The sequence below is a fragment of the Cyprinodon tularosa genome, unplaced genomic scaffold (assembly GCF_016077235.1).
Source record: "Cyprinodon tularosa strain WSP-4 unplaced genomic scaffold, ASM1607723v1 ctg46, whole genome shotgun sequence".
Taxonomy (NCBI): Eukaryota; Metazoa; Chordata; class Actinopteri; order Cyprinodontiformes; family Cyprinodontidae; genus Cyprinodon; species Cyprinodon tularosa.
The window spans coordinates 106,498-309,326 of record NW_024039185.1 but is presented as its reverse complement, the minus strand read 5'-3'; the positions used below and the strand labels follow the sequence as shown (position 1 = coordinate 309,326).

The window sequence follows — 202,829 nt, the reverse complement described above, 5'->3', positions numbered from 1 at the left end:
GACGTGTTGTGAATTGCCGCTATAGAAATAAACTGAATTGAATTGGAAAGCATCAGTTGTAATATGCAACAGGGAGCTACTATTAATGTTTATAAACTCACACTAATGATAACTAACCTAATATCATAATTACCTGCTCGAATTAGTGTCAAATAGATTTAATTTTTCTTTAGATCACATTTTTGTAGTGTAATACTATACAATAAAATTTCTCCAAAGATATTATGTAGGTGCCTGCTGCTTATTGCATAATTCTTAGAGATTGGTTCAGCTCAAATCAGTAGCCTGCACCACGAAGCAGGATTACTGGGTTAGTGTGACAGCTTCAGCTTTAACCCTGACTTTCTGGTAACATGAAGCTGGATTTAATCTCAGTGAGGCCGGTCACCATGGTAACATCCTCTGAACGGCACATCTGCTCCAGGCTTTTATCATTGATCTGATTCCTAGAAAGCGCTCCATCCAGCAGCCAGTCAGCTGTTCGGGAAACAATGACGTTTCCTTTAATTGAAGACCTGATTTAATTCCGAGGGAAAAATTACTTTTACAAAACAAAATCAAAATAAAATAACTTTTAAGTCAAATAACTGTAAAAGCAACAAATATTCTTGAAAAATTGAGCAGTTTTTTAAATGTATTTTTCCTTTGCCTCCTTTTTCACATACCGACCCTATTCTATATTTGCTTTCTCCTAATTGGTCCTCATGCACCGCTGGCTTTCACTTGTTTCTTACATAATTGTTATATGAAGCTAAATTTAAAAAAGGCTCATATATATATATATATATATATATATATATATATATATATATATATAGTTTTGGTCTAGTGATTAGAGCAGTAAGCTTGTGCTATGAAAAGGTTGCAAGTAGCTGGTCCGATCCCCACAGCCTCCACCCTGGGTTGCTGAGCACACACATTGCACAGTGGCAGCCCACTGCTCCCCAAGGGGATGGATCAAAATGCAGAGAACAAAACTCTCCGTTGTGAGACAATAAATGGATTTACATATATATATATATATATATGAAAATAAAAAACAGAGCGCAAATTGTGAGAATTTGGATAATATGAACTATACAGGTATTCAGGGGGCAGACTGACGCATACATGCCAGGCCCTAAAACAGTGCGTTGGCTGTGCAACCATCAGGATGAACACCTCTTGGCTGTATACCGTATAAAAGAAAGATTTATGCCATCGCAGGTGAGTCGTTACCAGGATTTCTGTGAACTTTCATATTCGCCACATTATGAAAATCAGGTTGTTAAATATACAAGTTAGCAAAAAAATATCTTTTTTTGCTGTAACAGTATAAACAAGAAGGGGAAATGTTGCACTTAAGCTGCACCAATAGAGAATTAATCGTAAACCATTGTAAAAATAAACAACAAAACACAAGGAAGGCTGTAATGTTTCTGTGAAACGGACCATTGATCATGTACAGGTGCTGGTCATAAAATTAGAATATCATGAAAAAGTAGATTGATTTCAGTAATTCCATTTAAAAAGTGAAACTTGTATATTATATTCATACATTACATACAAACTCATATATTTCAGATGTTTATTTTGTTTAATTTTGATGATTACAAATGACAACAAATGAAAATCTCAAATTCATCATATCAGAAAATTAGAATATTACTGAAGACCAATAAAAACAAAGGATTTATAGAAATGTTGGCCAACTGAAAAGTATGAACATGAAAAGTATGAGCATGTACAGCACTCAGTATTTAGTTGGGCCTCCTTTGGCCTGTATTACTGCAGCAATGCGGCGTGGCATGGAGTCGATCAGTCTGTGGCACTGCTCAGGTGTTATGATAGCCCAGGTTGCTCTAATAGTGGCTTTTAGCTCTTCTGAATTGTTGGGTCTGGTGTATTGCATCTTCTTCTTCACAATACCCCATAGATTTTCTATGGGGTTAAGGTCAGGAGAGTTTGCTGGCCAATTAAGAACAGGGATACCATGGTCCTTCAACCAGGTACTGGTAGCTTTGGCACTGTGTGCAGGTGCCAAGTCCTGTTGGAAAATGAAATCTGCATCTCCAAAAAGTTGGTCAGCTGCAGGAAGCATGAAGTGCTCTAAAACTTCCTGGTATGTGGCTGCGTTGACCCTGGACCTCAGAAAACACAATGGACCAACACCAGCAGATGACATGGCACCCCAAACCATCACTGACTGTGGAAACTTTACACTGGACTTCAAGCAACGTGGATGAAGTGCCTCTCTTCTTTTCCTCCAGACTCTGGGACCTTGATTTCCAAAGGAAATGCAAAATTTACTTTCATCAGAGAACATGACTTTGGACCACTCACCAGCAGTCCAGTCCTGTTGTGGTTCAAGAGTGGCTTGACACAAGGAATGCGACAGCAGAAACCCATGTCTTTCATACGTCTGTGTGTGGTGGTTCTTGAAGCACTCACTCCAGCTGCAGTCCACTCTTTGTGAATCTCCCCCACATTTTTGAATGGGTTTTGTTTCACAATCCTCTCCAGGGTGCGGTTATCTCTCTTGCTTGTACACTTTTTTCGACCACATCTTTTCCTTCCCTTCGCCTCTCTATTAATGTGCTTGGACACTGAGCTCTGTGAACAGCCAGCCTCTTTAGCGATGACCTTTTGTGTCTTGCCCTCCTTGTGCAAGGTGTCGATGGTCGTCTTTTGGACAACTGTCAAGTCAGCAGTCTTCCCCATGATTGTGTAGCCTATAGAACTAGACTGAAAGACCATTTAAAGGCTTTTGCAGGTGGTTTGAGTTAATTAGCTGATTAGAGTGTGGCACCAGGGGCCATCAATTTTGAACCTTTTCACAATATTCTAATTTTCTGATATGATGAATTTGAGATTTTCATTTGTTGTCATTTGTAATCATCAAAATTAAACAAAATAAACATCTGAAATATATGAGTTTGTATGTAATGTATGAATATAATATACAAGTTTCACTTTTTAAATGGAATTACTGAAATCAATCTACTTTTTCATGATATTCTAATTTTATGACCAGCACCTGTAGATCAGAGTCTGAATGAGACTGAAACAGAAATGCTACGAAGTTACATTCAAGACTTTCAGGTATTCTGTACATTTAGGGCTGGATTTCAAGACTTACTATTTTACAAACAGAGTAGATTTTCAACATTTAAAGCCGGATGACACTTTGACTGATCCATTCTTGTATTATGATGCAACTGTGACATCAGCTTCCCATTGTTAATTTTATCTAGAATCGCCACTGTGTACGGATAATGCTTGATGGGGGAGGATGAAATGGTGGTATTCAGTTGATATAAGAAGATAGATGAAAGTCTGGAAAGCCGACTCACAAATAGATGGATGGGTCATTAAACTGACAGATGGTAAAAAGGATGAAAATGAGGTAATGAGGAATTAAACTGATAGTTGATTAAAGAATATAGAATTATGAATTAATGATTAAAACAGTTGAATGGATAGATGAAGGGGTGTTTAAGGTGGCTGAATTAATGGATAATTGATAATTAAAATGTATGGATCAAAGGTTAGAAATTTGTTAATTTTTATGTGGAAAAACGAACTAAATGTTTAGACCATGGGACAAAAACAAAATAACGACTTTCCACACCTTCAAATACTAAACAAAATGCACGTCAAACCAAAGATCTTCAATAAAACCAGTTTTTAAGCTCAACAAGAAAAATCCAACACTGTTTTTATTTATTATAAATCAGTACACTTCTTATAAAAAAAAAGTGGGCTTAAGATAAAACCATATTAGATTTAAACCCAACAAATTCAAGAAATGGTCTCCCTCTCTTCATAATAAACCATTTTCATCCCAGAGTCTTGATCAACCAGCAGGTTTACTTTAACACTGGTTCCAAAACACCTTTTTCTAAATCCGACCAAAAGAAAAAAAAAAAAATCTTTCCAACAGTAATTATATGGTTAACATTGATCTCTCTGCAAAGTATTTCAAGTACAGCAAATTAGCAGGCCATGGGGGTTCATCATTACAACCACTACCAGCAGCATTATTATTTGCATCATTAATGACGTGTAAACTCTGCTCTTTTTAATCACAGTTCAAGGGTGTGAAGAGTGAAACTCTTGCATTAAACTATGAGCTTGTGAGGTGCTTAGAGACAGATCATGCAACCTCTGCACAAATTACTCACAGATTTAGCTATAAGCTTACTTTGATGAGCTATTTTAAAATCGGTGAGATGAGTGATGCAGTGGATGAAAGCCTTTGCCTTTGAAAGAAGGTTGACATCAACATTTCTGGATGAAGTGGGTAAAAAAAGCTGCTTGAAGCGATGGGCAGAGCTCCAAACACTCAACATTAAGAGGGGGTTGGGCTGATAAAACTGTGCAAAAATAAGCAATGAGTGATGCTTTAAAACTGAAATGTCCTCGTGACATGATTAAAATCTATTCATTTATACTTAAAACACTGCAAAATGAAAACCTTTCCATCTCTATAACAGTCGTCACGTTTTGTTTTTTCTATTCTGACTTTGACTTTTAAATGTGTGACCAGGTAAAAACTTTGGGATGCTAGATATGGTTGTAATGCAATTATTACCCCAACTCTTTACTGAGCCAATTCTGTTTAGCCACCCTGAATACATAAAAAAAGGAGCATATGTTCAATTACTAAAAGATGGGAGAAAGTAAAACAATAACTTAAATAGAAGTGCTTAAAACAACAGTTCTCAGAGCCCTTTTGAAAAGAGGAAATAAATGGAGTAGCAGGAATCCCATCCCAACATAAAGAGGAGCTAAATGAAAAGCTGAAATGGTAATACTAATCTCCATCCAATAATTCCCAAGTGTCCAGTTCATTTATAGATCATACTCTTCCCTCTGATAGAAATATCTTCTGTTTTCGGATCAGTGCCCTCCCCAGGTCTGTGAGCCACGGCCCCCCTCTGTTTCCAGTCTGTCTGTGGAGGGACAGTTCGTTTCTGTACACCTCCCTTCTTCGTCCTTCGTCAACAGTCCCTGTTCCTCCTCTTTTTTCCTGCGCTCCAACTCCCATTCTACGAAGGTGTCAAAGAGGCTGGGCCAGGCCTCGTCCTCGCTGTAGTTACTGAGATCTGGCCCGATGGCCTGAGTGAAATTTAGGAACATGTTCCACGTGTCTCTTGAGATGCCCCGCACACCCGACGGGTTCTCTGCCAGGAAGTCAAGCCAGTGCTCCAGGATCTCAGGTGTGTCCTGAGTGAAAACCAGTCGCCATAGAGCGATGGCGATGTCGCGCTGCAGCGACCGCTGGCCCTCGTCCGCGTCCAAGCCGAACTGGAAGGTGAAGCGGTAAAGGTCCTTAAAGTTCTCCTCTCCCTGAGCTTCCACCAGCAGGAAGGGAAAGCGGGAACAAATACCCTGGATGCTGTCCGCTCTGATGGCCTTGCAGCCTTCAACAAACTCCTTCCTAATGACAAAAATACATGAATAAAAAAAATAAGTTAATCAGACCAGAGTTTATGCAAGTCTCATTCAATTAAAATAACAGTGTTTCCATCAAACTGAAATGCACAATTAAAAAAACTTTAAAAAACAGGAGATGTGAATTTGTGGTGTTTCCATTTGGTGTGAATCAAATCAGTCGAGTGAAACTAAGCGTACTGTTGTCATATGTCGTGTTCAACATTACATCATCACAAATGGCTGTAACAAACAGGAAGTAGACGCTGCAATCCAGCGCCGACCACATATAATGGAGGAAAGTCTCAATGAATGTGTTGCTATCAGGCAGTTATTCTAATGTTAAGATATCATATAAGCTAGTAATGTTGATGCTGCTTCAAGCCATGTTTACGCACATAAAGGTAAGTCATGTGAGGTAAAGTCAGAACTAATTTGAAAAAAGTGCTTCCCATCTCCTGTTTTGTGCTTTAACCATTTTTTTGCAAAAAGCAAAAAAAAAAAAAAAAAAAAAAAAAAAACACACCTCAAGCAAGCATTAACCCTCTTTTGGGGATAGTGATTACGTTTTTTCGAATTTACCATTTCAATCAAACTTTTCCGATGCAATTCTTCTAAATGTGCATGAGAAAAAACTGATGATTTACTACAAAACCTACAAGAATTGCTTAAAAAAAATTATAATGTAAGAAACAAAATATCCGATTCTAAATCTAAAGGTAAATAACAATCTACATTAAAAGTGTGTCGTAGCGCTGCAAAATAATGGGAAAACACACAACCTGCAAAAATATTTGTGAATGTAGTTTGGTCATACAAACTCCGCTTTGTTTTAAAAAAATATAAATATAAAAAATATAACCGTGGATGTCTGGGGAACAGTGATTCGCCTACATGTTATGAATGATGGCGTACCATAAAGACTAATAAAATAAAATTATGAACAGTTTAGTTTAAGCCTTCAAGTCGCTGCCCATAGGAAGACGTTACTTGGATATAACAAAACCGAATATCTTCGGAACAGCTCCAAGGACACAAAACTCCTATGGGTGTGAAGAACATGATGTAATAACGTAAAATCAAGGGTCAAATGTAAAAAAAAAAAAAACCTGTGTTCCCCTTTAATGTTCTCTCTGCAGCTTTATTTGTGCTCCGTTTAGCGGTGACACCATCCTGGAGGTAGGCATTAGCTTGCCTGCTTCCATTAATAACTTACATTATAGATGATGGTGTTCAGCCTGTCTTTCAGTACTAAACATAGCTAAAGGCTCAACCTTTACCGTCACCAACTATGTGACTTTCAACCCTTTTAGGATGAAAACCATTGTATTGCTCATATGCCTACCTGTTTCTTTCCTTGACAGAATCCCCTCAGCTAATTTATTATTACCTTTAAATAGAAAGAATCAGTGCCTCATTTTTTTATGTCTTTTTGAACCACAGGTCCAGCTTGGCTGATGGCCGCTCACACTGAGACTTGTTCTGCTGGAGGTTTCTTCCTGTTAAAAAGGCTGGCTTTCCTTTCCAAAAAATACAAGGATGCAAATACAGACTTTGGAAGATGTACTTATCCAAAATCAACAATTCAGCCTTTTTATGTTGTACTCCAGTTAGCAAAGCTCAACAATGGGTTGGGTGTAGTGTTGTTGTGAAGCCTCTGAACACAGCAGAAACAATAGGCAGCCCTATTCATCTTGTTACAGCAACTGTGGTCATGGTGGAGAGAATATAACAGAAGGACAGGCTCCCATTCATCACAGTGGCAAAACATAAAGCTTCTATTTGGACCAGTTCAGTATTAAGGACTTACATCTGTCTGCACCCCAATTATTTATGTGGGGAAAGGCATCCCACGTTAATAATTGTTTTAAACAATTATTGATGTGGTCAGAGTCACAGCTCCTTTAACAAATTCTCTCCTATTAATATTTAACTTTCCCATTTCTGTATTCAGTTTCAGTCTAACAACTTCATTCGTATAAACAATTATTAAAATGCATCTTAAAAATAGTGAAAGGAGAAAAAAAACACCTAAAGAACAAATCACGAGGACATGAGAGGTTTCCAGACTTTGATGACAACTATGTGATTTTGAATTGATCCCATGAGATGACAGTGGATGGATCAAGGATGTATTTTAACTGTTTGTGTAAATTGATGATTGTTTGCATTAAAAATCCCTTAGCACTTCACCATACCTCGTAAACTTGCACATGGTGGCTGCTTGAAACTTCCAGGCGAGGACAAGAACACGAAACTCCGCCGGGTCCACGCAGAGATCATTACAGAACCTCTCCATTCCCTCCTCCAAGATGGCATCTTCCAGTTCGTCCTTATAGTGATTGAAAAGCTCCTCTATGCGCGCCATTGACAGCCCATCACCATCCAGGCTTTCATCTTTGCAGGGTTCCCTCATCGCTGAGGAGATGATGGGCGTTTCCACGGTGACCTCTAGGGCCTTGGTGCCATTCAGCAGCTCGCTGGTGGATTTGCTTGAAAGCGCACTAGAATCCTCTTTGTGGACCCCACCACTAGCGCTGTCGATTCTCTTGTGGGACTTGGAACTGCTCTCTTTGTCTCCACTCTTACTGCCGAGTGAGGACGTTGGATTCTTACACTTTGTGACACACTGGCCCATGTCTTCCTCCCTGGTCCCTTGTCAGTCTGTCCTCCTCGCCTTCAGTCCCCGTCCGAACCGCCTAGACACCTCTTCTCTGGCGTGCTGAGATGTCTCAACATACCCTCGGGCCTAAAGAGACAAACAGCTGCACACTGAATACTTCACTGTCAGTCAAATTTTGCTCAATGCTTTTATTTAAACAATTAAAAAAACGCTTATATTACCTTGACCAGATCTGCCACAAACCAGAGCTTTACCTGTCAAACCTAAAAACCCCGAAAAACAAGGAGAAAATGCATAAACTTATTATTTTTTTTTTTTATGAGACTTTAGGTGAGAGACTAACATATAGTAGTCTCTCACCTAAACTATAAAACCACAGTAAGATACGATCCTTGTTTACCCTTTTAACCCCAGCAAACAAACCCTACACCGCAGTACAGTAAAAATAACTGCAAAGGGCTTCAGCTGAGACAATCGTCAGCCCCGATTCAATAAAACCCAAATGTTTTGCAATTGCAGTGACAATTTACTAGATCACAGATGGTTTGTCCCTGAAATGTGACACGCTGCGCTTCTCAGAGACATGCGATTCAGTGATCAGTAGGACAGGAACTGAGACACCTGTGAGCGGAGATGAGAGGAGCTTTAGATATTAATCTTAACTTGTTGAATGTCTTTTTTTTTGTAGGTTCAAGCAATGTTTTTAAATCTGTTTTCTTCATCTTTGGTTGTATATTTAGTAGTATAAATCATCAGGATATTTTTAGAGAGATATTGTTAATGAAAACCCCCTAGGAAAGAACCTGTGCCTTAACTGGAAATACAAACATTATAGAACTTTCAAATTTTTTGCTTTTAGTTATAAACTATTATCAGTACTTTTGAATATGATTCCTTTAAATTTTAAACCTTTTCATTGTTTTCCTAGGGGACAAAAGAATACTGCCAATATTTACAGCAATGTTTAATGGTATGTAACCTGTGTTATGTTACTTTCACTTTAACTCCAAATATTTTGAAGTATACTTTTATAATTTCTCATAAAATCGAAAACTGTAAAGCCCTTATTGAAAGTTCATTTAAACCTCTGGAGCTTAGCGGTCACTGTAGTGGACAGCTACCAAAAAGTAAATATCTCTTTAATTTTATGGTTTCTATAGTGAAACTGCATCTTAGTGTCTAGAATGCTCTCTGCTGCCCCACTCCATATAGGTCAATTAAGTGGTCTGTCATTGTAACTGCCAGTGAATTTCTTCTGAATCCAAGATGTCCAACAATCAGCAACATCTGTCGACCACTTCTGGCATATCCTCTCAATACTTCTATTGTAGAAAAAAATCTGATGATTTACAGTAACATCTAAGATATTATCAGTTTCAAATATTAAATTTTTATCCATTATGTAGAAAATTACCATTAACCATGTGTTCAATGAAGTGGATCAGCCATTACATTTTTCTCAACAGAAGTCATATAATTGCTCATATCATAATTCAGTGTTTTAACCTTGGACATATAAGCTATTCATTTAAAATTTACATTTTAGTATACTTTGTGTATATTTTGTGCAGATTAGCTGTAGTTTGTGTGACTATTTTAAATTGAAAAAGCTTCCTGGATTTGAAGCGAAACGTCCTCAAACTTGGAAAACAAATTCCAGTGGTTCGTTTTGAAAACTTTTTTGCAAGGACTATAGCACTTATTTATATTATAGACTTCAAACACAACGAAGAATAAGGCAGCCTAGAGGAAAGTGAGGATGATGAGGGCCTGGATACAGAGGAAGGTCAGCAATGATCAGGAGGCTATAGATGACGGGTACAGGGTACCTGACCATACCGAAGCCCATAAATATATCTGGATAATCCAAGACAATTAATTTGGCGGAGACTTTACCAAGGCTTTCATAACTCATGCATCAGAGGGTTAAGCGCCGTGTTTAAGGTTTTTTTTTTAAGTAATGTACTTTTTGAATACACTTATTAATTAATAATTCACTTTTAATACAGAGTTTTTATTATTTACCGTAAACTAAAGCTCAGTGTTGTCATTTCAGAACCAGGTTTCTGCAGAATCTGGCTTGAAATAATATTTTCATATTGAACAGATTGTCAGCTTATTATTATTACATAGTAATAATATTATATAATATGTGAAAACTGCAGTTCTAAACTAACTTTTGTGCTGGTCTCTAGATAAGAAAAAAAGTTACGGGTATAGGTCCTAAACAAGCAAAATGTTAATTGAGAGCCCCAACTACTTAAATGCAAGAAAAAATAATGTATAATTTTAAATATTATTGCAAAAACATTTTTCCACCACTTCAACATCTTCAAGTCATAAAAAATCTCAATGACTCTGAGGTTCAACTGATCCTTGGGTTTCAGCACTTTCAAAAGGATCGTTTGCATCTCAATTAATAAAGATGCACAACCCAGGGCCAGAGACGAGCCTAGAAACCACAGCAGGGGTGTATTAGATATATATGCAACTGCAGGTTGCTGGATCTGTTGAAAGCAGTTATTGGAAAATGATCAGACAATTCAGACACTGTGGAGGTCACAGCTGTGGCATACATCAACAAATTGTCAGTTATTTCAGGAAGTGAATGTGGAAAAACCCTGGAGTCTATGCTATTTCACAGTCTGACATTAACTCCCAGTAAAGACTGGCCTTCTACTTCGACAACAGCCGTAAACTGCTCTAGTCCCTGCTGATCTATAAGAAGGTAATGTAACCCACATTTAAGGCTCTTATAGTTTTGTCTAAGAGTTGTTTACTATAAGCTGTCTTATTCAAATACTAGTACAATAGTGATTGCATCAGCAATAATAACATTCAGGGGGCAGCAGATGAGAAATTTAAATTTGCTTGTCACTTTTCCCTTTCAGAAGGTCTCTACAGCGAGTCATCTGTCTACATTTAACCCTATCTTCTGTCTCTTTTTTTCACACCAACTACTTTCATGTCCTTGTTAATTAGATCCATACATCTCTTACAAGAATCCAAATATGCACAATTGCATAACGCATGAAGAAAAAATTATTCTAAAAGCATGCTTTTTTTATTTTTTAAATACATTTGAAGTAACATAAAAAACTAAGGATTTTTTTGTCTATAGATGAATCATTAGAGAAGATGTAGAATAATTCATAAAACTATCATAGGGGAAGGGAGCAAACAAGAAGAAATCTGCCAGGAAGATTTGATGCTGGAGTGAACTAAGAATTGGCTTTTACTCCCTGAGACCTCAGAGAGAAACACATGCTGACTGCGCTGATGGGAATATCCGACCTTCTTTCTTTTCTGTGTAGAGACGCCGCTTGGTTTGAGGAAGTCTGAGCGATTTCAGTGTGTGTGATATTAGATCCTGAAGGAGCTGGAAACTGAAGACGGCAAGGAGAATCTAAAGAGACGCAGCGATCTGATACCTGGATTGGATATCAGCTCCGATATCGACTAATTCTCCAGATCAGATATCGGTAATTAATATCGAAGAGCCAATCCAAAGCACTTTATATAGAACTGATATTTCTTTATTTTTGCTGCTTATTTGTTAATAATTACAATTATACCGGTGTTAATTTGTTACCTTTTATTTTTAAACAATTTATATGTCAAGGCTAAAGCCTTCAGTCACATGATAAGATATACAGTTCATCCATTCAACATTTTAATCTGATCATATGGGGCTGATAAACTCAGCCCAGGAAGTGTGCTAAATGTATATCAGCTGATACGATCAGGCTGAGTGCATCAGCCCGATACACTCACTGATACACTCAGGGTTTTTCCAATCCGCTCTGCATTGGATTGGAAAACTGGATCGGTGCTTCTCTAGAAATCTTCCATATTTGCTTCCCATAAAAACAAAGGAAGGACATTGCTTTTAAATTTCTGCTACACCTCCTCTGCCATCCTGGTCATGCTTTCCTAACAACCTTCCATTCTAGTTTGATTTAACCAGAAAAAATAAAATAAAGCGGTAACTGACATTAAAAATATGAAGTATTTTGAAATATTTCTTTGTTGTTGGGCACTAAGGGTCAGAATATGACATGAGTAGTTTAGGTAATATGATGACATGGATGTGAAACTTGCAAATAAACATGTAAATGACACCTTCAATGGGATTATGATGGGATTTAGTCACAAAATCTATATTTTTTTTTTTATGTCAAGAATTTATTTTTGTTAACCTTCAACCCCTGAAGGAAGGCCTGGTGTGAAACCATCTAATTTGACAGTTAAGTCGATCAGAAGCTGTTATTGTTTAAGCAAGTTACACAAGTCGATTATTTGGGTCATGCTTCCTGTACTGCCTGTCAGCATTTTTTAACTCTTTTACCAAAGTGATGAGGCAACTATGTTTTGGCTACACTCCAGTCAAGCCAAGATAAAGCTGGCTCTTGAAAAATATATTTTAATCATTAATGTTGCGACATAAGATGGGGAGTTTCTCCTGTTTAAATGGGCTTTTGCATCAAGGAGGCATTCATTGTGTGGCTATGCTGGTTTGACTGTTTCCGTGGGGAGATTTATGATTCGCATTCCAGTACTGGTAAACATTTTGCAATAGCATTGCTGGAACACTTTTCATAAAGGTTGCTCTAATTTGGTGTGAAAGTGCTTTGGGAACGTATTCACACTCAAACTTTCCCACAATTGTCATGCCAAAACCACACATTTTTCATAAACTCTCGGGATTGGAACTGTGTATAGTTTAACTGGATTCATACCATCAGAAGGGATACTATGCAAGACTGCCTTTTGTTAAAACAGCTGCGTTTTCAGGACAAATGTACACAAATGTTACTCCGCTAATTGAGAATACTTTTGTTCACAATTACTCTTGAAAAAAAACATGGCAGCAGCAGATGTAAACACATAAGATATATCCAAATTTTAGCCACGGTTCTAGTGCTCATCACGCTTTATGTCGCTAACTAAATATACAAATTACTCAGTCTCTTCATGACTCCAAATATGCTGTGCCATTATCCTCCAACTACTTCCAGTCTTCTTCCAAATTTTTACAAGGCAGTGAGACCATAACCTGACTCCGCCAGATGGATTTGCTCCGCATATCCATCTGGAAACCTTCGGTTGAAGTAATTTTGGGAAGGGGCGAAAATACTGGTTAGCTGATTGGCCTATGTTGGTGATAGACGGGCCAAATAAACCAATCAGATCAACGAAGCATATGACGTACTAACAGCCAGGCTACTCTTGCCGAAACCAGTCGGGAGAAGAGCAAAAACATATTTTCCTCTGAGAAAAGCCTCCAGAGCAGTGTTTTGCTCTTCTTTCAGTGAAGAAATACTCTGTAATTCCGATAAAACTTGCTCGATAGCCACGCTAACGCTAGTTTCATCGGCTGAAGCCGCCATGTTCTTTAGACTGAACTGCCGCGCTTCTTGTTGCGTCACACCTCAACCCGCCTCAAAGCCAACGCTGATTGGACATTTTTTCGGTAAACTGCTCCAAATTTTCTTCAACCGAGAGTCTCCAGACTGATTAGCGAGTGAAATCTTGAAAGCTCACGAGATCAGGATGGTCTCATGAGGCTAGTGAGCTCAAGCTGCAATCACTAAACTCATCAGATGTGAAAAAAAGTGTTTCCATTACCTCTTTGCAATGAATAATACATTTTGATACGGATGGTAAAAAACAAAAAACATTGAGCAGTAAAAACTTTTAATAAAAAATATGACTTTTTATTTTTAATTGCAGTGTTTTAACTATTTCAATTCAGTAAATTTATTTCAATAATTTAAATTTGGGCAATTTGTTTTAATATTATTGTTATTGCAGTTTATATATTTTTAAGGCTACCATCAGCTCCTATCATGTGAGATTAATATCAGATTAGTGAATTTCTATTTTAACAAAACCAAAACTGTCAGAAGAAAATAAACATTTGATGATTCAAAAACCTTCTTTGTAAATTTCCTTACTAGAACTCCTCCGTTTACATAGTTTTAGCTTCATCTAGTTTGAAATCTACAAAAAATAAAAATATAAAGCAAGTTCTGCTATTATTAATCATCTTATCAAAAAGAAACAAAAAGAATAACAGTCAACAGATTTATCTTTGTGGTGCCCTCTGATCATTCCCACGGTCACTGTGGTAAATTAATAGACGAAAAACAAATTTGATCAACAATGTGACATACTGCTGTGATGTTAGACTTTAAAGCTCCATGTTTATATGCAAGGATGTGCTGCTCTCACTCTCACCTACACACCAATTAGATGATTCTGTGTTTTAGCTAAGAGAGGCCGACGAGGTCGGTGACTTACATAAACTTAAGAGGACATCGTCTTTCAAATCTGCTCCATCATTCAGACCTTGAAATCAGCAACGCTGTAAAGACACATTATCTGGTCATCATCATAAGCAGAAAGTGATCTTATTTTCAAGTGTGCAAGGACTATTTCACCATGCTTTCAGTGTGTCATTCAGAGGTGTCAAATGTATTCATGTTTATTACTCAAGTAGAAATCCTACTGTTTAAAAACACCTTTGTAGAAGTAAAAGTACCATTTTTAAAACTACTTGAAGTATAAAAGTAAATGTAATGCAGGAAAAAATGCTGAGGACAGATGCTTTAATGCACTACACTATTGAAGTAACATTTTTCTACAATTCTGGATGATAACTTCCTTAGACTTACTTTTCTTAGTTTTATAACTAATGGTAACGGTATCAAATTTAACTTTGCATCATCTTGAAAAACGATTTTGGTATGTGGTGAACAACAAGTTGCTGCAGCACTAACCACATACGATGAAACAAGTTATTTTGATGGTTTTTATTTTTTTAAATAGCAACAGGCTATTACATTATTACATTATTAACAGGCAGAAAAATGAGCTAAAATGAAAAAACTAACGAGGCAATTTTTACAATTTAAGGAGTAGAAAATAGAGATAATTGCAAACAATCGTAAAGGAGTAGAAATAAAAAGATAATTACTCCAAAATTTGTAGTTTAGTAAGGTGACACCTCTGATGTCATTTAAGGACAATTTAATTCTTACACTCTCCCCAACCCCTGGCGTGAAAATCATTACTCTATTGCACTATTAAATATAACAACAAAACACAGATAACAGACTTGTATTGTGGTTTTAAGCAATTTCCTGTGTCTCAAGTCTGAGGTTTTCCGGTCTAACCGTATGCATATAGTTTACAAAGGCCAAACATACAATAATAACAATCCTATTCAAAATGCATATCAAGTTACCTTTAAACCTTATCTCTATTTTGGGTTTAGGATTAGTGATTGTTTGGACTCTCCTAGTAGTAATGATAGCAGGCCATCCGGGATCAGACCTGGATTTATAGTGATTAATGCAGCGGGCATGTACAGGCAAGTCTCCCACACTCCTTCACTGGCCAAGCCTTACCTCACTGACATCAAAAGGATGTCTAGAGGCTTCCTTATTCACTATTAGGCCTGCCTGACAGTCAAATATGCAACATGTAAGCCATCCGGACATTGGTTTAATCAGTGTTTGTTATTTTTATGTATTTATTTTGACAGGGGCAGGGTGTGTTACTTATTAAGTATTGGGTATTTTGCCCTACTTAATGCTGGTAACAATTAACTAATTTTCCCTAAAATACAGTAGTTACATAGAATTCATTTCTAATAATTCAGGAATTTGCCTTTTCAGGTAGAGGCAGGTTGGTTCATGCTTTTATTCTGTCAGTAAAAAAACATTATCATCAACATAATAAGTCACTCTATTGTTCCAATTGGGAAACTTTGCTATGTGACCATACAAACGACATTGGTCATTTACATTAACTTTTCAGAAAACAAGACAATCTCTATTAAAAAACAGCATGAACAAGAGCAGTAAGTTATGAAACTGTGCATATTTTTTTTGGCTTAGCAATAAACATTGTCAAAGTTTATAAGTGTAAATAAAAATAAAAAGAGGATAAACGTACGGTGGCCCTGAAGTGCAAACTGCAACTACAAATCTAAAAGCGCAACTACCGCACATTAAGAAAAACAAAACTACATAAAGCAAAGCGCAACTACATTAAGAAAAACAAAACTACATAAAGCAAAGCGCAAATGCATTAAGGAAATCGCAACTACATAAAGCAAAGCACAACTACATTATGGAAAAGACAATTACATTAACCTACCGGAAAAGGTAGGTACCAGTGGGAAACATGAGACATCGCTGATTGGACGACGGCGCTGTTTGACCCTTGAACCAGAAGTTGCGTCGTCTGAACAGTCCAGCTTCTTTTAAGTGTGTCTTCAGTGTACGCAAACTAACTGAAACTTCGCGATTAGTCTTGAGCATATCCAGTATCACCTCGTACGTATGTCCTGATTCAAAATATTTCTGGATAATGGCAGCTATGTTTGGGGACGCCGACAATATCCATGTTTTCAAAAGCCGCAGCAGGCAAAATGACTTCGGGTTCAAGGGTCAAACGGCGCCGTCGTCCAATCAGCGATGTCTCATGTTTCCCACTGGTACCTACCTTTTCCGGTAGGTTAATGTAATTGTGTTTTCCTTAATGTAGTTACGCTTTGCTTTATGTAGTTTTGTTTTTCTTACTGTAGTTGCGCTTGCTTTATGTAGTTTTGTTTTCCTTAATGTAGTTGCGCTTTGCTTTATGTAGTTTTGTTTTTCTTACTGTAGTTGCGCTTTGCTTTATGTAGTTTTGTTTTTCTTAATGTAGTTGCGCTTTGCTTTATGTAATTGCGATTTCCTTAATGTAGTTGTGCTTTTAGATTTGTAGTTGCAGTTTGCACTTCAGGGCCACCGTATTAACGTGACATTAGAGCTAATTGTTTAAAGCAACACCATTTAAATCTTTGTTTCGGTTGTTTCTATAACATATATATCAAAGCTGAAACTTAAGGAAAACTAAAATGTGCATATCATACCTGAAATTATTAAATGCTACTAATAAAAGTAGAATTGATGATTTCCGTCTTATCCTATGCACTACGGCAATGCAGGGCATTACTCATTTACACCAATATAAAACCTAAGCCTATTGTAAGACTGAAGAGCTATATTTGTTGTGAAATTGAAATTAACACTCTTTGACTTTGTAATAGGTGATGTAAAAAAGGATTTAGGTTGCCTGTTTTTATTTAAGGTAAAATAAAAGGGATTCAACTAAAGGCATGCCAGGATTTAGTAAAACTGTGGATATGGTATGCAATTTTATGAATTCCTGCAAAAGGTGAGACTAATTTTATAAACTCTAGGGCTAAAACAATTACTCAGATTTAATGATAATTGAAATAGTCATTAACTAATCTTGTAATCATTAAATTTAATTTAAATACTACAACAACAGATTCATCGATTGACATCTATTCTCCGATCTGATTCCATTATTTGAATTTGTGTATCGGGTGATATCAATACTTCTCCAAGACGAGAGCTCTGTTTGTTTTAATGTTATTATTCTTATTATTCCAATTGATGTATATTTTAAGGCTACCATCAGCTCCTTTCCACAAGTAGTTATGATGCATATGAATGTACATATACTTATCATGTGGGATTAATATCAGATTAGTGCATTTCTATTCAAACAAACCAAAACTGTCGGTAAAAAATAAATAAATATTTGAATAAAAAAACTTCTTTGTGTGTAAATATCCTCGCCAGAACTTTTTATTTACATAGTTTTATCTTCATCTAGTTTGAAATCCAAGGAAAACTAAAATGTGCATATCATACCTGAAATTTATTAAATGCTACCAATAAAAGTAGCATTAAATTATTATTAGTATGATTATTACTGCAATTAACAGGGGTAAATAGATCCAAACATAGAAGCTTTAAAGGCCAAATGGATGTCTAAAGGCCTACTTATCCACAATAAACTAGCCTGACAGTTAAACAGGCACCATGTAACCCATCCAGACATCAGTTTAACCGGATTAGCTGGTCTTAAATCTGTCCGAGGTAAAGCAGAGTTTGGATATTACCACGTAACATCTGCAACACTGCTGTCAGAGGACAACAGCTCAACGAAACGCTGCAATTAACATCATTTTCGAAACTTGTGTTTTTCAAAAACAGAAAACCTCCAAAGAGACGGAGTGATCATCACAGCACTGGTTCCAAACAGCCCAAATGAAATGGAAAGAGCGTGTTTATTTCCACTTAAAAGCGACACTTTACACCGTGAGGACTTGAACTAGATATTAAGAGGCGAGGAGCGACTGATCAATAATAAATTGTGGTGATCAGGCCATTTAAAGGGGTCTATCCGAGCAGCCTGGCCCAGGCGGCGTCGCTACAGCTAGCTCAATTCACTAAAAGTTAGCTGACTGCTATGCTAGCTCTTAAACGAGAAGTACCGTACATTAGAGGAAATAAAACTCACCTGTCCGGGAAACCAAGTCCTTTTTTATAATAATATACATCACTCCAAGAATAAAAGTAAAACAAAAAACGAAGAAGTTGAGTAAGTTCGTCAAAAACACGAAGTGAAGCGAACTCGAAGCGTTGACTCAAGAGGGCTAGCTAACTAGCAGGGGCAGCAGGCAGATGAAAACTTCTAACACAATAGTCTGATTTGTTTCACTTTTACACAATAAAAACGAGATTAAAAACGAGCTGCCCGAGTTTGTCTTCGAGTCGATTTGTAGGTGTGTTCGGCCTGTGGAAATAATCTTAGAAAAAGAGGCTATTTCTTTGTGCTTCCCCCTTTTTAGTCATTGAACGCAGCTACATTACTTATGACATGTCCCTGCATCACTTCCTGCCTCCCTGAAAGCAGCCAACAGCTGATCTCCATCCCAGCAGGGCCGCACATCCACAAACTGGGACCCATCACACACTGGGACCCCATTAGCTCCAATACAGACACGGAAAAAAATAATAAAATCCTTTCAGGTTAGTTTTCTTTCTGTTTATCATGAACATGTTTGAACATAAAATTCAACTCTGATAACATATATAATAGATATTTTACTCTCATCATAGCGGCTAAATATTCTTAATGATGTATTTTCCAGCACCTGATTTATTTAAAAAACAAAATTTATGTTATTGTTGATAAACTATGTGGTCAAAACAGGTCAATTTAAATGTAACACCATAAACATTGCAAACTGGAAAAAAGATATTTGATCATCTTAAGTTTTTCATAACTTTATCATTATTGCTTTATCTGGATTTATAGTTATACATATGCATATATATATATATATATATATATATATATATATATATATATATATATATATATATATATATATATATATATATATATATATATTAGTGCTGTCAAAATTATCGCGTTATTATCGCGTTAACGCGAGGCCATTTTAACGGCGATAATTTTTTTAACGTGAGATTAACGCTATGTGGTTTTATGGTACAATTTTCCAAGTACATCCCGCTGCAGCCTGCGGAAAGGCGGGGCTATTTTCCCCCAGTGTATGCATTTTCCATAGGCTTCAAGAGCGGAGCTCCTCAAGGAAAAAAGACGCTCATACACTGGGTGACGCTAGTGCCTTTTCTTTAAGCCCCACCACCAACAAACAAGTTGAGTGTCTGGTAACTAGTAGCAACCTGAAATACGCTGAGAAAACAGATTACTGAGGTGAAATGGAATCTGCTACGGCACTCTTGCTGTCTTTGTACGCAACAGGTCGGTATCGTGTGTGTGTGTGTGTGTGGGTGGGTGTGTGTGTGTTCTCATTTTTGTTAAGAGGCTGAAAAGTAACTTTCTAGAGCATAGACTACCTCCATCTAGTGATGTCGGTCTATTGATTTTGATGTATTGATTGAAAATTGTTCATTATTATCTTGGTTAATTAACATCTAATGTTAACTGTACTACATTTTATAGCAGTAGGGTAAAATGCTTGTCTTTGTTCAAAAGACTGTATTAACTGTAAAGACTGTCTTTTACATCAGCCTGTTTTCAGGGCCTTTTTTTTGGCTACATATTTGTTGCTACATGCCTCCCCATCTTCTTGCCATATGTTTCTATGGCATAAATCAGTGTCTGTGACCTGTTCTCATTTAAAAAAAAGAACATTGGCACAAACCTAGCCTGTATGTATTTTTTGTATGTCATCGAGAGTATTTAAATGATTTTCAATCAGAAAAAAAATTTGCGATTAAAATGCGATTAATCGCGAGTTAACTCAGGCATTGATGCGATTAATCGCAATTAAAAAAATTTAATCGATTGACAGCACTAATATATATATATATATATATATATATATATATATATATATATATATACACCACACAAGACAATATAAATATAAATATATACACATATAACTCTTCTATATATATACATATATATATATATATATATATATATATATATATATATATATATATATATATATATATATATATATATACACATTTCCCATCTTTTTAAATTCAAAATGTTAAACTCAACACAATTTCTGACATTTTGAATTGAAAAAGCTTCCTGGATGGGAAGCGAAACGTCTTCAAACTTGGAAACAAAGTCCAGTGATTTGTTTCTTTTTACTTTTTTGGAATTTTCACCAGATCACGATTAGATCAAGTTATTCATAGTGGTTGGGTAAAAAAATACCTGACTGATGTACAGAAATTGGCTTACTTTGTTACATTAATTTGATCTTTAAAAAAAAAAAAAAATAAAATAAAAACTAAGGAGTAGCTGTACATTACTCAAGTAAAACTTACCATAATGTACAGCTACTCCTTAAATTTGTTTTGTTGTTTTATTTAAAAAGTTAAAGTTAATGTAACTTAGTAATTTCTGTACATCAGTCAGATTGTTTGATTTTTCTGTATTTGTCTACAAAAGATATCACTATATTCAGATCCAGTCAAATAATTTTTAGAAAATTAGAACTATATATTACATAATCTGTAGAAATGAGAAAAATATAAATAAAAAAAAGATGTGCTATAGATGTCCCACACTGCATTTACTTCCCGTATACATATAAAGCATAAGAGTCTTAGGGAAGTGGCGGCCTAGTGGTAAGGGCATAGAGCTTGGTATCCTGAGGTTGTGAGTTTAAAACCCACTCCCACAGTCTGCCACTCTGGGTCTCCTAGCAAGACCCTTAACCCCCATTTGCTCCCTGGGCACCGCACGATGGCAGCCCACTGCTCCCAAGGGGATGGGTTAAATGCAGAGATAAATTTCTCCAGTGTGAGATCAGTAAAGTTCAATTATTATTGTCTGTTTCTTGAGTAGAACGTGAATAAAGATCTCACAAGTGTGGCAAAAAAGAAAATATTGACAAATAGAGGATTAAAGAAAAACACTGGGTCAAGTCTACAAAGGTCTATGTGAACCAATATTCCCATTTTGTCTTCTTGTCTCACCTTTTATCAAAATAATTCTCTATTTGACAAAGAAAAAATAAAAAAACAGAACAAATACCAAGCATTTAAATTAAACACCATCTGTCACCCCTTTGTTAAATTATCACACAAGTGGGATTACTAGTTTACACGCCTGTTCTAATATACATGAATTAATCAGCAAATAAAAAAATTATCACTAGCTTTCATCAGTTTGTAAAAGTCCAATCCTTTGTTAGACCAATGAAGTCAAGCAAACAGCAGTTCTAACACGCCTTAGTTAAAGTCAGAAGTCATAATTCTTTAAAAGGAAAGAGAAACTGGGTAATAAGGCAAGAACCACTGCTGACCCAAAAAACAAAAAGGTTTGTCTGACAATTACATCAAAAAAGATCAAATATTAAAAATGTCTTGAACTTTTGAAAGAAATTGACATTGAAATAAACAAATGTGGATGTTTTTAAAGGGTTTAAACCCCATTACACCTGGTGTAACTTTAATACAACATTTCAGAAACAGAGCATCACATCCACAGTCAAACACAGTGGTGGTGTGATGGTCTGGAGCTACTTTAGTGGGTCAAGACCTGGATGACTTACTGTTATTGATAAAACCATGAAATTTACTCCTTAAAGAGAATATCATATTAATCATTTTTTACCTAAGGCTCAACCATATTTTGTGAAAGATATTGAACCCAGTAGATCAGTAGCTATAAGACTGTATAGTATCCCAGTATAAGTTTTATACCTCATAGCACTGTAATCTTATTTTTACGTTTTTGCACCATAATGTTTTATATTTCAATTATATGATTTACTTAAATCTAAAAAAAAGAAATAAAAGGAAATCATTATTTGTATAATATAAATGTGAGTGATTGAATTAAAGAGCAAGTAAAAATAACAGCAATATGTTATTATCCAGTTGAAACATTTACCTCAAATAACAGAACTTTCTTTGAAAGTGTAACACAAAATTTTCCAATGGAACATAGACATAACAAATTTGCCATGTCATATAAATCTGTACTTTAATGATAATTAAACATTTAAAGTTTAAATTTTACAGTATTTTTTAAAAAATTATTCCTGCACATAAATCACTTAGTTATATTATGCTTTGTTTTTGATTATTATGATTATTTAAATAAAACTTTATTTGTATGAACAAAGATTCTGCCAATTTACAAACTGATGTAAAAAAATGATATCTAAAAACTGCCTTACCATCAATTATTTAAACATGTTTGTATTAATCAGTACGGTATATAATCTACTTAACTGCATAACTATGAATTTGCCTTCTGTTGAGTTCTGTTGTATTGTTAAAATAGTCTTTTTAAAATAATTAACCTTTGAGCAGGTACTTAATAAAGGACTACTTTTATTAAGCTTACATTTCTGTATTATGGATTAGTATGAATTTTTGAGCGATTCCTATAGCTCTAATCCATCTCATCCAAAACACCTTAAGATATTCAAATGTTACTCCATATTTACCCAAATTGAAAATTGGAGAATATTTTGTGACTGATAAAAAATATAATAATGCTATGCTTGTGACTGCCTGCAAATCTAAATTATTTAATGATTCCTATAATAGTTTTTTGACAACAACTAATCTGCCCTTATTTGAGAAGGCTTTCTCTAAGTTTGTTAAATGGCCGGTTTTATCAAAGGTTAAAGAGACTCACTTTAAAATCTCTCACAATATTTACCCAGTGGCAGAATTTTTGCACAAAAGATTTAAATTTGATTTAACATGTGGTGCATTTTATGAATCCCTTAATCATTTCTTTTTTTTTTCCTTCTGTCCCCTTTCTTTTAAACTATGGAGAGACATCAAAAATTGGTTGTCCCTTAAAATTGAGGACATCCAAGAAATAACAATCACCCACGTGTTGTATTATGTTGATGATGACCTTATTTAGTAAAAAAAATTCAGATATAGAAATAGTTTTCTTGCTTAGCAAATATCATATACATTGCTGTAAATGAAGAGGTTCTACTCCTTGTTTTGATTTTGTTCTTAACCAATTTAAATTGTTTTACACCTCATTGTAACATTTAAAATCTGCCAGTATTTCTATTTTTCTTTTGTTTTAAATCTTGTTCTATATTTATTCATTGGCCTTACTGCTCATGTATCGGTTCTTGATTTTAGTCCCATGTTCTGTCAGTTTTTTTCTCTATCCATCTTATGTTGTGATGTTTAGTTTGTACACTATTGTTTATTTATATGAATAAAGTAAAAAAAAAATGAATTTTCGAGCGGTGTCGCTTTAAGTATACGTCATCAGTCAGCGACAATATGGTTGTTTTATGTCACCTCTTAAAAAACAGCAGGTAAGCTAAACGTTTCGTTTCGTTTTACGTTTTTAACTCGAATAAAAATAGCCTCATTCGGAAATAAACATGTTTAAATGAGTCGCTGTGATTCTGCTTGCATCTCAGCTCGGCTCGTTTTCTTTTAGGTGCTGCTAGCTTCCCAGCATCGCCCTCTGTGAGAGTAAAGTTACTTTCCTCCTGAATAAACCAAACAGGTTTGAGCTAAACGCCACAAACTGTTGTTCGGTTTTTCTCCTTCAGAATTTTTTGACAAAGAGTAGAATTCATGTTTCTGAGATTTACACTAAATAACTCAGGTCCTGAAGCTGCAAAGGTTGACCCAGACACAGTCAGCCATAATGGTTCTCACTGTGGATCATATTAAGTTTTAAGTTATTACAAAAGGCTTTTTTTTTCTAGTCTGATGATCTGAGTTTATTTCTCATCTTGTAGAACAAGGCATGGTCCCATACTTGTTCAAATCTATTATCCTTCTTCATGTTGTTTGGACAGGTTCTTTATTCTCTAATCCAATAAAAATTAGGCCTAGTTGTGTGAAACTGAACATATTCTTCCTATTAAAATATTATTGATTACATATAATCTATGATTTATTAAGAAGGCAAACAGTATTTTTAAGTGACTCTGCACAACTCAGTTTCATGTTAAGTGTCTTATTTAAAAAAGGGACAAGAAATCCAAAATTTGTGATCAATGCATGATGTATGTGACTAATAAACAACTAATAAAAGTAGAATTTACCCCACCTTTTCCTTATTTTACTGTAATTTGTAGTTATTGAAATATATTTTATCAATGGGCTTATTAGATGTAGAAATTATAGTAGAAACTGATATATTGCTATGAATGGAAGCAGTAGTGACATCTGTAATTATACTAGAAGATAAAACAAATCTTAGGGTTGCTGTAATCAGGGTTAAGTAAATCTTTCAGCCAAGTTAATCTTTTAAACACTTGGTAGTCAGACTGTAGTCCAGAACTGCCCCCTATTGGAGCAAAAACACATTACAAGCAGCTCTCCTTCACATGATTGGCTCATCATTAGATATGTAGGTCTTTAAATCTGTTGTTTTTAAAATGGAAAAAATTAGCAATGAAAGAATTTTAATAGGCATGTATATACAATTTATAATATAAGGGTGAAAAAACATGTAACTGATTTAGTGTTGAGTTAGAAATGAATTAAACAAGCAGTTACCTGGGAGAGCAGAGAACTGACAGATCCTCCAGTGTTAAAGTGACTCGAATATTCGGTGTTGCTTTAGCTCATCAGACGGCTGCTTTGTGTTTTCTCAGAACCTAAAGGCCCAGAGGATGCTGTCCACTCGCTCCACTGTCTTGTCTCTCTACATGCGTGTGTTCCGCATCGCCCGGGCCTGGCAGGCTCAGACCTGCATCGCAGCAGACACAGAGAGCGAAAGAAAGTACATCCTGCAGGAGGCCGGTACTTTGTTCAGGCAGAACCAGCAGGTGTGAACAGCATTGGATTTAGAGCAGCAGTTGTTTCTAAGAAGCTGTACCACTAATTATTTTCTATTTGTTTTCAGCTCACAGATCAAGAATCAATAAAGAGGTGTATGGAAGAATGTGAAGCAAGGATAGAAATAGGTATGAATGGTTTAAGATATCCACTTTAACTTGGGCGGCGGCTTCAGGTGTTGGTCATCAAAACAGCCTAAATCACAGATGTAGAGAATAAAAGTGATGTTTTTTTCAGTAAGGTAGTCCAAATTAATATTATAGTTTAATTTATGTCAATATTTTATATTTGCTTCTTTTTTCTTTCTACACAGTGATTGGTAAAGGCAGAGGCGCATTATCTAACAAAGGGCTGTAGATAAACACAAGATAATGGTTAAAGTGTATAACCTCAGGGATTTCATCAAAGCATACTCATATTTCAACATAGGTGACCTTGATATAAGCAATTTAGACTCTTTTTTTTTTTTTTTTTTTTTTTTTTTCTTTAAAAATTTTTAGTTATTATTAATACCTGGTTTTACTGCTGAGCCCTAACAGAGTTTTCGTGTCCAAAATTAAACACTATAAAATGAAAATATTTGAGCTTCTGAATTGCATCTTAAGTCCTTCTGAACTACATAAAATTTCTAATGGTTCCAACAAATCAGAGCCTTAATGCACGTCCTACATTGAGATAGATCAGAAAGAAACCCTGGGTTCTGCCAAAACTTTGCTGCCTAAACTTTCCAGTTTCTTGGCCTCAACAAGAGAGGGAACTTTTTTTTTTTTAACCAATAAACAGCAATAAAGCAGAATTTTAGTAGCTGGAGATGTAATCTGACTAAATATAACCATCTTTTTTTATTATTATGATCTTTCAACCAATTTTTAACCATTCAGTGGTAGATTTGCTAGTTTGCTTTGCATCACTGTCCTTCATACTTCAAGTACGGATGTTATGATGCTCTCTTTGTGGATTTTTGCTTTAGCAGAGCAGAACTCATGGTTCCATCTTTCACAGTAGGATGCTTGAGACCTAATTTGTCTCACACCATTATACTACTGCTACCTTGTTTGAAATTAAATGCAGTGTTTGTTTGTTTTTTTAAATGATAGTCTATTTCTATTCAGAATAACTTTATTTTTCCCAAATGACTTTAAACCTGGACAAAAAAGGCCTTCAGAGCTTCTGATGTTGTCATGTTACTGGACGAGTCATTGATGAGCTCCTGGAATAATTTTGGTTGACTGTAAAGCTTCTCCGGTGCTCCATAAAATCTCTTCTCACCGACTTCGGCTTCTTATGCTTTGAAACTGTACATCTGTTCATTAAAAACAGTGAAGCACGCTATGAGCTATCCTGAACATTAATTTGATCACCGTTCCGGTCTGAACCTCAGGCTACAGATAACAGATGGTAATACAAAAACAATACCATATTACAGATATTCTTCAGTTCTCTTCAGCTTCTTCAGCCTGTTAATTCAATCCTTGATCTGATGAAATCCAGCTGCTTTCCATTTGCTGGATGAACACATCTATTTCATGAGTAGTTTGTATTAATTTCCCTGTTTTTCTGGTCCGCTGGTGACTCATCAGTTCTGTCTGAAGAACCAGCTATTCAGCGGCACGAGACGTAAACTTGAGTTGCTGCTCTGGAACCTTTTATTTGGTCATAATAGGCGCAACCTGTTCATAAACATATTCAGGAACCAGAACAGGCACCGAGTTCGATTGGTGAAAAATGCCCTATCTGTGTGGATATTGGTTCTCACTGTGGTTCCCTGAAGTCCCAGAGCCTTAGACATAGCACTGTAACCCTACCCAGATTTGCAGATGTCAGACTCTGTTTCAAATCTGTTTTTGAATATCTTTAGACCTGGGCTGGATGTGTTACTTTTGGAAATCTTCAAGCTTAATTCATGTTGTAAGACAGTTTCTCTTTAATTGATTTCTTCATGCAGTGGAGTGGTTGATGAAATTGCGCAGAGATTTTCGAGAGTATTTAGAGTATTTGTGTTACAGCTTGGCTCCCTTAGCCATAACTAAAGATCAAAGAGACATAGATCTCAACGTAAAGCTCTTTATTGAGGTCAGCAGAATAATAAAAGTAAGTCGTGACTTAACAAGGATAGCAACTTCCGTTTTCAAACAGTCAGGCTGCTTTTGATGTTTTTTTTTCCAACATTTAAACATTGAAGCAGGAAAAATGGAAATTAAATTCATCTGTAAAGAGATAAACATCACTCTGTATAGACTTAATTTTGTTAATTAGTTTGAAATTGTCGCTTTGTGAAAGAACCAGATTTTTATAAAGATTTTTCTAATTGTTTTGCAGATATTATATGATAAAATGTTAACTTAAACTTATTTCTGTTCAGGTCTACATTACAAGAATCCATACCCAAGAGCTGTAAGCAAACACCACACATCTATTTATTGTCAGTCTGCATTCAAATTAAAACATGCTTCAGAAATGGGATCTAATCACCGTATTTTGGCTTGATGATGTTCCTGTAGACGCATCTTCCACCTATGGGGCTGGCCACACAGAAGGGCAGGAAGCTGCGCGTTCAGCAGCGCCTCAGGAAGCAGGCCAAACCAGTTTACCTCCAGTCGCACGACGAGACCTGAGGGCTGAATCCCTGGACCCTGTCCATGGCTCAGGTTGCAGATAGGACACCGGAGTACAGACTACAGGCGATGTCAGTTTCTCCAAGCAATTACTGACCCGAGAGCAGTTGTCATTAAGGAGAAAGAAACCACTGTTTTTATTATTCTTTTTCTGTCAAAGTGTCAGTAAAAAGTGAACAGTTGTGTTCAGCTCAGGGAGGCTGTTGCTGCAGCGAGTCCAGTTACTGTACATTTTATTTATCATGATGTTTAAAAATAAGAACTAATTTAACCAATAAAGTGTCTCAATGTTCTGTACTGTGTTTCTTTATAAAACCAATTACCCTTTAATAAAAAAAAAAAAGCTAAGCATCTTAAAGCACCTTGCAAATGATTCACCACAAAATAATTGAAAAAGGAAAATTGGTGTGTGACGAAAGGTTACGCCGAGGCAGTTGGAGAGTTTCACAGCCCACCTTAATCTGCCATGTAGAATTTTGCATTTAGCACTAGTTCTGCACATGTGCACCTCGATAAAAATGCTAATATTACCTATGAAAGAAAACCCCACAATCGTCACAGATAGGGGTGTGCAAAATAATCGTCATGATTATGCATCGTGATTCTAATTTTCGTGATCTACTGCATCCATTCTTGATGCCAAGTATCGATTATTAATAAAAAAAATGAATAAATAAAATAACATGAATGGTTGGCGAACATCAGCCAAAAACAAGTGTAATACAACTTCCAGTCCAGTAGATGTCGCTGCGGATGTGTTAACGCACGCTGCCTTGTGTCACAAGCATTTCCGGCTGCGGGATACTGCGCCGAGTCATTCAAAAACAAAACATGGAGGAGAAAATATTGCAATGCATCGCAATAATTCAAGTATCGTGATGCATCGTGATAGAATCGCATTGTGGCCTGTGAATCGTGATTCGAATCGAATCGTGACTTCTTTGGCAATACCCACCCCTAGTCACAGATATAACCGAATTCTGACAAAATTAATAATTGATAAGACAATTATATGAAATCAAAAAATTTGAAATCAGAGGATGCTTTCCAACCACGCTTCCACTAAATGATTTAAAAAATAAGCTAATGAAACAGGCCTGGAAATGATGGTCCTCCCAGAAATGAGTAAAAATAATGTGACCAAAGGGATGTTAAATCCCATTCATGTGTCACAGGTGTCTACAATCTTGTAATCAATCAGTGATTCTATATATAGCGCCACAGGTAGTCACTGTACTGTTAAGTGACATGGTGTGTACCACACCCAACATGGACCAGAGGAAGTGAAGGAAAGAATTGTCTCAGGATATAGGAGAGAAACCCATAGACAGGCATGTGAATGCTAAAGGCTGTCAGACCATATCCAAGCATAATTGCTTGAAGATGCTTGATCTTCCTCTGACAACAGTTGCACTTGCATATATTTAGAAAATGAAGACCTGAACCTCCCTGTATGTGGCAGCAGGAGGAAAATTGATGACAAATAAATGAGATGGATAATATGAGTGGAAACAAAAGAGCCCAGACATTTTTCTACATGGACTAAAGCTGAACTTCAAGGTCAAGGAACATGGTGTCAGGTCACACCATATGTGGTTTGAGCCAAAGTGGACTCAAAGGGGAGGCGACCAAGGAGGACGACATTGATGAAAACAAACCATAAAAAAGCCAGAATGGAATTTGGCAAACTGCATGTTGATAAGCCACAAAGTTTCTGGAAGAATGTTTAAGGCACAACAGTTCAATCTTCACAGAGGGAAAAATTAAGCATTTCAAGAAAAGAGGATTATTTTACTGTGAAACTTGGAGGAGGCTGTTTTGAGGCTGCTTTGCTTTATCTGGCACAGGGTGTCTTGATCAGTGTTGTATAAAGTACTGAAATCTCGGAGTCAAGTAAAAGTATAAGAACCTCCCCAAAATATGACTTAGGTAAAAGTCCAAGTCACTGACTGAAATGTTACTTGAGTAAAAGTCTTAAAGTATCTGAAATGGCTGTACTTAAGTATAAGAATTACTGTAAAAATAGATGTACTCAAGTAATGTAGTGGAAAGTATAAGTTAAAAGTAAGAGCAGTTTGAATGACATTTTTTTACATTTTGGTAAACTTTGAAGGTTAAATTCACTTAAAATAATATACACAACCAAGTGTAGGATAAATTTAGACTGGCTTTGCGAAAAAAACGTATCCTATTGGTGTTGATGAACAAGCCCAGGCAAGACCCAACTTTGTAGTCAGTAGGTGTGGTCAAAACGCTTGCGTTTCTCTCGCTCGTTTTTTTTTTTTTTTTTTTTACTTAGTAACTAAACCAAACACTGAAAGTGTTTCGGAGTAAAAGTATGCAATTAAGTTTGTAAATCTAGTGAAGTAAAAGTGAAAGTTCTCAAAAAAATGTATACTCTTGGAAAGTATAAAGTACTCCAAAATATACTTAAGTACAGTAGTGAAGTATTTTTACTTCGTTACTATACAACACTGCTCTTGATTCTCTGCAGGGTACTATGAAATATCTAGAATATCTAGGGATTCTACAGAGAAATGTGCTGCCAAGTGTCAGAAAGCTTGGTCTCCATTTCAGGTCATGGCTCTTCAACATAATGACACAAAACACAGAGCTGAAATTACACAAGAATGACTTAAGAGAAAAACATTGGAATATTCTGCAGTGGGGCTCCAGATCTCTGATCTAAATCCTATTGAGCATCTTTGGAGGGAACAGAAACACTGTCTGGTAAAGGTAACGCTCAGATAACTAGAGCAGTAAGCTCACGAGGAGAGAACCAGCATAGCTGCTGAGAGGAGCAGAAGTCTCATGGACAGTTACAGGATTCGTTTAACTGCAGTCAGTGATTGCCTCAAAAGGTTGTGCGACAATATATTTCAGGGTCTGCCTTTCAAAAATTATGTGAACGTAACTGTTAATGGAGTCGTTAGCACTAGTTATTTCAGGTTTAACAAGCCTTTTAATGAATGATAAAAAAAAATATTCCTAACAGCAAGTTGGTCTCAATCTTTAGATGATTGGTTATGAGTAGATTAGAGTAAACTGTTAAAATGAAGGTTTGCATTTTCATTCACTCTATGGAGGCACGTAGAAACAGTAGCACTTTGTATACCCCCGCCAAGGCTGCTGGAGTCAGTTTCCATGGTAATTTCTCAGTAACAGGGAAGCCACATAACAAAATCTAATGCAGTAACGTTTTAAACCTGAGGAGGGCGGAAAACACAAAAGCAAACTTGCAGCAAATGCAGCCTTATTTTGTCAAATAAGGCTTGGGACAGGTACTCTATAGAACCCCCATATATACTTTTTGTTAGCTACAAAAAGTATCGGGGAGAGTCGTCCTTTAAATTATATATCTACAACTTGTTGACACAATCAATATACATATAACCAAGTAGGATAACTTTATTAACATTTTGTACACGTACAACAGATAGATCAAAGCCACAACTTTTGATTGATTTTTCATAACCAAACAATACTTTAAACAGGTAAGAAATTATCATCATTTATCAAACTCTGTCCTGAATAAATTAAAGAGAAATAAAGCATCCAATGTTGTCTTTATGGCCACTTTATGTGTAAAATTAACCAAATATATTATAATTCTCGATAAAATTATAGAAAACATTCCTTTTTATGCATATATATGCAATTGTTTAGAGGAAGCAAGTTTCTCTGTTGGGGCCCTTGGAATAATATAACATTACCAATACTGTTAGACCTCACTAGATGTATTATAGCTCAGCTTGAAACCTCATCTTTCATTTCAAATCAGAAACCCAGTTTCTGTAGTTCATATTAACATTATGCCTATTATAAAGCCAACCAAATCAAATGTTTCAATTTGTTTAAGTATATTAACTTCTGGTGAAGTGTTTGTTGTGTTTGTTGGAGCTCCTGTAGTTCATTTAGTAATCTTATATCGGATAAAAATGGCAGATATATCTACCTGGGATTGGTATATTATTCCATGTTCTTGTCATACTAGTGAATATCTATGCTCGCAATTTTGATGATCTAAACTTTATGAATAGTCTCTTTGAAACTCTTCCACCACTTATTCAATCAATTCAAAAATACTTTATTAATCCATAGTCTAATTAAATATAAGATTCTTATATCTGAAGGCAGCATGGATTCTGTAACCAAACCAGATTCAGACTAATCTAATTCCACAAATGTTGACATCAATAATGTTGCATTCAGCTGTGTTGATCTTTTTGGAGATTCTACTAACCTCATAATAAAGAATTTCCTTATTCTCCCAAATGCATAAATAATTTTCTCAGATTGATAAATTTTTATGGTCAATAAACACATTTCAGCTGTGCAGATGTTTAACTATCATCCTGTTGTTTTTTCTGACCTTGCCCTCCTTTTGCAAGATATTAGGGTTTCCTCTCAGCCTCAACATTTATCATCTCAGAAGTTTAATCCTCTATTTCTGTCAGATGACAAAATGATACATTTAGGCTCAACTATATATAAATCTCTATTAAAAAAATCGGAGTCTACATCTGATAATACTGCAATTATCTTGTTAATGGATGACCATAATTTCCCTCTGATTAATTTGAAATAAATGTTGCTAACGAATTGGACCAATTTTAACTGTGGAAGAAATTATTTTTCCCATGAAAAGCATGCAAGGCAATATCTGTTAATTTCCTGATGATTTTCTAAAAAACTTAATGCGATCTGCCTGTTTTTCAGTGAAGTCCTGTTTCTCGGACTGTGACTGGCTGGATGTGCTCTCTTCATCCTCTGACATAGGAGCTGGCTTGGAGCCCGTCAGCCTGGCTGTGTGTTTACTGGATGGGGCCGCCTTTTACAGTTACCTTTTGTAGCTCTGCTTTTGTCTCCTTGAACCCCAGTCAGCCTCAGCAGATGGCCGCTCACACTGAGCCTGATTCTGCTGGAGGTTTCTTCCTGTTAAAACTGAGTTTTTCCTCTCCACTGTCGCTAGAAGTATGCTTAGTGTGAGGTATTACCTTTGAGTCAATGAGTCGATGCAATCAACTGGTTTTCCTTAGATAGAAAACTTTGGAAACGTGTTAAATTGATTCATACATCAACAACCATAAGGAGGAGCTGCAACACTGCCAGTACTATCTTCCCAAAGCTTACTTTAAATAACAGATGATCCAACCGTGTAGTAGTGAGTTCATTTATTCAGAATTTGCTGGTTTACAAAACTTAATAGGTGTGTCCATTATTTACATTTAGACAGGAATAAAGATCAATCATGGTGGAAGTCAGGAGTACAAACTTTAAAGGTGTGTGTGTTACGACGAGCTAAAAATCTTGAAAACTTTACTCTGCTTTTAAAAGTTTGGCCTTTATTTAGAAGTTACCTGTTTGCTTGGTTTAGAGTTAAACTTAGGATCTGTAAAATATTGCCGTTCTCTTTTCTGGACGTATGCAGACAATGAGAAATAAATCCCATGAAGACCAGGCATAAAATTCAACAGCAAAAGAAATTATGCTTCACTAAACTGCGTGGAAGAACCATTAAACACAGATGGAGGTCTTGGTACAAAATAGCATGAATTTAATTGGTTATATTAAACAAAGTTTAAATGATAATGCTTTTATTTTTACCTCTAATCAAACTCATTTCATTTCTCTCTCACATGCAGTAGTCTGGTTATGTTTACAGCAGAAGAACACGTATTCCTTAAGCCAGAGTTTTGTAGAAAGGCCTTTTGTTGTGAAGTGGCTCTAGTGGCACATCAACTGTTTGTTTTCTATCAGCACCCTTCCAGTAATATCAAATGTGAGCGCCCTCCAGTTCAACACATTCCCTGGAGTGAAATTCAGATCATCCATGTAATTCTGGATCGCACAGGGAGAAAGGACGTAATCCCACATGTGGACATCAGACATCATTCCAGTAAAGGACTTTTTGATGTCAAAACTAAGGAAAGTTATGGAAAGGAAAGCAGGAACAGGAACAGGAAAGTTATGTCCATAACTTTCCTGTTCCTAAAACATAAATGCAATGCTTAGTCAAAATCATAAAGAAAAACGTATACATAAACTTGATCCTTCAAATAATACATTTTCTAAATAAATATCTGAATACTGTAGGCATACCTGTCCTAGGATAACAATCGGGCGTCTAATCGGCGATCCACTATGAAACTTCCGGGGTGAAGCCTTCCCATCGAGCCACATCTGGCCCAGCCCAGATTCAGAGTCCTATGTGGAACAAACAGAGTGCCACATGTTCGCCTCATATCCCGGTCCTGTATAATATTCTAAGTTGTTGTCCACAAAGAGCGAAAGAGTGTCAGCTGTGTCTTTGGCTATCCAAAATCCATTATTAGTCGACGGTGTGGCCAGAGAAAAAAGGCTGTGAAGTCTGCAGAGGTCTGTAAAGGACCTATAAAAGAGTGTCACAAAAAATAAATTAAACACAAGGGCTTAATTACAGTTATTTACAGCCTGTGGTTATTTTATCAAAGATTTCCTCATTTAGTTTATCTTATCAGAAGACCTCAAACAGACTGTCACTGCATCCAGATTCTCTGTGGATGTATTCAGCATCACTCTAGCTGTGTTGGTTTCCTCTGGAAACGTAAACATCTTTCCTGACAAATCTACAGAGACACAAGATTTTAAATATTCCGCATTAGCAATTTGATGGGAAAACATGCTCTGTTAAAGAAAACCCTCAAATTTTAGTAACATTTTATTCCAAGGAAATGCCTTAAAACGCGCTGTTAGAAGAAGGTGTGTGCCTTACCCTGTGGTCTTGCAGCACAAGCTGTCAGCATCACAAAGAGAAGTAAAGCTGGCATCTGGCGTAAAGTATGATGCAAGGGAAAAAAAACAACCATTGGACTTTAATAGTTTATTTTAATTAGGAAAGAACAGAGATAATTGTTTAAACTGTTTGAAAAAGGTTAAAAAAATACCATGCTTTAATAATTTTTTAATTTAGAAATATATTGTGATCCTACCTTTAAGTCAAGGTTGGTTCCTTGTGGTTATAATAAAATGGAGCTGTGAGTTTTAAAAACGAGCTTCTTAATCATTCTTCTCTTTGTCTGTCAGAGAAATTCTCAACTGGGAACCTCCCACTGTAGGGTTAATGGGACCAGAACAGCAGGGGCGGATCTAGGATTCTAGGAGATCAGGGGCTTAGCCCTGAGGGTGCAGATGTTGACTCCTTTTTTCCATCTTTTTTTTTTTTGCCGCCTCGCACACAAAACCATAATTTGTGTGTACTTTAATTTACGCAAGCAGAGAGGCGCTGAGAACCGTCTCATCCAACCCAATCAACTTTATTTATATAGTACATTTAAAACAGAAACATGTTGACCAAGTGTTGCACATATAAAATACATAATAAAATAAAAAAATCATAAAATAATATAAGAGAACAATTAAAAAATATAATAAATACAATGAAATGAAATGGGGAAAATCAGCTAAAACATTAAACAGCACACAGTTCCTTAACTGTGCTTATTCCTCTCTTCACCAACAACAAATCATGTGGATTTGTTGACATGTGTGCATTATTTGCCAAAATTAAAGGAGGGGAACCATATATTTTAGCTGACTGAAATAATCTGTTCCCCCTTTTATGATCTTTATCAAATGTATTTTCTGTTATTTATTTATCTAACAATTTACAAAAAAAAGTTGAAACTAAAACCACTGGACTATGTTTTCCTCCAGACATTTTAAATTAAGAATTAAAAATACATTTCATAAAGATCATCAAACCAACAGTGAGATTTATTTGAACTATTTTGGATTTCAAAATATTAAATAATAAATGTTTCAAACATAATATATGAAAAATAATGGAGGATTTGTTTCTTTTTTTCCCATGGGGGAATGGATTATATCAGGTGGCTAAAATATTTAATTTCCCTCTCATAACTCTGGCAAAAAATGATCAAATGTATTCCAAATCCACAGAGTTTGTTGTTGATGAAGAGAGGAATAAACACAGTTAAAGTGTTGCAGGTGAATTAACACCCCCCCCCCCCCCAATAAATAAAGAGCAACTGTTTCCAAATTCCCAAAAATTGTTATGTGTGATATCATGTCATATACTAAAAATTCCCTTAATCCAGTAATCTCTCATATTTCACATTGCCCTTTAAAAACAAAACGGCGTAAGAAGACCTCGTCTACTTATTTATTTTACAATTTTTTAAACAACAGCTGTCGTTTAAACTTGATGCTACAACCTTTACATGATTGTGAGTTATTTTTTACCAAGAAATGGATCAGAAGCGCAGATCCGCAAGATGCGCCTATCTGGCTTCAATGCGCGCTCCCAATAAGGCTCGTGCACAGCGCGTTGCATTCTGGGTACGCCGCCATATTGGTAGCTAGTTGCTACGGTAAACAAAGACCTAAAACAGCATAGAGACAGAGCAGAAAGACGAGTAAACAGCGATGTTAAAAGCGAAGAAAGGATGCGGAATATACCGAGACACACTGCAGAGGGAAGCCTGGGACCGTTATCTGCAAAAGATGGGCTTCATAAACGGACTTGATCCCTACGAAGTAGAAAGCAAGGAGTGGTGCGTTGGAGAAGAATTTCTACCGCCGTTTGCGAGGGAGGACGTATTTTCGTATCTAGTGTGTGGCGTCAGTGCCTACACACATGAAGAATTTCGCTGCTACAAGTCGCTAGAGGCTTACAAACAGCTGACAGATGGAAAAGTTCATGACATGGAAGTTATCAAGCCGAATGAGAACACAGTCATCAGAGCCAAGGTAAGCTACCGTCTCAACATGGTGTGGTGTTTGTTGTGGTGATAAGACTAGGTGCTGGCACTAACGTAAAACATCAAAAATGTATCTACTGGCTTTCCTGGTGAAACAACCAAAACTATTAACCCTATTATAAACTATTAATGACAAAATAAACAGAGTAGGACAACTGTTTTGTGTTTCAGTGGACCTGGCTAACCCTCTGGAACACAACCCTACTTCAGCTCATGCTACATGCTACAGATCAGCCAACAACGGTTAACTTGAAATGATACATGAATAAAAACAGTATGTTCTGTAACTTACCAGAATGAAAATGCCGGGAACACACTCTCATGGACGCAGGGATTGAGTTGAAAGTTATATTTGGCCGTCTTACAGCAGCGACCCATGCTAGCCGACGACTCTTTGTTATGGAGGACATTTGTTTTCCATTGAGACGCCTCCAGGTTGGAAAACGGTAAAAAGACAATCCATTTGGGATTTTTTTCCCCGTCCAGTCACAGCTTGCGCTACTACACCCTACGACACAGCAACGGGCGACCATAACGACAGCAGAGGTAAAATGAAACGGCAAAAAACTAAGCAAACTACTAGCAGAAGAAAGCTAGTCCTTACCTGACCAGCTATCAATATGGCTGCCGCGCAACGTGTGACGTCATGTGCCCGAGCCTTATACAGGGAGGACAGATTTAGGGGAACATAGGGGAACAGAATTTCACAGCAGACCGGGAGAAAAAAACGCTCTGATTCAGTCAAAGCTTCACATACCTGGGACATCAGTCTGTTTAGCAACAACTGGTGGTGGTGCTGGTAGTCCAGCTGTTTGCTTTTTAAAAAGGCTTCTGATATCCATTGATATCCGCCACTGGCCTATCCCTGTTTAAATTTGCTGCGCGGAGGTGCACGACTCCTGAAGCTGGCAAAGACGAGAGGGAAACACTTCTTCTTCTGCGTGGCAATGCTACAGGCTGCTTTCCTGCACATGCTGCCACCATCTGGTGAATTCCAGTACTTCACATTTTACTCAGATCAGCTCAAAAGCGAGGATCCGGGGCTTTTTGGGGAAACATCAGGGGCTGAAGCCCAAGTAGCCACCCCCTAGATCCGCCTCTGCAGAACAGTAACAAAGCTGATTTTTAACTGTTAGGACAGATAGAAACAGGTTAGTTTAGCTAACATTCACAGCACATTACTCATTTCTGCGGTGCCTTTCCTCTGGGTAGCTATTCACAGCAACACAACCAGAAAAACATGGTAATGTACTTTCTGAAATAATTAGCCTTTTAGTCATTCATAAAGTACAAAGGCGTGTAAAAAACAGACATACCTGGGCTTTTTAAACAATAGCTCTAAAGTGCTTCTAAACAACAATCCTATCAACTTCAAAGGCAGAAAGGGAAGATTTGTGCCATATTCACTGAATCAATATTTTAGATCTTCCTTTTGGGATATAATTTACGATATACTTCAAGGGGAGTGGCAACCCGGTGCTTAGGGCATAGAGCATAGAATCCTGAGGTTCTAAATTCGAGCCCCACTCCCACAGAATGCCACTCTGCGTGAACCCCACACTGCTCCCCGGGCGCCGCACAAGGGCAGCCCACTGTTCCCCAAGGGGATGGGTTAAATGCAGAGCTAAAATCTTCCAATGTGAGATCAATATAGTTCAATTAAATAAATGTGTTAAGTGGATTCACTCTTCATATTATAAAACAAAAGACTTTACCATAGGTTTTTTTTTTTTATATTTTCAGAATTTTTGAAAAAATGACATTTCTTAATACGAGGATGGACTCTGCTCTGAAACCAAAGCATAATCTCATGCACAATAACTATCCCCCTTATCTCACATTGATGATGGCACAGAATTAAAGATTTTATAGATCAATGAACATCAATAATGGTAAAGATAACATTAAACCCTTGAGCCATAATACGGAACCAAACCAGTAAGCAAATACTTTCTAAAGTTATTGCAAAAATTACACCCTGATCAAAAAAATGCTTTCAATTGAATTAGCAGAAATATTAACAGTAACATTAACAGTAAAATTAACCAAAGAGTCACATTTTTAGACTGTTGAAGGAAGCAGGAGTATCTGATGAGAAGCAACGAGTCAGAAAGAGTCTAAGAATGAGCGAATACAGGTGAGGTCAGAATAACATGTTTCAGGTTTTCCACTTGTAAAATTTCACTCAGTCTCAGCTAACATCGGGTCGTTTTAGGAAAGGTTATTTTTTTTATTTTTGCAATTGTACCTAAGTGATTAAGGTTTCAAAGAAATTGTAGAACAACCTGTTAAGCTTAGACTTTCAAATACTAAAAAAGGCTTTTTAAAACATAGAGACTTGTCCATCAAAGAAGAAAAATTACAAACACAAATATAAACACAATCTTTATAGGAAAAAGTTCAACAGCTCAAAATTTGAATGTTAGGACGGTTCTTTTCTAACAACAAAAAAACCCACCCACAAACTTCTAATGCTTTGATTCTTGTCGTATTAGTTAAATTTGTAAACATATTTAGCAGGGTAAGGTAGGGTAATGGTAATTTCATTATTGTTTCATTACACTCATTATATGCTTACATGTTTTTCCCCATTCTTGCTTTTTAGTGTGAAAAAAGAACAAAACAAAAACATGTCTAAACATGTAATACGAACATGAAGATATTATAGGCACTGTTTTAAAAGAGGTTGAAAATTAAAAACTTATGTAACAAATATATATTTTTTTTGCTAAGAAAGAGCTGCTATTCATTATAGTATATATATAAATAAAGTCCTCTTCGTTTATCAAACAGTCAGTTTTGAAGATTATAAATTATCTTTTATAAAATTGGATACATGTAGGTTTTATATTCAGTTCAGTTTATTTATATAGCGCCAATTCACAACACATGTATTCTCAAGGCACTTTACAGTTCACCAGATCATCCTGTCAAATTGTTTCAAAGTTTTTTATCTAATGAAAACCAGTTGATTGTATCGACTCATTGACTCAAAGGCAATGTTTTACATTAAATATGCTTGTAACGACAGTAGAGAGGAAAAACTCCCTTTTAACAGGAAGAAACCTCCAGCAGAACCAGGCTCAGTGTGAGCGGCCATCTGCTGAGGCCGACTGGGGTTCAAGAAGACAGAAGCAGAGATACAAAAAGCAACTGTAAAAGGCGGCCCCGTCCAGGCAACACACAGCACAGATGAGCTGCAAGCCATCTCCCATGTCAGATAATGAAAGAGAGCACATCCAGCCAGTCACAGCCAGAGAAACAGGACTACACTGAAAAACAGACCAAGTTCAAAGATCTATAAACAAAGGTGTTGGTGGCAGCAGGACAACTGATATTTCTCTCCAGGATGGCGTCACAGCCAAGCAGGAACAGACGAGATGAAGCTACAATGAGAAAAAGCACAGAGAGCAAAGTCTTAGTGATTGACCTAACAAATTCTGCAGAAAGATAGAATGAAGCAGAATGATATCAGATTTCTAGGGGGGTCAGAGGCCTCCACACCACACACAGCAGCGTTATCTCATACGCTGGATGGCAAAATGCAGCATAAGTCAGAGAGCCACAAAAGAAATAAATAAAAGCTCAAACAAGAAAAAGATGCAAAGGGATGACAGCATGTCACCAAATACTCTCTCAGGCGAAACAGTTGATAGAAAGTTCTGGAACTGTTCTCTTTTCCTAACTTTGTCCATCGATTATAAGCTAGCTCACTTTTCTCAATGTGAGCTTTGTGAGCATAAACTGGATTTCTACATTTAACTGTTTCATGGAGTTTAACAAAAATATATTATTTATTCACATGTACTGTCTTGAGTTTAGAGCTTCAGGCGTTCTTTCGATTTGCGTTCTTTATTGTTTCTAGTTTTCTAAAAAGCTTTAGTCCCAACTCGACCAGCGTTACCCTATAGCCTAAGCAGCATTTGTTAGGCTAAAAGCTATTCAGAATCAACGTAGGGGTCCAGAGCTCATTTCCTTCATCGGAAAGTGTTCTTACATTTAACCCCGCAAAAGATGAAGGAACAGGAGCTAGGAACTATAATCTGAGGTATTTGGACTGAGCCATTATTTACACCTTCTTCCTTTCCTTTTTCTTTACCTGTGTGACATGGCTTGTGAGCGCCCCAATTGTATGGGAGAAGTATTAAAACATGTACTAAAGATTTATCAAATTTAGGCTGGTTTTTATATTTACGCTTAAGCCTTTTCTGTCTGGATCCTTTATTTGACTTTGTGTGCCCTACACCAAACAGGACCAAACAGGCTGGCAGCAAGTTCATTAAACGACTGCACCTTCCAGGCAAATATGCAAATCTGTAATTATTCCTGACGGCTCATTTCTCTCATTCTTCAGTTGTTGAGGCCAAGGAGTGGCGATCGTAAAATGTTCTATTATTTGGGTCATACTTTTGCAGTATTAAAACCGTTGCAGCCCTACACAATCTTTTACACTCAGGAAATTGGAGCAGACTTGGAGGAGGGCCCAAAATGTTTAAGTCCTACGCTGTTTGAGAGTAAATCTCCAGCTCTTGCCTTGCTGGGTGAGTAGGTAATTAGCTTTAACTTACAATTAGGTCATCCTGAGTTAGTGTTGCTGTTATTTTAAACCTTCAGACTGGGCTAATCCATTTCCCCCTTTTATGTGTGTAAACATACACCAAGCTCCAATCCTGTGGATGGCTCTGGGGTGCTCTGAAATGGGCCATGTCCTCCTGTTGAAGCCCTCAGTGCATTTTCTTTTACATTATGATCAAGGTGGCTCAACTGGAATTATCAGCTGCCCTGACCACTGGTGCTGATATGCACAAATTAACCCCCCCCCCCCCTCTTTTTTTGTAATTTTTAAGGTCATTTGGGGAGGTAAAGCATTTTTTTTATCAGACATCCAATGTCTTCTTTTGTGAGATCTCCGTCAGATTTTACATTTTATCCTTTACCTTACACACACTGCATTTCATGATATTTTATGTCATGATATGGATTAGAAAACTGCATGTATCCATTTTTTTTTTCAGTCCTACGTACTTTACTTAAAATATCAAAATATATCATGTCACCCATCCTTTAAATACTATTAGGGATGGGGGGATGGGGAACCAGTTAATAATATCCATTCCCTCAGTCTAAGTGAGTCAAAGTGCAACTTCTCCTTTTCTCTGAAGCCCTTCTTAGGTTGTTTCTGGTCAATAAGCCACCACATTATAGAGATATTAAATACCAGATTAGCAGAAGCTGTAGAGTGATGTACTGTAACAAGTGACATAAGGAAAACATAAATAAAACTCATAATTTGATCTATTTTACACAGTCATATCAATTTCAATAAATCTCTCAAGATGATTTATTCAAACAGAGCTCGATTAAGTAAAATGTAACAAAATGCATTAACTAAATCCCACACAGGTGTATCACAGGTGCATGCAAGAAAATCATTACTCAGCATTTCGAAGATCTTCTCTGTTCAAACCTTGAGATATTTAGTGTGGTGCAACAAGTCTGGTTAGGGATTTAAAGAAGTCTCCACTGCATTGAAAATAGCCCACAACTGGTGAAAAAAAGCCATTAAAAACCCTAAAATGTCCTAATGGAAGCTGCAGGGTTAAATACAGCAGCAGATATTTGAGTTTATATGGCTGACCGTGTCTAACTTTTATGGAAAACTTGTAAAATAGGCGGTGAAGGTCAGAGAAAACAAAGAAAGAATTTCTTAAATATTATTATTTAAGGCTCTGAAATTAAGTTAAATTATATTAGCTCAATAATGGGGACATAAACACAAGTTTCCTGGGAAAAAACCTCAGCAGCTGATAAGCATGGAGGTGGATGTGGCATGGTCTGGGGAAACTGTTGCAGCAGGATTGATCTGTCTACCCTTATAGGGTCCAGCATGAATTCTCCCATGAAGCAGAAAGTGTTTAAGGAAAATATGAGACTTCTCCCATGTTTTTACAGGTTTGATGAGCTCTGGCTGTGGACAATGTTGGACAAGCTGGTGGGTTTGGTGAGTTTGATGGAGGAACGGGAGCTCAGCATGCCATGAGGTGATCTCCAGGGCAGGTAGAGGCAGGCTAAGTACAGGGAATACCTTCCAGTACAAGATTGTTTCATCAAGTTGAACAATGTTGGAGTGGTGAGAAGTTCTGCTTCACTCTTCATGCTGTGTAAGAGTGTCACTTATCTAAAGACAGGATGTCTCGGCTTAATTTGAGTTGTAAAACAATAAAGAGAACCTGTGATTTAAATGGTATTATTATTCCTCATTATTTGAGGCTAAATTTGAAAACCTTAAACAGCAAATGGTTAACAATCATTGTGAGCTCTGCCACCTGGATTTTATTACCAAATGAAGCAGTTTGGCTCTTCCCTTTTTGTTAAAATTTTACAGCATGCCAACCCAACTTTACTTCTCTCAGTCATTATGCATTTAACACTTTTGTAAAAATTGATCTATAAAATATCCTCTCCTCTTAAGTAGCCCAAAGTGTAAATCCGTTTTGCCAATAGTCCATTAAAAAAGAATCTGCTATCTGTAGGTCCAACCATAGGGTCTACCGCGCCCCTTATTTAGATCCTTTAACATCTGTTCTTTGTTTTTTATTGAGAAATCAATAATTCAGGAAGACCTTTGCGCAACAACATAAGGAGGTTTCAAGCCCTGCCTCTGGGACTCTAAAGGTTGTATATTAACACGGCCCTGAGGAAAGGGCAGCTCAGAGGGACCAAGGAAGTGTGAATGACCTGGAGAGGAGAACCTGGATTTTTCTCAACAGGAACCTGCCTTTTTGTTTTGTTTTTGGCGGATTAGACCTGATTTTCTTCTTGCAGCGTATCATGGACTCTTTTTAGCTGCTCAGATTAATCTATCCTGACTTTAAAGGTGAAAATGAGCCCATGCTGCTGGTGGCTGATAGTGTTCACCTTTTGGGCATTTGCTGCTCTGTGTCGAGGCAACGGACAATGTGGGACCGGGATCACTATCAACGTGATTCTTCTGGAGGACGAGGAGTCTCCTTGGAGCCTGAAGTATGTGGAGAGCGAAATCGAGGAAGCAGTATTGAAAGATAACAATATTAATGTTGCACAAGGTAAATGAGAACAGAAACATGTTGATGTGACTGTCAGTATCATAAAATGATCATGGGTAAATAACTACTGTACCTTTGGAGTCTAGCTTTAGGTTTACTGCTGTGTTTATTTGTTTAATAGGGGAGAAAAACTGATAAAACTGTTAAGATGTTTTTCCCACAAAAAAATGTCTCTGTTTGTCAACTGTGAATTTGCTTAAATTTTTTAAAACCTGTTTTTACAGAGAAATTTACCACATAAGCTGTATAAATCAGCTCCGCCATTTCCTTCAGCAAAACAGATAAGATATTATATGGTTGGTGCAATAAATTATCTGGCTGTTAGCAAGAGTCATTTGCACTGTGTAATTTAAGATTTTTTTTCATTGCATTTTTTTTTTTTTACTGTCAGTCTACACGAAAGCTTGACTGAGGCACAAGCAAACTGTATTGCAGAAGAGATGCAGGGAAAAGCAGCAGGAAAGTAGCTTTGGGGAGATGGGGTTTCGGCCTCATGCTTTTTAAGGGACTTCAGTTTTTCTGCTAAAGAATTAGCAGCCTCAAAAAGTTCAATAAAAAGAAAAGTGAAATATAAAAGTATAAGTTCTGCAAACCATTACAACAGAAATTCGATTTTAGCTTTTCTAATGCGTTCCCTGTCCGCTAGCTGGAAGTCCAAGTCTGTGAATGTTTTCAGTTGGTCATCCTCTCTCCGTTTATAGATGATGGACTGAACAGAGCTTAAATGTTCAAATCTTAGAATATTGTTTTAGAACCAAACCAAGCTTTTAACTTCTCTAGAACTTTCTCCTGATCTGCCTTCTGTGTTCCTTGGTCTTTATGGTGTTGGTAGCTACTTCATGATATTTAATAATCCCAAAGGGAAATTTCATGTTGTAATTCTTATCAGGGTTTCTTAAACAATAAGCTTTAGCTGTTGATGCTTGTAGGGGCACGATGGTTCTCTTGTAGTAGATCTGGTGAGGGGCCAAACGTATTTTGCCGATGTACAACATTCCGATGAAAATGTTTTGTTTATACTGTGATGTGTTTCAGCAGACCAGTCAGGGTAGAGTGAGGAATAAATACAGCGATATACAAACATATTGGATAAAACCTGCTCCAGAGTGCTCTTAACCTCATGCTACGTTCTCACCAGATGCGTTTGGGGCAGCAAAAATGCGCCCGTTGCTTCATTTTTGCAACTTCGTAGCTATTTTAATAACCCCAAAGAGAGGTAGGAAATTGGTTTAGTTCCAGAAATGGAATATGATTTACTAGGTACCACATTAAGCACAGCCGGTGATAGAAAACTAGCTACTTACCACCAGAGTTGCCTTCCATGCTGGTCGTAACTTTAGCTTCTGTCCGGAAGCATCAAAAACACGGCATTCGTTAAAATGTGTGCCATGTTGTGTGCGCAGGTGTTTCTGCCTGTTGGATGTATTTCCTCCCACGGATGTAATTGCCACTTTGCAATGATTGCAAAGCACCTTGTCTCCATCTTTCTGTTTTGCTTTTCTAGACTTATGCCCAGTGACGTCGTACTTGCATTTTGAATGCCGTGTGCATGACTTGCGTAAAATACGTGATGTAAGTCATGCTGCCCAGCGCTAGGCTCTGGTGCTGCCTGGAATGGTAACAAGAATCGTTAAGTGAGCTGCCAATGTAATTGGAACACACGGAACTGGTTCTGAACAGGAACCGGTTTTCAATTCACATCCCCAGTGATAAGTGGGTAAAACATATTTCTAATATGTTTTTTAAGAAAGAAAGTCCACCTCAAAACATTGTCTGTGAAGTCACATTTCTTTCTGTGAAGAAAATAGTATTTCGCTGTCGGAGCCGCTCAGACCCCCACATACTGTACAGGCGGTGTGCTGTCACTGGGAGTCAGAGATGGCAAAAGTACTCACTTTCCGTACTTGAGTAAAAGTACAGATACTTGTGTTAAAAAATACTCTGGTAAAAGTGGAAGTACTGATTAAACTTCTTTACTCAAGTAAAAGTAACAAAGTACAGGCTTGTAAATTTACTTAAAGTATAAAAGTAAAAGTAGAAACCACTTTTTTCATGCCGTTGCCTACATTTTAAATGGATGTCTGCCAATAGGACTACATCTCCGTTGTGTTTATTTTCAATCATCTCGTCGTCCATACTACTATGCTAACGCCACCGCCACCAAGCTGCAATGATTTGCCGCGAATGAATACCGCCGAATCTGTCGATTCATCTTGTAGTGGTGTGTCAAATGCACCGTAGATTCCCATCCAATTAGATTGAATTTGGTATTGATGATGTGAAAAATAATAACGGTAACTCCATTGAAATGATTCAAAACTAAAGTAACGAGCCAATTTTTTTAAAATGTAAGGAGTAGAAAGTACAGATATTTGTGTAAAAATGTAAGGAGTAGAAGTAAAAAGTCGCCATAAAAATAAGTAGTAAAGTAAAGTAAAGTAAAAATATCAGAAAAATCTACTTGAGTACAGTAACGAAGTATTTGTACTTCATTACTTCCCATCTCTGCTGGGAGTCCCCAGCAGCAGCTGCCTCAGATTCAGTCACCACTTAGGGGTTTTCCTGGCTGTTGTGGACAGAGATGGGAAGTAACGAAGTACAAATACTTCTATACTGTACTCAATTAGATTTTTCTGATATTTTTACTTTACTTTACTACTTATTTTTATGGCAACTTTTTACTTCTACTCCTTACATTTTTACACAAATATCTGTACTTTCTACTCCTTACATTTTAAAAAATTGGCTCGTTACTTTAGTTTTTAATAATTTCAATGGAGTTACCGTTATTATTGTATTAGTATGGACGACGAGATGATTGAAAATGAACACAACGGAGATCTAGTCCTATTGGCAGACATCCATTTAAAATGTAGGCAACGGCATGAAAAAAGTGGTTTCTACTTTTACTTTTATACTTTAAGTAAATTTTCAAGCCAGTACTTTTGCCATCTCTGGTTGTGGATCAGAAGTAGATGTTAGCGTTATTCAGATAAGTGATCCCAACTGCAGGCACCAGAATAATAAAAGAGGACCTGTTTAGCCGGCAGTTTTCGACATTTTAAGTTAATTTAGCTAATAATCTGTTTCAGGGGAGTGATCATAACTCTCTACATCAGTAGTACTGTGTCTGCCTTCCTGCCAGCTCCAAGATAAGCCGCTCTGATTGGTTGATGTGGCGCATTGAGCAGAAAAAGTTAAATTTTTCCACCTCCAGCATCTGTGGTTTGTGAAGGGCGTCATGCACCTCAGATGCTCAGGAGGCGCTGCTTCAGCTGCTCAGATGAATCAAGATGCGTCGCTCCTGCTGCTCGAGACGCGCTGCAGGAACTTTTGATATGCCTTGATGCATGTCCACTCCAAACTTTGCATCAAAGCCAGATGCTTCTGCTGCTCAAAGTGCTTGAAGTGTGAACATAGCATCAGGCCAGGGAAACAGTTCATTCTTAAGCAGAAGAATAAAATAACTCATACAGCCAAAAAGTGGTTACAGGACCATTTTTTGAATTGTATGGACTGGCCAAACCAGGTAGACGTTAATCCGACTGAACATCTTTAGAGAGATCTGAAAACAGCTGAGCACAGATATATCTGATCCAATCTGATCAGAGTTTCAGATGTTCTGTTAAAAAGAATGTGCCAAACTGCCTAAAGATAGCACTGTAGCCTAACCTTCAGTGCCCCCAAAAGATTTTTAAAGGGAACAGAACTCATTCCTGTCATGAAAAGGTGGTTTGTCCTCTTCAGGTTGGAGGAGAGTTTTTGCCTCATGGAAAGGAGTTTAAGTATCTTGGGATTCTGCTCATTATTGAGGGGAGAACAGAGCTGCAGCTGCTTTATTACGGACACTGCACCAGTTTGTTGTGGTGAAGTAAGTGCTAAGCGAAAACACAAAGCTGCGTTCCTATCTTTCCCTATGATCATGAAATCTGGATCATGACTGAAAGAACGAGATCCTTGTTACAAGCGGCTGAAAATAGGTTCCTCCTCAGGGTGGCCGGCCCTCCTTAAGAGTTGGGGTGAGTAGGTCAGTCATTTTGGGGGAGGCTCAGAGTAGAGCTGCTTCTGCTCCACATGGAGAAGGGTCAGCTAAGGTGGCTCAGACAGCTCGGTCGATTGCCCACCTGGGCAGGTATGTCCCACCGACGGAGGCCAAAGGAATGACCTAGGACACACTGGAGAACTATGTCTTTCAGCTGTGCATTCGTTGTCTCAGGCCTCCCCCAGCAGAGCTGGAGGTGGTGTCTGCAGTGAGGGAAGTCTGGGAGTCTCTGCTGAGACCTGCGGTTGAGTTCAAGATGAAAAGTAAGAGTAGGAGAACTCAATTCTTATCAAATGGTTGTTTAGACTATTCTTAAATACATAGTGTGAACTACTGGAAAAAATATCTTTGATAATTTGAAATTTTAATTTGAGTCCTAACAACGTAATTGGCTGACTGACAATAGGTCTGGCCAATCCTGCAACACCATAAGTGCGTTTGATGTTACAATGATGTTGTTTGACCTGCAGGTTGCATGGTGCTTTATGAATCAAATTAATTCTCAGTATAAGACCACAACATTCTTAACTATGTATGTTTTTAAAGTGTAATACTTCATTCATTGCTAAGTTTTACAGTATAGGTAGGTATAACTTGATGTAAGTACCTATTTTTGTGAGGTCTTTGGAGGTAAATGGAAGGATCTTCAGGTTAGCTGGGCTAACCAAGCTCGCACTGGACTTACTCATTGAACCACATTTATTTTGCGGAAGTAACTTTTTTTTAAAAAACCTTATTTTTCATTGTTTTTCTTTTGCAATGAACAAAAAAAAAACAACTGAACATTACAGCCCATAACAAACAAAACAGTCAGAGCATCTAGTATAAACCAAAGGACACTATATCAATAAGAAAACTACAAAAAATACAGACCAGTACAAAACAACTGAGTAAGTGAGAGCGGCAAACATATGGTAGGTGTTAAATTACAATATCTTCTGTTTTAGATAAAGAACCAATTTAGCCCAATATTTCTCGCACTTATCAACAGCCAATCTTAATGAGAAAGTCAGTCTTTCCATAATGCAGATTTTCTTGATAATATCCTTCCAGTCCAGTATTGAAGGAGGATCTGCACATAACCATTTACGGATAATGGCTTTTTTCGCACCTGCCAATAATACTAATAGGAGGTATCTGTCTGTTAGCAGAAGTAACTTTAAAGTTGGTTTTAAGAATTGTTTAAAGTTACTGGATTTAAAAAGAACACATACACATTGGACATAATCAAGAAGAAATGTATACAGGTGCTGGTCATAAAATTAGAATATCATGAAAAAGTAGATTGATTTCAGTAATTCCATTTAAAAAGTGAAACTTGTATATTATATTCATACATTACATACAAACTCATATATTTCAGATGTTTATTTGATTTAATTTTGATGATTACAAATGACAACAAATGAAAATCTCAAATTCATCATATCAGAAAATTAGAATATTACTGAAGACCAATAAAAACAAAGGATTTATAGAAATGTTGGCCAACTGAAAAGTATGAACATGAAAAGTATGAGCATGTACAGCACTCAGTATTTAGTTGGGCCTCCTTTGGCCTGTATTACTGCAGCAATGCGGCGTGGCATGGAGTCGATCAGTCTGTGGCACTGCTCAGGTGTTATGATAGCCCAGGTTGCTCTAATAGTGGCTTTTAGCTCTTCTGAATTGTTGGGTCTGGTGTATTGCATCTTCTTCTTCACAATACCCCATAGATTTTCTATGGGGTTAAGGTCAGGAGAGTTTGCTGGCCAATTAAGAACAGGGATACCATGGTCCTTCAACCAGGTACTGGTAGCTTTGGCACTGTGTGCAGGTGCCAAGTCCTGTTGGAAAATGAAATCTGCATCTCCAAAAAGTTGGTCAGCTGCAGGAAGCATGAAGTGCTCTAAAACTTCCTGGTATGTGGCTGCGTTGACCCTGGACCTCAGAAAACACAATGGACCAACACCAGCAGATGACATGGCACCCCAAACCATCACTGACTGTGGAAACTTTACACTGGACTTCAAGCAACGTGGATGAAGTGCCTCTCTTCTTTTCCTCCAGACTCTGGGACCTTGATTTCCAAAGGAAATGCAAAATTTACTTTCATCAGAGAACATGACTTTGGACCACTCACCAGCAGTCCAGTCCTGTTTCTCTTTAGCCCAAGCAAGACGCTTCTGACGCTGTCTGTGGTTGAAGAGTGGCTTGACACAAGGAATGCGACAGCAGAAACCCATGTCTTTCATACGTCTGTGTGTGGTGGTTCTTGAAGCACTCACTCCAGCTGCAGTCCACTCTTTGTGAATCTCCCCCACATTTTTGAATGGGTTTTGTTTCACAATCCTCTCCAGGGTGCGGTTATCTCTCTTGCTTGTACACTTTTTTCGACCACATCTTTTCCTTCCCTTCGCCTCTCTATTAATGTGCTTGGACACTGAGCTCTGTGAACAGCCAGCCTCTTTAGCGATGACCTTTTGTGTCTTGCCCTCCTTGTGCAAGGTGTCGATGGTCGTCTTTTGGACAACTGTCAAGTCAGCAGTCTTCCCCATGATTGTGTAGCCTATAGAACTAGACTGAAAGACCATTTAAAGGCTTTTGCAGGTGGTTTGAGTTAATTAGCTGATTAGAGTGTGGCACCAGGGGCCATCAATTTTGAACCTTTTCACAATATTCTAATTTTCTGATATGATGAATTTGAGATTTTCATTTGTTGTCATTTGTAATCATCAAAATTAAACCAAATAAACATCTGAAATATATGAGTTTGTATGTAATGTATGAATATAATATACAAGTTTCACTTTTTAAATGGAATTACTGAAATCAATCTACTTTTTCATGATATTCTAATTTTATGACCAGCACCTGTAATCCTTAAGTTGACTTATTGGAAATGGAAAATGAATTACTAAGTTATCTTTTTTTTTTGTCCTTCCTTATATAAAAAAGATGGTTTAGTAAACTCAAATTTTTGGAGGTAATCGGTTTCAACATAAGCTTTTATTTTGGTTAACTTACTCAGGTTTGCAGTGTGCGTCAACCTTGTTGTATCATATTCAAAATGACTCGAGGCTGTAATTGCTCTCAAAGGTCGATCAGGTCATTTCTCTCTGGGATTATTAAAGTATGTCTGATTCTGATTAAGTAAAGGCTGTCAATATTTACATGAATTTTATTTTCTTCCATTTTTTTAATAAATGTGGATCAAATGCAGTGCTGTGACTACTTTATACATACATATAATTTACACTTTTTAATTTTATTTTTTCTTAAAAAAATACACAATTTCCCCCCCATTTCAGTTATCTTTGTCCCATAAAACCCGATAAAATGCCTTAAAGTGACAACAGTGTTGAAAACTTTGAGAAGCATGAAAACATGATGATGTGCACCAGTCTTCGGTGCTCAGAGAAAATCTAACAAATTTATCTTTTTTGTTAAAGGAGTTGGATTCAATATCACAGCCGACTACGAAGGATTCAACACCACTTTTTACACCAAAAGAGGCTGCAGTAGCAGTATATGTGAGGCAGTGGAGAAACTTACCAAGCTTATGGTGAGTCTCTACGAGCATTTCTTTCCCTATCCATTCCTTTTATCAATTTGTATATTTATACATTAGTTATTCTGATTTAGAGCAATGTGGAGGGCTCATAAAGGTCCCATATAATGCAAAATTCATATTGTAGAAATTTTGTAACAGTCATATCTGTCCTAAGATCTAAGAAAAAAACTTAGACCTCTATCATTGCTTTTCACCACTTCTTAGCTAATGTGTCCTGAGAAAAACATCCCCCCTTATGATGTCATTAAGGGAAATAAGCTGTCCAGAGCGGTCTGTAGCATCCCATCGCTCAAGCTACAGCCTTCATCTATTGAATAATTTCATGCCCCTAGCTTATCTTTAAGAACTCCTAACGGTTGTCATGGTTTGCGGGTTGTGGGGATGTGGCCTTCGAGAGGACAGGGTTGTGGAAGGCCAAAACAGGTCATCCAGAGAAAGGCTCCATTAGGAGATATTTGGCCATCTGCCTAATCTGAGAGGAATTTTCTGCAAAAACAGAGAAAACATGTTCATTGTTAAATGCAGCCAAACATGGGACCTTTAAGACCATAATATTATACCTCTGGCTAAATTTCAAATATGATAGTAAACTATTTTTAAATAAGGATAAAGTGAGACTAATTATATGCAAAGCCTTTCAGCATTGATATATCCTGGATATAGTCACAGTGAAAAGTTGTTTGCATTGTCATAGACCTTCCAGCAATTCTTCATACTAATCAGACTAGTAGACTAGGTTTAGAAAGACATGCAGACATAGCTGCCAGGAACAAAAAAAAAAAAAAAAAAAAAAAAAAAAAAAAACACACAAATCAGGACATTTCAGCAATGTTTTGTTTTATGTATTGTCCAGTTGATACAAAAAGGTGCTGCCTTTTTTTTTCATATTAGACACTAGAGATCCAAACCTCGCTGACTATAAATATTTAATTTGATTTTTCCGTTAACGACTTGATTCAGGAATGATTTTTAAATTCAAAATAATCATTTTCTGCATGGGCCATTGTAAATCAAAAGTATGCCCAAACACTAGCTTATAGCGACAACGCTGCAGGTGTGCACTACTTCTTCTTGGGGTAGTGGTGGCCTAGTGGTTAGGACATAGAGCTTGGAACCCTGAGGTTGTGAGTTTGAGCCCCACTCACACAGACTGCCACTCTGGGTCTCTGAGCAAGACCCTTAACCCCCTGATTGCTCCATGGTCGTCCTACGACTGCTACCCTAGGCGATGGGTCAAATGCAGAGGTATATTTCTCGAATGTGAGATCAATAGAGTTCAATTATTATTTTGCCGAAGAGGCTGGCTAATAGGCTAACTACCTTGCGGTAGACTGCGTTCTACGGTGGCAGTGTCCTGCAATACATAGTTTCTTCTCTTGTAGGAGTAGGAAAAACACAGAGCCTAAATGTATTTTTAAATCGATTTTTGAGCATTTTGAATTGATTGACAATTTCCAGGACTAGGAAATGCAATTCTATTAAGAATGGATGTATTTTATTAGCCCTACTGGAGATGTCCACAAATATATTTTTCCAGGTAATGTCCCAAGTCGGCCACTGGGGTGTCAAACTCCAGTCCTTAGGACCCACAACTTTTTGGTCTGTCTGAAGTCCAAAATAGCTCAATTAAGGGATTGAATTACCTCCTGTTCACTCAAGTTCTGCAGTCTTGCTGCTGACTTAGTTATGTTCAGGTCTTTTAATATAGAGAAACATGAAAGTTACAGGATTCTGATGCTTGATGTCAGTATATTAAAACCAGTGCGGCAGAGACTTAAGAGCTGACTTGAAGTTAAAGGTGCTGTACGAGATCTTGGAAAAAGGGTTCCAGCAAGCTATTTTTTGAACATTCACAACCATGCTTCTCCCTTCAGACCACCCCTCGAAACCACGCCTTCAAAACACATGAACACGTATGCGCTGCAGAGCAGCTGAAGCAGCGGGTCGCTGATCTCAGAGCTGGCAGGCGGACAGACAAATGCAGAGCGCTATGATCACTCCTCTGAAACAGTTTAGTAACACCTAAATTAACTTAAAATGAGCCTGTTGCTGTTGAATGGGATTCCAAGTGACAGAGCACCGCAGGTGTACGGGAGTCTGAGCGGCTCCGACAGAAATAACATTTGAAGGCAGGATGGTAATCTAGTTGTACTGACTGCACTGATGATGTTTTCAGGTGGACTTTCTCACTTCAAAATAGATTCAAACTACTTTTTACCCACTTATCACAGCAAATATAGCTGCCATTGTTCCAGGCAAAGAAAGGATAGGGTAGCTCCGGCAAATGCTCATCAGACCCACTTTTCCACTGCGCAGCAAAGATGCTTCAGCCGCGCGCCAGAACTAAACCTGCACAAGCATAAAAAATGAAGCAGCATGCACGTTTTTGCTGCTCTTGGTTCTTTAAGGGGTGAAGGTAACATAACAGTGGCCAGCTTCCAGCCACTGAAACTTGTATATTATATTCATACATTACATACAAACTCATATATTTCAGATGTTTATTTTGTTTAATTTTGATGATTACAAATGACATCAAATGAAAATCTCAAATTCATCATATCAGAAAATTAGAATATTACTGAAGACCAATAAAAACAAAGGATTTATAGAAATGTTGGCCAACTGAAAAGTATGAACATGAAAAGTATGAGCATGTACAGCACTCAGTATTTAGTTGGGCCTCCTTTGGCCTGTATTACTGCAGCAATGCGGCGTGGCATGGAGTCGATCAGTCTGTGGCACTGCTCAGGTGTTATGATAGCCCAGGTTGCTCTAATAGTGGCTTTTAGCTCTTCTGAATTGTTGGGTCTGGTGTATTGCATCTTCTTCTTCACAATACCCCATAGATTTTCTATGGGGTTAAGGTCAGGAGAGTTTGCTGGCCAATTAAGAACAGGGATACCATGGTCCCGGTTGTACTGACTGCACTGATGATGTTTTCAGGTGGACTTTCTCACTTCAAAATAGATTCAAACTACTTTTTACCCACTTATCACAGCAAATATAGCTGCCATTGTTCCAGGCAAAGAAAGGATAGGGTAGCTCCGGCAAATGCTCATCAGACCCACTTTTCCACTGCGCAGCAAAGATGCTTCAGCCGCGCGCCAGAACTAAACCTGCACAAGCATAAAAAATGAAGCAGCATGCACGTTTTTGCTGCTCTTGGTTCTTTAAGGGGTGAAGGTAACATAACAGTGGCCAGCTTCCAGCCACTGAAACTTGTATATTATATTCATACATTACATACAAACTCATATATTTCAGATGTTTATTTTGTTTAATTTTGATGATTACAAATGACATCAAATGAAAATCTCAAATTCATCATATCAGAAAATTAGAATATTACTGAAGACCAATAAAAACAAAGGATTTATAGAAATGTTGGCCAACTGAAAAGTATGAACATGAAAAGTATGAGCATGTACAGCACTCAGTATTTAGTTGGGCCTCCTTTGGCCTGTATTACTGCAGCAATGCGGCGTGGCATGGAGTCGATCAGTCTGTGGCACTGCTCAGGTGTTATGATAGCCCAGGTTGCTCTAATAGTGGCTTTTAGCTCTTCTGAATTGTTGGGTCTGGTGTATTGCATCTTCTTCTTCACAATACCCCATAGATTTTCTATGGGGTTAAGGTCAGGAGAGTTTGCTGGCCAATTAAGAACAGGGATACCATGGTCCCGGTTGTACTGACTGCACTGATGATGTTTTCAGGTGGACTTTCTCACTTCAAAATAGATTCAAACTACTTTTTACCCACTTATCACAGCAAATATAGCTGCCATTGTTCCAGGCAAAGAAAGGATAGGGTAGCTCCGGCAAATGCTCATCAGACCCACTTTTCCACTGCGCAGCAAAGATGCTTCAGCCGCGCGCCAGAACTAAACCTGCACAAGCATAAAAAATGAAGCAGCATGCACGTTTTTGCTGCTCTTGGTTCTTTAAGGGGTGAAGGTAACATAACAGTGGCCAGCTTCCAGCCATGGCGTCCTGCATGAGCATTAGGGGGTCGATTCGTTCATGTGTCAGGGTACGTGCACATGAGTGAGGGACAAGCAGACGACCATGATTGCGTGTCAGGAACCAATCGTGTACAACGGACCGTCTGGTTGGGGTTATTCATTGATTTCTCACTGTAGCACGGAGCATTTATTTTAGTTTCACTTCCAGACCTTCTATTTCACTGCTTGCTAAGCGGCTTTAAGTCACATGATAAAAAATGCACCTTTAAGGAAACAGACTTGAGACTTGAATTGGAGATAGAGACGTTTGTAGGCATCACATCTTTATCTCTAGCATACAGGTGCTGGTCATAAAATTAGAATATCATGAAAAAGTAGATTGATTTCAGTAATTCCATTTAAAAAGTGAAACTTGTATATTATATTCATACATTACATACAAACTCATATATTTCAGATGTTTATTTTGTTTAATTTTGATGATTACAAATGACATCAAATGAAAATCTCAAATTCATCATATCAGAAAATTAGAATATTACTGAAGACCAATAAAAACAAAGGATTTATAGAAATGTTGGCCAACTGAAAAGTATGAACATGAAAAGTATGAGCATGTACAGCACTCAGTATTTAGTTGGGCCTCCTTTGGCCTGTATTACTGCAGCAATGCGGCGTGGCATGGAGTCGATCAGTCTGTGGCACTGCTCAGGTGTTATGATAGCCCAGGTTGCTCTAATAGTGGCTTTTAGCTCTTCTGAATTGTTGGGTCTGGTGTATTGCATCTTCTTCTTCACAATACCCCATAGATTTTCTATGGGGTTAAGGTCAGGAGAGTTTGCTGGCCAATTAAGAACAGGGATACCATGGTCCTTCAACCAGGTACTGGTAGCTTTGGCACTGTGTGCAGGTGCCAAGTCCTGTTGGAAAATGAAATCTGCATCTCCAAAAAGTTGGTCAGCTGCAGGAAGCATGAAGTGCTCTAAAACTTCCTGGTATGTGGCTGCGTTGACCCTGGACCTCAGAAAACACAATGGACCAACACCAGCAGATGACATGGCACCCCAAACCATCACTGACTGTGGAAACTTTACACTGGACTTCAAGCAACGTGGATGAAGTGCCTCTCTTCTTTTCCTCCAGACTCTGGGACCTTGATTTCCAAAGGAAATGCAAAATTTACTTTCATCAGAGAACATGACTTTGGACCACTCACCAGCAGTCCAGTCCTGTTTCTCTTTAGCCCAGGCAAGACGCTTCTGACGCTGTCTGTGGTTCAAGAGTGGCTTGACACAAGGAATGCGACAGCAGAAACCCATGTCTTTCATACGTCTGTGTGTGGTGGTTATTGAAGCACTCACTCCAGCTGCAGTCCACTCTTTGTGAATCTCCCCCACATTTTTGAAGGGGTTTTGTTTCACAATCCTCTCCAGGGTGCGGTTATCTCTCTTGCTTGTACACTTTTTTCGACCACATCTTTTCCTTCCCTTCGCCTCTCTATTAATGTGCTTGGACACTGAGCTATGTGAACAGCCAGCCTCTTTAGCGATGACCTTTTGTGTCTTGCCCTCCTTGTGCAAGGTGTTGATGGTCGTCTTTTGGACAACTGTCAAGTCAGCAGTCTTCCCCATGATTGTGTAGCCTATAGAACTAGACTGAAAGACCATTTAAAGGCTTTTGCAGGTGGTTTGAGTTAATTAGCTGATTAGAGTGTGGCACCAGGGGCCATCAATTTTGAACCTTTTCACAATATTCTAATTTTCTGATATGATGAATTTGAGATTTTCATTTGTTGTCATTTGTAATCATCAAAATTAAACCAAATAAACATCTGAAATATATGAGTTTGTATGTAATGTATGAATATAATATACAAGTTTCACTTTTTAAATGGAATTACTGAAATCAATCTACTTTTTCATGATATTCTAATTTTATGACCAGCACCTGTACAGCATTCTGTGCAGACGAAGATAAAACCTTTCTCCGAATCTGAAGCACATCTAACCCTGCATAGCTGTAGGTCAAGAGGCCAAACCTTTACTTCTTCTCAGGCCTAAATTATGACATCAATATTTGATCATTATCTAAAAATCTATTGACTTTCATTAACATTAATGTCAGTCTTTTAACATTTAATTTAAGATCCAAAAATTTAAGTTAAGCATGCTTTACATTTTTAGAATAAATGTAATATTTACAACATAACAAATATGAATAGGCTAAAACTAATCATTCACTGTGCATGGTTCTAAATCTGGTTTTATTCTCCCTACCCTGACTTTTAAGTTTTAATAATTGTGGGAAACAATTAGGGCAAGTGGAAAGGAAATAGTTTTAATTCCAACATTTGCAACATAAATATTCATTGTGATGTTGCAGCTAATTTAGCAGAGATGTTAAAGGCCAGTAAGTCCATTTTGTTTGGAAAGATCCAAACTCATTAAATACAGTGCCCAGTTGGAGAGAATTTGTTGTAGTCATTATTATGAAACTGCAAATAACATGATGAGGTTATGTCGAGTCATTAAATCCGATCAACAGGTTAATAATCCAACTCATTGTTTTGCAGTAAAACATTCATAGCAGCTGCAGTTTCTTTCGAAAATACCAGCTTCCTTTTAATCTTCTTAACATGAGAGAAAAACTGGTCCTGAAACTCAAGTCACCAATTATAGTCAACTTTCCCAAAGGAATCAGAACCTGATATGTTACTTAAAAAATACTTCTGAAATTGTCTTTAAGTTCATGTTTGATTATTTTTTTAAATTAAATAAAGCTTGTGAATCCATTATACTCCTAATAAAAGAGCGTATTATGAGAAGTAGTAGGCTATTGGTGTTAATACAGAAGGGATAAAATCATACCCTAAGAGCCACTATTGCTGGCGTTTCCTTTTTGAAAAATTTTACATAAATAAAAAAAAAAAAACGACTAGCTACTTTCAATTCAATTCAGTTCAGTTTATTTCTATAGCGCCAATTCACAACACATGTCATCTGAAGGCACTTTACAGTTCACTAGATCATACAGTCAAATTGATTCAAGGTTTTCTATCTAAGGAAAACCAGTTGATTGCATCGACTCATTGACTCAAATGCAATCCCTTACACGAAGCATGCTTGTAGCGACAGTGGAGAGTAAAAACTCCCTTTTAAAAGGAAGAAACCTCCAGCAGAACAAGGCTCAGTTTTCACACTCTGAATTTTACTTTTGTTACTGTGACCAGACAGTCCACATTTTGGACCACCTGTCCCCAGAAATGTCCCCGATTTGACTGTTTTTATGAATGAGGGGGGAAATGTTGCGTATAGACTGTTATTACGGTAAAAAGAGTGCATGAGCATGCTGCACACAGAAACAGCTCTTAGCTAGCTGATTGGCAGCTGTTAACGTATAGATGAGGAGCAGAGTGAACCAGTTTTAAAACAGACGAGGAAGTTTGTTATTAGAACGGGTCGGAGCTGCCCTGTGTTATGGTGAGTGTGTTAATCTTTTCAGTTGATTTGAATTGGGCTGATCATTGTGATGTTTGGTTCACGTCCAAGTTAATAAAAAAAAGGGCTTGGATGTGTTTTGTTTTACTAAAGTTGAGGACCGGAAATGAAACATAAAGCGAGCTAATCAATAAAAAGTAAGACAGACCATTGGCTGCTTCTGGCATTAGTTAATAGACTCAGATGAAACTAAACAGTATGATTGAAAACTCCTTGTAAGGCGATAATCTGGTTTGGTGGTTCTCCAAGGATCAACAAGGGTTAAACTAAAGATGTTTTTACAACTGATAGGTGACGTTTAGTTTATATCATCAGATAGTTAGTTATTTTATGTAGAGTTATGAGATGTTTTGCTGCTTTTTTACACTTGATTTTTGTTGTTTAAATATTAATAAATATGTAAAAATGGATGAAAGCATCACTGTCCCAGTTTCCTATTTTAATTTTCATGACAAGTATGTATTTTCATCTATGAGCTGGAAATGTCTCTATATTAGATTGCAGAAATCTGGTCACCTTAACTTTTGTTCTTTTCTCCAGATTACAGGTAAACTTGGCTGCGCTGTACTCGGACCTACCTGCACCTTTGCAACATTCCCCTTAGTTGAGTAAGTGACATTCTTCACAAGGGCCAATTCACGTTTGGTTTCTTGAGATGTTAAAATTTCACACCAGGAAGTTTAATGCCCATTTTTCTACCCTCTGTCTTGTCAGTGCAGAAAAAGGCTTTAACCTGAGCACACCCATCATCTCGGCGGGAAGCTTTGGTCGCTCCTGTGACTCTACCCTCAACCTGCAGCGGGTTCTGCCTCCAGCGCGGAAGATCTCAGACTTTTTCATCAACTTCTGGCTGGAAAACAATAGCATAAAACCCGAGTGGAAGACAGCCTATGTCTACAAAAAGGCCAACAACACTGAGGACTGCTTTTGGTCAGTGACACATTAAGAATGAACTCAGAGGTATAACTTACAATTTAGTAGAATTGATGAATCAAATTGTTGAGTTAATTCACCATGAGCCACTTATTTGGTTCTGCAGAAGCATGATAATGAAGTAATAAGGTGTGTTGGAGAAGAGATACATCTAAAGGTTGTAAGATAGTAGCTTTCAGGTCTAAAATTTTTACCTCGTAAAGCACTTTATTACCTAACCCTTCAACAAGGACTCTATTTTCTGTCCATGAACCATTCTTGTCAATAAGGTAATTCACACCAACAGTGCTGCATGACAGGAACAGAGTCCCTACTCTATCATGCTACCTGTTTATTCGCAGTTTCCATGGTTCCTGCTATGATTTCTGAATATATATGTTATGTTCTGGCTGCTGGTTTGTTCACATGCTTCTCCTCTGTAAATCAGAGAAAATACTGGAATAAGATTGGCTTGCATTTATCTTCTCTATTGGATCCTGATGTGGCACATCTTCAGCAGCAGCTGCTTTCCTGTTGGCTGATCAGTAGACATGGGTTGTTGGAGCTCTCACGCTCACACCGTCATTCTACATATCAGACACTGTCTGATAATCATTGCAGGTTATCTATGGTTGCAAAAACTTCCATCCTAAAACCCGCCTAACAGTGCAAAGTAAGTCTGATATACTAGAGCTCATTAAGGGGGCCTTAGAGACCAAAAAAATCAAAACCTGCATCCTAATTTTTCCATAATTTTATCATGTGGTAGCGGTTAATGCCACCTTTTAGTGACTCTTGGCCTGCAGGAGGACTCACCGTTTTTGATAATTATGGTCTCAGACCAAGGAGCCTCTTCTCTCTTTGCTCTAGGCGGCACCAGTGCATTGCAAAGGTCATGATTTGAATATATCATATCAAAAATATCATTAGCTTTAAGTCATTTATTTATTTTTAAATACTCTTTTACACAAAAAAAAACAAAACAATAATTGGACCACAAGTAGTAAGGCTATTGGAAAACCAATTCCAAATTCTGATTAGTCCCATTGCATCCACTGGTTTACCAAAGACAGTTCTGCAATACTTTAACTAGCATGGACCATGTCACGTCAATTAGAAGCTTGACTGAATGCGCAGGTCTGAAGATGTTTAAGACAGGACGTATCATGTATATTGTATTACGATACATACAAGAAGAGGAGCCCCTGAGTGGTGGTATGGTTTCATAGATCCCACTTTTCCAGAGCCAGCTAAGAACCTCATGGATACAGCATAAAACAAAAATGAGAAGGGAAGGATTAATGCTTGCAGCAAGGAAGTCGAACAAGAAGAGGGCTATGAGATAAAAGAGGAACAGAGGATGGATGAAATGAAGGGAGGAAGGTGTCAAAAGAAGAACACAAAGTAAGGTTGTTAAAAAGTTAAAAAGCTGGGTGGTGAGAGGTGTGACCGAGGGGTGGTCCTGCTCAGATTCAACAAGAAACCACTGTTACACCTTTTTTATTGTCATCTGCTTCTTTAGGTATATCAACGCACTGGAAGCCGATGGCAAGTTCTCAGCAGAGGTTTCAATAACGATGCTACGCAAACCTGACGAAGTGAAAGAAATACTCAAGCCACAGGAGAACAGGACGAGCAATTGTAAGTCGATTTCTGGGTCATGAAGGTGAAACTCTTACCCTCAGATGGAGAGCTGATGGTCAACCAAGGCATAATTGGACAACATTTATCAATATGAAAAAGAAAGTACTAAGCAAAAAAAAAGATACACTTAAAGTATTTACTATTTCTGCACTTAGTTCCAGACTCAATGTATCACTCTAGCAATTATCTGTTAGCCCTTATTTAGCTATTAAGAAATCACATTAGCCTGCTAGAGGTCTTGGTGCTGCCAATAAACTGTCAATGCACAATCAACAGGTTTATGGATTGTACTGAATTATTTCTCATGATAGAGTGTACCAAAATTGTAGTATTGTAGGTAAATTTTAAACCAGAATTGCATCATTCCTACATGCATATTTTAATATACACCAGTAAAAGAATCAAATCTCTGTGTATGTGCAATTTATGTGAATATTTTCAATCTCTGTAAATTTAATGGGTTAAGTCAAGGTGATTTTAACCTTCTAAATAAGTTTTTGGAAGGTTAAAATCATACATAAGTTTTATTAACACAAGAAATAGAGTTTTTGTTGTTTGTTTCTTTTCTTTTTTTTTTACACCGGGCACAAATAACATAAGATTCTCTGTTTTAAGAGGTTTGGTTTAAGGTTAATTTTCAATTTTGAAAGAAAATCAGGGTCAGGCTCACCACCCTCCGTTTTTACTTTACAGTTACATTTTAACAGAAACATTTTCTTTGTTTGCAGTGATCATCATGTGTGGCTCAGTGCAGGACTTACTGGAGTTGAAAAACGGCTCCAAAGCAGCAGACAGCAGTGATTTCCTCTTTATGCTCATTGATCTCTACAAGTCAGTACTCTTTTTAGATCTTCAATTTTTATTTCATTTTTTTGTCTTATCCATTCATTTCTTCTGTATTTATAACACTGCTTACCAGTAAAATAAGCTAGAGCATTTTAGATCACCTAGTAAAGTGCAAACATAATAAAACATAAAAAATAAACAGAAAAGCTGATACTAGGAAGTCCTAATCTAGATTTCTTAACACCAATCAGAATCACTTTAGAAAAGGCCTTTACCAATAAAGAGTCCTAAATCAATTCTGTGTGCAATAAAATATCACGCTATCTCCCATCAGTGCTTTATGGTCCAAAGTGTTACTGTGTTTGTAAAAACTTTTCCCTCTCTAATGGTGCCTTCAGGACAGCATTGACATGCAGATCTAATGCAAGGTAAAAGTTAAAGGAAAAGGGAAAAAAAAGTTAAAGGAAGACTAGACCCCAATGTTATTAAAATATAGAGCTTTGTAATAAAAGAAAGATGGCCGATCATCTTAGCATGGCCTTAATTAAGACCCAAACATCCCTACAGGGAGTTGCCACAGAGCACAGCACTGCAGACTAGTAAGTTCAAAAAGAGAACCTTACCCTCAGTTATGTTCTGCATCACTGCAAGCACAATGCGCCATCAGGCCCCGTGTCTTTAGTAATGGGTAACCTTTCATGTATTCTGATTACTGTTATTTAAAGAGTCTTTATTGGACCGCTAGGTTGATGCCTACAACCTTCACTAGCTGAGAAGATCACTGATATCTAATAAATAGTAATTTTTTGTGTTTTTTATTGCCTTCAGTGGCTCATGACTCTCTGCTCAATGCTCTTTTTGTTCCTCTTTTGGCTTTTATTTGTATTTTCATCCTTTGAAGCATTAATCCAGTACAGAAATGCTTAACTGCTGGATCTGGAAAAGTAGCATGGACTTTAGGAACTCCCAGAAATAGATTTTATCCTACCCAAACTACAGCTGTTCACAGAGGCTCTTAGCTAGCATTCCAGCAGCATACAAGGCGGCAGCATCTAGAATGTCAGATTGCTCCTCTGTGAACCAGAGTCCTGCCTACAAACCTCTGATCTGCAAAACAAAACCCTTCATAAGAACCATCCAAGTCTGAATTTAGCACACAGACAGATTGGTGTTGTAAGAGGATCTTAATCTGGAAGATTAGACATCATCTTTAATATTCTATATTCACCTCTGCACTGATGCTGTCATACCAATCAAGATCAATCTGGCTTTTTCCTAACCAGAAGCAAAGAGCTTGCTAAAAGCCCTGGACTAAGCACGTAGATAAGAAGACATACAGTCAGTATACCAGAGCCCAGAGAGAATAGAAAAAAGCAGGGTTGTCAACTCTCACCTATTGGGAGTGAGACTCACCCATCTCACTGTCTTCACATGCTCTCACTCCATATTCCATATTTCTCGCACTAAAAAATGACAGACATTAAAACTCAACTCTGTTCCACTTATTTATGTATAAAAATACCATGCTCATCAAAATCCAGTCTGCGTTTTTAATACAACCTTAGTGCTAACACATAAGGACCATGTTTTGTTTCAAGTTAAATAATTATTGCTCAGTCTAGTTAAATAACCTCCCATTGGCATTTAGGAGTAATTAAACCAACTCAAATATTTTAATTCTTAAAGCTTTCAGGTTTGCCTCTCAAACCCATAGGAGCTCCACAAAAAGAAAAAGAACCATTGCATTTTTTTTTTTTTTTATTTCAGCCCCCCAAGAAAAGATTAACCACATCCAGAGAGGATGTGCATAATAGTTGAGTTATCTTGGATTCATAGAGGAGAAACCACAGGAATGTTTTTCTTTTATTATTACTGATCTTATTCATTTATCTTTATTTTGGTCCATTGAATTTGTTTAAAAACTTAATTTCCATCACACTTTTCAAATTGAACATCCAGAGAAGTGCCGTCTCCTGTCACGGTGAGTTTTTATAAAATCTACAGGCTCCTAGAAGGTCTGAATTGTTTAGCCGTTTTGTCAATTGTAAGATTGATTGTAAATAATAACCTTTGCCTATTACCAAATTCGATTGCACTGGCTCCTGTATCAGTGCCAGTAATGCAGTAATAGCTTATTAGTTCCCCCTTGTTTAATTTACTTGAACTTAAAAAGAAAGAATAATTAATGAGCAAAGTTGTGAAATTCTTAGTTTAAAGTATATTTAAGATGCAAGTATTTTAGTAGGGCCCATTCTGCTTTACTTCAATTCTCTAAAACTCACCAGAATGTAGAAAAAATAATGTATATTGTGAGAAAAATGTTAGACATAACTACAGACCACTTATTGTTCTTCAGTAACCTTTACTGTGCTATAAAAATTCCACACTTTTTTCAGTTGAATCCTCTGAAAACCTACAACCTATATTTGCATCTATCCTCATCTAACCCTGACAGGATTTCCTGTCCAAACTATTTCAAAATCTCACTCCAAGTGTTTGGTGAAAAGTTGGCAGCCCTGAAAAAGGCATCAGGCAGGCAAAACACAGGTACAAGCAGAGCACAGAGGATCACCACAACAACCCACTTAAAATTTGGATCATCGTGAATTATAGGCGCCGTGTTTAGCAGCATGTTTTGACTCTCCAAGCAGTAAAAAGTTAGTTATCAGCCTCCCTGCAGCTGCAGCAAGATCAACATCAACTCTGCTGCAGGTCCAGCCATGCATTCAGGTCGGACTCTAAAGTCATGTGCTGACTGCAGTGACCCAGTGAATGCATTGTTTGTCTCACGTCCATTAAGAATCTGTATTAAATCTTTAGCAAGCTGTGAAGGAAATTGCCCTCTTGGTGAACATTCCCATCCCCTTGCCTCACACACACACCCTTCCTCTGACACAAACAAACAAGAACTCCCAAACAAACACACCCACCGTCAATCACACAGACCATCAGACGGTTTATTAATGTCGGATTAAACGATATAAATAAATATAAATCTATATAGTAATCGATTAATTGTTAACTGGATTAAAGAGACTCTAAAACAGTCTCCAGCTTAAGGAGTGGTCCACTTAGAGCATCAATTATACCAAAATTGTAATTAAAAAAGATACACAAATATTTTGCATTTAATTAAAAAATAAAGTTTTTCATCTGTCAATATACTCTTTCCAGAAGTTTTAGTTTCTTGTTTAATTCAGTAAAATAGATAAACCACTATTAAAATAGCTAGTTTTTATGCATTTACTTCATCATATGCTTCATAGAATCTGAAACGTTGATGAATTTGAAGGACTTTCCTGTTATACTAATTTTAAATTAAAAAGTTAATTTATTTATCTATTATAAAATGCTTTTTAGACTTAGATAAACTTTATTGTAATTTTGTATACACAGCGTGTATACAAAACTAAATTAGGTTATTTCCAGCTCACAACAGTAAAATGAACATTACCATTTATATGAAGTGCAGCAGTGATCATCATGTAAAAAGTATAGGAGAAAAAGGAAAACCTGTTTAAAAAGTAACGGTGCAAAATGGCATTAAGGTTCAGTGCTGTGCAAAATAAGTATGGTGCAGGTTTTTTATTTTTTCCTCAGTTTTTGATACTAATTGATTGATACATTTGTGAATTGATCAATGAATTAATATGATTGAATAGTGTTCTGTAAAAGCTTTACTTCGGATTACAGACCCTCAATAATAATGAGAACACTAAAAACAGTTCAGATATCACCCTGTGGCAACATATGTTAGGTAAATTTAAAAGTTTGTATTTGTTGCTGTTAATGAATAGAACAATGGTTAACACGTATCTAGACCAGTACATCATCTTTATTGGTTGAGTATACCATCTGTTTGTCTTCCTTTGTGCAGTGATGTATACTACACCAACCCGTCATCGCTACCTGAGATGAAGAACGTGTTGGTGTTGACCATGCCCAACACCCGGGAGTACGTCATCAACTCAGACTTTAGAGGCAACAAAACAGTAAGGAAACACACAACTTTAGTCAGTTCATAAGAGTCAGATAAAAAAAAATAATAATAATTTTAATGGTGCATAAAGAGCGGAAGTAGTTGAACTAGTTTTTCTTTCACAGTTTGTAAAATAACTCCAGAAGCTACTATGTTTCAATTGATTTTAATTTGTTGTGTTTGACTCTGATCTTTCAATAAAAAAAAAATAAACATCACAGAAACATTTACCGACCTTTCTGAGCAATACTTCTAACAGTTTGTGCCTCCAGTGATGTGACGCTCTCTCTCTACAGATGAATGACTACATGGCAGCGTACCATGACTCAGTGCTGTATATAGGGCAAGTAATGAGAGAGATCTTCGCCAAAAATCAGTCTGATCTACACGGAATGGACTATGTGAATGTGAATTACTTCAGAAACACCTCGTTTAAGGGTAAAGATGAAGCCTAAATGTCTTTTTTTTGTCAAAATTATTATTTTTTTTTTTTTTACTGAAATTGCATGTTTGTAGATGTTTTATGTGGTAGTTTTAGGTTCATTAAGTGAAAGACTGATTCAATTCAATTAATTTTATTTATATAGCACCATTTCACAACACAGGTCATCCCAAGGCACTTTACAGTTCAACCAGATCATGTAGTCAAATTGATTCAAAGTTTTCTATCTAAGGAAAACCAGTTGATTGCATCGACTCATTGACTCAAATACAATCCCTCACAAAAAAAACATGCTTGAGGTGACAGTGGAGAGGAAGAACTCCATTTTAACAGGAAGAAACCTCCAGCAGAACCAGGCTCACTGTGAGCGGCCATCTGCCGAGGCCGACTGGGGTTCTGATGCACTCTGGGTGAACAAGTGGATCCCTCCTTCAAGCTGCTGTTAGATTTTATAATCTTAGATGCATCTAACATGCCAAATGAGTGTTTTCAACCATCTGTCATTTGCAGTTATTTTATCTGACCAAGAGCATTTTTCTCCGTATACATTCCATTATCTGAGCAGTTTCTAGTACGGTCCATGTTTTTCTTCTACATCAATACCGTGCACAGATGTTAATGAATATTTTGAACATTATGTTTCTGCATTTGCTCTGAATGTCATTTTCTACATTTCTTCCATTTTTTTTACTTAAAAATGTCATTTCATTTTGTTCTCTCTCATATTATTAATATTTTATTGTACCTGTATTCTGTCATTTGTCACAGACACCCCATGATTTCCAAGCTGTGAGACAATGAAGGGGATTTCTATGCTAGTTTATTCTATTCTATTCTAATCTATTCTGTTCTATTCTAATCTATCAATCTTCTATTGCACTATTTATTAGACTTATTGTTTTAAATATTTAATTCCCCTTTGGGATTAATAAAGATTTTTTTTATTGAACTGAACTAAATTAATTTCTGCTAAATTAATTTCTGCTATGGTGAGATGAGTTGTTGGAGGATGTGAGTGGCACCAGCAACTGTGATTGTCAGCTGTGAAGGAGAAACTGTGCGTTCCTCACCTCAACCTCGTGTGTTTTCTTTTCCTGCTTAGGACTTGCAGGAAATTACAAGCTGGACATACAAGGAGACAGAGATACAAACTTTTCAATCCTTTATACAACAACCAGCAATGAGGTGATGTTATTTTTTTTTTATAGTTATTTGTTCCACAGCTAATCTAGCCTAAAAACAATGAAAATTAATTCAAGCTGCACTAAAAGCTCAAACTAATATTAAATTTCTGCAGATCTGTAAACTCTATGTGTTGATTGTTTATCTGATCATATCTCATCCGCAGTACAAGCTCTTATTCACCTTCGACACTGAGTTCAACAAAACAAAAGTGGTGGACAAGAATCCGGCCTTCGTCTGGGGGAAGAAGCTTCCACAGTACAAACCAAACTGTAATCATTAACTACTCATCAGCACACACACACCTGTTTTGTGTCACTATCAATTGAAGTAACAACCGGAGATGCTATTATGTGGCATTAAAAAGATAAGATGAGGAATTTTGCAAACATTCACAATCTCTAAAGGAAGCGGGAAAGCTTCCAGAAAAGGAGATTTAATCGTCACAATATTTTGAATTCAGTAAATAAATTTTCCAGCTGATAACATTTTATCGAAAGCTCAAAATAATCTCATTTGTTAGTCAACTGTATTTTATGAAATCTTACTTTCTCATTTTAGCAGCTTTAAAAAAACTGCAAGGATAGAGATTTACCACCAAAATCAGCCCAGGTAGCGAGGTATTACTCCTGAACCCTGAACCTTAGGAGAGCAGCCTTTGTGATGAGGAGAGGCAACAAGCAGTTGAGAGGAAATTTGCCCCCTTTATACATTTGTCCAGATTCCTAGAAAGGAAGAGATGCATGGATGCCGTCTCTCAGAATCAGACCATGGCTTCCCCAAATAGAATGCCAGTTATCAATGCAGCCCATATCCTTTTCTGGGCAACCAGCGGTTGAATGAAGATATGCGAGTAAATATGTCATCAATGGTCATATCCTATAGTGGGCCAGAGAACAACACAGTCCAACATTATTTTGGAAAACTTACACACTGAAGCAATATTAGTTTTAGTGACCTCCGATCAGTGTGAATAATAATCGACTTAATCATATTTAGTTACTTTAACATAACTTTTACATGTTAGCTGGGTAGGACACAAAACAATCGTCTTAAAGTAGCTAAATATGATTAAGTAATTGCCAAAAGTGGTTGCATAGTTTTTTCAGTGTAGGATTTGACGTTGTCCGTTCTGGCCCCCATTAAAGATTTGAATATCATCCCTGATGTCTCTAATGGCACTTTTCTGACTATGGGGCTACTAATTACCAGAATGGGCTTCTCCGTAAGCGGGGAAAATGGGTTAGAAATGTAGATGTGTTGGTGGTGACCAGTTGGCAGAGATCCAGGCTGCGCTTTATGGCTACCGTCACCCAGTCGCTTGGCTGCTGAGGAACTGTCGGAGGACCAGTATGTGGCTGTGTCCCTGGTCTTCGATGGCTCTGGTTTATTAACTAGTGGGCCTGGTCTAATTCCTGGATGTTTAACATCCAGGAATCCAAAGCCGGGACTCTAACTCCAGGGCCGTTTCTCAATATGCGTTCTTGAGCCTCCTTGTGTACTTGTGATACGTCATCAGCCTCAGCTCCGAGGGTAACAGGAGCCAGGGCTAACCACAGCCCGTCTGCAGCAGCCCTCTCTCAGCATAGCCGTGTGTGAAGGACCACTGGTTCTGATGGAGATTTTTTTGTTTTATTTGGCAAAATTTTCATTTTATTTGTGTTCATCTCACTGTGTCCATCATTATTCCCCCACTAAATAAAAAAAGTAATAATTTATTATTATCTAGAGGAGCTCTAGGAGAGCCGAGCGTGTGGTGACGTCATGAGTACGCTTCTGTTCCTATTGACCCATATCTATGCTGCGGGCTCGCGTTCTCACCAAGTCCATACTTTCCTGTGTTCTTGCCAAGACTGGACTTGATGAGAACACGAGTATGGACTCGCGTTCTAGTGAACTGAGAAACGGCCTAGGTCTTTGACACCTCCAAAGTTACAGAAATACACATATTACGAATACCATTGTATCTAAATGAGACAGAGGAATAACTGAACATCTGACAAAGAGAGTAGGAGAGAGGAGAGGGTAGTATAGAAAGAGTTGGAAAAGAGTCAGGGGACACAGAGAGAAGCCATAGCATTGCTAAGCTAGCATTAGCCTAGGCTAGCTACCAGAGAAAAAAAAAGTGTGAATGTGACAGGTGCCCAGTAGAAAAGTGCAGCAGTGAAGCTGTTCTTAAAAGTGCTTCTGGCCACTCCTAATTGCATGTGAATCTGTTTCTGTGCACTCATGTCATCTTTTGTCACTTTTTTGCAATTTGTTTGTAAATCTTGCCCTCACTGTGTACTTCCAAGTTGCGGCTTGTAACATTGGCAAAGCATCTTCAGGCTAATCGCTGTTTTCTTGAAGAGTAGAATGATGACTTCAACAGCCGTCTCTGTCATGAACTTAAATAAAAAGCTACACATAAAAAATATTTAAAAGTAGCTGCAAACTTATTTCTAATAAGCACGTTTTTAACTATAAATAACTCCTCAGTATAAACAGCAGAGCTAACGTTAGCTTAGCTCATACAGGGTTCGAAATTTAACATTAAACATGTCTGTGCATCAATACTGGCAGAATTTAAGGCCGAGATCAGTTAGAGAGACCTATGTAAAGTTACTGATCTGATAGAGCCTTTCTAATTACGGTTTAGTTTACACCAGGGTTTCCAAGGATTTTCTGCACTATTTTAGAAATAGTTTAATGACAGATAGGAAATATTCAGGTGACCCCTCACATTCTTCATTTCCCCAGAGGTTTGTCTCTGCTATCTCTGCCACAGGTAGAAACTCTGAACTGATTGCTTGTTTCCTCTCTTGGCAGTGACAGGTGTTGCTATTTCTGACATCCTTGTGGGCGTGCTGACTGTCACAGTGGTGGTTGTGGCCACCATAGCATTGATTTTTTACAGGTGAGTGATTGCGCAGTTTGGGGCAGATCTTCAGAGGTTTTGCGTGTCTAAACACACATTCGCCCTGGTCGAATTCATGCGCTGCGTCCTCAGGAGGCCAGATTCGAAGGACGATTACGTCATAGTGCAGTGCCAAGGTCTGGTCGGATTCCAAGACTCCTCGTTATGCGGCCTTAAAATGCGTCCTTCTTTTAGCCCGATTTGAAGGACGGGTCCAATGTATCCTCGGTTTACCCAGGATTCATTACAAGACCAAGCCCACAATGGGCAAATTTACAGCAGCAGAAAGATTATTGAAAATGGTCACACAAATGTGGACCTTAGAAAAATGTATAAGAATAACATAAAAGGGAAGTTAAAATATAAACAATAAAATACTGTAAAGTGTTTTAACAATATAAAACTGTACACCTGGAGAATAAATAACCGTCCTATGTGCTCGTCCAGAGTTAGCTATCTTTTTCTGCACATTCGCAGTTTCAGGCATATATGTGTGGTGAGCTACGGTTTCAGACGGTCATTGAAGCTCGCCTTACTCATCGCGGTTCTTTGAAAATGGCTGATTGTCGTAAGATAAAAGGTGTCTGCGTAGTGCATGAGAAGAAAAGAAAGGCCTGAGAAGAGGCGGATATATCCCGGAATGCTCTGTGCAGAGAATTCTCCTTTTAACATTAAAAAGACCGGCCCATTAAAAGACTTTTAACATTTAAAAAATTTTGAAAAGTCCTCCACTACACCTTTAATATTTGCCCAGCTACATTTGTAGATCACCCACATTGCGTGTACTTATTGCACATACTAAAAAAGTTTCAAGGGCCATTAGCTCCTCTTATTCTGAATCTCTGAAGATCAAGCCCTAATTTATTATGGTTAAGACAGCTGACTGTCACAAACGCATTTTTAGACTCACCTCGTGAAGTTAAGTATCTCAGTCTGATCATTGTTGATTCATTTATTGATAATATTACATTTATGTAATGATTTATAACATGATCAAAATAAAGTACTAGCTAATTATTTTGTAAACAAAAGGATAGGATTCCTATAGGGCAGATTTTCACCTTCTTGGTTCTGTTTGTTTTTTTTTAGACAGAATAGGAAAGATCGGCTCCTCAGGAAGCGTTGGTGCCACATTAACTCTGACCTCATCTCTCTGCTAGAGGACAGCCAACACAACATCATTTCATTAAAGGTGAACAAAAGGAGCTGCAAAAGATTAGAATACAAAAACTAGTTCAGTTCTGAATCAGTATTTCTTTTCTATTAATTTGAGTTTTGTATATAAAAAGACAAAACATAATGTATATTTTTATATTTACTATACAATGGTCTTTGCATTTATTGGCCTCACGGTTAATAATGTGTTGGAGCATAATTGTGACGGGGTCGTTTGTTCACCGAGGCTCAGTCATGTTACAGATGTCGTTGCTTTATTTGCTACATTTTCCCATCTTGTGCTCCCGGCAGCGCAAAATGGATTCCAAGGCCAAACTATATACATATTTATACATAGAAGTAAAACAAACCAAACATTTTGAGTGTCTGTAACTAAATCCTCTGAGCCAGAGCCTCCCTCCAGTTGCCAGCATGCAACAAATGGCCGCCTACATTCTAACAGGCCTCCATAAATAGACTAAGCCCCTCCCCTCAGGCTCAGTTAACCCTCATTTTCACATATAAATTAATTTAAACAGAATAGCATTACTCCACATAAGCAAAATAAGATAGAAAAACGCATTATATATTTTAATTATTTTCCACAAATTTATCAGCAAATCTGAAAGAGATTATTGATGACAGGAGAAAAAAACATGTAATTCCTAAACAACTGACTGGCGATGGATAAAGCTGAATGGTTTCTTGATTATCCAGACATGCCACTCTTTCTGCAGACCTGTAGTAAATTTCTGCAGATCTCAAATACATCTTTTTACCTTTTTGCAAGGTAGATAAATCAGCTTTGTTCATTTAAATGTTATAATCCTCCCCCTGGCTGGAGGGAGGATTATAACAGGCAATTATAATTTAAAGCTCCAAGATGCTCAAATTGATTTTCAAAAATAAAATAGAAAAAAATGCTTTGCTTTGCATTTATTTTAAGAGTAAAGCAATGAGTATACCTTGGAATATAATGTGATGTTCTGAATATTTTCCTGTGTGGATGAAAGTTCTCAGTGTGTTACTTTGCTATTTTAAATATGAACTTATATTTTACCACCAAGGGGAGCAGTTTGGGGGACTCTTATGGAAATAATTGTTTTAATTGTTTTTTAGATAGAGGATGAAAGGAAGAAGGTAAAATTCCAGATCCGCCGTGCCCTCTATGACAAAAAGGTAGTTGAAAGGAAAAAGTTCCTGTGTCAGTTTTTTAAGAGCCAACCTATTTTCCTTAAACACATGCAGATAAGTGAGAGTAAAAGTTCTGCTCTGATTCTTCTCAGATTGTGATCCTAAAGGAGCTGAAAAACTCAGATGGAAACTTCAACAAAACCCAGACAATGGAGCTCAATGCGGTGAGACGACGGCCCAGCAGGACCTGGTTCTTTGCTCTTTTATTGGTTTTGCATCTCAATGTGCTCCGTGGCCTTTCCAGATTTTTATGGCCGCTTTGTTAATATTTGTTGAAGCTCACCAGCATGTTGTTACCTTTTCCTGGCAGCTTCTGAACATCGACTATTACAACCTGACCAAGTTTTATGGCACGGTCAGGTTTGATGAGGGTGTGTTCGGCGTGTTTGAGTACGGAGAGAGGGGGTCGCTCAGGGTATGTAAGGCACAACCACATCCAGTCACTGCCTTCAAGGCTGAGTGCTCATAGTTTTGTAATTTAAAAACATGTCTGTTTTACTGTTTTGTTCTAGTATGTGCTGAATGACAAGATTTCATACCCAGAAGACACCTTCATGGACTGGGAGTTCAAAATCTCTGTCATGTATGACATTGCAAAGGTGGGACTTGGCTCTACAGATTATAACACCTAACACAACAAATACTGGAAATTATTTATGCTCAGCTGGGGGACTGAGACCATGCATCTTGCTGCCCTGCAGATGAAAGACAAGGCTTGCGTCATAAAGGGGCGATATAAGAGGTTTAATCAATAACAGAAACTAGAAACAGCATCAGGAATGTGACGTTCTGAACTAGACTCTCACTTTGTTTTATTGGGATGTTTCGTGACAAAGCAACTCTTAACTATAAAGTGGAAAGAAAAAGAACATTGCATCTTAAATTTTATTTCTGGCAACAAAAATCTCAAATCTGTGACCATTTTATCTACCTCTGATTGGAGAAGAGGCTGAGAGGTTATTGTCAACTCTTAAAGAAGCTACAGAGTTCTTAGTGAAGGAGAGGAAAAAAGTGTAGAAGCAAAAGTTTTCCACAAACTACATGGGACAACACAGCAGTCATCTGGAAGAGGGTCTGCAAAATGAGATCATGAATAACTCTTAAGGCCTACATGCAAAGCATCATGGGTAAACCCTGCACGCATTATCCCCAATTAGAAACATGGTGGTTGTAGCATCATGCTGTGGGGATGTCTTTTATCAATTAACATGATAAACCAAAAAAGATCTGTAGCTCGAACACCCGGTTCTATAAAGTATTTGTAGAACCAGTTCATTTGTAAAAAAAAAAAAATAATAATAATTAAAATAGAATTATTATAATTAAAAAGGGAACTGTATGTCATTTCCTTACCAAGTCAAAACTACTATACAGTTGCAAACCTCTGTATGGCAAATAACCATAAAGTTATTTGGATTTTTGCCAGCAGCTGTTCCTCTATAACATTCCTAACCATTTCATCCAGAAAACATAAATCTAATGACCCAGATCTCTTCAAAATAAAAGTCCACATCATTTAAACATAGCTTTAAATACTTATTATTATAAATAATTTCCTCCTAAATATTAATCAGGGCCTACATTTGAAGCATTAAATCACATGAGCTGCAAAATTATAAATTAAATGATTCAAGATCGAGTTAAAGGAGCTGCTGCAATTTCCTCTGTCTACCACTAGATGTCATCAAATATTACAAATATCTCTGTCTTTTTAATTCAGTGAAAATCTCATTACCTGTTCCTCTGGAGAAGGTATCAAGTGCCTGACTTCTGTTTGCAGGGCATGTCCTATCTTCACGCCAGCACCATCCAGGTGCATGGGCGCCTCAAGTCCACCAACTGTGTGGTGGACAATCGCATGGTGGTCAAGATCACAGACTTCGGCTGTAATGCCTTCCTCAGCAGCAGCAAAGGTAAAGCGTCCCCCTACTTATGACCATCCTGGTTGCTTCTTTCTGTCATTCCTCTGCACTTGTGCTGTTCCAGATCTGTGGACGGCTCCAGAGCACCTGAGGGACCAGGGCACTTCACAGAAAGGAGACGTCTACAGCTTTGCCATCATCTCCCAGGAGATTGTTCTGAGGAAGTCCACCTTCTACACCAAGTCCTGCTCCAACCGTTCAGGTTCACACCTGGCCAAAATGTTTTCCTTCTGTAGTCAGCGGTTATGATACTGACGTGAACTGTCTCAGAGTGATGCTTGTCCTGAATGAAGGTGTCTCCTTGCAGAGAAGTTGTCCAGGGTGATGACGTCTTACTTCAGACCTGACCTGGACGTTGAGACGGCTTCAGAGAAAGAACTGGAGGTTAGTTTTTATTAACCATTTTTGCACTACCTTCATTATACAGTGCTTTCACTCACTGATGGATAGTTGTTTTTTTTTTTAAAGCTCATGTCATCTCCATCCCTCAGGTGTACATGATGATAAAAAACTGCTGGGATGAGGATCCGGAAAAAAGACCAGACTTTAAGAAAGTGGAGAACTGCTTAGGAAAACACATCAGGTAACCCCCGGTATTCCCTGTGTCTTCTGTCTGAGAAATATGTCGGATTTTCTAATAGGCTTGATTAAAACAAGATCCCTATCTTAGTAAAATTCACAACCAGGACAACGAGAGCTACATGGACAACATGATCCGAAGGCTGCAGAACTACTCCAGAAACCTGGAGCACCTGGTGGAGAAGAGAACAGCCCTGTACAAAGCAGAGAGGGATCGGGCCGACTTCCTCAACTTCATGCTGCTTCCTGGGTCGGTTTGTTCAGATGGGAACAAATTTTTTTACAGAACATAAAAAGTAGTAAACAGAATTTCAACCTGAGCAAAGGTTAAAGTTACTGATTATAAACACTATTAAACTCTGATGAATGAGTTTAGGGGAAAGGATAAACAAGTGGAACTGGAAACGGGTAATTAAGCATTATTAACAAGTAGAAAATATGTTAATGTTTTTTACCTGTCTGTGAATGAAGGCCAGTGGTGAAGAGCCTGAAGGAGACCGGTGTGGTGGAGCCAGAGCTGTACGATGAGGTGACCATTTATTTCAGCGACATTGTGGGCTTCACCACCCTGTGCCAGTACAGCACACCCATGGAGGTCGTGGACATGCTCAACGACATCTACAAGGGCTTTGACAGCATCGTCGACAACCACGACGTCTACAAGGTAAGATAATTCTTAAAATTAAAATTATATTCTGCTTACAGTATATTCACGTCTGTTTTTTGGGAGGGACTCCAGGAATGTTTAACTAGGCCTGTGAGATTTGCTCTGATGGGACTGAAATGAACTTTTCTTCTACAAGCCCCTTGTGTGCACTGTTACGCACGGTGGAGGATCTGTCATAATGTGGTGATTTTTTCATTCTAAAAACCTTAGAATTATTGCATAAACAACTTTTTTGAAAATCAGGAGATTTTGAACCCAAATGTGGTGACTTTGTTTCATTCAGCAGAATAAAAATTAAAAACATGTTGATATCAATAAACTAATGGGTAACTAAGTATAAAATCAGCTGTGTTCCAAGGTCAATGCTAAATCATTCACCACATTGAAGAGAAACAGCATAAGTGGCTCAGATTTAATTAGAAATTAAAAGCTAGATTTTTTTTTATATGTTTAATGCTTTTTTTTTTTTTACACACCTTCACAAGTGGAGCTAATAAATATAAGGGTTCCTGCACAGAACCTACTGACAGATGGGACTTTCTGCAGATATAAATCTTTAAACTTCCTGTCAGGTGGAAACAATAGGTGATGCCTACATGGTGGCGTCCGGTCTGCCAAGGAGGAACGGGAACATGCATGCGGTGGACATCTGCCGCATGGCGTTGGACATCCTATCCTTCATGGGCACCTTCCAACTCAGACACCTGCCCGGCATCCCTGTGTGGATACGGATTGGCGTGCACTCAGGTAAACAAGACATCCCTGCTCACATGTCTGCAGCTTAACTTTCACAAAGATGAGGTCCTGCTCACAGTTTTAAGGGTTTCCTGAATATAGTTTAGTTTCAACTGTTGGATCCTTGTGTCCAGGTCCCTGTGCAGCAGGTGTTGTGGGGATAAAGATGCCCAGATATTGTTTATTTGGTGACACAGTGAACACAGCGTCTCGGATGGAGTCTTCAGGACATCGTGAGCATAGCACACACATTCACTCTGACAGGCAGTTAATGAGACGTTGAGTCAAACGGACATTTCCTGCTGCTACTCCCTCTGGTTATGTTACTCCACATTAGTCTCACTACAACATGCTCTATTGAAGGTACTAAGGCATTCAGAGAAGCAGGTTAGGCTCATTTCCGCCAATGTCTGTTTGGTTCTCATCCTCCAGCCCTGCGGATCCACGTCAGTGAGCCCACAATATACATCCTGCAGAGGACAGAGTGCAAGTTTGAGTACGAGCTCAGAGGAGAAACATACCTAAAGGTAAGAATTAGCCTCTTCATCCCATGTGGTGAAGCAGTCGGTTTGGCTTCTGATGAGCTATTGTTTAATTTCCTCAGGGTAAAGGTACAGAGATGACCTACTGGTTGACAGGAGAAACTGGGAAAGACTACGACCTACCTACTCCGCCTACAACGTAAGAGAAATGATCTCACAGATTACAAAAGGTTGACAAGCCTTTGTGAAAATGCTGGTTTTAGAAGCATGATTTGGCAGGTTTTTGGAAACCAACAAGAATTTGACTTGTTTGATTTATTAAATACTGTGTGGAAGGTAAGAAGTCTGAAGCGTTTATGTCCAGGATGTGTGGGGTCTGCAGAGACGTCATATCCCCTTTTCCTGACGTCAGAAGTCCTGGATGTGTGGAAATCAGCCCTGACTGTTGTGGTTTCAAAATTTTTTGTAGATAAGCCGACCCAAACAGTAATGGACAGACTGAAAGACGGCAGCTTAGAAAGTGACCACCAGCTAATGGATGAGGTTGTTCTTTCCGAGATGCTGCAGGAAGTAATCTCTGCAGGGCTTTCCTCCAAAAGAAAACACAATATTCTGCTAAAAACCTTTCTACAAACAACAACAAGCAATCTTTTGTATTTACTCATGTAATATATATTAAAAGCTAATCTATTTTAATACACATAAAAACACATTGTTTTTGCCTATGACAAAAATCGATGAAATTCAGCTTGGGCAAAAATATGTTTAGAAACTCACTCACCAACCATCAGCATATTACTACCATTTTGCTCAGTACATCACAGGCAGATGATGTACTATGGCGAAGTCCAATTAGATAAGAGCGTGGCGTAAGGAGGAGCAAAAGGCCATGGGGAATTGAGTCAGATTACACACTGGAGACAATAATCTGAGTTTGTAACAATAATATTTAGATATTGTTAGATTGAGATATACAGCATGATATTGAAATACTGCGATGGACTGGTGACCTGTCCAGGGTGAACCCCGCCTCTGGCCTGTAGACAGCTGGAGATAGGCACCAGGACCCCTCATGACCCCGCTTGGGATAAGCATGACAAAAATGGATGGATGGATCTATTGAAATAGATGTTTCACATAAAAATTTTCTGAGATTGATTCAGGCCATTTGTAGCATTTGCCACTGATTGCGAGAATAAATTTACTAAATGGTCTAAATAGGGTGCAATAAATAGGAGTGAAATGACTTAATTTTTTTTAAATCAAAATTTCTACCCCCCCCCCCCCCCCCCCCCCACACACACACACACACACACACACACACACACACACACAGAGCTAAACTGATATTTTAATAGATTAGAAAAACCAGTTGAGACATCTCAGAATATCAGCATTAAAGAGAGGGATGGGAGGAAGGATCTGTGAGAACGCTGTATTGTGCACCTCGGATGAACATTCTGTTAACATAGAGCTGGCTTGCTTGTAGTGGGAGAGGTTAGACCAGGGGTCAGTAGCTTTACAACCTTAATAATCAATTTAAGAGTTGGTCCATCTAAACTAAATCTGTTTAGGGATTCATAAGCAACGGGAACATTTCAATCAAAATGGTTTAATATTTAGCCTTTTTTTGCTGAACAAAACTGGTATTTGCTTTGGCTTTATGCATTTTCTGCATGAGAAATCCAAATGTGATGCAAAAAATTGTGTCAAGCATGTAGATTGTAACCTATTGATAAAGAAAATTGCTGAGAAGTTAATCCTTCACTTGATCTGGATTGTCTAAGAAATCAGATATTGTTTGTCTTAGTTTAGAGCTGATCTCTCTCACACACACATCACCTCTGTGCCAGATAGAAATACTTCATAGCATTTAGGGCAGGAAAGATGATTAGAAAAAAAAAAAAAAAAAGCTTTTTACCTGTCAAGTTTTTGGCCTCTACAAACCACCTTGCCTTCTGCCCAAACTTGAAAAGGGCTTGCTCCCATTAAAGAGACCCAGGACCAACTCATCTCAGTGACATCTTTTTATTTCTCTTTTCTTTTTTTTCTTTAAATCACTTCACTTTCAAAGACAAGACAACCAAGCAGGTTGAAAACCTACAAATAAACAAAACACAATGAATTAATAAGTTTCCAGTCAATGTTTTTTACTTTTAAGTTATCAATAAAGAAGCAAAATAAAGTTAATTCCAAATGCATAAATCCATCTTTGTAAAGCCTGCTAGGTCCTCTGAATGCAGGTTTAATGTTTTAAAGTTAATTTCCTACCGAAGATGAGGTCTTTGTCTGTAGAGATTGCTCAGAACACAGGTGTGTTGAGTTACTTTATAGGCTCCTGAAGGCCTGAGTGAGTGAGATGGGTGCGCTTGATTTCTGTGAGGCGCGTACCAGTTGGGTGGAGATGGTATTGCACTCACACCAATACACCATTTGCTGTTTTAACTTGACATTACCAAATTGGTACTGCCATGATTGCAGCATCTCTGAATAACTTTTCAATCCTTCCCCTTCCTCCACCTTACAGAGAGAACGTCCAGCGTCTGCAGCAGGATCTGGCCCAAATGATCCTGTCCTGCCTGGAGCGCCGAAAACAAGGATCCATACGGAGGAAGGGCCGTTCAGTCGAGGAGGATGAAGGCTGGGAATCAGAGGGGGATTCTGAAGGTGGCCATCCTGAATATCTTCAGCTGGCCACTGTGGATAACACCCTCAGCACCTTCCTGTAGCGCTGATGGCCTGGCAGCTTTGTAATATTGCACTAAACCAAAGCAAGAAATAAGCCTGAAGGAGAAACAACGATGGAGGACAAACATTATTCAGATACTCTGCTCTCTTTTTTCCTTTTAGTAAAATGTTTAATATTCCCTCCTAAAGAGGCTAAACTGCAGCTGAGCTTTTGCACATGGACCTCTGCTTGTATCTTCATGCAGCTCTAATAATCATGAAAACAGCCCTTGTTCATCAGGCTGTTTGATCAAATGATTTAAGAAAACAATGAACTTAAGTCAAAGAAGTGTTTATTTTTTATAGACAACAGTGACAATCAGTACATAATAAAAAAAAATATATATAAAAAAAAGAAGAAACCGATCCACCACATTATAACACAGCATTACCTTAGATTCATCAAAGCGTGGTACATTTCATGTGTCACATTGTTTCATAGATAGAAAATAATTACTGCTCTGTGGACAGCAGAAGGAAAACAGGAGTCCAGCATTAGACAGAGATGCCTTCCAGCCATTTTAGCCCCATATGTCTGGGTTTTTGCTTTAGTTTTTGCACAGATATTGAAAGAGCAGCTGAAAGTGAACCCCTGCAAACGGTGAAATACAGCAGAAACCACCAAATGGAAATGATCGACCATCTGTTCATGAAAAGTAACAGAACATGCAAAATGTTTGTACAACTTAAAGGCGCATCTCAATGAATTATATCAGCAAAAAGATTCTTCACCTCAACACAAAGTGATACATTTAAAACAGTCATTGCTGTTAATTTAATTGATCATAGCCAATAGCCAGAAAAAATACAGAAAGATTAAGATTTATAAATTAAATATTTTCAATAAAGAAATGTAGGCATACAAACAGCTTAAAGCTTAGAACCTGGTCTGGTCTCTTCTTGGACAACTTTCTGCACCAAAGCAACGAGGTGTTAAAAGATCTGCTGTGGTTCTGTTCAAGCTTTGAAAAGAGAAGCAGGCTTTAGCTTGTCTGGATTCCTGCCATACTTTTTCCTTCCACTCAACTTTCCATGGGTGAGCCTGGATAAGCACTAAAACAGCAACAATAGACCTTTTGTCACCCTCCCTATAAACGGTGTTTATATTCCACCTCATTGTCTGGGTTATCAACAGAACATTTCTATATTGTGACCCCTTTTCTGAGGAAATTACTAATGGTAAGCTTTAACTATCAATAGTTACCAAAACAAATTATTGTAATAGATCACCGTGTGCAACAATTTAGAGTTTCGCTTTTTGAAAAGAATGTAATTGTTTATGTTTTAAGCTGTTGATGTAATTCATTGAGATTAGCCATACTCTATAAAAGAGGAAAACATTCATGTAAACTTAAACTAATCAGAAAACCTGATGGTTATATTTCATACAGTAGAAAACAAGCAGAAAGGCCACACCAATCCACACAACAATAAATAAAACCAAACATACAAACTCAAACTGAACGGTTTCATGTACATATCTCATCAGAATCATGTAGAGAAGAACCCAATCCCAGCTTTCAGACTGTAAAAAGATTCAACTCTGAACATGTCGGGTCAGTCTTCAAGTCAAGGCACTGAATGATCCGACTGGACAAAATAAAGATGGCTGCATCTCTGTCAGTCATTACCTGTGATGCTAACTTTTAGGGCTGGAAAATTTAGGCCGTCATCGATATCTATTATTAACAGATACATTTTTCACCTTTTTCCACCAAAACCAGGCCTGATTGATACCAATGTGTTATACAATGACTAAAATCCATAGTGACGTTAATGTAGATATATCGTAGATCTGTTATCAGCTACATGTTCTAAAAGTTTAAATCCTCTATTCTATTACTTAATACTGCAGCCCTGCTTCTAATTTCACACAGAATTAAATTACAAAACACACAAAGACATGATTTATGCCTAGATTGTCTCTAATTGTACTTTTATTTCCTGCACTGGTCAGTTGGTGCAGCAGAAGCTCACACCTGATCTACTAACAGAAGTTACCGTCTACATCTGCAGCAGGAGTCTGGGGGGCACAGATAGTTACAGAGATCTAATCACAGAAATTGGCGTTTTATTTTAAAACATCCATCATTTCTTTGCTTCCAACAGGCCCTCCTGGAAGTAGAAGGGTGTTTCTAAGGTTTCCTTTGAGATCAAGCTATTTTTTCCTCCATTAATTTTCATATGAAAATGAAAAAAGAAAAGACCAAAATAACCATGGTTATAGATATCCCTGTTAAACAAGTGAGCCTAAAGGTGGGTTTATGCTTCAACGAGGAAATTAGATGCTGACCCAGTATTCTAGCTGACTCTAGGGGGCAGTGGAGCAAGTTTTAAACCTGTAGAAATCACAGCTGTTGGTTTTTAATCCTTCTTTGTGTCATCAAAGGGTGATATTCATTTACTTTCTAAGGGTTATTCATGTTGTACGGAAGAGGATTAGGGCCACTGGGAAAAAGAAAAAAAAGTAAACTGATTTTTTTTTATTTTATTTCAGTATAGTAGAGTTCTGACCTTAATCTCAGAATTCTGACTCTATTCTCAGAATTCTGACTTTTTTTCTCAGAATTCTGACCTTAATCTCAGAATTCTGACCTTGATCTCAGAAGTCTGAATTTAATCTCAGAATTCTGAGAAAAAAGTCAAAATTCTGAGAAAAAAGTCAGAATTCTGACTTTTTTTCCCATGTTAAACTGAAATAAAATTTAAAAATCAGTTAACTTTTTTTTTTTTTCAGTGGCCCTAATCCTCTTCCGTATGTTCTGTTGAACATGCTGATATATATGAGCCAAATCATAAGATGTCTGAAGGTGTCTGTATTTCTAAACCAGCAGGAGGTGGGTTCTTTGCACCAGTGTCTGCGTAGTTATAATTTTCCCTAGATGCATGCAGCACTGTGTGGAACCAGAATTAAACAAGCACGGTGTTAAAAAAAGAAAATCTAAATTATGGGGCTTGGCTAACTGAAGCGGGCGAGGTTTGTGGTAGTCCTGCCTAGACATTCTGAGGATAAGAAAATGAATGCTCTGCTATTACTTCTACTGCAGATGTTGAGGTGTCTTGGTGAGAATCCTGAATTCCTGATTTTAAATCTGCTTTGAAGGGAATGTTTTCTTGTCTTTCCCACTTTTTTAAGAGTGGGCAAAACAAAAAAAAATCTCTTCCGTGATCAGATTTATACCAAAAGGACATAGGATGTCACGGATTACTAAATTAGCATTGGCTGACGAGGGAGTTAAAGATCCATCAGAAACCCCTAACGACCACCATTAACACCCTCCATGTGTCCTTTCTGGCTAATCCAGTGGGAGGAAACAAAGCTTTTGCCCCCCCATCCCCAACTCTTTCTTAGACCTACAGTATATTAATCTCAGTGCTTCCCACCACTAGTTAGACCTGAAGAAGCCTCTTGGAGGAGAGGTGAAACGTCTTCTAAAACAATTAATGTCCAGTTGCCTAGACAGGAAATTTTCAAGCTTGACCATGACCTGGAGGACTGAGAATCTTCTGAAATAATTTGGCTTTACTTAAATAAAAACAAACGTAATAATATCAGCCCTCTAGATATTTAGCATGAGGCTGAATCGTCCCACTTTTACCCCCTGTGGTATGGCATTATAACAGTAGAATCACTTGGTTTAAGGCTCATGTTTTTAAATGTATTTTTGAATTGATACCTCTAGGCTGTGGGTTAAGTCTCCAGCAGAAAATTAAACCTGAGAAATTTCACCATCCTTCAGTTTTTTAAGCTACTCTTAGCTTTCATCTACCTGTCAATGCTCAGTTTCATGTGTTATCTTATTTTCCTCCCTAGATTCAAGAAAACAAGCTGTCTTTAAACAAATTGCTAACATCTCCAATAAAACAAAAATATACTTCTAATAATGATAAAAAAAAAAAAAAAAAAAAACAGGGACAAAAGTCTATGATGATCATATTTTTTCTTGGTTATGATAGCATGATAAATTGGAAGCCAAAGAAATGAGACGATGCACCTTATCTGCACTCATACAGAGGAATCTGCTCCTCCTATCATCCCTTTAAGCTCCATTAAATCCTATTGACTCAGCAGCAGCTGCAGCCTCTGGAGGTGCAGCAGCACCAGGAAGCTCTGGTGCAAATTTAAGACTTAAGACCAAACTGTGCCTCTCCTACAGCAGTAACCTCCTCATCCCTTCTTGTTGAACATATCTCTAAACAAAAACATCTAGAAAAAAAGGCCAAGAATGTCTTTATTTTAACCCATTTTCTGTATTTACAAAAAAATAGATTTTTTTATGATTCAATTGTCAATAACTCACACCTGATGGACACACCTATGCCACCAGTATAACATCAGATCCATACATATATACCATGTTCCCCACTGAGAACAGAGGAAGACCATTGGCCTGATAGCTCCTCACTCTTCTAGCGCCTAAGTGATTATATCGTCATAATTAAAAGGACGGATGTTGGAGGGCGGTGCAGCTTTTCAAACGCAAATACATATTTTTTTGTGAACAAATGAGCAATTGTGGAGGCGATTAAGAACGGAGCCTGTGACTCAGCAGCTGAAAGTCCATTTTATATTCTTGATATCTTCTTGCTATCTTAAGGTTATTATTATCAGATTTTAACAGCAAATAGGAGCCGAATAGAAATGAAAAGCAGGTGTACTCTGTTCTATTGTGATCGTACATGATGCAGCATGAACAGACGCCACTGAAGGAAAAGTCATGGGCCAGATGCTGCACCGCCATTCCCACTGTCAGTCACTCCGCAGTGAACACTCTGATGGTCCGTCACCTCAGGGCTTCTGCCCCTTGCTTCAGCCAGCCGTGATTTGACTCTTTGGATATAATTTACTAAGATCCATTACTGCCCTTCAGCTATCTACATACAATTAAACCGGAAAATGTTTTCGAAGCATTTTGCTACAGCTGACCTTATTTCTCATCGTTTGCTGATGCCTTCAGGCACCCGTTTAAAATAAAATCAGAGTTTTACAGACGGACCGCTGATGGAAACCCACGGCCTCCCGTCGTTTTACATGCGGGACCCGTGGATCTGGAAAAGCTGTGAAGCAGAACAAAAATAAACATCAGGAGCTGTTATGATCAGCAGGGTAAAACTAACAGGACAGAATAATTTCATCCGGTCTGAGCTGCGATGTGGCTGCAGTGACTGAGATGATGATGAGGATGAATGTAGTGAATGCATGACAGTAAATAACTGAACTATTAACTCAGAGACCATAACAAACTCAGTTTTTTTCCCCCATTTATGTCGTGTGTGTAGTTCTGTGAAGGTGTGCAGATTTAACTCTGGTCTTGGCACGGTGTGTTTACTGACTGAGATCTAATACAGCGACTGCGGAGAAACGAGGGGGAGGCGTCACGTCACAGCATCACTTTACAACAGACCTTATTCATGTCACACATCAACACAAATCCCTGCATTATCAGGATTCCTACAGCATTAGGAAAGTTAAATTCAAGACTTTTTAATACCACTTGAAATACAACTTTAAGACCAAATTCACAAGAAACATAAGAAAAACCTGCTTGCGACAATTAAACCCAAAGGTTTATTTTAACATAAACCACTGCACCAATGTTTCAAATTTTGAAAAACTTTCCATACAGGAAGAAAGCAAAAAACAGACAAATGACAGATATATTTTAACAATTATTTAACTGAATTCACAAACTTTGCTTTAGCAGGGAACAAAACAAATCAGTTTTAAAGCCACAACATAACCAGTCCTAAGTCTTTTTTGCAGCTATTTTTCTTTTTATCGTTTTCTTAGTATGTTTGATTTGGTGATAAGTGGAGGCGTTGCAGAGACAATGGTGGAACAAAACTGAGAAATACCGGCTGTTTCTCGGTAACTCGATTTTGACGATTTGTGTTTCGCGCTTCGCATGCGACTCCACTGCTTTAATTCCCATCGTTCTGAGCTTGAATCGCTTCTTGTACAAAATGCACTGTGCCTCATGTATGTTCCCTGGTTTTAGCCATGGAGAAAACTCTTGGCTGGAGCCAATTTTCGTTACATTTACACTTGCTCATATTTTCCAGACACAAAGTAAATGGTGCATCTACCAAATGTCCCGCTCACAACAACGCTTTTATTGGTTCCGCTATCGGGACGGAACCAATAATGGCGAGCCGTAAAGAAAAATTGTCAATTTTAACGTTTTATTTAGATTACAAAAATAAATCGTAATAAAAATAATCCTATTTATGATGTTTTAAAAATTAAGACATGTTAATACCAATCAAGGCCTTAGTTTTATTTTGAAGAATTCAATGCTTATTAAGACTTTTTAAGAACCCACGGGAACCCTGATTATGGAAGGAAAATTAAAGTGTTTTTTTATAATTTTGTACCAATGAAAGTCCACAGAGTGGGTTCTGTCCAGTTGGATAAAGCCTGTCAGCAGAGGGAAGCATGGAGATCTAAATGTCCTGGTAGATGGCTGCGGTGGCCATGGAAACCTTACACTAGCAAGCAACATGGATAATGTGCTAACACACTCCTCGATTGGACGCAGGAACTTGATTTCTTAATGGAAGGAAGACATAACTAATTTCACTGACAGACAGTTCAGTTCCAGTTCTACACCAGTTAACGATTCATCGATTACTAAATTAGTTGAGGATTATTTCAGTAATTGATAATTGTGATTAATCCGATTAATTGTTTCCGCCCTAGTAGGATCCATCTGTTCATAGCGGCACTTGATGTGGGACTCTAGTGAAAATACAGTCATTCCTGTTGCTGGTGCAAAGTTTTCTTTCCAATCAATTTTCTATGAATGTGCTTTGATACAGCGCTCTGAACAACCAGCTTCTTCAAAAATGTCCTTTTGTGTTTCCTGTAACTTGTCGAGGGTGTCAGTAAGGGTCTTCTGAAAATCTGTCCAGCCAGAAGTTCCACATAATTTTATTTCCTACTGACCCAGACTTGGAGAACGACTAGACTCAAGAAAACCTTTGCAGGTGTTTGGAATGAATTTTCACAATTAGATCAAATCAAGGTTTGAACTTTCTGAGTGTTAAATCTAAAACGAATTTCACTTTCTGAAAAACCACTAAAAACAATAAACTCTTTGGTTATATCCTTATTTTTGGTGCAGAATTTTTTGTAAGTTAGCAGTAAAACATCCCCATCTCTGTTATAGTGGACTTATTTAAGCTGCTTTTACCCAATTATCAGTTTTTTGGTACCTTGATCGTTTCAATAAACTAAGCTCAAACTAAGCCTAACCCTAAGCGCAGTGGTATGACACCCCCACCGTGTTTCTGCAGACATAGAAACATATAAACACACAATAATCTGTAGCCACTGACATCCTCTTCATGGTTTCTCACCCATTCCTGCCTCTCTTTGGAACAAAGAAACATGACTCCCTCATTCTCTAAGCCACTCATTCGGTGTGGTTTCTCCCCCTCCCTCTTCTTCCTCCTCTTCCTCCTTCGCCGCCTCCTCCTCCGGCTTCTCTGGTGGCTTCATATGGCACGAGGGAAGGAAGAGAAAACACAAAGGAGAGAAAGAAAAGGAAAAAAAAAGCGAGACAAAAATAAAAAATAAAAATGAAAAACGTAAAACGCTGATGAGTGTCAGAAAGGAGTCGAGTGGAATGTCTAAGGATAAGTGCAGAAAGATGTAAATCAATTCCAAAAAAATTAAAAACAATCCACTGGACTTTGCTTTCCAAGTTTGAAGACGTGTCGCTTCCCATCCAGGAAGCTTTTTCAATTCAAAATGTCAGAAATAGTGTTGAGTTCGAGGTTTTATACAGTAGCCCAACAAAGCCCTGTTTTTGTTTTGAAAGCAGGCAAATTGGAACAGATCAACGCTTTTCCTGACATTTTGAATTGAAAAAGCTTCCTGGATGGGAAGCAAAACATCTTAAAACTTGGAAACAAAGTCCAGTGGATTGTTTTTAATTTTTTTGGAATGACTATGACCTGGATGACTGGGAACCTTAACCAGCATGTACATCAATATATCTGAGAGAGAAAGAGCTGATGGAGAGGAAGATGGTGGGTGGGAGCAGGACGGAGAAGCAGAGCAGTTAAAATGTGTGTGAATGACATTTTGAGACGAGTGACATTTGGATCATTTGATGCATGGCACAACTCCAGCTGGAGGAGGGCTCCCCTCTTCTCTCTTACAACATAAACGTGCCTGGATGAGCCAAGGACACGGACCACAGCATAACAGCAAACTTTCAACATTCTGTCACCTTGGTTTTGTGGCTCTGCTCCGTTCCTAGGCCCGACCCAGGCGTGTGAAGCTCCTTTGATACGACACACAGGAACTCGGCCTGGTCCTCCGTCCCGTAGCTGTAGGAGGAGCCGATGTTCACCATCTAGAGGAGGAACGAGGTACACAGAGGACAGACACAGAGAAAGCGTGGTTGTCAGGGGCGGGTCGACAATTGGGTGGCACAGAAAACACGGGCAGATAAAGGATCAGTTTGAAAAAGCAAGACGTGGTGTTGGCTCTCATGCGGGGTTGAGTTTAGGGAGGCAGGGAATCGAAATGAAAGCAGTGGAGGAACTTTAGTCCAGGCAGGGTTCTGGAAGCAGCAGCGCAGCATGCAGTTGAGCAGGGAGGCAAAGCTGCAGAAGAGGGAACGATTAAGACCTACAGCTCTTTATGTAAGGAGCAGAAACCAGAAGATCTTGACCTCTTTGTATATTTCTTCTATGAACTCAGAAAGCCTCAGTACACAGACTAGTTCTGGTCAGAATGTAGAAATTCTCCACAGTAATTTTCAATAATCTGTCTACTTGTCTTGCTCTGGACACCAGAGAGAAGCTCAACTGTATCTAGAAAGATGCTTATGAATCAGAATTTCTTTTATAAAATCTGAAATCTACCTTATTAGCGCTTTCTGGTAGAAACAAATATGTCCAGAACCTTGTTAAAGTATTCATACCCTTAAAGCTCGAAGAGTATTTATTGGTGCTGATGTGAAACACCAAGACAGAGGAGGGGATAATTGTCCCATTGAAGCAAACTGTTGCATGTTTTTCTTATTTGTTTTACAAATTAACATCTGAATCTAACTACAGCTGTTCTGTTTCATGCCTGAGAGGTTCTTTAAAGAACATGAAAAAACTATGAAGGAGTGCAGAGAGCAGGGCTAAGGTCAGGGGATCAGACCGGGGTCAAAACTAAAGGGTCAGCAGCTGCGTGAGTCCAACCCACAGTCCAGAGCAGTCCGGTGCGGGGCTTTCTGCAGGTGCGCACGCTGACCTGCTCAAACTTCCAGCCGTCCGACATGGTGGAGACCATCTGGGTCAGCTCCTCCTCCTGGCACTGCAGCACTCTGTAGACATGCTTGGGTGGTACCTGCTGGGGGATGGAAAGAGAGAGAGAGAGAGAGGTGAGGCCACTGATAAAGAACTAAGAAAATAAGGAAAACCTGACAGACTAGTTATTTTACATCTATCGCTGAATGGAACTCATGCATGACGTCTTTCATAGCTCAGAAGCTCGGAAACAGGCGATCGAGCATCTTTGAACATTTAGAGGCCGCCTTCATGGGCAGCTATCAAACACAGATAGAAAGTGACCAGAAGATGAAATCTTTCATTCTTGACATATTAGCTTGATGTTTATCCAGAGGCAGAGTGTAGCAGTGAGTCACTTGCGTGGCTTAATCACTACAGTGGGCCACATTTTAGAGACGTTATGTAAGACCAAGCAAGAAAAACAATGCCCAAATAAAAGATTTGTGTTTGATGCTGTTGATAATAATCTGCTATATATTTAGGAGCTCTGGATTCTTTATGTAATCTCCAATTTAGGATTTCCCAGGTATCCGAAAATGTGATCTAGGTGGGCTGAGGAAAGATGTGTCCTGTTCATTAAATAAATAAATATTTATCTATATCAGATATTAATGTTGATATTATTACAAATGTTACACATCCTATGAACATAGCTTCCTGTCCTTTCAATACTGTGAAAAAACAACATATTTATACTCAGAAAAAAGTAGGGAAGTTCAAATCTTCCAAAATTGTGGAGTCTTTACCTGTGTGGCTTTTGAGTCCCTCTCTATGATCCTGTCCTTGATAAGTTTGATCAGTGGGGTGATGTTGTAAAACTCTGCCTCCTCAAGGACTCCTTCAAACCAGAAAAAAAAGAAAAACACTCAGTTATAGCTGCAAATGCGAACTAGACACATTTTTCAGCTTTCTGGCATTAATACATCCCTATAATGTACATTTCTTTAAATCTTAGCATGTTTGCATAAAATAACAAAATCTTACACATTTTCCCTGAAACATAATTACATATTTCAAACCTCTAACTGAATATTCTTTGAAATCTTTTTCTATTTGTTATAACTGTCATTTACTCTGCAGCGGGTCGTATATATCCCTTCGTAACTGTTGTTTAATCTCGTTAATATTAGAAATACAGCATTCAGGTCATTGTGTGAAAAACAGGAGCTTCCTCATTTAGTTAATCTCTATTTTCTAACAATTTTATTATGTTCAACTGTTAAATATCTGCTAAAGCATCTAATGCACCTGCAGAGATAAATCATGCAAAAACCTACTGAAATCACTGTGGTACAGTGTTATAATAACATTACTGCTGCACATTATCTGCACATGTGTGATGACTTCCTTTCTGTTTCTCCATCTCCACCAGAGTCTGTGAGCTTAAGCATCTCGGCCACTAAAAATATTCAACCAATCAGGGCATCGTGGGGAGTCGAAGTCTTGGTCCAACAGGACAAAAATACTGTTGACCTGCAGAATTTAGATCATAACGCTCTAAATAGAAGCCCAGCAGATGTTGTATTGAAGCAGTTCTTGTTCTCGCTGATATTGTGACTATTGATGACGTTGCTCCGTTACCAATCGCTGCGTTTTTCCAGTTCCCACTGATCATAGGTTGTCTGATAGACGTACAGATTGTTTGTATACTGGTTTCTTCTGTCGAGGATCCATTATGGGCATCTAAATGTTTTCATTAGACTAACTGCTCAAAGATACATCTACAGGTGCTCGTCATAAAATTAGAATATCATGAAAAAGTAGATTGATTTCAGTAATTCCATTTAAAAAGTGAAACTTGTATATTATATTCATACATTACATACAAACTCATATATTTCAGATGTTTATTTTGTTTAATTTTGATGATTACAAATGACAACAAATGAAAATCTCAAATTCATCATATCAGAAAATTAGAATATTACTGAAGACCAATAAAAACAAAGGATTTATAGAAATGTTGGCCAACTGAAAAGTATGAACATGAAAAGTATGAGCATGTACAGCACTCAGTATTTAGTTGGGCCTCCTTTGGCCTGTATTACTGCAGCAATGCGGCGTGGCATGGAGTCGATCAGTCTGTGGCACTGCTCAGGTGTTATGATAGCCCAGGTTGCTCTAATAGTGGCTTTTAGCTCTTCTGAATTGTTGGGTCTGGTGTATTGCATCTTCTTCTTCACAATACCCCATAGATTTTCTATGGGGTTAAGGTCAGGAGAGTTTGCTGGCCAATTAAGAACAGGGATACCATGGTCCTTCAACCAGGTACTGGTAGCTTTGGCACTGTGTGCAGGTGCCAAGTCCTGTTGGAAAATGAAATCTGCATCTCCAAAAAGTTGGTCAGCTGCAGGAAGCATGAAGTGCTCTAAAACTTCCTGGTATGTGGCTGCGTTGACCCTGGACCTCAGAAAACACAATGGACCAACACCAGCAGATGACATGGCACCCCAAACCATCACTGACTGTGGAAACTTTACACTGGACTTCAAGCAACGTGGATGAAGTGCCTCTCTTCTTTTCCTCCAGACTCTGGGACCTTGATTTCCAAAGGAAATGCAAAATTTACTTTCATCAGAGAACATGACTTTGGACCACTCACCAGCAGTCCAGTCCTGTTTCTCTTTAGCCCAGGCAAGACGCTTCTGACGCTGTCTGTGGTTCAAGAGTGGCTTGACACAAGGAATGCGACAGCAGAAACCCATGTCTTTCATACGTCTGTGTGTGGTGGTTCTTGAAGCACTCACTCCAGCTGCAGTCCACTCTTTGTGAATCTCCCCCACATTTTTGAATGGGTTTTGTTTCACAATCCTCTCCAGGGTGCGGTTATCTCTCTTGCTTGTACACTTTTTTCGACCACATCTTTTCCTTCCCTTCGCCTCTCTATTAATGTGCTTGGACACTGAGCTCTGTGAACAGCCAGCCTCTTTAGCGATGACCTTTTGTGTCTTGCCCTCCTTGTGCAAGGTGTCGATGGTCGTCTTTTGGACAACTGTCAAGTCAGCAGTCTTCCCCATGATTGTGTAGCCTATAGAACTAGACTGAAAGACCATTTAAAGGCTTTTGCAGGTGGTTTGAGTTAATTAGCTGATTAGAGTGTGGCACCAGGGGTCATCAATTTTGAACCTTTTCACAATATTCTAATTTTCTGAAATGATGAATTTGAGATTTTCATTTGTTGTCATTTGTAATCATCAAAATTAAACAAAATAAACATCTGAAATATATGAGTTTGTATGTAATGTATGAATATAATATACAAGTTTCACTTTTTAAATGGAATTACTGAAATCAATCTACTTTTTCATGATATTCTAATTTTATGACCAGCACCTGTATGTGCCGTCTTTTTTAGGTCACTTTTGCACATTTAATCCATCACACATCTCATTTCATTCTCTAGAGCAGAGATTTTCAACCAATGTGTCGCGGCACACTAGTGCGCCGTGAGAGATCGCCAGGTGTACTGTGGGAAATTAGACTGGATTAGGGACTCATAAAGCACATTATCGATTGGTGGACATGACTTTAAAGGAGCTAGAGTTAACTCTGCTGACCTTCCTTTGGATGGTTTTTGGTTATCTGTTGCCAAGGAGTTCCCAATTCTGGCCAACAAAGCTATTTTGACATTGCTCCAGTTTTCAGCCACATATCTGTGTGAGCTGAGCTCCTCAAGCTTCACAGCGATAAAAACAAAAAACAGAGAGAGACTAAGAACTGTTGAGGAAGAGCTTTGTTTGTCTTTCTACCATTCCTGCCTGTATATCCCTTTTGTGTTCATCGAAATAGGCCCAGGTTTCACAATAAGTGAGTATAAATACATTTAGAAACTATATTATTGACTATATCTATAATATGTACTGTGTTAGAGTGTCATTTTGTGTCCTTTTGGTGGATGGTGTGCCCAAGGATTTTGTAAATGTAAAAACTGTGCCACGGCTCAAAAAAGGTTGAAAATCACTGTTCTGCAGGACCGTTAAACGTAGCGCAGATAAAGGGCCAATCAGGTCATTGTAGACATCTTGAAAATGAATATTAATCCTAATGAAATTATGATTTTATCCATTGATTATTAGTGTCCTTTTTAGCTGCTCTCATATTCAGGGGACATCAGAGCAAATCATTATCTGGGAAAGTTTGCACACCAAATGGGACCAGGAATCAGAGCCAGGTTCCTTGTATCACAGGCAAAGACTTAAAACCCCTTTCCTTATAGACTATATTGGATTAAGATTACACTTTTATTAATTTTATAACAATTTCAGCTCATGCAAAAAGGGTTTTATTTAAAGAAGTTGCACCCTAATAAAAATCAGGTGGCAGTATGTACCTGTGAGCTAGTTTACCTCCCAACATAAACTACATGAAGAGGAACCTCAGCAGTATTATTCAGCACAACTCTGATTGGATGAAGCACCATTTGATCATGACCCAACCAATCAGCTACACTCTTGCTGAACAGCATAACTTCATCCAAACACAAACTAGATCAAATTGGCATTAATTGCAGCTAAACTGGCTGCACTTAATGCACAGCTAAAATATTAAGGTGAGTTTTAAGGTTCTGCTTTGTTAACTTTACGTAAAATCATTTTGCCATGCTGTCCTAATGACCTAAATGGCTGTGCTGGAATGAGTGACTGTGGTTGATATTGATGTGCAAATGAAGTTTTTTTGACGTCATGATTTTGCCTTGCTTGCTGAACAACCAAGAGGTAAATGAGGGGTAATTTGCAAACCTTAGTCCACATGTTTTTACAGGGTTAATGATAAGTTTGCAGGCACACAGGTCAAACATTTAACTCTGGCTCAGCATCAGGTTTGCACTGGGAATGCATCACCTATTTAGCGTTCACTACTTTTTATCTGCATCTGGGACGATCAAATAAAGAAGCCATTATCACTTGATTACTGAATTGGAAACATTTTATCCCAGGGTTCAAATCCTTGCTCCGATGCCTAATAGCCATAAACTTCCATCGAGATACCTTCCTCTGCGAGCTCCTTGTTGTAAACCAGTTTGCCGTGCCGCAGGTAGTTCAGGATGGGACCAAAGTAGGTTGGGTCTCTGTCAATTACATAGGCTCCAGTCTCATCCTAAAACAAAGAGGAAGCAAGAAAAACACTATTATTATACTGTTACCACCTGATATAACAACACTGAAAAGACAAGCAAGGAAGGAAGGAAGGGGAGAAGGAAGGAAGGAGGGATGATTCCTGTTACCTTTCATTAGTAAACTAAAACAGGCTCTTTTAGATGCTTTTCTATTGATTGCACTTCTTTTAATGAGTAATTTATCAAAAAGATACATTACTTGTTTTATCTTCTTGATTGAACAACTTCCTCTGCAAAGTACATCAGTCTCTATTTTTAGACTCTAAAGTTCACCAGCTGGAAAATAACATCCTGCTTGGACAATTTATTTTTAAATATGTTGCAGCGACTGCAGTGGAAAAGGGAATCTTTTAGAACTATCTTAATTCTCATCATCCGTGCAGAAAACTTGTGTCAACTTCTTCATTCTGCATGTTTAAAACTTGCCTACAAATATAAAAGCAAGCAAAACATTCTTCTCTGCTCTATTAAAACCAGAGGGAGCTTCACGAGGAGAGCACTCTCTCTTCATCTGACCGAATCCTTCAGCAGCAAAGAAAATAAAAAAAGCTTTGCCCTTAAGCTGCTTCTTCTTTGAAAGCTGCTGCACAAAAACAATCCTAACAGGCCTTTTTTAAGCTTGCTATTATCAGAGCATTGCACAATTTGAATGCAGCCTGACTGCATCTTTTATAAAAGGACCTTGCTGGTCAAACACGGAGACCTCGATATTGACAGCATAATAAAATGGAGTGGTTGCTCTTTAACCCAATCACTGTTCATCTGATGACTGAAAATGGGGGGAAAGTTGATTTGAGAATAAATAACCATAAAAACAAACATACAGGTTTAATTGCAGCATGGATCAACCTATGACCAATAAACCAAAGCAGATTTAAAAAACAGACTGGAGTAAACGATCCAAACATCATTAAGGTTTCAAATGATGGTTTGAAATCATAATGTCACCTGTTGTAAAGAAAAAAAGCTGTGTTTGAAACTAATAAGTTGATTGAATTGTTAAATTACAGCTGAAGATTTCGTTCTGCTTAGAATGACAGAGATACTGTTTCTGTGTGCCCTTTCTCCAGAGAGAATTAAACATTTATAGCAAAGAACTACTTCAATGGAGCAGAAAAAATAACTTTTTTCCTTTAAAGTTGGGTATGCAAGCAGCTGACAAGAAGAGTATTAAAATATGTCATGAGCTGAATGATGAGTATGGAGTGTAAACAAGATGGACGCTTCAACCTAATTCTGAGTTTTGGCTCAGGGTCTCGGTCTGGGGTTCCTAAATAACCGACCTCAGTTTTGATACCTGCTGTTGCAGAGAAGAAGTCAAGAGCGCGTTGTCAGAGTTGAGCGTGCAGAAGAACAGTTTTGAGCGAGGGTGTGCGCGAGTTCACATGCGCATTGTTCTACCTGGACGCTCACTTTGGTGGCACCAAAATTACGCAATAGATGTTAAGCAAAAGAACGCGAAATGCAAAGTTTGGCTAAAAAAAACGTCGGGACTACCCGAAGTAACACATCCAACCTCCCCCACCTACAGCTCAACCATACTGTCGAGTTCAAAGATGTGCAAAAGGCTCCATTACCTTTGCACAAAAGATTTTTGAAAGAGAGGAAACATTTTTCTCCTGTTCAATGAGACATTGTTGAATTTTTAAACCTAAATGGGTACAAGAATTTAATATTTAACTGAAAGTAATATGTTATGCGATTTATTCAAAAAATAAATTATAAATAGATCAGCTGCGTTTCCTGCACATGCCTTTACTTCTGTGGAGGAGCCGGGTTATTTATCATGCTTTTAATGTTATCAAGGTAAAACTGCCCCATTTATCGTGATATTAATTTGAGGTCGTATCGCCCTGCACTAGTCTGTGATTATTTATACAGCAGAGCAGTGACCAGTTGTCTAAAAGAGCAGAAACAACTTTCCTTTGAGTTAACAACTGGAAAAGACTGAGATAAACATTTTACTTGTGGTTAATAATTAATAACTCTGCCTGAATTAAAAACCAAGTTATTGACATTTTGCTGAGACATCTTAGATTTTAACAGCCTGTACAAACAATCCAACCATAAAGGTTAGCCATAAATAACACCTGCTAATTAAACAAACTGTCAGAAATAATCATTTAATTAATGGTCATTACTTGGTTTTTCAAGTAAAAAAACAAAAACAAAAAACTAAGCAAATAAAACAGCGAAAGGAGAGAAACGGGAAAATGGGATGTGACATAAAGCGAGGAGGAAATGTGCAGAAATGCAGCATTGGCTGAAAAATCCCTGTGATCAGAGACTGAAAGGGGTGTGACTGACAAATAGGCTCCAACACACACACACCATGCTGAATGAGAAGAGCTGCAGTGAAGAACAGAGCGACGCCTCGTCAACGTGACTGGACTCGTCAGTGAGGGGGTAAAAAACACCACGAGAAGAATTCAGAGGTTGATCGTTCTGCCTGGTCAGAGTCTGCATCTCTAACATAACCTGAAGGGTTCTACTTTTCTCCCTGATCGCCTCCTGCTTCCGTCTGTGCCGCATAAAAACCAAAACAGCAATAAGACAGAACGCTAATTAAATATGTTTGCATGGATGATGTTGGTCCGTTAGCTCCAATTATTGGGAGTAGAGCCGGAAAATTAGATTGGCAACAGAATCAGCATTTAAAAAAAATTGATGTCTAAATCCTTGAGGTTCTTAGCTTTCCATTCAACAGGAGTAGTTTTCTTACTCCAGCTCTTTAGGTCTAACATGTTTGACCACAGCAGAGGAGTAGCACTGAGATGAAAGTGGGCAGTTTTATGTTTAAGAAGATAAATTCAGAGATCCTTGACCCAGCCAAAGATGAAAAGTCCAGGACCAATGGAAGATGTAACATTTCTGAATTAACTAACTCTGAGATAGAACACAAGCTCTTTGAAATGGCAGCAGGTCATGTTCAGTCATCCAGCCCTAACAGCTTAAAAAAAATTTCATTCCACAATTTTTTTCCACTAATTTAAATGTGTTTAAATTAGTGCTGTCAATCGATTAAATTTTTTTAATCGCGATTAATCGCATCAATGCCCAAGTTAACTCACGATTAATCGCATTTTAATCGCACATTTTTTTTCTGATTGAAAATCATTTAAATACTCTCGATGACATACAAAAAAATACATACAGGCTAGGTTTGTGCCAATGTTCTTTTTTTTTAAATGAAAACAGGTCACAGACACTGATTTATGCCATAGAAACATATGGCAAGAAGATGGGGAGGCATGTAGCAAAAAATAACAAATATCCAAAAAAAAGGCCCTGAAAACAGGCTGATGTAAAAGACAGTCTTTACAGTTAATACAGTCTTTTGAACAAAGACAAGCATTTTACCCTACTGCTATAAAATGTAGTAGAGTTAACATTAGATGTTAATTAACCAAGATAATAATGAACAATTTTCAATCAATACATCAAAATCAATAGACCGACATCACTAGATGGAGGTAGTCTATGCTCTAGAAAGTTACTTTTCAGCCTCTTAACAAAAATGAGAACACACACACACCCACCCACCCACCCACACAGACACACACACACACACACACGATACTGACCTGTGGCGTACACAGACAGCAAGAGTGCCGTAGCAGATTCCATTTCACCTCAATAATCTGTTTTCTCAGCGTATTTCAGGTTGCTACTAGTTACCAGACACTCAACTTGTTTGTCGGTGGTGGGGCTTAAAGAAAAGGCACCAGCGTCACCCAGTGTATGAGCGTCTTTTTCCCTTGAGGAGCTCCGCTCTCGAAGCCTATGAGAAATGCATAGACTGGGGGGAAATAGCCCCGCCTTCTCGCAGGCTGCAGCGGGATGTACTTGGAAAATTGTACCATAAAACCACATAGCGTTAATCTCACGGTAAAAAAATTATCGCCGTTAAAATGGCCTCGCGTTAACGCGTTAATAACGCGATAATTTTGACAGCACTAGTTTAAATACACATTAACATGAAATCAACACACTGTAGTAAACAGATAAATGGAGGCAGAAGATGTCTTTCAGTCATCAATGCACACATTCAGCGACACACAGGAGCTCTTTCAAGCTGGGCACCGTTTTATTCAGAACACCTGTCCTATCAACCAGGAATGAGAATTAGAAATAATTTAATAATCCCAGGGCGAAATTACTTTAGTTACATTACTCCATCTGTAATAGAGTGACTATAGGACTAGGGCTGCAACAACGAATCGATAAAATCGATAAAAATCGACTTTTAAAAGCGTTGGCAACGAATTTCATCATCGATTAATTGTGTCGCGCGATTATTGCGTCATCCGCCGCGCCGTCATCACTGCCTCTTGACTGAAAGAGGAAGAAAAAAAAATATGGCAGAGCGAGTCAGCGCCGCAGGAGCAGTGTTGCCAACTCAGCGACTTTTCAGACCCCTCCAGCGACTATTTTTCAAAAAAGCGACTAGCGACAAATCTGGCGACTTTTTTTGGTTTCACTGGCGGCTTGACGGCGCAAATTGATCACAATAATTAAAATAGCCTGCGCTTTGTAAAGCGAAAAAAGTGATAACATGCAACTTTTTTCAAAAGAAATTAACATGGCACGGAACCACCATGTTTGTTTTGGTTTTAAAGTGGGGAAACGTTACGTTAGTTTCTCAGGTAGCTCATCTGATGCTTTCCTTACCGTGTTAGTAGGTTACAGACAGTGATAAGGTTGGCTACTTATTTTACTTTTAATTTCATTTGAATTAGCTTAAGCAGCGTTTACATTTACTTTATAAATAAATTAACTTGCAAATTATGAGGGCAAGGCTTTTAAAGTTTAAATCTTCTGGCGAAGATAAAGTAAAGAAGATCCTGCAATTTATGGAAGTAAAGCAGAATAAAATCCAGCAAGATCAGTAATATGTCAATTAATTATATGCCACATTCCCATGTAAATATCTGTCTTTGGAGGATGTGTTTTTAGCACCCCTAGTTCTCTCATTTTTATTCCAAATACAATTTATAATTTTAACCACAGGGCTATTTTTATCTCTATGGTTCAGTATTTTCTCAAGTAGCAACTTTAACTGCTATACTTTCCTGTCTTAAAAGGCAGAACTCTTCTAGTCTAAAAAACTCATTTGTTGAAATGGGGGGGCCTATTGTTTGAACCCCTTAGGGGCTTTTAAAAACAAAAATGTCTTTTATTGCGCTTTATGAAACAAAGTACCCTATATTTTGTGGATGTACAGCTACATTTCTCATGTAAGTTTGCGTAGTTTTAACACAAACATTTATTTTTCATATTGCACCAGTACAGTTAATGAGCAACCTGTACTTGTGTGCTTGTTTGTTCTGTCTAAAATGTTTATTTTGGAATAAAGAGGTTAATATAAAAAAAAAAATTTTTGTCCGATTCATCGATTAATCGAAAAAATAATCGTCCGATTCATCAATTTTTAAAATAATCGTTAGTTGCAGCCCTATATAGGACCAGTTTGATGTAACACAATTTTATTATATATATATATATATATATATATATATATATATATATATATATATATATATATATGGTCCCCGCTCCAGTTTGTGTTTCCTTAGCCTGGAAAACGTTGAAGACGACTGCTATAAACTATATGTAGAGCAGTTAAATTTACAGTCAGACATACTGGATGTTCTTGGGTCACAATCAGTCGCCTATTCCATGATCATGCGAACATAAAAATAAAATAAATAAATCTTTTAAACACCTTTTGCAGTTTCTGTTTTGCTTTTTTACAGAAAAAGTGAAATCTCATTAGATGCTCTCTATATTTTGTTTTTGACAAAAATAAAGTGACCGTTCTAACAAATACTATTTCAAATAAAATGTTCAGACTTGTACGGCAAATCAATCAGAAAAATGTTCTTATGGATTATATTGAACAAACTCCAAATTAGTTGCCACACAATGTAAATGGACTGGATTTACAAAGTGCACTTCCAGTCATTCCGATCACTTAAAGCACTTTACACTCATTCATATGGAGCTATGCAGATGCGTTATCCATTTTTATCTCTCTCTTTGAACGCACACTCACTGTATAGATCAATATAACACTTGAAACATTTATAAGAACAATGAAACAAGAAACTTTAGAAGCAATCATTAGAAAAGTCCTGTTAGCATACCCAAATGTCGTTTTTTTTCTCCTATGAAACATAAAAAAAAGTTCTGTTATTAGCCGTTAGTGGATTCTTTGCCACAACTGGATCTCATGTCCGTCGTGTTGTATCAGTAACCATTAGGGGTGTAAGAAAAAGGCATTCGGTCAAATATCGCTACTTTTCAAAACTCGAATTCTCCAATTTAATCCAGTTTGTTATAGTTGATGTAGCCTTTAAGAAGGTGCTGATAATCGCTTGTAGGGATAAACAATATATCGGCATTAGCATCGGTAATATTACTAATGGTTGTTTATGTCTATTATGATGCAGTTTGTTTCTTCACAGGTGCAGTTTGCCCATGTTATCAACTGAGGTGTTTAATCTGATTAAATGTAACAAATAGATTATTAAAATATTCAACAAATTTAGTAATCAAATTAAATTGTAACTTAGAGTAACGGCACATAGACTCTAAAATATACCATTTTCTCAATGGATAAACTATATAGAGCTGTAATTAACACAAATATTTATAAACAGAATTTTTTTCTCACTATTAAATTCTTTATTATACAATCAAGTATGTATGAATGTATATAAATTTTACATGTTTATCCATTTGCAATATATTTTAAAAGGTTTAATAAATGCTTTTTTACCCTTTATTCCAAATATTAGTTTATTTAGAAGTTTTTATTTACTAAAAGTATTTCTATTTAGATTAATCAACAACATTAGTAGATTAACCAATTACGGTAGTCAAATAATCGATAGGTGCAGCCCTTGTCGTATGAAAATGATAGTGATTCAGTGCAGGATGTTTGTGTGTTTAATCGGAGCAGAGCAGATAGATCAGTGGTGTGTATTTTTTCTCACTATTTTGAAAGTGTAGGAAAGTACATATATCAGTAAAAAACAGTTATATGCCATCCATAACAGCAATTATATCAATATTGGTGCAAAGTTTTGTATCCATGCATCTCCATTTTAGAGTCTAAAGTTCAAACACTGTGGTTAAAGCAACATTTGTTTACTGGAAATGCTGTTAGTGCAGCTCTACCTGTAAAGCTATTTAGGTACCATGGTGATGCTGTCAGCCTATATTTGCATAACGATGACATTATGCTTTGATAGCCTAGTTAAACCGCTTCAATGAATGGAAATAAATCAAATTCTCATTTTCTTTTTTAGACTTTTTAAAAGTTTGCTCAAAATTGGCATCATGACTTTTGGAAGAAAATACAATATGTGTAAGAAAATGCAGGATGAAGAAGAGTGAAATTATTGAAGATAGGATGAACAATCAATAGTAAAAAAAAAAAAGCATTTTGGAGTTTAATAAGCTTTATTCCCCGTAGGTTATTTATGGAATATTAAGGGAAAATTATGTCTGCAGATCTCCCTTTATACATTACATTCCATTTGCAGCATATGATGAGAGCTGTGTTGAAGATGAGGAGGATAAACACCACGCAATGAAAACAAGATTTTCAATGGTCCATGTATGAGAGGAGCAGAACTGTTAGAAAACCCAAGATTTCTAATTAGATGGAAGCTTAATATATTATCTATGGAACACGGATGGTCTTCCTGAGTCAGACTCATCTGAGTAGTTTCTGATACATCTGTCTGTTTCTTCTCACAGAAGAAATTTTGAAGCGTGGTCTGCGCTGTTATTCCACGCCAAAACATAAGAGGGACAATCACAAACCATCTTTGGGTCTAGATTAGGGGTGTAAATTACATCCATCATGGCGATTTGATTCAGTATCAATTTCCTGACCCAACGATTCGATTATTTTCGATACCCAAGAATACACCACGATACGATTCGATTAATCCGTAAATTTTTATATATTTTTTTTTACACCTTACAGGCTAAACAAAGTTTCAAATTGAAATAAATCAATGAAAGCTGTAATATAGTTATGCATTTTTTTTTAGAAACAACAGCAAATAACAGAAGTAGCAAAGTTGCATCAAAAAATACTGCAAAAATACTGCAGAAAATCAGTGCAATGAGTGCAATTCAATACCTCGGCTCCAGACGTCCCCGCCCCCTCCACAGACGCCCCGCTGCACCTCTCCCAAATTGTAACAGTGCTGCAGGCAGGAGGCCGGCTTGTTTAGTTTTTATAACCGAAATTGCGGAAAACAACTCGTGAAGTTTGACCCTCCGTCGTCAGACTAAACTCGCCCCCACTTCCTTGCCGCCTCGGCCGTATCTAGACCCACAGTGTGTAGCACAGACCACGCTGCAATATTGAGCATAATTTAAAAATGTCTGTGTCAAGCTCACTGCAACACACTGCTGTAAGAGTATAACCAGGAAGCGAGGTAGGAGGGCAAAAATATATTTAGCGCCACCGCTGGAGCGAGAATTACGTCCAGGAGCAAATGGATAAAAATTGCCGGAGAAAAAAAAAAAAAAAAACATGAATCGATTCTCTTGCAGACGTGTCGATGCATCGGATCGTCGGCTGTTGGATTGATACAAAACAATTATTATTTACACCCCTAGTCTAGATACGGTCGAAGCGGTGAGGAAGTGGAAAATCGTGAGAGGCAAGTTTGTGCAACAACGGAGATGCACTGATCCTATAGATCTGGATTGGATATCAATTATTAGATACCAAAGATCCAATCCAGTGCACTTTACAAGGAATTCTTATTTATTTCTTTTTACTGCTTAATTGTTATTGTTTACCCATATGACGGTTGAATCGGATCAATACTGGCCGATAGGCTTGGCCCAAGTATCGGTATTGAATTGGATCGGGAAAAAAACAGGATGTGTGCATGTCTAAAATTCCGGTTGTCGATGTATTGGATGTATTGTTCTGTTAAAACAAAAGCCAACTGCTGTGGCATTTGTGAGAAAAATTGATATATGATGAATGTTTTTTAGATAATTGCAATCCATTGTTAATCCCTTTCAGGTTTAGTGGTATAAGTTTATAATGTCAAAGCGATTAATGCAGATCATTGTTATCAGTAGATGGTTTCAGCTGTCGATGTAAGAAGCAGGTCTGAGCAGGCACAGGGAACATCTGAGGTCAGCCGTTTCTGACTTCAGGGACCCTTCACCTCACTGGCTGTAGGTGGGAGTTTAATGACACAACTCCCACTTTAATTAGTTGATCATTTCTGGTCGACTTGCCCTGAGCAGCAATAATAGTGGGTCTGCAGAAATGGTTCTCAAAGCCAAACCCTCAGAAAGCTTCAATCCATACAAGTCACAAACATCTGTTCTGGGGTCAAATTACAGGCCTTTTCTGGATCAGATGCTAACAGCTGTCCAATTTTAGCTGAAGACTGCTTCATACTTTTTATAATTCTTTTGAAATCATTTACATTAAATCACACAAGACTAAATGTAAAGCTGCAGAATCCAAACCTGGAGCAAAAGAGGGAACCGTGCAACAGGAGCATGATGAGATGAAGATTTCCAGATAGCCAAGAAAGATGGAGGAAGTCTGTAACATCAGAACATCTCTCCTCTTCTTTTACAATACAGAGCAAAACAAAACTGCTACAGTTTTTTATTTGCAGGTCTAAGACTGAATCAACCAACGGCCTCCAAAGGCTCAGATCAATAGAATAATGTATCCTGTAGATGAGAAGAAAAAAAAAACAACGACAAGTCCATGCAACCATCATTAAAAAAAACAAAAAAGCAAGACCATCATCTATTGAGTATGACTGCTCCCAGTCAGCAACTCAGTACAGGTGTGATGATAAAACCAGTTGAGGCATGAGCTGGAATTCATACTCAAACACTCAGATAAAAAAAAATAAATCCAGATTAGGAAATCAAGGCACCAATCAGGGCCAAGATTTCAGGAATCCATCTTTGTTTAATTTCCGTAAATGTATTTAATTGTTCTCTGAAAGCAGCCAGCAGATATACTGCATCTGTTCAGCTAATGTGGATCAGAATCAACAGCAAATCTCCTAATATGAGTGTGTGTGAGCAAAGAGGGGCCAGAAATAAAACTAGAAAGTTACTGGGACAAAAACATCCTTTGTAGCTTTTCCACATGTCATTGCAAACTCAAAATAGCCTGACAGGAAGTTTTGTAAAACTGCAGCATAACATGATTTTCAACATTGTTTTACTGATTTATTTTATTTTCCCGTACTGGTCAGTGCTGGTCTTCTGGGATTTCTCTTTACTGGCTTTGGACGTCTGAAGTGATTTTGCTATTTGGAGACATCCTAGTAAAGGGTGACAAATACAAACTCGAACATTTTTTTCTGATTAGTTCATTAAAATCTGAAAAACCACTTATTTCTTAGCTTTTCTCTTGTTTTATCACATGAAGTCTTATGCAGTTTGTAAGATGGATGAAGTTAGTAAAGCTCAAAGGGAAAATCCTGAATAGAGATGTGCTTTTGTTAAGGTGGGATCAAAAAGAGAGATATCATAAGACAATGGCTGGCCTCTGATGAATTGTGTGTTTAGATCTGCGTTGCTGTGTTTACTGACCAGACCAAGCAGAGACAGGTTAAAGCATGGAAATCACTTGGTGCACTTCGTACTTTTCCACGCCCCATTCTGGGACAGGAACCTTGAGTGTCACAGCAAAAGAACCCTATAAGAGTTCGATAAGAGACTGTGGACTCCACTGAAATACTGTTTCTTTTCATCTATGCTGGCCTTTTGAGCAGCATTTTCAACTTATCTAGTTACATTTTATCAATGAAAGGACTTCTGTGTAGTCGTTCTCTGCCGAGCTGTGAGGTTCAGAGTCAGATGATGATCTGATATGACCCATTTAGCTAGAAGCTTGTACTGGAAGTAAGTTTTTCTCAGCTGCTAATATTAACTTATGCGGTCTGCAAGCTGCTGCGTGGGATAAGCTGCACAGCTGTTGAGGTGTATGCACATTTTTCCCTCACTGAAAAAAAAAAAACAACAACATGAAATTCATTATCTTCCTAAATAGAAAAAATAGAGTCTGTCAAAGAATAAAAAAAAAAATAAAAATCCTGGAAACCATCTTATGCCGTCCAGTTAGAGAGCAATATGGTGAGCAGATGAGATAAAACAAGCCAGGAACAAAACAGATAGAGAAAAAAACCTGAAAAGTAATAAAGAGCAATGTCCCTCAGTTGGGAAATGTAGGCGTACCAGCAACAAATCAGATGGATGGAAGCAAGCCGAGTCACACAACAGCAGAAAACAATAAAAATTAGAAACAAGAAAAAATAGAAAAATACATGGTAGAGGTATTACAAACAGAAAATCCTGATTAAAAGAGATTTGCCACCAAGCATTGGTGGCAAATTAAAAAAACAAAAAACAATTGGGCTTCAAAATAAATTGTGCACAAAAACGTATTTTTTAAACGAATAATCAACTTATTGGGTTGGATTTGGAGCAGGGATGCTATAAAGTCAATAAGTGGGGGTGCAGCTGTGGTTATTTTAATTCTTCTAGAAAATGATTCCTATGTTTGTGTGAGACGGGCGCTCTAACATGCAGAGGGAGCTGGTTCCAGCTCAGAGAGAGTCACCCGGGGGACTTTTTTTTCCACACTGCCTGTTGATGCTGCAGTGGAAAAGTCACCACAGTCTAAATCTAGCTGCTTGATCCAGATTCATCCCTTAGAGTATCTTGCTCAAATTATGAGTAAATTATTTTACTTTTTTTTTTTGTAGATAAGAATTATTAATATTTGTTTTTGGGTTTTTTTGGAAAGGAATCAATTTTAGGCTCCAATATTGGCTCTAAATCTTATTGTCTGGTCTGGTCTGAATGTGGATTGGTTGGAGAACTTGTGCTGGATCCTTGGACACTAACGTTACTTTTATTTTAATAAATCCAAAAAACACTTTCGGAAAAGCAGAAACGTACAATTGAACATATGCCATCCATAACAGTTTTCTTTCAGAAAAAGAAACAATATAAAAGAATGAGAAAGAAAATTAAAATTCAATTAAAAACACAGGGGTTTAACTAAAGTATATTGCTATCAAGTCTGAAAACTTTAAGGCCTAATTTTTCTCCAGTAACTTATGAAAACTTTTAATATCATTTCGGAATGCTTGAAAATTTGGAGAAACTTTAAAGAATCTGCCACTGACGTTACAGTTGCAAACATCAGGGATTGTGATGCTGCTAGTGCGTCGGATTTCAGATGTGCAAGAAACAGAAAAGACAAAAGGTTCCTACTCAAGATTTAAAATTTGTATAATTATTCAATCAAACCCTAGTTAGCACCTCAGCTACTATCATCTAAATAGGCTGTAGACATAATAGCAGTGAGATTCCATCCAAATGTTGCTGTTTAGGCATGTAAAATAACCAGCAAAACATTACCTCACAGCTAGTTTTTCCTAACAATAATATTGCACATATTGAAGACTGGAATGCATTTCATTAAGCAATCCTCCTGACGTGTTTCACCATGTACCACACCATTTCCCATGAAAGCCAAGAACATCAGTTCTGATCTTTTAGTAAATCGATTTACAGCAACTGTTATAATAATATCTGTTATATATCCTTATAATAATGAAAAAAAAACAACTTGAACAACATCCTGAGATTTAGCCAAAGTGTTTCAATCAACAGCAACTTCAATGCAAACTGTTCTGCAGCTGGTTATGTCCTCAGTGATGTTTCCACCCTACTCTAACAGTTAAGAGAAAGAAAATCTAATAACTGTGGCTCTAAGTTTAACAAGGCAGACTGAAACATTAACCCTGCTTGTATGTAAAACCCTCAAATGCTACATGGGCTTAGGATGCTCATTTGTTTAAAGATGCTCTCTAAATGTCGCCAGTTGTCTCTTTTTGCTGCTGCTGCAGTGCTACCTAAAGTTTCACTGCAATGCACCGGGTATTTAATCAATAATATCCCCAGCAAGCAGTTTATATTCCTTACCATTGTCAAATTATCTAACTCTATAAAAAACAGTTTATTAAAACGTGTGGAGGCTGCACAGAACGCTCTCAGAGCCTTCGTTCTGAGTACCACACATCCACATCAAACGACTGCAGCATAAAGGAAATCTGCATCATTTATGAGACTCTACTGTCCCTACAGCGTATTGAGGTTGCATGTGACTGGCAGACACATAATAGCTTTCCCTCTCTGTGTCCCCGTAAGATACCAGCTGTACAGCTACCAACTGTGCAGCTCCCTCCAAGAAGAGGCAGCACGTGTTCATCCATCTGAGCCAAGCTGCTTTCACACCACAAACCAAAGCACATGCACAAACACAAAGAGAGGGCAGAAAGAGCCCGCATCAGCCTACAGAACACCTACAGTGAAGATACGGCGGTGCATATCTGCGGCAAGGCAGCGCTGCAGCAAAATACCAATGGAGAAAAGAGCACTCTTTTCAAGGCTTCAAAAGAAGCTAAATAAATAATATAGCACTAACAGATCAGATTTCAGTTTTATTACTTGTCAACAGCAAGTTAAAAACAGGAGTCACTCATGTTTTGTAGCATGCATGGCTCTTTAAAAGTGCTGATTTTCTGAATAGTTAACAGTTTAATCTGCATCGTGTTTTATTTATCCAGTTTGTTATATTTGACGGTTAATAGTAAAATGATGTTAAACAAATTAAGCAGAAAGTATGTCAACTGGTCTGTTTCACTTTCCATTTCAGATGTCTTAACATGATAAGAAAACCATCCACCCAGCCTAGGCAATGCTGTTATTAGACCACTTTGCTGATTTCTAGTCCAAGGTCCACCAGTAATGCAACACATGGTGAATAAAAGCTTTGGTGCTCATGCAGCAGGATTCATGACATCTTCAAAGAAAATTACAACAAATCTCTATCACCCCGATTTAGCAGGTAATCCAGTTATCTCTGCTGCAGTTTTAGACACAAAGTAAGACATCATCAGTTGTTTCGGTGACTAATGAGTTCACATTGAATGCTTAGGTACTGTACTGGCAAATCCTATAATAATTCAAGCTTTTACAAGAGGAACAGCATTTAAGAAAAAGAAATTCAAACAGGAAAATAAGCTGTTCAGAATCTGATCCATCATCATAATTTCCAAGCAGAATCCATCATTACTTAGGTTTCATTTGACTTAAACTCTGTATCATTTAGTTTAAATGGCTTTGCATCTTAAATCCAACTCAGAATCTAAGTGGAATCTGTTCAAAGCACTCATGAAATTTACAATATTTAATCATAGCAGCTGGCTGGCACCATTCTTGTGCAGCCTGCAATGTAATCCACTCTAGCAGGCTGGCGGCTTCTATTTATTTATCATATTTTGGAACGCTTTAAAAACTTAATATCCTATAAAATCACAACCCCAGTTACCCAGTTGTGTTTTCAAAGTCATTTTACACCAATAAGAGATATAAAAACAAAAAATCAACACCGATAGTACTTTTAAATTGAGTTTTTCCAACTTTTAACCTAAAATTTTGTGTGCTTGTAAATTAAAACTTGGTGCAACACAGAAATCGGAAAGCTAACTACAAGCAGTGTAAAGTAGGGCTGCAACTAACAATTATTTTGCAAATCTATTAATCTGTCGATTATTTTTTCGATTAATAGACTTAAAGAAGAGTTTCTAAAAAAATTAAACCGGGTGAAACTAAAACTTTTCTACTTGATGAGTTCTGGATAGAGCATACTGACAGATGTAAATGGGTTTTTTTTTGTATCTTAAATGCAAAATGTTTACATATTTTTGTTACAATTTTGATATAATTACTGCTCTAAGTGGGTCGCTCTGTCAGCTAAAGGCAGTTTTAACAGTCTCTATACTCCATTTAACGATTAATCGATTACTAAATTAGTTGATGATTATTTCAAAAATCGATTAATCCGATTAGTTTCTTCAGCCCAAGTGTAAACATTAGTCCAGTTAGGTAATTAAAAGGCCTGTAATGGTACGCGATTTGTGACCAACTGAACCATACATTAATCTCGGTTCGGCACAAACCTGTTGGATGCAGGACTCATTTATTTAGCAGTTAATTGTTTCACTAAGTTTTTGAATGCCACCGGACAAAATTAAATGTGAATCTTTACATGGTACATTAGTTTGCACGGTCCGAGTCGTGCAAGGGGTCAATTTGCACAAACCTGCAGATATCTTCCATTTAAATGAAAATCCGACCCCTTGATGTTTAACCCTCAACCTGATCCATTAACACAACGTAAACTGCATCCTGTCCCTTCTTTTTTCTTTACAATTATATTTTGTCAGTTTTAATCCATGAACATGACAACACAGAAAAATATATGAAGGTTTATTTTAAGGAGGACCTCACTCAACATTTTTTTAATTGCTAAATAAATTACCAATACCCGCCCACACTAAATAAATATCCGCCTGCAACATTCATTTTTATCTACAGTATGTAGTTTTCTCTCTCACAAAAGAGCATTTTTATAGGTTACCTTCAGGTGAATGTTATTTATCTATGCATTTGTTAATCAGGCAATCTGAGCAAAAGAGCTGTGATGCTGAGTTTTTATGACAATTAAATGAACTGACAAGAAGAAGCTGTTTCCATTAAATTCCACTCTTGAAATTCAGATGTCACTTTAGATCTGATTTACATCTAAAATGACATCTGAAAAATATATTTCACATCATGTGAAATATTTTTCATTGAAAAGTGTAAAAAGCAAGCAGCAGGATTAAAAATATAAAAATGTATAGGCCTGATTTTTTTTATCATTCAAATATGCCAATCAAAACAAATGGCTTTGATTTAAATTTGAGTAAATATGTTAATAAAACACACTTTTTTCCCCTTACTTTTAACTATTGTGTGGTACATAACAAACCGTGAATTTAGTGTACCGTTACATCCCTATATAAATCTTCTTCCTATAGTGTAAATGTCCCACAGGATTTTAACACATCACCTCTGCCACCTTTGATGGAGGTCATGGAACTTTCCAGGTATTTTTTCTCTCTTTATTTCTGCATTGTTAAGTCTAACTATTGTTTTCTAGGATCTCCCAGAGGATTAGTACTTCCTGGCTAAACCCACCGTGTCAGAGTGCAGGTCCTGCTGCTGGCAGAGCCGATACAGGAACGAAGTTTGCTCCTTGAGCAGAGTCTGCCGCGTAGTGAGGAACACCGTCCCCCCGACGTTCAGCCGGACCCACTTGCCGTTACTCCCCCCGTTGGGTTGAATGACCGAGCCGTTCCCGACGTTCTGCGACGCCGTCCCGCCTGGTTCGGAGGCTGCGGCGGAGGTGGTGGCGGAGGTCGTGCTCTCCCCCGCCTCTGTGTCTTTGTTATTATTGTTATTGTTGTTGTTATTGTTGTTGAGGTGGGTGGAGGGCGCAGCTACGTCCGCCTGTTCCCGCAGCTCTTCTGCGGTCGTTGCCATTTCTAGGAAACCACGAGACGAAAGACGTTTGGACGAAGGAGCCCGTTTCTTCTGTCCGCCAACCGCAGAGCAGGCCCCGCCTCTAAGCTTCTTCTTCTTCTTCTCTTCTATTATGGCGGATCACAAGCAACTTTAAGGTGCATACCGCCACCTACTGTACATGAGTGTGTAGCAGCGTTACTTCACATCTACAGGTGCTGGTCATAAAATTAGAATATCATGAAAAAGTTGATTGATTTCAGTAATTCCATTTAAAAAGTGAAACTTGTATATTATATTCATACATTACATACAAACTCATATATTTCAGATGTTTATTTTGTTTAATTTTGATGATTACAAATGACAACAAATGAAAATCTCAAATTCATCATATCAGAAAATTAGAATATTACTGAAGACCAATAAAAACAAAGGATTTATAGAAATGTTGGCCAACTGAAAAGTATGAACATGAAAAGTATGAGCATGTACAGCACTCAGTATTTAGTTGGGCCTCCTTTGGCCTGTATTACTGCAGCAATGCGGCGTGGCATGGAGTCGATCAGTCTGTGGCACTGCTCAGGTGTTATGATAGCCCAGGTTGCTCTAATAGTGGCTTTTAGCTCTTCTGAATTGTTGGGTCTGGTGTATTGCATCTTCTTCTTCACAATACCCCATAGATTTTCTATGGGGTTAAGGTCAGGAGAGTTTGCTGGCCAATTAAGAACAGGGATACCATGGTCCTTCAACCAGGTACTGGTAGCTTTGGCACTGTGTGCAGGTGCCAAGTCCTGTTGGAAAATGAAATCTGCATCTCCAAAAAGTTGGTCAGCTGCAGGAAGCATGAAGTGCTCTAAAACTTCCTGGTATGTGGCTGCGTTGACCCTGGACCTCAGAAAACACAATGGACCAACACCAGCAGATGACATGGCACCCCAAACCATCACTGACTGTGGAAACTTTACACTGGACTTCAAGCAACGTGGATGAAGTGCCTCTCTTCTTTTCCTCCAGACTCTGGGACCTTGATTTCCAAAGGAAATGCAAAATTTACTTTCATCAGAGAACATGACTTTGGACCACTCACCAGCAGTCCAGTCCTGTTTCTCTTTAGCCCAGGCAAGACGCTTCTGACGCTGTCTGTGGTTCAAGAGTGGCTTGACACAAGGAATGCGACAGCAGAAACCCATGTCTTTCATACGTCTGTGTGTGGTGGTTCTTGAAGCACTCACTCCAGCTGCAGTCCACTCTTTGTGAATCTCCCCCACATTTTTGAATGGGTTTTGTTTCACAATCCTCTCCAGGGTGCGGTTATCTCTCTTGCTTGTACACTTTTTTCGACCACATCTTTTCCTTCCCTTCGCCTCTCTATTAATGTGCTTGGACACTGAGCTCTGTGAACAGCCAGCCTCTTTAGCGATGACCTTTTGTGTCTTGCCCTCCTTGTGCAAGGTGTCGATGGTCGTCTTTTGGACAACTGTCAAGTCAGCAGTCTTCCCCATGATTGTGTAGCCTATAGAAGTAGACTGAAAGACCATTTAAAGGCTTTTGCAGGTGGTTTGAGTTAATTAGCTGATTAGAGTGTGGCACCAGGGGCCATCAATTTTGAACCTTTTCACAATATTCTAATTTTCTGATATGATGAATTTGAGATTTTCATTTGTTGTCATTTGTAATCATCAAAATTAAACAAAATAAACATCTGAAATATATGAGTTTGTATGTAATGTATGAATATAATATACAAGTTTCACTTTTTAAATGGAATTACTGAAATCAATCTACTTTTTCATGATATTCTAATTTTATGACCAGCACCTGTATTAGATTCTATTTTTTAATTTTGTATTCTTAAGATACAAAAACAATGCTTTCCTTAGTTTATGAATATCTGTTATGTTTCCTTCATTTCCTAATATTCCTTTAAGATTCCATTCATGCCCTATACTTCTAACTATTCTCTTTAATTTTTCCCTTTCGTGTTCATATAACTTACAGTTCATCAGTATGTGTTCTACATTTTCTTTTTCACCACATTTCTCACATTTCTCACTATTTTTCCTCCCTATTAAGTAAAGCATGTCATTTAAGTAGGTATGACCTATTCTTAATCTACTAACTATTATTTCTTCTCTTCTGTTTCTTTCATTAATGTTTCGAATTCGAACTGACTTTTGCACTTCATATAATCTTCTTCCTTTCCTATCTTCGTTCCATATTTTTTGCCATTCCTCCATTTCTTTACTTTTAATAAGTGATTTCCCTTCCCCTTTTCCAAAAGGAATTGAAATCGTTATTTCCCCCTCTAAAGCCCTTTTAGCTAATTTATCTGCCTTTTCATTGCCTTTTACTCCTTCATGTGCCGGCACCCAACAAAACCAAACATCAATGCCACCCCTATATAGTCTAAATAAAATATGATGAATTTCTAATACCAAATCTTTTCTATTATTTCCTTCTCCCTTAATACTTTCCACTACTGCTTTAGAGTCTGTGCACACCACCACCCTGATTGGTCGAATCTCCTCCACCCATTGCAAGCCTAATATAACTGCCACCATTTCTGCTGTAAATACCGACAATTGATCTGATATTCTTTTGTGAATACATTTTTTAAACTCTGGGATATATATTCCTATACCCACATAACCTTTTAGATTTTTAGAACCATCTGTATAAATTTTAAGGTAATTATTATATGTAGTTCTTAAATAAATATCAGTTTTTATCCCTATTTCATTTATATTCCAATCATTTTTCATTGTATTGATTTGCAAATCTACATTAACCTCAGGTATTAGCCATGGAGGAATAACGCTAATTGGGTTAAATTGAGCTATTTCCTTGTCTTCTAGTCTATACTTTTTAATCCATTTCCTAACCATCCATCCAAATCCATTACTTTGGAACTTCACATATTCCCAACAATTTTGCAGAATAGTTGAATTCACATGATTATCTATATTACTTTTAATTTTCATCCAATATGCTAAAGCTAATTTAATTCTCCTCATTTCAAGTGGAGTTTCCCCACTTTCAATTAATAGAGCATTAATAGGTGTTGTTTTTATTGCTCCTGTACATATTCGTAAAGCCCTACACTGTAATCTTTCTATTTTTTGTAATGATGTTTTAGCTGCTGCTCCATATATAATGCTGCCATAATCTATTATTGCTCTCATTAGAGCCCTGTATATGCTTAATAATGACTGTCTATCTGCCCCCCAATTGTTTCCAGCCACAGCCTTTAATATATTAATAACTTTTTTACATTTGGTTTCTAAGTTATCTATATGTGTTTTCCATGAGTAAGAACTGTCCAACCATAAACCTAGATATTTATATTCTGTTACTCTTTCTAAAGTCTGTCCATATAATGTTATTGTTTCTATATTAATATTTCTCTTCTTTGTGACAACCATATAGCAAGATTTGGTTGCTGATAATTTGAAACCCCATTCATAAGACCATTTTTCAACTTTACTAATTGCTTTTTTAATATTTTCTACAACATGTTTAATATTTTTCCCTTTCATCCATATGGCCCCATCATCTGCATATAGTGCAGATTTTATACATTTATCAGTTTCATAGAAAATATCATTGATCATAATATTAAATAAAATTGGACTAATTACACTACCTTGTGGTATTCCATTTTCAACATTATATTCATTTGAATAGTCATTCCCAATTTTTACTCTTATTTTTCTATTTAGTAGAAAATTTGCTATCCAATTATACATTCTCCCACCTATTCCCATCTGTTTCATTTTTATAAGTAATCCTTCTTTCCATAGCGCCTCTAAGCTGCACGAGCTCAAACATCATTAAGAAACATTTGACATCCGAAAGGCGCTTTCAAAATAAGAGCCCTAATATTTTGCTTTCCACTTTTTTTTATTTTCTTTAACTTGTTTATTTAACTTTGGAAGCACATTTATACGGAAGAGGATTAGGGTCACTAAAAAAATGGAGAAAAAAAAGGTTGCTGATTTTTAAATTTTATTTCAGTATAATATGGGAAAAAGTCAGAATTTTGAGATTAAAGTCAGAATTCTGAGAAAAAGTCAGAATTCTAAGAAAACATTTTTTTTTCTCATATTATACTGAGATAAAGTCTAAAAATCTCTTTTTTAAATTAATTTTTTTCAAGTGGCCCTAATCCTCTTCTGTACATTTCAGCCAATCTTATGGAAAAAAAAACGTATGTATCACAATTGTTATTTGGTTTGTCATAATTATGAGATATTTTCTCATAACGATGAGACAGTATCTCAATATCTATAGTTTTAATATTTGTTCCACTTTCCATTAAGCCAATAAACAATATCAAGAAAGTAAATTGTGGAATAGGCAATGGCAACTAAACTGACTGCTTTTTTTTTTTATGTTTTTCGTTATCTCATATAAAATATTTTTTAAAGAAGGATTTTTATACATTTTTTTTTTTTCAAATATTTTATTGTGAATGTTAAGTAACATGCTTCCTTATGTATTTATTTATTGTCTTATAATGGAACTGCTACAGTATAGCAGTGTTTTTATGTGTGAATGCAGTGTGACACATAGTTTGGACTATGTAGCAGCCCAAATCAAATTTCCTTTGGACAATAAAGTTAATCCTAATATTAAAAGATAAATTTTTATAATTATGACTTAGCTATCTCATAATTAAAGATGGTATCACATTATTTTTTTCTCATAATTATGACACTCTTTCTCATAATAATAAGATACTATCTCATATTTTTGCATTTTTATATATATATATATTTCTGTTAATTATAACGTTCCACTTACAGCTCATCAAAATATAACATCTAGATATTAAAATTATCAAAAACCTGTATAGGGCCTAATGCAGAAACGTGGGCTTAATGAGAGGCCACTATTTCAATATTTTTACATTTTCAGGCTGAAGATGTAAAAAGCTGATGATCAGCTGTAATGTGACTGAGTGAAAGCAAGTTAGTCAAAATGTATTTGTATTTTACATTTCAGTGGAAAGGCAATTCAAAGTGCTTTTCTATTGTAAAACCATCCGAACAAATTCATTAAAGGTATGAAAACATCAGGATCATCACACAAAATCATAAAAATTATTACCCAGATACACATGATAGGGAAACGGTCAATGTGTAATACAAATGTATGTCAAGTTTTTTCTTTTCTTTTCTTTTTTGTATTTGTGCAAGAATGTTAAAAAAAAACACAGATAACTTTCCCTCCATGTCACAATCCATCACTGATTTATTGTGTTTTATATGATAAAATCTTGGTAAAATAAATAAAAGTTTGTGATAATAACCTAATGGAACATTGAGTGGTTTTATGCTTAAACTAGCTCAATAATTAAAAGCAAAAAAGCAGATTTAATCTTTCCTCAACATGTAATTTCCTTTATTCAATATATTTTTCACTCTACACCAGAAAAAAGATGAAGATTAAGCAATTTTTATGTAAATATCTGATGAAAAGCAGCTGTGAGTGCTTCTAGCTTAGAATTTCACAGCAACACTAACAAGCACAGTCATGTAGCACCTGAGGGACTAAGATTGTGTTGGGAAATCGTAAAGGAATTTAAAAAAAAATTAGCAAACTTGACTGAAAGGAAAACATTTAGAAAGAGTGTATTCTTTGGCAAAGCATAGTAAAACTAACTTATCTGCCATTTTCAAGTGTCAGCTCAAAAACTTCAACAAATCAGTGTACAGTTTTTGGTTTCTATCTCTGCATATATTTAAAAAAGAAAACAGTTCCTCTATGAAGACCCTTCACACTCTGAGGTGTCTGTTTATTTACCTGACATGAGGGTCTGCGGTTTTCTGATAACATAAACCTCCGTAACAACTGACAGCAGAAGCCTGGGGGAAAAAAACTCAGTGCAACACATATTCATAACACTTATGTAAACAAACAGATTTCATTCAGGTTTGTTAAAAGTAATGCTTTTTTATGTTTGTTTTTTTTAATCAGGACTGCACGGTGGAGCAGTTTGTACCCCAAGGGGGATCAGAGGCACAGAAAGGAATATATATACAGACACAACCGAACACGAGTCAGGACAAAACAATATAACTTTTATAATAAATTATTAATAATAAATTTCACATTAAAAACAGCTTCATGTGAAGCTCCTATCTCTGAAAAGACTCAGAAAATAACAGTTAAATAAAAGAAAAATGTTAGAAAATTTTTTTTTTGTCAACAATCTAATAAAATCATCAACATCCACCCTGGATTATAGTTATAGCTCAGTAATAACAGGTGGAGGGGAGGCCGTGTCTCAGGGCCGGTGCAGTGTGGGCGTCATGGTGATGAAAGGAAACACGTAGGTGTGTGGGAGACCCTGATGAGCCGTGAGGTTGAAGGAGCGCCATGAGAACGGACGCAGGCCCCCCTGCGTTGTGGGACCGTTTATGGCCTCGGCAGACAGCTGTAAGGCCATCTGGTAGTCGGTCACCTGCAGCGCCACACAGAGGGGAGGGCAGGAAACAAAGTACAGCTTTTTAGAGGAAGTTTCTGTTGGGTTTTTAATTTCTGCGCCTGACCGAGTGTTCATATCATACAGTCTGCACATTAGCATTTTCCTTTCATCTGTAACAACGTGCTCATAACAATGCATTATCAGCACAACAGCCCATCAGAGAGGGAACAAAGCTGTCCACGTGCCTGTTTAAAAATCTGTTTGGACCATAGTTCAAAGATGTTTCCTGACCTTGGTGTCATAGCAACCTCCTGGACGTGGCCTCCTTGGTCTCAGGTCGTTACGGCAACAGATGGTTTTACAGGGATGGCCCTTGGCATAGGGGTCTCTCTTATAGTCTGAAATAGAACCATTAATTCTGTTTGCTTTTAAGTAAAATATTCAGTGTTCTGTTAATATTTTCTGTCAGTCTATACATTTACATTAGGGCTGAAACAATGAGATTAATCGCGATGAATCGATTATTGAAATAATCGTCAACAAATTTAGTAATCAATTAAACGTTTAGAGACTCTAAAACATGCTTTTAGCAGACAGAGCGACCCACTTAGAGCAGCAATTATACCAAGATTGTAAAAAAGTTATAAATCATTTTGCATTTAGGATTAAAAAAATGTTCTCATCCATCAATATGCTCTAACAAGAACTCCTTTAGGGGAATAGTTTTAGTTTCACCTGGTCTAAGGAACCTTTAGCTCTCCAATTATTAAAAAAAAAAAATCAACAGATTAATTGATTTGCAAAATAATTAATTGCAGCCATAAATTATAGTACCTACATGGACCTGCATTTTGCCTTGAGAGCTACTCTAAATTTTCATCGCATGGTTTCAGCAAAGATTTAGAAAGATCCTTTGAAACTCTTGCTTATGTTTTATTGATTGATTCATTGGCTTTATTGATCTCACAGTGGATACATTTAGTCATACATCAGCTCAAATAGTCAAAGAGGAAGAAGGTGCAAAGGGAAGAAAAAGGTGCATGGGATCTATACAGTATATACAGTGCGTCCACATATGACAGCTTTTTTATATTTATTTTTTATAGCTGCAGAACCAGGATTAGAACCCCTCGTTTCACCACATCTTTAAGCTCCCCTGCTTCATTGAAATCTAGTGTGGAGAAACCAGAGATAACCTGAAGTTTGTGAGATGAAGCAGCCATTATAATATGGGTCTAATGGTACCATTAAGGGATGGGCATGGCATGGTCAGTCCTGATCATTTGTGTTTAATGCCAACAACCATCCCAGGTTCACTTCTGATGCTCAGTTTTAACTTAAATATTTTTTGCTGACATGCCTTTGGCTAATTCAAAGCAGGGTTACCCAAAAAAAGAGAGCGGTAAGTCAGGAATATGAACTAAGCTGTTGCTGAAACACCTACTGTTGTATCTCATCATGTGCTTGAGGGAGCCGAGGTCGGACACCTTGGCCTGGTCCCTGCGGAGGATCTTAGCTCGAGGACAGAGGTCATAGGAGAAATCTTCTCCATATCGCCTCCACATGATGCTGTACCCACTGAGGTTGTAGATCTCATCGTGAAAAGGTATGTTGTAAGACGGCCAGTAACCTGCCAAATGAAAGACGCAGCATTAATCTATCTGGACGCCGTAGCCGGACACAGATGGATATTTTTCCTACCTCTTCGTAAAGCTTGAGTCTGATCAGAGTGGACCACTTTCCCCGGGATCTGCTCCAGAACTGTCAGAGCTCCACTGCTGATACTGTGACGCAGAGACACCTTGTTCAGGTCCACCACCATATACTGGCTGTTATATGTACCTAAACACCAGATTAATGAAACATAAACCTTTGAAGTGGAAGGAAACAGATGCCAGATTATTTACAGTTTCTACAAAGAAAAATGAGAAATGTTTGGTCTATATTATATTATTCTTGTTCATGAACTTCTCATGCAGAGGACTGATTGTTTATAAATAATGTTACTTCCATCCCAGTTGACCAATGAGAATTATTATTTTTCTTTTTTAAGTCTATTTCCAATTTATTGCACGTTCAAGAAGGCACACATGCAAAAAGAGTATCATGATGAATGGAGCAATTGTCAGGATTTGGTTGTGGTTTGAGGACCCAAATGCAGAGGCAGGGAGGCAGAGGTGACTTTCTTGATGATTTAATGACAACAGAGGCAGGAATCCAAAAAAATCAAACGTGAAAAAAGTGAAAAAAACCAGAAACCATGGAGACATCAGGGGAAAAAACAATCTCGACGAGGAAGACTCAGAGAGACGGAGTTGGAGGAAGTTAGACGAGGAACCAGCACTGAGGAACTGCACAAAGAGTTTATTTATGGGAGACTGAACAAAGAGAGGACTAATGAGCAGATTGGGAGCAGGTGTGAACAGACCAGACAGGAAAGGAGCTAGGGAAAAAAGAGCACACAAGAGGGCAGCAGAGGGCAACAAATAAAAACCTGAAAATGGAAAAATATCCAGAAAACACAACAAAATAAGAATGAAACCACTAAAACTAGAAAACATGGAGCAAAGTAAAACTGATTACTCAAAAGAAAACATAACAGAATCAAGACTGTGACAGTAATTGGAGTTTCTAATAATAGTTGAATACCTTGGTCCCTAAATAATACGCCCAATATGTGTGTGTCTCTGACAAACTTTTACATGACTGAAGCTGTCCTTTCCAAAAGATGTAAATTAGCTCAATAATTCAGGTGAAATCTGTAACTGTAACCATTCCTATAGAAGTAGTAAAACCCTTATAAAGATGAAGATTTGTGTATGTTTAGTTTTCACCAGAAAAACTAAAACGATAAAGAAATCAAAGCAGCTATTTTGATTGCTTCTTCCATAAGACGTTCACAGCAAAGCTGACAGGCACAGTCATGTCTGCGCCTGAGGGATTAGGATGGAGAAGATAAAAAAAGGTGGGAAGTTTTTGGCTCATGAGTTGCAAACTCACAAAAAGAATTAAGAGGAAAAAAAATAGAATTCAAAGATAGAGTCTCAGGTTTAAAACTAATAAATAACTGAATGAGGAGGGAAAGCTGCTGACTGATGAGTCCCATAGCAACATGATGCAGAAGATGAAATCAGCTTCCAAATCAACAAATCCAGCTGTTGTCTGGTTAAATCTCTACTTTTATCTGTTTTCCTGCAGACTGAGGCTCCAAAGATGACATTTATGTGTTTAGATCCTATAGTTTTCTCTAGCTTTGGCTCACATCCCACCTGAGTTATATTTAGAGAAAATCTGCGCCCACTCCTCTCCCGTGTGTGCCAGACCGTTAGCCAGGCGGACTCTCTGCCAAGCCAGCAGGCAGTGAGGGTTGAGTCGAGAGAACAGCGGGGTGTTGAAGATGCCGATAGAGGTCTGAGTCATCAGCAGGCCGCTCCCAAGCAGGTAGAAGTCATCCAGAGACATGAGGAAACCTGGCGGAGGTATGGGAGGACATTATGATCTAAGGTTGCCAGTGAGAGATGAGAAAAACAAAAACAGATCAAGGTTTCTATTTTTTTTTTTTTTTTTTTGGCATGTGAGGTCTGCTGGAATGTTAACATACAAGTCTGGTTTCAAATCTGGTTAAACTGAAGTTTTTTAACATGAAACTTAATTTATAGTTCTTCCATAATGTAAAACATCAAAATCCCTTTGTACTGAGCTTAATCTTAATAAGGCTGTGAGTTTTTTTTTCTTTATTGTTTCATGGGAACATTTAAGATGGTTTAAATGATTTAGCCTGAAGGTGCAATATGACAATGGGGTTAATGTCGGTTACTGTGAGGTTAAACAAGGACCAAAACATGGTGTGGTGTGAAGGATTGATGGTGAAAAACTTAGAGACATGAGAGATCAAGCCAAGGCAGGATAAACACAAGAAACCAACAAGGAACGATGAAAATCAGGCAGCTTAAATACAGAGGAGGTGCAAAAAAAATGAGGGAGAGTACAGAGCAGAAAGACTGAGATAGGGAGACCTTTGGCCATTACGAGTTAATTTCTGTTCGGTGTCATGCTAGATTTTCATCTTGGTTTGACAGGTTTTTTTTTTGCATCTTTTTTTTAGCAGCATCTTGATGTATTAGTCTCCGTTTCTCAGGCTCCTGCTTCATAATCTCCCATTAAATCGTATTTAATGTCATTCTCCATCTGTTCCTGAGTATATGATGTGTTTACTGGTTCTCATTGTTCTTCCTTAGATACTTTTGTTATACTGTCTCGTTTCCCATTGTCATTTAGTTCTTATGCAACTCCTTAAGTTTTATTTTTTTTATTTATTATTAAAGGAAAAGTCCAGTCATATTCAGAATTCAAACTTCTGAAAGTACTTTAAATATAAAATTATTAAATACAGTTCAATAAATGATAAGTGTTTTCATTAAGAGTAATTTTGATTTGAATGTGCTTTACTGGAGGCATCCATGTTTGTCAAAGAACACTGCCACCTACAAGTTTGTGACGTCACGGTGCGGTATCGGCTGTTGATCAAGACCCAGTGCTGTATCTGGTGTTTGTCACAACACGCTATTATCCAAGTCATCTTGAAAACATTCTTCTTCCATATATTTTGGCTACATATTATGTTTCCGTGGAGGATCATGAATCGGAAAGGTGAAATAACTCTTTTTTTTCCACTTTTACCCCATGTATTATAACATCCATCTACCATTGTCAGTTTAACTAAAGCTCCCGCGGATTTCAATGGTGAAGTCCTTTGTAAATCTTCAATAAATGTTGTTTATTGCAGATGTGTCTAGTAGTTCCCATTGATTTTGCTTGTAAAGCGGGGAGAATGGCGCTAGGCTTACCACACCGTGACGTCACTGCTGGAGGATGTCAGGAGTGAGGTGTTACTAAATTTAGGCAAAAAAGGCTGCTCCCAGACTCAGTGATCACAACGAAAATTATTGTTTTTTATTTTCTTACTGATTAATGCTAAATTCATGAAATTACAGTGAACCTATTAGTTTTAGGTATAGATAATGATTCTGAGGGTCCCAAAGACAAAAAGCAAGCTCAGAGGGGACCGTGCTTTTTCTGTGGCAGTTCCTAAGCTATGGAACGATCTGCCTCTGAGCATAAGACAGGCCTCTTCTCTTGCTATTTTTAAGTACCTTCTTAAGACTCGTCTTTTTTCCTTGGCTTTTGGCACAATTTAAGAGGTTTCACTTTGTTTTATTCTGTTTGTATACTAATATGTGTTTTATACTCGATCTTTTCTATTTTATAATTGCATTGTATTTTATGATTGTGTACAGCACTTTGGTACTGCCCGGTGCATAAAGTGCTTCATAAATAAAGTTGGTATGGTATGGTATGGTACGGTATAATGATCCATTGATTATTCCTTGCTGACTGGACTTTACCTTTAAAAAACTCTATTTTCACCCATGTTGAGTGACATTACAGTGTGAATCATGATAAAATCACAGATAACATGGAGGGAAAACACAAAAGATTGATAAACCAAAGTGGCATAAGGAATAACAATCTAAGAAAATACATAAAATACACATAGGAAAGAACATAAGATACAAGATGCAGACTGTAACAACAATTATAAAGACAAAATATTGATTATGGCAAAAGCTTACCAAAAAAACATAGATATATCAGCAAATAAAATAAAAACAGACAACAGCATATCATGACAGCTAAATACCCTTGACGATGCAATATCCAGGGGTAAAAATGAACAAAAATTGACTTCAAACCTTGTCACCATTAATGTTTTTGTAACCACTGAAGAAACCATGTTGAATTATTAAGACTAAGCATCACAGCGGACCGAGTAGTTTGATTGCTTCAGTTTAATAGAGTGAAGTGACTACCTTTGCCTGCTGCTCTCTATAAATAGTACTTTAAACCCACTTTGGTTCTGATAGAGTTGAGTCCATAAGAGGCTTTTTTACAGCCTGAGGCACTTAACAAATCTTTAGCCAAAAAAAACAGACTAAATCTCTGCTGACCAAACAATAAAGGAATGCATTTAATCATGTTTGGTTTTCTTTTGTGCTCTCACTGAGCTAACATTTACTTTACAACTCAGTTAGCAGTGGCTTCACCACAGAGTGTTCATTCAATCTAAAAAAAAATAAAAATAAAAAAGCCCAGGATGCCTTTGTTTGTAATTTCCAGTAAAAGAAAATGTATGGATCGGAAAAGACATTCACCTCTTTAGGAAAGCTGTGATTTAGTACTGTGTCTTTAGTCTTTGCGTGTCTTGTGATGCCTAAACAGGAAATATATGTGATATCTCTTGAGTCTCCATACCAGGGTAGCTGCTGAACGACATCTGTCCGGTTGAGACATGCCCATTGGACACCCTGAAGTCCCAGTGTTTGTAGATCCGCATAGTGGCAGCATAGGTGTACCAGCTAGAGTGGCCCAACAGCAGGTTTTCATAGCCTGGCAGCACCTTAGGGTGAACATAGAGAACTTATATGACAACATAATCTAAAAGTATGGGTACCCAGAACAATCCCTTAAATAGAGATCTGACTGATTTTTTTTATTTATTTAGTGTTGGTACAAATTTTAGGGAACTTCTAGGGGGTTATACATAAAACTAAACTGAGGTGCATTTCCTTAAAGAACTGAGCTCAACTCCAAATTTATCGTCTCTTAAAGGAATAGTACACCCAAAACATGATTAGGCTTCATTTTCTACTCACCCCCATGCTGAACAACACTCTGGAGTACTTTTTTGATATCTCAAATGCATCTGGAGATCTGGGAGGCTTCTTGCTGTCTGCTGACATTCAAATAATGGAGGTCTATGGCGCCCGAGGCAGAAAGGTCCATAAAAGTCCACAAAAAACGTGTCAATATTCCTCCATACTGCTCGTCCAATGTATTCCAAGTGTCCTGAGTGGGTAGCGTCCATAATTTACTCGAAACGAAGTCATTTAGAATGTTTTTAGAGCCTAAACAGTAGTGTATAGGATTTCCTGAAAGCGCGCGCCCGCACGTTCACGACGCTACGGAAGCCGGCAGACCAACCAGATGAAAGTGCGCATTCAGCGTCTGCTCTGCTGATAATGCAAGCGTAGAAGAAGAAATGTGCTGTTTACCTGTGCAAAGAAAGAAACAACGAAAGAAAAATGTCTGAGGACTTCAGTGTTGAGGAAGAGCATGAGTTCTTTGCCGAGCTGAATGCGCACTTTCATCTGGTTGGTCTGCCGGCTTCCGTAGCGTCGTGAACGTGCGGGCGCGCGCTTTCAGGAAATCCTATACACTACTGTTTAGGCTCTAAAAACATTCTAAATGACTTCGTTTCGAGTAAATTCTGGATGCTACCCACTCAGGACACTTGGAATACATTGGACGAGCAGTATGGAGGAATATTGACACGTTTTTTGTGGACTTTTATGGACCTTTCTGCCTCGGGCGCCATAGACCTCCATTATTTGAATGTCAGCAGACAGGAAGAAGCCTCCCAGATCTCCAGATGCATTTGAGATATCAAAAAAGTACTCCAGAGTGTTGTTCAGCATGGGGGTGAGTAGAAAATGAAGGCTAATCATGTTTTGGGTGTACTATTCCTTTAAACAGGCTTTTAATTCCAGAAAGCACGACCATTTGGTCAACCTTTGTTTTCTTTTTTATTTATTTTGCTGATTTTATTGCTTATACTATCAACCTTGTACTTTGCTTATTGCTTTTGTATTTTTAGCATTATTTAGATTTTTCTTATTGTTCTTATTTACCTGTACACTTTGGTTTTTAGAGTACTTTTTAAAGAAATTATGTTGATGAAAACATGTAGGGTTTTTTTAACCTCTACAGGAATTGTAACTGGAACTGTGTATTCTTTTGTCAAATAAGCCTAAAATGAAACTTTTCGCCTACCAATACTCAAGATTAATCATGTTAAATGAAATATAAGCATCTCATATCCAGGGTTACTTCTCCTCCAAATGCCAATGGAACTTTCTCAGGTAAATATATCATGACCTCTCAGCAGAAAGCTATAAAAAGGGTAATCAGTGTAATTAAACAGGTAAGGACAAAATATTTATGGGCCAATCAACATAGCAATAGTTAGTCCCCAGACCTAAATTGTATGAAACCTTGGGGAGGAGTGCATCTGAGACGCCAGGACTGATAAGTTTATTTTTTTAAATGGAGGCAACTCAAGAGAAAAACACAATCACTGCATGACCCACTCTTCTCACTTGCACTGGACTGACCCTTTCCTCATAAAAGCAATTAGTCCTGTTGAAATTTCCCTCACAGCTTGAGCCAAATGAGCTTGGCCTAACCTTTATAAGAGCTGTGCAGAGGCCCATTCCAGGCCTCCTGAAAGTGGCTGCGCCTGCAGAGGAATTGGAGCGAGATGTCAGAGCTGGGACGAGGTCCAGGAGGTCGCCAACACCATTCAGGAACTGGAGAGCAAAGAGCGGCAGAGGCTGGGAGGGAAGGGGAGAGTAAATGGCAGGGATTAATGAACTAATACTGTGACAGTCCTCTAACGTCCTCTCTATCACTCACACACACACCTCCCTGTGATTGCTTTTGGCCCATTCTACAGCTCCAGCATGCAGTCCATCCAGCTGGGCCAGGATCAGTCCAAGATGATTCCACAGGGGGTCGCTGTTTCTCCTCTGAGTCACCTGCTCTCTGGCCCATTTGTCCTGTTTGCTTGGGATCATTCAATGAACAGCAGAGAAGGCTATTTACTTTCAACACCATGCATTACTGCTATGAATTATTGCAATTATTTTATAATTTTATACCAAACATACCTCATAAAGTTTTTCAAGGGGATCAAAACCTGTTCATCTTTTATCAGCTGAGGATACATGTTGGTGTAATGACTGTAGATCTGTCTGCAGCAGGGAGAGCAGAAGTTTATTCATCCCCTTCGTCTGCATATGGATATTTTTCCTTTTTTCAGCTCTTACAAACACAGTTAATGTTCTAATAAAACATGCAGAGCTATTATCTATAACAAGGTATTGTTTAAATGCATTGCAAGTTGCAAAATAACATTACAACCATTCTATCTAATGAATATGAGTTCAATGTTTCTTTTACGCTATGCATAACTCTGGAAATGGTAAAAAAGAAAGAAACTACAAAGAAATTTATGCTTTACTCAGAAATTTTTGTAAACTGCTACACATTAGAGTAAAAATAAAGAGAAATGTTTCTACCTCACTACTTTCTTTAGTCTCAGATATTTGCATATCTTAATGTTAGTTAATGATCAATTAATAAACAATAATAAAAAATGGAAAGTAGCAAAATCTGGTTAAGAAGACCCACCTTTAGCTGTATTTTAAACCCCCTTTAAAAACTGTTTCCTTGTGTGACATGATAAACAACTATAAAGAAATCCGCCTAGATGAGAGGAATTAAACTGTGGATCTCCACCAGTCTAGGTTATCCTTGGGTCCAATTTTCAGTCTCACATTCATCTGTTCAAACTATCATATACAACTACAAACAATTTTGGAATTTTTGGTATACGTGAATGAACCCCAGAAAAACAAAAGAATTTGAGTTAGAATGCTACTGTGAAGATGCTGCTGAAGATTGAAGAAAGTCATCACCTACAGAGAAGACGTAGTCATTTCTAAAAGCAACTAAAAAGAGATTACATTTTGCAAATGCACTCAGTATTGCGACTGTAAATAAGTACGGTGGTGGCAGCATTATGGTCTGTCGATGATTTGCTGCAGGATGGACTGTTGCACTTTAACAGATATAAGTAATAGCTCCAGATAGACAATAACCCTCAATAGTATTCATGCATTTAGTTTGCAGGAATAACTTTGCTAACACAGGAAAGTAAGCATGATTTAAAATCAGAAAGAAAAAAAACTATAATATTATGTATCTTTCCATGCTGTTTATGTTGAAAGCCTTGCACATAGACAACATGTATGTGTGTGATGTGTCTCAGTTTGAGAAAGCTCACCCAGCAGTGAGGTAACCCTCCAGGTAACCAGCCAGAAAAAATGTAATTTCATCACCCTGTGTAGTTCCTCCAAAACCCGCCCTGATCTCCAAAACACCCCATCCAGAGAGCAGCAGAGTGTCATTGAAGTAACCGTAGGCGCCACCATCCTTCACCATCACCCCCTCCTTCAGGATCACGCTTTTCTGGGCAGCATCCCAATACACCGTGGCCTCTTGGAGCTTTACCATTGTAGCACGATGGAAAGGGTTACAGGGTTGAGGTTAGATAACACATTATATAATATAATGTCATGACACCATTGGAATAGATTTTTGAAAAACTGTAGTCTTTTATTAATGGTCTGTTTTATCAAATAACTTATGTAATTATTCCACAACTTTAATATGTCTAACCTGTCGAAAACCTTTTAAAGTCTATTTCAAGGCTTCACATGAATCTGCATATATTAGAATTGGGAAAAAATCTTGTTTATATCATAGAGATATTACAGATTATTCAACAATTTTCTTATTTTATGTAGTAAATGACAGTTGAAAAAATTTAAATCAAACTGATGGGTAGTTTTGTAAATAAACTTATTTCGTTTTCTTTGAAAACAAAATATATATAAATATAAAAAAAAGATTATGAATATAAACCACCAAAAAAGTAAAAAACAAATTCTAATATAAATACAATGTGTCTAATACATTAGCCATTTCGTGATTTGGAAATCAAAGACTTTAAATGAATTTAAAGCATGTTAAACAGGCAAACATTTCATAACTCACGGTATTGCACCTTGTTCAATGGTCTCCCAAATACATTCAACATCACAGCCATAGACCACAGCAGGACGCATAAAAAGACGCTTAGTTTCCCCATCACAGGAAAGCACAGAAGACGATTTTAAAAGCGATTGTTGCAAAGAATTTAAGATGATAAAAATAGGTTAACAATATTACGCTACCAAGTTTAACCTCTCCGTCATTTTCGGGAGAAATCAAAAAATTTACCACCCCAGATGGGACTCGAACCCACAATCCCTGGCTTAGGAGGCCAGTGCCTTATCCATTAGGCCACTGGGGCTGCATAGCACAGCTCAAGAGACACATCAATTTTAAAGACATACTAGTTGGAATCGAGTATTGTGTTGTATTATTTGTCTTTTCAGTTATTGTTGACTTTGCACATTAAAATGAGTGCATCTGTTTTGGAATGCTTGTAAAATAAGCGATTGGATGGATGTTTCGTTTTGTAGTTTTATGGCCCGTACCATTTCTATTTTAAAACGGGGATTTTTGAGAAGTTAAAACGTAATAATGTGCATAACCATCGTGCAAAGTAGAACTATGAATACAATTTTATAACTAAGGTTTAAAAAGTCTATTCATATGTTATAGTTTAGTGCCAGAATCGGGTCACATTGACGAAACTTCCATATCGAAGCTTTTACATTTTTTTCAGTAATGGGAACTTCCGCGCATGCGCAGTTCGGTCCATGTCTGGAGAGGAGACTTTAAACCATCACATTTCAGTAAATACGGTGTATGGAGGTAAATATATACGTTATTAAACTTTTAGGCTACGCGATTAGAGCCAGATCAGTTTACAGTTCAGCGTTGATGTGAGTTAGTATCTCTCGGGACGCCTTCATAATTATCTAAGTGCGCTTTGTGATTCCCTGAAGGGGATTGGTGTCGTTGGCAACGATAAACACAGACGGCAGCATTTAAACATCTATCACCGGTGCACTGTCTCGTAGGATCTGAAAAAATCACTGATGCCGCTGTTTGGAAGTACGTTCAGTCCGAAGAAGACGCCGCCGCGCAAATCTGCATCTCTGTCCAGCCTTCATACGGTGAGTGACCATGGGGGGTAACAAAGTTTGAAATAGTAGGATAAGAAAATATAATTTTTTGTGCAAAAGCATCACCATGATCACACCCTTCCCATTGTTAAACATGGGGGTGGCGTCATTATGCTGTGGGGATGTGTCTCTTCAGCTTGCATAGGAAAGCAGGTTAGAAAGGAGGTTGTCTGATCACAGGAGACCAATGATTATTTGGCCTGCATGCAAGACTGCTCATCCTGAACTCACCATCCACTTGGTAAAACAGGGTGGTGGCAGCATCATGCTACTGGGATGCTTTTCTTTTGCAGAACTGATCAGATTTAAGTTGAAAATGGATGAAGATAAATCTATGACAATCCTAAAAGAAAACTGGCAAAGAACTTTGGGGAAGGTTCTCCTTCCAGTAGAACCATAAAATAAAACTAGAAATTCAATGGGTTGGTAGATTGTTTTAAAATGGCCTAGTCAAAGTATAGCCTAAATAAAAGAGAGATTCTTCACTGATAGACATACCCCAAAAGGCTTGCAACAATAATTAGTCTAAAATTGGGTCTGTAAAAAAAAATAAAATTGGGTCTGTACAAAGTTTTGTCTCTTATTTGTCATGCATATTAACAAAGTGCAACCTTTAGCGCAATTAGGGGCAATAAGTCTGATTGTAAAGGCGAATCTTGTTTTTTTTTATTTGTGTTCAAAACTTCTTTAAAAATGAGTATGTTATAATTTCTAGCATTATAATATGAATGTGTTTTTTTTTGTGTGTTTTAGTTGGATCGATCAACAAGAGAAATAGAGCTTGGTCTTGAATATGGACCACCTGCAATGACCATAGGAGGCCAGAGCTGGAGGTTTGAAGACGGACAGTGGATAACAGGTGAGAATAACTTTTATTGTTCTGAAATCAGACATTTTTAACTGACTGTGTCCTGTTTGGATGTGAAAATACGATTTTCATGTGTTTGTTCAACCAGAATCTGGAGGAAATGCTTCTAGTAGGGAGGTGCACCGGCTTAAGAAAAAAAATTTACAACTGGAGGAAGAAAATAACCTCCTGAAAGCAAAGATTGAAGTTCTGATGGACATGGTGAGACCTTGTTTATCCTTATTACAACACCTAATAATCGCTGCTTCATCTTTGATGCTTGACAACAGATACAGATACAGTGCTGAAGTTCTCACACTGAAAGCCTCCTTGCACCATTTACGGCTCCATTCAATGAAGAGACATGTAAAAAGTCAAAAGATAAATAACTGAAACTTTGTGTTTGGAGAGAAGGATGACAGAGAGAATGGAATTGCATGTTCATGAACTCCGGGGAAGATGTTACGACCATAGATAAAGGTCTCAAAAATAAGTGGCGTTGGGCATGGCTGGAGGAGACGGGGTGGGATGGCAAGCCAATTAGCAGCTGGTGTAGGAAGTTAGGTGAACCAGGCGCTTGCTTCTGCACGCTGTGCTCCAGGAACGCTTAGCAGCAAAACTGGATATCAAAGGAAATGTGGTTCATGCAAGTAGTAGATATAGATGCACTTTTGTCATCTTCTGGACGATTTTGGTATTGGATTTTCAAAAGTGGAATATATTCTTGAATCATTCATGCAATCTTTGACTCATGAAATGAGTTTCTTGCCTGTGTCGAAAAAGTTCAGGCTCAGAAAACAACTGACCCATGTGTAATAAACCAATGAGTTACAAAAGCTTTTAACAGAAGCAGAGTGTTTCTATCAGTGTGAAAATATCGGAGATTTTAGATGTCGACCGACAAAAATCCGTTATTACTTTTTTGTCTTTTATTGGACCGATATCAGTGTTGGATCAGGACATCCCTTCAAGAAAGTGCACCTCAAAACATTTTCTGTGCAGTCAGTTAATTAGGATTAAAATCCTGCCCTAAAGAAAAAGTTATGACTCCAACACTTACCGGAAATGAGTCCGACTTACTGCCGGCAATACAGACCAGGCTCTGACACCGGTCGTACAGAGACCTAACAGCCCTTGAGCAGCAAAGGTTCAGATTTTCTAACTCCAGCATGTGCTGCTTGTGAAGTGGGTCATGTGCCTCAGATGCTTAAATGCTCATGAGGCGCTGCTCCAGACGTTCAGATGCTTCAAGATGCCCTGCTCCTGCTGCTTGAGATGCACTGTAGAACCTTTCGATGCGTCTTGATGCGCTTCAGCCGTAGACTTTGAATGTAAACCGGCTGCTTCTGCTGCTCAAATCACATTAAATGTGATCGTAGCATAATATAAATGCTATATATAAATTTAGACCCCTGCAAATCCCTTGAAAGGCTTTATAATGATTTTTTTTGTGTTACCCAAATGCAAACATGTTTGATTTATACAAGTAATACACCTGACTACATTAATAACAGATTTACTGAATTATTAAAATTAATTATCAAATTTTTTCTTTCTAGTTGACTGAAACCACGGTGGAGTACCACCTGATGGAGAAAGAAATCGAAGATATGAAAACTCAGCATCGAAGAAAAAAATAAGGGTATAGCCTAGTTAGATTAAATTAAATTAAAAAGTTTTGCTGAATTGCCTTTTTTTATTTTATTTAGAAATAGTTTTAATGATGTACATACTTTTTTTTCTTTTAAACTTTTCCTTCATTCCTTTAGGCATTTTTTTTTCTCACATGAGGAATTCAGCTTTTAACAGCCAATGTGGCTGCAGTGTACTGGATTCACTCTTTTCCTGTTTATGTTCTGTATCCCATTTGTTATATCACTTTTTTGTATCTGAGATGTTTATTTTAATATGCAAACTATTTTTATGCACCTTCAATCTCTTTTCAAACTCATTTATTGTTCTCATTTCATTTTTTTCTATGTATAAATTAAAAAAGTTGGACAGACATTTTTCGTATTCGTTCCGTATTTAATTTTTTTTTTTTTTTTCTCGGCCTTGGGAACAAAAAATTGAGAGCTTAAAAGAACTAATGCATTGTAAGAAAAACAAAACTATTTATCAGTAATATTTAGAAAGCTCGGTATTATGCACATTGCTTGAAAAATACACACACACATACATATATATATATATATATATATATATATATATATATATTGCAGAATAGAATTTGGAATTAAACATAAAATGGGTATTTAATTTATTTATATTCTTTTATCCAGGGTATTCTGGGGTAATGAATTACTATGCAGAGAAGAGAAGTTAATCATCTAGAAGTCTGCTTTCTCCTTGTTGTGCACCAGGTTGTGATTCCTGTCCTAAGAGTTTGGAGTTTATCAACTTCTGGAGGTCAACGCCTGCATAAGGAAACAGTAGAGAGAATTGACAGTAATAAGATCCTTGGAGTGCAGATCTGTGTTGATCTCACCTGGTCAAATGCTCATTAAATGGGCCCTAGAGACATCGCATCTCTGGGAAAAATGAAATAAACATCATTACCTACTACCATTCTCTCCATATTCCACTGCGGGGAAAAGAGTTTGGAGGTACAGATTCTCAGTGGGGCTGCAGCTGCAAATTGAAGTTGAGGTGTTCTTTCATAGGACTGAAAGAAGATCTACAGTAAAAGGGTCCCTGATATTTCCTGTGTTCTTTCCAGGATCCATTAATATACGACCACAGACACAGGGTGCTAAATGCTGTCAAAGACTCCACATTCAGTCCGGAAACCTTTTTATTAATAGATGTATGACCGAAGATAGCCTTTATGCAAACATCTGAACATAACATCTGAACATGCGTTCGTTCCCGTTCGTCCTTTACTGCAAACAGGAGGGAAATGTTCTCTAGTCCAGGGGGGGGCCACTGTCTCTGGCCCTAAATATCAAAAGCACAAGTTGGACAAATTGCCAATAAAATAATTTTAGATGTTTAACTGTTAAGTCTTGTATTTTCTATTCCATTCCATTCTGTTCTATTCTATTCTACTAATTCAAATTAAAAATACTTTCTTGATCCAAAAAGGAAAATTAAATGTTAATTTTAACTCATATTTTTAACGAGTTGTTCTAAATGTTAATAATAGCTACAGAGATCTTCAGTTGCGGTCTGTTTTACACCGGTTTTAAAGAAGCCTCTCACTGTTTTTAACAATCCTCTGACGAAGATACTCACTTCTTTTTCAAAAGCGTTTTTCATGTTATGAAGAACTATTGATGAAATCATCTCCAGAGGTTAGTTTTAGGCAACTGTTGAAGCTTGACCATGACCTGGATGACTGAGAATTTTCACAGGTGCGTCTCCAGAGGTTCTAGAGGAGTCCCTAGAACAGAGCTGGCCTTCTTTAGGAGCTTTGCAGAAGAAATCACACTCTCTACAACAGACTCACATAAAATATGCAGCATCTTGAGGGGAATGGCGGCCTAGTGGTTAGGGCATAGAGCTTGGAATCCTGGGGTTCTGAGTTTGAGCCCCTCTCCCGCAAACTGCCCCCCTGGGTTCTCTGAGCAAGACCCTTAACCCCTGATTGTTCCCCGGGCGCCCCACAATGGCAGCCCACTGCTCCCCAAGGAGATGGGTTAAATGTAGAGGTAAATTTCTCCAATGTGAGATCAAGAAAGTTCAATAAAAAAAAAAATCTTGCTACAATCACTTAATGACCTAAGATTCCTTAGTAAATACAGTCTGCTCTGTCCCTCTCAACAGCTTTATAGCTGCATCTCCAGTCCAGTTTGTTGCCCAGGTGAACACCACCAAGATATTTACACTCCTCAACCACCTACATTTCTTCTCCCATGACATTGATAGAACTGAACTTGTTCCTGTTTCTTCCAGGTGCGAAGCTAGATGGGGGGCCAGGGGTGGCCATGGCCACCCTTAGCCAATCATTGGTCACCCCTACCATTTTTTTTTTCTCTCAAGTGGAATATTCAAAACGTTTTAGTTTTATATTTATTAACAATTACTTGACAAAAACACTGTGATTAATTATGCAAATCAATATGCCAACATTAGAGATTAGTTCAGAATTAATGCTCTTTCAGAACTAGATTTTGTGTTGTATGCGGTAAAGAGAAAATTATGTGTCTCTGCAAGTCATCTAAGAGTCTTCGGTGAAATCAGATACTGTCAATAACAATTTTAATTTTAAACCTATTAAATTATCAATTTATGTAGATATTAGTAGTTCAATTTAATGTAGAATGATATTGATAAAAGTAGGTAAGTAATGACGATGGAAAAGATGTTCACTCCAGAACTCAAACCTCATAGAATTTTATCCAATATAGCTTTTATCTAGACAGATGTTTAAATATATGCATCTATTTGTTAGCAAAGGCTATAGGAAACTTTAGTTTGTCTTTATTTAGAAATGTGGACATTGTGCTTGTTCCTGTTGGAGCTGTGTAGAGTGACCCTGAGGTTCTGGTGCCTATCCACTTTTGGCCGCCCCTCAGTATACATTGGTTAGTGCCTGGACACCCTTATAAAAATGTTCTGGCTACGTCTTTGGTTTTTTCTGAAATCTTCAATCATCTTCTGTTTTGTTGACATTCGGGTTCAGATGATGGTTTCCACACCATTCCAAAGCATATCTGACTCCAGCTTGATAAGCAAACTGCAGGGGGTCCTTGTTTTCTTCCTTACAGGTGAACAGAATTCTCTTCAAGACCTTCATGAAGTGGGATGTCAGGTCAACAGGTCTATAGTCATTAAGGCCTGTTGGCTGTGTTTTTCATTATGGATACTCATCAGTAACACTGATTCACTTGCGATTGATTCAGTCACAGGTAAATAAATAATTATCTTACAGCTTATTAAATAATTTAAGAAAAAGCCAAAGATTTCTATAGAATTCAGCTTCGGCCTTTTTTTATGAATGAGCTGCGGGGCTGGTCCCTCCCTATCTGATTGGTGGATTCTCAGCTCTGCTGCTGTGCGGTGATTGGTTTCTTCATCATTTCTGCGCATGCGCCGATAGCAGAGACTTTGCTGACAGCGCGAGAGACAAAATAGTTTCATTAGCCTTTTATTTGGACGCCTATTAAGGCGCAGTGTTTGCCGACAGGCTTCTGTTTCAATCCAGTGGATGTTTTGTTAAGTTTTTTTCTCTACTGTGCCTTTACCTAAAAACAATGCCGCGCGGAGGTGAGTATTATTGAGGAGAATGTATTTGGCGCTGCCACTTAATGCTGTATGAAAGCCGCACATGTTTAGCCGTTAGCGTGCTAAGTGGCTAACAGAGCCTCAGAAAACGGGACCTCGGGATCATTTAGGATGGAAAAGTAAAATTCCAGTAGCGATACAAATGTCTAAACCTTAATACGTGGATAAGGTGAACCCAATACATTCCTTTAGGGGCCAAATTTCTCCCTTTTACCGTTTGTATTTAACTAGTGTTAGCATGTAAAGCTCTGAATGCGTTAGCTCACATGAAGTCTGTAGGTTGGCGACCTCTAGTGTGTATGTAACAGTGGTATTACATGTTGTCCAGACACAGCACCGGTCAGCTTGATCTGAGCAGGTCAGCAGTTTGTACCTCCTAAAGTCCATTATTGTGAAACATTTCTGCTATATGGCTCACAAAATCCAGAGTGAGCTGGATGTATTTAAATCGACCTGAAAATAACATAGTATAATCGTCAGCATAAAGTGTCCATTTATTTTAGTTAAAATTTTTGATTTCTTGTAATTTTTTATCTGGTGGTAGAGATTTGTTAGGCTCATTGATATTCTGAGTAATACCTAAAATAATTCAGATACTTTTTGTGCCCAAAGCTTTTTGAATTATTATATAAATGTCTTTAAAAGACACAATTAATGTGTCTGAAGAAGTATGACTTAAGATCATACTGTTAAAATTTAGTCTAAGGAAGAGGAGGCTCATGGTTTACTTATTACACTAATTTTATGAAACATTGGTCTATAAACGATCAATTTGTGTTGGACTTTTGTTTCTGAAATGGTGTGTGGTTAAAAACTTTACCTTTGTGAATCACCAGCTTGCACTGAGTTGTTGATTTGATGCAATCCTTGGCAAACACTGGTTGTATGTGAACAGGAGAACCCCCTCCCTTTGAGAGCTAGAATCCTCCAACAGATCCAGAGAAAAAAAACACCCAGTTGGGGCATGTGGTTTTAAAGGAAAATAAAAGGAAATTCAAACCCCTCATGGGTCATACTTGTAATAAGTAATGTTTTTTAAGCACTACGACACAAATCCCTCATCAAATACACTCATTGGGAGTGGTGGCCTAGTGGTTAGTGCATAGAGCTTGGAATTCTCATCTTGTGAGTTCCAGACTGCCTCTCTGGCTCCCTGAGCAAGACCCACGATGGCACCTGACTGCTACCCTAGGGGATGGGTTAAATGCAGAGGTAAATTTCTCCAATGTGATTTCAATTCAGTTCAATTATTATGATTCAAATCAGTTTATTTATATAGCGCCAATTAACAACACACGTCATCTCAAGGCACTTTACATTTCACCATATCATACAGTCAAATGGATTAAAAGTTTTCTATCTAATGAAACCCAGTTGATTTTATTGACTCATTGATTCGGATGCAGTCCCTCACACTAAGCATGCTTATAGTGACGGTGGAGAGGAAAAACTCCCTTTTAACAGGAAGAAACATCCAGCAGAATCAGTCTCAGTCTGAGCGGCCATCTGCTGAGGCCGACTGGGGTTGAAGGAGATAGAAGCAGAGATACAAAAAGCAGCTGTAAAAGGCGGCCCCGTCCAGGAAACACACAGCCAGGCAGACAAGCTCCCAGCCAACTCCCATTTCAGAGGAGGAAGAATGCAAATCCAGCCAGTCAGACAAGCAGGACTACACTGGAAAATAGGCCAATCTCCAACATCTATAAACAAAGGTTTTGATGGCAGCAGCACAGCTGATATTTCTCTCCAGGATGGTGTCACAGCCAAACAGGAATAGACGAGGCGAAGCTACTATGAGAAAAAGTAAAGAGAGCATAATGTTAGAGGTTGAACTACCAGATTCTCCAGAGTGGGAGATTAGGGATAGAATGATGAAATGGGGGTCCCTATGTCCTCCAGAAGTCTAAGCCTAAAGCAGCATAACTATAGAGATAGCTCAGGATAACTTGAGCCACTGTAACTATAAGCTTTATCAAAAAGGAATGTTATAAGCCTACCCTTAAAAGTAGACAGGATGTCTGCTTAATGGACTAAAACTGGTAGTTGGTTCCACAGGAGAGGAGCCTGATAACTAAAAAAATCTGCCTCCCATTCTACTTTTAGAAATTCTAGGAACCACTAGTAAACCTGCAGATTGAGAGTGAATTGCTTATTCTTCGCTAAAGATTCAATTAAGCCCGGGGAGAAAAAAAAAATCTTATAGATTCATCAGTGAGTCAGTAAAGGGTATGTAAGAATGTATAAACATGGACTTTGTTGGATCACTTTAAGGCTTTTTAGTACATTTCTGGAGCTAAGATTATAAACCAATACAGGTGCTGGTCATAAAATTAGAATATCATGAAAAAGTTGATTGATTTCAGTAATTCCATTTAAAAAGTGAAACTTGTATATTATATTCATACATTACATACAAACTCATATATTTCAGATGTTTATTTTGTTTAATTTTGATGATTACAAATGACAACAAATGAAAATCTCAAATTCATCATATCAGAAAATTAGAATATTGTGAAAAGGTTCAAAATTGATGGCCCCTGGTGCCACACTCTAATCAGCTAATTAACTCAAACCACCTGCAAAAGCCTTTAAATGGTCTTTCAGTCTAGTTCTATAGGCTACACAATCATGGGGAAGACTGCTGACTTGACAGTTGTCCAAAAGACGACCATCGACACCTTGCACAAGGAGGGCAAGACACAAAAGGTCATCGCTAAAGAGGCTGGCTGTTCACAGAGCTCAGTGTCCAAGCACATTAATAGAGAGGCGAAGGGAAGGAAAAGATGTGGTCGAAAAAAGTGTAGAAGCAAGAGAGATAACCGCACCCTGGAGAGGATTGTGAAACAAAACCCCTTCAAAAATGTGGGGGAGATTCACAAAGAGTGGACTGCAGCTGGAGTGAGTGCTTCAAGAATCACCACACACAGACGTATGAAAGACATGGGTTTCTGCTGTCGCATTCCTTGTGTCAAGCCACTCTTGAACCACAGACAGCGTCAGAAGCGTCTTGCCTGGGCTAAAGAGAAACAGGACTGGACTGCTGGTGAGTGGTCCAAAGTCATGTTCTCTGATGAAAGTAAATTTTGCATTTCCTTTGGAAATCAAGGTCCCAGAGTCTGGAGGAAAAGAAGAGAGGCACTTCATCCACGTTGCTTGAAGTCCAGTGTAAAGTTTCCACAGTCAGTGATGGTTTGGGGTGCCATGTCATCTGCTGGTGTTGGTCCATTGTGTTTTCTGAGGTCCAGGGTCAACGCAGCCACATACCAGGAAGTTTTAGAGCACTTCATGCTTCCTGCAGCTGACCAACTTTTTGGAGATGCAGATTTCATTTTCCAACAGGACTTGGCACCTGCACACAGTGCCAAAGCTACCAGTACCTGGTTGAAGGACCATGGTATCCCTGTTCTTAATTGGCCAGCAAACTCTCCTGACCTTAACCCCATAGAAAATCTATGGGGTATTGTGAAGAAGAAGATGCAATACACCAGACCCAACAATTCAGAAGAGCTAAAAGCCACTATTAGAGCAACCTGGGCTATCATAACACCTGAGCAGTGCCACAGACTGATCGACTCCATGCCACGCCGCATTGCTCCAGTAATACAGGCCAAAGGAGGCCCAACTAAATACTGAGTGCTGTACATGCTCATACTTTTCATGTTCATACTTTTCAGTTGGCCAACATTTCTATAAATCCTTTGTTTTTATTGGTCTTCAGTAATATTCTAATTTTCTGATATGATGAATTTGAGATTTTCATTTGTTGTCATTTGTAATCATCAAAATTAAACAAAATAAACATCTGAAATATATGAGTTTGTATGTAATGTATGAATATAATATACAAGTTTCACTTTTTAAATGGAATTACTGAAATCAATCAACTTTTTCATGATATTCTAATTTTATGACCAGCACCTGTATGTTCATAAAATTTGTAAAGCTCTCCTATGTTAGCTTACAGGGTTATCTCCTGCCTGACTGTTCTGCCCTGATCTTGAGTGATTTCATACACAATGACCCCGTCTCTAAAATTTACAGGAAAAAAGGGCCACAAAGGGAGAGGGAAGCAGTTTAGCAACCCGGAGGAGATTGATCGACAGATGAGACTCCAGAGGGAGTTGGTGAGTGACAGATGTACAGATAGGTTATCCTTTTCACCTCTTCTGCAGTAGTGTGATGTTTATGTGTGGGTTTAACAGGAGGAAAGTGGTGGTGCAGAGAAGGGGAGCTCAGAGTCTGAGGAGGAAAGCAGCAGTGAAGAGGAGTTGGAGGTGAGTGATTGAGGTTTGTTGTTGTCGTTTTGCTAACTGGTAAATCTGTTTTGAAATCCCTGAAATGAAAAGGGGAGTTTCAGTATCATAAACCTTTAAGTTCGAGCTGTAACAATTTGTTTTTACACCCAGTCTAAGAAGAGGAGTGGTGTGGAGGGGCTCATAGAAATTGAGAATCCAAACCGGGTTTCCCAGAAGAGCAAAAAGGTCACAGAAATCGATGTGACTGCCCCCAGAGAGCTGTCCCGTAGAGAGAGGTGGGTGTCCTACTGAGGAGGAATCTTCTTTTTCAACTTTTACTATTGAGTCATCTTCTTTCCTTGTGTTCCTCAGAGAGGAGATAGAGAAGCAAAAAGCAAAGGAACGTTACATGAAGCTCCATCTGGAGGGTAAGACTGAACAGGCACGAGCTGATTTGGCCCGACTGGCCATCATTAAGAAACAGAGGGAAGAAGCTGCCAAGAAGAGGGAGGAACTCAAGAAAGGTAATGCAAATCAAAATCAGTATTTTGTTTTCTGAAGCCCACCTTGTGCCTCACTTTTTAGAAATGTAAATATTCACATATATTTTGTTATGGCTAAAAAGATGTCCTGTTGCTGATTAACTAGAAAATGATTGTTGCCATCATTCTACGGTTTAAAATCAGTAATAAAAACTGTACTAATATTATATCTTGTCAATATATGTACCGTATCGGAAATAAAAAACTTGTATCGGGACACCTGCTATTTGCCACAACAATATTTATTTTTTATGCAGGGTTCTAATCCCTACCTGGGATCATTCGGCACAGAGTTTGCATGTTCTCCCGGTTCATCCATAGATTCTGTCCATATCTCCAACTTCCTCCCACAGTCTAGAAACAATGTAAACTCTAGTTTACAGCAAATAAAAACGTCTTCAGGCATAAATAACACATGAACCATTGAGTGCATTTCATTAAATTAGAGTGAATAAAACAACGGGAAATTAAAGTTATGTGTTTTAAGGAATAAAAAAAAAGAAAAAAAAGAGATGCAACGATGTGGAACAAAACGCCATCCTTCTGGGGCTGAAGCAAAAAGCTGCAACACAAAACTTAACTGTGTCTTTTAGCTGTTCATAACCAAGCCACTGTTCCAGCTCTCAGTCATTCTGCCGCATGCGTCAATGCCGTTTTTTTAATGACACCTATTTTATGCAATTGCGCTTGAAATTATTACATAGATCATCAGTAATAATGTCTTGGTCAACAACAAATACTTGAAAATGTCCATTTTGAATCATCAAAGTTTAATCAGGGTTTCTGCGGGTCATTAAAGACCAATAAAAGTCATTAAGTTATAATTTTTTTTATATTAAGGCCTTGATTGAAATTAAAATTCACTAAATGTGATTATTGTGGCATTTAAAATGCTTTATTAAAAAAAAAAGATAATAAAAACAATTTCACAATGTATTTGTGCGAAACTGCTTCTGGTTGATCGTAAAACCGGAAAAGAAGCTCGAGGCGGAGAAAAAGCAAGAGATTGGGGGAAAATGCAAATTTTGAGCTGGAAAACGAGGAATTCGGGACATGGCTGCAGCCTGTTGACGGTAAAGATGATGAAGGATTTGGCCGCAATAAATATATATATATATATATATATATATATATATATATATATATATATATATGGCATTCAAATTATTTGTAAGAGCATTAAAAGACCATTAAAAATCATTAAATTAGAGTGACTCATTCCTGTATAAACCCATTTATTTGTCATAATAACGACTTGCAGGGAAAAATCTGGTAAATGGTACTTTTATAGCGCTTTTTCGAGTCAGGAGACTTGACCAAAGCCCTGGGGCTCACTGACGGAAGCGAGGCTGCTGTATGTTGCAGGGAAAATAGGCTAAAACATTAAATGTCCACCAAAATATGCAGCCTGGGAGAAGTTATGCAAATATTAACTTCAAATATCACCAAAAAAAAAAAAAGTTACAGGACCTGTGTAGGTTAAATATCTAAACATATTTAAGTCCATCTGATTGTCCTATTTCCTTCATAATTGTAATCTTGTCTATCTTTTCTTGTTCTTTCACTGAAGCTGAAGAGGCCCAAGCGAAGCGTTAGCATCTCACCTGGAAGCCTCAACACACTGCTCTGTCTCAGGGGAACAGAGGGAGCAGGACCAACACTGAGTGGATCCTGATCAGTGTTGCTCCTCATCTCGCGTCCCTCGCTTTCAGATCAGAGGGAGGTGGGACTTCTCTGTATTTAGGGGCATCAGAATTAAGGGGTCTGGGCAATATTTCTTTAAATATATCAAATGTATGGCTGTTTCATGGAGAAATGCTGAAAGGTTTCAGTGGATCAGGACTTTTACACAGTGCTGTTAAAAGAATAATGTAAGTTGGTAAGATCACTCTGTTTTATAAAGAAATGTCATAATTTTTTAACTTAGGAGAATTATTGTTCTAAACTCCACATAAGGCTCAATAATCCAGCCCTGCCTGACGCACATGTGACCACAGCTCTTTCTTTGTCTGTTCCCTCCCTGTTTCTGACACAGTCCTCAATATGTGGTGTCACTGTTTGTCTCCTGACAATTTATTTACATACCAGCTCTGTAATACTTAATAATAAAATGATCTTTCGTTTGCATTTTAAAAGGAAATGTATCCCATGGAAAGTCTGATTTTTCTCAAAACTTAAGCAATTATATAATTGGCATGAACATAAATGGTTTGTATAATTCAGAGAAATTATCTGTCAGTTTATTTTCCTGTCTTTGAAAAGGTAACTGCTAACATTAACCTGCTCTGTCTTTTTGATGCAAACATCAGAATAAGTGGACTTAAATGTTACCCTGAGCGGGAAAACCAGTAGGTGGTCCACAAGAACCACTGACTCCACACAATGTAAGATTGTTAATCGTGTTATTTTTCTCCCACATGATTGAAGGCATTTTTAAAATAAAGTCCTGAATTGGTGAGGCTTGAAGAAGGGGATTTTGATCTGCAATTGCAATGTTCTAATGTATATGGCAAAACATAACAGGTTGATTTAAAGTGACACTAATACACCATAACAGGTTCTATATCTTTTTTTTTTTGTTCTTTCAGCTTATTCATACCAAAGTTTGGTTGCATAAATCTGCCATTCACAAATGAAAATCAGAGCCATTTCATTTGAGAAAACAGCCCAAAGAGCAGCACATATAAAAGCAAGATGACTTTTGTAGAATCTCGGAGTTTAAATCCCCAATCAAGGGTTGATTGATTCGATAAAACAAACTTCAAGGGATTATATCAAATAAAATGTATGTTATTAGCCTTATGCTGTTTGGAAAAAATACAAAAAAGTATTTATTAACTCCTGATGAGTTCTGGTGTCTGAGCAGCAGCCCCTCCCTCACCTGTGAAAACAAGCAGATGGATAATAGTTGAATAAGAAAGCTCCATCCAGGAAGCATCTACGTTAACTATGCTGTTCCTGCACTGTAAACAAACGCCTACTTACTCTGATCACGCAGGTGACGTAAGGCCAATGGTGTCCATTCAAAGTTGAGACAAACTTTTTTTTTATTTTAGCAACTACCGGTATGCTGCACAGACCAGTAACCTTGTAGCTCATGTCTAAATCATGACAATGTTCTTTTTTTTGCCACAAAAGATCTTGGACGTTCATCTGTCAGAAATGGGTTGATATCACAACATCCTGAAAGAGTTTAATGTGAAGTTTTTAATCTGGGTTGAAAAAGGAAAGCCATAATTTAAAACTATGTACTGCTACAGGATTTATTTAATCATATATAAGCCTGTAGGTGACTTTGAAAGGCTTGAACTATAAAGCAAACTGATGTTCTGCCACTGACTGAGCTCAAAACTTTTTTTGTCAAAATACCTCCAGCAGAATTGTGCATCATCTGTAGACATGTCAGGAACCACTGATACCAAAATAAGTTACAATTATCCAGATGTGTCACCAGTGACTGTCTCCAGGAGGGTTATCCTCAGCATGTGCTTCATCTTGAGACTATAGAAAACTCATTCAGTTCTAGTAAACAAGAAGTATAGTTTTACAATTATAAAACTGTAAGAACATAAAACTTTAGCTTAAGGTTGTGATAAAGTCGATAAAGATGTAAATAAGTGGTTGGATGATGTCGCTTTTCTTATAGGTTTAACATGGGCCATGGAGTTTCGCCAATTTTAAGCAGCCTGGACAGTTTTGTGATAATAAAAAGGAAGTTGAACATATGGCAGCTCAAACTGAAACTCCATTCAAGTAGGTTGTGTCGTTACTCTGGGTAACGCAAGATTATTAACTGAAAAAAATTATCTAAACCCACAGATTCGGAATTGGGACAAAAATTACCCAAAATTAACTTGATTAATAGTTTATTAAAGCAAAATTTAAAATAAACATTCATTAGTGCAAATACAAACTCTGTGTTATATATTACAGAGATGCAATATAGATACAAATGGAATTAAAATGACTCTTATAAATGCAGATTATTTCAAAATGGGATTTCTTGAATTAAGATTAAAGTGTGAAGTTGTAAATTTACTGTTAAAACAAGATAAATTGTCCTTTAACTATACATATACATTTTTCTTAGTAGGAATTGAATATTTTTTATGTATAAAAAGATATATCCACTTAAACGCCACCTTATCTGAAAAAGGCTATAAAATAGTCAACCTCTGTAACCGCACACTTTTCCATCCTTTAACCCAGAGTTGATTAGCTCTACTAAAGTTATAAAAATGATTAGTTTTCCTAATTTCAGTTGTTTTGATAAAGACCTGGGCTCAAAATTGAAATTCCTCAAACAGCAGCTACTTATCTTCACTTTTCCATGTGATCCTCTCCCCATCCTGAAGGGAAATCAATCAGAGAAAATAACACCTCCATCCTGGTTCTTCCTTCTAAAAATCTTCATGTTCTTGTCTTTTAGAGGCAGGTAGAAGTGCTTCGTTGTAGGAGATCTTGTTGGACTAAACAATGGTTTGATTGAAATACTGCCTACAGATTTGGTTAGTATTTAAAATGACCTGTGTAGCTAATAATTAGACATCTGATCACTATGTATAAACCTGGACACAAAGCATATTACCACCATAGAAACTGAAACTGTAAAGGTGGTAATCTCTGGTTATCTGAGAAATATTTTTCTGTGCATTTAGTTGCTTCCACCACTAGACTGCAGCATCTGCCAGGCACCGGTGTTGTCATCAGAGCTTTCAGCATCTACTTTAAGATCTATCCACAACTGCTTCAATATACATGAAAAAGTATCTGATCAAAGTATAAAAGAAGGAAATTCGGTGGAAAAAAGAACTTAGTTCAATCTACAATAACAGCAATCAAGTGAAATGATATTTAAAATCAATAGGTGAATCTCATTTTCTGTTCATCTTTATTTTCAGCTGCTAAACATATGCACACAAGTTCCTCAAAAAGGCAACAGGTGACTAGAAATGAAACTGCATGATAAGCTGGACATTCCTGTTGCCTAGATACTGCTATTAAAACGTAATGAAGCTTTAATGGCCTTAAAAATTGAATAACAGCTTTAAAGTTGTTGCTCAAAATGCAAACTGCAAAGAAACTAGTGGCAGTAAAATCAGAACATTTTTGAAAGTCGGGACAAAGATGTCTCAATCTGCTCTGATAGTTTCCTCTTTCACACATTTCACATCCTTGTAGCGCTGCAGTACAGAATATTCAGAACATCAGAGCAAAAGCTTAACAGGAGCACATTCACAGGTCACACTAGTCTGCTGGGTAACAAGGATTTAACCTCTGCTCAGCTCCCATTGATTCTGATTGTCTGTGGGGTGTTTAGGTGTCTAACAAAGCTGTGAGAGTGAGACCTTGTAAAAGGTGGGGAAACAACTGCTGCCTTTCGCTGCTGACGTTTCATCCGTTCAACTTCCTCATTAGCTAAAACAAGAACAAAAACCAGGGCCAGAACACCCGCAGAATCTCACCACCAAGGCAGTGCGAACCGGCTCACCTGTCTCTTCTGCTTCTGATGAACTGACCCAGCTCTGGAACCTGTGTGGACCTTCTTATATCGGATCAGGATCCATCTGAAGGCGGTTGTGGAGGTCTGGTAGAGAACTGGTTTGGACCCCAGTGCCAGCATGCTGCGACAGTCTCTAAGCATCCTGAAGCAGTTTGGCTCGGCAGCAAAGTAAGCCTCGGATAAACTCAGCTCTCTGTCAGCTTTACACATATTCAAAGGCTTCATGGGTCTTTTCAGAATGCCAGGTTTCAGTTGATCCATTTGGATAGGAAATGCATTCATACCCCTTAAACTTTTTCATGTTTTCATCTTTCTACAAACCAAAACTTTAGATTACTCTGTTGGGGTTTTATTTGATAAACAGAAAGCAGTCCAGAATCTGGAAGTTGAAGGTTTTTGGTGGAGTTTGCAAGTGTCACACCATACAGCGTCAGTCTACTGTAGAACCACCTTTAGCTGCCGGGTCCAATTGCAGGTCTTTCAGAGTTAGTCTTCACCAGTTTCTGTTACATACCGTCCTATTGAAGAGCACTTGTAGATAGCAACTTTCTATTTATGTAAAAAATGTATGAATTTTTGTCTGTACTTTGACTAGGCCATTTTAACCTATGGATATTATTTATCTAAACCACATAACATGGCTGGCCTGGAGTTAAAATCCAGTTTATTTCTACCTAGAAGGCTTTTATCTGATTGGACGATGGTTGAAAAATGAATGCTTTGTTTGGAATCTAAAACAAATGTCAACAATTAAATCTACCTGTGTATTTAACAAATGATGGCAATAAAAGTTTACTGACCAAACTGTTCAGGAAGAACACCAAAGCCTACATTTGGACTTCAATCATTGAATCCTAGAGATAAATGTCATCCTATGCCAAGTCCTACCACTGACTGAGTCCTGTACATCAGACTTGTGCCAAGCACTATTTCTTTGACTGTTCATTGTTCCGGTAACTCCATTGTCTCGTCATCTTCTTTCATCACCTTCTCCTCCGTTTCGTGTCCCCCCTCCTTTGTCTCCTCTTCCTCCTGACTCCAATGACTTATATTATCCTCTTCCTGGCCTTCACAGCGTCTAATAACAACAATGAAAAAACAATATACAATCCACAGTGTTAAATTACAAATATGATATAAAAGGGGAAAAAACTAATAAGGAAAGTGCTAGTCAAACAAACACAGAAAGTGAAAAAGCGTAACTTATTAGAGTTTTTCTTGAGCTGATAAACATAGCTTTATATTGATGTAGAAACAGCAGGAGCTGCTCTCAAAATATGTCTTTTTAACTTTGAGCACAGATTCTATCCTGAAATGTTTCCCTTTCTCCGGTCTATCAGGACTAATTTACACTATTTTTGATTGATAAAGCAAAAGCTGCAGCATTGCTGATAATGTTTTAATTAATGTTCTGAAAATACCATGAGTCTGGGATGGAATATGTTCATGTTAGCAGTGTTTGCCCACCTGCTGGAGTCATGTCACTGTGACCCCCTCATAAAAGGTTTATTTTGGCTGCAGACCTCCTCTCCTCCACCCATCTCTGTCTTCCTGTTTGTTTCTTTTTTAAGACAGCGCCGTCTATATATCCACTCAATGTCTGGTTGCTTTGTATTGCACCATCTATCTGCACTTTATGCCGCCACTACCATGCTTCACAGTGGGGATGGTGTGCTCAAAAATGTGGGGTTTTATGGCGTTCTTTCAGCATATTCATCTTTTGGAATGCATGACTAATAGTCCTCCTCAGTCCACTTTAATGTCTGCCATTGGTCCGTCTTCACTCAACGTTTAAAAGAAGAATTGAACAGAGTTCTGGAAGATTAATTTAACCCTTTTTTAGACTTGTGCTACAACTTTCTTCCTTTTCATTTTGGAATATTAGAGTAAAAGGGTTTGAATGCAGCTCAACATTCAGCTGGTCCCCCCTTAAGGTTTTTGGCCAAAACTTTAGTGTTTTGTGTTTTTTTAAGCGGAATTAAACCCTCTAAATTATGGTTTGTGTGTTAAAAAACAAGGTGAATTCAACACTTCAACACAGAAAGTTGTTAAAGCTAACTTCATCCCCTAAAAAAACATTTCTTATCCTAGAACCAGAACAATTTGCAACACCCAAAGCCCAAATACTCTGATAACTACTAACTGACTCACTTTTGCAAAACATGTGGGTGACCAAACCTTACACCTTCCTTATTTCTGGTGTTGATGCACAGACCTGCTGCAGCAGGACTACAGGGGTGTATTTGCAGGCAATGCTGCCTCCCTCCTATGACGCATTCTGGTTTAATAATAAACCTAAGCTGCACGCATCCGCAGCACAGCAAACATTGCCTCCTCTGCTGCAGCAGCACCTCACCCAGTGATCAGTGTGCACTGATGCTGTGACCTTTGATGAGGGAAGTTCTGGCAACACTTGTTAATACATCTGTGTTCAAACCTAAACCTTTTATTTTAACTTTATTTTAACTTTACCTGCATGGCTGACACAGACTGCTTCAGATAGGTTGGCTGTTTCTCTGCTTTGCATTTAAATCCTTATATGTCTTTGCTGGAGGAAACAAAGCACATCTTGGAGGTGCTGAAGCTTATCTGACCCCTTGAGGAACTGGGCAGGGCTTCCTTTAACGTGCAGCTCCAAATCTGGCAACACTTAAAAAGCATCTGCGGTTCTCCACGTGTTTTCAGAGGTGGTTGGAGGCAGGTTATGAGGGTCTATTAGAGGGACGCTTATCTGAGAATAGGCCACATAGGGTTCTTCTGTTTTAGCCTTCAGCTTCACAGCAGCCCATACACTCCTCAGGTTCAGTCTTAAAGATGATAAAAACTGTCCTTTTGTCGACTACATCATGATGCAGAGATAAAATTCAGAGCAGAGAAGCTGCAAAGTTGAATATTATATCAATGAAATTATGCTAATCCCACATTTGTGTCTTTTTATACATACAATGTATAAAAATACACAATAATTTTGCCTCCTTATTTAATATTAAGCCGAATTCTACTCTTTCTGTTATAGGTCAGTTGGGAACATGAGATTTTTTACCTTTTTATCAGTTCTCAAATGTTTATTCCCAGCATTTATGTGGAATCTAAGCAAAAACTTTGCCTCCTTATCTGACATCATGAAACAGACAAAGAAAAAAATCATCCATGGTGTCAGTAGGGCTGTACACCTCCATTAGTTAGGTCCAATCCCCAGATACTAGACGCCAATATGAATGGGTTCTGATGTGGAACTTGTGAATGAACCTTTCTGAAGAGATCCCAACTGTGAAGTACGGGGGTGGCAGCATCATGTTGAGGAGATGTTTTGCTGTAGAGTCGACTTGGAGTTCCAGTCTTAGTAATGAAGAGTGAAAGGAAGCCATTAGCTGCAGACAAGCTGGACTATTAGTCTGTGACATCGGAGGGTTATTATAGGATGTTGATGTCTCGACAACCAATTCATGTTTACTGTAGCTTCATTTCAAAGACCAATGTTTGGCTCCCATTGCTTATGATCTCTATTGCACAGTTAATTTGTTCATAGAAACCTTGTAAATAGCTGAAATGTCAAGTTTCCTCCAACTATCACAAACCATCTACTGTACTTTTATCACAGATTTAGAACAATTTCTTTAAATTAAAGGTGCTACAGAGGGACCATCCTTTCTCCACCCACTACTGCTCCATTCTATCCAGTTTAACCCCTGACCTGTTAAACTCCAAAAAAAGAACAGTCTTTACTAAGTAATCAAGATAGTTTTGTGGCAGATTTGGGTTAAAGTAACACAGCCTTTCACCAGCTTCAACAAAATGGCAAATATTGGATCATCACAGCAGAACTAAGAGGAAAGTGGTGAACAGGATGTGGAAATGGGAGCATGGTTCAAAGAGATGCGATGAGAAGCTCTTGTAAAGTTACTGCAGCAGAAAAAAAAAACAAAGGCGGAAATCTCTGCAGGAGGGAAACACAGGTTACTGACCATGATAACGTGAAACAGGATGATTATAAATTTAAGTCACTAACCTGGTTTACAAGATCAGTCCATGCCCACAGAATGAGGTAGGATCCCGCCGATGGGCTGACAACAAGATTTGACAGGCCCAGAGTGTACCAGACGCTGCAGCCCCAAAGAACAGAGAACAAACAGGAGTCCGAAGACAAGTCCGGCAAACAGATCAGAACAGGAACAGGCAGGCTCAGTGGTTGAGAGGCAGAACAGGATCAGGAAATCTGAAACACCAAAAGAACTCTAAAAACACCCTCATCACTGGCTAGAGAGAACAAGATAATCTGGCCCTGGTAACTGGATGCAAGCATGTTAAATAGAGGCAGGAGCAGGTGGATCACATTAGCAGTGATTAGAAACCGAGCAGAGTTGGACAGGTGAATGAAGTGAATATTTAAGCCAGCTATCAGTGCCAAAATCAGGACAGAACTAGACAAATGCTAAATGTTGAATAACTAAAATGGTTGCTTTCCTGTAAAGGTAACTGACATTTGTTTATAACAGTCTTATTAGGTGTCTCAAAATTAAAAGGACTGAGAATTGAACATGATTTAAAAGTTGTTACAACAATGTAACGGAAATGCATGCGTTTCAGTTTAATGATGATATGTTTCTATTCTACTTTTCATTGATTTAATGGATGCAGCTTTACCTTTTTTAATGCTTCGTCAACTTCTTTGAACAGTTTGAAAATGTCCTCAAAGTGATCAAAGCTCTTCTGATTCTCGAGTATTTTACGAAAAATTATCTTTTCTGTTTTGTGGCTTTGCTTGAACCCAACAATACACAACCGTTGTGCTTCTTTTACGTGGATGAGAGTTTTGACGTGGCTCTATATGCGACCAAAATGGCACCGATGCGTTGCAGCGCACATGACTTGACGTTATTTCATCATTTCAAATTACTGATCTTCTAACTAAAACAAAGCATGTTCTAGGCATCTTTATTGACATATACCTACTTTTTGTTTAATCTGATTGATGGTTGTTCAGCTGGCTGAACAACCATCAATCAGATTTTATTGATCGACTAAGATTTAGTCAATTTCTGTCAAGTAACTGCACATAATAATTTCCGATTCGGTTATATTTCTTCCTGTATTTGTAGAAAATGATACATCTTTGAATATTTGTGTCATAAAATTCTATTCTTTTTATTAACTGCTATTAATCTGTTTTTATTAGTATGTCTTTTTCTGGGGACTTTTCTTGAAACCCTAAAGCTAATAATTGTTAATAAATCCAATATTTCCTTATGTGAAATCCTTGCCAGGTCACAAGATGCCACTGACCTTCTGCATGAGGACCTGGTTCAGGTGAGACATACATATTTGGAATGCCTTTGATTTTTGCTTAAAGTTATGTTATACTTATTTTAATTAATAATTAATAATTGTATTAATTGGTCTAAGAGCATATATGTTTATATGTTTTACTCTTGTTTAGGTTTTTAACTCATAATAGCTGACTGAGAAGAAAAGAGCTCAGGATGCTGACAAAAATATAATACCAATTTTTGCCTGCAAGTGTAAATACACATTTAATCTCACATTTAGTCTAGTTTATCAGGCCCGGATCAATGAATAAATGCTCTAAACAACAGCAGTTATATCAAAGTCTCCAGCTTAAACTGGTGTGAATAGTCATATGGGGATTTATCTAGTCAGGAGAACTATTTTTAGAGCAGGAGCTTGGAGATCTGACAAACCAGCACAGCATCGAGATTTAAGATTTCTCTGTTCCAGAGTTAATTTGTTTGTAATTTACCACAGTAACAAATGGTCAGTGGTGTCAAAAGTACACACATTTGTTAATTAAGTAGAAGTATAGATACTGCAGTTTAAAAACACTCTGGTATCAACTTGACTTCTTTACTCAAGTAAAAGTTAAAAAGCATGTGCTCCAAAAACTACTTAAAAATTCTTTGAGATGGGCCAAGGATGAGGGAGGTATTGTTGGTCTCCATCTCACCTGTGTCCGACCTTTCAGACATTTTAATATCTTTTTCTGAATCCAACATTGTAGCATGGCCTAGACAATTCGTGTTTACAGTTTGAAGAACATCTGCATGCTTCTGAGGATTTCCTTTGGCGTCAGCATAAACTTGATGAATAGCTAACCAATGAGTGTGTTATGACTCATCCACTTACACTAGTTTTCACTAGATGTGGATGGAGCCAATGATCTGCATTGGATGGAGCACATGACGTAAAATAAATATTTATAAACATTAAACCAAAGCCAAGAGTAACGAGTAAGGTTTGTTTAAAAAATGTAAGGAATAGAAAGTACAGATACTTGTGTGAAAATGTTGAGTAGAAGTCAGAAGTAGGAAGAAAAATAAGTGATGGAGTAAAGTATAGATATCTAAAAAGTGTACTTAAGTACAGTAATGAAGTATTTGTACTTTGTTACTTGACACCTCTGCAAATGGGCCTGTGTAAATTATAGGCATCGCTCAGATTTTTAAATTAGTTTTTGGGGTTTTAACATCATTGTTGCTCCAATGTGTCCCATGCCGTTCTCTATCGGTGGGATGTTCCTGCCAGGTTCTATGGCTCTAAAATGTCAAATTTACCCTTTAAGCTTTTTTTTTTTCTTTTTTTATAAACACAGAGTAGTCTTCTGTTTTTGGTCTTACATCATGTGTATCTGGTTGCAGGTGGAGCAGCGGGTGGAGCCAGCCAAGAAGGCAGCTCAGGTCCTCCATAAAAAGCTGCAGGCCTGCATGCTGAGTCCTCTTGGGCTGGAGGCTGAAAGAAGAATGGTAGTCATTATTTTTTACAAAGTGAATGAAAGTGGTTTATGGTTTTCTGTAAGAACGAAACACAAAACCAACAAAACTTGTGTTTTTGTCACTGCAGAAGAAACTTCCATTAATGCTGCTGTCTATAAGCATGGCTGAAAGCCTGAAGGACTTTGATGCACAGTCTTCAATCAGGTGACGGGTTTGAGCATTGGACTTGAGGCATACAGATGCATCTTGTACAGTTTTAGCTTCTGCCTGAATAAGTCATAGTATGTAACTAAAGGTCTCATCGATGGCGTTATTTATGAGTTTAAGATGTAATATGTTTCGATGACTGGTCTGAGTCTTACATGGAGGAAAGGGACTTCTTCATGTCAGCAGATAACTTACATCAGTGTTGACAAGTATCACAGATAATGTTCCACAAGGTTCCTCATTGGGGCAGGGGCGGAGCTAGATGGGGAGCCAGAGGTGGCCATGGCCGCCCTTAGCCAATCTGTGGTCACCCCTACCATTTTTTACGCCCTCTAATGGAGAAGTTGGCAGCAGTATTACTCTCAAGGGGAATGTTCAAACTTATTAAACATTTTAATTTTTAATGTATAAATTCTTTCATACATTAAAAATTACTTGATAACTAAAATGATGTGGTTAATTATTCACATCAATATATTAACATTAAAGTTGTTATAGACAGAATTCATGCTCTTTTAAGAACTAAATTTTGTGTTATATTGGGTAAAGAAAATTATGTGTCTCTGCAAGTCATCTAGGTGTCTTCAGTGAAATCATAGATAAATAACTACTTTAATAATAACTTAAAAATCCATTTAATGTAGATATTAGGACATGTAAATATAAATTTTATGCAGAACAATTTTTGATACAAGTAGGTAAGTAATGACAATAGAAATATGTTCGCCCCAGAAATGTAGTCCTCTATACCTTGTATGTAGACAACATGAATGTTTAAATATATGCGTCTATTTGTTAGCAAAGCTGTTCCTGTTGGAACAGTGTAGATTGACCCTGAGGTTCTGGCGCTCATCCACTTACGCCTCTACATTGGGGATCCTGCTATTTAATGTCTGAATCCCCTATTACAGTGATCCCCAAACTACGGCCCGTGGGCCGGATCCGGCCCACCTCCACACTTGGTCCGGCCCCCTGAACAATACCAGAGAGTATTTTCATATAATGTTTTTTTTGTTTGTTTGTTTTGTATTTGATATTACAGTTGGACATTTGCAATAAAATGTTCCTTAATTATGAAGTTTTTTTTATTATTAACTATTAGTAACTATTTCACACATATAACGCGACAATGTTTCACCCTTTTGGGGTCTGTGCCCCTATCTGGCAACCCCCCGCTTAAAATCTTAAACCTGCCCCTCTCAAAGAGATACGGAAGAGGATTAGGGCCATTCAAACAAATAAAATAATAGTCTATTCAATTCTGACTTTTTTCTCAGAATTCTGAGGAAAAGAAAAGGTAAGAGAAAAATTGATTCAGAAGCAGGGCATTTAACCTGAATTGGACAAAGGATATTTTTTTTTTGTTCAATGTAAAGAAAAGGCTGTCTGTTTCATCTGTCAAGAGGCAGTGGCGGTATTCAAAGAATATAAACTGCGGAGACACTATGACTCCCGTCATAAAGACATAAATGCCGTCATAAATTTAGGCACTCTTGCAATCGTCACAATTTTTCTGTTACAAACTGACCCCGGCCCCCCGTCAGAGAAGGGAAAAGTTATGTGGCCCTCACAGGAAAAAGTTTGGGGACCCCTGCCCTATTAGGTCAGATTATAACACACAAAAGAAGTTACCGTAGCTAAAGACACCAGGTGACATTCATTCGGGCATAAATGCATAAAGTTAGAAAGTGGTGGAATGTAAAAAAGTACAATACTTGATTACTATACTTAAATATCTTTACTTTACTTGAGTAATTTTTAGGGGGGGTACTAATAACTTTCACTCCACTACGTTGAATTTTGTACTTTCTACTCCACTACATTTCCAGGAAGCTGCTAGTTGCTTGTTCCTCTTGGCTCAGCTTAGCTTTGTGATTCACTGCTGCTGTTTTTTTTTTTTTTTTTTTTTTTTTTTGGAAATCCAATTTCAAAATAGCAGATAGCAGCCATTATTTGCAGATATTATTTGTAGTTTATCATTTATTAAGGCATTAGTTGTTTCCATCCGGCCAAGTTATTCAGTAGCAGGAGTTCTCAAATCATTCAGCAGTTGTAGCTCCTTTCTGTTAACAGATTCAACCATAAACCTTTATTCCACATTGAAATTGTGAGGAGAATCAAGACTCACCTGTTTTCTTTTTGGCTTGTTTTTAAATGAGAAAAAATGATCAAAATAGCTGTCCTTATTTTTTGTGGCATGTGGTCTAGTATTGGTAGCAGGTGGTTTTATACATCAATGCATCAGGTAGTTTCTGAAAGTTACAAGGTTCTTTAAAATTACTCTGATGCACTGATATTTAAAAAATTGAATTTCTATTTTTGAATACTTAAATACTTTTAATTGCATGTAGTTTTGAATAGTTAAATATTTTCAAAAATGAGTACTTTAATACTTTAACTTGAGTAGATGTTTGACTGAGTAACTTTTACTTGTAGTTGAGTAAGATTTGAATTATCAATACTTTTACTCAAGTCCTGCTGTTTAGTACTTCATCCACCACTGAAGTAAGCATACAACTTCAGTTATTATGACTAGAAACCACCAATATAGCTACAAATCTGAGTGCAGTGATAGACTCAGACCAGAACCTTCTTTCATGGCCCTCTATCACCAAAAGAACATCTCCAGGATTAAAGGACTAATTTCTCAGAAGGATCCTGAAAAACAGATTAATTTGTTTATCTAATAAATTACACATGTCGGTTTATCAAGCCCAGGAAAACACTGAAATGTCAAACATCCATTGTGTTTCTGTAGTTTTAAAAACCACCTGCTTGTTTCAGGAGAGTCCTGGAGATGTGCTGCTTCATGGAGAAGATGCTGGCCAGCATGCTGGCAGACTTTGAGATGACTGTGGAGAAGGAAGTTCTGGAGCCACTCAATAAGCTTAGCGAGGTGATGAAAACTCAGCTTGGTAAACAGACATGTAACTAATACCTGTTATATAAATTCAGATGTTTGATATCTGTTCTTCTCTTTTTCTGTTGTATATTAACGTCCAGGAGATATTGGCATGAGCTGAGTCACAACTTGTCTGATAGATCAGACAAGTTGGTTAAAAAAGATAGAAGATAATGTCTCTATAATTAGTTATGACAAGTCATTACATTTTTCATTAGGTTACGCAATTTTATCAGTTATTTTCTTTATTTGACCATGGCTTTGTATGTGATTGATTAGAAACACACAGGATGTATTAGCTGAGGATTGTTGACTCCTATTCTTATGAGCACTGTACCTTGCTGCAGTGTAATAATAAAGAAACTTGAATAAAAAGTTAAAAAATCTAACAAAAAAAATAAGAAATGTCTCTTATCACAACCACAAACCTCACTAAAGTAGAATGGCCTGAAATGTATACACTGTTATAATTTAGTATTTAAGATTTTCCAAATTCAATCCCTTTCACTTTGTTATCTCTAATTAAAATCCAGTGTAAAGGCCAGAATATACCAAATCAGATTTTGCGTCCGATCCGACAGAAAATCGCGTCAAATGAGATTGTGGCATTTGGCATTCAGAGAGATGCAGTTACAAACTAAAACACATCTGCTTTGGGAGAAAATGCAAATAAAATCTGTTCATCGCACAGGAAAAGAGTCAGTTTTGGGGTTGCACATCACATACAGCAGGACAGACTCGTGCAAAAACACCAATGAAATATGGAAAAAATAGAATACTTTACCCACGATAGGAGTTCACAGGACAGAAATTGGATAAAATACTGATCCCCTTTAAGCCACTACCTCGTCCGACACGATTTTCTGTCGGATCGGAGGCAAAATCAGATTTGGTGGGTTCTAGCCTTAAGACAGACAAATCTCTGAAATTTAAAACCAGGACACCCCCTGACCTGTAAATGTGGAGGATCTGAGACTGGGTTGAAGGCTAACCTTCCAGCATGAACAGCATCCTAAACATACAGTCAGAGCTATGCTGGATGGTTTAGCTTTAAGCAGACTCACATGTTAGAACGGCCTAGTCAAAGTAAAGTGTTAAGACGAAAACTAAGAATAGTTTCAGATTTAAGTGTCCACATCCTCACACTGAGTCTGGTCTGCTGGAGGGTTTCTTCCTGTTAAAAGGGAGTATTTCCTCTCCACTGTCGCTACAAGCATGCTCGGTATGAGGGATTGCTGAAGAGTCAATGAGTTGACGCAATCAGCTGTTTTTCCTTAAATAGAAAACTTTAAATCAATATGACTGTATGATCTGGTTGAATTGTCTCTCTAAAGTGCCTTGAGATGATATGTGTTCTAAATTGGCACCATATAAACAAACTAAATTAAATTGAATGTACAAAGATTGCAGAGAAAAAACCATAAAGAGCCACAGTGAAGCATTGTAATACAAGGTACTAGAGTCTGAAAGAGCGTCCTCAGCCTTCTGGTCTGGTTTAAACTTCCAATGCATACAGTACTGATAAGTTCAAGAAGTATTGATGTTCTGTCAGTGCACTGTAGACAGCTCGCTGTAGATGGGTTTGGTATTTAATGTGAAGTCTTTGTCTCTCCAGGAAGATTTACCAGAAATCCTAAAGAACAAAAAACAGTTTGCAAAGCTCACTACAGACTGGAACAATGCACGACTCAGGTGAGCCAAACAGCCTCTAAAAATGTGGCGATGGAACGGCATCCATTAGGATCTACAGCTTTGCTGTTTTTTACAGAAGTCAAGCCAGCAACGGGCCCCAGGCTAAGCAGGACGGACTCAGGGAGGAAGTAGAAGAGGCATGGAGGAAGTTGGAGAGTATCAAGGTTGAAGTGTTAACTGAGCTTTTACAGGGTTAATAACCACTTTGAGGAATCTGCATCCTAACCTCTCACCCTGCGTGTCTCCTGCCTCTGTAGGACCAGTACTCTGCAGACCTCTACCATTTTGCAACTAAAGAAGATGACTATGCTAACTACTTCATCCGTGTGAGTTGTGGTTTGGTAATGATGCTCCCACACAGAGTCATTATGCAGTGAAGGACTCAACATATTTTTCCTCTGGTTGACTTCAGCTTCTCGAACTGCAAGCGGAGTATCACAAGAATTCCCACGAGTTCCTGGACAAAAACATCAACGAGCTCAAAGAGAACCACACTCAAAAAGGTGAATTTCCCTTGATCTAATCTCCATCTGTGTACTGCAAAGATGCAACTCTGATTCCATGCTTGGCGTCTGCAGATCAAGCACTGAGCCTTTCTAACCAGAAGGTCTACGGGGAGCCGCTGGAAGCGCATCTGACCCAGAGCAGCAGGGAGATTGCAGCACCCATCCAGGAGTGTATTCATATGTTGCTGAGAACGGGCATGAGAGAGGAGGTGGATGAACCGCACCATATACAGAACCTTAGGAGATTTCATGATATTGGCCAAAACAAGCTGGCACATTGTTTTTTTTTTTAGACATTGCACAGCATCCATTGCATGAAACACCTTTTTACTCTGATAGGCTTGCGTGAAATACATTACGGTTGATTTCCTTTTACCCTTATGCGTAAACAGAGCTAACCTGTGTTTAATTTAGTCTGAGTCTAACTGCGGCTGTTCTTGTTCTGGCCTTAGAGGTTCGTTAGAGAACGTTAGGGACAATCAGCATCAGGAAGACAACAGATAACAGAGCAAACAGGTCAGGGAGAATTTTGGAGACGTTTAAAGTAGAGTTAGTCTTAGAGTTAAATATTAAATATCTACATTTACTTGGTTACAGTCACTTGAGTAACTTTATGCAATTAGGTGCTCTTACTTGAGTAAACTGTTTGTCTACTCCATCCATCGTGAGAAACCTTACGGAGTAAGAAACAAGCTTGTTTTTTTTAAAAAGGTGCTAAAGACAAAATTAATGTTTATGTCAAAAATGAGTGAACTTTTGTTTCATTTAAGTTTACCCTGACATCTGGAGCTTAAGCTACTATACAGGAAGGAGTAAATATTGTGTCTGGAGGTACTGGTTTCATAAGTTTTACTAATTTTTCAATTATTTTATTTAAATTATCAGATCTTATTATGAGTTACTCATTACTTGAGTCGCAGTTCTTATCAAATATGTTCCTACTCGTACATTAGTAATTTCTTGGATGGCTAATTTTCCTTTTACTTTAGTAAAAATATGATGAGGTTTGGTCACTCTCACTTGAGTAAAATTTTTGGTTCCTCTGTCCACCTCTGGGTAATTTCTAAAACTATATTCCAATCACACCATCATCTAAATATTGGAAGAGGTTTGACCACGTTAGAGACTCAATCTCCAGTTTGCAACCAGAGACGTATCCTGAAAGTTGCAGGACCCTGATTCTTAAATCTAGACATTATTATTAGCATTATTTTTGTTAAAATGGCCTAGTTAAAGTCCAACCCTACGTCTCAATAAGAATTTGTTGCAAACTGGTGCTACTTAACCAGAGGTGTCAAAAGTATTAAAGTTTATTACTCAAGTAGCAGTATAAATCCTACAGTTTAAAAACACTTTTAGTTGTAGAAGCTGGCGTATCAACTTAAGCTTTTTATTGAAGTAAAAGTGTCAAAGTACATTTTTTAAAACTAGTTAAAGTATAAAAGTAAAAGTAATGCAGGAAACAATTAAACTATTAAAGGAAATATTTTCTACAATTCTAGATGATAACTTCCTTATATTTAATCTTATTCATTTTATAACTAATTGCAACAGTGTCATATCCAGAGGTGTACAAATACTTTGTTACTGTACTTAAGTACACTTTTTAGGTAGCTATACTTTACTCCATTACTAATTTTTCTTCCTACTTCTGACTTCTACTCATTACATTTTCATACAAGTACAGAGACCAACAAGACCTCCCTCATCCTGGGCCCTATCTTAAAGGATTTTTCGAAAAAGTCGGAAAATTGAGCTTTAAAATTCATATAGAGGCATCTGGCTGTTTTTTTTTTTTTTGTAAGGTTACTTTATACTTTGATACTTTAAGTAGTTTTTGGAGCACATACTTTTTCACTTTTACTTGAGTAAAGAGGTCAAGTTGATACTTCAACTTTTACCAGAGTGTTTTCAAACTGCAGCAACTATACTTCTACTTAAGTAACAAATGTGTGTACTTATGACATCACTGTTGATATCTAACTTTGTATCATCTTGAAAGGCGATTTATTTTGGTTTGTGGCAAACAAGAAGTTTTTGCAGCACCGACGAAACAAATTATTATGAGGAGATTATTATTTTTTTCTAATTATCTTAAATGAAACAAGACTAATGAGTCTACTTTTAAAATTTAAGGAGTAGATGTTAAAAGTTGTCTAATTACTTCAGTAGAGTATAGATAGCTTAAATTTCTACTTAAGGAAGGTAATTAAATATTTGTAAGGCAGCAATGGGCTGCCTGCAGTGACTGGAGGATTAACAAAGTAATAGTTCAGGGTGTTAACATATAAATGAATGCCACACCTTTCAGATTTTGAGCTATAAAACATTTTTTGAGAGCTAAATAATGGCTAAAAGCAAAATAAATAATTGTCTGTCACATTAATATGCTGTGAGATTGAAGTTTTTGTTTTTTCCATGGATAAGATGAAGTTATGCTTCGCCTCCATCTCTGCGTAGGGTCTGTTTCGGCTTGCAGCAGCTGCCTCGGTGGTGAAGAGGCTGAAGACCTGCCTGAACCAAGGGACTGTGGACCACAGCGAGTTCAGCATGGACCCTCACGCCGTCGCAGGTTAGGGTGTTTCTCCCAGAGCCCAGTCTTCCTCATCAGTTTGACCATCCTGTTATTCACTGACCATATCATCTTCCATTTAGTCCAAATGCAGTTCCTTTGTTATTTACATTATGCTTTGACAGACGATATACTGTAGAAAACAAAATCTGTCTATATCAATGCTCTTGAAAAAAATATTCATATATTTGCACTGAATAAAAACAAATGTTTTTTATTGAAGCTGTTCTTTGATTTCATTGACAGGTGCATTGAAGTGTTACCTTCGAGAGCTTCCTGAACCCCTGATGACCTTTGAACTGTACAATGATTGGTTTACAGCTGCAGGGTGTGTATTCAATTATAGCTGCATCTTTTTCTGTTTATTAGTATCAAGAAAACGTGTTAAAAACAAAAAAAGGTACAAGGATTTGTACATTATGTGTAATGAACGTACAAATAAGAGACAAAACACACAAAAATTTATTTTAAAAAAACTAACAAAACAGTAAAAAGAATACCAACACTACAGGAAAAAAGAGCAAAACACTTAATGGGGTTTGTGTTATTTATAGAAGAGGTCAGCCTGTATGCATTTTTAGATTTAACAAAGCACAAAGCTTATGAAACAAAATGAAATCCTTCTTCAAATTAATGAAATGTAGGTTTTTTTTAAAGATTCAACAATTATGTCTATAATATTTGACCGATAGAAAAACATTATTGATACCAATGTCACTAAGTTTCTCACAGATAGAAAAATAAACAACTAAACTTTAAATTTATCATAGTTATATTCTCTAAATGAATAAATACTGGTCGGTATATACTATATCAGATTTTTTTTTAAATCAGATAATCCAGATCCTCAGTTACCTTCTTGCACAAACAAAAGCAAACAGTTATGCTCATCTATTTTAAATTGGTGCCTCAAAAATTATTTAGTCATATGCATTTAATTTATAATTTAAATGGAGATTGTAAAAGTTAAGTAACAAGGTTAGTATTTTGATCTAACTTTTTAACTTGTTCTTTATTGACGTCGTTAATGATTTATTTCCTTTATAAAGCACTAGAAGATGGAAGTTAGATGGGAAATTTCTAAAAACAAACAAACAAAAAATAGTTATTAAATTTGACATCACTAAAATCAAAACCTTCAATACTGAGTTTATGTACTGCCTTCAGTTTCTTTATCTGCTTCCGACCTTCACAGAGAAAAAGACCCGACAGTGAAACTGGAGAAGTTCAGGGAGCTGCTGCAGAAACTACCGCCTGAAAACTACAACAATCTAAGGTGTGTGCTCACCATGCCCATAACTGCAACTCATTTCATGGGTTACATTGGAAACACCTAGCTTAGCTGAGTTTTCACCATCTGATCTCAGGTAATTACATTTTTGTTTTTTATAGTGAAAACAACTCTACCAGTAATAGTGTTGTAACTGTAAATATACCTTAAAAAATCAGCATGTGAACATTTTAGTTAGATCTTTGTTTTTGGTTCAACAGCAGCTGCACCTAGAATCCCAGAATCCAAACTAAGGACGCTAACTGTCCTGAATTCATGTTACTTTGTGGTTCACTCAGGTCATCTCCTGGGTTATTGTTAAAAAAGACAAAAACTGTCTATATCAATTTATTTTGAGCAAAATATCAGTTTAAAGCATATTAAGTTTGCCAAATTAAATGACAGCAAACCCACTATTTAAAAGAATATAATGAAAAACAGTGCAAAACATTGAGTTAATATGATTCAGTTGTACAGCTTAATACAATAAGGATTATAGTTCATCTCATTTTAAAGCTCATTGCCAAGCAGAGCATCTCTTCACCCTACGAAGATTCCTGTGTTTCCTTCTATTCAACCATCCCTTCTTATTGTCCAGGTACCTGGTTCAGTTCCTTTCCCTGTTGTCTGAGCAACAGGCCATAAATAAGATGACGCCCAGTAACATCGCCATCGTCTTGGGGCCAAACCTGCTATGGCCGCGGGCTGAAGGGTGCGTAATGAGCTAAGGTTTCTGTGATGACCTCCTCCGTCAGTTTATTTCATGCTCAAAGGATGCCCACCAGTTAAAACAGAAATGTTTTAGCATTTCAGGGAAATTAGGAAAAAGCCGACATAAACTGAGGCTGCAGGCGCTACCAAACATTATAACTAATTTAGCTCAGACACAGAGAAAGAAATCAGCTGCCTCTGAGGCGGACTTAAATTGTTAAGCATGCAGAAAGATTATTTGGAGAGATTGGTTCATTATTGAATGTCACACCCCAGAAGACATCACCCTAGTTCAACACTGACTCCCTGTATCTCAGAGAATGGACTTTAAAATACTTATGTTATTCTATAAATCTCTGAATAGCTTAGCGCCTAAATACGTCACAAACTTGCTATCAGTGTATCAACCCTTCAGACCACTCAGGTCTTCTGGCTCCAGCCTGCTCTGCATACCTAGAACCAGAACTAAACATGGAGAAGCAGCATTTAGTTCCTATGCTCCACTTATCTGGAACAAACTTCCAGAAAACTGTAAAAGTGCGGAAAGCCTGAGTTCCTTTAAATCAAGACTAAAAACACATTTGTTTAGGATTGCCTTCGACTGTTCCAGTTAAACAGTTCAAATGAAACATCATTAGTTCAACTTTTAAATTTTCTTTAGTCCAACTGTTTTTAATGTTCTTTTTTGTTTCTGCATTTTTTGCTTTGATTCTATTTTATTTTCCTATATTTTAATCATGTAAAGCACTTTGCATTGTCTTTATACTGAATTGTGCTATGCAAATAAATTTGCCTTGCCTTGCCATGTGTCCCCCTGCAGCCTAACACCACCAATACTTAGGATGCTAGGCTACCCTTTGTGCCTGAGCTGATCAAATGTCCCCTTCTGCGACGGTACTACACCTATAAACTTATAATTAGACCGTTCAAGATAAAAACTGAGCAATATATTTCTTGTAATTACAAAAACAAAGTGTTCAAGGTGTCTCAGATGTCCTCACAGTCCATTATAACTTGTCCCCTTACATTTAGCTTAATCATTTTAACTGAAAAATGGCTCGTTGGCAAGACGAATTTCATCAGTCGTTTACCATAGAGCTAAATAATATTTCCTGAATAAATTATTTTTACAGCAATGTGCACACTTCATCATTTTTCTGTCGCCATTTATAGACTGCATATTTCCTTCATTCCTTTTTTGTTTCAAAGAAGAAAAAAAATCTTGTTAATGTCCTATTAGATGGGCTATGTTATTATCCATATACAGAAGAGCATTTCCAGTTTTTAAGATGTGTTTTAAAAGTCTCTTTTATATCAGAAAAGTGTGTTTTAAATTAAAAAATACACCTAAAAAAGTTGGACTATAATGAAGAATTCAATTTTTTTTTTCATCATTTCAGACAGTTAAACTCAGGAAATGTTGTTTATGTGCCATATGTTCAAGATTCTTATGTTTTCTGCCTTAAATCTTCATTATTATGCGTTATAAACTCTTGTTGATCTGCTTTCATCATCAGGGAAGCTGCTCTGTTTGACATGGCTTCAGCCTCTTCAGTCCAGGTGGTGACAGTCATTGAGCCTCTAATTCAGTACAGCTCCAGTCTCTTTCCAGAAGGTAACAGCAGATAAAACTGAAGGATTGAAACAAGATGTGCTTTAAGTGTTTAGATTGAACAGACATGATATCAGAATAGATAAAACAGAAACCTTTGCCACTGACTTTGCAAAGTGACAAATTAGGTACTATTCTTAAGCTCAGTTATTTCCTTATTACCACCTTTATTTCTCAGTTCATTTTTAAATGTATTTAAGCCAGAATTATATTCAAGAAAACTCAGTGAGCAACAACATGTACATTTAAGATTTTTAATCTGCTGGTTTAAATATTTACTGAATACTTCCTGTAGTTTCATTTCTACACATTTATTTTAAGGACTGTAGAGGAAATCTTTTTTTTTTTTGCAGCAAAATTTTGTGTTTGATTGGAAGGAAAGACATTTTGAACAGTTCATGCTTCTATTGTTGCTGCTGCACCCTCTCTGTAAGGCACTGCAACGGTTGCCCTACAAACTCAAACCACAGCTAAATCGGCGGGTCAAAGTTAAACCACAGATTTAGATGCCGTATAGATTTCCTTCAGCATGCATGAAGGTTGTGCGACTGATTGCTGTTGAAAATAAGAAACTCAGATGAGTTTGTGATACTGTAAAAGATCTAAAATCTAATTATCTGGTTGTATTATATCCTCCTTTTGTTATCAGCTGTTTGCTTTGAGATCCCTGAGTTACCTGAAGTCCCAGATGTACCAGCTCCTGCTGCCCAGTCGTTCTTCCCTGAGAAGGATTTACTGATAAGAACAGCGTCTTCCTCTTCATCAACATCCTCCTGCTCCTCCCATCACCTACCGCTCTCCAAAACAAACAGGTACTGGTTACAGGCACCGTGGATTGTCTTTAATTCACCAATAGGCTTATTATTATTATTAAATACACATTAATTCATGTGTATACTGGGCCACTAAGTTCTGTATTAGTCTGGTTTGCCTGCTTATAAAGCAATTTAGGGATCTGTGTCCAGTTGAAAAATCTGACTGTGTTCAAGTTTCAACTGTCTGATCCAAACTATCAACAGGATGGGTTTGAAAGGTCAACCCTGACATGACCTGAGAGACACCAGTAGGACTAAGAGGGGAGACAATGATCAGAGGTGGGGTTAAGGAAGTTATAACAGCTTTTTGACATGGTAGTGGTGGTATGATGCTGTGGGGTCATATGTCTGCATGGAGAACTGTCTCATTGTGGATAAGACAATGTGGAAAGAAGGCTACCTCCACATTCACATTGGCTCAGCTTATCAGAATAGGTCCAAAACATAAAACCAGCTAACAATGAACTTCTGGAGGTGAACTGAGCTCCGCTCTGTGATAAAATGCATGTATTGTGCTTAAAAAGATGCGTTAGTAACAGGAACCAACCAGATAAAATGAGAAACTCCACCCAGAGTGATGCCCAGAGCCTGTTGAAGACTAGCAGTGCATAAATATGAGACTGTATTCATTATTATGATTATTTGCATCTTAGATAATATCTCTCTATATTTATTTATCTACTGATCTATATATAATATATCTATATGACAGTCAACTGAGAGATTCCCACCATGACGAGTTTCCAACCCTGAGTGTTTTTCTTCCATCAGCACACCCTTTCAGGACTCTGGTGGCTTCTTCAGGCCTAAATCTGGTTCTGTGAGCAGCCGCAGCGGCGTCACCTCATGGGGAGGCCCTGCTTCTGAGACGGCAGCCAATCAGAACACAGCCTCCAGCAGTTCGTCCACATCCGAGTCCAGCACAGTTCCAGCTCCCACTTCTTCCTCTGGCTCCAGCTCCATGTTTAGCCAGATTCCATCCCCTCCTCCCAGAGCGACAGTGCCGGCACCAAACCCAGCTGCCCAGATAAGGAACCCCACCCAAAGGCAGAGCTTGGATCAGGTCCAACTGGAGCCAATTCTGGAGGCACCCCCTGACTCCCCTAAGGTGGTTTTGACGATAGGATCACCTTATAAACGTAAGTGAAGGTGGTTCTGAGAGGTCCGACTGGCCTGATTAAAATGCAGCATTTATTTAAAGACCTACTGATTGAAACGTCTTCATATATGCTTTTTTTAACCAGCAGACAAATAGTTCATGTTCACATAAAGGGCCAGTTAGTTTTATTTTCCTTACAAACAGAAACTTACCTCTGACCCATCTTCTTGGTTACTAGTTTCTATTACTTACCAGTCTAATAAAATCGAGGTAGCGGCAAGAGAAGGAAAAAATAAATAAACTGATCTTGTTCAAACAACCAGGATGTAGACAGGAAACAGGAAGTCTGTTACATCAGTGACCGAAATGACAGCAGATCAAGGTCCATGTGTCACGTTGACTAGAGAGAAACATTTTTTGTAAACAGATTTCGCTCTAAAATCTCCCTAAAAATCCTAATTTATGGTTAAGAAAGACATTATTTATTAAAATTGAGCTGATGCTTCTGTGGTTCTGTATCCCTTAAACATATTGTACACATAGATGCAATTAATTATGCAAGTATGATTAATTCTAAATGTCTTTAATAGGCTGCTTTTCTATTTAAATTAAATTGTAGATGAAAATGTATCCTGAGCTTTTGAAATGGTAATAATATCAGATGGAATAGTTTTTTTCTTCACTCTTAATGTGTACTGGTAGATGTGTCGCTATGCGTGGTATCACTTTCCTGTCCCACTTAAAACCAACTCGATCCTGTGGCTGTAAAACGAGCCCCAATCATCACCCTTCCGCCCCCGTGTCACACAATTGAGGTTTGACTGAAACTAGAATTACATCCAAACCGGTTCATTTGAATGTTTCGAGTTTAATGAAATTATTTTTTAGTTGTTGACACTTCTCATGTTCCAGCTTTTGAGTTTATTTACCTCTTCTTTAATTACTTTTTGCAATTTATTTGCACAAGAGTACAACAGAACTTCTGGGAGCTAATTTTTGTTTTATTTTTCTATTGTTCTTAAACAGCAAAGAGAACTTTCAACCCAATCAAATCCACACACCCCAATGAGCAGGTGGCGGTCCAGTTCTCCAAAGTAAAACCCCCAGCAGCTTCTAGGGCTCAAGCCCCTCCCCCTCCAACCACAGCTGCAGCAGACACCACGCCGATGCCTGAGCCAATGCCTGCACCACGTGCTCTGCCTACTACCGCCAAAAAGCCTCCACCGAAAAAGCCCGGGGTCAGAGCTCCGAACTGTCCTCCCCCACTTCCTCCACCCTCACAGCCAAAACAGCTTCCCTCTGTGGCTCAGTGAGCGGCGCAGTCTTATCTTCTTCTTCACCTTTGCTGCACATGCTGTGGACACTCCCACTTTTTCGTAAAATTGCAATTTTAAGTACATTTTTGGTAGCTTACTTAATTTTTTTAAATTGTATCCCTCTTTTGTTGTAACAAGTCATTTATTTATTCATTTCTTCTTATTTTTTATTTCCTAATGGTCAGAGTCACTATGGATGCACTGAACTGCTTTCTTGTTGTTGTCAAAAACAAAGATGCTGATGTAAAAGGTAGCAATTGCAACCATCCAGCTTTATATGTCTAAAATAATGTAAATGAATGCAAATCTAATTAAAAAATGTCTTTATTGTCCATTCATATAAACATTTTTATAACTGTTTCTGGGTACGGGCAAAAACTGCACTGTGCACTGCAGGTGCTCATACTGTAAAGTACATAATCAAAGATCAGGTAATATCTTCATGTACAGGTATGATAAAGAACAAAAGAAAACATCTGCAAAAGGCAATACAGGACTTCTTAATAAAAATAAAAGAAGGTGCACATGGTTTTTATATATTTATATATATATTTTAACATTTTCAGCGTTAAAGAAACATGCTTCAGTCTCCTCAGTGCCTTGCAGACACATTCATGACCTCAAACTATGTTTTATTTGGTGTCCATGTGACTAAACTGCAGAGGTTTCTGCATAATTATGGTAGGGAAGGAAACTGAATGATTTTCCAGCCTGAAAAAAGTAAATTTTTAAAAGTGAGGCATGCATTCACATCCCAACCCATCTCATCTGGCATTCCTAAATAAAACTGAGCCCCATCACTTGCTTTTAAGAGTCAATTATGCGTCTCTTTGTGTTTTTCACATAAAAAAACAGATACAACACAATGTGCAATGTGACTGGAGTTCCTATTTCCTAAGCCCCTGTAGTGTAATCGTTCAGATCTGGTTCAGGAGATTCCTGCACAATTTAAAATAAAAATTTATTGCTAATTACTTCTGTTCCCTTTTTTCTGCTCCGGTTTTATTCCTGAGTAAAAAGTCGGCAACAGTTTATTGGGTTGCAGTACGGTTAAAATCTCCTTTTCAGACTTCCCCTCTGGGCTATCATCATGTAGTCTTACTCAGATGATGTTTCTTTAGCAGAAGAGGAAGTGTGAGGGGAACCAAGCGAATGGAAGGCTTTTTAACTTCCACTTTCAGACCCTCCTCCCCTCCCCCCGAAGGTGATCTAGGCTACTTTCTTTGGCACACCTCTGATTTTCTACGTCTCCTCTTTCTTTCTGTTTTAAAATCCTTGAATTCTTGCAGGGTTTCTGTTTTCCATTCAGCCATACTTGGGGAAGGGTTTCATTAGAAATGGAGAACTGAACTTTAAGAACACTGGATCTGTGTTTCTGTTTGCAAAACCGGTTTGTGCCAATATTTATAAACTGGATTGGTTTTAAAAGGGAATGATTTACCCAATTAAAGGATTTTTTCCCCCCTGTCAGACTTTGATTTCATCCTCATCGTCCATGAAACTGTAGGATATTTTCTTTTTGTCTGGACTCTGGATCTCTGATTCTCCAGCCTCCATCTTGTTCTGTCCTTTTAGGAGGCTGACGCCGTAGTGGCGTGCTAGCACGTCGGTAGCACTCTGAAACCGCTCGCTCTCCATCCTTATCCCCACTCGCTCAGGAGAACCCAACAACACATCTGGAACTTTCCCAGAGAATCCCCTCACCACGCTTTCCTCTTCATGCTCATGTGGACTCTTCCTGCCACCGCAGTCCTCCCTCAGTAAGGAATCCACATAGGAAATAGTAGCTGAACCCATTTCCGACCCATCGCTGGCAGGCCCACGTGCCGACTCCTCCTCCCACGTGGGAACGTGCTCATCTGAGCCGCCGTCGATCAGGCTGAACACCTCGCTCAGGAGGGATGGGCCAAGGTCAAAGGTAAAGGTGTCCAGGGAGCTGAGGGAGTCGGAGTATGCGGTGTGGGTCGTCTGATTGGGTTCGGAGGTCACAACAGAGGGAGTGCTGGTGGACAAGATGGCATCGGATGGATCTGTCAGGGAGCCACGGTGAATGTTGAGGGAGCAGGAAGTGGGAGAGGAGATGGATGGCTGCTGGCGCTCCGAACGGGACAGGCGAGGCAGGGTGACAAATCCAGATGCCAGACCTGAACAACAGACAAAGACCATCAACTGAACATGTTTCATCTAGTGCATTTTTTACAGTATTTTTGAAGGATGTGATGGAGAAACACAAAGTAGCAGTTGAAGGAATATGATCCAATATTTTTAAACATTTAATTCAAATTAAAAGCTAAAAAAAAACGGACTTTTCTTTTTAAACTGCGCCTGTTACTAAGATATCCCGAAACCTTCAGAAGTCACTTCTTAATAAATCACTCTGACGGGTATAGTTTAGATCAGAGCATTCTTTAGGGGTGGCCTAGTCAAAGTAAAAACCTAGATCCAGCTCGCAATGTATGGTCAGATTCTCTAAAACCACATGACATAGAGGGGCAGTGTAAATGGAAAATAAAAAAAATGAACCTCAATGATTTCAGTTAAAAATCGTAGAGGCGATTCAATATTAATAACAACAAGAATATGAACAGAAAAACTGTGAAACCTATGTTTTCATCTCATATAGCCCTTTTTCACAGCAGTGCATCTTTATTTACATACCTTTTTCCCCTTTAATTTAGGAAAACACTTGTAAAACAGATCATGTCCTGAAGACCCAGCTCTAAAAAGTTCTGACCCAACCCTTAAAGATACTAAACAATCAAATTTTTTACACTGACAGGCAGGAAACAAATCTGCACCATATCTTGTAAATTGTTTGGTGCAAACCTTCATAATTTTTTTTTTTCATTCATTATCTGTTCTACTTTGTGTTTTCTATATAATTCCAATGAAACCCTGAGGGGTAAATAGCTGTAACTTGATAAAATGTGAAAAAGTTCTTATGGTATAAGCAGTGTTGCAAGGTTTAAAACCACAAAGTGAACCAGCTTAATCAGAAGACGAAGCCTCAGAATATGGCAGAATGCTGCTGACACTGCGCCGGGGCCTGCTGCAGGTTTCTTACAGTTAAAGGGGAGTTTTCCTTTCCATTGTTGCTACGTGCATGATTGGTACGAAGGACTGCAGCAAAGTCAACAACACAGGGTAAGGCAGTTGTCAACTGTTGCTACCTGCTCATCCAGGAGTTGTGAATTCTGTAAGTCAATGCAAACTGCTTGATTTCCTTAGAAAAAACTCAACCCAACTTCATTGTTTGAAAACTAAGATCAGTTTTGCATATTTGCAATTTTTATTTTTTTTTTTGGTAAAATGTCTGGACACTACTACAGTACACAGAGAATCAGCGTTTCATTTTTGTATTCTGTTTGACGACAGCAATATCCTTATTTTGGCCGAAAGAGCAGGTTGTGTGAGAGAGGAGTAAAAGAGGGCATCTATGTTAAGGCAAACAAACCACTAAACAGAGAAGCCGGCCTCTGGTTTCATCTCTCTGACAACTGCAGCCCTGAATCGTCTCCCTAGGTGCGTTTTCAGCAGTTTATACCTTGGGACTACAGACTAAAAACAACTCACACAGCATCCTAAGAGACACATTTGAAGCGTTTGGTGACAAAGCCCCGAATACACTCTCCACATTGTCCTATTAGTGACCCTAAACGTCTAATTAGATACCTTAAAAGGCCCTGTTAACCTTGTTAATAAGGTTCTCCTTCCAGCCAATTCCAGAGTTGAAAAGACCTTATAGATGAGAGGCGAAATGTCTTAAAATAACTACAGGCGAGTTCCAGTTGACTTACATCAAAACTCTGAAATAAACTATGTAAAAAAAAATTGGATGGGTTTTTGGTATACCTTAAATGCCAGAAGTTGAATTTTATTCTTCAGGCAAAACATTTAAGTTATCAGATGTACTTACATCCTCAAGCTGTAACAGCAGGAGACTAACCTGCAGTTCCAGCAGGGGGCAGCATAAACCTTTCCTGGATCAGGCCTGTAACTAACCCATCATGAGTTATCTGCTTTAAACCCCCCAGATCCCCCAAACCAGCAACCATGACACACACATTTTCATCTTGCTATATGTAGTGAGGACCACGTGTTGACAGTTGCTGACATTCAGTCACTTTTCAACCCTTTCTATGTCCTAACTTCAAACCTAACCATTAACAATGCAAACCTGACCCTAAGTTAAACTCACACCTTAGTCCTAAACGTCATCATTAGCAGAAAAGGAAACAAGGACCAGCAAAATTCCTTCTGTGGTACAAACAGTCCTCACTCTGATGGTGAAAAGGGAAAACCCGTCCCCACTCTGATGCCAAAACAGGAGCACAAACACACACATCATTCAAGACCCAAGTGATTAATTTACGGCTGCTGAACAGCGGCCCTACGGGGCCAAAAGTCACAAGGTGTCTGATTTCATCCAAATGGAACAGATTCTACACATTTTAAGAAGAAACTGTAAAAGAAAGGTGGTAAAAAAAAAAAAAAGGTGATGGATGCGGTTGGATGATAAAAAGGCATGTTACGATCAGATACCTGCTCTGTATATCTGCTTTGGCTGACTTAAGAATATACTGTATGGCACAAAACGGCAAGTAAACATCTGAATCTAAAACCCTCTGGGCCCCTGGCCGTGTTATGGAGCCAACACTAACCCCATAATGGTTACCACATTTTGTTAGAGTTGATTTTTCTGACTCTCAGCCAGTTTGAGCTGATATTTGGATCATGCAGACTCGCTTTTTGTGATTAAATTGATTCAGTCAAGATAACAACCTCATTCAGTTCAGCACACAGGAACTGGTGGTGAATCTATGGCAGCCTTCATACCAAGCATGGGCTGAACTATTTCTTTTGGCCTTCGTAGATCTGTGGCATCATGAAGCCATGAGCTATTTTTCTCTGACTGGGAAACTGCAGCCAAGAGAAGATTTGCCTCACTTAGCATAAAGCCTGAAAGCAAAAGAAAAACCACCGGCTTGATTCTTTCCGAGGCCGAAAAGATCTGCTTTCCAACCCATCTTAAATGAAAATACTTTGCCTTGTTGACGCTATTTGCCATTACTTGAGCTGTTTCACTTGTTTTCATATTTAAACCAAAAACTTCAAGGTACTGTTGAGGACTTTATGTGAGAGGCAAACAGAAACTATGGAATATTTGGTTTTACATGGGCATTAAAAAGCTGAAAGGGAGTGAAAACCTCTTCAAAGTAAAGGAAAGGTTTATGTAAAACAGGGCAGTTAAAATGTTTTGTGTTTTTGCTGCACTTTAGTGAATCAGTTAATACAAATTATGCAATACCAAAAAGAAATTACCTGAGTTCTAACCAAAAATATTTCTAATTAATGATTATATTTGTTAAGTGTTTGAATCATCCAAACCAAACGGGCCCCTTAGGTAAATATTAATTTTTTTAAATTGAGAAATAACTGTGATTATTCATGTTTTTCAATCCCTTCAGGTCCTGTAGAGCCATAAAATAACATAAACAGAACATGCAGAGCAACATGAATTAGACTAAGATATTTATATAAATGTCTGAGAATCCCTGAACAATATCTGAAGCTCTGCAGGTCTTACAGCCTCAGCTAAGGTAAAATTGAATCATTCAACACTTTTGCTTGATCTGAATGATACAAAGAAGCAGTGCTGGCAGTAAAGATGGAGGTAAGCAGGGGAGCATGATGCTTCCTATCAAGAGTTCACTTAGCATAGGGACCTCTTGATGCCCCTAGCTGCTTCTAGGAGTTATACAGATGACCCACAATCCTTTGCATGACATAGGAATACGTAGGAAAAGCCCACCTCCCAGAGTTTAACAGAAATTCTTTTTTTCCTCTATATTTAAACTGAAGAGCTTCAGCCATTCTCGACATTTGTTAACTTCTGTGTTTTGTAGTCCTTTTGCTGAAGTCTGTAGACCCAGTTTGACTACTACAATCCATGTATGCTTCGGTCTGTAAAGACATCAGTAGAGCTGAAGGCTTTCTGGATTTGGCACAGCAGTTTGGAGGAACTGGTTTTCTTATTGTTGATGATGCCACATAAAGTTAAAGGACGAAAGCTAGGAACAGGAGGTAGGAGCTCGGAATCACAGGTCTAAGACCAGAGTTACAACTGACTACTATCCTCTGAGGCCTTTTTTTCTCATACACTTTGTAGAATTTTTTTCTATTACAACCCTCAGCCATTTTCAAAGAACCGCGGTGAAAAAGGTGAGCTTCAATGACTGGCTGAAACCGTAGGTCACCACAAATATACGTGCACCTGAAAGTGTGCATGCACAGAAAAATATAAGTAACTGGTGAAAAGCATGTAGGATGGCCTTACGTAAACATATCAGCAGAATGATTGACAATTAGGAGGACCACTTATTTTGATGATCCACCCGGAAAAAGAGAATCCTTCACTACATCTTTAAGACTTTAAGACTACATTTTTAGATGTAGAATGTGTCTGAATTCCCTTAATTTACCAAAACTGAGTGGGAATCCCAGTGTCTCATTGGCAATTATTAGAAACACCTGATGGCAGTTGCTGAAGCTGCCACCTAATTACAACCAAATATACTGTCAGAGTTAAGGGGCGACTGCTTTCTCACATTTGGCCAGGTTGATTTATTAAAGATGTTTTGTTCTTTTAAGGCCGGCGTACACTGTGCCATTTTCAAGGATTCTTCTTTTTCTTCTTCCTCTCAGATGTAAACACAGCAGCGTGGCAGGGATGCAATGAGTGAAATGCAGTTCTGTCTGTTAAATTGACATACTGTAGTAGCCACGTTTGTTTAGCCATGTCTTTTTTCAAATACGTCGTTGCCTTTTCTTTTTAGGAATTCCAGCACAAAATTGCACAAATTGACAAGGCAGCGCATTTCACTATAGTGAGCTTAATATCCCCCTTCTATTTATTTGGCTTCAGGATAGAGAGCTAAAGAGCAGCTTCATCTCACTGCGGAGCTGAGTCCGACGGGGTTTTTAGTCATACAGTGTGAGCAGGTAGATTGCTTCAGAGCGTCGGGCCGAACATAAATCGTGAGCTGTGAGCAGCAACTGCGTGCAACGATTGAAAAAAATCACACAGTGTACGCCCGGCTTTGTTGCAGTGATTCCCAGGGGTACTCGTACCCCTAGTGGTCCACAAGTGCATTGCAAGGGATACATGAAAATATTTTATTTCCTAGGCAATAAGATAGTGTTGGGATCTGTTTTTCTTTGTAAGGAACCAATTAAAATTTAATACATGCTTTTATCAACCAAATAGTAAGTTCTTCTTATATGTTTTAGTTCACTTTCAGCTTTGGCACACATCCAAACCAGGTAGAGGAACAGACTGGATGTAGAAAACAGCCTTGGATCAGCTGTTTTTCACATTGAGCTATTGGAGCTCATTAAAGCAGCTCAGGTGTCTTGATAAAAAAAAAACTACAACTAAGTAAGTCAGTCTAACTAAAATTTTTGTTCTCTTTTTTTTTCCCAATTCATAAAGTTTAAATATAACAAAGGAGTTACTCTGAGGAGCTCCAGTTTTATAACTAAAGGTTTAAAATAGGATTTTATTTTGTATTTATTTTTATGCCTTAGTAACTTCCAGGCAACATACTTGTAGCTGTTGCCTTTTATTTGAGATGGAAATATTTAAATGCCTAAGAATTAAAAGCTTAAATTAAAAGATTAAGTAAAAATAATGTATATACATAATGTGTTCAGCATAATTTTGACTGAGGGGGTTTCTCATGGTAAGACAAAATGCCCAAAGGGGCACACAAGTCATAAAAGTTTGTGAAACACTGCTTTAATGAATGGAATCAAAATTTCTTAACCACATTCTGTAATTTCTCAGATTACCTTTGACATAAACAGGATTTTGATGATTTCTACATTAGAAACACTTTGTTTCCACATTGACTCTGTTCAACCCTATTGGAACAAGTTTTGATTCTGCAAACATCTCAGGATTACTGCACACCCCATTTATCTTTACTGGAAAGCTCACATGACATCATCTGTTTTTGCTCTTCTATTTTGGGATTAGGAGAGGAGCGGCAGTAAATCCAAAAATTGTCCCAAGGCTCAACTTCAGTTGTTTTTCCTTCAAATTAAACTGCAACACTGTTGATAAAAGTAAAAAAGTCGAAGGTCAGATGAGTTAAACGGCATTTAACTCTGAACATAATGGAAAAGAACGCCACAGTGAAACTCAGCTGCTCAGTCATCCGGAGACAGATTTGTCCCAGATGTCCTCATGAATCACCACTGCTCATAATCAGCAGCGTTTGCTCTAATAACAGAGACCCTGACTGAGCTGTCTGTGTGTGAGAGGATTTAGATATTTAAATATGACACATTGCATTCTTTTTATCTGTAAAAGTTTGTCTTTATAGTTGCATATCTTTGTCTGATGGGGCGTAAAAATTTTTACAGCTCTGTTCAAATGTTATTGGATCAACTGTGTATGCAAACATACCAGGTTTTTATACTCACCGTAAGAGCTTTTCTGTTCATCTGGTGTTGAACTAGGGAAGAGCACTTTGGTGGTGGGACTCCCATTGGGCATGTCTATGTCCAGCCTGGGGAGGGAGATGGCGTTCTTGATGATGGGAGAAACAGCAGGAGGCGGCGGGGACAGATCCTTTGCTCCCTCTCGGGGTCGGTTGTCTGAGCCTCGCCTGATGTGACGAAGCGTCCTGGAGAAGAAGGCGCCGATCTTGTTGTCAGGTGAGGAGACCGAATCCGTCTCCCCATTGTTCCCATTGGACGTCCCACCGTGGTTGCTCAGAAAGGAGGTGTCCCCAAAGACATCACCTCCACGTCCAACATGCATGGTGTGGCGGAAGTCTCCCAGGGGAGGGCTGATCATGTCCACCGTCAGGTCCCCTTTATAACGCCGCCTGCTGTGGGAGTGTGAGACCAGCCCTTTAAGGCCTGACAGCTTCTCCTGGAGATTCATGATCACAAAGCCTGAATGAAGTAAAATCCAATTAATATATCGGCAAAATGTTTCTCTGATCCCAAACAGAGCTCCAAAATTAAGGCTCGGAAACTTTGCACTTTTTTTATTTGCAAGATTAAAAGGCAGTTCCAGATTTTCACTGGATTATTAACTCTGTTTGTTATGTACAAGCTAAACTCTGTCCCACGCTTTGTGGCTTGATTGTTTGCATTACTGAACAGATTAAAGAGGCAGAAATTGAGGAGAGCACGATGCAGTTGGGTTCCTGGATGCAGTCGATCCTATTGGAGAGCGGTCGGGCTCAGCGGATCGATCCAGGCTTCGGCTTTGTTTTCAGCAGCTTAGAAACAGACCTGTGTCCAGCCGAATTGGCTCTGATGTTTCACTGTGGCGACATCTATTACTGAAAAACAGGGAAAGAAATATGTGTTAAACCTTGAAGCTCAGGATTTGTTTTATTTAGTGTTAGAATAATGGGAGCAAATAACTTTTACAGTAATAAACTGATATTTAACAAAACTTTATAATAATAAAAGTTGCTGAAAAATTGAGCATTTTTCTCCTTAAATCTTTCCCAGAGGTTTTTAGGATTCCACGTTCCATGTGTCCGCTGGTGTGGGACCGGCTAAATATAGACCCCGGTCCCTCCTCTGTGGAGCAAACCAGAAGCTGCCTCTGATCCAAAAAAAGGGCGGACTTTCTTCTCCCATTCTTCCTGTTGTGTCTAACATGTCGGCTGTACAGAGTTCACATTTTACCGAGGGGACTTTCAGAAGTTTAAACTAGCGGGCCAGGCCTCTTTCAACATATGAAGATTTGCTTAGAAACAGGCAAAGTTAGATAGCAGGAGATGATAAAAGATTCCCGATTAGAATTGCTGCTGCTGTTCAGTCCTTATGTCAGATTTCAGAAACATCCAAAACAGCCTAATGTTGGGAGGATAGAGCCAAAAAAAATCGCTGTAGGATTGTGGTTTATTGATGTAGTAATTTACATCCGATTAATCTGATGCCTTTATTCTCCTTTTAACTTTTTTATGTGTTTCTCAAATGAGTCCGTTCTCCATGCGTGTTAGGGGAACTTTGGTTGGTTTATATACAAATTTACAGTTAAAGCACTTCGTGCAAAAATGGAAGCAAAACCATATATATCAATCACCAAAAGATAACCAATCCCCTTAATTTTTCAATAGTTACTTGTTTTTTTATCAGTTTTAAATTGTATATTTTTTAATTTTCTGCTGCAGCTGGCTGCATTTTGTACTAGATTATTGATATAAATGGAGCAAAATCAGGCAATAATATTGGGGCTATATTAATCCATCCAACAATTTTCTCCCGCGCCTGTCAAGGGTTATGGGGGGCTGGTACCCATCTCTCTAGTCTATGGGCGAGAGGCAGGGTACACCCTGGAAAGGTCGCCAGTCTGTTGCAGCGCAACACAAAAACATGCAACCATGCACACACAAACTCACACATAAGGACAATTTAGAGAAGCCAATCAACCTAACAGCCTTGTTTTTGGAATGTGGGAGAAGCTGGAGTACCAGGAGAGAACCCACGCATGCTTAGGGAGAGCATGCAAACTCCATGCAGAAAGACCTTGTTATAGGAATCTAAAACAGAATGCAGCCCATGCAGCTATCAATTTCAGATGAATATATTAGAGTTACATTCTGTCTTGACTAACAGGGGATCTTCCAGCAGCAGTTTTTTATGACTGCATGATTAATTTCAAACTCTTGATGGGGACGAGATCTCGTTGCAGATGGGAGGCAAAGCGAGCTCAGTCTAAGGCAACACCTGCAGCTCATTGAGAAGTGTGGAAACAACATATTGTTTTAGGGCCTTTAAGTCTTTAGTAAAACCAGAAAACAGTGCTAGATTTATCACTTATTTTTCAAAAAAGGTATTGCCAGATTGATCTTAATAGTTGGAAGTTGCTACTAACACTGTGAGGGAAACACATTTAAATGTATTAGACTTGTTTTGTGGAACTAGCACAAACTATCATGATTTAGGTTTTTTAGATTATTAAAATTGATACTAAACTATATCTAAACCAGTTCACCCTGTGGGAAAAAAAACAGTCCACACATGAACCACAAAGTATTTGAAATATTTTTCAGTGACTACTTCACATCTAAAATGGCTTCTTTTCTAACTTCCAGTAGATGCTATCTGCTGTAAACAGGAAAAATCAGGCAAAGATTTATTTCTGTTTGTTGCTTTTCACTTTAAGTTCTTCACTTAAACAGTACTTACAGCTATAAAACATGTTTTTCATTTTTTTAAATGAAAAATATATATATTTTGCAGATATTTGAGTAAAATTTTACATCGTTCAGATACCAAAGGGTCTATCACCCACCGTCCCCTGGTTATACTGTAGTATTACCATAGTTCATCTATCTATACCAACCCTACTGACTTCTGTAGATAAAATTATTCCAGTTTTTTTCCCATACCAAAACTAAATTAGTCTATTTGATATTTTTTGTATTCCAGAAGAGTAATTGAAATCATCACGGTAGAAAGAGGGTGTGAGCATGTTGAACAGTGGAAAGAGGTGGTACAATAATTAGTTGCGCTGCTGTTAATGTAAAGAAGGGGAACAGAGCGCACCACTTTAAAAATGAAGGAAGAAGCAGAAGTTTGTTATCACAACTGGTCACTACTGATGGCGAGCTGCCCTGTGTTATTTATGTATGTTAATCAATTTATTTGATTTGGATTGGGCTCATCCTTGTGATACATGTTTGGTTCATGCACAGCTAAAAAAAAAACAAATAGGGCTATGATTTCTCTTTTTTTATTTTTATTTTTTTTACTAAAGATTAGAACCCAAAATGTCACATAATCCAATTTAATCAACAAAAAGTAAATCAAGACCACTGGTTACAGCTTACAGGAGAAAAAGATTTAGATAAAATATTGCAGAATGATTGAAAAATCCTTGTAAGGTGCTAATCAGGTACCGTGGTTCTTCAGGGATCATCACGGGTCTGTCTAAAGATGTTTTAGAACTGATTGGTGACCTTTAGTTTATGTCTTCAGACAGTTAGTTATTATAAGTTGCTTTGCTGATTTATGGTTGTGATTTATGAGCACAGACTTTCAGGCTTAGTTGTGTGTTTCAACTACTTAGTTTGGAAATATGTAGTTACTGATGAATCAGTAACAGGAAACTTAATGAGACAAGATCTGCATGAACTGAGAATGATGGAGGAAGAGATAACCACCTGTTTAATGCTAATTTATTCAGTTTATTTTTCTTATTGTTCCAAATATTGTAGTTAGGGATGCACGATATTGGGATTTTGGCCGATATGCCGATATTTTAAAACTCATGTAGCCGAAAACTGATATCGATACCGACGTTAAAGCTGGACAAAAATAAGTAGTCATTGAAAATAGCAGTTTTGTTATCCATTTCTGACACTTTGAAAAATTATATATTCAAATATATTTCCATGTGCTGATATCAAATTGATTTTTAAAAACGCGGTATCCATCTATTTTACTTTCAAAATCTCATGAAATTTCATTGTTCTGTTACAAACTCTTGTGATATTTTGCAAATTCTTGTGAGATTTTGTTAGTAAAATAGATCGATACCGCTCAATATATCAACATATAAAAATATGGCAAAATTTCGTGAGTTTTCGGGGGATTTCGTAGCATAACGATGACATATAGCAATATTTCATTAGTAAAAGAGATTGATATGGTGTTTTTAAATGGCAATATATCAGCATATGAAGATATTGTGATATTTTAATGTATCAATATTTTTTCCCTCGTCTTTAGAAGTTTTTAAGTCTGTAAAAAAGAAGTTTTTGAAAAAGAAGAAGAAGTAGTATTTTTTTTTTTTTAGACTTTAGAAACTCAGAAGCTGATCAAATATCGGGTTAAATATCGGTGGGGTGGCCGATGTCCGATATTCAGTTTTAAGGCCGATACAGGCCGATACCGATAGGGGGCCGATTATATCGTGCATCCCTAATTGTAGTAATTAGGATTTTTTGTATTTATCAAGTGAGACAATAATAATAATAATATGTATGATGAGATTATACTAAGATAACCCAAATATCTAATCTAATAATAACCTACTTCCAGTCGCTGTGTGAAACATAGATTTTATTTTAACATTAATTTCTGATGTTTTTGGAAGCGGTTGATTATATTATGTCTCTGATGGAAAAAACTGTTAAAGAGAAGAAAAAGAAATTGCAGGAGTTATTCAGGCAAAGGTCAGAAGAGGGCTAAAAAGAAAAGGACCCCAGTAACCAGCAAGATACACTGGGTTTAATCAGCCTGTCCAATAATGAAAGACAAAAAACAAAGGAGCAGGTTAAATTTCAGGAAGTAGAGGAGCTGTGCATATAGCCTATTATATATAGCCCATGTGTAACAGAAGTAGTGTTTGTTGAACTTTTTTAAGAGATGAGGAAACTCTGTATCCACAGACAGTCACAGGCATAGGCTAAATGTTGGATAAATATTTGTATTTACTTTTCAGTTTTTTCTTTGCCTAAAGTCAATCTCCACTTAGGGGACGGCGGAGCTCTTTAGTCCTGGTATCCACCCTTGAATCCTCCATTTCCACTGCCACACCTTTCCCCCAACCCAGAGACACAATTGTAGTTTTCTAATAATAACACTATCGATTTAATAACTTTATTAACCTTAGGAAATACTAACAGAGTGGAGAGGTATTGCTGGCTTTACACTTGATATTCGTTGTTTAAATATTAATAAAAATGTAAAAATAAAGGAAACCACTGTCCCAGTTTCTTAATATAATCTTCTTGATAAGATATATTTCTGTTTATCTACCAACTGGAAATGTCCCCAGATTAAATAAAAATGCACTCTGTTTCTGTTTAAAAGCTTTTCGCAGCAGCAGCTAAATAGCCTCCCACACATGCGAAGCTTTGTCTGGCTTCATTAATGACCTGCTATGGGTCATGACAGCGAGGATTGCATCAGGTCCAAGGCAGCCCCTCTAATTTGCCGCTAACCGCAGTCCTGGGCCCTACGCTCCACTTCTCCTGGCAGCCGTTTTAAGAGGGACGTCGGGGAGCAGAAGGAGAAGAAACTTGAAAGAAACATACTGAATACTGTGCCTGAGCCATACTCAGGGTCAGAGAGGAATGTAGGGGAAGGGTATACTGAGGTGTGATCTTCAGTCTGAAACATCAAGGGCCTCAGGGACCCTGGGAATGTTCCCATTAACTTTACTGGATCAACAAGCAACTTTTCTTATTAGAAAAAAAGTATTTTTCTATTATTTTAATTTAAAACTTGCATCCTAATTTACTCATGGAATAAACAGGCAGGATTTCTGATTAATCCTATTAAAAGACCTTCAGCCACGGCACAGCAGGAATAACTCCTCTCATGAGGTAGAAGAAGGAGTTAAATGAGCGACACATCCAGTCTTCTTCTTTCCTCCTTTCTGAGCTGTTTCCTTCATCTATGCTACACAAAACCATAAATATTTTTACTCAAAATGCCCTGAAATATATAAAAAAATGTTTTAGATTTAAAAATTAGTACATTTAACATTTCAATCTCAAAGACAGCTTGTCTCTCTTTGTATTAGATATAAGAAAAGTAGGGGGCGGTTTGACAGCAGGAACCTGGATTATCCCCTAATCCCGAGTCTTTCCCATTATCCCTGTAGACAGAGCTTGTTGGCTACCATCTTGGTCCTCCTTCTCACCATTACAGGTTTCTGTCAGAGGACAAACACTCAAAGATCGAACCTACTTGAATAACGTTGTTGGTTTAAAGAACAGGGTTTGCACAAAACAAGGAAAATCCGACTGAATAGGAAAAAAGTCTAAATGTAAATAATTTTAAAGATGAGAAAATTAAAACTTTACATTTTAGACTTAAAGTCAAACTATCACAAGCTGGCAAAGTTTTTCTACTTTCTTTATTTATTTTGTTGCTGACAGACATAAACACTGAATGAAAACATAATGTGAATTTTTTTGACATGATATTGGGTCACGTTTTTTTTTATTTATTTATTTTTTATTAATAACATAACAACAAACAGATACAAACTATAAAATAAGAAACTAATTATTTTTCTTGACCACTTCAAATTTAACCCAGTTGAAAAAATGAAGATTTTTCCTTTTTTTTTTTTTAGTTATCCAATACTAATCAAAAAATGAAGATTTTTCCCTTTTTTTTTTTTTTAGTTATCCAATACTGATCAAAAAATGAAGAAAAAAAAAATGAAGATTTGTCTTTTCCAATACTGATTAACACATTATTAAGCATGGCAGTGGCGGAATGAGACTGTGGTCTTTTTTCAGAGAAACCAACATATAGGACAGATTTGATGAAGCAGGGAATCAGAAGATCTTTCTTAAAACTTGTATATTTTCACTGCTGTTGATCAGTTGTCCAACAAGGAAACAAAAAGGATAGATATTAATTTTCCTCAGTCTTGTGTTGAAAAAGCTAGTCAAATTTTGAAACTAACACATATTTCAAGTTTATCTTTATATCTAAAAGCAAAAAAAATAGATTAATGTAAATGAAGTAAAGAAGTAATCTAAAGATCAAAAAACAAAAAGCTGTTGTCCGGTTTTTCTCTCTTATTTATCTCTTATTTATCTCTTATTTATAAGCTCTTATTTCAGAGACCCAGACCAACGTTCCTGTGTCATATGGTCTACTTGAGATGGTTTAGTTAGAAGTAAACCAGAGTAACCACAGTCTAAAAGGAGCCGTGTGTGCTGAGTTTGCATGAAGACATTCCTGAGCAGAGCATCATTCAGTGGAGTGCGACCCTCCGCCACCATCAGAACAGATTGAAACCATGTTTGGGATCTTTCTGGTCTCTATATCAAATTCATTCACTCTCTCTCTCTTTGCCCTCCTTTACCATTAAATAAGCCTTCAGTATTTCTTCTAACTTCTTCAATGAAAACACATATGTATCTCTGGAGGTTTTCCACCTAGGTTTGCTAATGTTTTCATAATCTAATGCAGGTCCTCCGCTCCCTCCCCCTCCTCTGTTACTCACTAACCAGGTGAACAAACATACACGATAAGGCTATGCTTTTCAGGGCCACAACTTCACTCTCACTTAAGTTCCTATTTTCACCATTCTAACTCGGTCTGAATCCAAGATAAACAGGGCTACACTTCCTCCTCAGCCGAAAAAACGCTCACATGCCTCCAAAAAGTATCCAAACCCTGTACTGCTTTAATTCCTGTGCTTGCTGGAGCTGGCAGCCCTATTTTTCCTTGCCTTATTTTTCATTCTTTCTTGCATGTTACAGTTCTAGGGTTTTAGTTATCTCTCCTGTTCAGATATTAAGGAAAGTTTAGGGGAACACATGGCGTACTGGTAGAGCTGGTTGCTCAAACGCTTATGTTTGATTCAGCTGTCTGCCTACTGTAAATAAAGCCAAGTAATCTTTTTTAAAAAGTGATAATTTCAAACTCTTAAATTTCCATTAGGATATGCTCTGGGCCCCAGGAAGAAGAAAAAGAAATGACTGAATGACTGAGTTCTTTCAGCTGCCACTCAGACGCCTCAGCAAAGCATTACAACTTTCACACAGACTTGGCAGAGTCCCCTCTGACACATCCAGGTCTCGAACCTGGGATCAAAGATTTAAACTTAGCTTGCTATACCACAGAGGTATGGAGCCTTTTACACAGATAAACCTAATGAAATACAGTGTAAATGATCACCTTTAGAAGGTATGTAAGTATGAAGAAATACCATTATGAAACATGGCAGTAGCAGCATCATGCTGTGGGGACATAAAATCCAAACAAAATTTAAAATAACTTGCAGTATCAAGAAAATGTAAAAATCCTGAAGAGTGCTGAAAAAGGTATTGTTTGATTTCTTAAACAACTTTCTGCAATACTTAGGGGAACCTCAGGAAATATCAAATTGTGATCATTTTTTCTTAGAAAATTCATCTAAATGTGGAAAGTAATATTTAAATCCTCTTTTTTCTATCAGATTTATTTTTAGTTGGCCACTAAACTTCTGATACAATCATTTCAAACTTATGTTAGCAGAACAACTCCAATTTGTTTGAAGAGGAACATTGAACTTTTCAAGTAAAGTCTAAAATGTTCAGTAAATCTTGGATGTCTTTTAATCCATGTTGACTACACAAATCTGCGGCAAGGTTGTATTTGTCTTGACATCTTTTGTTTCTGAAATCCTCCTGGTTGCAAGTAAACTCAATATTGCTAGAAATCTTTGGATAATAAAATAGAACTATTAAAAAAAAACTGAATAAATTATCAGTAACCAGACTTATCAGACAAAGTAAGTAATTTTGTTAGTGGATTGTGTACAAGTCTCAATTGTATCCACATAATCTGTCGTACAGAACTTGTAAGGGTTTCACTGCACCACACTGTAGTGATCAACAACTGTCGGTTGCACCACTAAAGCTATATGAGCCAGTCTACAGTAAATTTAGAATCATGTTAGCCCTAAATGCTGATCTGTAGATAAAATCCTTCAGCTTATCCAAAATGCTGCAGCCACAGTTCTGATGAAAATTTCTCACACATATACATTTCTCCTATTTCAGCTTCTTTCATTGGTTTCCTGTCAAATCATGTATAAAGCTCTAAATAACTTATCTCCATCTTGTATCAGAGATCTGATTGTACCTTGTTCTAACAGGAGCAAATCGCTCTCAATCTACAGGATTAGTGATTCCTAAAATCTTTAAAAGTTGAATGGGAACAGGCTTTTCAATCAGGCTCCTCTCCTGTGGAACCAACAACCAGTTTTAGTTCGTCAAAATGGCTCAGGTTATCAGGAGCTACTTTTCCATAGCTATGCTGCTATAGACTTAGGCTGCTGGAGGACATAGGGTCTACTTCTTATCCTTCTACTTCATTCTATGTCTATCCTCCAGTTTTGCAGTATTTGTTATACCAACGCCTAACTTTATGTGATATCTTTTCATCCCTTTTGGCATGAAAACCAGCTCAGAGCTCGTCTGCTTTGCTGTTTATTTCCTAGACAGAGCCAACTGTGGATCTAGTTTACTGTTACCTTTTCTAGTGTATTGTTAGTATTAATGGATCAGTTTTAAAGAAAGCAGTTTCTTACTTAAGAAACATTACACTCACAAAGAACAGTCGGATTCACATTTCTGGTCTGGTTGCTAACTGTCTGCTCGAGGCACCAGTACTACCCCCTGTTCATGCAGATAATGCACAGTTATTAATCTGCCACACATTCAACCGATTCCAATATAAAATGTCCTCTTTAATATGCTTTAATTACTTGTCTGTTTTAAAAACAAGGAAAAATCAATTATTGCTTATTTCTGGTTTATACCCTTATATTGGTTGATTTTATGACATTATACAGTAGTACAATGTTTTAAGTGTCAGTTTTGGTGCCTCAATATCTGTCAGGACCAAAATGTGAGTTTGAATCCTTTAAAAACACGTTGCAGCCGTTAACAGGGGGGTTGCAGGTTGTTGACAAATGACTGAACTGTGACCATTTGCTGACGGCAACGAGTGATGTCAAAGGTTTCCAAACATCACGTTGTGTGGCCAAAGAAAGAAAGAAAAAAATCCCAGTAGAGTGCTGCCGTGTGAAAACTAACACACCAGCCAGGGTTCATGAAGGACTGTTTTCACGTTGGCTGGCTTTATATGAGGATTCCCCCCTCAGAGGAATGTTAGGACCTCAGGTGGAAAAACAGAAAATAGCACAGGAAATGCCTTGCTGTACTTGTTTATGTCATCAACAAGCACTGTACAATTAGTGTAAATCATGGTTGTAAGATTGGAAACATATTACATACATGTGCTAACCATCTGCTTCTGCATCCTGGAAGAGACCATGTTGGCGGTATCAAAGCATGTGCTCAAGTAAGACAAAGTGGACGCCTACCAGGGGAGATTACGGGAATTATAGAGCCAGCTAAACATGAAAAAGTCAGGCAGGACACGGATCTCCAGCAAGGAGGTTTGGATTCCTCCCTGCATGATTTATTATTGGATTTTATGTAGTCATCATTACATCAGACAGGGTTTATATTGATCTCTGCATGTTTGTTTAGAGCAGGGTTCAGTGAGCATCTGTGCTGTTTCAGATAGAGGTCTATAGGGTCAGATGACCATTGTTGGATTTGTTGTTTCCATAATCAAAACACTTAAACCAGACACTTTAACTCAGAGTAATGTCATTCAGATATACCGGCGGGAAATTGATGGCTTATGTTTCACAAGTTGTGTAATTACAAGGCACAACCAAAGCTCTGCTGTATACTTCCCCCCAGTTTGGCAATAAAGATGACATATTGCTGCTTCTGTTACATATAAATATGCCAGCAGGTTTAGTTAAATCTTGGAAAGTGAGACCGATTGAACATTAACAGCCATGTTTTAATATAAAACTGCTTTATCTAAACCTAAACCTAATCTGTTGGGTTTGTGATATGGAGGGGGTCTAATAATTAATCCCAACATACCAAAGCAGTGAAATCAGGTATTTTAAATGTGAATTTAAACACAAGTTTAAGACATATCCAGAAAGAAATATATTTATGCATCAATGAATTAGAGAAAATAGGATTTCAGCACCAAAAGTGAGTGAATGAATCAGGCTTTACAGACGCATAAGCAATGAAGTTCATCTGAGTTCACATTTACCTTAAAATGAGGCAATAAAGTAGACATTAAAAAAAATCTGACACTCACCTGGGAAGGAGAAAGCCAAATAAAGAAATTAAAAAAGAATAAAAAAGTATAAATAAAAACAGCAGCGCGTCCAGTGGTTGTGTGCAGGTCCGGCTGGTCTGAGCGCGCCGCCAGAGCTGCTGGTCTGCTGCGCCGGAGAGCCGCGGAGGAAAGGGGCGGGACCCTGGAGAGCCGCTCCAGGAGCCTCATGCCAGCACCACGAGGAATAGAAAGCTGTTATTTTTACATCTAAACAATTCCCTCTGTAAAAAGAAACTATAACTATATGCGGCTAAAATAAGTTCCTGCTTTTTAATGTAAAAATGTATTTTTGCCAGTTGGCCAAGCGCTCATCAGCAGACTTTATCAGATGAATGTCTGCTGACAGCTTGGTGTAATACTGAGGAAATATTCCACCATCATGTGGGATAATCAGGACACCCTATTGAGCCAGTGGGGTTTCCAATATTTTAGTCATAACTGCTCTCAGATTCAACAATTGTTCAAATTAGGAAAAAAAAGCAATTCCCTCACATTTATTTCCTATCAAAATGGCTAAAATCTTACACAGGTGTATCATATCAGGTGGACATGATGAGAATATTATAACTCAGAAGTTAAACCTTGGGCTCCTTAGAAGTAAAATAAGACTAAACACTGTAATCCAAAGATCTGGGTCAGCTCTCTTTAACACTTTCTTTGAAATTGAATATAAAATACTTTAATCTTGTTAAAACCGAGATTTACCTCGATCTCAAATGCATGCCAAAGGCAAACAAAGAAAACCAGTTTATTTATGCCTGCATTTTACCAATATACTAAAAGTATAATAGATTTCAGGATTAAATTCTTGTATATAGGCTACTCCTTTTCCTACGGTGTGGTTTTTACATCAGTTTTTTTCCCTATTTTCTTTAATTAAGAGTAACAAGAATGTGCATTTTCTCATATTTTCCCTTTGTGTTTCATTAAAATAACAGATGATCCTAGGCTGCTTTTAGCTTATATTGCTAAACAGAGTTAGCACCACAAAAATAGGCTAATCTGTTTGGTTTTTGAACCTATAAGAAGTTCAACTTGTCTGTTCTGTTTCTCTTCCAGGCAAATTTGAATGCAATAGATTGTTATGCTAAAAAGGCTTAGTTTTAAAAGTCAGGGCTCTCTTAACTCAATCAATCAATCAATCAACCAATCAATCAATCAATCAATCAATCTTTATTGTTAACTACATTTACATTGTAATCAAGATTTCAGTTTCAGTACAAACCATACATCACATACATGGGGGGTGGACAGGGGAACGATTTGACTGAGGCCATGCTTGCCAAAGAACGCATACCGTTAGGTGCATTCTTTCGGCTGCCAGGGGCCCTGCCGTGAGGCGGTTTCCTTAGGGCACTGACTTTATTTCTGTGGAAAAAAAAGGAGCCACGTTGGGGAGGGAGAGGGGGAAAAAAAGCCTATTTCACACTTTATCATTGACAGGGTACAGTTTGAGATATAAAAAAACACCTCAGCACAACAAAAGCACATATAAACACAAGACAAACATTTCTGATGAGGGTAAACATCAGCCTCCTCCTTTCATCCGATATGCCTGCAGTGTGGACAAATCCTGCTAAAACTTGCACACTAAATCCTTCACTAAAACCTAAATCGTTTGTTGCGCTTTAATTCAAAAATTACGACCTGTAGCTGTGAACATGTACCTTTTTTTTGCAATGAATTAAATGCAGAAAACACATAATTAGTCTTTGTTGCTAAGAGTAGTTAGCTCTCTCCGTCATATTAAAGTCTATTTAAACTTGATCTTTTGAGGCCCCAAATTAACAAAGAATATCCAGCAACCAGCCTGTAGCTCAATATTCAGTGGTTTTCATGCATATGAACTATAGTGCAATTTTCAGGTAAAGTTTTTATTCAAGTTCCTGATGAAACCTTGTTGAACATCTGTTGTTTTAAAGCAGTTTGTAAACGCTCAATTAGGGTTTCAATGTACGGAATAAAGACACATCTAAATGTATTACTGCTGCTATTTGGCAACACAATAATGAGAAAATCTCTCTAGTTTTTTAGCCTTCTATAAGTAGCTCCAATTAGGTATGACATAATGTGCAGATGTAATAGCCAATCAATCGAAAATCTGCAGAACCCCATTGGTATGCTTAGATCCAATAGATCCAATGTTTGTTGTAGCTGGTTTGAACAAAAAGAACAGGGCAGGGAGATACAGGAAATACATCAATGAACAATGGTAGTTAAATGGAAGAATCCCACAGTGAATACTTAAAACTAAAGAGCTTTACCCAAAAGAAAACGTGGAGAAGGCATAGAATGCAAATGAGAGCAATATGTTAAAAATGAAGAACAACTAAGGCAGAGGGAGAGCAGGGAGCTGAGAAGATTAAACTGATCAACAAAGGAACTGAACAGAGATGATAAAATACTTAGAGGAAAATCTAACTTCCATGACTTTAGATGAACAAAGAACGGAAGAATAAATAAAAAAGGAGCAACAGAAAACAGCAAAAGAGAATATAAATAGTGTTGAAATTATGAAACAGAGACCTAAATGAAACCTCAAACCAACAAACACCACAAAAAGGTCACATTTATGCCAAAGAGGGGATTTTCAATTGATTAAAATAATAATTGAACTTTATTATTCTCACGCTGGAGAAATTCACCTCTGCATTTAACCCATCCCCTTGGGGAGCAGTGGGCTACCTTTGTGCCTGGGAAGCAGTGTGGAGTTAAGGGTCTTGCTTAGAGACCCAGAGTGCAGGGTGTGGGGATCGAACCAGGAACATGCAACCTTCTCAGAGCACAAGTGCACTGCTCTAACCACTAGTCCAACGCTCCCCCTTCATAAAGTAAAACAGATCACGAGGAACTGCTATTAATTTATTTAGTGAATGCCTAAAACTTAAGTCACACCTTAGAGGAATACATTATCTACATATTATTTGTTCCCCAAATTGCTGCTGTTACTCTTATTCAAACAAGAACAATCTTGAGTGCAAATGGAAATGGTTTCACACTAAAGCGTCCAACAGGAAAAAAACGTTTATCAACAGCAATAGAATCCCCATCCTGATCCTCAAAGGTCTGCCTGGGAATGAGCTACAGCAGCTTCCTGCTTCCTGACTGTGACACAATTGGGAAAGTGCAAAACAGAAAAACACTCCTCTGATCTGAGTCATAAGCTTTTTTAGCTTTTTGAAGAGAAATCATATTTTGTACAAAAGTATAGACACATGGAAAGCGTTGTGTTTATAATAGATTGCTGTAGCTCCTGAAAATGGACCTTGACCATTAAGAGGATTGGGTCATTTTCTTTCATATAACAGTGATTTTGTTCACTGAAGTGCATCTCGCTTTAGAAAGTCTGTGAAGAACCTCATCCCCGGTACGTGAACTTATTGTTTGGTGACAAACAGCTGTAGAACTGAAACTGCTTTATCCGCATCTCTAATCTGTTTGTATGGTAGACAGTCAAAAAATCAGGATATGCTTTCCTTTCAAGGTCAAATGGTCAAACATAATGGTCAAACATAAACCTGAAGTTAGCATGCTTTACACTGCAAAATGTTCTGAAAATGAGTAAATAGTTCTTAAAATAAATGTATTTACTCTTAATCTGAGTAAGAAAATAAGATGATCTGCCAATGGAATTAGCATTTTATGCTTAAAATAAGATAATTACATATTATGCACATGGAATAAGAGAAAGCAGTTTTTTCTTTATTTTAAATGTAAATTATCTTATTCCACTTACTGGCTTAATTCAAGAAAAAATATGTATTTATTTTCAGACTAACTAATCTAACTTTGTTAGATTTACATTTTTTGCAGTGTGTATGGCGGATTTAGTTGTTTTCTCTTAGTATGAAGCAAACATGTGCACAAGTTACAATTTAGATAAATATTTTCAAAGTAATTTTTTGAATCAAATCTTATGATGTTAATATAAGTTTAGGATTAAAATGATTCTCCTTCAGAAGAGGCCTTTCAATGTGCAGCACAAGAAATTTGCATTGGTATGAATCTTGCCAGGGTGGCCCAAACAAGCAGGATCTGTGTTTGAGACTAGGCCTGTATTTGGTCTGTGTTGTCTGCTGTTGCCACCTTTGCCCACACTCCCCCTCAAGCAGAGGGTGTTGGCAGTACTGGTCTGGTTTTACTCCATATTACCCTCCGGTTCACTTGGCTGAGTGTATGTACCAGATGCATCACATGACTCTATCTCTGGATCATTACCACGCTATTTCCAAACAATTAGGATCAATTGGTTACAGTAAAAAAGAAAGAAAGTGACAAACCAAAGTCCATTCAGCACTGTTGATCCAACTCATGGAGAAATTTGCTTTCAATAGAAGGTTTGGATATCAAAACACTATCCAAGTTATTGCTAACAGTTAATTGGTTCTTAACTGTGAAATAAATCCACAATTCACTTTAGACATAAAACATAACCTGCAGAAAGTTATTATATGCTGTTTTTAATGCAAGCCTATATATAATTACATTAAAATTCTATGACGGTAAAGACATCCAGAAAGCAAACACACCTATTGTATCTCAAGTTAAACATGAACTGAGCCATTAGATACCTGAAAGCAACATATCAGGCCCTGCTTACAAGTCTCTAAAGTCACTGGATGGTTTCTCTCAGTCTTCTCTACTTTCGGTTTCCCGATGTTTTACAAAACAATCAGAAAGTCCCTTTTTATTTTCTGCACAATGTCAGATTCTTTTGTCCATTTCCCTGCCACCCCCCACCATCTACCCCCAAGCCTGTATCAGCATCCCTCCACTCTCTCTACAGCACTGCAACCCAAGATAAACAACTTGTGTTCTGAAGCATGTCAGCTATTTGTTCAGAAAAGCTCACAATCTTTTGGAGGCCGTTCAGCACTGCGTCCCTGAAGGGAGGGTAGATTACAAATTTAGTGCTTTTCACAATCTGCCTCCCTCTGTTTTGTAATTTTTCTTGGTCTAAGTATATATTTGGTCTTTCTCCCTGACTCTCTCACGGCTCCATAATTTCTCACTCTCCACGGTGACACACTGATTTGTGGGTTTTGACACCTTACCACCTTTGAATCTGACCTTTTGTTCCTTGTGTTCTAGTAAGTTTGGCCAAATGGAGCCTCTGGATTCCTCTCTTGTTTGCTAATTTGTGATTGGTGTCAAAAAATTTCATCACTCTTCTCTGATGAGCGCTCAGACTGAGAAGTAAAGTGCGAAAACATTTGGGATGATTGTGGTCAGCCTGTATCCCCTTTAATTCACACAAAGAGACTTCACAAAAACTCCCAGACCTCCTCATTTGGCATTTGCTTATCAAAGGCTTGTTTGGGAAATTTTTTTATAGAGTAATGACCCAAAGAGTTTGTTTTCTTGACATCAAGGATGCATGAAATAAGGTTTTCATATGTGTGAGTGATCAGGGATTCAGGGGCCGGGGCTTCAAAAGGTTAGTAGAAGTTCAGCACATGTTGTATCACATGGGACACATTGTGTATTTTTTGTCCTTACACAAATGCATAAACACAATAGCCAAGGAAAGAACCATAGAAGAAGATAATATAGTACATGAGTTTATCAGGCGAGATGTTCTTTACCAAGACTAACAGGAACAAAGGCGATTCTGAAGATTCCAGGAAGGCAGAAGGAGATAAGCTGCAAGATAACCTTCAGCAGGTGTTTACTAGAAATAGTAAACATTTTTGCAAAATTTGTTTTTTTCTGAGCTTAAAAGTGTTTTATTTTTTTCTCAATAAAGGTAAATGGTCTGAAGCTGAAAAAGCATGCATATGCTGATGACGCCGTCATTTAAAAAACTAGGTAAACAAAACCAGTAAGGACTACATATACTTGAAAAAGATAAACTGCAGCTGAATTTAATCTTTTTATTCTTTTAATGCCTGTAACTGTCATGTTTTTTGCACTGATTGCTGGCTTGATTGCTCATTTCGTTCACCTGTCTAGCTCTGCCCTGTTCCTCATCACTCATCAGATCCACCTGTTCCGGTTTCATATTTAAGCTGCCTGTTTCCCAGCCATCGGGCCAGATTACTCTTGAGCACTTGATGTTGAGAGTTCTCTAGCATTACTATAGTGTTACAATTTTTCTGATCTGTTTCTGCATTTAGACATTTGAGCCTTCCCGCCCCTGTCTGATTAGTTTGCCTGCCTGTCTTCGGACTCTTGTCGGGTTCTTTCATGGACTGAACCCGGATCTGCCTCTTTACTTCGCCCTGTGGATTATCCTGTCTTCCTTTGTCAGCTCAGATCTGATCTCCTGTCAGCTCTGCAAACTTCTAGGCTCCCGCGTCTGGGACTCTGGCAGCTTCCGCTGCGTCTTTTCTTTTCGACTTCTTGAATAATCCTCATTCTCTAGGCACAGACTGAACTATCAAACCAGGTTAAAGTCTCATGCGTTCATAATCATCCTCCCTCAGATTATCGCCTTCACTAACCTGTGTTTCTCTCTAATCGACGTTCCTGCCTCAGACTCTTTTGCCGCTGCAGCCACTGCCCATTGTTGTTTGAATAAATGCTTTTTAAGAAATCCACTAACTTTCTTGCCTGAATTCTGGTACTTCCTTTCTCAGCCATTATAGTGACCATATCATGTCATAACAGGACTGAAGATACAAAACTACTGTAAGACATTTCTGTCTAGTTAAAATAGGCCAAAACCCATTTTCCTTTTTACTCCATCTGTGTGAAATATGCTTCAAAATATCACCAATTTTCTCGACTGAAAATCCTTAGGAAGGAATGTAGGGGGTGCTGTATCTCAGCACAACCTTTATTTGTTATAATCATTATAACCAGTATTAACTATTTCCACTGTGGGTTGCATGGATCTGGATAATACTTGGAAATCTGGATGATGCATGTCTGGGAGGATCAAATCAATTTCTTGCTTTTTAACTCTAGGCCAAGGGGGAAAAAAGGGATGTGCAAATTTTAACCTCCAAATAAACAATTACCATGACTGGATGGTACAATCTGGCAGTACCTGAGAGTACCACTGGTCCTCTAAAACTGTGAGGTGGTGACCTAACATAAAGCCATTCCTGAACCACACATCATGATTCTATGTTGTTTTAAAAGCTTGAATCATTTTCTTTGGACTTTGGTTGTTGGTTAACCTGATATTCACTTACTGACCCCTTAAACTGACAAAAAACACAGAGATGTTTCACTATGCTCTACAAAATGAACACAGACAGTATACACATACACTGTTTAAGTAGTCTGTTTTATATACTGGGTTCATCTCTGGATAACCTGCTTAGATTACATACAAGCAGGAGTTGAGTCGATGCTACACTAAGGTTCCTTCCTACGGATACATAAAGTTGTGTTGTTGTTGTGCTCATAGTGACTAATTTGAACTATCTTGAAAGGGAACAAAGGAGAGCAGGGTGGACAGGTGGGGGCAAAGACAGGAAGAGGAACAGCTGATTTTCCCTTCCTGGACCCGCCCGACCCACCCACCTTCTTCTTGAAGCCAAATATTTTCACTTTTGAGCTCCCGAAAAGATAAAATAAAAATAAAAAAAAGGTTTAACTCTGATTATATAATCTCACTGAAAAATCACATTTCTAACAATCACTATGAAAAGTTGCTTCCTACCTTAAGGGTTGGTGTGCAGAGGTGGGTAGTAACTAGTTATATTTACTTGAATAGCTTTTTGAAAAAAATTACTTATCGCAGTAGTTTTTTATCATTGTGCTTTTACTTTAACATGAGTAAAAATATGATAAAATATCACTTAGCTTACCAGAGTAAAATTTCTGTCTGCTCCGTCGATTGTGAGTAACTTCACTTTATGAAAACAAGCTTGTTCCAAAAAATAAAATGGCCCCATTGAGAGACTCTCTTTCTAATTTTTTGTATTTAAGGTATATTGGCTAAATGTTGTTTTCCATCTGCTGAGTTTGTCGTGTCATTTGGAGGTTAAGTGATAATACAGTAAACAGTATTCTGTAATTTCACCTATTCTTACATACTATAACTATTCATTTTGTTAGTTTTCTATCTCAAAAAATGTATTTTGAAGAGTTTTCATTTCATCAAATTTTTTGTGTGTAATTTCTGTATGTTATATGTATATCTCTGCCTATTTGAAACACCAAAATTTGCATATCACCCATGTTAGATTTTACATATTTTTTTAAATTATGAAATCAGTCATTATGATCATGGGTAGCAAATACACCAGTTAGCAAGTAGCCTCTTTACAAAATACCTTTTTGTTGAGTAATATCTTTAAACGCAACTTTTCAATTTTACTTGAGCACAAATATGATGAAGTAGTGCTACTCTTACTGAAATGTATAGTGCAGGATTTTCCCAAATTTTTGAAAAGACTTGACCTCTCAACTTTAAAAAAAAAAATGCACATGCACAACCTTGTACCCGTTCCAGAGAAGGAACTCTTAATAAACATGTGCGAGAGCATGCATTAACGGTTAACCCATTTCCCCTTGTGCACGCTTTGTGTAAAAGTTGTTGTTTCTATCGCTCATACAAGCTTACTTCCAAAAGAAGATATGCAATTTTTCCACCATGTCAGACTCACCACCGGTAAGTAAAAATGGGGACCAACACATAGGATGGCCTTACGTAAACATTTCACCAGAATGATTGACAATTAGGAGGACCACTTATTTTGATGATCCACCTGGAAAAAAAACCTCCTCCACTATACCTTTAAGAACAATTTTTGGATACCCAGCTCTGTGGATGAGTGGGGACAGTTTTTCGCATCTGATCAGTGTCTGATTCTTTTGTTCTCTGCATGTTTAAGGAACAGAGAAGGATTGGATAAGTGACAATTCTTGAATTATCTGCTGGAATAACAACATATGAAATAATAAACAAAACTACAAAACTGCAAAACCAGAGAGGTTTGCTTATTAACCATGAGGAGAAATAAAAAAAAAATATATATAGTCATATAAAATCCCTAGACATCTACCTACTTCTGCACTCATTCTGCAACTAAAATGTCATAGGTTACTATGATATGGTCTGTTAGTTAATATGTTATACATTTATATGAGTTGGTAAATTCAAACAGCAGGTGATCAAATGCGATTCAGACTTTTTAAAGCTGCCCTTTGATTAACTACGAGTATAACTAAAGGGTTACACCCAAAACATGTAGGCTAGACATTCAAATATGTATCTGAAAACCTCATTTGGTTTGCCACTAATTGTATATTTATTTGAATAATGTTATTTTTGAATGTTCATGCCTATATTAGCGGGAAGATTAAACATGTAATAGAAGACTTCTTTCCTCTGAGATCAACACCCATCACAAGTGACCCAGTTAAGATTAAGCTTTAATCATGAGTCTATCTGTCATGAACCGAGGACAGATGGACCCAGTATTCAAGGAGAGACAGTCAGTAGGAAAGTTCAAAACGTTTATCAAAGAAACAAAACAAAAGCGGAGCCCAGAGTGTCCCCAGTGCTGCAGCTCCGGAGGAGTTGGGGGAAGCCGATCCTGAACAGGTTGCAGATCAGGCAGGAAAAGAACAGGTAGCAGGATCCAGGCTTCCAGGCTTTAACAGAGCTCCAGGACAGGAGGGTTCAGAGTCTGACTGGGACCAGAAGCATGACCAGGTGGTCACGCACAGGAGCAGACAGGATCAGGTGCAGACAGGCAGGCTCAGTGGAAGAGGGTAGCCGAGACTGGAGGTGGAACCGGAACTTGAAGCAGCACTTTAAACTGGTCTCCTCCCTGGAGCCAGGCTTACTGAATAAAAACTGACCCCCTGGCTGCAAGGATCCAGGACATGAACCATGAACTAAAACTGAACAGACAGACTAACACAAAGACAATTAATGATCTGGCACTGAATTCTTCTTCTTCTTCTTATGGGATTTTATGGCGGTTGGCAGACTTGTGAATTGTGCATTACCGCCACCAACTGATATGGAGTAAAGCAAGAAAACAGGAAACGATTCACCCCCCCCCCAAAAAAAAAAGAAAAAAAAAAAAAAAAAAAAAAACCTGTGTAACTTAAACCAACATAATACTAAATCACATTTGCCCATATAATTTTAATTTACTCTAGGTCATCTTAACTCTGCCAGTTTCTGATGGTCCCATCGGTCCTCCCATCATACTTCCAACCATCTCCCAGTTCAAATCTTTAATGTCCAGATATTTTTCTGCAGCCTTCACTATTATTTTGATTTTTTCCGTTTTTTTTGTTGTCTGTGCAGTACAATTAATTACTTCTACCATGAAAAGAACAAAATTTGTCTTTTTAACAATAAGTGAGTCTTCATCAATTTTTAGAGATTTCTCTAGAGGTTTGGAATTTGCTGTGTGTTGAACTGTAGGTTTGGGTTTTTCTGACTGAGATGGGATCCTTTTTGCAGCTTCAGCGTAGGTTATTCCGAGCTCAAATTTCATTTTTTTAATTTCCTCAGACCTTTTGCTTGCTTCACAGCCGCGATAGGCAGCAGTATGTTCTCCACCACAATTACAGCTTTTTATTTTAGCTTCTTTTCCACATTTTCCGTACTCATGTTCTCCTGCACACCTTCCACACCTCTGTTTCCCTTTACAAACTGCTGCAATGTGACCGAATTTTTGGCATTTGAAACATCTCAATGGTGGAGGATTGTAGATTTTGACATTATAGCTTATGTAACCGATGAATACTTTGCTTGGTAATTGCTCTACTTCGAATTTAATTAGCACAGATAAACTGTCAGATCTTTCTCCGTTTCTTGTTGTTTTTAACCGTTTTACTTCTTTTACTTTTGCACCGGTTATGTTTTCCAGAATCTCTTTTTCAGAAATTTTTAGAGGAACTCCTCCAATGACTCCCCTGCTGATCTTTTTGTTCTCCATTAAGCTGCACTGAACTCTTATCCCGTCAATTTTGTTGATACGTATTGCTTTGCCTTGCTGGGCGCTGTCTCTGCAGTTAATTAGCAGGTCTCCACTGTACAGAATTCTGGCATCTTTGACTTCTCCGACAAGTTTATTGATGGTTTTTGTTAAGTGAACCGGATTCCAATTTGTAAAAGAGTCTGCCTGATTAACGACTTTGAATATGACTTTGAATTCATTTTGTTGTGCTGTGGAATGTATGGAATGATAATCACTGGATTGTTCTGAACTAGATTCCCCTTGAACTGATCTCTGTTTTTTCCGCTTTTTCTCATTTTTTGATGTTGCTATCTTCCAACCTTCATTGTCACTATTTCCCTCTTCCATCCCACAAGAATCGCTTCCTGTTTCCTCACTACTCACGGCCCAAGACATTTCTCCATAAGCAGCTTCAAAACACGCGCCATGCACCAAACGACCATCCACATGCAATCCTCGACCCCAACCTAGCCCAAACAACTTCACTCAATCAGCGTCGACTTCAACGGAGGCGACGTCATCACGCTTCGACCTACGTGCTGAATGTGTGTGTGCTTCTGCTGGGTCTGTCCTGCTGTGGAAGTTTCTGCTTGCAATGCGGACCTGGCACTGAATTCTCAGGCTGAACTGAATATAAACCAGAGGAAACAGGTGAGAGGAATAAATTATAATTGAGGCATGGAGGGAAAACAGCAGGTGAGAGGAATTACTAATTAAGGGAGAGCAAACAGGCCAGATCATGACACTATCAGCTATCTGTGAAGATTTAAACCAGTTTAAGTATGAGGTTTTTTTTTTTTCAAATCAAACACTTGCAGAGAGTCTATTCAGCCCAATAAGAAACAAATTAGTTTTTTTTCAGTGGAAATCCAATACCTAATTTGACCTTAACATAAGCATGATGTGTGTGTGTGCGTTAAGAGAAAGAAAATAACCAGATACACAAGCCTGAAATTTGTAGCGATTATCCTGGAGAATTAAGCAGTCTGCTCCAGTGGAGAACACATCAGCCAAACTCAAGCTTCTTGCACAATTCATGCTGGGCGTTTAGCCATTTTTAAATCACTTTATTCCAGGATTTTCCAGCCTGTTTTACAGATTGCAAAACCTGCTTTCAGGTATGTTTGTGATCTTTGTTTTTATCCTTTGAACCTGACTGATGCTTTCTGCTAATTTGAGACCAAGACCTTCCACTTTACACAATACACTAGGTAAACAGCTTCAATGACCACGGGCACTACAGTTGCCTTCACCTTCCAGGCTCTCTCTATTTCCATCCATGAGACCTTGGTATTTCTCATGGGGTTTTTTTTCCTGATTTTTCCATCATTTGGTAAGGCCACATGGATCACTTTGGTCATCCTCTGCCGCTTATGAAATGCTGGATTGTTTCTGGGGCCTCTTGCATAGCTTAAATGCAGAGATTTAATTCTGTTGTGTTGTACTTGTGATAGTGTAATGACAATAAAAGCTGGAAGAAAAAAATATTACCTGTCAGGCGGAATCCGCCATGCTTGGTGAGTAGCTTCAGTGTTTTAACATCAATGGCCTGAAGTTCCTCCTTGGGCCAACTTATCATCCCAGCAGTGTATTTGACCACTGGCAAGGCATAGCTATTGATTGCCTGGACTTAGTTCTAACTATTGAGCTGACTTATCGGAATTTACCGTAATTTTCGGACTATAAGCCGCACCTGAATATAAGCCACAGAAGCTAAATTGCATGATTTGTACATATACAAGCCACGCCTATAAACCGCTGGTTTTTTATGTTTAAACACAAACCGTCTTGCGCTCGCAATGTCCGTCTTTCTTGCTGTCTTTCTGTCTCGTACCACTCACGGTAGAAGTCTGCTTCCGGAGGACCTCCGCGGCTACCGTACTTGTGTGTTGAAGCAAATGTGACGTAAACATGGTGGATGGTAAAATCTATAGATTTAGGTATTACCCTAATGGCCGTTAGCTGTAAAAGTCCATAGATAAGCCGAATTGTTATATAAGCCACAAGGTCGAAAAATGGGGAAAAAGTCGCGGCTTATAGTCCGAGAATTACGGTACTCGTTGCAGGCTGTTGCTGCTTTCTTTGAGGCCTCTTCATGGTTGCCACTTGCTAGTGGTATTCCAAGGTACCTGTAGCTTTCTTCTACATCTGCTATTCTCCCTCCTGGGAGTGTGATCCCTCTGTGTGGATTACCTTCCCTTTCATACGTCCACATTATTCCAGCCCAACTTACATTCCAGTGTCCCTGCTGTAGATCCTGGTTTTGTAGATTAGCAAGTTGATGTTTCGTTCACTCTTAGCATACACCTTAGCTATTTTACTGAAAGGCCTATGCAGAACAGTAGAGGTTAGCATCTCCTTGGTATATTCCAAATTTGATGGAGATCTTCTCAATTGGCTTGAAATTGTCCCCAATTTCAATTCCTGAAGCCTCATGAAAAATAATTTTAAAGGTCATTTTTACAACTTTTTAATCAAAACAATTAACATTTCCCAAAAGATTTATCCTTTAGAGTAGTGCAGAATAAATTTTTTCTGTTTTTTCTGAAATAAATAAGGTAAATAAATAATTGTTTTATGATTGTTTATGGGTTGAAAGATGCTCAGGTGTTGTCAGATCCTATTCGCTCTGTGACAGAGCTGAGACATTTTTTCTGCTCAAAGTTATACTTATCAGATTCAAGAAAAGAAAAAAACAAGAAGGATAAACATCTGGGGAGCTTTCGAGTGTTGGTGCCATTTTAAGAAACCAGAGAGGTTTAGGAGTCGTGGAGGTTATCGCTTTTCTTCTGAACAGGTAAATTAAATGTGTGCTAAAAAAGAACCAAATGTGCAATTAAAATTAGCAACTGACAGGCAAATGGAGCAGAGTTACCACATACAATATATGTGGTAACTGATTCTTAAAGACACAGAGGTTAAACAGAAAGAAACAAACTGATGAAGAAATGTGGGCCAAAGCATTGCCTGCGGCACCCACCCTGTGTAAACATTTCCACATATTGTTATGACCACAATCCTCAATGTCTTTTATTAGTATTTATGTTATAGATAAATGTTGTGGAATATTTACACAAACTAGTGCTTAATTGTGAATTTAAGTGTTTAATGATACATATGAAATGTTATTATAACGTCTGAAAAGAGTGACAGGTCATTGTATCAATAACCTCTCATTGCATTTACAGTTTCAGGTCCTATTTAGGATTTATTTTTGACTAGATCATTATCTCGTTATATTCAAATATCTGCCCATAGCTGGGGCTTATTTAGACAGAAAACAACTCTGAAAATGTTTTTTTTAGTCTCTCACATTCTACTTGATATGATTAGGTTTAGACTTTGACTAGGCCATTGTAATATATGCATCTGTTTTGATCTAATCCATTGTATCTCTGGCTGGATGTTTCACGTTGTTGTTAACCTGAGATCCTCTGCATCCTCTAACAGGTGTTCCTACAAGCTGATCATGTATTTAGCTCCACCCAACTTCCCATCATGTCTGAAAAGCTTTACAATGACTTCTTCTAAAACCATCCCCATTGCATCACACTGCCACTACCTTGTGTTACACCTAGCTGTTAAATTAGTCTCTTCCAGCAGAGCACTTTCTTATTTTAAAAGTGGTGTGAAAACTTTTGCAGGAACTCTTTTTTTTATCAATCTTTCTGCAAATACTAACAAAAGATATTTAAAAAATAAACCATTCATAATGGCTAATAATTAGGTATAAATTGATGCAGATGTTGAGAAAATGTAAACAGCCCACCTTGAAGTGAATCCCTTTTCCAATCTAAGCCTGCTGCGCTTCCCAGGATTCTGCAGCTTTTAGCAGACATTCTGATATAATATCTTTGGCTCCTGTGTTTTTCAGGAGTCTCGAGCCAAGTTTTTCAGGAGTCTGCAGTGGCTACAGGTGCCCACTTAGTTTATCTTTCCCCTTCAGGTTTCTGGTCCAGCAGGACTTCAATAGGACGGTTTCCTTTTTAAATGGGAACAAATATGTCTTTTGATTTATCTTAAATGTTTCCTGCTGCTGTGTCTCTGCATTCTGCAACGTTAGCTTGAGTTTATTCATATGTTCTGATGTGGCTGTGGGTTTTCTCTGTGTTTACAGTACATACGGCCATATGCATATCTGATAGCCGTTGTCTCTGGTTAGCTCCATCTAACATCTATGTAAATACTATTTCAGGGAGAATGTTCCTAAAGCTGTTTGTTCATCTGCAGAGAAATAAATATGTGGAGCGGCAATGTTTCCAAATGAGAAACAGATGATTTGTTGATATACAAAAAAGTAAACAAAAGCAGACCTGGCTTCAAAATCCCTTTGTTCTTTGATTCAAGGACAGATTGTTATATTTGTCTTCAAATGTCCGGCTCCATCATCCCAGCAGGCATTGCTCATACACATCTGATACATTAGCTGATCCTCGATCACCAGCATGTGTCGTTTAATCAGGCTTTCTGCTTGTTAACCATACCTTTTTGCCTCTTTCTGTCTCCCTGTGTTTCCAGAGTTACCCAGCTTGAGGTTTTCTGTGAGAAACCCTAAAACGAAGTCAGCGTCACTGTCAGCGATAGTTTCAAGGTGTTGCTTTATTGTATGTCTCGTACCGTGTCTTTCGGTTGTGCTGTTCTTTTTACATCTCGTTGCAGGTGATGAAGCAGACTGAAAATGTTTTGTCATTGTCTCCTTTCTATCTCCTCTTTCTTTCACCTTTTCTCTTTTTTTTTTCCTTTTTCTTCTTCTGTTTTTCTGCTCTATTTACATTGCAGTGTCCATATAAACTGTAAAACTCCCTGCATAATTATAATAAAGCAATTTATATCCATGAAACAAGTGGAGCAATATGGCAATTGCCATACTGCTACACTTGTGAAAGTAAAATCTGTTGGGCTCTTTTTGGCATCAAGACAATTATTCTTATTGCCACATTGCCAGACAGGACACTGTTAAAAAAAATAACAATAAATAAATAAACGAAGTCAGCTGTCCTTCACCTCCATACACTTTAAATCCTTCAGTATGATCATGTTGCAAACTCCACGCATTTGTGTCTTAATTGACTTGTTTGCTTGTATTTTGACTCTCTCTTTGCTCTCATGCCCCCTAAGTCATTCTTTCTTATGCTTCTTATTTTTAATTGGATGTTATTTTCTCAGTTCTGGTGCTTAATGGAGAGAAATATCAGCTGTGCTGCTGCCTTCAACAGCTTTGTTTATGGATGTTCGAGATGGGCCTGTTTTCCAATGTAGTCCTGTTTCTCTGACTGTGACTGGCTGGATGTGCTCTCTTTGTGCTCTGACATGGGGGTTGGCTCGGAG

The 202,829-nt window shown here is 37.8% G+C and overlaps 9 protein-coding genes, 1 non-coding gene and 1 pseudogene across 16 annotated transcripts; 5 read left to right on the top strand and 6 right to left on the bottom strand.

The window, feature by feature from the left end:
- Positions 1–4,880: 4,880 nt before the first annotated feature.
- On the bottom strand, positions 4,881–8,315 carry dcun1d3 (defective in cullin neddylation 1 domain containing 3). The gene is made up of 3 exons (XM_038301031.1): positions 8,260–8,315; positions 7,614–8,164; positions 4,881–5,422 (listed from the first exon to the last, which is right to left on the bottom strand). Exons 2-3 carry the CDS (start codon positions 8,051–8,053, stop codon positions 4,882–4,884), a joined length of 981 nt encoding a protein of 326 aa, XP_038156959.1. The 5' UTR covers positions 8,054–8,164; positions 8,260–8,315; the 3' UTR covers position 4,881.
- A 15,334-nt stretch (positions 8,316–23,649) lies between these two features.
- On the top strand, positions 23,650–28,121 carry lyrm1 (LYR motif containing 1). 3 transcript variants are annotated; one of them, XM_038301043.1, is made up of 6 exons: positions 23,650–23,726; positions 23,855–23,923; positions 25,026–25,199; positions 25,277–25,337; positions 27,572–27,603; positions 27,711–28,121. In XM_038301043.1, the coding sequence occupies exons 3-6, from the start codon at positions 25,044–25,046 to the stop codon at positions 27,822–27,824; spliced, it is 363 nt and encodes a 120-aa protein (XP_038156971.1). In that variant the 5' UTR covers positions 23,650–23,726; positions 23,855–23,923; positions 25,026–25,043; the 3' UTR covers positions 27,825–28,121. The 3 variants fall into 3 exon arrangements, with proteins under 3 accessions (XP_038156971.1, XP_038156972.1, XP_038156970.1); XM_038301044.1 differs by having other exon boundaries at positions 23,657–23,726; positions 23,835–23,923; XM_038301042.1 differs by lacking the exon at positions 23,855–23,923 and having other exon boundaries at positions 23,657–23,726.
- Positions 28,122–32,981: 4,860 nt separating this feature from the next.
- On the bottom strand, positions 32,982–34,935 carry LOC119793798 (annotated as a pseudogene).
- An 8,349-nt stretch (positions 34,936–43,284) lies between these two features.
- si:ch73-139e5.4 (heat-stable enterotoxin receptor) lies at positions 43,285–80,748 on the top strand. Its single transcript, XM_038301030.1, has 27 exons — positions 43,285–43,671; positions 51,145–51,257; positions 59,268–59,335; positions 59,442–59,657; positions 61,162–61,280; positions 62,012–62,114; positions 65,947–66,061; positions 66,345–66,486; positions 67,593–67,675; positions 67,839–67,944; positions 70,481–70,568; positions 71,658–71,760; positions 72,843–72,902; positions 73,010–73,081; positions 73,228–73,332; positions 73,430–73,516; positions 74,698–74,830; positions 74,904–75,041; positions 75,147–75,223; positions 75,331–75,422; positions 75,510–75,668; positions 75,890–76,082; positions 76,658–76,832; positions 76,955–77,053; positions 77,253–77,347; positions 77,425–77,501; positions 79,830–80,748. The coding sequence occupies exons 1-27, from the start codon at positions 43,470–43,472 to the stop codon at positions 80,029–80,031; spliced, it is 3,222 nt and encodes a 1,073-aa protein (XP_038156958.1). The 5' UTR covers positions 43,285–43,469; the 3' UTR covers positions 80,032–80,748.
- A 3,780-nt stretch (positions 80,749–84,528) lies between these two features.
- Positions 84,529–110,980, bottom strand: kctd17 (potassium channel tetramerization domain containing 17). Of its 4 annotated transcripts, none has more exons than XM_038301019.1 (7): positions 110,556–110,980; positions 94,312–94,420; positions 90,070–90,161; positions 89,238–89,384; positions 88,267–88,392; positions 87,389–87,524; positions 84,529–85,087 (listed from the first exon to the last, which is right to left on the bottom strand). In XM_038301019.1, the coding sequence occupies exons 1-6, from the start codon at positions 110,898–110,900 to the stop codon at positions 87,429–87,431; spliced, it is 915 nt and encodes a 304-aa protein (XP_038156947.1). In that variant the 5' UTR covers positions 110,901–110,980; the 3' UTR covers positions 84,529–85,087; positions 87,389–87,428. The 4 variants fall into 4 exon arrangements, with proteins under 4 accessions (XP_038156947.1, XP_038156949.1, XP_038156948.1 ...); XM_038301021.1 differs by having other exon boundaries at positions 89,286–89,384; XM_038301020.1 differs by having other exon boundaries at positions 89,238–89,381.
- A 5,188-nt stretch (positions 110,981–116,168) lies between these two features.
- LOC119793819 (phospholipase B-like 1) lies at positions 116,169–128,303 on the bottom strand. The gene is made up of 11 exons (XM_038301094.1): positions 128,060–128,303; positions 127,277–127,497; positions 126,099–126,182; positions 125,853–125,994; positions 125,616–125,762; positions 123,625–123,769; positions 120,582–120,782; positions 119,014–119,154; positions 118,757–118,942; positions 117,604–117,710; positions 116,169–117,348 (listed from the first exon to the last, which is right to left on the bottom strand). Exons 1-11 carry the CDS (start codon positions 128,141–128,143, stop codon positions 117,172–117,174), a joined length of 1,635 nt encoding a protein of 544 aa, XP_038157022.1. The 5' UTR covers positions 128,144–128,303; the 3' UTR covers positions 116,169–117,171.
- On the bottom strand, positions 128,275–128,347 carry trnar-ccu. Its single transcript has one exon. It is a non-coding gene; the product is annotated as a tRNA-Arg (tRNA).
- Positions 128,348–128,730: 383 nt separating this feature from the next.
- On the top strand, positions 128,731–131,982 carry cby1 (chibby homolog 1 (Drosophila)). The gene is made up of 5 exons (XM_038301055.1): positions 128,731–128,814; positions 129,024–129,119; positions 129,882–129,987; positions 130,085–130,197; positions 131,535–131,982. Exons 1-5 carry the CDS (start codon positions 128,809–128,811, stop codon positions 131,613–131,615), a joined length of 402 nt encoding a protein of 133 aa, XP_038156983.1. The 5' UTR covers positions 128,731–128,808; the 3' UTR covers positions 131,616–131,982.
- Positions 131,983–135,009: 3,027 nt separating this feature from the next.
- pdap1a (pdgfa associated protein 1a) lies at positions 135,010–141,989 on the top strand. Of its 2 annotated transcripts, XM_038300930.1 has the most exons (6): positions 135,010–135,183; positions 139,246–139,328; positions 139,407–139,478; positions 139,611–139,735; positions 139,812–139,963; positions 141,552–141,989. In XM_038300930.1, exons 1-6 carry the CDS (start codon positions 135,171–135,173, stop codon positions 141,575–141,577), a joined length of 471 nt encoding a protein of 156 aa, XP_038156858.1. In that variant the 5' UTR covers positions 135,010–135,170; the 3' UTR covers positions 141,578–141,989. The 2 variants fall into 2 exon arrangements, with proteins under 2 accessions (XP_038156858.1, XP_038156857.1); XM_038300929.1 differs by lacking the exon at positions 135,010–135,183 and having other exon boundaries at positions 139,206–139,328.
- A 3,167-nt stretch (positions 141,990–145,156) lies between these two features.
- On the top strand, positions 145,157–167,252 carry sh3bp1 (SH3-domain binding protein 1). Its single transcript, XM_038301025.1, has 18 exons — positions 145,157–145,652; positions 150,749–150,791; positions 152,138–152,242; positions 152,340–152,416; positions 155,204–155,315; positions 156,937–157,013; positions 157,090–157,177; positions 157,271–157,339; positions 157,426–157,516; positions 157,592–157,728; positions 159,980–160,091; positions 160,338–160,419; positions 161,287–161,367; positions 161,960–162,073; positions 163,590–163,687; positions 164,334–164,496; positions 165,271–165,638; positions 166,625–167,252. Exons 1-18 carry the CDS (start codon positions 145,603–145,605, stop codon positions 166,909–166,911), a joined length of 2,154 nt encoding a protein of 717 aa, XP_038156953.1. The 5' UTR covers positions 145,157–145,602; the 3' UTR covers positions 166,912–167,252.
- Positions 167,223–186,758, bottom strand: cdc42ep1a (CDC42 effector protein (Rho GTPase binding) 1a). Its single transcript, XM_038301026.1, has 3 exons — positions 186,604–186,758; positions 175,402–176,273; positions 167,223–169,058 (listed from the first exon to the last, which is right to left on the bottom strand). Exons 2-3 carry the CDS (start codon positions 175,865–175,867, stop codon positions 168,382–168,384), a joined length of 1,143 nt encoding a protein of 380 aa, XP_038156954.1. The 5' UTR covers positions 175,868–176,273; positions 186,604–186,758; the 3' UTR covers positions 167,223–168,381.
- Between the last annotated feature and the right edge of the window lie 16,071 nt (positions 186,759–202,829).

Excerpts from the sequence above, each read along its gene's own strand:
- cdc42ep1a (XM_038301026.1), bottom strand. The coding sequence starts at position 175,867 with ATGAATCTCCAGGAGAAGCTGTCAGGCCTTAAAGGGCTGGTCTCACAC. Across the intron at positions 169,059-175,401 it reads TGAACAGAAAAGCTCTTACG|GTCTGGCATCTGGATTTGTC; the intron begins GTGAGTATAAAA and ends TCTGTTGTTCAG.
- dcun1d3 (XM_038301031.1), bottom strand. The coding sequence starts at position 8,053 with ATGGGCCAGTGTGTCACAAAGTGTAAGAATCCAACGTCCTCACTCGGC. Across the intron at positions 5,423-7,613 it reads ACCATGTGCAAGTTTACGAG|GAAGGAGTTTGTTGAAGGCT; the intron begins GTATGGTGAAGT and ends TTTTGTCATTAG.
- LOC119793819 (XM_038301094.1), bottom strand. The coding sequence starts at position 128,143 with ATGGGGAAACTAAGCGTCTTTTTATGCGTCCTGCTGTGGTCTATGGCT. Across the intron at positions 127,498-128,059 it reads TTGGGAGACCATTGAACAAG|CTCCAAGAGGCCACGGTGTA; the intron begins GTGCAATACCGT and ends ACAATGGTAAAG. Across the intron at positions 117,711-118,756 it reads GCACATGATGAGATACAACA|ACTATAAGAGAGACCCCTAT; the intron begins GTAGGTGTTTCA and ends GTTCTATTTCAG.
- pdap1a (XM_038300929.1), top strand. The coding sequence starts at position 139,221 with ATGACCCCGTCTCTAAAATTTACAGGAAAAAAGGGCCACAAAGGGAGA. Across the intron at positions 139,329-139,406 it reads TGAGACTCCAGAGGGAGTTG|GAGGAAAGTGGTGGTGCAGA; the intron begins GTGAGTGACAGA and ends TGGGTTTAACAG. Across the intron at positions 139,736-139,811 it reads GAGCTGTCCCGTAGAGAGAG|AGAGGAGATAGAGAAGCAAA; the intron begins GTGGGTGTCCTA and ends TGTGTTCCTCAG.
- cby1 (XM_038301055.1), top strand. Across the intron at positions 129,120-129,881 it reads CTCTGTCCAGCCTTCATACG|TTGGATCGATCAACAAGAGA; the intron begins GTGAGTGACCAT and ends TGTGTGTTTTAG. Across the intron at positions 129,988-130,084 it reads AGACGGACAGTGGATAACAG|AATCTGGAGGAAATGCTTCT; the intron begins GTGAGAATAACT and ends TTGTTCAACCAG.
- si:ch73-139e5.4 (XM_038301030.1), top strand. The coding sequence starts at position 43,470 with ATGAGCCCATGCTGCTGGTGGCTGATAGTGTTCACCTTTTGGGCATTT. Across the intron at positions 51,258-59,267 it reads AGAAACTTACCAAGCTTATG|ATTACAGGTAAACTTGGCTG; the intron begins GTGAGTCTCTAC and ends TCTTTTCTCCAG. Across the intron at positions 77,348-77,424 it reads GAGGAGAAACATACCTAAAG|GGTAAAGGTACAGAGATGAC; the intron begins GTAAGAATTAGC and ends TAATTTCCTCAG.
- sh3bp1 (XM_038301025.1), top strand. The coding sequence starts at position 145,603 with ATGCTGCGACAGTCTCTAAGCATCCTGAAGCAGTTTGGCTCGGCAGCA. Across the intron at positions 163,688-164,333 it reads CTCCAGTCTCTTTCCAGAAG|CTGTTTGCTTTGAGATCCCT; the intron begins GTAACAGCAGAT and ends TTTTGTTATCAG. Across the intron at positions 165,639-166,624 it reads GATAGGATCACCTTATAAAC|CAAAGAGAACTTTCAACCCA; the intron begins GTAAGTGAAGGT and ends GTTCTTAAACAG.
- kctd17 (XM_038301019.1), bottom strand. The coding sequence starts at position 110,900 with ATGGCAACGACCGCAGAAGAGCTGCGGGAACAGGCGGACGTAGCTGCG. Across the intron at positions 89,385-90,069 it reads GGGACTCAAAAGCCACACAG|CAGGTACCACCCAAGCATGT; the intron begins GTAAAGACTCCA and ends TCCATCCCCCAG. Across the intron at positions 88,393-89,237 it reads GCACCGGACTGCTCTGGACT|ATGGTGAACATCGGCTCCTC; the intron begins GTGGGTTGGACT and ends TTCCTCCTCTAG.
- lyrm1 (XM_038301042.1), top strand. The coding sequence starts at position 23,703 with ATGTCACCTCTTAAAAAACAGCAG. Across the intron at positions 25,338-27,571 it reads TGAAGCAAGGATAGAAATAG|GTCTACATTACAAGAATCCA; the intron begins GTATGAATGGTT and ends ATTTCTGTTCAG. Across the intron at positions 27,604-27,710 it reads AGAATCCATACCCAAGAGCT|ACGCATCTTCCACCTATGGG; the intron begins GTAAGCAAACAC and ends ATGTTCCTGTAG.